The sequence below is a fragment of the Pleurodeles waltl genome, chromosome 1_1 (genome assembly GCF_031143425.1).
Source record: "Pleurodeles waltl isolate 20211129_DDA chromosome 1_1, aPleWal1.hap1.20221129, whole genome shotgun sequence".
Lineage (NCBI taxonomy): Eukaryota > Metazoa > Chordata > Amphibia > Caudata > Salamandridae > Pleurodeles > Pleurodeles waltl.
In genome coordinates this window covers 482,044,822-482,333,179 of record NC_090436.1, presented here as the reverse complement: position 1 = coordinate 482,333,179, position 288,358 = coordinate 482,044,822, and positions in this window count along the sequence as shown.

The following is a 288,358-nucleotide window of genomic DNA, read 5'->3' as shown; positions in this document are numbered from 1 at the left end:
TGGCCATGTTCGGAGTTACCATTGTGATGCTACATATGGGTATTGACCTATATGTAGTGCACACATGTAATGGTGTCCCCGCACTCACAAAGTCTGGTGAATTTGCCCTGAACAATGTGGGGTCACCTTGGCTAGTGCCAGGGTGCTCTCACACTAAGTAATTTTGCACCTAACCTGCACTAAGTTAGGGTTAGACATATAGGTGACTTATATGTTACTTAAGTGCAGTGTAAAATGGCTGTGAAATAACGTGGATGTTATTTCACGCAGGCTGCAGTGGCAGTCCTGTGTAAGAATTGTCTGAGCTCCCTATGGGTGGCAAAAGAAATGCTGCAGCCTATAGGGATCTCCTGGAACCCCAATACCCTGGGTACCTAGGTACCATATACAAGGGAATTATAGGGTGTTCCGGTGTGCTAATAAGAATTGGTAAAATTAGTCACTAGCCTGCAGTGACAATTTTAAAAGCAGAGAGAGCATAAACACTGAGGTTCTGGTTAGCAGAGCCTCAGTGATACAGTTAGGCACCACACAGGGAACACATATAGGCCACTAACGTATGAGCACTGAGGTCCTGGCTAGCAGGATCCCAGTGACACATATCAAACACACTGACAACACAGGGTTTCCACTATGAGCACTGGGGCCCTGGCTAGCAGGATCCCAGTGAGACAGTAAAAACACCCTGACATATACTCACAAAAAGGCCAAAAGTGGGGGTAACAAGGCTAGAAAGAGGCTACCTTCCTACAATGCCCAGTTGCTGATTGCCAATTTTGTTATAACCAGGGTATGAACTTTTAAATTAAAGTATATTTTGAACTATAGCACATTAGATTATATTGCTGCACTGGGTAGTCCTTATTATAATAGTGAACCACACCCCTTCTGCCCTAACAATGTTAACCATGAATTAAGAGGGAAGTCAACTGATTTGTTTCTTCTATATAACCCTGTGAAGCAACATGATGGTGTTTTAAAACATATAAAAGAGAGATCTGTGACAGTGTATCTTCTGAACTAAATTATTTCAAAATGTTGTCATATGTGATGATAATGAAGAAGTAGGCACAGTGAAGAAATGCAATTTCTTAATGTCACACAGTTTCACTGAGCTGATTTTCTTATTAGATATTGTGTAATTCAGATCTGGGATGGGTATCACATTCTTTCCACCTTCTGGACTGATGACAATTGTATCAGTGACCATTGGTATTGTATAGAAGCATTACCATAAAGGTGTATTGAATTATATAAAAGAAGGGCTTCTGAACAGTGTGCATCATGATCTGAATTATTTCAATGTATTGTCATATGTCAGGATCACAGAATAGGAGGCAAAGCAAAGAAAGGTAATTGCCCAGAGTCACATAGTTTGATCAAATTTGGAAGCCAGGATTCGAACCAAGATCTCTGTTAACTAGTTTTTGACCCAGGTCCCAATAAAGCTTCTTTCTGGTCTCGGTATTTTCTGCAAGTACATTCCAGATATCCTTCATGTTTTCTTGGGATGGGGCATGTTAGACCTGACATCTTTGGCAAGGTTCACATATCTATTTTGCCCCTGCATTCCATGTTTTGACTGTGTACTGGACTCTGTTTTTGCTGTTTTTGGTACTCTGGGCAATTTTCCACTGCTGGCCATTGCTAATGTGCAAGTGCTTCCTGTGTAAATTGTGTGTGTAATTGGCTTTTCCATGATTGGCACATTTGATTTACTAGTAAGTCCCTAGTAAAGTGCACTAGAGGTGCTCAGGGCCTGTATATCAAATGATGCTATTGGGCCTGTAGCACTGATTGTGCCACCCACATAAATTGCCCTGTAAACATAAGCTCAGACCTGCCACTGCAGTGTCTGTATGTGGAGCTTTAAGCTTCCAATTCAACCTGCCCAAACCTTCTCTTTTTGGATTTGTAAGGCACCCCTAAGGTAGGCCCCAGGTAACCCCATGGGCAGGGTGCAGTGTATGTTAAAGGTGGGACATGTTCTGGAGTGGCACCAGGAGCAGCAGCCTTTGAGACCAAGACCACTGGGGCTGGCCCAAGGGCTCCTGGAAAACTCAATAACCCCAAGAGCTAACATTTTGGACACCTCCTCCTTTGATGTTAGCCCTGACCATGTCAGATACCCTTTACAGGTAGGCTGTCCCCAGTGTCCACATCATGTGTACACAAATGAGTGCCCCCGGGACCAAGGAAAGCAATGAGGCAAACTGTCCCAACACCTGGTGACAGTCCATCTGTTGCTCTGGGGTCTGTGAGGGGAGATATTCACACCCTCAACAGACCCATCTTTCTCCTTAGCAGACAGGAGGTCAGGAAGAGGCTCACTCTCTTCCTTCACCCCATCATCTGTTGCTAGAAGCATTGTCAACTCGGACCTCCCAAAGTGAGGCTTGAGGCAGTTCACATGCAGGACCGTCAAAGGGTTCCTGGTAGTCTGCAAGTTCAACAGATAGGTGACATCACTCTTGCACTCCACCACCTCGAAAGGCCCAGTCCCACTTGTCCTGGAGAGCCCTAGGCTCTACTGGGGCCATTACACACACTTTCTGGCCAGGCTGAAACTCAACCAGCGTGGCATTCTGGTCATGCAAGCTTTTCATGTCTTCCTGGCTCACTTCCAGGTTCTCCTGAGCGAGCTTCCTGAAGCGGACTGTGTGGTTCCTAAAAGCCTTGATGTAGTTAAAGACATGCGGGGGGCTTACTGGAGGCCCTCTACAAGCCTTCCCTAACCTGACTCAGAGGTCCTCTCACAGGGTGTTCATACAATAATTCAAAGGGGCTAAAACCAAGTCCCTTTTGTGGCACCTCCCTGTAAGCAAACAGAAGGTATGACAAAAGAGCCGCTCACTTATGCCTCAAGGGCTCTGACAGGCCCATGATCATGCCTTTCAAGGTGCAGTTGAATCTCTCAATGAGACCATTTCCTTGGGGTGGTAAGCAGTGGCGAACTTATATGTCACCCCATACTCCTCCCACAGAGACTTCATATAGGTAGATATGAAGTCGGTACCCCTATCAGATACAACCTCCTTGGGGAACCCCATGCGGGTAAAAAAAAAAACATCAATGCACATCCCACCACAGGGGCAGTGATTGATCTCAAAGAAATGGCTTCTGAGTACCTGGTGGCATGGTCCACCAAGACCAGGATAAACCTGTTACCCATGGCTGTCTTGGGATCCAGAGGCCCCACAATGTCAATACCCAACCTTTTGTAGGGTGTGCTGACAACAGGAAAAGGTTGGAGGGGAGCCTTACATTCCCCCTACTCTTGTCACTTGCCTGACAAGTTTGGCAAGACCTACAATATGTATCAGAGTGCCTGCATATTTGGGCCCGTAAAAGTGGGTGACAAGCCTCTCAAAGGTCTTGTCCTGCCCCAATGTCCAGCTAAAGGCACATCATGAGCCAAACCCAGTAGGAAGGCTCTGAAGCACTGGGGTACCACCAGCACACGGGCTGCCCCAGGCTCAGCAACCTTAGGCTCGCTATATAGGAGGCCATCCTCCCAATAAATAAAATGTGAACCAGACTCCTTGCCAGATGCCTGGTCTGCAGCCTGCTGCCACAAACCCTCCAGAGCAGGGCATGTTCTCTGTGCCTCACAGAATGCTTCCCTGGTGGGTCCCCCTTCCTGCTGCCACTGAGTCAGCTCAGGGACCTCCTCCAGCTCAGCCACCTGTTTCCCTGTAGGCTCTGGGGTGTCCCTCTCAGGTCCAGCCTCCTCCCGGAATGTGGGAACTTCTGGAACAAGCTTCCAGCGCCCCTTGCCCTTCCTCCTTCTGGCAGACACCTGGGCGACTCTTCCAGTCTCTAGGGTCTCCTGATCACCATTGACTCAGAGGACACAAAAATCCACCTTGGCAAACCCAAAATCTCCAAGGGAGACCTGTGTTTCACCTCCTTTCAAGGGGAATCCTCCAGGTCATTGCCAAGCAGACAATCAACATGCATGGTTGGACTCACAGCTACCCTCAAGGAGCCTGAGACCACCATTCAAAGGGAACCTCTGCCACTTTGCACAGGAGCTTGGAGTTGTCTACTGCAACTACTTGGAGAAATTCATGGGGAACTACCTGCTCTTCAGACACCAGGTGACTTCACACAGTAGTCACACTGGCTCCTGTGTCTCTCAGAGCCTCTACCCTATGTCCATTGATGGTGACCCACTGCCTGTACTTCTTAGTGTTCTCATGCATGAGGGTCCTCTGGACCATCTCACTGTACCCTAGTGAGATAAGGGTCATCTCAGCTGGCTCCCACCCACCTAGAACCAACTCCTCCCGAAGACCTACACTGGCTAAACCCTGTGTCTGAGCACCAGTGGCTGCCTGTGTCCCCTTGGGACATTTGGGATCCCCCCCATGTGACTCACCTGATCACATGCAAAGCACTTACGGGGACCCTTCTCTGCAGGTTTCCCTGTAGAGACCCATGGTTTCTTTTCTACTGGGGCTGGCAATCCTTACCCTGGGAACTAGGTTGGGGCCCTTTAATGAACTCCCCCTGTTTTACCCTTACCCCCCACTTCTTTTGATGGGGACCCTGCCAACCCTTGGCATGGTCTACCCTATTCCTCCTCTAGACACTGGTGCTCTCCCACTGGTCCGCTTCCTGAGCAAGCTGCCTGGAGTCAGTCAGCTTGCTGTCAATTAAGTGCTAACACAGCTCTGGCACACAAGACTATACAAATGCTCCCAAGCAATCAAATTGTACAGCCCCTCAAATGTTGTCATCTCACTGCCCTTCACCCAACCATCCAGTTACCTGCGAAAAGAGTCAACACATTCCAACCAGATTTGGGATTCCTTCTTTTTGTAGGACCTAAACTTGTCCTTTTACTGCTCAGGGCTCAGACCATATCTTGTGAGTTTGGCGTCCTTCATAATAGAGTAGGTGAGTCCCTGAGGATCCCTTAAGTATGTCAGAGTGTCCCTCCCCTCTGCCTCAAAGTGCTTCCACAGACCCCCCCCCCCCAATTTGCTTCAGGGACCATGTTGTACACCTTGAACCACAGATATATGTCATCCTTCCTCTTGTAATCCTTCACCAGATCCTTAGAAATGTGCACCCTCCACTCGGGCGGAACTTAGGTACTGATGCCACCATCTCTATTAGACTGGCTCATCTGATACAGCTCCTTTAAACTGAGCTCATGGGCCAATAGCACCTTTTCTCCTCTTTGGCCAACCTTCTCTCTTCCATCTCCATTTAAGCTTCTCAAACTCCAACTGGTGAACCCTCTCTGCCTGTCTGTCCTGCAACTCTTCAGGGTGACACACTGCTACCTGTCCTAGAGACCCTCCCCCCAGGCAGAACAGGTACTTCCACTACCACATTTTGAACACTCTGCACCTCCTCACCCTCACTCTCCTCCTCTGTGTGCCCTACAACCTCCTTGGCTGCCACCCAGGCCCTCAATGCCATTTGCAGTTCCTCCTTCCCGGCAGAGCTCTTGATTGGGCAGGCAAGATCCTTACAAAGTTGCTTAAGTTGAGCCACTGTGTACTCCTCCAGTTTCTCCAACTCATAAACAGCCTTTGTAGCCACAGCTGGTGCTTCCCCAGATTGAAACATGTTGGTAAGGTTCACTCAAAGATGCAAAGTTCAAAAAAGAATAGAGAGTTCCCAAGAGAAGTTTAAAAAATCACAAAAATATGCAACCAGGAGAAAGTCCAAAAAGAGAAAAAACAAAAACAAGTGGTATGTGGTCACGTATTGGTCTGCACTGAAAACAGTAGTGTACACTTAACTGGTACTGTGCCGCGGACATAATGGTTGCATCCCGCTGCACAGTGCTCCTGTGCCAAGGACTTAACCATTACGTCCCGGCACCGGAGCTCGCGCTCCCTTTGTGGACAATGTGGCAGGGCTGGAAGGGGAATCACTTCCCATTCCACCCCGACCCCCCTGACCCACCAGGGACGTCTGATGACGTCAGCCCTCGATCGCGCGCTGACCTCATCAGAGGTCAACTCCCATCACGCTGGAAGCCATGCTTCCAGTGCAACCGAGGAGAAACAGATTTGTTTCTCCACGGTACGGGGGCAGGGGAGGCAGAGAGGCATGAAATGGGAAGGAAAGGCTTTTCCTTCCCTTTTCATGTCTCTATGAGCATTCCTGCAGCACTATCGTATAGAGATCGTGCTGCAGGAATGCCAACTATAAACCAGGGAGTTTGTTTACTTTAGGTAAACAAAGAAGGGGAGCGGCCCCTTGGGCAAAGGTCACTCCTCAAGGGGGGCAATTTATTATAAGGCCTTTTCTGCCTCCCCTGGGGGCAGATCAGCTTATATTAATTAGGCCGATCTGCCTAGGGATGTTTTTTTTTTTATTTATATTGAGAAGGGGAGCGACCCCTTAGGCAAGGGTCACTCCCTGGGGGGCAATTTTTTTTATTAGGCCTTTTCTGCCCCTCATGGGGGCAGATTGGCCCATAATAATTAGGCCGCTCTGCCCCTGGGGGGCAGAAGCCACTAGACACCAGGGATTCTTTTTTAAATTTAAATTGATAAGGGGACCAACACCTTAGGCAAGGGTCGCTCCCCGGGGAGGGGGGGGGCAAATTGTTTTTAGGCCATTTCTGCCCCCCTTGGGACAGATTGGCCTATTTCTATTAGGCCGATCTGCCGGCTGGGGGGGCAGAAACCACTTAGGCACCAGGGATTGGTGTGTGTGTATGTGTTTTTTGTTTGGGGGAGGAGCCCCTCGGGCAAGGGTCTCTCCCTATGGGGGCACATTACTGTTGGCCATATCTGCCCACTTTAGGGGCAGATCGGCCTATTTTTGGAAGGCCCAACTGCCCTCAAGGGGGAGCAGAAAGCCCACCAGAGACCAGGGAAGATTTTCTTTTCAAAATAAGAGGGTGGGGGTATGGCCATACCTCCACCCCAAATAAATGGGGCCAAAGTTGTTCTGCCCACCAGTTGGTAGATGGGGCAATTACCCCTGATCCATACTTCGGGGGGGCAGAAAGTCTACTATATGACAGGGAATTTTAAAAAAAATAGTGTGGTGGTGGCTATCAACCAGTATGGGCATGGTTATGCCCCCACCACCAAACTGAAGGGGGTAACCGTCTTTCACCTCTCCCCCCGCTCACTTAAAAATCTTATCCCATGGCAAGCAAGATGACATTTGATTATTTTGGGTTTTGGTTTTACATTTGGGCCATGAGAAATTGGCTAACTCTCAAAATCGTCCCTCTTGGAATGGTGAGGGCTGCACTTTTTGGAATTTGAGACACTGCCATGTAGAAAAATCCACAAGACCTAGACACACCTGAAAACTAACATTTGGGTGAGTTCAGGGTGGTGTGCTTTACATGAACCCCGCACCATTTTCTTAACCACAATGCCCTGCAAACTTTCAACTTTGCTGGAAATCACACATTTTTTCCACATTTGTGTGATGGAACCCGTCAGAATCTGCAGGAATCCACAAAATTCCTACAACCCAGCATTGTTTCATCTAAACCAATAAAAATTCTGCCCCACTTGTTAAAAAATGTTTTTTTTCAAACTGCCCTTTAGGACCCGCTTTGGTTCCCCCTCAATTTCGACATGTTTTGGCGCTTCCCTGTCACAGGCACTTGGCCCACCTACACAAGTGAGGTATCATTTTTACTGGGAGACTGAGGGGAACGTTGGGTGGTAGGAAATGTGTCCTGGCACATTGATCTCACACAGAAATGTGTGAAAATTTGATTTTTTTAGCTAAACATGAGGTTTGTTGAGGATTCTGGGTAAGAAAACACCGGGGGATCCACGCAAGTCACACCTCCCTGGATTCCCTCGGGTGTCTAGTTTTCAGAAATGTTTGGATTTGGTAGGTTTCCCTGTATGGCTGCTGAGACCAGGACCAAAAACACAGGTGCCCCCTGCAAAAACAGGTAGTGTCCTGATAGTGTTTTGGGGCATTTTGTTTCGCAGGAACTAGGCCTACTCACACAAGTGAGGTACCATTTGTATTTGGAGACTTGGGGGGACGCTGGGTGGAAGAGAACTTGTGACTCCTCTTAGATTCCAAAACTTTCGGTCACCAAGATATGAGGAAAAAGTGTTTTTTTGGACAGGTTTTGAGGTTTGCTAAGGATTCTGGGTAGCATAACTTGGTGAAAGGCCCACAAGTCACCCCATCTTAGATTCCCCTAGGTGTCTAGTTTTAAAAAGTGCACAGGTTTGGTAGATTTCCTTAGGTGCCCCTGAGCAAGAGGCCAAAATCCACAGCTAGGCACTTTAAAAAAAAACAGACCTGTTTTCTTTGGGAAAATGTGATGTGTCCACGTTGTGTTTTGAGGCGTTTCCTGTCGTGGGCGCTAGGCCTACCCACACAAGTGAGATACCATTTTTATTGGGACACTTGGGGAAACACTGGGTGGAAGGAAATGTGTGGATCCTCTCAGGTTCCAGAACTTTCTGTCACCGAAATGTGAGGAAAAGGTGTTTTTCTGGCCAAATTTTGAGGTTTGCAAAGGATTCTGGGTAACAGTACCTGGTGAGAGCCCCACAAGTCACCCCATCCTGGATTCCCCTAGATGTCCAGTTTTCAAAAATGCACAGGTTTGGTAGGTTTTCCTAGGTGCTGGCTGAGCTAGAGGCCAAAATCTACAGCTGGGCACTTAGCAAAAAACACATTTGATTTCAATGTAAAAATGTGATGTGTCCATGTTGAGTTCCTGTCGCAAGCATTAGGTCTACCCACACAAGTGAGGTACCATTTTTATCGGGAGACTTGGGGGAACACAGGATAACAAAACAATTGTCATTGCCCCTTGTCTTTCTCTACATTTTTTCCTTCCAAATGTAAGACAGTGTAAAAAAGACGTCTATTTGAGAAATGGCCAGTAATTCACATGCTAGTATGGGTGACCCGGAATTCAGAGATGGGCAAATAACCACTGCTTCTCAACACCTTATCTTGTGCCCATTTTAGAAATACAAAGGTTTTCTTGATACCCATTTTACACTCTTTATATTTCAGCAAATGAATTGCTGTATACCCGGTATAGTATGAAAACCCATTGCAAGGTGCAGCTCATTTATTGGCTCTGGGTACCTAGGGTTCTTGATTAACCTACAAGCCCTATTTATCCCCGCAACCAGAAGAGTCAAGCAGACATAACGGTATATTGCTTTCAAAATCTGCCATCGCAGGAAAACGTTACGAAGAAAAATGGCTGTTTTTTTCACCTCAATTTCAATATATTTTTATTTCAGCTGTTATTTTCTGCAGGAAAACCTTCTAGGATCTACCCAAATTACCCCTTGCTGAATTCAGAATTCTGTCTACGTTTCAGAAATGTTTAGCTTTCTGGGATCCAGCATTGGTTTCACACTGTAGAAATGTAGCTTCTTTCTAGCCTTGTTACCCCCACTTTTAGCCTGTTTGTGAGTATATGTTAGGGTGCTTTTGCTGTCTGACTGGGATCCTGCTAGCCAGGGCCCAGTGCTCATAGTGAAATCCCTATGTTGTCAGTATGTTTGATATGTGTCATCGGGATACTGCTAGCCAGGACCCCAGTGCTCATAAGTTTGTGGTCTATATGTGTTCCCTGTGTGGTGCCTAACTGTATCACTGAGGCTCTGCTAACCAGAACCTCAGTGTTTATACTCTCTCTGCTTTTAAAATTGTCACTGCAGGGTAGTGACTATTTTACCAGTTCTCATTGACACAATGGAACACCCTTATAATTCCCTTGTATATGGTACCTAGGTACCCAGGGTATTGGGGTTCCAGGAGATCCCTATGGGCTGCAGCGGAGCTCAGACAATTCTTACACAGGACTGCCACTGCAGCCTGAGTGAAATAACGTCCATGTTATTTCACAGCCATTCTACACTGCACTTAAGTAACTTATAAGTCACCTATATGTCTAACCCTCACTTGGTGAAGGTTAGGTGCAAAGTTACTTAGTGTGTGGGCACCCTGGCACTAGCCACGGGGCCCCCACATTGTTCAGGGCAAATTCCCCAGACGTTGTGAGTGTGGGGACACCATTACACGTGTGCCCTACATATAGGTCAATACCTATATGTAGAGTCACAATGGTAACTCCGAACATGGCCATGTAACATGTCTAGGATCATGGAATTGTCACCCCAATACAATTCCATGCATCCCCAGATGTCCAGCACAGAGCCTGGATACTGCCAAACTAATTTTCCGGGGTCTCCACTGCAGCTACTGCTGCTGCCAACCCCTCAGACAGGTTTCTGCCCCCCTGTGGCCTGGGCAGCCTGGTCCCAGGAAGGCAGAACAAAGGATTTCCTCTGAGAGAGGGTGTTACGCCCTCTCCCTTTGGGAATAGGTGTGAAGGGCCTGGGAGGGGTAGCCTCTCCTGGCCTCTGGAAATGCTTTGGAGGGCACAGATGGTGCCCTCTCTGCATAAGCCAGTCTACACCGGTTCAGGGATCCCCAGCCCTACTCTGGTGTGAAACTGGACAAAGGAAAGGGGAGTGACCACTCCCCTGACCAGCACATCCCAGGGGAGGTGCCCAGAGCTCCTCCAGTGTGTCCGAGACCTCTGCCATCTTGGATGCAGAGGTGTGAGGGCACAATGGACAGCTCTGATTGGCTAGTGCCAGCAGGTGATGTCAGAGACCCCTCCTGATAGGTGCTTACCTTTCTCAGTAGCCAATCCTCCTCTGTGGGCTATTTGGGGTCTCTCCTGTGGGTATCTCACCAGATAACGAATGCAAGAGCTCACCAGAGTCCCTCTTCGACTTCTGCCAAGGATCGACCGCTGACTGCTCCAGGACGCCTGCATAACTGCAACAAAGTAGCTAGAAGACTACCAGCAACATTGTAGCACCTCATCCTGCCGGCTTTCTCGACTATTTCCTGGTGGTGCATGCTCTGAGGGTTGTCTGCCTTCACCCTGCACTGGAAGCCAAGAAGAAATCTCCTGTGGGTCAACGGAATCTTCCCCCTGCTAACGCAGGCACCAAACTTCTGCATCACCTGTCTCTGGGTCCCCTCTCATCCTGACGAGTGTGGTCCCTGGAACACAGGAGCTGGGTCCAAGTGTATTTGGCAGTCCAGTGGCCCTTCTGTCCAAATTTGGTGGAGGTAAGTCCTTGCCTCCCCACGCCAGACAGTAATCCTATGTACTGCGTGAAATGCAGCTGCTCTGCCTTCTGTGAACTTTTGCAGGACTTCCTTTGTGCACAGCCTAGCCCAGGTCCCCAGTACTTCGTCCTGCATTGCCCAACTCGCTGGGTTGGACTCCGACATCGTGGGACCCTCTTTTGTTGCTCTGAGTCGACCGTCGTCCTCAGATCTTCTAAGTGCCTGTTCAGGTGTTTCTGCGGGTGATGCCTGCTTCTGCGTGGGCTCTCTGATTTGCTGAGCGCCCCCTCTGTCTTCTACTCCAAGGGACGACCTCCTGGTCCTTCCTGGGCCCTAGCAGCACCCAAAATCCTCAAATGCAACTCTTACAGCTAGCAAGGGTTGTTTGCAATCTTTCTGTGTGGAAACAACTCTGCATCCTCCAGCACGCCGTGGGACATCTTCTGACCAAAGGAGAAGTTCCTGGCACCTTCCGTTGTTGCAGAATCTTTGGATTCTTCCACCCAAAGGCAGCCCTTTTGCACCTTCATCCGGGGTTTAGTGGGCTCCTGCCCCCCCTGGACACTTACGTGACTCTTGGACTTGGTCCCCTTCCTTTACAGGTCCTCAGGTCCAGGAATCCGTCTTCAGTGTTTTGCAGTCAGTTGTTGTCCTTGCAGAATCCCCTATCTCGACTTTACTGTCTTTCTGGGGTAGTAGGGTAACTTTACTCCTACTTTTCAGGGTCTTGGAGTGGGGTATCTTGGACGCCCTTAGTGTTTTCTTACACTCCCAGCGACCCTCTACACACTACACTAGGCCTGGGGCCCATTTGTGGTTCATATTCCACTTTTGGAGTATATGGTTTGTGTTGCCCCTAGGCCTATTTCTCCCTATTGCATTTGATTGTGTTCTACATTGTTTACACTACTTTTCTAACTGTTACTTACCTGATTTTGGTTTGTGTCTAAATATTTTGCGTATATTACTTACCTCCTAAGGGAGTATATCCTCTGAGATACTTTTGCCATATTGTCACTAAAATAAAGTACCTTGATTTTTAGTAACTCTGAGTATTGTGTTTTCTTATGATATAGTGCTATATGATATAAGTGGTATAGTAGGAGCTTTGCATGTCTCCTAGTTCAGCCTAAGCTGCTCTGCTATAGCTACCTCTATCGGCCTAAGCTGCTAGAACACCTCTAACCTACTAATAAGGGATAACTGGACCTTCCACAAGGTGTAAGTACCACAAGGTACCCACTATAAGCCAGGCCAGCCTCCTACACACACCCATTTCTGTCACTAACTAGAAGGAGGCTGACTGCACAAATAATAGTATAAATGGGGTATGTCCCAGGAAAATGCCAAAATTGTGTTGAAAAATTGGGTTTTCTGATTCAAGTCTGCCTGTTCCTGAAAGTTGGAAAGATGGTGATTTTAGCACCACAAACCCTTTGTTGATGCCATTTTCAGTGAAAAAGCCACAAGCCTTCTTCTGCAACCCTTTTTTCCCATGTTCTGTTTTTTTTTAAAAAACTACTTTTTTGCTGTATTTTGGCTAATTTCTTGGTCTCCTCTAGGGGAACCCACAAACTCTGGTACCCTTACCCCTGTGGAAAAAAAGGATACAAATTTGCCATGGATAGCTTATGTGGACAAAACGTTATGAGGGCCTACGTGCGAACTGCCCCAAATAGCCAAAAAAAGGCTCGGTACTGGAGGGGAAAATGCCTGGTAGCGAAGGGGTTAATCACTGTATATCAAGTACAAATACAAGTCCAATCCTCACCGCTGATCTCCAATGTTAGAAATGGGGTCGCTGCTTGGAGAAAGTGCAAACTGACTGCCAACCATAGACCCAATTTCTAACAGGGCAGCAGAAGTGGAAACATTACTTCTTCACATAACAGGAACATTTGGCAGAAACAGTACAAGCTTCCCTTTTCAGAGGAGTGGTACAGTGTGGGTAGCAGCAGCACAATATTTCCATTCCCTGCAGACAAAATTCCAAGACTGACTGGTACAAGCTTTCAGTGCTTGCAGAACATGTAAAGTTAGCTATGAGTGGCATGTACCTTACAAGCAGATCTAGTGTAGCTACTTAAGTCATTGAGAGGAAAGCATAGGCTGAGTAAATATGTGAGTTCTCACACCAAACTTTCTCATGTTATATTCCACATCAGAATCTTGATGGTCCTGTCACTCGACTATGTTCTACTGAGGCACACAGGTGCCAACCTTCTGGGAAAAGTTTTGAATATGTACGTACCAAACGATGCCAGCAAGTGAAACTAACCAGCCCAGTGGAACAGTTTTCTTATTTAGAGCAATATTATCACTTATTCCTTCGCAAAGAAGAGACAGTCATCTGTTCAGCTTTATAAACTGCACAGAAGCAAACAGTGATGTATATTATAGCTTACATTCGGTAGATGCATTCCCTGACATCCACAGTAATTAGAGAAACGTGTCCTCAGCAAAAAATAGAGGCAATTACAGTTACAGACTTGAAGCTGCCACAATCACTCGTTTTCCTTATTTAGACCTTGTTTTTTTAGCTTCTCTCAGCCCTACTTTCTGTAAACCTTTAGTGAGTGCTGATCACAGTCCAAGAAACATCCAGGCTGGCAGTTTGCGGCATACAGTCATGTCAGAATATGACATTTCGGCTGACTTGAAATCTTATCCCTGGAGTACCATGCATGCATCTATTAAGCCCATGAAGCGTAAGGGTTATGCTGTTGTTCACTAACTTACAAAGAAAGACAGGTGGCACTATTTACTAAGCTTTCAGTCTCTAAATGCGCAGAAGAATTTTTTTGTTTATAATATACTTCATAAGTGTTCTTTCATTGAAAACCTGACGTTCGCCCACAGTTGCATTTATGGAACAGCCGTAGAAGAACCTTTCACTCATGACTGAGATTGAATTGAATATCAAAGATAACATGATGGGCACCTAAAATCTTTGAGTTAGTACCAACGATGTGCAGTGGCATGAGAAAAGCCCCATAGGCCCTGGTGCAATCAAGAGAAAAGGCCCCTCATGTCTGCACTTCGGGTAGTAAAACAACCATAACAGGAGTGCAGCTGTCTCCTATCTTGTAAACCCCCTGGGTCATGGTGTCCCCAGTTGGGGCTCATGGTGGTAACAAGCGAGGGGGGTAGCACATGGGGAGTATTAATAATATAAAAAAGTAAAGAACATGTATTTTTTACCGCATCGCTGCGATCCTCCGTCTCCTCAGCAGACAGCATATTCTACCAGCCTGCCCTGCGGCCAAGTCTGACGTTGCTCAGAGCAGCATTAGAATTGGCTGGTGGTGTGCAGCCAGGGAGCTCCCAGGCAGACTGGGAGTGTGTGCCTGCTCTCTCCAGCCCAGCAACATAGTGCCAGGTTGGAGAGAGCACAGTCCACATGTGTGTTTGGCCAAATATACATGAGCACTGAGGGGAGTGCAAAGTGCACTTTCCTCGTCCCCGTCATCCCCATTTCCCACCCCTTTAACCATGAAAGGATAATAAACTGAGTTTATTATTCTTTCATTGTTAAATGATTTGCAGTGGTTACTGCTGACAGGGGGTGGAGCTCCTCCGCCATAGCGGAGGAGCCGGCGGTGGGTGTCATTGGATCTTCTGCACTGTTTATTGCTACGCCCCTGACCATGAGTATAATTGAGAAAGATATTGTTTATTATATCATCAATTGACCTAAGTTGTGAGTACATTGTGGAGGCAGAAAGACAGTATTATTAATATTTCTCGTGGAAGTGGACAAACATACATCTTTTATTCACAGATGTCCATTCACCAGAATGCCAGTGATAGAGGATGTGACATCACACTCCCTGTGATCCTCGATGACATTAAAGGGTGGGTGCATTGTCCCTCGCTTTGCTTGAAATAGCCTCCTTTTTGATGTTGAGGAGTTAGAGAATGGACAACCAGCACTAACTATAGAAAACAAGCATTTGCAATGCAACAGGTCTCACATTTGCTTGAGTTAGAGTTATTAGCATTGTAAACTCCTAATCTACTTTTCTTGCCACATAAATTGAAAGAAAAAAAACTAGCGTGCTATGTAAAAGCCAGCACAGTCGCGCTGAAATTGAAAACTAAATAAACGAACGTGATTGCTCTGTGTAAAACCCAGAGCGATCGCACTGAGAGGAAAATAAAAAGATAAACTAGCGCAGAAACCAGGCTGAAAACATGTTTCAGTAGTTGGCCGGTGCGCTCGAGGAGGGCTAAACACCGGAAAAGGCATGACGTATGCATGCCTTTAACGAAATCAAGCAGATCTTAAAAGTCAAGCCCACGAACCAATGAAAGTGGCAGGTGTGACATGGGCATGGTTAAAAGCCCAAAGAGAGATTACAACAGAGACGGAGCACTTGTACGCTCGACCCTAAAAACATTGAGTATCGCCACTTGAGGATCAGATGAAACTCCACCATCAAAGAAAATGTAACGTAAGGTAGGAGTTGTGGCCTAGGGTCTGGCTGTGGGCTATTTGGCAGTAGCAAATAACTGTGATTAATGCATGTGAGCCGACCATGCTCATCTTTTGAGCACTGGCCCGCACCACTTCTCATTGATTCTGAGCCTGGACAACCGAAACAAAGTATCCAGGCCTTTTACTGCCAGTCAGCACCAACACCACTACCATCTGTACCACAATTATCACCACTAATACTGTACATTAGCACCTATAATACCACCTCTGCCACCAATACCATCATCAGTTTCAGTACCACTACCAACAAAATCACCTCTACAAGTACCACATCCACCATACCACTACCACCAATGAAATACCAATAACACCGTCAGTACCACCAGCATCAAAGGTTCACCACTACCATCACCACCGCTACAGAGCATCTGCAAAGCCAGCAGGTCTGGCATTACTGTGCAATTGCATTGAAACGTCATGTCTACATGTTTGCATGCACTATTACGTTAAAATTACACTGATTGGCTTTGCTAATGCTTGTTTTAAACAGCAACCAAAATTGAAAAAAATGAAATGCCCATATCTGGATTCATATATTTTTTATGTGATATTTTAAATTCTACATTTCCGAGGAGGAGAAACTGCAGAAAACTCAGATAGACAGGTAAAATCTTCAGTAAAGTGTTATTTCCACTGACTGCTCCTTCCTGTACTTTCCTCCTTTTTATCATCTTCCCAGGCCTTAAGAGAGATCACAAAGGTTTTCAGCAATTCTTTATACCTTGCACAGATGGTTTTGATATGATGTGAGCTACCAGTTGCATTATATCATCTCCTGAAGCAACCAATAACGTCCATAAAGGTGCCAGTCGACATTAATGAAATCAGTTCTTTACTTGCAGGCCTCGCACACTTTGAGATACAGAGTAGGATGCTGGAAATAGCACAGTTTTTTCCCCTGAAATTAGGTGAAATTCAGCAAAATGCACTTTTGAATATTGTAAGTGAAAAATGTATGTGAGGATGTACGATCATTCCAAGGTTCAATGCAAAGCTATACAAATCTCTATTCAGAGCATTACAACATAAAGGACTTATATAGTTACAAAGGAGATTCAAGAGGTGTGCCCCAGGTAGGGCACTTTGCTTCTCTAATCAAGGCTTTGTCTGCATCTGGATGATTCAAAATAAAAGGTCGGGAAAATGATCTTTCTCATCCCTGGCAAGAAAATTATAGAACTCTGTACCAGAAGTTGTGATAGACCTTGATAATGAGAAAGCTTTTGAATTCGGACTAAAAAATCATCTGTTTAGGGAATGCTAGCAAGCTCGCTGGTGTGAACGTCGGGACCCTTTGTTCTAAAGCAGCTGAGCACGTTAAAAATGGCTCTTCATTTATTCATTCCTTCATACCTCTCATTCAAAACTCACTCGAGCTACTGGCTAGAGGACTGGTTCACGGAGAAAATGTTGAATGCAACTCAGACAGACAGCCAGATAAAATTATTTTATTCGGCGTATACAGCTATAAAAGTACAAATCAGGATACATAAAACAGTGTATAAAAATGAGCAGCCTATTTACATAAAATTTGAAACCAAGCTCAAAAATATGCACATGAGCATCAATAACTGGCTGCTGTCATGCAATTATTCGGAAGATTCGTGGTGACTGGGCTCTACCCCGCTTCCAAGTTCAATAGAAATTGAGTGACAAAAGCAACTTTAGCCGACAGCAGCGCTGCGGTCACGCTTAATCCTGTTGTGATAAAAGTCATTTACAAGAAGTGAGGCTTCAACTGGAGTCAGCAAAGATGCTATTTTCAACTGCCAGGCACACCCAGGCCGTAGTTACTCTTCCTCGGAACAGCAGCGGCCCACCTCCTGCCCAGCCTCGCGCTCGCAGCTCCGCCGAGCATCGCCTCGTGCCAAGCACTCATAGCTCATGGATTCTTTAGTCGATGCTATTCTTGTCACGTGGTTTCTTTTGCGTCTTCTGACGTTAATTAAAAACACCTTCGAAAAAAGCACTTGTACATTGAAAAATGACTCTAAAAACATTATGCAAAAATACGTGGATTAAAATAGAGGAGGGAAGAAAATATTTTCAGTGTTCCAACATTTCATAAGAACGGGTTTAAAAGTGACCGAAACAATAAAAGAAGCATTTGAACTGCAATGGGTTTCGCGTTCGCTCGAGTCAGAGCTATTAGCGTTTTCCTGCCACACAAACTGAAAATAAAAAGTGAAACAGTTGACATAAGAGGCTGGTTCAAAGCGACGACGTGAGCTCACAGAGACAGACAAAAGGAACAATCATTTGAAATGCAAGAACAGAAAATGGCTAGGGAGTGTAATGAATGGAGTAAACAAAGTCACACATGACTGCAGATGAAAATAAGTAATAGACTAGAGCCCTGTAAACAGAAACAGCCTAGAGCCACTGAAACATCCAGCGCTCTGGTCAAATGCTATTAGCCTTTGAAAAAAGTAATCCCTAAGCACATGCTACATAGGCACAAGTGGAAGGGAACAAGTACTAGGGCCATGCTCCAGGGGAGTGTACAACTGTGGAAAAAGGTGGGACAAAGAGCAAGGATTGACCACTAGCAAGCAAGGATTTTTTAAGGGCACTGAGACAAACCAGTGAAAAAGCAGAGACCCCACAAACAAGTATAGAAGTATATACTAAAGTATACACAAGAAGTCTTGAATGCCTGACCTAATAAAGAGGGCTCCATCCTTTTCCTTCACGGCCCCGACACTTGGGGTAATAAGGATTGTGCTTGGGCAAGCAAAGTGTGGAACTGAGGAAGCAGCTGATATTCCATGAAATACTTAATTAACATACATGCCTTTATTTGCAAATGATGAAAGAGTATGTTTCTTTCAGTAATATGAGTAACAACTGAAATGCTTTATACTGGGTGACGTTACTAGTAAGGCCAATAAACATTGGAAATGCTCATGTTTGATGATGTTTATTAGGGGCACATTGAACCTGGGAACCATGAATGCGTATGTCCAGAGGTCACCATACGTCCACATTGAGTGCAATAACATACATACCCTTTTCATAACTTTATACCTCCACTTAGTAATTAGATTCCATGGACCCAGCTCATTCACACCTTACTTTAACATAGACTCACACTTAGTTGACTAATTGCCATACTCTTGTCCTTATCCATAAGTGGTAACATTTTTTATGATCAGTGAAGGCTTTTAAGACATCTTGCTGGATGCAGAGAAAATCTTACCCACTTGCATACAGTATGTCACCCTGTTAGTTCGGAATTATGGTCAAAAGTAAATCGACATTTATTGTTAGGCATTAATAGCTACTTTTTTGTGGTCAAATAAAATATGTGCTTATTTTCACAACAGAAATAGAACAATATTCTTTGTATTTTAAATTCTAAGTATTGGTATTATATAAGAAATGCAAGATGTAAAATCTTTTCATTAGGTTAGTATTATACGTCTTCAAGTAAAATCTACTGAAACTGAAGGTACATGGGTGGGAAAGTTGATCCTGGAATGTAGACACTGGTTGTAAATGAAACGCAAATACCAGAAATCATTCTGAGACCATTCACGTACAATTGGTGGTAAATGTTGATTGACAAGACCCCGCTGACTTGAGCAAAATGGAGAATTTGGAAATTCTACAATCAGCTTTCAATTTTCACTGCAGTACATTAACTTGTTTACATACCTGATTTCCCATATGCTTGAATAAATGCTCTACTTCTCTGTACATTTCAGGAGGGTCTACCTTTAATTGTTTTTGAGCTTCCAGAGTCACCAATTAAGGTGACCTGATATTGCTTCCAGAAATTCCCAGGATCTCGACTAATAGGTTATTATAGGCACAACCATTTTTATGTACTTTTTAGGGTCGAGCCTGCGTCGCATGCTCTTGCGCATGCATTTCGCTTGTGAGACACTTTTGTAGTTAGAAAAGGGCTCGGAGCCCCGTTCATGTTACGTCATTGTCTTTCATTGGTTTGTGGGCTTGCCTTTTAAAATCTGCTTGCTTTCATTAGTGGAAGGCATGCATACGTCATGCCTTTTCCGGTGGCTAGCCCTCCTCGAGCGCAGTGACCAAGTACTGAAAACATGCGAGGCTCCATGTTTTCCATCCGGTTTGTGTGCTACTTTCTATCTTTTTCCGCAGCGTGATCTCGCTTGGCAGAAGTCGAGCGCTTTGCATGACATCGACCCTGTTACGTAGTTAATTGCATTGCCGGTTACGTAGATAATTGCACTTTTGCCAATAGGTTTTACTATGAGTGAACTGTAGTAGCGTGATCGCGCTCTTTTTCCCCATTGTTTTTCTCTTTTTTCTCTCCCCTTCTGCGGCTATGACAGTTTCAAACGCAAACTCCCAACTCCCCTTCGCGTCGCACTCCATGTTGCTTTCAAGCTTCATGCACTGCGGACTCACGCAGAGGTATTGCAGGTGTTTGTGTACGTGTTTGTCTGTTTTCATCTCCGTGTTTATGTGTAGTGAGTTTATAAACCTTTGAGTAATTGTGTTTGTGCTTTTCTGTGTGCTTTACGTCCTGGGCTTAGCACACCGCCCTCGGAGTGACTGGGTTTCTATTTTAAGCTCTGCTCTCCTCCCCTAGGGGGCGCATCGCCAGAGAAGGGAAACATGAGCAACCTTTTATATATTCGAGTGCAAGAAAGGCACTGAAAAATGCTCAGCTTGCCACAGCAGTAATCAGCAGAGCCTTGAAGTGAAACATGGCTATGCTCCAAATACGTGCTCAATTTTACTTCTCTTCAGTAAATAAGCACGTAATTTATTTGTTTCTTTTTCTCTTTTGCGATGCTCATGCGCTTGGAGTTGTGATCCTTTTCACAGCTGTTTGATAAGAGTGTATCCGTTTCAAGAAGATTACTGTTCGCCTCTTTATCAGGGATAAAGTCAGCAAATGGGAGAACATGGGCTACCCAATGCAGGGAGGCGCCGGCAGGCTGAAGTTCGCTTGGGAGAAGGCAGATAATGAGCACACGGTGTGCTTGCCACAGCGTGGGTTCTCTGTATGACTAGGGACATTTTTTCAGAATTTGCATTCTGCTCAGAAAAGTCTTGGATCCCATGAATTTCAAATACCAAGCACCGATACACAGAACTCCATCAAACAGCGAACTGAATAACTATGGACTAGAATGCAGCCCCGAATAATTACCAGGGTCTGAAGTTAATTCAAGTATTTAACCAATTGCTTTTTTGTTTTCCTAACACAGACCACGTGCATTTTCGTCAGGCAAGGTTCAATGCTTCGGAAACTATGAGAGCATTGTCAGTGGTCAGAATTTAGCTGTCCTGCATGGGTATTCGGCGCTTGTTTCTGAACCGATGCATTCAAATATTTTCAGAAGTGCACTTCACTCCTCTAGGCACTGGGGTTTTCTGGGTGGCCCCCGTGCAAGTATTTTCATTCATTCATCCATTTACTCACTCCAGGAGGTGAGCGCTGGGATGCCAAAACCTGGAGTCTGCCTGTCACTTCAGTGCCCATTGCTGACACCACTAACTGTGTTGACTAGCGGGCACATGCCAGCGAAGGAACTTCTTCAGACTACCCCACCCCCCACTCCCACATGCTAGTGCATCGTTCCTTCATTTGAGCCAAGGGATTCCTGATTCCAAATCAACTAATTCTGCCTTACTGTGGTCTGCTAGAATTGAGGTGATTGCACACTCAGGGTACTACCAGTAAATTTGTGCCAGTGCAGGGAATCAGCACTCATCCTTCAGGTCCCACTTAATTTTCTTAATTAGAATTTGACTCGGCTCAAGAGACAGAAAGGAGGAAAAGGAAGACAGGAAACAGTGATAAAAGGAGAAAACAGAGATTTAAAAAACAGCACAAGTAATATGCACATTAACCCTCTAAAGTATTTATGATTAGTCAAGCCTGTGAACAAACAACATACAGATCTCTCTATTTACAATAACCACAAAAGAGGTTGACATAGGCATTGAAAAACCTGTGAGAGTTAAGAACACACATGACCTGTAATAGTGAAAATGTAATCTACATGATCACTTGTTAATATTTCCACTTCTAGCCTTCCCCCAGCATTTTTGTTAGTCAGCCAGCAACTCTGATGGTGGGGCGGTGAAAGTGTTATTCTATTCTAATTAGCGTGGCAGATTTAAATTAGGTTGCTAAACGGCAATATTTTAATTTTTTGCTGCAGATAGATGAAGTTAAATAGAAGTGCTTTAGTTATATGCAAGGCCACTGGAATTGTGTGTCAGAGAGGAGCAAATTATGTGGCACGGTTGAATGATTTATGTGGCAAGAAAAGTCTTGTTATGCATTTACAACACCAATAGCTCTAACTCATACAAATGTGAGGCCTATTGCATTGCAAATGCTTGTTTAACTTTTGGAGTCCCTCCTTTGGAGTTACTGTAACTAGGTAAAATATTGAAAAGCATGGTCTCAAGTTTGCTTTGAGTCAAAAAAGTATTTTGTGCAAAATTAGTAGTCTGCTAGTCACAAAGCGCACCGACTAAGAGATCCCCCTACACTGGCAATGGAAACAAGTTCCCTGGGAGAAGACAAGATGCAAATACATAGCCTATCACAAAAGATTTTTAATAAGAATCAGATGATCAAATTCTGACCAAGAGCAAAGTCAGATGGACAGATGATCTTACGAAATAGTTTGTAGAATGGAAAATGGGCAGATCAGCAGAGTAAGCATGAGCAGAAAGAACAGTGGTTCCAAGTTACTAAAGTCAAGCATCAGGTTTGTTTAATTTCACTCAAGAATAAACAAGCTTGTATCTGTTGATAGATTAACGTGTACTGACCGATCCACTATATGATGTGTTTGCTGGCTTTGAAGAAGATTTTACATTATGCTTGAGTGCTTTCACTTTGATGCATCCCTTCATTAAGTACACTTAATTTATAGAAAGTTATTCTATATCATTGCCAAAATTAGAATGAATTATTTATATAACAACTATAATGAAGTGCAGTGCTAAGCATCACTAAGTAGAGGCACAAAAACCTTTTAAAACAGAAATAAATTAGATCATAGCTTCAGTGAAAATATTTCAGAAGATAGCTGCTGCTAATTTGCGTTCCTTGTGAAGGAAGGTGTCCCATAAGTCTGAGTACTGAGGATAAATAAAAATTAAAATACAAAAATATTACTTACCTCCCTTGCCGCGCCACACTGCTCCATCTACTTTTTCTCTACTGCCTGCAGGCACAGGCTCCCAGCCTGTCCTGTGGCCAATCCTGATGCTGCTCAGAGCAGTATCAGGATTGGCAGGCAGACTGGGAGCCTGTGCAGGCTTCCTAGTTGCTGGGCTGGAGAGAGCACACTGTGCATGTGTGTTTGGCCGGCCCGAGATGGCCAGCCAAACACACATGTGCTCTGAGGGGGAGTGCTGTGGCCCCGCCCCTTTAAAAGAAAATGATAATAAGTAAAGTTTATTATCTTTTCTTTTAAATGTTTTCCAGTGCTGCTGCTGGAGGAAGGCGACACTTCTCTGCTCTAGCGGAGGAGCCGCCCCTGTTAAGTTCCTATCTTGGTTATTTTCCCACTAGAGAATCATAAAACCAATCCTTTTCAAACGTTCGATTTACAGAGGATAGTGTTGCAGCACAATAAATGCATTGACCATTTGGCCTCCTTTTGTCCTGGGTGGATCACAGTGTTGGAAAATAGTACAACTTCTTATTATGAAGCAACTTCATATTGCTCTTTTCACAAAATTAAGAATAAAAGGTTGTCAGTTCTCAAGGGGGGCAGATACATGTTCATCCAGTAATAATTTAATGTTGAACACATCAATTAATGTATTGGCTTACACTGAAACAAATGAGTAGGATGGGGTGTCATTGAAACATAATTATAAAAATTGTTTATGCTCTTTGGCATTTGCAGTATCCATTTTCTTGAAGGGAATGTGGCATGTGTGGGTAATATTTGTGATGTCCAGTTTTGCAGACGTTGTAATGCAAATGCTAAAGTGTTCTTATATTATACTTCATTATTACTTTTTATTGTATTAGATTAAATGTGTGGATAAATTATTGATTTGTAATCATGAAATATTGCATTGATAACAATTACACACTGATAAACGTATACAATGTTACAGTGAGATGGGAATTTTATACATTTTAGGTAGATGTTACAATAAATGGTAAGAATATTTGAATAGCAAACTGTACATCAAGTATACATATTCAGTGCTTTGTCATTCAAATGCGTTAATGTGTTTTTGTGGGCAAAATGCTCTATATAGTTTTTTAAAAACAATATTAAAATAGTTAACTCTTGGCTGCCCTATTGTGACATTGTACAAGCATTAGAGTGTCATTGTAGTGATGTCAGGTTCATCCAAGGATGATGACAGTGGGCAGGGGTAAAGGAGGTGCTAAAGGGAGCTGTTACTGACCCTAGCTGCTTCCTAACTATGCACTCAGGATTCAACCACTTCTTCTGGAGGTGGGAAGGGGGAAGATGGAAGAGAAGATTGTATTTCCAGCCCAGCTCCTCCTGCCACTCCCCCTTTCTCACTAGAAGAATACATGAACCAGGAGGTGGGAAATGGGAGGGGAGGGAATAGAATTTTCCACTCCTATTCCTAGTCCCTTGCCTTCCATCTCCACTTCTTAGTTTCCAGGTCCTGTGTCTCAGAATTAATCCATTTATGAGAAGCTGTCTGAGAAGAAGGAGCTGAGTACCTCGTTGTCCCAAGGAGTATTAGGGAAAATCCAAAGAGTGGTAGCCTCTTTCGTGGAGCATAGGCATGTTTGTCTGTGTTCCAGCATGGAATTGGACATTGATTGGATTTTTTCTTAGGTTCAAATAAAATTCGAACATCTTTCGGTTCCTTGCTTGGGCACAGACACGTTTTGCTTCCTTTCACAATGAAAAGTGAGGTAATGGAACTCTGTGCCCAAGCAAAGAGCCACATACTGTTGGGATTTTTTAAGACTAAGAAATTAGACATTTGTGGGGGAAAGCAGGTGTGAAGCTCATGGGAGCATCCAGAAAGCGATAAATCATTTTAAAGCAGTCATAATTCACAATTCACCATTAGGTCTTTTGTGAAGATTACTTGTGGATTTCCCAACTAAGCAAGTAATTAGTGTCTGCATGTGGGAGAAAATGGATTACAAGGTTTTCACCTATATCGTTTTGCAATTAAGGTTGATCAAAACAATACATCAGAAGCATGTTTGTTAGAGACTTGTTGAAGAAATTGATATAGTTTGTAATTTGTTGAAAAGCCTATTATTTCCAATGCAACAACAATCGAGTTGTGATTTGCAATTATTTTACTGTGTACTTACCATGCATCAATTGATAATGAAAACAAATTGAAGATGAATAAAAACAATTCCTTTTTTACGATGATTCTATTTTTCTTTAGAAATAGGCAATGTAGCCCACACAGTAACATGTTGAGTACTTAAAAGTGCCACATTAAAGAATGTAGTACTGGTCTGTACCTGCAGTGACTAGCTACCAAAGATGTTTTCACTATAAAAGACTGTGGCTGTCCAATCAGAAAAACCAAAGCTCAAAATAAAACACCCAAGCTTGGGATAACTACTTAAATCACTTTTTTAAACAGTTATTAAAAATCCAATTCACTGGTAATTTTGGATATTTGATAAATATTTTAGTAAAGTCACTTTTAAATAATTATACGTTATGTGCCTGAACCTCCAGTGACTTAATAGCCCTAGCCTGTCCTGCCAGCAGCTGGCCTCTCTCTCCTTAATGAGGTGATTCAGCCCAACAAGGGCAGCTGGGGAGGGTTCATGATCTTCATTTACTTGAAAGGGACCAAGATGAGGCTTGCCTACCTTTTTTAAGGGAGACCAGGGGAACAGCAGCCTTTGTTTCCCTGTAACCAATTTGGCCTAGTCAAGCGGAATGGGTTAGCTGGCCTCTGGACCTGTTTGGCAGTTTGGAGTAGCTAAGGAGGAGGGGACTGCTCATTTCCTTAGACACACTCCCTGGCTGGGACACCAGTCACCATCAGGTCAGATGGGTTTCGCCAAGTTGGATTTTACTCCAAATAGTGTGGGGTAGTGTGTAGTAAAGCAAACAGTATGCACTGCAAAAATTGGAGGTTTGCCCTTGGGAACACTTTTCTGATTGGTTAAGGAGTGGCCTAGAGTCATCCCTGCCCACTGGCTAGTGAATCATACAAAAGCTGCATGTCACCCTCATTTCACCAGAACACATCTGGACCTACAGTAGAGAAGAGGACTAGACCTATTGTGAATGGCCTAAGTGCATATTTGAAGGGACCTGGTCTCACTTGTACCCAGAACTCAGAAGAGGTCTGAAAGGGGCGGTTGGCTGAACACCATTATGGCTATAAGGGCCACAATAGGCTGGATTAGACACAGGTCTTCCTAGGTATCTGAAGCTTCAACTGGACCATGCAGCAAAGGTATTTGATTTTCAAAAGACTTTATAGGGCACAGCTTTCAGGCTTCCCCCAGTGGAGGATTTCAAGCTCCAAAAAAGAGACTGAGGGCCAGATTTAAGGAAAAGTGGTGCAGCGCGGTGCTGCGCCAAAATTGGCAGCGCTGCATCACTTTAGAAAGCAGGGATGCACCGTATTTAAGGGAATATTGCACACCCCTGCGTTTCCTTCTGCGCTGGTGCTAAGTTTAGCTGCTAGCGCCAATGCAGGCATCCTTGCACCATTGTGCAAGGATGTCTGCATTGAGGGATTTGATTGTTTATGGCGGGAAGGTGTCCCTTCCTGTGCATAAACAATCACTAGTGGCGCTAATGACGCTTTGGGCCTTCTGTCTGTGGTGCACAATGCCATTTTAAAATGATTATTTATGTGCAGGAAGGGACACATTCCCGCACACAAACAATAATTTCTGGCATTTTTCTCTTTCTGTGCATGCTGCAGAATGCAGCACGCATATAAAAAGCAACAAACGAGGAGGAATACAAGTATTTCTCCTCGTTGCACCCTGCTAACACCACCCATGGGGGTGGTGTTAGATTTTGGGGCTGCCTCAGGTTTATGAAATTTCATACATCTGAGGCAGTGTCAAAATGCAATGGGTGTTGCTGTGGCACACCCACAGCAAAACCCAGCGCACGCCCCTTCCACGCACAGTGCTGCGTGGGAAGGAGCCACCTTGTAAATACAGCGCAGGGCTTAGCTCCACAGGAGCATCACAAAAAGTGACGCTCCTGTGGCAGTAGGGGCCTATAAATATGGCCCTAAGAGCCTGATTACGACTTTGGCGGTCCCACCATCGGACTCCCTTAAGGGAGCCGAGGCCAATGCCATAGCACTCCAGCACCCTTGAAATGAGCACTGCCGTAAAGCAGACAGTATTAATTCCGACGGTGCTAGGCAGGGGGACCCCAGCACTGGCTTACCTCCAGCCTTTCCAACATGGAAAGGCTGGCATTTAAGTGGGGTTGTGATCAGCAAGGTGGCTGAGCACAACCCTGACTGCTGTCAGCCCATCAGGAATCATGTTTCCAGCAGTGACGTCAGTCTCCTGGCAGTCCAACCACCAGGTCTTGATGTGGCAGTCGAATCGCCTGTAGTGCGGCGTCCAACCGTCACCGCGAGTCTGGCGATCCTTGGACCACCAGACTCATAGGGAGGCCCTTAGTCCAAAGGTAGGAATTTTAACAGGGCCAAAGTATAAAACGTTTCTGACAGTGAGGACCTCAGCAAGAGCAAAATTTGATTTTATTTGCTTAGAGCTTTTCCTGCCAAACACAAACTCTTCTGTGGAAACTTGACCAAGAGCTATCTGACTATGAAAGAACTTCACCAGACACAGCCTGCAACATTGACCTGGTGGAGGATGTCAATTTCCATTTCAAAGGCTAAGTCATAATGTAAAATATTTCATCAGCATGGCCTGCTTTGGTGTATCTGACCGCTGCTCTAAGAAGGTTAGTCTGAAATCATTCCTAGGTACTAGTCAAAAGCAAACAGTGACGTCTGTTTGGTACAGTACGTCTTTTGGTGCTTTTTGCCATAAACTTTTATAAACTCATATCTTCAGTTCCTTTTTTGATTCAATTGTAATCATTTTTGTGCATTGTTCTAATTTTAGCAAGTGGTTGTGGGATTTTATTATATTATTAGGTTATGGTTTGACTTTTTAACTGGTGTGATAGTGTTAAATATTTTAAATACTCCTTATGTTATGTCTGTTTGCTCTGTGCCATAGTTACAATGGGTTAAGCCCACGTTTATTTATTCATCAAACTTATGTATTGGACCTGACAAGATTTTGGACTTATTACATGGGAAGGACTCACATCCTCTCTAACTAACAACCCATTGTCTTCCAATGGTCTAGTAAATACGCCCTTCTTGATAAATTTAATTTGTTGTTCCTGAACTCAAAAAGCTAATCTAATGGAATTTTTTTTTATTTTTTATAAACTCTTTATCGATTTATTAACCATGGTGTAGCAATATCTCACTTTACACTCATTACATGTTGCAGTAGGCATATCAGCATTACATATCAGTATTTCAAGCTAAATACAAATACAATTCAACTTTATACATATATGCCAAATACAAATATATTTAAACTGTATAAATACAGAAGGCAGAAGTCAAAAAAGTAACCAAATCCATATCACAGGTCCCTTCCATCTCAGAAACCCGGCACTCACCTCTCCTGTCACCTAATGGAAACATTGCTATAAACATTTGTATGTCTTTGCTATGCTGAGGTATACAAGCAGACTGTTGGTTTTACCCAAATTGTAGTCATGGTGGAGCTGATCCTATGCCTCCTTGATCAATGCTGTAGAAAACCTCTAAGTTTCCAATGGGCCTGACAGATGATGCCACGGAACTAAAACAAAGAACAATGACCCTGATTGATGATCACCTGCCTCCTAGAAAACGTTAATGCCCGTCAGCCAGGAAAAATAATTTCTGCTTGAAGGCCAGTCTATAGCTATATCAGTGGACTATTCATTAGCGACAACACCTATAAGGAAACAAACTCTACTAATAAGTTCTGGATATTAAATACGGCCTGCTTGACCCTGTGACCACTAGAAAGTTACTCCATGGGCACAACAGCAGACCCTTGATAATAATATCTGTAGATAAGTAATGAAACTCATTTACTACCTTGATCAAAACAGAAAGTCTAATGCAAGCAGTCTGAACTATCACACAAGCAGTGTGAGAGAGGAGGCCTGCATTCGATGATGGAGTTGTTGACATTGAGACAGCGACAAATCCAGATTGCATTTGAAGTGAGGTTCTAAGGCTTGATGTCAGAAGGGAGTATTCTTCCCCTCGTGCTTTTTTCATTGCTCACTCACAGCTGAAGTACTTGTTATTGCAACCTGACATGCTTAAAATTTGAGCTATGGGTAAAGGTGATTGAGAAGTACTACATTTATCAAACCTAATACCTTACAGATTACCTTTTAGTCCATGTTAATGCTAAGACATTTTCCACAAATATACAAATATAGCCCAAAACTCTTCCTTCATGTACTCCCAAATCTATAATCAATTTGTAAAGTTACTGGAATTCTAGACCCTTAGATTGGCTGCTGGTCTTTACATTAAAATTATGAGACTGCAATACTATATTATCTGACACAGTGCACTGATAAATGACCCTATCAGTTAATTCAGATCCTATTGGCATATGGTAAGGCAATCTGGAAAGGCCTTATCATGAGAGCTGTAGTCAAAGAAAAAGCTAAGGGCGAACAGGCAAGATTAGAATGAATAGTCAAGAAATAGGAAGTATAATCAAAGCGCCTTACTTGGTTCCAAACACACTAGAGCCTGCCAAACCCACCCTAAATCTTTTCTTGAATCATAAAACAGAATGACATCTGGTTAAGTTAAAACAAATGCATCAATACAGAGCAAAAGCAGACAGACTGTTAGCTGTGCAGCTGTATGAAGGGAAAGGCAAATGTTTATACAGGGGTGTGGAATTTAATAAAATATCTTCTTGTCCATGGGGCAGCTTCCTTCTTAGATCTACTTGTCCTGTACAAAAGCTACCTGTCCCTTTGTTGCCATGTAGTGCGGCGACAAATTTTCTCAACAATTTCATTCTGTAAGAGCTCTGATATTAGCCTCTCTGATTATTATAGTAGGACCTCTCTGATTATTATAGTAGGGTTTCATTACTAGCAATTTTAAGCCCTACTATAACAATTTCCTTATTTTGCCACTTTTCCACAGAACTACATACTAGGACTGGAGGAAGCTTTTAGTAATAGTTCCAGGGCTGGAAAGGCTTTGAGCCAGTGCAAATCTACTAACTTGCATATTTTAAAGGCTTTCACCAGCTCTTCCCTAATCTTTTCCCATACTGAGAAAGGTTGGGAATTAACTCCAGACAAGGGCAGAAGTGGAAGTTGCTCCAGGGTTGGGGACAAATGTGGCAGGAGGGAAAATGAACTTGCAAACGCTCAATAGATTTTTGCAAAAGCACATCTACACCTGCACATTTGCTCATGCCAAAATACAGTTCACCAATATTTTCTAGGGGTATGATTTCCTGATCTACTTCTGTAAATTCTTGTGAATTCATGAAAATCACTAATGCAAAGACATAACCATGGGTGCATTATTGTGAATTTCTTTAAAAATTGGACCTCTAATTAGGTCTGCCGTAAAAAAAATGATTTTGTTTTTATTAAAATTCTGTTTCTCTCTATCCATCTATCTGCTGGCTTTACTGTGAGTGATAGTAGCATTCTGCTCTTCCACAAGGAGCACATTAGCACACCAAGTAGTTTGGTGCAGTGCCAGGAACTACTGTGGCAGTGTGTGCTTTTTCAGACCTAAAAACATGTTTTGCTTTTTGACAATGTTTGGTAGAGTGGTGAACTCCTGGCAGCTCCCACAACAATAAAGAGTTACAAAAGCCATGTCAAAACAAGACACACATTGAGAAAACCAAAATATTAATAACCAATGTCGGTTGGATTTACATGTGCTTGTATAATTTCTTGTTTACCATAATCTTCTTGAAAATGGTTACACTGATTTTCCATTATGAATATGTTTTGAATTACTAGTATGTGTCAACATATTTTACTAAATGATGCTTCAAAGAAATGGTACCTAAAATTGGACTGAAACTAGCAAACATTATTTTTTCCTACTTGCGTTTTTTTTCTGAACATTTCATTTTGAAAGCAAAAAATCATCAGTCTTGCTTATAAGCTTCTGCAAACATTTGCATTTAATCAGAGAGCATTCTGGGAGCATTACACGTAGCCTCATTTTGTTAAACCTTTCAAAATTGTGTATACTTTATTTTACTCGACTCACTGCCAATAGTGCAGTGTGACCTTAAAACTTTTATTTTGAGTGCTCACCCTAATAATAAAGGCTTTACAATAATGAACCATAAATACAAGTTCTAACCACTTTATCCTATGGACATGCATTTTACCTCAACTGCAGACAGTTTTCTTCCTTGTAAACTGGCAGACAAAGGGTTTGTGCTGCAGGTGGTTGACCCAACTTGTTCCAAAAACAAAATAAACATAAAAATGTGTTGGCTTTGATGTGAGAAAAGGCCTTGTTTTGACATGGTTAGCCTCCACGTTCTGTCTGGTAAATTATGTAGCTTACACAGTCTTAGTGCCCACACCTTTAGCTGCCACCATAAATCTCTAGTAAGTGGTACTTAGGTACCCAGGGCTGGAGGTACTGGGAGTAGGCCGCTGAGGGCAGCAACACTGATTGTGCCACACTCTAAGGCCATGCATTCAGGTGCACCCAGCACTGCCATTGCATGTTTAGGGGCATATTTATACTCTGTTTGCACCGAATTAGTGTCATTTTTTTTACTCTAATTCGGTGCAAAACTAACTCCATATTTATACCTTCGTCCTAGACCCCTCTAGCACCAAATTTATGGAGTTAAAGTCATTTTTTGAAAGTGGAGACCTACCTTGCCTTAATGAGATGCAAGGTAGGCGTTCCCGTGCAAAAAATTACTCTATGGCCTTAACGCCATATTGAGGGGCATATTTATACTCTGTTTGCACCGAATTAGCATCATTTTTTGTACTCTAATTCGCTGCAAATCTAACTCCATATTTATACTTTGGTGCTAGACCCATCTAGCACTAAGGCCCTGATTTATACTTTTTTTGCACCGCTTTAACGTCATTTTCTGACTCAAAAGTGGCGCAAACTTACAAAATATTGGCCCTTATTTATACTTTTTGCTGCAGAACTGCACTAACTCAGTTTTGCATCAAAAAGTTTAGCACCGGCTTGCACCATTTCTGTGCACCAGCCGGGCACCATATTTATGGAATGGTGCAAGCCGGTGCAAAGGGTAGGCTAGAGTTTTAAAAAATGACTTTAGTTGGGTGGGGCTGGCAGTATAGAAGAAGAGGGTTTAGCACCAAAAAATGGCTTTAGGCATGTTAGAGTAAAAGAAAATGACTCTAACCAGATTAGCGTCATTTTATGGTGCTAAACCTACCATGCTACATGACTCCTGCCTTAGAAAAGGCAGGAGTCATGCCCACCACCCAATGGCCAGCACAGAGGCACGGGGGTTCCCTGGGCATGGCCATTGCACCCTGTGCCATGTATGAGGGCCCATTTCAGGGCCCCCAATGGCACTTTCAAAAATAAAATGCACTTACCTGTATTTACCTGGGATGGGGTCCCCCATCCTCGCAGTCCCTCTAGTGTGGGTGGGGGTGCCCCTGGGGCCCAGGGAGGGCACCTCTGGGCTTATTCCATGGTGTTCCACCATGGAAATAGACCCACAGGTCCCCTAACGCCTGCCTTGGCCCAGGTCTTAAAACATGGGGCAAAGCAAGCTTTTTGACCCCTCCTCCCTCCCTTGCACCATTTTTGCATAGGAGTATAAATATGGCGTTAAGGCCATAGAGTCATTTTTTGCACGGGAACACCTATCTTGCATCTCATTAAGGCAAGGTAGGTTTCCACTTCCAAAAAATTAATTTAACTCCATAAATTTGGCGCTAGACGGGTCTAGCACCAAAGTATAAATATGGAGTTAGTTTTGCACTGAATTAGAGTGAAAAAAAAAACGGATGCTAATTCAGTGCAAACAGAGTATAAATATGCCCCTTAGTGTCAAAAAATTATGCTAATCTGGTCAGAATCATTTATTTTGACTCAAAACTGCCTAACATCATTTTTTTTAAGCTAGCCTACCATTTGCATTGGTGCAAAACTGCATTAGTGCAGTTTTGCACCAAAAAGTATAAATAAGGCCCTTAGTGTCTCAATGCAAACCTAAAATGCAAACTTGATATGACACAAAGCCTGTGTGCCCTGTCCACTACACACTGCATGCAATATAGGTAAGTCACATCTCTGGCAGACCTTACAACCCATAGGAAGGGTGCACTATACTGTATGTTAGGGCATTGCTGCATGAGAAATATGCCTGCACTGTGTCCTTGCCAAACCTGGGACATAGTGAGTGAACGGAGCAGCTATTTTGAATGTATGTGCTGGACACTGGTCAGTATGAGTTTTCACAGCTACATGATGACCACTCTGAACCCTGGGTTCTTTGGTATCAAACAAGTCAGAATGATAAATCCAAACTGGTACCAGTGTTGGATTTATTATAAAATATACCTGGGGACACCTTAGAGGTGCCCCTGCAAAAGCTATCTACCCTGGAATGGTTGCTGGCCAATCACAACCAGCCTGCCACCCCCAGACACAAGTCTGCATTTGTGGGGTGAGGGTCTCTGCCCTCTGGGATTCAGAACAAAGCACTTTCTGGGTGGAGTTGCTAACACCTCCTCCCTCAGGAATGTGCACTGTCCTGTTGGTGAGCTTTAAAGGGCTTACTGCCTTTGAAACCCCATCTCCAGGCCTGCTACTAGCATCAGATGGCCACCGCTATTGCTAAACCCCACTTTTAGCAGGAGCAATGACGAGAAACTCAAACAAAGGACAGGGGGAGTTGCCCTAAATAGCATGCACCACCCATAAGGTGTTGCATGTGAGATGGACTCTCCATTTCATTTTCCTCCATCTTGGATGGAAGAAAATTATCCAATCAGGAAAGTTATCTCTGCCCACAGGAAGAGGTCACTTAAGGGGTGTAGCCACCCTAAGGTAGATGACATATTGGTCACTACCAGGTTCCCCCTAAAACACCCACTATATACAGTATTTAATGGCCATTCCTAGACCAAGAAATCAGATTTGATGGACAGAAGAAGACCAGCAACAAGAAGATCCAAAGGCACAAGAACTGTGGACCTGCTGCACATAGAAAAGACGCCAAACCCAGCCTGCTGCACCCAGGACCCGACAATCGCCGCTGAGGAGCTGCTTGAACAACTGGAAAAACTCTAAAGAACCCCAGACGACCTCCAGGCTTAGCAAATTACCAGAGAACTCCTTACAAAGTGGAGGTACCACTCTATATCCATAAGGAACCAACAAGCCAGTAAAGTCCACTTCACTGACTGGATGCTAACTCTGAAACCGGCTACTGCAGCCAGACCAAACTTCACAACAAAGACCATGAAGACAAACCCTGCCAGTGTGTTAGGTTTGGTGGCAATATTCCCTTCAGCTGCTGACCCGTACCAATACCTTTGGTAATGGTCACCTGACGTCAGACACCCAGAAAAAAAGCACACCCAGGACTGTAAAGGGACCAGGAGGAAGCCCCTGTTGAGGGACTTCAGAAATAACCTGGGCCTCACATCAGAGTGCCCGTGTTGTCCTGCCATCGACCCTTGAACCGATCTAGCTCCTGTTTCTGAGGGCATCCTTGCACACAACTCCTGGCTCACTGATTCGTTCTGCACCCAGCCACCCTGTGTCCTGCACCAAGGGTCCACCCCTTGCAACCTTGACACTCCAAGGGAACCCCCAGGATTCACCTTTAAACTTACTTGTTCAGTGCTTTTCCAAGTGGTTCGCCGCAGTGGCCCGGCTCCAGAGACCTTTCCCCACTGCTCCTGCCAGAACTGGCAGCAGCCCGATCTTCTCAAAGCTGGCTCAGTGTGCCCACCGACAGCCTCGACAAACTGCAAAAGAAGAACTTGGCAAACCTACTGTATGATTTTATATGCATTTTTAAAGGTAATCCTTCATTTACTTCTATGGTGCGTAATTATTTATTTATTAAACTTCAAAAATTCATATCTTGAAAAGTACTTAACCAATTTTGAAAATCTTGGTCTTAAAATATTCCTTTGAGTGTGTGAGTTGCAAGATTGATCCTGTGAGTACAACAAATGCTTTGCACTTCTCCAAGACTGGCCTAACTGCTCAACCAAGCTACCGTTAACATTAGAGCATTAAGTGGTGTTGTTTTTACCCCTGGAAACCACTGTGTGGTTGTCTGGACTCCCGCACAGTGTGCCAAGCTTTGTACACTACATAAAGGGCCAGCCTACTACACCTGACCCCAAACAATAAGTGCTGGGCATCGGGCTATAGTAATTCCACACCACTGTCTATTGCAGCAACTTAATTACCCTCCTCCATGACATCACAGGAGCATTGGAATCCCTCTTATGTGGGTCCTATAGCTCAAAATATGCTGATAAAATGACGCAAGCCTCTGCCCAATGAAGTCATTGCTTTACTGGAAGGCAAAATCTCTATTGAGGAAATACTAGAAGCTTTCACCAACATTTGCCCTTGCAAATCACCTAGAAAAGATGGATTCAGAAAATAATTTTACAACACAGGCCAATGAGCCACTATGCTGTATACTGCATTTCTGGGTAGTTTACACCAGTAACTTTAAAAGGCCAATATGCATAATCAGGCCGTGTGAGTTCCAAAGGACTGAGGCCCTAGTGCAATGAAAACCTTTGCAGGACAATATTCAAAGTCAAAACCATAAGTGGTTATTCAAAACTGAGAATCCTCACAGAAGGCAAAAATAATACAAAAAACAAAGTCAGCAATGAGAGATAATAACTTAATAGAATTAGCCATCACCAAAATATAGTTCAGTAATGAAAAAACATAAATCTACTCAGTTCATAAGTCAAGGGAAAGTCTATTTATAAAGCCTAGTATAACAGTCTGACATAAGGACTGCTAAGTATGAAAGCAAGGAAACATCTGAAAAGCATCCCAGAAAAGGCATACCTTATAGTTTCAGCACAGAGAAAGAGAATGATCTTGCTTTGCGTGAGGGGTAACTAAGATACACAACATAAAGGAATCAATGCAGAAATTGTGTTACATAAAACAAGCTATTTCAGAGACTGCCTAAGTTATGAATATATAATTATTCAGTTTACCTTACATACAAGGAATATGACATTGTACTCTCAAAGCAAGCTACACAAAAACGTTTTAAGAATTAATAGAGAACAGTGGCACCTCCTAAGGTACACTGATAAGTAATGTAGAAATAAACAACTCCATTAAATGAATTCCATTCTTTTTATTTTATGAAAAGGAAAATACAGAAGACAAAAACATGGACATTGCTCATCTCTTAAAGCTATGTTTTTTTAACAACTTTAAAATTGATCTCAGTGCAAACAGGTCAAAGGCCCAGTAAATTTGTTTTGCGGCCTAATAGTGCTAACCTAATCACATGTAAATAAACATTATTTTCAAATTAATAAACACTCATACATTCAAGGAGAGTGAGAGCAGAGGTACTCTGCTTCCAGTAGAACTACCAGCATTCTCATACATAAGGACGGAAGGGACCCAATATAATGTCTATCACCTGATATCTCTAATCACCTTGGAGGTCAAGATACCGGGCAGGATCATTCCAACTAGAATGAACAATGTCACACCACCATTGGTACATATGTCACAGGTGGGTTTCATACCTGGACACTTGTTCAAGTATCATCTTAGGAGTTTGGAAGACCTCTACTTGCAAACTAATGTCTGTTCGAGAGAGGCTCTAACCATCTCACTAGATGCTGACAAAGCATTTCGTCCAGTAGCTGGGGCTATCACCAACAACCTGGAAAGAGCTGGGCTTGACTAAGACTTCACTATCAAGATCCATTGGGTATACTCTTACAGTATTTGTGGGTGTTTTCTATCTAGGCCATTAATGATCAGGTGTGGAACTCACCAGGGAGGCCAACTGCCACTGAGTGGGCTGATTAAAACATTTCTGTATGTATACAATACTTTGCTAATTCTATCTTGACCTGACTTCTTTATACGTACTAAGATGTTCATGATTCAATTATTCTCCAGTGTTTCTGGATAGAAATTCAAATGAAGTAATTGTCAAGCGATGCCTAAGATTAAATTCACCACCAAAGCTACCCACTGTGGCTAAACATGAAAACGATCCCTCAAGAGCTCAGAATTTAGGACATCATCATAAATAGGGGTTTAGAAAGGTAGGGCTAAGAATGGCTTTAAGAAATGTTCTTGCTTCAACTATCCGACAGCAGACAATTAAGATGACAGCAGTGCCTAACTTAATTACATCTTCGGTATGTTTCCAGTAGAGGTCCATCAGACATGATTAGTCCAGATTTGTTCTGGTATTAAATCATATGCATCTAATGGCATGAGACCTGTACTGAAATCAATAAGGGGCAGATTTAAGAGTCCCTTGCACCATCTAACAACACATTTATTTATAATGGGCCTGAATGGGCTTTGCAGGATTAGAGTCAATACTTTTGTCGCTAATCCTGCAAAGCTCCAAAATAGTGTCAAACATTTTGACACTAGTTCCCTAACTACCTCCATGGTGCACCATATCTTAGATACAGCGCACACATGGTGGCGTTAGGAGGGTGCTAAGGAGTGCAAGAAAAGTGCAGCGCTACCTTTCTTAAATCTGGCCCTAAATGTTTTTTGCACATATCCCCTCTGGGGGCTTTGATTAGCTCACTTGGCATTACTTTGAAGTCCTTCACTTGTCACAGCTGTTCTATTTGCACCACAGCCACAGAATGCACCAGTGTGGTTGAACAAAGAATTAACATTGCAAAACTGTAGTATCTACACCAGACAACCAGATCACTTGATCTGTGTTTACTGACTAACGAAATGCACATGGACAAGATGTGCGAGACTAGCACCTTGTTGTAGTACCTCCCCCCACACACACACACACACTTTTTGCCTGGTTTCTGAATGCAACTTGGACTGGAATGCTCTAGGATCCAGCTAACCAGGTTCCCAGTGCCAGGGTTCTTTCCGTAAAATGTTATAAAAGTAATTGGATACACCTTTAGCTATCACTATAAGTCCCTAATAAAAGGTACTTAGATACCCAGGGCATGGGGTACTATGGGTAAGCCCTTGAGGGCAGCAGTACTGACTGTGCTATCCTCTAGGGCCATGCATCCAGGTGCACCCAGCACTGCCATAGCAGGCTGAATGTTCTGGTGCAAACCTACCACACAAACTCGACTTGGCACACTACCTGTGTGAATGGCAATCCATACACTAGATTTGCTATGGGTAAGGCACCCCTCTAGCAGGCCTTACAGCCCTAAGGTAGGGTGCTCCATATTACATATGAGGGCATAGCTGCATGAGCAATATGTCCCCATTGTGTACCTACCAAACCTGGGACATAGTGAGTGATCAGAGCAGCTATTTTAATGTATGCGCTGGACACTGGTCAACACGAGTTTCCCAGCTACATAATGGCTACTCTGAACCCTGGATTGTTTGGTATCAAACAATTCAGCATGATAAATACAAACTGGTACCAGTACTGGATGTATCATAAAACATACCCAGGGGTCACCTTAGAGGTGTCCCCTGCAAAAGCTAACTATCCTGGCATGGTTGCTGACTGGTTCCAGCCAGCCTGCCACATCCAGACAGTCAATATACAAACCTGGGGGAGAGCCCTGTCTCTCTGGTTTGTAAGACAATGCCCTTTCTGGGTGGAGGAGCTAACACACCCTCTATCAGGAATGTGCACTGCCCTGGGATTGAGCTTCAAAGGGCTACCACCCTTGAAGCTCGATCCTCAGGGCTTCTGCTAGCAGCAGATGGCTTCCCTCTTTGTAAACCCTCGCTTTTGGAGGGAGCAAAGGCAGGAAATCTCACATAGGGTAGACCCCCTAGGGGTATGCAGCAAAGTGGACCCCCTTTTTATTTTCTTCCATGTTGGATGGCAGGAAAATATCCAATGAGGTTTAGGGAAGTGATCCTTCCCACAGGAAGTGGTCACTATAGTGGGTGTAGCCGCCCAAGAGTAAGTGTCCCATTGGACTCTACCAGGTTCCCTATAAAATGCCCACTAAATTCAGCATTTAGTGAGCTCCCCAAGACCAAGATTTTAGATTCTTCTGGAATAAAAGAAGACAGCATGGACCTGCTACGCCAGAAGAGGCCCCAAGACCCCTGCTTGCTGTACCAGAGTCCCGACAATTGCCGCTACAAACGAGCTGACTACTGGACCAACAGCAAAAGACCTTGAGGATCTCCAGGCTTCGCAATTAGCCTGCGATCTCCCTCCTGAGTGGAGGTACCACTCGAGAAACCAAAGGAACCTGCAAACCGGTGAGGGTCCCATCACTGACAGGATGATATCTTGCAACTGGAAGTTGCAGCTGGACCCGATGACACAACAATGACAGCCCAGTTGAGACCTGCAAGTGTGCCAACTTTGGTGGCACAGCACCCTCCCGTGGCCGAGTTGTACCAATACCCCAGATACTGGTCAGTGCTCATCAGACAACCCCAAAAATGGCTCACCCAGAGCCTCAACTGGACCAGGAGGAAGCCCCAGTTGAGGGACTTCAGTGACTCCCTGTATCTACCACCAGAGCGCCCACGACCTCCTGCAAGGCCCAGGGAAAAAGACTTCCCTCCAACTCCAAAGTGTCCCTTGGCGCACAGCATCCAAGACCTTCAACTTGCCCTGCATCCGGCCACCCTGAGCCCTGCATCACGGGATCTGCTGTGTGCCCGGGGTCCCCAACCCCTTGCGACCTCGGCAGCCCAAGGGGATCCCCAGGCACCACCTGTAAATCTGCAAACCAGCTCCCTTTCCAAGTGCCCCTCCAGATGGCCCTGTGCCGAGAGAAGCCGCCCAAGGATCTCCAGCTGGCACAAGGTGCCCACCGACCGTTGTGACCATCCTGCAAAAGAAGAGACTGGTAACTCAACTGTGCGACTTTTAATACATACAAGTGACTGCCTGTTGATTCCTATGGTGCATAACTACGCACAGAAAAACTAACTTTATTAAAACTTTCAAAAGTCATATCTCAAAAGTTCTTAACGTATCTTAAAGATCTTAGGGCCTCATTATGACCCTGGCGGTAGAGAACCGCCAGGGCCAACGGGGGCGGGAGCACCGCCGACAGGCCGGCGGTGCTCCCTTGGGCATTCTGACCGCGGCGCTTTGGCCGCGGTCAGAAAGGGAAAACCGGCGGTCTCCCGACGGTTTTCCACTGCCCCTAAGAATCCTCCAAGGCGGCGCAGCTCGCTGCGCCGCCGAGGGGATTCTGACAATCCTTACCGCCATCCTGTTCCTGGCGGCTCGCCCTCCAGGAACAGGATGGCGGTAAGGATTGTCGTGGGGCCCCTGGGGGCCCCTGCAGTGCCCATGCCCGTAAGAGGGCCCCGCTAGTATTTCACTGTCTGCGTAGCAGACAGTGAAATACGCGACGGGTGCAGTAGCACCCGTCGCACCTTCCCACTCCGCCGGCTCGATTACGAGCCGGCATCCTCGTGGGAAGGGAGTTTTTCCCTGGGCTGGCGGGCGGTCTTTTGGAGACCGCCCGCCAGCCCAGGGAAAAACTCATAATACCCTCCGCGGTCTTCTGACCGCGGAGCGGTATTATGGAGGGCGGCATCCTGGCGGGCGGCCTCCGCCGCCCGCCAGGGTCGTAATGAGGCCCTTAGTCTTAAAATGTATATAAAAGTCTGAAGTATTTTTTTATAAATTCTTGTCTCTAGTTATTCTCTGAGTGTGTGTGATGCATGATTGGATTAGTGAGTACAGCAAATATTTAGCACATTTCCTGGATTAGCCTAACTGCTCGACCAGCTACCTTAAAATGTTCCAGGTTTTGCACACCACATAGAGGGCCAGCTTTCTACATAAGATAGACACCTTGCTACAATAGCTGACACCCATCAGGCTTAAGGCATGTCTATGGATCCCTCAGACAATGATAACATGGAATGAGTGGGCTGAAAGAAATTAGCCCAACTGTTCCTTCATGTATCACCCAAGCCTTTTTCACTCTCAGAAAACTGGTGATAACCTGAGTGATTCAGATAATTAAAAATATCACCAATGAATGCATTGTCTAAGTAGACACCTATGATCCTTTCCAAATTAGCTGCTTGGTTCTCCCAGCATAAGATATCTTAAAGTCTGAATTATTTACCACTGAGTAATCTTCAGACTGCATGGAGTTCCTAATACTGCTCTGGTCTGGAAACCAAGTCAGAGTGCACCAAGGTTGTGGTGGAAGATGATACTGATATGGGAATTCACCCCTGATCAAATTGATTTCCTACTGTTGGACCATGAGGGGGTAGTGAGAGAATAGTTAGTTCCCCAGAAGTAAAAAGGACTGGTCTACTTGATGCCTCTAACTCACTGACTAAAAACTAATTGCATTTCTCCCTCATTTATCTTTTCAGCCAAGCAAGTGAAGCTTTAATTCATTCTTGCTGGATGAAACTATTGCATTATATATACTATTGAGGTCATTGATAGATCTCATGTATAATGTATAAAATAGGCACTACCTACTTTTCAAGACTGTGCTTCAATTATTCTGGTAAGTGACACAGCGAAGACTTAATGCTGGCTTTTTCTTCAGTCTATTTGTTATACTATGTATCATTTGCATGAAAATAAAATAAAGAAATATTGAAAGAAACAAATGATTAGACTTGGTAGGGTTCCCTGGTTGCCATGCAGCACTGGCCCAAATACTGTAGTAACATTGCATGGAAGATACCCCATAAACGACATTTTCTTGGTACTAATTTGTGGATGGCTGCTCAAACTCCTAGAAAACTAAGGGCCCAATGTACGAAGCCCGTGGCACAGGGCGGTACAGCAAGTGCCTTGCTGTGCCACCCTGCACCACCCATAAAGGGCAGAAATGCGTCATAAGTACACCTTCCTGCAAAAAAACAATCATAAGAGGTGTTTTCCTGTTTCTATGTGTGCTGCACAATGCAGCACACATAGAAAGAGGAAAAAACAGGGAGAAATAAAGATATTTCTCCCCGTTGCATCATTCTTATGCTACCAATGCTGACCAGTGCTATTGCCCAGTATCCCTTCCATCTATATTTGTGCGAACACACTGACACATGTCTCACCTGCCAAGTTTGACAATCTTCTCAGAAGAACACTTTGGTGGTCATTCCAACCCTGGCGGTCGGTTTTAAAGCGGCGGGAAAACCGCAAACAGGCTGGCGGGAAAAAAAATGGAATTCCGACCCTGGCGGAAACCGCCAACAGCGACCGCCACATCAACACACCGCCCGCCACGGCGGTACAAACAAACAGCGTGGCGGTCACCGCCAACAGACAGGCGGGAGACAATGTACCGCCTACCCTATCACAACCTGCCAATCCGCCACCTTTTCCGGGGCGGTAGCCGCGCCGATAAAAACACGGCGCAAACTGCCATTTCGAAGGGAAAACGCTCACCTCCATACAGCCCACGAGGAATACGGACAGCATGGAACCCGAACTCCACATACTCCCAGCGATAGTGTTCCTGCTCCTCTACCAGGAGCACGAACACCGGTGCAGAAGACAACGGTGAGTACTGTACCTACGACACAGGGGAGGGGGAGGGGAAATTATTACGGGTACACACATACGCGACACACCCACCCTCACCCTCACCCACTACAACAAACACATCAATGCATAGCAACACATCAGAGTGACCCCCCAAACCCCCTGTAAGAATGCAAATACAAAAGGAAACGATTCTAAACATTGGAATATATTGTATTACTGCCCAAAAAATAAATATACACATCAAAAACTCTTATATACATAAATGTACAAGTCCGAGCATTGTAGCAGGCATCGTTCGTGGACCACTGGGCCCAAATCACATGGGCAAAGCCCACACAGGATACCTGACTCCAACGGAAAGAACACTGCAGAGGCATCAGATAGCAAAACTACAGGCACCTCAGGGGGAAGGGAAGGGGGGGCACCTCAGCCAGATGAGTGCACGACGCCAGATCCACCAGGGGCCTCCATGGCCACTGTTCAATCCTGGGGAGTGCAAAGCCACAGTCTCACAAGTCCAGACAGTGGTTGGGCTGCCCACTGTTCAATCCTGGGGAGTGCAAAGCCACAGTCTCACAAGTCCAGACAGTGGGTGGGCTGCCCACTGTGACATCCTGGGGAGTGCAAAGCCACAGTCTCACAAGTCCAGACAGTGGGTGGGCTGCCCACTGTTCAATCCTGGGGAGTGCAAAGCCACAGTCTCACAAGTCCAGACAGTGGGTGGGCTGCCCACTGTGACATCCTGGGGAGTGCAAAGCCACAGTCTCACAAGTCCAGACAGTGGGTGGGCTGCCCACTGTTCAATCCTGGGGAGTGCAAAGCCACAGTCTCACAAGTGGATAACAGTATCCACTGGTTCTGGAGGGGGCCTGGTGTCCAGAGTGCTTTGTGCAGCCCTGCCCGACACAGATGCGGGCCAGCCCCTGCCGCTCATGGGCCAGCAGTGCTTGAGATGAAGGGCCCAGTGCAGCGGTGCTTGAGATGAAGGGCCCAGTGAAGCGGTACTTGAGATGGCGGTGCCCAGTGCAGCGGTACTTGAGACGGCGGTGCCCAGTTCAGCGGTGCTTGAGACGGCGGTGCCCAGTGCAGCGGTGCTTGAGATGAAGGGCTCAGTGCAGCGGTACTTGAGACGGCGGTGCCCAGTGCAGCGGTACTTGAGACAGCGGTGCCCAGTGCAGCAGTACTTGAGATGAAGGGCCCAGTTCAGCGGATCCGGCCATGGCGGGGAGGTCATTTGCCATCTGTCCTGTGGCTGGCGGGGCCCTCCTGGGCAGCTGTGCCGGGCCTGTTGGTGGCCTCCTGCCCTCCTGGGATGGGGATGGCGGGGCCCTCCTGGCCAGCTGGGCTGATGGCGGTGTTGTCGGGCGTGCTGCCCTTCCCAGCCTTCCCTGATCGCCTGTGGCTCTTCCCCACCTTGGGCGGTGTGCCAGCTGTCTCCACACTTCCTGCCGGAGCCATGGTAGGGATTTTAGTCCCTGGTGTTTTCACCCTCTCGCGCCGGCCACTGCCTATCTTGGGATGTTTCTCCGGGGGTGGGCTGCCCGTGCCTTGGCTTCGTACCGAACTGGATGCCCTGGAGGGTGGGGCACTCCACAGTCCATGGCAGACTGTGATGACAGGGGCCGGTTTTGTCGTGGCTGAGGTGCTGACTGTGGTCCTATGACATGGACGGGGTGGGGGAGTTGGTGGAAAGAAGTTGAGTTTGGACAGGAAAAGCTTTTTAGGAGCAGTGGGACGGGTAGGTGTAGTGGGTATGGTTGTGGTTGTAGGAGTTGTAAGCTTGGTGTCTTTGGGTGCAGGTGCTTGGGCTGGAGGCTGTCGTAAGGTGGATGGCTGTTGGGTGGGTGGCTGCCTGCGTTTGTGTATCTTGGAAGAAGGGGTCACAGACACACTGGGAGAGGACACAGTAGACGTGTAAATGGCAGTGGGGGTGGTGACTACACGTGTGCGGGGGGTTCTGGTGTGTGTGCTGGTGATGGAGGTAGTGGCTGAAGATGTTGTGCATGCAGGTGTGAGTGGAGACGTGACAGGGAGGGAGGAGGGAGACGAGGAGGAGGGGGACACAGTGGAGGCAGTGGGTGTTGGTATGTCTGTATGTGGATGTTGCTTGTGTGAATGCCTGTGTGATGTGTGGTGCTTATGTCTGGCTGAGCTTCCCTTGGGTGTTGAGGTGTGTGAAGGCTGGTCTGATGGTGTGTCTAGGATAGGCAGAGGTACATTTGATAGGGTATGGGTGGAGGAAGTTGGAGGGGGGAGGCTAGAGGCAGGGACAATGGCTGCCATCAGTGCTGAGGCCAGAGTCTGGAACGATCGCTGAAGGGCAGCCTGACCAGAATGAATGCCCTCCAGGTATGCATTACTCTGGTGCACCTCCCTTTCTACACCCTGGATGGCATTCAAAATGGTAGCCTGCCCAACAGTGAGCGTCCTCAGGAGGTCAATGACCTCCTCACTGAGGGCAGCAGGGGTGACAGGGGCAGGGCCTGAGGTGCCTGGGGCGAAGGAGATGCCCACCTTCCTGGGTGAGTGGGCACGGGGCAAACGCTGAGGGGCTGCTGGGAAGGCGGTGCTGGTGCGGTGGGTGGCGGCTGTACCTGTTGTTGCGGGGGGCACAGATGTTGCTGCCACCACAAGGGAGCTCCCTTCAGAGGACGAGTCGGTGTCACTGATGTCTGCCCGAGTCCCCGCTGTGGAGCTCCCCTCGCCCTCCGTCCCACTGGTGAATTCGGAGTCCGTTGCATGGCCCTCCATGGCCATGTGGGATGCAGCTCCCTCATGCTCCGATGCCACTTCTCCTCCGCCTGATGATGCTAATGCACACATGAACAGGAAGACCAAAAATAAGGGGGGGGGGACAAAATAAAGACATGTTGAGTGCATGCATTGGCGACACCGTTAGCGGACAGGACAGACACAGAAGCCCCCTGCACTACGCTGCGCACTTGGGGTCAACTACTCAATCCGTGGGACATGGCCTACAAGCCTATGGACGACATCTGCACACATAGATGACACAGGGCCATAAATAGCTGTACTTGGCACCCTACAGAGGTGGGGGGCGGGGGCACAGGGCCATACCTTAAGGAGGGGCCTAGCCTACAGAAATCGCCCTGGCCTAGGGATATCCACAGTCCTCCTCCCCCACCCAGACACCTCCACTGCACGCAAAGTCAGCAGAATGAGAGTGTACTCACCCCCTTGTGTCTGCTGTGATGTCCTCACGCGCCCATCCAAATCGGGGTAGGCCACCGCCAGGATCTGGGACATCAGGGGGGTCAAAGTTCGACTGGCACCCCTCCCACGTTGGGAGGCCATCCCCAGCTGAGCCTCCGCCGTCTTCCTGCTCCAGCGGCGGATGTCCTCCCATCTCTTCCGGCAGTGGATGCCCCGTCTGTGGTGGACCCCCAGGGTCGGATATCCTTGGCGATGGCACGCCAAATATCGATCTTCTGGTGGGCGCTGACCTATGTGAAATGTACAGGGGGAGAAAAATAGTCATCACCTTCTGCATGGTCAATGTGAGTAGCCCCCCATCCCTACCCTTGCCATGTGGCACATGCTCTCACCGTCGTTTGATGCATGCCTCAATCGCTCCCCTCCCCACCATCTTTCATCCACCCCACTCAACACAAGCATTGCCCATAAAGCATGCTCCCAGTGTACTTACCTGTTGTCTGGAGGACCGTAGGGTAGCGCGTACTGGGGGAGGACCCCATCCACAAGTTTCTCCAACTCCTGAGCTGTGAAGGCAGGGGCCTTTTCCCCAGTCGCATGAGCCATTGTCTCTTCCAGACCGAGGTCACAGCAGCACTTGCAGTGTAGGTCCTCTCCTGTCGAAGATCAGGTATCGAGTGATTAAGCAGATAGAAAATGGCGGTCACGCCCGCTGCGGTGCGTACCGCGGCGGTGCGTACCGCAACCGCCGGCGCACATCGTCATTGGTTCCTGAGACCCATAGGGTTCAAGGTTAACCAATGCTGCTTTGCGCCGCGGTCTTCGACCGCCTACCGCCACGGTGTGTCACGCCAGCGCATTTACCTCACATCCCATTGTCGCATTTCACAGGTCAGGCAGCCGCCATTTCAGGGGCCCACATGGCTTACTTTTTACTGCGTCACACATACCTAGGCCTTGCATCAACAGTCATACAAACCATTCAATGGATTGAGAATTGTGTTATGTGCAAGCTGTTTTTACGTACCTGTGGGTTGATTGACTCTGTGCTCGCTGTTGTCCTTCATAGGCACCGTCCGCTGGGACATGCGAGGAGATGGCAGAATATTCCGGTGTACAGACCGCTGGTGGACCTGTCGACAATGGAGGAAAGACATGTCATACTGACATACAGGCTTGACCGAGCCACTATTCTTGAACTGTGTGCCCAGCTGTAGCCAGACCTGATGTCACCAATCCGCCAACCCACAGGGATCCCCCCTCTAGTGCAGGTGCTGTCAGTGCTCCATTTCCTTGCTAGTGGGTCATTTCAAACAACAGTGGCCATATCGTCAGGGATGTCCCAGCCTATGTTTTCCAAAGTGTTGTCCAGAGTGTTGTCTGCCCTGCTGAAACACATGCGCAGCTACATCGTTTTCCCTGAGGTGGGGGATTTGCCTACAGTGAAAGGTGACTTCTATGCCCTTGGACATATCCCCAACATCATAGGTGCCATTGGTGGGACCCATGTGGCTTTGGTTCCCCCCCACAGGAGTGAACAGGTGTACAGAAACAGGAAGAGTTATCATTCCATGAATGTGCAGATGGTCTGTTTGGCAGACCAGTACATCTCCCATGTTAATGCCAAGTTCCCTGGCTCAGTGCATGACGCGTACATCATGCGGAATAGCAGCATCCCTTACGTGATGGGTCAACTCCAGAGGCAAAGTGTGTTGCTAATTGGTGACTCTGGTTACCCCAACCTGTCCTGGCTACTGACCCCAGTGAGCAATCCCAGGACAAGGGCAGAGGAACGCTACAATGAGGCCCATGGGAGAACTAGGAGGGTGATCGAGCGGACCTTCGGCCTCCTGAAGGCCAGGTTCCGCTGCCTCCATATGACAGGTGGATCCCTATTCTACTCACCAAAGAAGGTGTGCCAGATCATCGTGGCCTGCTGTATGCTTCACAACCTGGCTTTGCGACGACAGGTGCCTTTTCTGCAGGAGGATGGTCCAGATGGTGGTGTTGTAGCAGCTGTGGGCCTGTGGAGAGTGAAGACGAGGAAGCCGAAGAAGACGACATAGACAACAGAAACACAGTAATACAGCAGTATTTCCAATGACACACAGGTAAGAATACACACCGGCATATTACATATACTTAAATACTACTACCTCTCTACTGTCTGTCCTTTTCCCCCAGTGTATGGTAACTGAGTTGTGACTTTCCCTTCCGATTTCAGAGATGTGGGCCCCACTGCGTGACATCTGCTTTGTTTCCCCATGGACTACAGCTGTGTGACATTGGTATGTTGGCATCACAATGTAAATAAGCATTTTGGCACGGTAATGTCTAATACATTTGTTAAATAAAAAAACAGCCAGACTCCTGATTGTTTTGTGCAATAACTGTGTTTATTACAGTGCTCTATATTGGTGGGTGGTTGCAAATCGGTGAGGGGTGATGGTGGAGGAATGTCCATGGCAGAGTCCAGGCTATTAGTATCACAGGTGCATTGTCCAAATGCCCGTGGAAAGTGGAGAAGGGGCAGTTTAAGGATGGACAGGGTGACAATGTGGGACAGTGGGATGACAATCAGGGAGGTATCCTTTCCTGGCGGGGGTCTTGTCATCTTACTCTGTCTTCTTCCTGGATCTCAGGGCCCGCTTGTGGGGTGGTTCTCCTTCTGCAGGGGGTGGGGTGCTGGTGGCCTGTTGCTCCTGTGGTGGGGCCTCCTGTCCACTAGCGCCGGCAGAGGTGGTAGGCAGTTCTTGGTCCATGCTAGTGTCAGGGGCACTTTGTGGTGCTACAGTGTCCCGCAATGTGGTGACTACCAGATTCAGAGCCCCTACAATGGTGCCCAGGGCGGAACTGATGGTTCGTAGTTCCTCCCTGAACCCCAAATACTGTTCCTCCTGCAGGAGCTGGATCTCCTGAAACCTGGCCAGTACCGTCGCCATCGTCTCCTGAGAATGATGGTAGGCTCCCATGATGGAGGAGAGGGCCTCGTGGAGAGTGGGTTCCCTGGGCCTGTCCCCCCCCGTCGCACAGCAGCCCTCCCAGTTCCCCTGTTTCCCTGGGCCTCTGTCACCTGGACCGTGTGCCCACTACCACTGCCCCCAGGTCCCTGTTGTTGTTGGGGTGGTGGGTTAACCTGGGTGCCCTGTACTGGTGGACACACCGCTGCTTGACGTGTCCTGGGGACAGAGGTATGGGCCCGCTGGGTGGGTGCTGTGCTGGTGTTCCCAGAGGAGGGAAGGTCTGCTGTGGCCTGTGGCTGTCTGAGGGGAACCGACTGTCCTGAGGTCCCCGATGGGCCGGGCTGGTCATCTAGATCCAGGTCGACAGAGGTGCTGTCATCACTGTGGGCCTCTTCTGGGGGTGGAGTGGACATTTGTGAACCCTCCTGCGCGGTGACGTGGCGTTCGGGTCCTGCAGGGGTATAAAAGGATGGTTATTGCATCTGTGTGTGCCATAGCGTGCAATGGGTGGGTGCCCGTGTACCCCAGTGCTTGCATTCCTGTGTGGGGGCTTTAGTGACGGTGGTTTGGGGGGGGATGGGGATGTGCAGTGGTCATGCTTTGGTGATGGGTGTCCATGCTTTCTGGTAGCATGCAGGGCTTGGGGTTGGGATGGGTGGGTTGTGATGGTGAGACATTTGCAAGGAGTAGGAGTGATGGGGGTGAGGGTGTGGGTGGGGGTATGAGTTGGCATGCTGGTGGGGTGGGGGGGATGAAGTAGTGAAGATGAGACTTACCAGAGTCCATTCCTCCAGATACCCCTGCGAGGCCCTCAGGATGCAGGATCGCCAAGACCTGCTCCTCCCATGTTGTAAATTCAGGGGAGGAGGTGGTGGACCGCCGCCAGTCCGCTGAACCGCGATGTTGTGCCTGGATACCATTGAACGCACCTTCCCCCGTAGGTCGTACCACCGCTTCCTGATGTCGTCCCTATTTCTTGGGTGCTGTCCCACAGCGTTGACCCTGTCGACTCTTCTGCTCCATAGCTCCATCTTCCTGGCAATTGAGGTGTGCTGCACCTGCGTTCCGAAGAGCTGTGGCTCTACCCGTACGATTTCCTCCACCATGACCCTGAGTTCATCCTCAGAAAACCTGGGGTGTCTTTGCGGTGCCATGGGGTGGTGTGGGTGATGTGTGGGGTGGCTTGTGTGGTGCTGGTAATATTGCTGGGTGAATGTAATATGCGCGTCTGGGTGCTCGGATATCTATTTCTCTGTGCGTGGTACCGATTCTCTAGGAGTGGATGTTTGTGGGTGATGTGGGTGTGTGTTTTATATTGAATTGGGTGTGTGGGAGTGGTATGTGTATGTGTATCAGGTGTGTGTATTTTGAATTGTCCAATGAGGTTGTGTTATGTAAGAGTGTGTGTATTTTGAGCGCGGCGGTGTGTACCGCCAATAGAATACCGCGGTTGAAAGACCGCCGCGTGGATTCGTGTGTTGTGATAGTGTGGGCGTATTTCTGTTGGCGTGACGGTGGAGGTTTAGTCATCGCCAGTTTCTCGCTGCCCTTTGGTGTGGGGGACTTTTGTGGATGTCTGTATTTTGGCGGTTTGCCTGTTGTGGGTCAGAATGACCGTGGCGGTTTACTGAAGGCGCGGCGGTATGTTGGCGGTCTTCTGACAGCGGTAAGCGCCTTTTACCGCCAAGGTTGGAATGACCCCCTTTGTGTAGTAATGGCTACCACTGCATAGCTTAATTGGCATAGGATTGAGTGCTCGTGAACACCTGCAGACAGGCAATGTCAGATCTTAGATTAATAAATTCTATCTAGACATTGCTTTCTTTTAGTGCTATAATTCAGCCCATTATGATTAGAATCCTGACAAAAGAGCATCTCACTTGATTTATCATTAGTTGTGTTGTTGACTTTAGCAGTTAGGAATTAACCCGCAAAGGCATGCAGCACTTTTCTTCTGTTGGATTATTGACCCTTGCCTCTACTTCCTCCCACTCACCAATAAAACAGTAGTAAAGTTTTTTGTACCAACCACTGACCAAGGAAATATAATACTGCAAGTCAAAAATGCTTTGAGATCCAGGCCATAGTGTTTTGCTATCTTGAAAAGTTGTTTTTTTTGTTAGAAAATACAAACATAGAAAACTGATCTAATATGGTTAATCAACGTCAGAAGAAACTCCAAGCTTGATATTCCAAGTGGTCACTCCATTAAGGTTGTGGGTCCCAGATAAGGGGCCCTTCACTCTTTCACACTAGGCTGATACCAAGGTCTGCCTTCTTTATTCATTATTTATTCTTTATTCATTATTTAAAGTTGTGTAAAAGCTGTTAGTGAAACTGTTTGAGGAGGCATACGTTAAGACAGAGCAAGCTGTTAAATTAATCTTGCAGAAGAGTGGGCACCCGTCCAGCTAGGAATATCTGTTTCAATGTACTGCCTGTTTTCTCATACTGTAATTCTGTTCTGTGACATTTTTAAAAGTTTAAAAGTTTTAAAGTATATGTTTTGTTAGCAGTATATGAATGTATGTAGACGTGTGAGATTTATTGGCCTGTCTGATCTATTGCATTTTATGTGCAGTTTTATTTTGTCACTGTGGCCCTCATTATGTACACGGAGGTAAACACCGCACCGCTGGCGGTAACAACCGACAACAGACGTGTGGTCCGAACCGCCAAATAATGAACCAACTGAAACACAGGCATCCAGAAAACCACTCACCGCCAGCAGAGGAGTGCCGACAACGACAGCAGAGCCCGCCCACAGGCCGACAGAAACGCCCTACCCGCCCATCAAATAATGAAGCACTATATTGCCGTCAGTTCCGGGGCGGGAACCACCGCCACGCAAAGCCAGACGGAAACGAATCAAATATAAGGAAACACTCACCGGAGGGCCACACAGCACGCCAAAGCAGACATTTAGAGAGAGTTGCAGATCATGCCAGCCCTGCTCCTTGCCATATACATCCACGACCGAGACCGCCAACAAAGACGACAATGGTGAGTACCGCAACCTACTACACAAGGGAGGAAAGGGCACAGTTACATACCCACCCACTCCACCCACCCTGCAACACTCCCATAACCCTTCACAGCAGCACAAGCCATACACCCCATAGCAAGAGGTACTTACCCGAATCAAGGCAAAACCAACCTGCCCAAAGTACGTACATGTGCCCCACACCCACAAACAATGAAACGAGATACCAAGGATCAAGAGTGTGCCTAAAAAACATAGGCCACACATTAATCTTTATTATGCTCACTGAGCAACAGAAGTCCTTAGAATGCCAATGGCCAGTCCATATGGAAAGAAGTCCGATGGGCCACAATGGCCCCAACTTGATTCCCACAAGTGCTACGGTACTCCTCATAGGGACAACAATGGGGCATCCAGGCACCTCAAGGAACAGGGGTAGGGGGTGGTGGTGGGGATTTACGACTGGGGGGGTCTTAGACTTATGTTTGGAAGGTGGAGGAGTTTGGGGTTTGCCCTTGGAAGGTGGGGGAGTGGGCTTGGACCAGGGGTTGGCAGATGGACCTGGTTCAGCACGGGGCTTCTTCCTCTCTGGGAAAGGGGCATGGGAATGGGAATGGTGGACAGGGGTGGGCGTGATATGGGAGGAGTGGAAAGGGCAAGGATGTGAGCACATTTAGGGAAAAGGGGCCAGTGGGTTGGAAAAGGTCAACACAGGAGAGGAAATGTTTCTTAGGTACAATTGGGGTGGACCTGGAGGAAGGCGTGGGAGTGGAGTTAGAGGGAGTGGTCATGACAGGTGTAGGTGTCTGTGACATGGCTGCAGGTGACTGCACAGTATGCTGAAGTGTGGTGGATGAATGATGGGTGTATGTTTTGGTGCGTTTCAGTGTCTTTGGAGGGGGGGTGGACACAGTGGGACAAGACAGGCTGTCAGTGTAAATGGATGTTGTCCGGGTGTCTGCAAGTCTGGTGAGTGTGCTGCATATGTTAACTAAAGTCGTTGTGGTGAGTGCAGGTGTGGTGTCTGGAGTGCATGAATGGATGTGTGCTATTGTGGTGACTGCAGGAACAGGGCCAGCAACATTGAATGAGGGTGCAGTGCCTGGGGGTGTGCATGTACCGGGGAAAGACAGGGATGCGGAAGAGGTGGACACACTGGGGGAAGTGGATGTTGGTGTGTGTGCATGTGTATGTTGGCTGTGTGTATGCTTGTGGTGGGAGGTGTGGTGCTTGTGTCTTGAAGTGTGCTTCTTGTGTGTTGAGGTGTGTGCCTGCATGTTAGAATGTGTGCTTTGGACGGGTGATGGGAGTGGGGTGCTGGAAGGGGTAGAGGTGGTTGGAGGGGGGATGGAATGACCAGGGCCACTAGCTGTCGTCCAAGAGGAGGCCAGAGCCTGAAAAGATCTCTGTAGGCCAGACAAGGCACCGTGAATGCCATCCAGATAGGCATTGGTCTGCTGCACCTCTGATGCTAGCCCCTGGATGGCATTGACAATGGTTGTCTGCCCTACAGAGATGGTTCTCAGGAGGTCAATAGCCTCCTCCGTGAGGGCAGCAGGGCTGACTGGGGCAGAGGATGAGGTGCCTGGGACGAACAAGACGCCCACCCTTCTGGGTGAGTGGGCACAGGCAACTCGGTGGGGAGAAAATGGGAGGGCAGTGATGGTGTGGGGGGTGGCGGAAGATGACACAGTAGGGTTGGGCCCACTAGGGTCCCCCACCGCCAGGGAGCTCCCATCGGAGGAGGTATCAGAGTCACTTCCTCCAGTGGTAGTTGCCTCCCCTGTGGCACTCCCCTCACCCTCCAACCCACTGGTCCCCTTGGCGTCAGACGACCCTGTCTCCGAGGATCCGTGGGATGCTGCATCCCCACTCGCTGGTGCCTCAGCTCCCTCGCCAGATGATGCTGATTTACAGAGACAACACAAGAGAACAGGGATGGGGAGACAAAACAGGAGAGACACTGGTAAATAGCTGAATGCAGGTACATTAGTGGTTCACACATACACCCACCCAGAAAACCTTCCACCAGGCAGCACCTACCACTATACACATGGCTATGATCCTGACTAGTGGCCAGAACCCTGCTCTACAGCCATTCCCCAACTAACTTAAGGACCTGATGTACTGCAGACTTGACCCAAACATTCCTACTCCCCACGGGGGCCATTATGTAGATGGACATCCGTCATAGTCGCTGCCACTAGACAGCATAAACACGAACGCACACACACACACACACATCAAGGGGCCAAAATATGGTATATGTACTCACCCCCTTGTGACTGCTGTGCAGCCTTCAAGCGCCCATCCAGGTCCGGGTACACCACTGCCAGGATGCGTTGCATAAGGGGGCTCAGTGCCTGACGGGCACCCCTTCCTCATTGGGAGGACTTCCCCAGCTGGGCCTCGCAGATCTTCCTCGCCCAGTGCCGCAGGTCCTCCCACCTCTTCCTGCAATGGGTGCTCCGCCGGTTGTAGACTCCCAGGGTCCACACTTCCTTGGCGATGGCATGCCAAAGTGCGCTCTTCTGGTGGGCGCTGACCTATATGGGGCACACAGAAAAGTAACACTGAGGTCAGACACTGGCCAATCATATACAGCTGGCTATATGTCCACTATGGAACAGACATTTCAAACAGCCTAACAGCACACACACACGCAGCATGTCAGGAACCCTGGACCATACAGTGTCACAGGTGCACACATGTATGCAGCAAACACCCACAACTACACACATCCATGCCCCCCCCAATCCTCCTACTCACCTGTACCTCTGGCCGACCATAGAGCTTGGCGTACAGGGGCAGGACCCCATCCACGAGCTTCTCCTATTCCTTGTTGGTGAAGGCCAGGGCCCTTTCCGCTGCAATACGTGCCATTTCCATGACCAGAGGCAGGGCACAGCAGTACACTCAGTGAAGTACCTGCATGCACGAGATCAGGGAGTCAAGTGAAGTTGGGGTGATGAGTTCGCGTACGCACCGCGGCGGTGTGCACCGTCACCGCCAGCGGAGATCATGATACGCCAAGATTGCCCATTGACAACCATGTTAACCAATGAATTTGCGCACAGCGATAAGCACCGCCTTACGCTATTACGTCAACCGCTAGAGGTATGAGGTCACTTCCACAACACGTCTGGATTACAGGGGGCAGACATTTTGGCCTTAACTACGCAGTTGTAAAACCCTCATCTACACAATACAGGCCCTATTGTCCCCTAACACCCCTAGGCATGTAACAATATACATTTCCTCACCTGACCAGTCCTGATATATCATTGTGATCATGTTTCTGTTATGTCACACACACTAAGCATTAGTGTTGTCGACATTCATGCCTGCAGTGCTGAATGAAAAACAATGTGTGCAGATGTATGTGTGTTCCTCACACGTGTTTTCAACTCCTCCGAGGTACAGACCCTTGTGGTGAGGAAGGGCCCCATCGGTGTACAGACCACTTGTTGATTTGTGGACCATGGAGGAGCGTCACATCATTATCAATTACAGACTCACTCATGCAACTAGTTATGAACTTTGTGCATTACTGGATCCAGCACTGGCATCGGCAAATCGTAATCAGCATGCCATCCCTACTGAAGTGCAGATGCTCTCTGCACTCCATTTCCTGGCCACAGGCTCCTTTCAAGTGACAGTGGGCATGGATTCAGGTTTTTCACAGCCAATGCTTAGCATATACTGTAAAGATTTCTGAATGCATTTGTACGACACCTACAGTCCTATGTGAGGTTTTTCCAAAGTGCTGACCTCCCTGCCATCAAGTCAGACTTCTATGCCTTTGCCAACATAACCCATGTGATAGGTGCCATCGATGGCACCCACATAGCTATCATCCTCCCAAGAGTCAGTGAACAGGTGTACAGAAACTGGAAGAACTTTCATTCCATGAACATTCAATTGGTGTGTACTGCAGACCAGTACATCTCAAATGTGAAGGCCATGTTCCCTGGTTCAGTCCATGATTCCTTTGTGCTGAGGAACAGTAGTGTGCCACACAAGATGGAACAACTACAAGAGGACAGAGGGTAGATCATAGGTAGGTGTTTCTGACACTTATTGCCACATAGCAGACAGCCAGGCTCTGAGGACTGTCAATGAATGTCCTGTTTTGCACCTTTTTCTAGGTGATTGTGGCTATCCCAACTTGGGTTGGCTCCTGACACTAGTGAGGAGTCCTGGAACAGATGCTAAGAGGAATTACAATGAGGCCCATGGACATACTAGGAGGGTAATAGAGCACACAATAGATCTCCTGAAGGCTAGATTTCTCTGCCTACATATCTCTGGCAGTTCCCTGGCCTACTGGCCTGAAAAGGTGTGTAGAATAGTGGTGGCCTGCTACATGCTGCACAATGTGGCTGTGAGAAATTCTATCCCCCTCTTGGAGGAGGAGGGTGCTGAATATCCAGATCAGCTTCTTCAGAGAGGGGATGAGAGTGATGGTGATGATGATGAGGGAGAAGATGTACATACCGGGACCCAACTGATACAACTCTACTTCCAGGAACTTTGTGGGACAATTGGATAAGTTTGCTGTCTGTGCACCATAATGTCAGTGTGCCTTGTCATCTAGGGGGGTGTTGGGGCAAAACTCATTGCCACTGTGACCAGGTCTGCATAGGACAGATTACAAAATAGTATAAAAGTTCAACACATCTGTAGGCACAACAACATGTAAGGTGTGTGGTGCATTTCCTGCTACTCAGATAACAATAAAAGAGTTATCATACAGTTGCAGCCATACTTCACTTTGTTTAAACTTACTGACAGGGGACATTGTAACAGGTGAAAAGTTTTTTTTATTTGGTGCAGGGATACATTTGTGCAGATTACAGTGATGGGAGTGGCCTACTGGTGGTTGTACAATATGGCAACATGGTTGTAGCATTGTTGGCAGTAGTGGTAGGTCCATTAATGTTTACAAGAGTTTGTTCTAGTTTTCACATGGTTTGGTGGTTGATTCAGTGGGACACTTGGAGGACAGTTCTTGCCACAGTCATTGTGTTCCTGTGCCATATCTGCACCTGAGGGTCCGTTTGGGCACCTTGTGTCGGCCAGTACAGGTTAAGATGGATGTCATGTCATGGGCTGCAGCATCCATCCTGTGGCCTCCCCCGTGGGCCACTGATGCCCTCCCACTTGGCCTAGCCCCCTGTGCCTTTGTCCCCTGCCTAGGTCTGGCAGTACCACTTGTACTGGGGCCATAGTCTTCCTTCCTGTTGGTAGGGGGTGACTGTGGCCTCTGTACTTGTGTTCCACCAGTCTGTGGCCTGGATGCGCAGGTGTGGGGACGGTTGCCCATGGCTGATGTCGTTGGCTGGGTGGTAGAGGTGTCAGTGGTATCCCGGTTGGGGCTGCTGAATGGTGACAGTCCAGGACTGTGAGAGGGGCCAGGGTGATCGTCAGGGGCCAGGGTTCCATCCCCAGTGTCCTGGGAGGTGCCTCTGTATCCCTATGGGCCACTCCTTGTCCTGTCCGTCAGGGTGGCATGGGTGGTGGTGCCTGTTGGGAGGAATGGACATGTATGTTACATTAGCATGATCGGATGAGGTGCACAGGACTGGGCGTGTTTGTGCAGGTTTCACACTTTGGGGTCATGCAGTTTGCTTTCGTGAGGTTAGCATTGCTTTTTTGCTTAGAATGTGGAGGTGCATTGTGGGTGCTGTAGGCATTGTGATTCCTTGCAGGGGTGGGTGGCTGTGCACAGGGGGAGGGATGTGGGCCTGTTTGTGGGTTTGTGGGCATGCAGGGGGACTGGATATAGTGATTGTGGCCTGGGTGGGGTAGTGGTCCTGGTGGTAGTTGGAGGGGTGAGGTGGTGCATGCATTCCAGTGTGATGTTATGGGGTAATTGTAGATGACTTACCCGAGTCCATTCCTCCAGTGAGTCCAGTGAGTCCCTCAGGGTGCAGGATGGCCAGTACCTTTTCCTCCCAGTCAGTGTAGTCGGGTGGTGTTGGAGGAGGTCCTCCCCCAGTCTTCTCGACTGCAATGTGGTGCCTGTATGTCATGGACCGGACCTTCCCACATAGGCCGTTCCATCTCTTGCGGATGTCGTCCCTGGTGCATGGATGGTGTCCCACTGCATTGACCTTTTCACTATTGTCTGCCATAGCTCTATCTTCCTGGCGATGGGTGTGTGCTGGACCTGTGCCCCGAATAATTGTGACTCGACTTTCAGGATCTCATCCACCATGGTCCTTATCTCCCTTTCTGTGAACTGTGGGTGTTTGGGGGGGGTGCCATACTGAGTATTGTGAATGGTGCCTTGTGTGGATCTAGGTGAGGGTTCTCTTGTGTGGTTGGGTGTATGTTTCGTGTATTGTGGCGTTCGGTGTCTGCTTCTGGAGTTCTCTGTATTAGTTGGCCTAATTTCATTGAAAAGGATTGTGGGGTGTGTCTGTGTGTGTTTTATAGTGTTGTAGATGTGTGTCAGGTGTGTGGGTTTCAAACTTACCAATGTATGCATTTTTTGTTGTTGAGTCCACTTGCTGCCCGTGGCGGTCTGTACTGCCAATGGTCATTCGGCTTCCACTAACTGCTGCGGTGATTTGTGCTTCATTATTTGGAGGCCGGGCTGTTTGTGTGCTCAGTGGTGGCGGGGTGGGAGGTCCAGCATTTCCGCCGACAAGGTCCTGGCAGTGACTGGTGGCAGGGAGATTTTTGTTGGTTTCTGATTTTTGTATCATTATATGGTGGGTTTCTGTTCACCGCCAATGGCGGACTTCTGTTCGCCGTCGCCACGGCTGTCGACGGTGTTTACAGCTGTGTTCATAATGAGGGCCTATGAGGTCTAACTCACTTGGGCTGTAAAAGCTGATGTCTATATATTCAGGTTGATGTTCATGTTTATGTATTTATAGAGTGTCTGGCTACCCTATGGCTTTCCAGCATTAGGTGAGAGAGTAAGCAGACGACAAGGAGCAAAGCAGGAAGCCATTTGCATGAGTTTATTATATATAGATGCAGGCTTTAAACACTTTCCTGAGACAGGGTTCATCATCCAGATGTCTCAACTCAGGGGGCAGTGAATTCCAAAGTTTGGGAACCAGGTATGTAAATAATCTGCCTCTCCACCTGGCTCTATGAATTCTTGGAATCCTCAGTAAGTGGTTGTGGGTGCAACATAGGGATCTAGTCTGTAAGTATGCAGAGAGGAGTCCTCTAATCTTTGGAGGGCCCTTGAGGTTGAGAACTTTATGTGCCAAAACATGTGGATTTAAATTTAATTCTTGAATCAATATGCAACAAGACTAGCATTCTAATGGCCTCTTTCACTTAGTTAGATCTCAACATTTTAAAAAGGATCCTGGCATGAGCTTTTTGGTCTCCCTGCAATTTTTTTGTGACGTATTTTGATGAGCCAAGGTAAAGCAAATTGACATAGTCCAGGCGGGATACCACCAGGGATTGTACAACAGTTCTTCTGGAACACTCCAAGATTATATCCATTATATATTGTTCTTACTAGCCCAAAGCAAGTGGCCGCAACCTTTTTTGCTTGGGCATCCATGACTAAGGTTTTTTCCAACCACATTCCCAGATTATTTAGAGGGGAACTGGGGACAGGAGGGTTCCTTAAACATTTTGGAAAGCTGATCACTGGCATAGGGAGTGGGTTATTTCCCAGGATCATTAACTCAGTCTTGTCACCATTTAATTTCAGGCAACAGTTCGCCACCCAACTAGCACCTTTTTCAAGGCAGGGAGCTAGCTGATGATGCTTCAGATTCAACCCCCAAGCAAAAGATGCCACCAATTATGTATTGTCTGCATAAGAGACAGCCCATACTCCTGGACGATTTCCGCCAAAGGTCGCATATAGACATTAAAAAAGATGGGGTTAAGTGCCGAACCATGTGGTTCCCCGCACTTAGATGGTATAATGTGCGAGAAGCAGGAGTTTTCACTAATCTGAACATTTCTGTCCTTTACCAAGGATGCAAGTCATTCCAGTGCCTTATCGTGGGCTCCTCTTTATTTAGCTCTCTCAATCAAGATCATAAGGTCCACTTTATCAAATGCTGCACTTACGCCCAGCAAAATGATTGCGGTTGCACCTTCCTGATCAAGTATAATTTTAGGCTCCTCTGTTCCTGCTAGAAGAGCTGACTCCGTGCTGTGCACAAAAGCGCATTTGTGTGGGATGTAAATGCTGGTTTTCTTCAAGGAAGCTCAAGAGCCTTTGATTGACATGGTTCTCTAGGATCTTTCCCATAGCAGGCGACAAAGAAGTTGGTTGGTAATTATGTGACTCAGGGGGTCAAGGAGGGGTTTCTTCAACATGGGTCTAATTACAGCATGTTTCCATTTCTTTGGAACTACTCCCAAGGAGAGTAAGAGGTTAAGTACTTCAACTATGATTGGAAGTAGTACTTGCAGACCCTTGGCCAAAATATCTAAAGGCGAACCAGATTTAACCTTGCACATGAATGCAAGAACATTCTCCTCATTGGTGCCTGGGATAGATGCCAATTGCACTGAGTCTCGGGAAAGCAGAAAATTAAATATTTGAAAGAAGGGTTGGACTAGGTTACATTGTAGTAAATCATAGATGTCCATGACTGTTTTCTGGAAAAAGGCCACTAACTCTTTGCACCGAGCCACAATGAAAGGTGGAAGGATACTACCATGCTCAACAATAGTAAAGGAGTTAAAAATCTTAAACAATTCCTTTGGGGAATTCGAGGCATGGCTAATTTTCTCCTCTTTATAAGAGGCCTGTGCCTTTTTAATTTCACTGTGGTAGTGCCTAATGGCATATTTGTAATCTGTTTTTAGCTGTGTCTCATAGGATTTCCTCTATCTCCACTCAAGTGTCTTACAGTTTATTCTCAGCAAAGCAAGGTGACTATTAAGCCATGGGGCTGTTTTAGCATTTAGTCTGTGATATCTTGGATACTGGAATACATCCCTCAAGAGCTTGCATTATCCTGGCCTCCCAGCGCTTATAAGTCTCATCTAGTGCTCCCCTAGTATAGGTGAAGTGGCCTCCAATGCTGCCATCCAGTCATTGGGTAAATAGTTAGCCCACCTGCAATATAATGTTGTAGAGGGATTAGCTACGGCCCTTGCCAAGAGATTCTCAAGTGTGAATGGTATGAAATGATGGTCTGTCCTTGGTGGAGGAGAGGACATACTTACCTGAATCTTTGAGTCATTGCTATAAATTGGGTCCAGGCGGTGCCCTTTCTCATAGTTTCGGCCACCCACTTTTTGTACTATCTGAATGGCCTCCAAGTTCTGTATTAGTCTTTTGGTAACTGGATTATCAGTCTCATCTAAGTGCATGTTAAAACTTCCTAGAATTGTGAGATGATATTTTTCAATGGCCAGGCTGGCCACCATATCCGGTACGGCTTCCATAAGTTTACTGCATGAGCCAGGAAGTCTACAGATTAAAATCCCAGTGAAAGTGCAGGTGTGGGGTGGCCTTATAATAAACTGGACATTTTCACAATCAGGGATGGGCAGAGGAATATTTAGACACCTATAATTATCTTTTAGAACAATGGCAATTCCGCCCCCTATTCTGACAACACGGTCAGGTCTGCACATATGGTAACCCACTGGTAGGCCCAACAGAATGATGGACCTGCATTTTCATGGAGCCAGATTTTTGTAATAAACAGAACATCTGGCTGCTCCTCCTCTAACATCAATCAAATCTCTGTTTTATGACATTGTAAGGATCTACAGTTGACTAGGCACATCTTCCAGCGTTCCCTATTTATTGATGGGTGTACAGTCATCTTGTTGGGCCTTTCCTGAGCCTTCCAATAGTAGCTACAGGCAGAACAGTGATTTTCACCATTATCCAAATTAAAGGGTGTTCATATCTGCATCCTAGGTGAAGGCTTAAGTGACAAAAGTTGCTGAGCAGAGCAGCTTTCTTGGAAATGTGGATGTCTGGGTAGGGATGCTAGCCCCTAGTCCTGTTTGGGCATGGACAGGCACAGATAGGCTTGCCTTCAGCAGAGTAACTGACCTTCCACCCACAATCAAATGTTTAAATCCTGTCAGGTGGCCATGCCCCACTTTCCCCTTGTGAACAAGAAGGGAATTGGCCCACGAGGGATAAATGATGTAATTATTAAATCAACAATAGTAAATTAAATGCTATTGGATTACGTCAGAGAATTGGCCTATGTATGCATAATGTTCATAACAAAAGTACTCAAGATAGCTATAGGTATGGTTCTTGTTTATGTTTTATTTTCTCTTATTACAAATTTGTGTCCATCATCTTCATTTATACAAAGATTGATGTGTATTGTGGTTATTTCTTCCGATTTCTTGTGGACTCCTTATGCAAGGAAAGTCAATGCGTTTTAGCCTGTTGGTTTTCTGCCCTCTTCAGGACTGTACAAGGCAAGTGTTACCTATAAATAAATCTTAGAAAAACAAATACCCATTGTCATTATGGGTATTGCTGGCATTTATGAAAATACAACAATGAACAATTGTGACTAAGTCAACAAAGAGGTGCCCAAGAAGGGATTCTACTTAAAATATGTACCAACATGTTTGTTAAAAACAGCCACTTTCTTATAGGCCCCTGACGTTTGTGCATATCCACATGGACCTATGCATATTAGATCATCCAGAAAACAGTGGATTGCATGCCAGATAAAGGAATAAGAAAGAGAGAAAGAAAGAAGCCACAGCTGCTCTCATATGAGCACTTGTGTACTTGTCCCCCTCAACTGGCTTATTACCCCTGTGATTGCATGCTTTTCAGATCACAATCATGTGAAAATCATTTAGATTAGCAGAGATGGAGCTGATTGGAATCCAACACTACCAGCATCAAGCAAAAGAACTGTTCAGGTGCAATGCATTGACTAAACACCAGAGCAGCCAAGCTAACGTTTTTCCAATCCTACGTGTGCAATCTCTCTTGCCTCACCCCTCGATGAGCTACTCCAATTAATGCATAGCAGAAACTGCTAGAAGATTTTAAATTTGTTTGTGGGGAGAGGGTGGCAAAATAGTGAATATCTCATTGTTTGACCTGGCATCCTTGGCGTAGTCTCTCCTATGTTTGTTGCCTCTGCTTCCCATGTTTTGACTATGTTTTTGCTGGTTTTGTTACTCTGGGCACTTTACCACTGCTGACCAGTGCTAAAGTGCAAGTGCTCTCTGTATAAAATGTATGTGTGATTGGCTTTTCCATGATTGGCACATTTGATTTACTAGTAAGTCCTTAGGAAAGTGCAATAGAAGTGCCGAGGGCTCATAAACCAAATGCTACTATTGGGCCTGCAGTACTGATTGTGCCACCACATGAGTTGCCCTGTAAACATGGCTCAGGCCTGCCACTGCAGTGTCTGTGTGTAGTTTTAAACTGCCAATTCGACCCGGCAAGTGTACCCACGTGACAGACCCAAAGGCACCTCTAAGGTAGGCCCTACGTAGCCCCATGGTCAGGGTGCGGTGTATGTTAAAGGTGGGTGAAATTCTGCCAAATACGGATTTCACTGTTGCAAGGCCTATCTCTCTTAAAAGTTAACATGGGGACTGCCTTTAAAAATAAATTAAGTGGTTTTCCTTTGCGAGCAGATAGAGATGTGGAGTTTGTGGTCTCTGCACTCACAATTTAAAAATACGTCTTTTGGTAAAGTTGGTTTTCAGATTGTCAGTTTGAAAATGCCACTTTTAGAAAGTGGGCATTTTCTTGAGTAAACCATTCTGTGCCTCTGCCTGCTTGTGTAGTCCCTGTCTGGGTCAGACTGATAGTTGAGCTGTTTGTGAATATCCACTAGACAGTGACACAGAGGGAGCTAGGGTGTAGCCTGCCTATCCTGATGGGCCATCTAGGCTAGAGTGGAGGGAGGAGTGGTCATTTACACCTGAAAGGGCTGTGCCTGCCCTCACACAATGCAGCCTCCAACCTCCTGGTGTGTGCCTGAGGCCAGGCCTGGGCAAGACAGGATCTTGTGAACAGCAGAGACTTTCCTTTGAAGTTTGCCTACTTCAAAGGCAGAAAGAGGTATAAGTAGTGGACCCAAAACCCCAGATTTTCAGATTACTTCCGGAACCAAGAGGAACCTCTGCCAAGGAGAAGAGCTGGAGGAGTACTGCCCCTTTGCCTGTGACTGTGGTTTGCTGGGTTGGCCTGCAGTTGCTGCTTCTGCCTGAAAGAGGACAACGACTGGACTCTGTGGTATATTCCTCCTTGTGAAGTGTCTCCAAGAGCTTGGACTGAGATTACCTACTGTTTTGAAGTCTCAGGGTCATCAAAGACTTCCTCTGCAGCACCTGGACTCTCTGCTGAGACTCCAACCCTGCCAAGTGATGCCCTATGCAGTCCTTGGACCCTGGAAAGGTGAGGCTGGTATAACAGGACTGAAATCCATGAACAGGAAGTCATGCAGCAAACATTTTGACGCATCACCTGCAAAGTGGCTGTAAAAACGACACGCCACCCACCTCACGGTTGAAATGGACGCACCATCTTCATCGCGGCTGGGAAATCGATTCATCACCTGCATCACAGATGGAGAAATGGTGCAACACCCGCTTGCGGCTGCTGAAAACAACGCAAACCCTATGTAGCATGGTTTTTCATCACCGTGCAGCCAGATTTCACATGCATCATCGATGGGCATCGAAATCAATGTGAACCTGTGCAAAGGTGCCCCGGTCTGGAAATCGATGCATCGCTCCCTTGTGGGAGAGAAAAACGATGCATCGCTGACTTTTTCGGTGCACGCTCGCTAGTGCGGCTTTATTTTTGACACAAACCAGGTACTTTGTGTAACAACGTTTTCATTGTTTTCTATGGAGTAAGAGTCTATTATTTAAAAAATTCATAACTTTACTTGTGTATATTGCATTTTGTCATTTTGGTCTTATTTGATTTAGATAAACATTGGCTATTTTTCTAAACTGGTGTGGTGTCCATTTTGTAGTGTTTTCACTGTATTACTGTGTGTGTTAGTACAAATACTTTACACATTGCCTTTGAGATAAGCCTGACTGCTTGTGCCAAGCTACCAAGGGAGTGAGCAGGGGTTGTCTTAGGAGTGTAACTCCCTTACCCTGACTAGAGTGAGGGTCCCTGCTTGGACAGAGTGCAAACTAACTGCCAACCAGAGACCCCGTTTCTAACACTCATGCATATTATCATACCCTGGTGAAAAGTAGGGGGGGCTGTAAAAAATATCTCAAGAGGCAGCAGTCCCCTTAATCCCGCCTTCTAAAGGTCAAAGTCATGATATAATTATCCAGGACGAAGTCAATCGATCATTCGTTCGAAATAAAGGTTCCCCCTTCACACAGACACTCCTTATTTCAAATGGATGCACCTCAGCCCGGTTGGTAGGAAGTCAAGGACGGGTTTCAGAGTTAATATGATGTGTCATTCAATAAATAATAAACAAACAAACACGCAGGCTGGTGGTACTTAGAAAGGTACTTACTGAGTCATTTGAAGGCGGTCTGCTGCCCCTATGTTTCTGACGTAGATGTGGATATGTGAGTGCATACTTTCTTCATTTTAAGTGGCTTGTGCTCCGCGGAGGTGAATAACATCTATCATAGTAATTTAGTATGGGTGATAAATAGCTAGACCGTAACTCCAGAGTTAATGCTGTCACACAATATTGGCGGTATGTTACCTAACTTCAAAATGTTTTCTGAGCATTGATGTGGTAATATATGATGTACCATTACGTTCTGGTTCAAATCAGTCCACGCTATATCTTAAAAACAATGCCTGGGCACATGGCTGTGTATACCAAAATGGTACTTATGCTTTATCACTGCCCATTCATTCAGTGAAAATGTAACAATTAAAAAGACAGGCCTAACCTACCTAATTAACAGAGAGCATTATCTAGAATATTTTTTTACATTGTTTTCTCTTAATACATAAGGTCCATCTTTGAATCAGTACCCAGATAATGAGTACATTATTACTTTGAACAACATATCTAATACGCTCATAGTACAGGATGTATTTGAAATCCTATAATATCGTCAGTCATACATTTAAACTTGATCAGAAGCTAACAAGATTACCAAACGTATGTCGAAAATCAGTGTGTTATCTTTACACATACATCTCCATGGGGGACATCATTTAATAGTCTATAGCCAAAAATTGACATGTTCATACACCCCTTGTGCAACTAAGATCACCAAACTTAAGTCTAACATCAGTGTCTTATCTTTACACATACATCTTCATGGGGGACATTATATAATAGTCTAAATCCAAAAATGGACATGTTCATATACCGCTTGTGTTACATAATATTTACACTCAATCTTTTGCGACAGTGGAACTAAGATTACGTAATTACATTTGTATCTTCTCTTTGTAATATTGTATACGTTTTAATCATTATTGCCTCAAGCGTATTGCCTGTTGAAAATCTATATCAACTACACATTAGGTATATTTAGGGTCATTTAAAAGTGAGCATTATACTTTTGAGTCAAACTGATGTACAAAGATAGAGTCTCACATCAGTGACTTCTCTTTACACTTTCATCTACATAAACATTATCAAATATTAATGCAAGGTCAAAGCTAGACATCTTCAAGTACCCCTTGTATAACAAGAATAAGATATTATTCAGTTCATCCAATGGTGCAGCAACCACAGTCTATCCTGCTTATCTAGCCCCTATGGCAGCATCATATTATTCAGTTCATCCAAAGGTGCAGCAACCACATTCTATCCTGCGTATCTAGCCTCTATGGCAGCATCAAGTCTTACAGTCTATCCTCTGTCTGGGGGTTGTCATATATTGCTCACAGGCCAAAACTGTACCTGTACATTTTCTTATCGAAAATATGAGCTCATTCTCCTACAGCAGGAACATAGGGATTGCATCTGTGCATGGACCATTTTGCGGAGCTCATCATATATTAATCAAAGACCAGATATCATTATGTTCATTTAGTCCCTGTGTGGCAGTGTGAAACCTTTCAATCAGGCAAGCTTCTGTTCTGAGAGCAGATTTTCAATTCATTTGCCTTTGATGGTTTTAGGCGTTACGTAAAGGACTGACCATTCTATATAATTTTCAGTGTGTCCCACTGTATCATAATGCAAGACCAATCGGGCTCCTTGTGTGCTACATCTTATTCTGGATCGATGTTGTAGGATCCTGATTTTGATGGGTTCGGTAGTTTGGCCAATATATGTCTTTTGACAAGGACACGTAATGCAATGGACCACATTTCTGGTATTATAATTGGACATTGCATTCTGATTCCATTAATCATTATGCTTTTGCTGTTTTTAGTGAATTAGCATGCTGTGCAGTTGATGTACCTATAGTGGCCAAATACTGACAGAAGTCCCAGTATCTGCGGTAAGGATCTCCCTTCGGTTCTTCTTACTGCCTTAACTACATGTTTTTGAAGATTCTTATCCTTTTTGAATGAAAATAAAGACCCTTGAATATTGAAGGAGCTCAATAGCATCAAATTAGAAATTATGGATTTCTTCATTTTGTTGGCCATTGGCGAAATGTAAGTATGCATGTAAATTGAGTCATTTTTTGTCTGACTTTTTGAGTGAGTAAGCTTTCGCGGGGTGCGAACCATGCCCTCTTCATAGAGTTTTTCACAAGTTTTTAGGGGTAGCCCTGCCATTAGTATTATGCGTTGTATTCTCCATTCTGGAAATAGACTTCCTTTTTTAACAATTTCTATGGATTCATAAAAAACTGCCCATGCTGCACATTTTCTTTGAATGTTTTGGATGACTACTCTCAAAATGCAATAAAGTGTTTTTATCTGAAGATTTAATATATAGATTGACTAAACGTTTGTTATCTTGTATGAAAACCCACATTTCTAGAAAATGTAATGTCTCTTTATTGTATGGCATAGTAAATCTAGGGGCAACCGACCTCCCATTCAACTATTCGTGGAATTCGGTGAGAATACTCTCTGGGGTATTCCAGACAAGAGACACATCATCAGTATATCGATGCCAGGACTTAAAGTGCTTCTTGAAAGTATTTGCATCTCCATAGATCCACTTGTCCTCAAAGTACGACATTAAAATATTCACAATTTCTGGTGCAAATACACAACCCAAGGCTATTCTTAGGTACTGTAGGAATAGCTCATCTTTGAATGCAGAGAAATTTTTCTTCAGGCAAAGGGTGGCTAGTTCTATTAACAATTTAGTGGGCACCATGTGGGGCAGAGTTCTTTTGTTCAACATGTCTATCACCCTCAATGCCTAATTTTCGGAGATGTTTGAGTACAAAAACTCAGGCCCTCATTACAACTTTGGCAGTTTTTTTAAAAGACCGCCGAAGCCGCTGCAGCCAGCATACCACTATTGCTGGTGGTATGCTGGCCACTCTATTCGGAGTTTTCTGCTGGGCCAGCAGGCAAAAACAGAGCTTCCACCCGCTGGCCCAGTGGAAAGCTCACCACAACATTGACGCCGGCTCGTAATCGAGCCAGGTGCAATGTTGTGGTGCGTCAGGTGTGACAGCACCCGTCGCACATTTCACTGCCCGTAATTCGGGTAGTGAAATGCACGACGGGTGTCCAAGGGGGCCCCAGCATTGCCCATGCCAAGGGCATGGGGCCTCCGACACCCCTTTGCCGCCAGCCTTTGCATGATGGTGAGACCATCATGCAAAGGCTGGTGGAAAGGGGACTCGTAATCCCCAAGGCAGCGCTGCTTGCAACACTGCCCAGGTGGATTGCGACTGCCGAGACCACCAGGCTGTCGGGAGGCTACAACCTGGCAATGCAGCAGTCGGACAGTGGCCCATCTGTTACGGTCATAATAGGGCAGTCAAACCGCCCTGTCTGTGGGGGTCAGACTGCCATTTTTCTAGAGGAAGTGATGTCTCTGATGTAACAGATTAACTTCCCACAGCAAGACTTGTGGAGGCATGTCTGCCATGAGGAGAGAGAAAGGCAAGTCATTCTTCAACTTTGCTATCTTCTTTGTCTTCAAAGTATACTTGGAGTCTAATCTTGCTAAAAAAAATTGTAGGATTTCGACTTTGGAAACAACTGGATTTTGATTTCTAGCTGTTACAAATGAAAGCCCATTAGATAGCAAAAACTATTCAGCTTCCATTTTGCTGGCATAAACTGTAAATTGGTATTTCAGGTCTTACCATATATACGTTTTTCGGTGTGTTTGTATCTCTCCTGGGAAGGTGGCTCTGCCTCTCCCTCCCCCACATGTGGGTGGTAAAGTGTCACCTGTTCGTTCATATGGTACAGTCAGTCACAAACCCAGTCCCCTTTGGTACGTTCAGCACTGGAGTAACCAGTTCTAAGAGTTCATTCTCAGGAAAGGGCATGCAGTCTGATAGCCTTATCGCTACTACCGTCATGAATTCCACATAAAGATCTAAAGGGAAGTGACACACAAGGCCTCCTCCCACTCAAGTTGGCAGAAAAAAGTGTACTCAACCTCACAAACAGAATCACTCTAACCAAAGGCACAGTTGCAGGCCAATTACCTTGATATCACAATCCCAGCCCAGAGGCTAGGATCTGCAACAGCAGCCTGAGGAGTTCTCTCAGCTCCATAAAGGAGATCCCCCAGCATGCACTCAAGAGTGCCCCCAAATGTTAGAGTCGCTTTTCTAGTGCCATCACCACAGTGAGCATGGCTAACTTCATTGTTGTGCCAGTGGCTCCAGGTGGATGTCTTCACCACAAAGGAGATTAGGTAGCAAACTCTGTATGAACCATTCTCTGAAAGGGCCATATCTGACATCTGTTTTAGTGCCTCACAATATGCCTCGGTGGCACACTTGGGTCATCATTGCTCTCCTCTTAGGGACACATGTCACACTTCTGACACCTCCAATATGTTAAAACATTTCTGTCTCTAGGCAGGTAGGCCTAGAATGCTCATGTGGCTGAGTCAGCCTCCAGATGTTTCCAGGTGAGGGCTTATAGCCTCATACTGCAGAGTCACGACTTCCTTCTCCACCTTCATTATCACTAGAGCCATACCCTGTGACTGGTCTTTTAACTCAGGGTTTTCTCTTTTTTTGACTGAACACTAATCAAGTCACCCAGGACCAGCAGGATTGGCCCACAGCACAAGCCCTTAAGGGTGACACACTCTATAAATACACCTGTCTCACAGACTTCAGTGACAGTACCTCCACTTCAAATGTGGCAGCTTCACTGTCAATCACAGGGCTGCTGCTACCAGGGTAAGCACCAACAGGCCTACTGGCCTCATCAGTAGAGGTCAAGGAAGTCTCATAACTCTATAACTCACAAACAGTAACGGCTGGCTCAATGCCTGAAAGGGGATGAGGGACACAGCCCTCAATGGGACACACTTGATTCTATAATCAGATTTAGGCAACTACCTATCCTTTCCGTTTCAAAAGGAATCATCCCTACCTCATCAACTTCTGACTGTACCACTTCCAGGAAACCTAGGGATTACATTGATTGTGTGCCTGCTTGTTCAGGTTAACATTTCGTATTATCCAGGTAAGCACACCACTCCCACTTATATCCTCAGAAGCACATCCCACCCAGTCTGGAGAAACTGAGAAGCACACCACCCCAAACTACCTCTTCCACAGGACAGCTCATCTCACCTGCACTCTCCTCTGCAGCAACATTCAAGGCAACCAACAGCCTTGCCAGTACAAGTCCTTGTCACTTAATTGACAGTTCAGACTCTTACAGAACCAACATCTTTTCCAGGGCTTCTGAGCAGGGTATTTCCTCCCTCTGTGGGACAAAAAAGCAGACCTCTCCAAGGTGCTTTGGTGTCCTTTCTCTTAAATGTACTTTGGAGGTGTGGGGCTACCTTTTTGCACTTTTGTCATCAATCTGTCCATAGAGTGAATGGCATCCAAATTGCATGGAGGTCATCAAGGGAGTTTTGTCAGACACTCTGTGAAGCATTCAATGACCAGACGCCCTAAAAGCCTCCTACAAATAGGATAGTGGTTTCCTATAATGTTCTCTGTATGAGTAACCATTTTTTCTATTTGTGCATGAAAACTTGTCTGCACAGGAATTTTAATCACGTTTAGTGGCTTCTTATCACATCCCAGCTACATCCTCATCACATCACAGCTGGAGGCACCATTTTTGGTCAGTGTGTGCTCTAGCCTTCTTTACGCCACATGTACTTAAAGAGAGACGCTGCGCAGATGCATCAGCAATAAGGTTTCTGCAAATTGCACCGAGACTGTTTTTAGGTATTTAAAAGCCTGATTCTTAAAAATATTGTGTTACTGTATTTGCTATTTTTGCACATCTAAGGGAGGTTGGGAGCAACTAAAATTTATTTTAATCTAAGCAGGCCATTTTTCCCACTTTGGGACAGCTATAGGTGCCGTTTTTGGTCAGTGTGCACTCTAGCTTTCCTTGGGCCATATGTTCTTAAGGAGAGACGCTGCGCAGGTGCGCAGTGAGCACACCACTGGCGTGCTGAATGTCTGCCAAAGGCAATCCTGTCTGCACCCATCAGCATCACGAAAGCAGCCAGTGCCATCCACTCTGCCCATGACCCACTGAGAGGTAGGATGTGTATCTATTATAATAGTGATCCATTGCTTAGCATAACCATTGCACAGAGATGTAATTCCCAATGCTTTCCATCTGCTTTGAAGAGCAAGTATTCTTGCCCTTATTGTGACTGGTAAGTAAAACCCTTGTCTCAGGCTACTGTCTGTACCTCCTTTCCTAAGTTCAGGCAAGGAACACACCTTTCTCTGCAGCTTTGATTAATGTTTGTTCATTGCAAAAACATGCCGAACACATCTTTGACTTATGGACTGAAGAAAATTTAGATATTTTGTTTATGACTGAAACACAGTTATCAGAGTCATTTAACCCCACAACTGCCACAGCCACTCATAAAAGTTATAAAATAAATATACAGGATTGCCATTGCGGAAGAGGAGGAGGGATAGCTATGGTATACAAGGAAGCTTATGACTGTATGTCAATCTCTGTTGGTGGCCTCTAAGAAGCTTTTGCCTCTCCCTGTCATCTATCAGTCGGTGGGCAGAGCACTAATCTACAGACTCCCGGAACGGCAGGACCTTTCCTTAAGTTGTTGGATAATGCTCTTGCTCATTGGGCACTAAGATATACACATTTTAATATCGTGGGGGACCTTAATTTACATATGGACAAAGTAGAAGACAGTGAGGTGATCAGTTTATTAGACACCATGCCTTCTTTAGAACTTACCCAGCACATTAAGCTGGTCATGTATTGGACCAAATTTTTGCCAGCGTAATTCTACAAGTAGAAGAGCCTATCGCACTAGTATAGACCCACAACTTTATGATTGAGTTTAGTTGGCCTGTCATTGCCAACTGTCTTTGCTCTGGAAGCTTCTTGTGCTTCCAGAGCATTTCATACAGTTCTACCTCTAGAATTCATTAAGTCTTTTGAAGAGAGTACTCCTTCCATTTCTAGCTCAGTTGAGGAAGATACCAACCGGCTCAACAATTGGATTTTCAATACATCTAATAAGCTTGCACCAGTCTCTGTTCACTCACAACGTAAGAATAAGCTGTCTGGCCCTTGGTTCACCAACAGTCTCAGGAATGAGAACAAACAATGTAAGATCTTGGAGAGACAGTGGTGGAAAAACTACAATGCAAAGGACAAAGCCATATTAAAAGGCTGCCCTAAAAAAATATTATGCTGAAGTAAAACTAGCCAAGAAATGATATTGTAAAGATAGGATAGAGGCAGCAGGTAATGAATCTTAGGATTTTTAAGTTATAGAAACTTTTAGGACCCCAGAGGCGTGCATCAAAATCCAACAACCCTCAATGGAATAGTGTGACCAGCTGGCTTCCTATTTTCAAAATGGGATTTTACCCACCGAAGCCAGCCTCTCTATAGGCTCTCAGTTGGAGGAGAATCTGCTGAATATAACATGCTCAAATACACCTATGCCCACTAAGGATACTTTCTCTAGCTTTCTGTCTATTCCATTGGAGGAATCATTGGCAGCTCTGCGCAGCCTTAAATAGTGTTCTCCATCAGATCCCTATCTTCCTAAACTGTTAACACTGGGAGCAGCCATTAATAATCCTTTGGTCAATATGGTGCTTAATTCCTCACTGACCTCAGAAATAGTTCCTGCATCACGGAAGCAGGCACAAATGCAGCACTTGCTTATAATACCCTTTGGGGAGGCCAGCGTGCAGGCCAACTATAGGCCAATAGCCCTGATGCACACCCTGTCTAAGTTGCCGGAAGAATTTGCAAGCCAACAACTTTCCCAGTACCTGGAAACTAATGATCTGCTCCATTTCAGCCAGTCCGGATTTAGACCTAAATTCAGTACTTTGTCAGCAATAATAGAAATCACTGAATATGTTAGAAGCAGCTTGGATGTCGGAGGGAAAGCTGTGCTGATCATGTTAGACCTGTCAGCGGCCTTCAATATGATCACCTACTCCAAGCTCCTAGCACATCTTAAATTCAGCAAGATAGGTGGACAATGAACTGGCTAGCCTCCATTTTTGGAAGAAGAGGACAGGATGCATGGGTTCCCTCATTTTCCTTACGACCATGTGAGTTGACTGTAGGGGTGCTGGAGGGCTCTGCTTTGAGCTCTACACTATTTCATGTGTATCTCACCCCCTTAGCCCAGCTAACATAAGTGATGGGGAAAAAAGGATTTCATTTGCTGACAATATTGAGCTGCTGTTCTCATGTGGGAAGGGAGAAGAGATTGCAGAACAGTCCATAAAAACATGCCTAACTGCAGTCTTCCAATGTATGACCACCCATCAACTAAAATGTAATGCAGACAACGCTAAAATTGTATTCTTCTGCTAAAAAAACATCTGCACCATTGCAGTCTTTCTGGCCTGAATATGCCTCACCAGAGGCACTCGGGGGGTGGGACAGTTAAGAACTCAGGTGCTATATTTGATAATTCTCAAATCAAGTTGGTGGTGGGCACTTGCCCTCTGCTTTTGTCCATATTAAAAAAGTTTCTGCACTTTTTGTCACTCTCTGCAAGAAAGGTGGTCGCCCAGACGCTCATAACGCATAGACTAAACTATGGTAACGGCTTATTATGTAGAACTTCCTGATTATTGGCTTAATAGAGTTCAAGTGGTCCAGAATACGGCAGCCTGCGTTCTCCTAAGCCTCATGCAAAGAACATACATTTACCCCACCTGTGTGCTCTTGCAATAAGGAAGAGAATTCTCTTCAAAACAGTAGTCTTGGTCCATAGGGTACTTCATCGTACAGGTGCTGGTTTTCTCAGGGCCAGAATCAGCTTTTACACCCCCGCTAGAAACATGCACTCAGCTAATAGGTTTCTGGCAAGGATCCCAAGCTTCGTCGCATCAGAACGGGTGGTTGGGCCTTTTTCACCTCTGACCTATTGCCTGGAACAAACGCCCTTCTGAGCTGCGATCAGAGGCGGTTAGCTTTTCATTCAAAAACAAAATGAAACCCTGTTTTTTTCAGCAATAATAGGAGGTTTAATTTTACTCAGTAGATGGCCAACTAGCTTAGCGCCAGGACAAGCTTTGGAGTGTCCGTGCACTCTACAAGTCGCTGTTCATTAATTCGTTCATTCATTCATCCCCTACAATCTTATTGAGGTCATTTCAGTGGATTAATCCAGTTGACATTTGCCAGGGAAACTGCTTAGGCACCAGAAGTAGAATGCCGGGATGCTGCAGCACCACCATAGATAATCAGTTCAGCAATAGAGATGCCTTGAAATGTTGTCTTTGTCATTTTACATTTGCTGCATGCTGAAAGCCAGAGGTCAAATGTCAGGCCATGTCTTTGAAAATATAGATTGGTGTTTACTTTTCGCTTTCTGATTGCAAAGTGAGCGGATTTTGTAAAATGAACTACTTGGAAATCTTGCATGAGTACAAAGAGTGTGAAAGGATTGGCTGCAAGGATGTCATTTATTAATAAAATTTAAGTACGTGTAAATGTATTATACAAATATTTCAATATATACCAGCAGTTACGAAAGCACAGACGAAGAACTGTTTTTGTAATTCTGAAGTGTGATGGAAGCAAAGATTTTAAATAGGAAAATGACAGTGCGCTACCCCATCATGCTACATTAATATATTTGTGACAATGTGCCCCAAAAAGCACCAGCGGCTACATACCACTCCCTTACTACTTTCCTGCTGAAATTGTATTGCTCATCTGCTACACTTATTCTTTGTGTGATGCTAGGATTTTTCACATTCCCTACGACTGTGATATAACAGTGATGATAGCGCCCCCTCCCTGAAAATTGTTCTAGCTCCACTGGGAACATGTTCAGTAAACAGCTGTGCATACATATTTTTGTGTGGTCTCGATCAGTCGTAAATTCTGGTAGAAAATACTTAGACCAGGCAAAAGCTGGTATAGATATGATCTCCCTGAGTTTGAATCTACTTTATGGACGCTCGGGATCATTTGCATGCATCTTGTATAAAGAATTCTAAGCAGGCATCAAAACTCAGACCACTGCTCAAGCGATGTGAAATGACTCGGGTTTTGGAGACTCTCATGTTGCAAAAGTTTTACTTTTCGATTTCAAAATGGAAAAATTGGTTTAACTGTTTACTACGTTTCATCAATCCTCTGTAGATGTACTAGATTCCTTTGTCCATCTTTAACCACAACAACATTTGCACACAGACAACCATTGCAACAGTTTACTGTTCACACCAGGATTCCAGTGCTCCCAGTTAACTGGACATCCAGCAGTGGTCATCAGCTTTCTATATGCACCCAGAAACCTTTACCAGACGACCGGTGAACAGTCTTCCATCAGGCAAAAATCATTCCGAACAGTCTTGATTTGATAATCCTGGAGACCACTGCAGGAGATTGGCCAATGCCAGTTCAGATACAAGGATTCTGTGACAAAAGAACTCGGGTACAAGGTATGAGCACACCTCAAATATTTACTATAATGAGGCACAAGATATTCCAGTGCTACTTCTGTGGCAAATCTTGAAGACCAAAAAGTATGTATACAAAGCCTTCTACCAAAAATACAGAGGTATCACTGGCTGAGAGCTTTGTAGCCATATCCAAAATAACTCCAATGCCGAACACTATAATAATGGCAATGAAATTCTGGGGGATTTGCTTTCTAGGACTCTAAATTTCACAGTGACTCCAGGATATTGTTTTAAATGGCAGTTTGCTTGCTACAGTGCTTTCTCAAAGCAAACAGCTTCCCACATGCCACCTTTTTGTCGCATACTTTCAGTGCGCCACCTGAAGGCATGTTTTTCTTCTGTGCCCACATCTGTAATACAGCGCAGATGCAGCGGCATAGTGATTGTCTCTTCGAGGGTATGCGCTCTCATGATAGCGCTGGTGCTACATCTGCGCCAGCGCTATCAGTATTACAGAATGGGATGCAGAAGTGTCTGCAGTCCTTTCTGTAATACCATTGTACTCTGGGGCATGCAAAACAGGAACACATGCTCATTGTGGCCCCGGGGCACAATGTATAAGACGGCCCTAGGAGTACTACTTCATTGGCTCCAAAATGCTTTTGCGACTAGGCCCTCTAATTTTCAGGGAATGATATCATTGATGAACCACTATGAACCTCGATGAATCTTGGCACAATTCTGGAAACAAATCTACCTTTAGAACCCCAAGTATCAAAGGTTGCCAACCCTTGTTTTTTGGCACTTCAAGTTGTTAATAAGGAATTTACCATTCGCCCCTACAAGTGGTAACCGCTCTAATTCAATCCCGTCTAGATTACTCCAGCTCCTGTAATTTGGCCTTGACGAAAAACTGCTTAGAGGACTTCATCCATATCACCCTGTTCTATTTCAACTCGATTGGTTATAATTTGACCATAGAATTTATTTCATATCTTTAGTCATCCTTTATCAGTTTCTTTACGGATATGCCCCTTGTTTTCCAGCATTAAACACCCATTTAACATCTCGAACTCTACTCTCTCTTTTTCCACTGCAGCTGCCAGGGAGTTGAGTACAAAGACAATACTTGTTTGTAGTATTCAAAAAGCAGGTAAAAACCTGGCTATTTAAGACGGTCAGCTGTTGTGATTTTGTTTGTCAGTTGCGTAAAGTTAGTGAAGTGTGTTTTTTAGCGCCATGAAGCCACTGTCACGCTTGGGGTTAAGAAATAACATAACATAACATTTTTCATATAACATCTTCAATTATGAGCTTTTTCTTACTCAAAAAGTCAACTAAGTACAATGGCTGCGTTGGTCAACCACTTGTATGCAACGTGCGAAGCATTTAGAACATGGGTACTCACAAACATTTTCCCAGCGGCCAAAAAGTTTGGTCTGTGACATGCCTGGGGCTGCATAGATGCCAGGGCAGTGGCAGTCGGGTGGGGTGGCTGGGGGGATTGGTGGCAAGGTAGATGTAGGAGAAGCAAATTATATACATCTAATGGCTGAAATAAACAATGGGAACCCAGAAAACCTGGAACTAATCCCGGTTTACCCACTTTTCCAAATTGTGTGATCCTAGGCAATTGTTTAATCTCACTTTCCCTACTTTTTCCGCATTATCACATTTAAGATGACCTCGAAATACATGATCCATGGTGTGCGCTGCACAAAACCTGCTTCTATGTTTGATTTATTAAAGTGTAATTTTGTTCATGTATGATAGGAACCCAGGCCACCCATAAAGCGCACATACCAAGTGACTTGTCTCTTTAATTTACTATTGATGGTGTTCTCAGGGTAAGGGAAATAAAAAATGTTTCCAAATTTATGTTTGAAAACTATCACTTTTAAATGGGTACATCTCAATGCACTGATAAAATAAATTGTACTAAGGCGAAAATGTTCTGCATGTTAACTAAATACACTTTTTTAATTTTGAAGAGGCTGTCTTAGTTTTACACTTGTGTTGCAAGATGTCTTTAAAAATGAAGGTGTTTCTAAAGTTAAGCGCAAGAGTCCCTAGTTACTTCCTTTCTTTAACACCAATGAGCTTGAAATAAATGATTGTGCGTGTATTTCATATTTTTATTGTTAGTGCAGAGTCGAGCAAACAGCTGCCCAGTGCTCCTGTTGCTGGAAGGGCTGCATGTAAAGGTCAGAGGGGCCGCATGAGGCCCGCGGGCCGTACTTTGAGAATCCATGATTTAGAAGAATTCGAAATAGGTGCACAACAGATGTTGTCCTTGTTTGATAAATTAATGCTAGCCACATTTTTTGCTTTCATTTGACAATAGCAATGCTAGCTCTTGCTCAGGGATGAAAGGTGTAGAAAATCTAGCTCTCGAGTGAAAAGGTTTTATGAGGCCACCCATGCTGTCGTAAATTCAATTTGGAATGACATTGGAAGCAAAAGTATTGCTGAAAACATATAGGTTCATGGGATACCAAAGAATTTTCATGTGTAATAAAAACAACATTATTTTCTGCTGCTTTAATTAAATGTGAGTCATGGCCATAGCGCCAGTATTTGGAGGCAGACAATGTGGACTGCATGAGGGCTTATTATTCTTGTCAATTTTCGAAGACAGGGAATGAATGTGGGGTCCTAATACACACTTAGACCGACTGTGGGGACCCAAGTGATATTACAGTGCTTTGGTCACAGGAATGCTTACTTACAGGTACAAATCAATTAGCGTAATTGATAGTTTGTACGTTGCAACGTCATAGACCAAATCAATCAGGAACAAAGGGCAATGTCCACATTTTCTTCACAAAAACTTCAATCTGTGGTATTTCTAATGAATACAATATATGTTTTATTCACTGGGTATTCTCAACTGATATATTTCCCAGCAGGGTAGAAATGAAAGACAGCCTTTTAAATCACATCATAAATGACTCGTGTAGTACATTCAATTTTACCTGGGCCGTTTATTGTAGGCAGCGAAGCGGCGAGGCAAATAAATCGAAATAAAAAAGGTAGCAATTGATTCCTTCTTTCCTCCGCTTTAATTTTAGGATATAGAACACTATTAATCAGATTTTTTCAACTGCTTTTAGGACAAACTGATAATGTTCAATAGACTTGGCTCTATTACATAGTAAAGGTATTGTCAACGCATAACTGCTTAGCTCCTAAACAAGTTTTCAAACAGGGTATGCTAAGTGAAAGCTGCACAAAAGAGAGGAAAATATCAATGTTATAGTCTGGCATGACAGAGCAGCTGTTGTCAGACGGTTATGTGGGCAGCGCTAGAGAGCGACTTTGCCACGTCTACACATTGGGAGTACACGTTTTGATTGGGCAGAAATGTGTTTTCACTAAAAAGTGCTTGCTCTCCACCAGCTATGATTATTTGGTGTATTTATCAAGCTGGTTTGGATTACACTTTCAGGGACACAAACATGATGACATTGTAATGCTGTAGAAGTGCCTTAGATAACTAGACACTTTATGCTGTTTGTTGTTCTCTGGCAGAAGCACAGACTGGAGGAGGGTAGTCATTAACCTACACAGATTTTGAGGCATGGCTTGACAGTGAAACTGTCATCTAGCATTTTAACCTACACCAATGTTATTCTACAGTTCTTTATTTCCACATAATACATATTAATTCCCATAATATTTAATTGTATTGCTTCACACTACCATACAGCATTCCTTTAAAGCCAAACCTATTGACATTGTCAATGCTTGTTACATTTGACACATGAAATGGTTAATATTAAAAATGGATGAATCACGTTCCAGACTTAACAATCATACAAAGTTGAATAGGTATACATTTACATTAAAATCATTCACCAGAAAACAAGAAAAACCCAATTCACAAAGTTTGCTGTGTAAGCGTGACTCACTATTTTAGTTTATCAAACTTAGGGCCAGATGTAGCAAAGGTTTTTACCCATTCTGTGTCTATGGGAAAAAATGTTCGTAGATATGGCCCTTAGTTCTTATTTTGTAAAAAGATGTGGCAGTGTACAAGTCTAATTTCTAACACTGCAGAAAAAGCTCAGCAATGCCACACAAAACAGGACCTACTCAAGCATCCCAAATGCGAGCTCCAGACACTGAACATGTATAGAAAGTAGTCTGAAATGGTATTTTATGGGTTTGGCATGACTCCCACAAAGTGCATGTTATGCATTTCTTCCTCCGTATCTACCTCTACGTCCACAACTTCCCAGTACTCAAAATCCTTTCTTATCTACCTCACCTCCTCCTCTACACTGCTGCCTTTGCAGCTCTCTCTTCTTCCACACCTCTCTGTCCCCTGTAATTGTTTTTAACTCTTCCTCTCCAAGTCTTCAGATTGCTTAACCAGCAAACTCGAATAATTGCCTGAGGATTCAGGAATAGTGAAGCATTCAAGGAACTCCTCAGCCTATCACCATCCGAAAATGGTGACCTCAGGGCCAACCACCAGGGTTACTTCACTGCTATTCAATTGCACAAAACTCTGAGTTTCAGTCAAGGTCAGCACACCCTTGCACCAGACATGTGTCTTTGGATCACGGCTCTTTGAAGATTAGAAGTCCACAGTTATTACTGAGAAGATGAAACTGTCTATCAGTATTAGACCTGTCAGTCATAGAGTGGTCTTCCCCAAAACGTCTTGCCTGCTAGCCTCCTCTTTTCTGGGTTGTTTGCTTCTGTTGGCCTTAGGACTCTGTGCACTTTATCACTGCAAACTGCCCCTGACATTTTCTGAAACACTGCTTCTCTGAAGTACTAATCATCCTAACTTCCTATGCATGATCAAGGCAAAGTAAGTGTTGTTTTCTGCATTTCCACCATGAAAAGTTATCTGTAATACTTTGTGGAGGTGTTAGCATTATTGCTTTTTTTACGAGTGCACTATCTTAGGTTGTGACTGTGACCAGAGTGTTCTTTATTGCCAACAACTGCTGCTCAGACCAGAGATCATGTTCTTTCTTTTAAAAACTACAAGTATTAAAAACTACAAGTATGTAAAATAGCCCAGAAGTCCCACCCATTTACCCCCCCATAAATGCTACGTCTTCCCACCCTTTTCCCAGGATGATGGACAGTTTACTATAAGGCCCCACAAGCATGTTTCTCGATGATTTTGGAGATGCGTTCTTAATGCTGAGGAATATGTTCACATCTCCACCAAAGAAGCACTTATTTCTGTAATGTATAAATTCTTCAAGTGTATTTTCTCTGCAGTTTCACCTTGAAAATTATCTGATGAAGATGCTCAGGAAGAATCACATTGGCAAAGTTATAGACACACAAGGTCACTGGAAACATTACCTAAGTGTCCTTTACGCAGCTGTAGTGTAGGAGATGCACTATATAAATAGCCAACAATGTAGCATATACTAGTTACCAGTAAAAAGTACTCCAGTTGAGTTAACATTCTGCACAAAACAGTGGCCTCTTCTTGGATAAATACGCAGGGCACGATTCATTGTGACATGGTGCTTGTTTCACAGAAATTAAACCTCAATGGGAAGCACTTACAGATGCTAAAAAAGAAGCGCTGGAGACTGCTCCTGTTTTTTTAAAAACTTTGGCAAAATCTGCAGATTCATCGCAAATTTTGTTGAAAAGTTTTCAAAAAGAGACTTTTTTGCCCTGGCAGGATCCCATGGGAACCTCAGGACCAAGGATGTGGGGTAAGGGTATTCATACCATGCCATCTTTTCTTTTTTCTTCCTTTTAATATTTTTTTTTTGGGACTTGGCTGAAGCTGTGTCCCAAAATGGCTGCCAACACTTCCTAGTTGAAGTGTTGGTCGCCTATAAGGAAAGAGCACAGGGACTTTGGATCTGCAGAGGAGCCACATCCCTAGATATTTATAACTATTTTGCTTCAATATCTCTAATACTACTGAATGGATTTACACCAAATCACAAAAAGGAGAATTTGCACACCAAGAGTTAGCTTCTTGGCAAATTTGGCCCTAAGGGAAAATGCATTGGGAAAACACGTTTAGGGATCCCCCCTTTTCCTCGAGCCTCACTTGATGAATTACCCCCAAACTTTCAAGATAGCAACTGAAACAACTATTGTATTAGTTGGGACAATTTTGTGAAGATGTGTCAAATGGTGCCAAAGGTATTGACATAACAAAAAAATGTTTTTCCTGAGGAAACTAGGTTTTAACTATAACTACCTATTGGAAAAAGTCACATGACTTTGCTATAAGTATGTCTTAAAACTACAACTGGCACAGCTTTCCTGGGCTAAAAGTGGAAAAGGTCTGAAAAATAGAATAATGTATACAAATATTTTTCTATATAGGTATAGATTTCCACATACTTAAGGGTGAACAAAGGCAGGATGCTTTTTGGAGTGCTGTGCTTCCTAGGTATTTTTAACTGTTAGACCTGACAGCCTTAGAGTGGTCATCCCCCCCAACTTTTTGCCTGCCTCCCCTAAACATGGTACCATTGGCTCCTATTCAATTGGCATATTTAATTTACTTGTAAGTCCCTAGTAAAGTGCACTAGGGGTGTCCAGGGTCTGTAAGTTAAATGCTACTAGTAGGCCTGCAGCACTGATTGGACCAAGGATGTGGGGTAAGGGTATTCATACCATGCCATCTTTTCTTTTTTCTTCCTTTTATATTTTTTTTTTGGACTTGGCTGAAGCTGTGTCCCAAAATGGCTGCCAACACTTCCTAGTTGAAGTGTTGGTCGCCTATAAGGAAAGAGCACAGGGACTTTGGATCTGCAGAGGAGCCACATCCCTAGATATTTATAACTATTTTGCTTCAATATCTCTAATACTACTGAATGGATTTACACCAAATCACAAAAAGGAGAATTTGCACACCAAGAGTTAGCTTCTTGGCAAATTTGGCCCTAAGGGAAAATGCATTGGGAAAACACGTTTAGGGATCCCCCCTTTTCCTCGAGCCTCACTTGATGAATTACCCCCAAACTTTCAAGATTGCAACTGAAACAACTATTGTATTAGTTGGGACAATTTTGTGAAGATGTGTCAAATGGTGCCAAAGGTATTGACATAACAAAAAAAATATTTTCCTGAGGAAACTAGGTTTTAACTATAACTACCTATTGGAAAAAGTCACATGACTTTGCTATAAGTATGTCTTAAAACTACAACTGGCACAGCTTTCCTGGGCTAAAAGTGAAAAAGGTCTGAAAAATAGAATAATGTATACAAATATTTTTCTATATAGGTATAGATTTCCACATACTTAAGGGTGAACAAAGGCAGGATGCTTTTTGGAGTGCTGTGCTTCCTAGGTATTTTTAACTGTTAGACCTGACAGCCTTAGAGTGGTCATCCCCCCCAACTTTTTGCCTGCCTCCCCTAAACATGGTACCATTGGCTCCTATTCAATTGGCATATTTAATTTACTTGTAAGTCCCTAGTAAAGTGCACTAGGGGTGTCCAGGGTCTGTAAGTTAAATGCTACTAGTAGGCCTGCAGCACTGATTGTGCCACCCACATAAGTAGCCCCTTAACCATGTCTCAGGCCTGTCATTGCAAGGGGTGCATGTGCAGTTTTACTGCCACTTTGACTTGACATTTAAAACTACTTGTCAAGCCTTAAACTCCCCTTTTTCTACATGTGTAACCCCTAAGGTAGTCCCTAGGTAACTCTTAGGGCAGGGTGCTGTGTAAGTAAAAGGCAGGACATGTACTTATGTATTTTACATGCCTTGGCAGTGATAAACTCACAAATTAGATTATCACTACTGTGAGGCCTGCTCCTCTCTTAGGCCAGCATTAGAACTGCCCTTATATACTTTTAGGTGGTAGATTCTGATCTGAAGGGAGTAGCCCTGTCATGTTTAGTATGGCCAGAATGGTAATAGAACATCCTGCTTACTGGTTGTAGGAAGCTGGCCTGGTGTGTGGTGGGTTATTGAGGTACTTACACCTTATACCAGGTATCCCCTATTAGTGTAGTGTAGGCAGTGTCTAGAAGCGAGGCTCTCTAAAGGTAGCTGTGGATGAGCAGCCAAGGCTTATCTAGGAGACATGCAAATCTCATGCAATATCACTGTAGTCACACAGCACTTACACACATGAAAGAAACCACTCAGTGTTACAAAAATAAATGCACTTTATTTTAGTGACACAATACCAAAAAGTACTAGAGAGGCAACTTTTCAATAGGAGGTAAGTAACACACTAGATATGTACACTAGTTATCAGCAATAGGCATAAAAAGTGATAGAAAACCAGTGCAAATGCAGATAGACAATAGTGACCCTATGGGGAGCTCAAACCATATACTAACAAAATGGAATGAGAACACAGGACCCCCACCTAGGTAAGTGGAATGTGTAGAGAGAAGCTAGGGGTACTAGGAAAGCCCAAAGGTAAGAACCACAATGCCCTCTACCGACCAGGAGGAAGGGAGTAAATTACTAGATTTTAGATAAATCACCCAAAAGGAAGGAAAAGCAGAAAATGCAACACCCAGACAAGACTACAAGAAACCAGTGGTGGATTCCTGAAGAGGAAGAGCTGTGGAAGAAGGGGACCAAGTCCAGAAGTCACAGAGGAGTCCAGGAGAAGTAGGAGCTACTACCCACCCAGCTGTGGATGCAGGAGTTGCTCGACGGTAGGACAAAGATGGTCAGAAATGCAGCCCTGGAGCAGGTAAAGAGTTCCTGGAGGATGCTGTCAATGTCCCACGCCGGATGGAGGATTGCAGTAGTCAGTGTTGTGGAAAAGCCATCAACAAACCTTGGCAAAGGCCAAAGTCATGGTGAAGCAAATGTGGAGCTGCTGGGGACCAGCAAGGTCCAGGAGGACTCAACCCATGGGGAAGTCTTAGGAAGACCTTCAGCAAGGCAGAGTCCAAAGAAGAAGTGACAGCCCCCACAGGACACCCACTGGACAAGGAACCAGGAGTCGCAGGGGAGCCCATGCAGTGCTACTGGAGAAGGGTCACACGCCGCAGGAGAGGCACGTAGAGGGCTGTGCATTGCAGAAAAGAGTGCTGGGGCCTTGGGCTACATGGAGCCTAAAAATCCCATGGGGGAGATGCAAACAAGCCTTGGTAGCTGCAAGAGACGCAGTGCAGTGGGGTACTGTCCTGGGTGCGAAGGCAAGGGCTCACCTCCACTAAATTTGGAAAGCTGGTAGAGAGGACCAAGGGGACTACTCTGGACCACCACCCAGGATGCAGGATCCACGCGGGCGTCGTTGCAATTGGTGCATGCAGATGCAGGTGAGTGACTCCTTCCCTCCAAGAGAGATTCCTTCTTCCTTCTCATGCAGACTGAAGACTTGCCACCCTCAGAGCATGCACAGCCAGGGAAATGTTGCAGATGCTGGAAGGAGCTGTGGAAACAATGCTGCAAGCAGAGACTTCATGGTGGATGCAAATTGTCGGTTCATGGAGGGTCCAGTCATGGTTCCAGGGGCTAGAAGTCGAAGTAGAGGTTGCAGAGGAGTCCTGCTGACATCTTGCAAGCTGAATCTGAGGACCCACTCAAGAGACAAAGACCCTAACTAGGCATGAAAGGGGGATTGGTAACCTAGCCAGGTGACCAACTATCAGGAGAGGGATCTGACGTCACCTGCCTGACTTAGCCACTCAGATGCTCCCAGAGGTCCCTGCTAACCTTGGATTCAAGATGGCAGAACCCAGGAATTCTCTGGGGGAGCTCTAGGCACCACCCCTGGGGTGGTGATGGACAGGGGAGTGGTCACTCCCCTTTCCATTGTCCAGTTTCGTGCCAGAGCAGGGACTGGAGGTCCCTGAACCGGTGTGGACTGGTTTATGCAAGGAGGACACCAAATGTGCCCTTCAAAGCATACAAGTTGCTTGGGGAGGCTACCCCTCCCAAACCATGTAACACCTATTTCCAAAGGAAGAGAGTGTTACCCGCTGTTCCAAAGGAAATCCTTTGTCCTGCCATACTGGGCTTGCGCTGCAGAAGGGCAGAAACCTGTCTGAGGGGAGGCAGCAGCTTGGGCTGCCCAGAAAACCCTAAAAGGCTGGTGGGAGCAATGCTGGGGGTCCTCTAAGGAGCTCCCAGAGTGCTTGGAATCATACTTCCACTACTCACAACAGTATTGGGGCATGATTTCAACATGTATGATAGCAAATGTGCCTGGGTTCGGAGTTACCATTATGTAGCTGGACATAGGTGGTGACCCACGTCCATTATACACACTCACAAAGTCCACAAAAATGGCACTGGAGTTCATGGGGGCACCTCTGCTAGTGCAGGGGTGCTCTCACACACAGGTACTTGCACCCTGCTCTCTGTGCTAGGTGGGCTTGCCATAGGGGTGATTTACAGTGACCTGGTGGAGTGACCTGTAGTACAAAAGGGTGCATGCACACTTTCACACAGGCTGCAATGGCAGGCCTGCAGAACAGTTTGCATGGGCTCCCTATGGCTGGCATAATACATGCTGCAGCCAATGGGGATCCCCTGGTACCCCAATACCCTGGGTACCTGTGTCCTATACAATAGGGACTTCCATAGGGGCACCAGTATGCCAAATGAGGGGTGAAAATAAGTGTTACTGTTAGACCTGACAGCCTTAGGGTGGTCGCCCCTAACTTTTTGCCTGCCTCCCTCCACTTTTTGGATACTGTTTTTCCTGGTTTTAAGTATTTGCACACTTTACCACTGCTAACCAGTGCTAAAGTGCATATGCTCTCTCCCTTTAAACATGATAACATTGGATCATACCCAACTGCATTATTAGATAATTTCCTTATAAGTCCCTAGTAAAGTGCACTATATGTGCCCAAGGCCTGTAGATTAAATGCTACTAGTGGGCCTGCAGCACTGATTGTGCCGCCCACTTAAGTAGCCCCTTAACCATGTCCCAGGCCTGCCATTGCAAGGTCTGTGTGTGCAGTTTCAGAGCCAATTGGACTTGGCATTTAAAATTGCTTGCCAAGCCTAAAACTCCCCTTTTTCCACATATAAGTCACTCCTAAGGTAGGCCCTAGGTAATCCATAGGGCAGAGTGCTGTGTAGACAAAAGGCAGGACATGTACCTCTGTAGTTACATGTCCTGGTAGGATAAAACTCCTAAGTCGAGCTCCTTTCATAGGCTAACATTAGGGTTACCCTCATATACTGTTTGAGTGGTAGCCGCTGATCTGAAAGGAGTAGGAAGGTCATATTTAGTACGGCCAGAATGGTAACACAAAATCCTGCTGACAGGTGAAGTTGGATTAAATATTGCTATTTTCGAAATGCCACTTTTAGAAAGTGAGCATTTCTCTGCACTTAAATCCTTCTGTGCCTTAAAATCCACATCTGACTAGGTTCAGTTGACAGCTCCCTTGTGCATTCACTCCCAAATCCCAAACACAGGATGCTCAGCCTCACTTGCATGCATCTACATTTTGAATGGGTCTTCCTGGGCTGGCAGGGTGGAGGGCCTGACACTTATATGTCAAAGGACAGTAGCCTGCCCTCACACAAATGACTGCCACACCCCCTGCTGGGACCCTGGCAGACAGGATTGAACTGAAAGGGGACCTTGTGCACTTCTAAGCCACTCTTTGAAGTCTCCCCCACTTCAAAGGCACTTTTGGGTATTTAAACAGGGCCTCTGCCCATCCCAACTCAGACACTTCCTGGAGAAGAGAACCTGAACCAGAACCTGCAACCTGCCAAGAAGAACTGCCTGGCTACCATAAGGACTCACCTGACTGCGTTCTGTGAAGGACTGCTGCCTTGATGTTGCTCTGCTGCCTTGCTGCTCTCTGGCTGCGCTGAGGAGTGCTCTCCAAGGGCTTGGATAGAGCTTGCCTCCTGTTCTCTGAAGTCTCAGGACCAAAAAGGCTTCATTCCTGCAAGAAGAACTCTCTGTGCAGCAAAAATCGATGAACAGCCTGCCAGAAGTAACGCACAACCTAGACCGCTTTGAAAAATTCACTGCACACCGGAACGACTCAGCCCGACTTCGCAACAGATCAATGCAGCACTAGCGTAGCAACCGGAAATCTGACGCATGGCCCACTGGATCAACGCACAGCTGAGCCGGAATGATGAAGCCCCACTTCCAGAGAGTAATCAACGCAGCGCCTGCCGTGCAGTATAAATGTCCACGTTACGCCCACCGGATCGACACAACCCCTGTGACTTTGTCCTGTCAGCGCTGGAATTCCACACATCGTCCCGAGGTGTCCAAAAACCCCGCAACCCGAAGAGGAACCAAGACCAAGCACTGGAAATCGACACAAAGCCTTCCCTGCCAGAAAAATAAACAACGCATCTCCGCGTGCGGCCCGAGAAATCGACGCACACCTCCCTGTTTTCCAGATTTTTAACGCAAACCAGGTACTTTGTGCTTGCAAGAGACATTTATTGCATTTAAGAGACTAAAAGACACTTTATATAATTTTTACAGTGATATCTCAACATATACTTATTGCATCTTAATCATTTTGACCTTCATTTTACCCGATAAATATTATATATTTTTCAAAACACGGCGTGGTGTATTTTTGTGGTGTTCTACTGTGTTATTGCATGATTTATTGCACAACTACTTTACACATTGCCTTCTAAGTTAAGCCTGACTGCTCAGTGCCAAGCTACCAGAGGGTGGGCACAGGATAATTTGGATTGTGTGTGACTACCCTGACTAGAGTGAGGATCCTTGCTTGGACACTGGATAACCTAACTGCCAACCAAAGACTCAATTTCTAACAGTTACCAAGTTAGAAGGGAGAGAGAATAATAACTGGGGTCCTGGTTAGCAGGATCCTAGTGAACACAGTCAAAGACACTGACAACAGGCAGAAAATGGGGGTAACCATGCCAAGAAAGAGGGTATTTTCCTACACTGGTGAAGTTGGATTTAATATTACTATTTTAGAAATGCCAATTTAAGAAAGTGGGCATTTCTCTACACTTACTGCCATCTGTGCCCTACAGCCTGTCTCCAAACCACATCTGGGGTGTTCTGGATGACAGCTCCCCTTGTGCATTCCACCCAGACAGCCCTAAACACAGGACACTCAGCTGCAGCTGCATCCATCTGCATAGAGATGGGATTCCCTGGGCAGGAATGGTGGATAGGCTCGCTCTTATACTTCAAAGGCCAGTGGCTTGCCCTTACACAAAGGACTGATAATCCCCATAGGGATCCTGACAGACAGGGCTGGGTTGAAAGGGGAACATGTGCACCTCAAAACCACTCTTTGAAGTTTCCCACACTTCAAAGGCATTTTTGGGTGTATATACTGGTTCTCTGACCCCACAAAAGCAGACACCTCTGGATATACAACTGGAATCTGTCAGAGGGACTGCCTGGCTGCCCAAAGGACTCATCTGAACTGCTTTACTGAGAAGGGCTGCTGCCCTACTTGTTGCCCTGCTGCCTGCTGGCCTCTGATTCTGCCGGAAGGACTCTGCCTTCCCCCCACAAGTGCTTTCCAAGTGCTCGGGTTGAGCTTGCCTTCTGTTCTGAAGACTCAGGGCCACAAAGACTTCATCAAAAATAAGAAAATCCCAGTATGTTGCCTGCAGGAATTGACACAGCGCCTGCCTCGTGGCTGAAAATTAGCTGCATCGTCTACCAGATCAACACAGTACCTTCTCTATCTAACAGCATGTCAAGGATTTTCAACACATCATCCCTGGGCATCCAAATATGCCCGCATCGCAGTGAAGAACCAAGGCTGTGCTCCTGGAAATTGACGCATCAACTTGCAGGGCGGAAAGAAACAACACATCATCTGTCCGACGCCGGAAGATCTTACGCAGTGCCTTATTTTTCAGCGCATCCCCTCCTCTGCACCCCCCTTGCATCATTATTTTTCAACTCATCCCAGGTACCGTGTGTTACAAGGATATAACCACTGATTCCTAAGAATTGAGACTCATTTAAATCTTTAAAAAGTGACATCTTGACTTGTGCATATTCGATTTTTGTCAATTAGATCTTATTTTATTCAGATAAATAATATCTATTTTTCTAAACTGGTGTGGAGTACTTTTTGTGATGTTTTCACCGTGTTACTGTATGAGTTATTGCACAAATACCTTACACATTGCCTTCTAAGTTACACCTGCCTTCTCTGTGCCAAGCTACCAGAGGGTGATCGTAGGATAGTTTGGATTGTGTTGTGACTTACCCTGACTAGGATTGTGGTCTCTACTTGGATAAGGGTGTATACCCTTGCTAACTAGAGACACAATTTCTAACATTAACAAAGCAATGAAAAATTAAAGGAAAATATGACATATTGAAAGCAACCCATAGGGCCTAATTTTGATTTTTGCAGAGGGGTCATTCCGTCACAACTGTGACAGTTATCCCACCCTCCAAAATGTAAATCCCATTATATCCTATGCGATTTATATTCCGGCGGATAGGATATCCATCACCGTTGTGACAGAGTAACTCCTCTGACAAACTCTAAATCAGGCCCATAGTAGCTTAATATTTAATATCTCCCAAACTCAGTTCTAGACATCACAGTATTTTGCAGGCTATTAGCTGGTACGGATATTATTGTATCAATCAATCAGGTAGTATTTATATAGCACAGCTTTTCACACATGAGGGTTTCCAGACACTTTGCAGTGGGCTTCATTCAAAGAGCCAGGTCTTTAGCCCCTTTCTAAAGTCTGTCATCGAGGGTGAGGTGCGGAGTTAGAGGGTGTTCCAGGCTTTGGTGGCAAGGTGGGAGAAGGTGTGACCTCCTGTGCATCAGTGCCATGCGTGGGGGATCTGTGTGAGGGCAAGGTATGTGGAGCGGAGGTTCCTAGAGGGGGGGTGGAAGTGTAGCGAGTTGTTCAGGTAGGCAGGTCCCAAGTCGTGGAAGGGTTTGTAGGCATTTCATGAGCTTGAATTGGATTCTCCTCTGATCCGGGAGCCAGTGGAGGTCTTTCAAGTGCAGAGTGATGTGAGCTCTTTTGGAAAGGTTGAGGATCAGTCTGGCAGCTGCATTCTGGATCAACTGGAGTCTTTGCTTGCTGTCTAGTATGATGCTGGGGTTGCTGGCCTGGTGTTTCAAAGTGGGCATGGGTCTGAGTTCCGACTGCCACCAGGAGTCATTCCAGAGGGCTGTTTGTTTGCTGAAGATGAGGGCCTCTGTCTTGTCGGTGTTGAGTTTTAGGCAGTTGTCCCTCATCCATGCTGGGACGTCCTTCATGCAGTTGTAGAGGTTAACTTTCATTGCCGGGGGGGTGTTGGCCGAGAGCGATAGCACTAACTGGGTGTCGTCAGCATAGGAGATGATATTGATGTTGTGCGTGCTGGTGATGTCTGCGAGATGAGTCATGTAGATGTTGAAAAGAGTGGGGCTGATGGATGAGCCTTCGGGGACACCTCATATGATTTACTTGCCTTGCAATATGTAGGGAGGGAAGGTGGATTTTCTGGGCGCGTCCAGTAAGGAACAATGCCATCTATCTCAGTTTGTCATCTGTTATTCCAATATGGTGAAGCGATTGATGAGAGTGAGGTGGGAGGCCGTGTCGAATTCGGAAGAGAGGTTGAGGAGAGGTCAAGCAGGATCAGTCAGGCTGATTTTCCTTTGTCTCCTTTGGAGCACATGTCGTTAGTTGTGGAGATCAAAGCTGTCTCTGTGGTGTGATTCATTCTGAATCCTGATTGGGAGGAGTCGAGCAGGCTATTTCTTTCTAGGTGATCGATAAGTTATAGGTTGATGGCCTTTTCCAGTACCTTGGCGGGGAATGGGAGTGGAGAGATGGGGTAGTAGTTCTGGAGTTTGCAGGGGTCTGCTGAAGGTTTGTTGAGGATGGGTCTGACCTCTGCATGTTTCCAAGCATCAGGGAAGGTGTCAGTGGTCAATGAAGCATTGATGATGGCGGTGAGTTGGGGGCTAATCTTATCTCTGGTGTATATGAGGTAAAGAGTAGTAGAGATTGTCTTTGGAGGATATCTGTTGAGTTATTTTGACATCACATATTTTTAGCACCTAAATGATCAACCATAGACAAGCAGTACAAATCTTTAACTATATCAGATATCAAATGAGAAATCCCTTCTATCAATTTAACTGAATTTGTTTACACTCACCCCATTCCATAAATTATGCAAGTCCAGCCTTAGCTGCTAGAAGAGGTAGTCCAAAATTAACTGTCCATAATATTTCACAGAAAATTAATTAGTATTCCTACTCGTATTGACTAATGATCTTTGATTTGAACTTGGATGGTGGTGTAAAGTGAAAAATTCTTGTCAAAAACATAAGGTAAGTTTCTGCAAACAAAACCCACAATGAAACGGCATGGCAACTGGTGAATACAAGAGTTTAACATAAACTTGATGTGTTAAAAATAGCAGAAGCATCACTCCCTGCTTTTTTATGGTACCAAATAGCATTTCTGGCTAGACAAGACGCACAGTGATTTTTGTCAAACATACACAAAGATCCCAGTCTTGTTCTCTTTTGAAATGGCTCTACTCTGGCCATTCCCATTGAGAACAACACTTGTTATACATAATACTAACTTTCTCAACATTAGCACTCTCACACCATTATCAGCAACACATTTGGGGCCATATGTGAATATTTTGCGAATTCCTATTAGGAAATTGCAATTTAGTGATTTCCTAATTTGCATTTACCTAATAGTGACTGCAACTCTGTAGGAATCACTATTAGGAAATCACAACGTACATACATTCTGTTTTGTGATTCCGAAATAACGATTTCTATGGATTCCCTCTTTGGGAATCGTAAAATCCGAATTTCGTACATATGGGTCCAAGTCATTGTTCCCATGGACTGTCAACTGCCAGAATATTTCTTGGAATACTCTTCTTTAAAAAAACAGATCATCTGCACTTCTTTTAGTTTCCAGTGGGGATGCTATAAATAAGCAGGATTCTTGATTGTGTAGGTAATCTGAGATATCTATTGCCCATCTATGCTGAGTGTTTGCTAAACATAAGGGTACAAATATGGCACTGCTGAGCTGTCAGTTCCTTTGTGTCTCCAGTCCTTTCATCAGTGGCTCTTGTCTAAGCTACTAGCAAGCACACTGAGGGAGGATCGGGAGTAAGATTGTATATTATTAATGACAGAACCTTTAATATGCAAGCCATTCATGCCTCCTTCAAGCTTTCCTAGACTAAGCTGCATAGAATTTATTCACAATGTACTGCAGGAAACCCAAGCTACAGCTATAGTGACCAAACTGGTTAGATACAGGCCTCAAAAGACAGCAGGTTAGCAACATTTCTCAAACACCTTCTTGTTGCAGTTGACTTGCTACTCTAAGTTTGCCAAACAGTTATATTTTCATTAATTAGCATAATGTCAAAGGAAAGGAGTATTTATGTTGTTCCGAGCCATGGTTAGAAAAGTGGACATTTAATCACTTTGTAATCTTACAAATATATAAGTTGCCATGGCACCTCTACTAACGTGCGATATTTGTTCCTGTCACCCTGCAAGTAGTTATAGGAGCAAAATTACAAATTAATTGGATTACTTTATGTAATGAGCATTGTGGTGATGGAAAATGAGGAGCCTAGGTGTAGTTAGCCAAGGAATACCAAGAAAGAACATAACAAGTGTGAGGAAACAGGGTTTTTGCATTGTCCCCCTACTTTTTGCTTCTCTATTTGACTGATACTGGTGTCTTCTGACGCTGATTGTGCCCTGGGCTGTGGTAACCAGGCTCTGGGCCAGTGCTCTGTTCAAAAGGTATATAGTAATTTGGTATACTTATAACTGGTACCTAAAACCTAACTGTAAGTCCCTAGTATATGGTAGGGCATGTAGGTTTAGAAGACTGCTGTGTTGCCTGCTGTCATTTTAAAAGGCATCCCTGCCTTGCAGGCTGCTTTTAAAATACAGCTTTGTGTAAATTCAACTTTGGAATTAAAAGTACTTCCAAAGTCTTAAACTACCTTATTGTTACATATTCATCACCCCCTAAGGTCTACTCTAGGTGCCCCAAGGGTAGGGGGCATTGTAATAATAAGCAGGAACATTACAAAATATGCTTTATATGCCCTGGTGAGGAAACAACTGCCCATTTTGTTTTCCATATTGCGTCACTGCTAGCTGTACAGGCTAACAGGGGAAGGCTTTATCAAACTTTAATACAGTCTAATTTTTGACAGGAGTCAGCTAGAACAGTCATTCAAAGTGTCAAAATAATAGTCACAATAAACCCAACTTCCCAACGTTGGATTTATCATAGCTATTGCAGGAAAGTAGTTTAAGAACTGCTTTCCTAAAGTTACCTACAATCAGCCCTGTAGCAGCCTCTCCTGATTGGTCAGTCTTTGACAGTCTGAGCCAAGCTGCACTGATGAGGTGTGAAGTGGCCTGGGCTGAGACAAAGGAGACATCTGGTAGGTGGAAATCTGCTGCCTGCAGATGCCAGGATAGGAAGGGGTTGGGTAGGCAAACTGGTCTTCAAAGGGAGAAGGACAGACAGATAGTGCAGGACCCAGGCACAACCCCACTTCCTGCATCCCTAGCCAGATGGGAGCCCCTGTAATTGAATTAGGAGAGGAGCGTATATAGGAAAATTAGCCACATCTGTGAGTGGACTTAGCCAGACCTGAATGTCAAGGAGAGATTTTCTCCATTTTGGTTTTTGTGACAAATATATGCCACACTTCTAAAAGTTGTCATCACAGAGGGTGGTACCTCATTGGTCAGAGGAGTACCCCTGCTTGCCAGCCCAGAAACCCAGATGAATATGGGAGAGCTGTTCAGCAACTCAGAACCCTGTCTGATAATATTAGGAGAAAAGGACTGTCCTGCTGAACCCCTGGTCTGCACCATAAGAGAATTGCACTCATAAGGACTGCACCTGGTGCATACTTTGGGCTTCACAAAAGAGGACTCGGCCTGGCTACAAAAGGATTAAGGAGTGGACTCCCTGAAAGCAACAGGTACAAAAGAGCTTCCAGAAGTCACCTGAACCAACTCCACCAGGACAAACCCAGCTGATCAGCTTCACCTGGACCTTAAAGGATTTGACCAGGTGAATTGTGGGAATTGTAGTCCCAACCCTCCAAGAGGCAAATCAAAGCTTCTGGTCTCTTGGCTAGTGCTGCAGGCTCTCAAAGACCTAAAGGAAATATCTGGAGAAGATGGACTTCCCTGATAGACCCTTGCATGCAGAGAGAGGGCAGCACCCATAAGGACTGCACCCAATGCACTCATAAGGCTTCATAAACTAAAGGACGTTGCCTGTCTTAAAGGATAAGAAGTGAACTTCCTGATTAGCACCAGGTAGAAAAGTGCTGGAAGGGCTACCTGCAACATCAGCAAGGACAACTCCAGCTGATAAGCTTCACCTGAATTTCACTTGGATTGACCAGGTGCATTGTGGTGGAAGTTGTAGTCCCAGACCCCAAGAGGCAAACCAGAGCTTCTGGACCCTTCTCTGGTACTGTGCCTCACTTTTCTGCATCAAGAAACATTTCTGAAAGTAAGTGTAAAAGTTATATATCGCGGGCGGCTGGAACTTTTGACTTTGTTCCAATCCAGCACAACATTTTTTAACATTTTATGCGCTATTTGCTGCTAAAAGCTAGTTTTACTTTCAGGGCCCTATGTATGAAGGCATTTTGCATTTCTTAATGGTGCAAATCACTATTTTGGGCCGTTAGGAAAGGCAAAATACAATTTTGGTATATACAAAAGGCATTTGCTGTGGTGAAATATGCAATTTCTGTCTAGTAGAAATTGCATTTTGGAAATGGCTAAATAAGAAATCCCAAATAGGGATTTCCAAATAGCAAATTGCTAACACTATGTACAAAGGATTTCCTAATTGCAAATAGTCACAAAATGGCCATTTAGGAAATCAATCACCATCAATCTGGATCTGGTGGTATCCAGGTGCAAACTAAAAAATCACAAAAAATGCATCTGGCTCATTAATAATGGCAGCTCTGCATGGCTTGGCAAGGAGGATGAGGATTTTGGCTGGTAGGCAGAGGATGAGGTAGAGACAGGTGAGGGTCACCCATTTTAAGCAGACTGAGGAGGAGATATATGCGAAGTACAGACTCAAAAGTGAGGTAATTTTGGAATTAATTGCTGAGTCACAACCTCAGCTACAGACCCCAATATTCAGAAGCAATGCAAACCCTGTGTAGGCATAGTGTTGTCTACACCTCAGACAATCACCAGGGAGTCATAGCAGTGGCAGGAGAAGTGTCACAATTTGGTTTTTCTAGGTTTAGTCATAGGTTTCTGGACATCATGGTTAGCAAAGTAAACAAATACATATTTTTACCTAATATGCCAAAATATTTGCAACTGACCAAAGTAATGTTTACAGGGTAGCGCAATTTCCCAATGTAATTGGCTGTGCTCATATCACACATACTGCCAAATGCCCCCTGTGCAAATTAATTCATATGTAAAAATATGTAAAGCACCCATTTGACAATGTACAGGCAGTGTGTGATGCCTCATGCATCATAACTGACCTTATTACCATGCAGCACCCGTGACTCTTTCATGTCCGCCACAGTGAAATACATAACCAACTCTCTCAGGGGGACTTTGGCTATGGCTTATTACTTAGTAAGAGAATTGCTGACTTAATGCATACAGTAGCTAGAAATGTTTGTGTAATGTGACCTACATGTTTATCTTTCTCATGCTCTTTAAGGGGACAGTGTATAGGCCTTGCATCCTTTGGACACTGACACCATATTTGACTCCAAAAACCAGAAGTTAAAGGCAGTAAAACAAGGCACATAAAACAACAGGGTTCATCATCGAATGGACCTTTGGCATACTGAAGTGCAGGTTACGCTGCCTCTGCAAAATGCATCACTTTTCAGACCTGAGACCACCTAATTTGGATGGGTAGAGTTAGAGGTCGGAGTGACTGGTCCTCACTGCCGGCAAAACCCTGGCGGTAAGGGGCATTGCAACAGGGTTGGATTGGGATCAGAAATAGGCCCAGGCACTCCAAAAAGAGTGGCCCACATTTGCGGTTTGCATAATTTTGCTAAACACTACTTCAGTGTTTTAAGTAGAAATAAAACAAGGAGAACAATGAGGAGTAGTTCTCTAAAAAAAGTATTGCCAAAAAATGAAAAACTGAATTATTTCCAAGAAGTTTTGTCCATGTAATTCAGGTTGTGGTTAAAACATATGAAATATATTTGTGTCTGACCAGTATTTGCCTAGCTTGTGGTGAATTTTCTATTATTGCATCAGGATGGTATACCCATATTCACCATTAAAAGATGAGCATAAAACAATGAAGGATATATTTGGGGTGGGAGCAGTAATCAGTGCTCTTTTTAAACCTTCTGATGCACTATCAAAATAATAGCAGAAAACATGTTCCTAAAAAGCTGCAGAATATCCATGGCCTGAACATAGAATGTGGCGCTTGTGACTGCAGTTAACATGATTATAGCCATGGCAATATGGGGACTGAACTGAACCTGTGACCTTTTGATGGTGAAAGTAATCATGCAATACCCACATTAACCTACAGGGCTATCAGTCTAGCTGTAAAAATCTCTGAACATTACCTTTTGTTTTCTTAACTTCACTGAATAAAATAAAAACATGCAGAGGTTGCCAGCACTTCCTTCTGCACAGGTTAACTTTCACTGGTGAACCACACCTGAATATCATTGAGGCCACTTCTGCTCCAGCTGCTAGAAATGGGGATTCTGGCTGGCTAGGGTATGCACCTAAGCCAGGCAGAAACCCAACCACTCTAGTCAGGGTGAGGGAATTACACACCAATGATAACCTCTGTTCACCCCCATTGGTACCTTTCACGAGCAGTCAGGCCTATCCCAGAGGTAGTGCGTAAAGCAATTACACAACACACACAACACATGTGACACACTATCCCCACCACAAAGGAAACACAACACCAAGTTATATAAAAATAAACTGTATTGTACACAACATCGTTAGACCAAACACACCATATCAGTAATACTGTAGGAAAGTACCATCTTGCCTGGCATGTTACCCTCATTTTTACTTGTGTGTCAGTTAGTTTTTGCCTGTGTCACTGGGATCCTGCTAGCCAGGACCCCAGTGCTCATAGTTTGTGGCCTAAAGGAGTTCCCTGTGTGGTGCCTAACTGTGTCACTGAGACTCTGCTAGCCAGAACCTCAGTGCTTATGCTCTCTCTGCTTTTAAAATTGTCACTGCAGGCTAGTGACCATATTCACCAATTCTGATTGGCACACTGGAACGCACTTATAATTCCCTAGTATATGGTACCTAGGTACCCAGGGTATTGGGGTTCCAGGAGATCCCTATGGGCTGCAGCATTTCTTTTGCCACCCATAGGGAGCTCAGACCAATATTACAAAGGACTGCCACTGCAGCCTGAGTGAAATAACGTCTACGTTATTTCACAGCCATTTTACACTGTACTTAAGTAACTTATAAGTCACCTTTATGTCCAACCCTCACCTAGTGAAGGTTAGGTGCAAAGTTACTAGGTGTGAAGGCACCCTGGCACTAGCCAAGGTGTCCCCACATTGTTCAGGGCAATTTCCCTAGACTTTGTGAGTGCGGGGACACCATTACATGCGTGCACTACATATAGGTCAATACCTATATGTAGCTTCACAATGATAACTCTGAATATTGCCATGTAACATGTCTAAGATCATGGAACTGTCCCCCCATGCCAAATCTGGGATTGGGGTGCCATCCCATGCATCCCCAGGGCTCCAGCATGGACCCCGGGTACTGTCAAACTAACTCTCTGGGGTTTTCACTGCAGCTACCGCTGCTGCCAACCCACAGACAGGCTTCTGCCCTCCTGGGGCCTGGGCAGCCCAGTCCCAGGAAGGCAGAACAAAGAATTTACTCTGAGAGAGGGTGTTACACCCTCTCCCTTTGGAAATAGGTGTTAAGGGCTGGGGAGGGTTAGCATCCCCCAGCCTCTGGAAATGCTTTGAAGGGCACAGATGGTGCCCTCCTTGCATAAGCCAGTCTACACTGGCTCAGGGATCCCCCAGCCCCTGCTCTGGTGCAAAACTGGACAAAGGAAAGGGGAGTGATCACTCCCCTGTCCTTCACCACCCCAGGGGTTGTGCCCAGAGCTGCTCCAGTGTGTCCCACACCTCTGCCATCTTGAATGCAGAGGTGTGAGGGCACAATGGAGGCCTCTGAGTGGCCAGTGCCAGCAGGTGACGTCAGAGACCCCTCCTGATAGGTGCTTACCTGGTTAGGTGGTCAATCCTCCTCTGAGGGCTATTTGGGGCCTATCCTGTGGGTTTCTTGTCAGATAACGAATGCAAGAGCTCACCAGAGTTCCTCTACATCTCCCTCTTTGACTTCTGCCAAGGATCAACCACTGACTGCTCCAGGACGCCTGCAAAACCGCAACAAAGTAGCAAGACGACTACCAGTAATATTGTAGTGCCTAATTCTGCTGCCTTTCTCAACTGTTTCCTGGTGGTGCATGCTCTGAGGGCTGTCTGCCTTCACCCTGCACTGGAAGCCAAAAAGAAATCTCCTGTGGGTTGACGGAATCTTCCCCCTGCTAACGCAGGCACCAAACTTCTGCTTCACCGGTCCTCTGGGTCCCCTCTCATCACGCCGAGCATGGTCCCTGGAACACAGGAGCTGGATCCAAATGACCCCTGACAGTCCAGTGGTCCTTCTGTCCAAATGAGGTAAGTCCTTGCCTACCCACGCCGACAATAATCCTGTGTACTGCGTGAACTGCTGCTGCTAGGGCTTCTGTGCACTTTTGCAAGGAATCCTTCATGCACAGCATAGCCCAGGTCCCCAGCACTCTGTCCTGCATTGCTCAACTCACTGAGTTGACCATCAACTTCGTGGGACCCTCCTTTGTAGTGTTGAGATGACCAACATGCTCAGATTTCTTGAACACCTGTTGAAGTGCTTCTGTGGGTGCTGCCTGCTTCTGCATGGGCTCTCTATGCTGCTAAGCACCCCCTCTGTCTCCTCCTCCAAGGAGCGACCTCCTGGTCCTTTCTGGGCCCGGGCAGCACCCATTTTCTTCAACCATGACTCTTGCAGCTAGCAGGGCTTGTTTGCGGTCTTTCTGTGTGGAAACAACTCTGCATCCTCCAGCACGCCGTGGGACATCGTCTGTGCAAAGGAGAAGTTCCTGGCATCTTCTGTTGTTGCAAAATCCTCAGCTTCTTCCACCTGGAGGCAGCCCTTTTGCACCTTCACCCAGGGTTTAGTGGGCTCCTGCCCCCCCTGGACACTTGCGTAACTCTTGGACTTGGTCCCCTTCTTTTACAGGTCCTCAGGTCCAGGAACCTGTCTTCAGTGCTTTGCAGTCAGTTGTTGCTTTTGCAAAATCTCCTATCACAACTTTAGTGTGTTTCTGAGGAGGTAGGGTAACTTTACTCCTACTTTTCAGGGTCTTGGGGTGGGGTATCTTGGACACCCTTAGTGTTTTCTTACACTCCCAACGACCCTCTACACACTACACTCGGCCTGGGGTCCATTCGTGGTTCGCATTCCACTTTTAGAGTAGATGGTTTGTGTTGCTCCTAGGCCTATTGCATCCTATTGTGTTCTACAGTGTTTGCACTACTTTTCTAACTGGTTACTTACCTGATTTTGGTTTGTGTGAATATTTTGTGTATTCTACTTACCTCCTAAGGGAGTATATCCTATGAGATATTTTTGGCACATTGTCACTAAAATAAAGTACCTTTATTTTTAGTAACTCTGAGTCTTGTGTTTCTTATGATATAGTGCTATATTATATAAGTGGTATAGTAGGAGCTTTGCATGTCTCCTAGTTCAGTCTAAGCTGCTCTGCTTTAGCTTTAGCTACCTCTATCAGCCTAAGCTGCTAGAACACTACTAATCTACTAATAAGGGATAACTGGACCTGGCACAAGGTGTAAGTACCATCAGGTACCCACTATAAGCCAGGTCAGCCTCCTACAAATACCCTGCTACCCAAGCAGTTGTCAGAACATTACAAAGTACTACTACTCTGTGAAAGACAGCAGTAGTCACATTCACATATAGGTTGCTAGTTATTCTGCAACATAAGCAGTAGTCAGGTAAACATTGCTAAATTAAATGTACATGTCCTAATAAACATATATCACCGGAAATGCATAGGTCATAATAAAGCACATGATCGTTACTGCCCAGACATCATCAGTGAAATTATACATAGCATGGAACATTCCCATCTGGTAGATATTCATTATCCCCAAAAATGCCCATATTTTCATAACCATGGAAATACATCATAATAAAAAAGTGTGAAATGCCACATAAAAAGAACAGCAAGCTAGTAGTGTCACCAACATAGTTGCACCTGCCAGGGAAGCTCTTCAGTGGCCTGTGTCATGGAAAACACTCACAATTCTTTCCGCCAATAGAAGTCCTACCCACACCAGGGCCTACTTAATGCAAGCTTTGGTGAGACCGAGCAGCGGATGCACACACCGGGAGTCCCACTGGTGCACTGAGGGCACGCCAAGGCAAGCCTGTCTTCAACCATCCGTGCCTGGACACTGTCCAGTGCCATGACTCCTGATTCCCTCCCTCCCCGAAGATACACCATCACCGAACTCTACACTCTTGACCCCGGACACCGCAGCAAACACTGTCACATTAGGATCTTTTACCTGCAACCATCTCCACTTCACCTACCAAAGCACACACACCAGCCAACAGACCAGCCCCGAACACACCAGACACCACTGGAACAAAAACACCAACTTGCACCCTTATCAACACACACTTACTATGCAAGCATTCCATCAAATTATGAGATCTCATTGCCCCCTTTGCACCCAACATCGTCTTCCTCACTGAGAACTGGCTCAACCCCCCATCCTCCCCAAACATTGGCACAGTGATCTCCGACGGATATAAAATCGCTCATGAGGACCGCACCAACAAACTAGAAGGAGGATCAGCCATCACCTACAAAGAGACCATACAGTGCACCACTGACACTACCACAACTTCTATGGAACATCTCAACTTCAAGCTCCACATTGATGACAAAACAACCATCAGAGGCACCCTCGCATAATGACCCGCAGACCCATGCTCCAGCTTCTTCAACACCATTGCAGACTTCATTGCTCTCTTAGCTTTAGGCTCCAAGGACTACATCTCTCTAGGCAACCTAAATTCCAACATCAACGATCCCAATAACAACAACACTGCATACCGTCTCAACAGTATGAGCAGCCTTGGATTGACCCAGATTGTTCACGACCCTACACACACCGTATAACACATGCTGGACCCATATTTTCACCAATAGTAACTGTATCAAATACAGCCATGTTACAGAACTCACATGTTCCAATCACTCCAACGTCCATTTCAGCATCTCCATCCCCTGCACCTCCAAAATGGAACAAAATCTCTGAGACCAGCTAGGTGGACGGCCTCAACACCTACAACCCCCACTACCACCACCAACTTGAAACAGAGAGTGAAAAACTTAAATGCCTGGATCACCAAGTGTGCCAACAGCATCGTCCCCATCAAGAGCAACATCCAGATAAAATCCTCCAAAAAGGCCAGCCGGTACACCCAAGAACTCAGAACAGCATAACAAGACAGCAAACAGGGAGAAGAGATGGTGCGCCTGCAAGGACAGCTCAGAAAGAACAGTCTTCAAGACCTCCCTCAACCTCTACCACCACCTGTTGAGGGCAACAAAAAAGGCAGCCCTTGCCACATGCATCAAAACCAGCACCAACAACACCAACAAACCTTTCAACATGGCTAAGGACTTGTCCAACCCGGCATCCAGCGGAAACAACATCACACTGTTGGAAAATGGCATCCCTGAAGGGTCAGCCCACACTTTTTGCCTTCCTTCTCTTCTTGTTCAGACCTCATTTTTGCTGGCTTTAGGACTCTGGACACTTTACCACTAACGAGTGCTAAAGTGCATGTGCTCTCTCCCTAAAAACGTAGTGACATTGGCTCAGACCCAATTGGCATAGTTAATTTACTTGTAAGTCCCTAACAAAGTGCACTACATGTCCCCAGCGCCTGTAAATTAAATGATATTAGTGGGCTGCAGCACTGATTGTGCCACCCACATAAGTGGCCCCTTAATCATGTCTCAGGCCTGCAATTACATGGCCTGTGTGTGTAGTTTCACTGCCCCTTTGACTTGGCATTTAAAGGCATTTGCCAAGCCTTTTTCTACATATAAGTCACCCCTAAAGTAGGCACTAGTTAACCCATAGGGCAGGGTGCTATGTAGGTAAAAGGCAGGACATGTACAAATGTGTTTAATATGCCCTGGTATTGAAAAACTCCTACATTTGTTTTCCACTATTGTGAAGCCGGCTCCTTTCATAGACTAGCATTAGGACTGCCCTCATATGCTTTTTAAGTGGTTGATTCTGATCTGAAAGGGGTAACCAGGTAATATTTAGTATGGCCAAAATATTAATAAAAAATCCTGCTTATTGCTGTGGTTGGAATTTATATTACTATTGTAGAAATGCCACTTTTAAAAAGTGAGTATTTCTCTGCACTTAAAACCATCTGTGCCTTACACCCTGTCACCAATCAACATCTGGTCTGTGCTGGTTGACAGCTCCCTTGTGCAATTCACCAAGACAACCACAAACACAGGACACTCAGTCACATCTGCATTCATCTGCATATTGAATTGGTCTTCCTGGGTTGGATGGGTGGAGGGCCTTACACTTACATTTCAAAGGCCAGTGGCCTGCCCTCACTCAAAGGGCTGATAACCCCCCATTGGGACCCTGGCAGACAGGACTGGGCTGAAATGGGAACTTGTGCACTTCAAAACCACTCTTTGAAGTCTCCCCTCCTTCAAAGGATTTTTTGGGTATATGAACTGTTTCTCTGATCTCACCAAATCAGACACCTCTGGACCTACACCTGCACCCCGTCAGAGGAGCTGCCTGGCTGCCCAATGGACTCATCTGGACTGCTTTGCTGGAAAGGACTGCTGCCCTGCTGTTGCCCTGTTGCCCTGCAGGCCTCTGACTTGGCTGGAAGGACTCTTCCTTCCCCAAAAGTGCTCTCCAAGGGCTTGGATTGAACCTGCCTCCTGTTTCTGAAGTGTCAGGACCAACAAAGACATCATCCCTTCAAAAAATTCCTTGTGTGTTGAAAATTGATGCAACGGCTGCAGAAATCAACACAAAGCTTGCATCGATGCAGAAAAATTGCCGCACAAAAGACAGCAACATTGCAGCACTGACTTACTGACTAGAAAATTGACGCAGCGCCTGCCTTGCGATGGAAAATTCTACGCACTGCCTACCGGATTAACACAGGACCTGCTCCTTCTTCCAGAGCATCAAGGATTTTCAATGCATCTTCCCTGGGCATCATAATATCCTTGCATCGCAGTGAGGAATGAGGATTGTGTGCTGAAAACGACACAAACCCCTTGCCGAGTGGAAAGTAACAACGCAACGTCTGTACCGCGTCGGAAAATATGACAAAACACCTAATTTTTCCATGCATCTCCTCCTCTGCGGTCTCAGTGCATCGGTATTTTTTAAACATCCCAGGTACTGTGTGCAACCAAGAAACATAGCAATCACAGCACCAAAACTGCCCTGATCACAGCCACTAAAAACATCCGAACCGTTCTTGACCAAGGAGAAACAGCAGCTTTGATCCTCCCGAACTCTTGGCAGTTTTCAACACTGTATCCCACCAAATGCTTATAGAAAGACTCCACCACATCAGCATCCTAGGGGACATACTCAGATGGATCACCTCCCTCCTCACTGGAAGAACCCAGAAGATCTACCTCCCACCTTTCATCCCCGAACCCGAGGAGTTCACCAACTCATCCCGCAGCCCCAGGGGCTTCAACACATATCCCATGGTCTCAAAATAATTTTCTACGCAGATGACACCCAACTCATCCTCTCATTTACCGGTGACCCCTCCACCACCAGAACAAGCTTCCACAGATGCATGACAAGCTTTGCTGAGTGGATGAAGAACAACTGCCTGCAGCTGAACACAGACAAGAGGGAAGTACTGATGTTTGGCAGCAGCAGCAACATATGGAGTGACTACTGGTGGCCATCAGACCTAGGACCCACACCCACTCCCTCCGACCATGCTACAAACATCAGAATTATCGATGACAATAAACTCACCATGAAATCACAGACCAACGCCGTCTCCTCTGCCTGCTTCCTCACTTTGCGCATGCTACAAAAGATCTACCTCCGGCCCATTACCTCATTTCTAAAATTCCAAATGAGCCTCAGACCTGGATGTTCAAATAAGCCTCTGGGGCCTGCAAGCACCGGAAACCCCTAATGAGTGATTAGCCGGGCTTTATAAATTCTGATCGATTGATTGACATACAGTTGCCCAAAAAAGCGGACCACATCTACAACTCAGAAATCAGCCCATTGCTCAAGTGCCCACCTTACCAATCCACCCCAACACTAAAAACTGCCAAATTCTCCCTTCAACATGGGACATGGTGATGGGAGCATTGTATTTTTTATTTTTCAACAGAAAATCTCAATTCTGGATTTTCAGTTTAAAAAATAATAAACAAAACAGTTTGGTGCAGGGTTCTGTCATATTGATGGAGTCATGCACTAAACCCTAAACAGCATTGACAGGAACTGCTGTGATGGCAGTTTCTGACAATGGTTTAGAAATGACTGCTGGCTTGGCGGCCATTTCCAAATTTGGTGGGTGAAATAGTCTTGACTTAGCAGACGTTAAGTCCTCGTCCAGTCCAACGGAGATTACTCAGTCCACCGACAATTAATTCAGTCCCTTGGACTAGTCATGCATTGAGGCTCGGTCAAGCGCAAGCTATTGCATGCATGCTTGGGATGGATAGGAAATACTAACAAGGATTGACCAATGAGAGGAAGTAGAGTAAGTGGTGCCACAGTAAGTAACTTCCAACAAATACAGCTTGTAATTGGGGTGACTGGCAACGGCTCCAATGTGAATCCTACTGTTGGACTTGGCATCCATGGCATGGTCTCCCCTAACTTTTTGCCTGATGTATGCTGGACTCTGTTTTTGCTGTTTTTGTTACTCTGGACACTTTACCACTGCTATCCAGTGCTAACGTGCTCCTATGTAAAATGTTTGTGTAATTGACTTTCCATTATTGGCATATTTGATTTACTAGTAAGTCCCTAGTACAGTGCTCTAGAGGTGCCCAGGGCCTGTAAATCAAATGCTATTAGTGGGCCTGCAGCACTGGTTGTGCCACCCACCTAAGTAGCCCTGTAAACATGGCTTATACCTACCACTGCAGTGTCTGTATGTGCAGCTTTAAACTGCTTATTTAAATTGGCAAGTGTACCCACTTGCCAGGCCTAAACCTTCCCTTTTTATACATGTAACACACCCCCAAGGTAGGCCCTAGGTAGCCCCATGGGCAGGGTGCAGTGTATGTTAAAAGTGGAACATGCACTTATGTGTTTTATATGTCGTGACAGTGAAATACTGCCAAATTCGGTTTTCACTGTTGCGAGGCCTATCTCTCTCATAGGTTAACATGGGGGCTGCCTTTATATATTATTAAAGAGCAGATTCTCTTTGGGAGCAGATACACATCTGGAGTTTAGGGTCCCTGAACTCACAATTTAAAAATACATCTTTTAGTGAAGTTGGTTTTTAGATTGTGTGTTTGAAAATGCTGCTTTTAGAAAGTAGGTATTTTCTTGCTTAAACCATTCTGTGACTCTGCATGTTTGTGGATTCCCTGTCTGGGTCAGTTTGACAGTTGGGCTGTTTGCACCTCTCTCTAGACAGTGACACAAAGGGAAGCTTGGGTGTAGCCTGCATATCCTGATGACCCATCTGTGCTGGGAGGGAGGGGAGGAGAGGTCACTCACCACTGAAAGGGCTGTGCCTGCCCTCGCACAATGCAGTCTCCAACCCCCTGGTGTGCGTCTAGGGTCTCGCCTGGGCAAGGAAGAATCTTGAAAACAACAGAGATTTCTCTTTGAAGTAGGCCTACTTCAGAAACAGAAAGGGGTATCAGAAGAGCCCCCCAAACCCCTGAAAATTAGATCACTTCTGGAATCAAGAGGAACCTCTGCCAAGGAGAAGGGCTGAAGAGGGCTGAAGAGCTGAGGAGAAGTGCTGCCCCTGGCTGTGTCTGTGCTTTGTTGGGCGATCCTGTAGTTGCTGCTTCTGCCTGTGAAATGGGACAAAGACTGGACTTTGTTGTGCATTCCTGCTTGAGAAGAATCTACAAGGGCTTAAACTGAGCTTGCCTCCTTTTGTTGAAGTCTCAGGGCCATCAAAGACTTCCCCTGCCAACATCTGGATTCTCTGCTGACACTCCTGCTCTGCCAAGAGGTGCCCTATCCAGTTCCTGGGCCCTTGAAAGGTAAAGTTGGCAAACAAGAACTGAAAATCGACGCACAGACTTCAGTGCAGGACATTTTCAAGGCACCTTCTGTGACGCTGCTGATAAATGACGCGCCGCCGGCTTCACGGGTGAAATTAACGCTCCACCTGCATCGTGGCTGGAAGGTCGACGCAACGTGGCTGGAGAAACGACACCCAACACCCGCTAATGGAGGCTGATAATGACGCAAAGCCCACGCAGCACGGTTTTGTATAAAAAAATAGCCACTAACACAGGAATGAAAGTATTGTTTTTGACGTTTCCGTGTTTATAATGAATATGATACCGAGGGCTCACTGAGACATATATAGCATGAAGGACTACAACGACCATAATGAGGAAAACGATTTCATGGATAATATGACAAACTCGTGACAGTACATACCAAGTGAGCACTAGTTTTTTACTTCCATATCTTGAGACGCACATTCTTGGCACATTGAGAAAGATGAGCAACGAATTCTAAGCAAAGGTATGTGTAAGCATGAGGAATTTGTCTTATCCTAGATGATTTTTTTCAAGGGGCTTACAAATCACGTTTTGGTTTATAAAGCTTTTATTTCTTAAAACACTGCCAGCATAGGAAGTACCAAGGTCCAAGGCATTTTCTGTCTGCCTCCGAGGAAATTAATGATGCAGGAGTCTTTATAGAGATGTCTGGTGTGCCTTGAGAAAATGGGATTTCGCTGAAAGGGTTTTATTACCTGAGCAGAAAGGAATCCATTTTTTTCACTTTGCTTTTTTGCAATACCTGGAGTCTGTTAGGTTCACGCAGAATGAACTATGCTGAAGGTATTTTAGGACAAGAACAAAATGTTTACCCGAGTTTACTCATTTAAAAATAACATAATCAGATTCAGCGCAAAACAGGTTTTGTTTGCATCCAATTTTCGAAGGAAATGGTTTGGGGTGACAAAACTGTCAAGTTTGTTTGGCTTGTATCCTTCATCTGTGGCACTGATGATGGTGGGAAGCGTAGAAAATTGCAATACGTTTTTGTAGTACGTAAATGAGGACAGTCTGGGCTTTTGTGCTGATCGTGGATTATGGTGATGAATTTTTTTTATGGACTTTCGGTAAAAAGTAACAATTATAGGATATCATATAAAAATCGTTCGCCCTTCCTGAATTAACTGGAAAAAGTGGGTCTGAGTTTTTCAAATGTGTAGGTTGAGATGAACCTGCATTTTGACATGCTTCTGTTAAATAAGAGTGTTTCCCTGCAATATACTGGACTGGAAAATATTTCGGTGGATTAGCATAACTTTGATGTACTTTTGGGTTGTTCTATGTTATGGGTGTGCTTCTGCGGTCTGTTTACTTTTACTCACCTTTTTCTGTACATAACTTAGTTGGCTCGCTAAACGATTTGCTTCATTGTCTAACTGCGCTAGGCCACGTGCAATGCGATCTGTTCACAGTTGCTCCTGTAACATTCAAGTTTTGCTAGGCTATAGATGAGCACGTGGACAGCAGTATTTGCATAGTTAATTGCACATTTCGTTCTACAAAGTTTTGTGAACAAATATGCTGCATTTACCACTTGAGCAAACGCAAATGTGCCCAATGCCCATTTTGCTCTTTTGCCTGATTCGTTATTAATCGCCCGATTGCTTATCGAATGGTCAAGAAAACAATACAAAAGCATAAACGTGATCTGCTCCCATCATCCCTAGGTATTGGGTGTCTGATATTATAATGCAGCCTGGTATAGGCCTCAGGTCAGAATGGCTGTTGGAATGCACAGTACGACCACGTTTTAATCCCCATTGCAATGCTTTTCAGTTAAGAGGGCAATTCCCACAGAAGAGACTGTGTACTTTAAAAACATCTGGACTCGATACCGCTGTTCCCGTTTAGGCTGATTATATTTAGCCGCACATATAGGGATGCCAATTAGGGCCTGGTAGGAGTAGCAGGTGCTCTGCCTGACTTGTCCTTTGGCACCCGTGGCCCTACGCCCCCAAGATACAATTTATTTTCTGTCCTTTTTTTTACTCGTCATTCTCCTAACTCCTCAGCAGCAAACAGAAAATAAAGTGAGGAGCTAAGTGGAGGAGTAGCGCGGACATGGGAACGGGCATAGTCTAGCAGTCAACATGTCCGCTGCACTTCAACAGAGCATGCGCTGAGGCCCCATTTAAATCTTTCGTAATCTTTTTTTAAAAGCACACTTTCCCTATATGTTGATGTGGAATAACATGATAGTAGCAGAAGCCCGTGAGTGAATGAAATCCTGCAGCCCTTGAACAGCCCCTCGGCTTATCTGAAATACAAGCCCGAGAAGATGCACAGAGCCTCACTAAACTAGGGTGGACCAGATCATATCTGGCACTGCAGTAGAAACAGTGATAGGGCTCTAAAGTCCCCCCTATTGATTGATGTGGTAAGACCCAAACCAAATCCCAATTTTTGACCAGTTCCCCATTATGAGTTATTAATTCTTGGCTCTTCAATTTGACAATCAAAAGGTGCTCAACTTTGAATCCTGCTAAATTGTCACCTGTTAATGTTTCAAATTATATTAATGAAGTGGGACATGACTGCCTTGATGTCACTGAACTATGTACCAAACCCAGACCTGATATTCAGGATACTCCTTTAAAGGAGGATGACAAGGTTGTTTTTGTTGATGGCTCCTATTTAAGAGACAATGAGGGTACTCTGAGAGCTGGTCATGCATTCTGTACCCTCTCAGAAGTAGTCAAAGCTTCACTACTGAAAGGAGTCATTTCTGCCCCAGTAGCTACATTGGTTGCCCTTACAAGAGCATGCTGGTATCTGAGCAGCTTAAAGTGATAATATTCACAGATAGCCAATATGGATTTGGTGTTGTCCACAACTTTGGGCAGTTATGGCACCAGCTAGGTTTTATGACCTCTTCAGGATCACCCATTTAAAATGGTGAGAGAATTCACAGTCTATTAAATGCCCTGCAGTTACCTGAGAAAATTGTGGTTGTAAAGCACACCATAGGTCAAATGATTATGCCTATGCTGACCAAAATGCCAGATAATGTGCACTCCATTGCGTCACCTTCAATGAAGAGTGGGGTGGTGGAAGTGACACCGGTGAGACAAATCAAAATTGAAATTAAAAGATTGAAGGAAGAGGCAACAGAGGAAAAATACAGAAGTTGGAGTAGAGCAGGTTGTGTACAGGGAAAGGAAGATGATGTTTGGGTTTCAAATGAAGGGAAAGTCGTGTTGCCAGATTGTTTTTTGACCTCTTTGGCTAGATATTATCATGGTCAAGTTCATCTTGGCAGAGATGCAATGACTTGCACATTTAAACAGAGGTGGTACAACTCCAGATTTAGGTTAATTGTAGAAGCGGTATGTCACAGATGTGTTACATGTTGGAAAATGAATTTAGGGAAAGGCACTGTGGTTAATTTGAACAACAGAGGCATAGCGGGAGGCCCATTTAACAGAATGCCTCTTGATGGTATTGAAATGCCGGCTTGCAATGGATTGAAGAATGTGCTGGTAATTGTGTGTGTGTTTTTCCACTGGATAGAAGCCGATCCAACACGTATGAGTGGCAGTCTTCCTGTAGCCAAGCTGCTGCTAAGGGAGCTGATGCCAAGGTTTGGCTTCCCGTCTTCTATGGAATCAGAACGAGGAACTCATTTTAGTAATGAGATCATAAAGTTGTTGTGTGCAGCACTGAACATTGAGCAAAAATTGCATTGCAGTTACATTTCAGAGGCATCTGGATTGGCGGAACAAATGAATGGAACACTCAAAGCTTGACTGGAAATGGTTTGTGCCACAACAACATTCAATTCAATATCAAGTCATCTTGGTGATGACAACAGCTGTGAAGTCTGCTGGTCTTCCGAACACGATTCATGCAAAGTTCCATGTCCTCTTGAAAACACAGGGTCTGATCACCTCAGAGTGAATGCAAAAGAAGAAGAGATTCAGATTGACCAAGCTGTAAGGACTGAACACGCAGCTGAAGCAGAGTTTGTGTGAAATGGTGAAAGTACAAGTATTCTGAATGCAGATAAAATTGCAAAGCCAACTGACTCCTGACAGCACAGCAAACTTGTGAGTCCAGTTGCACAGAAAAAGAGAACTGTAAAAGGAGATCAGTGGCCTGCATCCACACCTGAACTGGTTGCTGATAAATTCTCAACTTAAATGGAAGCAGTTGAAGAGTTGAAACAGAGTGAAGACGAAGTTTGTGCTGTGAGGAGAACAAAAAGGAAATGAGTGCTAAGCCACAAATACTCTTCACCTGAATGGATCCATCTTGTTGCATATTAATGAGAGAATGAGTTTATGGCCTGTTTTTGATCGTGGGAAATCAGTTAAACATTCTGGAACTTGAATTCACATTTGAACTGAGTTTTGAAATAACCTTACCCATTGACTAACACAGAACATTACACACTGAAAGTGACAATAAGCAATCATGAAACTACAATATATTGAAAACAAACATTTTGAACTAATTTGAGAACCTTCTATTTAAAACTTGACAAACTTTCTAGAAGATCAACAACTGTTGTAAATAAGTGCAGAAGGACTTTTTTTTAAAGCCGTTTTGGATTTGATTTTTGTTCACTTCTGCTTTTAAAATTGTTTTTTCTTTTTCTCTTTTCCTTCTCAGATTCTAAGAAAGCCATGACACAGGACAGAGTGAACATAGTTAATGTGTGAATTGGTTTAGTTATAGTATGTATGATTGCGTGCATTTTGTTGATTGCAGGACTGAGTGTTTCAATGAAAGAATAGCTGCAAAGCACAGGAATCCCAGTGCAGGTAATTACACCATCTAAACAGGATAAGTTACACAAGGACAAGGTATTGCTTCATTTAGTAGACACAAAAGGAAATTTGTCTTCCGGGGTTTATCATAAACTGCTGTATGAGTATGTGGATACAATGAATGTACATGACTGTTGCATGTGTAAACAGATTCCGTCAGTATAAGAGGGGACCGCATATCATAGCTTACCACTAACTTATGGCATTAGTTGCAGCTTATTGTTAACACGTTTGTACAATCAAGAAAGCATTCAGTATTTTTACTCAAACTTGATCTGGTTTTCTCTTTTGTTCCCATTAATAAGCATTTGAGCAGCATTGCAAAAGCTAAGAACATAGATATAATAGGTGAGTTCTTTGAACCTACACTGACTTTTGGAACGGCATATGCACACAGAAATAATCTAGTATGTCTTCTTGCATAAGTAGATCAGGAGTTCATTAATCAAGTTGATGACAGAAGAAATGCCTTATAGACAAGGAAGCATAGCTTTGGATTATCAACATGTAGGGAAGCTTTCTATATATAGGCTGCAAACGAAAACTGACAATAAGTTTGTAGGAACAAGTGAATGTAGATATGAGTTTCTGTTTAGGAATGTATGGGATCACATGTTAAATGAACAAGACCCCGCTGTGCCTGGTGTATTTACATTGTGGAAAGACCTCTTATTACAGATTACCGAATGGCTGGGATGGCAAATGGTATTTAGGAGTGTTTTTTCCCAAAAATTCATCAAGTAGACAACATTGACAATCCAGCAGGGAATGAGAGCCCAAAAATGAGGAAAAAAAGAGGAGCAAGTAGTTAAGAGTTTACTGGAGATATTTTGGGAGCATTTATTCCATTAGTAGGTGTGATCCTAAATGACATTAAGATATGGAAGTTATCAATTATTGTAGATAAAATGTCAACTGATTTTGCAGGTGCAGCACTCCTAATGGACTTAGAAATGGTTGCGGTAAGATCTATGTTTGGCAGAATCACCTTGCGTTAGACATCCTTTTAGCAAAGGAAAGCAGAGTTTGTTGAGTTTTAAAGATCAAACACTGCTGCACGTGCACACCTGACAACAGTAAAGAGATAAGGAAATACCTTTCTAATCTAACAAGTCTGAAAAATTACCTGAATGACCTGAAACAGACAAATATTTGGGAAAGAATAGGTGAAGGATTCTCTAAAGTAGGATCTTGGGATGGGAATCTGGGAAATGGATTTATAAGAATGATCCTGAAACTTTTATTGATTGTGACAGTGCGTATAATTTCTGCACTTCGATTTTACAAGTTTTACAATTTCTGGAAGAGACAAAGAACACAGAATAGACAGAGGAGGGAAGAGATTGAAATGGAAAATATGAGAAACAGATATTACAAGACCATGAAGAAAACTGAAAATTATCTCAGACCTAGACCTATGCATTAGCATACTACAAGATTTTGAATTGTCTCATTGTAAACGAGAATGTACTTCTGTAACAGCACATATTGCTGGCAGAAGAGGGACGGATAGAGATCAAATTTTATTAAAACATTAGTGTCATGGAGGTTAGCACATGGTGTCTTATAAACCTTCATTTAAAAGTCCAACAGAGAAATTAACATGAAACGTAAAATGTGCACATTTGAATTATGGTAGACAATGTGGCCTCCATTCGTATTTGACATTGTGTTCTGTCAGAAGAAAGATGTTGTGCATACACACTTAAGTGAGCTACTGACGTATTAATATCAAAAGTATTATTCTTAAAAGAATTTTAGAAATTAAGTATATTATGAGTATTAAATGAGCATGAATGTTTCATACTTATATTGATTTAAATGAATTTATTTACGTGGGGTACATGTGTACAGAAAAATAAATGCACATTTCAAATTGTAAGGTGCGCAATAGGTTTTATAAGTGTTAATTGTATTAATGTGTATTTAAGATTTCTTAGCAAGACTAGGCCTGAAGATTAATTTTTACAGCAGTAGAGGAAAATTACTTGTTTATTCTGTTTCCCGCTGACCTGAATTAGTCCCTAGGTTGCGGACGTGTTGTTGAATGTCCTATTGTATTAAAGAAAAAGAAAATGTCTTGATAAAATTACCAATGTAACAGTATTTGTCCTAGCTGTTGAACAAGTCAGGAAGCCATATTCCTTTCACACGAAAATTGGTTAAATCGTCCTGTGAGCTGTGGGAAAGGATCTCAAAGTAACAACAAATAATTAAGTATCATATGTAGGCGGAACTATTGGCCAGATGTAGGTAGTTCCGATTTCGCGAATTGGAAATTGCAAGTCGGTGCGACTCGCAATTTCTGATTCGCAAAATCGGATGCAGAACGGTGTCTCAGACACCATCTGCGATTCGCTATGGGGTCGCGAAGACCCACCTCATTAATATTAATGAGGTGGGTTGCATTTTGCGACCCCATAGCGAGTCCCTGCACTCACAGGGATGGTGACCTGCTGAAGACAGCAGACCTCCATGTCTGTGACTGCTTTTTCAATAAAGCAGTTTTTTAAATTTATTTTGCAGCCCGTTTTCCTTAAAGGAAAACGAGTTGCAAAATAAAAAAAATACGGAAACCATTTGGTTTAATTTTTTCAGAGTAGGCAGTGGTCCATTGGAACACTGCCTGCTCTGGTAAAACATTTTGGGCAACATTCACAAAGGGGAAGGGGTCCCATGGGGACCCCTTCCCTTTTGCAAATGGGTTACCACCAGTGTGACACTGGTGGTAACTGCGAATTGCTTTGCGACCGCATTCGCGGTCACAAAGCAATTTAGCATAGCGATGCGAGTCGCAAATGGGAAGGGGACACCCCTTCGTATTTGCGAGTCGAATTCACAATTTGCGAGTCGGTACCCACTCGCAAATTGTGAATGTGCATCGCGATGGGCATTTTGCATGGCGCAAACTGCGATTTTCACAGTTTGCACCATGCAAAATGCTTGCTACATCTGGCCCTATATGAATTAATCGAGATGACCATGTATCTTTCCTGAGAAATCCGGAATAGTTGCAAACCTGATGGGCTTGTGGAATTCTTATTGGATATTGATTCTAGTGTGCAAGATGAGCCCACCTGGAGGACCAATCGGAAACTTGTAGACATTTCTAGTTAGGGAGAGACTTTTGAAATTTTCTAGTCAGTCGTGTTAGTTAGCTTGCTGATGACCCTTGATGTGGTGCTGCTCTCTCTTCTCGTTAATCCCTAACACTCTCAGATGTCCTATGAAGAATTAAAGTTAGATTTTCTTATTACCCCTTTCCTAATGCTATTCAGTATTAAAATGCCCAATCAATTCTGAACTACTGACTTGGCCTATATGCAGCCTGTGTTCTACACTGTCCTGATGCTGCTGTCTATTGATACTGCACAACAGTGAAGTTTCTGCTTGATGAAACATTCCTGTCTGCTGTTCAATGAGGAGAGATATAAACTAAGGGGCATATTTATACTCCGTTTGCGCCGGAATTGCGTCGTTTTTTTTTACGCAATTTCGATGCAAAACTAACTCCATATTTATACTTTGGCATTAGACGCGTCTAGCGCCAAAGTCCATGGAGTTTGCGTCATTTTTTTGCGTGGACACCTAATTTGTGTTAATGAGATGCAAGGTAGGCGTTCACGTCAAAAAAATCGACTCCGAGGCATGTGCGTCGGATTTATACTCCCGGGCAAAATTCACGCCCGGGAGTGGGCGGGTCAAAAAAAATGACGTACGGCCGCTTTTGCGCCTTTTTTTAGCGCCTGCAAAAGGCAGGCGTTAAGGGACCTGTGGGCTCTGAAGGAGCCCAGAGGTGCCCTCCCATGCCCCCAGGGACACCCCCTGTCACCCTTGCCCACCCCAGGAGGACACCCAAGGCTGGAGGGACCCATCCCAGGGACATTAAGGTAAGTTCAGGTAAGTGTTTATTTTTAATTTTTTTTGTGGCATAGGGGGGCCTGATTTGTGCCCCCCTGCATGCCACTATGCCCAATGACCATGCCCAGGGGACAGAAGTCCCCTGGGCATGGCCATTGGGCAAGGGGCATGACTCCTGTCTTTGCTAAGACAGGAGTCATTTCTATGGGGGTTGGGAGTGAAAAAAAAATGGCGCAAATCGGGTTGAGGCGAAAAAATTGCCTCAACCTGACTTGCCCCATTTCTTGATGCCCAAGCTCCATTTTCCCCTACGCCGGCGCTGCCTGGTGTACGTCGTTTTTTTTAACGCACACCAGACGGCGCCGCCGGCTAACGCCGGCTAACGTCATTCAATAAATACGGCGCCCGCATGGTACTTCAGAATGGCGTTAGCCGGCGCTAATTTTTTTGACGCAAAACTGCGTTAGCGCAGTTTTGCGTCAAAAAGTATAAATATGGGCCTAAATGTGGTTTCTTGTTTCCTTTTTAGCTTAGATATTCACACCAGTGTATTCTTATAGAGAGCTACCCTAGATAGATGATTTTCCAATTATTTTTGTATTTTCTTTTTGTTTTGCCTGCATGTGTTATCCCATTCCCACACATGCAAATTTGTATTAGAGATATGGATGGCCAAGCTCTGAAACTGATTGTTATTAACTAGATTTTAATGATTTACCATTATCTGCTCTGAAATCTGAATTTAATGTGCATATGTCGACTTCTGGTGTGATAAGTTATTTGTCTCACCAGAGTGCTTTCGGTTTCTGAACCTGAGGTGGGAAGAAGACCTCCGCGGGTGCTCCAGCAGTTGCAGTTGATGTGGTGAAACCCGTGGTGGCAGTCTTATGTCTGTTTCTCTCCCCCTTGGACTCTCCTCTATGCTGCCTGCTCTACCAGATCCAGGCAGAAGACTGAATATGTTCCCCGCACTGCAGTAGGACAGTCTGGCCCATGCATGACCCCCATGGCCTGCAAGTAGCCTGCCAGGCTGGGGAGCGGTGGTGTTATAAACAGTGGGGAAAGAGCCTGCCATGGTGAAAGATACAAAGGGAGAACTGCACTGGGTGAGCCCAAATAGAGATGATGACACCGAAGTGAGTTACACAGAGCAGTGCCAACTAGCCATTGATCTTCTTTTTCATTTCCCTAATTTTGCAACACATCATATGTAGGGAAACTCTTGGAAGGCTCCATCATCCCCATCCTTGTTCTCCACCAGATCGTGCCACTCTGGACGGGCTATACATCAGCCAGGAAGGAAAGCAAATCATACTTAGAGATACTTGAGGACCGGGGAAGCAAAGCACTCAACTAAAAGCTTGTAGGCATAAAACAGAATCCCTCCACACCCATCGAAACTCAGCAAACAGAAGAGGCAGAGATGTGGAAATTTTTGGGAGTAGGCTGTGTAATGGCATAGAAGACAATAACACCAGGCAAGAGAAACATTGCTCCTCCCCCAACAAGTAGATTAGGAATGCAGAGATGCTAAAGAAACATGAAGAGCCTTTATTGCTTACAAACCCAGACTGGGAGTGGTCCAAAACTCAAGTCGCTAGTTGCAGAGACTTACCTCTATCTCAGATGGGGAAGGATAAAGACAGACAGGGAGTGACTTTAATTGAGATAGACAAATTCTCAATGGCAAATGGCCCCGAAGACTGAGGGGGTCATTCCGACCCGGGCGGTCATAGACTGCCAGGCCCGGGGACTGCGGGTGCACCGCCAACAGGCTGGCGGTGCATCCAGGACAATTCTGACCGCAGCGGTAAAGCCGCGGTCAGAAAAGGGAAACCAGCGGTTTCCCGTCGGTTTTCCCCTGGCCTGAGGAATCCTCCATGGCGGCGCTGCAGGCAGCGCCGCCATGGGGATTCCGACCCCCTTCCCGCCAGCCTGGTTCTGGCGGTTTTGACCGCCAGAACCTTGCTGGCGGGAACGGATGTCGTGGGGCCCCTGGGGGCCCCTGCAGTGCCAATGCCAATGGCATGGGCACTGCAGGGGCCCCCTAACAGGGCCCAACAAAGATTTTCAGTGTCTGCATAGCAAAATCGTGACTGGTGCAACTGTACCCGTCGCACCCTTTCCACTCCGCCGGCCCCATTCGGAGCTGGAACCTCGTGGAAGGGGGTTTCCCGCTGGGCGGGCGGGCGGCCTTCTGGTGGTCGCCCGCCGGCCCAGCGGGAAACTCAGAATTACCGCGGCGGTCTTTTGACCGCGCTGCGGTATTCTGTCGGGGGAACTTTGGCGGGCGGCCTCCGCCGCCCGCCGAAGTCAGAATGACCCCCTGAATCCGTTGTGGCAGTAAATAAAGAGGTGAATGTGACAACAAACCATACAAACACTATTCTCAAAGCAACAAAAGAGATTTACACCACAACAGAAATAAAGATGGTGCAAGAGCAGTGGATGTATCCCTGTGCACCAGAAGCTCTATATCTCAGCAAAGGAGGATGTAGCAACTGCTCTTCAGCATAACATAACACATGTGTTGGGCTCAGTTAGGCAACTGGAGGACAGGAAGGAAGACTCAGAGGGGAGGGTATGCTGCAACAATCTACAAACCCTTAGGGTGCCGGAGGGGCTGTCCAGTGGCAGACCGCACTAGGTTCTATGTACCTGGTCACCATCATGGGTTCCATCTGAAGACTTATTGCCATATTTTATAATTGCCCACTGATCACTCAGCCCCCCACCCGCCATCATTGACCACTTTCTAAGCAATTCATTGCCAAGATTCTCAACTATGCTGAGAGTGGAAAGGAGAACAGTTTTATGAATCTATACTAATCTTTCTATTTTTATACTACACAAGGGTGGTCCAGAAGCACCATATGTGATTCATAGACAAAAGCAATGAAACTGGAGTATCTGTGAGGCTGCATGGTGCAGGCTTAAAGACCGAAGGCACAGAAAGAGACTGACCTGTCGAGTCAGACTGACAGAGGAATCAGTTTCCAAACCCCTGGAACAGAAAACATAGGAAGATGACCAGAAGGGAGACACAGTGATAACCCAGAGAAACTATGCCAAAGTATCAACATATAGCAGATAGACAGGATCCAATGTGGAAGAAGAGTAAGCTTCAGTATTCCTTGAACAGTGCCTGAACATCTAACTGAAGAGAATATGGACTCATGATTAGATAGGAGCGCCAATCAGATGTTCATCATGAACATTAGCCAAATGAAAATAGTTTCATGCTTTTGAGATCCCAACCCCTGCTTAAAACTCAAAATAAAAGAAGCTTTACTCTACCAAAGAAATGTATATCCTCACATATTAACATGAGAGCAGGGGTCATGCTAGGGCTTTCTGAATCTGAGAGGTGGGAGGAAATTCGTCTGCAAACAAGCATGAAGCACCTAAAATGAAAACAAAGAACAAAACGTTATGGTTGGAGGATACAGAAGTGTATTTCATGATGAATGAAGACTCAGTCCCATCCTTCTGTGCACATGGGAGGCTTTCAAAACAGGTATATGAGCATGGGCTAGGTGGTATCTTAAATATCATGAAAAGAGGGGGCAACATATGACACAGGCAGGACATGTGCCAAACAGTAAAATGTGCAAAACAGATGGTTTTCCTGTGGAAAGGTCTGGTCGCCCAACTGGCTAGTACAGGGTTGCACTTTGACCCTTCAGCTGTGTTAACCCCTAAACAGGGCAACCAAAGTGGGCACTCCAAGGCATCAAACAACTCATTATATTAAACCTGACTTGTATCTCAAGTTGAAATGAAAAGAACTTGTTGCAGTGTGAAGCTTTAGCAAAGCTGCCACTTTTTGCCTTTAAAACTCCAAGGCCTTCCCGGGCACATCTGGAGCCTTCCTGGAGACATGTGCTAATGAGTCTCAGGAAGGAACACAATGAGGGATTGCAGGCCAAGGAGATGTCACCTCACTACTGCAGGAAGCCACTTGGGCATTAGCCCCAAAAGGCTGGCTTCAAAGGTGAAGACACCTTTGAAGGGCAGATGTGTGGCTCCAGGGGAGGGCTGCCCCATTGTTGAGGTAAACATGCTGGCATGGGAGGCAGAGAGGGCAAACCAGTTGCCTAACTGCTTTCCGAAGGGGTGTGTAGCCCTAATGTAGCCACACCCCAGGTGTGTGCTAGTGTGGTCTTTCCACCAAGAGAGGGCTCCTGTCATTTTGGGAGGAGGCAGAATGGTGCATCTTTGGATAGCCAGATGCCACACTCCACAGCAAGAGGTCACCAGGTGGGAGGAAACCTGGTAGTCCATCGGCTACTAATTGCATCGTGCCTTAAGGACACTTTCCAACCATAAATTAGGCAGCCCTGGCACCCAGGCCTCAGATCTCAACCACCTTGGAAAATGGACCAAAGAAGGTCTACCCTGCTGCTTCGAGGAACCAGTAAATAGAGGCAGCACTGTTGAAGACTGCACTTGCTGCGGCTGGTTACTAGCAATGGAAGAGACTGTGCCTGCCATGTCCTGCTCAGGGAGAAGCTGTCTCCAGAGCTCAATCAAGCCAAGGGAACTGACTGACCTCCTGCTAGCAGCACATAGACACAACAGTTGAAGAAGCTTGTTGGGGCAAGTTGGTAGCCTAAAGTACTCAAGCCACTACTGCCGCCACTGTGCAGCACAGAGGACCAAGACCCGATGCACAGAGTTGCACCTAACTTTGCTGAACCCAAGAGCATTATCAGAGATTTGCTGGGAACCTCAGAAGGAAAGTTATCTATCCATGAAGGAATGGCCTGTGACTGTGACAATGGTGACTGGTAATCCAGTGGTGACTAGACTTCGCCAGACAACAGAGGACTTTGTGGGATGTCAACCCTGCAACCAGGACCACCTTTATCATCTTCATGGATCATGACATCCCTGCAGTATGACCCCCATTGATGGCATTGCAGCCACAGCATCCTTAGAGCATTTTCAGCATCCTTCATCCCTTGCATCAGGACCTGCTGAAAGACTGCTTCTTCTGTGAAGGTAGCTGTTCTTTAGGACTTTGGTGGTCCCTCCGGCTAGCTCCCTGTCAGTTGTTGGTTGCCTCAAGTACTCCTAACCAAACGCATTGACATTTACGAAGGTTTTTCTTGAAAAAGTTCCTTAGTGTCGAATTTCGTTGACTTTGCAAAGGCTTGGTCACAGTTGAGGAAAATTGTTTTTATTTATTATTGCTTACAAAATCTGTATCTCGGGAACCCTGTGGTGGATCTTTTCCATTCTAGTTTCAAAGGGCCAGACGTATCATTCTTTCCAATAGTGATTACCAAATTGTGATTGTTTGCGAATCGCAATTAAGTAATCGCTATTGGAATGTATGAAACTCCAGGAATTTCATATAGCAATTCACAGGGGTGCGCAAATGGACCTACCTCATTAATATTCATGAGGTAGGTCACAATTTGCGACCCATGGTGAACGGCTACAATCACAGGGATGGTGGCCTGCTGGGCTCAGCAGACCACTATGTCTGTGATTGCTTTTAATTAAAGCAATGTATTTTTTATTTTTAATATTGCCTGTTTTCCTTAACCCCTTAGCTGCTGAGCCTTCCCCCCCACTCTCCACCACCCCAGTGCTGAGACCTTTTTGGCTATTTGGTGTAGTTTTCGTTTAGGCCTTCATAACCTTTTGTCCACATAAGCTATCCATGCCAAATTTGTGTCCTTTTTTCCAACGTCCTAGAGATTTTAAAGGTACCCAGAGTTTGTGGGTTCCCCTGGAGGCGACAAAGAAATTAGCCAAAATACAGCTAAAAATGTCATTTGTTTTTCAGAAAAACAGGAAAAAAGGGCTGCAGAAGAAAGCATGCAACTTTTACCCTGAAAATGGAATCAGCAAAGGTTTTATGGTGCTAAAATCACCATCTTCCCAGCTTTCAGGAACAGTCAGACTTGAATCAGAAAACAACATTTTTCAACACGTTTTTGGCATTTTACTGGGTCATACCCATTTTTACTATTTTTTGTGGTTTCAACCTTCTTCCAGTTAGTGACAGAGATAGGTGTGAAACCAATGCTGGATCCCAGACAACTAAACATTTCTGAAATATAGACAAAATTCTGAATTTAGCAAGGTGTCATTTGTGTAGATCCTTCAAGGTTTTCCTACAGGAAGTAACAGCTCAAATAAAATAAATATTGAAATTGAGGTAAAAAAAGAGCTATTTCTGTCCACATTTTCCTCTATAACTTTTTCCATCTATGGCAGATGTTTGAAAGCAATATATCATTATGTCTGCTTGACTCTTCTGGTTGCAGGGATATATAGGGCTTGTAGTTTCATCAAAAACCCTAGGTATCCAGAGCCATTAAATGAGCTGCACCATGCAATGGGGTTTTATGGTATACTGGGTATACAGCAATTCATTTGGTGACATTTAAAGAGTTAAAAATAGGTATCAAGGAAACCTGTGTATTTCAGAAATGGGGACAAGATAAGGTGTTGAGAAGCAGTGGTTATTTGCACATCTCTGAATTCTGGGGGCCCAATACCAGCATGTAAATTACAGGGCATTTCTCAAATAGACTTCTTTTTTACACACTGTCTTACATTTGGAAGGACAAAATGTAGAGAAAGTCAAGGGGAAATAACAGTTGTTCTGCTATTCTGTATTCCCCTAAGTCTCCCAATAAAAATGGTACCTCACTTGTGTGGGTAGGCTTACTGCCCGCGACAGGAAACACAACATGGACACATCACATTTTTACATTGAAATCTAACGTGTTTTTTGGAAAGTGCCTAGCTGTGGATTTTGGCCTCTAGCTCAGCCGGCACCTAGTGAAACCTACCAAACCTGTGCATTTTTCAAAACTGGACACCAAGGGGAATTCAGGATGGGATGACTTGTGGGGTTCTCACTAGGTTCTATTACCAAGAATCCTTTGCAAACCTCAAAATATGTCAAAAAAGACTTTTATCTCAGATTTCGGTGCTGCAAAGTTCTGGAATCTGAGAGGAGCCACAAACTTCCTCCCACCCAGCACTCCCCCAAGTCTCCTGATAAAAATGGCACCTCACTAGTGTGGGTAGGCCTAGTGCTCGTGGCAGGAAATGCCCCAAAACACAACATGGACACATCACATTTTCCCAAAGAAAACAATACGGCGAGAGGGTGATCGCAACAAGTGGGGTAGCGTTTTTATCAGGACAAGTGGGGAAACACTGGGTGGTAGGAATTTTGTGGTTCCCAGCATATTCCTGTAGTTTGTGTGACAGAAATGCAAGAAAAAATAGAGTTTTTAATTCAACATTTCACCTTCACAGGGTATTCTGGGTAAGAAAACTTTGGGGAATCCACACAGGTCACACCTCTGTGGACTCCCCGGGTGTCTAGTTTCCAGAAATGTGTGGGTTTGGTAGGTTTCCCTATATGGCCGCCAAGCCCAGGACCAAAAACGCAGGTGCCTGCCCTCCAAAACCAGGTTGTTTTGTGATAGATAATTTTGATGTCTCCACAATATGATTTGGGCAGTGGAATTTGGGGCTGAACTAAATTGGGGAGCTCCCAAGAGAGCACTCACTCTGTGCCTGATGCAGCATGCACCTGCTCTCTGGATTGGGCTAACTCGCTATTGGCCCACTGCACAGACTGTGTTGGCGAAGGGACAACAGGAATGTCCTCATCACCTCCTTCAGAATCACTGGAAGAGGAGTTATTGAATGGGACTCCTCAGACTGAAAAATCATTCCCAGAGTCTGTGCCATTGTCTTATCCCTCAGAAGCTGCCTCAGTATCTGCTGTCTCAATCTCTGAACCGATGTCAGAACTGTTCTCTATAATTTGAGTTATGGCTTGAGCAGCAGTCATCTAACAAGATGCCATCTCTGCTACTGGCTAAACTGTTAATCTAAAACAATAGCCTATGTAGATAGTCACATAATTGCTGGTGGGTGAGTGTGTGTGTGATACGTGCAACAGTAGAGGTCACCTTACCTTCGCTTCTTCCCTCAATCAGCACGTTCTCTCAAGACACTCAAAAATAGTCAACCTATTACTTCACCTTGTCACAGACCCATCGTCACGGTCTTTAGCGCCCCTGGCGCCCAGTCCAACAATCGTTATTGGTGCTCCCACTCTGATGACCTCCTCCTCGGATTCCCTCGCTACCACCCAGTAAAAGTGCCCTTCATCTCTCTATAGCCCCACTCGCACATACATTTCATTTGTATTATACAGTGCAGGTAATGCCTGGTTTTTCACTCAGCTATTCACATAAAATACATATTTGATTTTTGCAGTAGGCATATAAACCTTCTGCAATACTTTATAGCATAAAAACTACCACTAGGCAAAAGTCAGATCCTTTTGTAGCAGAAACATAATGATAAGACTTACTTGACTTTTTTATTGCTGCCTAAAAGCTACATTTGAAACGCTTCAGTTGAAGTATGTGCATTGCTTTGAAAACGCAAGCTGCAACTGCAAGAGAACTGGCGGCGAATATATATATATATATATATATATATATATATATATATATATATATATATATATATATATATTAATAAATATATATATATATATACCTATATGTATATAATACATCTATATATATATATATATATATATATATATATATATATATATAGATCACTTTGATATGTGAGTTTAGTTTTCCTGGGGGGCGATTGCAGCCCTCAGGGAAACCACACATGCATTGACAAAAGTGATCTCTCTCTCTCTCTATATATATTTATATATATATATATATATATATATATATATATAGCTATATAAATATATCTATATATAGATCTATATTTGTCCCACAGGTGGTTGCCCTGCTTATGGGGGCGACCCCATCTCATTTTCATTAAAGCCCCCCCCAACATGAGTAAACATATTTTTTAAAACTAAAATGTACCCCACCCTGTTTTCCAGGGGGGCCAACCCCCCCCCCCCCAAGTAAAATCCCTGGTGTCTAGTGGGGTTTCCTGGCCCTCAACAGAACCATTTGAGGAAGGCCTCGTTTGAAAAGGGAGAATCTCTCCTTTCAAACGAGGCCTTCCCCAACATCGAGGAGGCCCGTTAGAGCCTGTTTTCCCCACTGGAGCAGGAAGCGGCAGCGCGCCTCGCGGCATGCTGACGTCACAAATGGGTTGCTGGGGGAGACACGGAAGAGCTCTCCTGTCTCCTGGGATTTTTTAAAATAAAATAAAACATTTCTTAACCCCCTCTCTGGTCGTGACCCACATCAGGGAGGTAGTGCTGCACCCAAGGGGTTAAAGGAAAATGGGATGCTTTTAAAAAAGAAAAATGAAAAGTTTTCTTTTCATTTTTTAATAGTAGGCAGTGGTCCGTGGGACCACTGCTAGCTCTTAAAAAAGTTTTGCAAATGGGTTACCTCCAATTTGAAATTGGTGATAACTGTGATTGTTTTGCGACCGCACTCAGAGTCACAGAACAATCATATATATCTCTGCGATTCGGTATATGAAGGGATACCCTTGACATGCCCTTCCTAATACCGAATCAGTATGTAGTCGCAAATCCAATTTGCGATTTGGTAACAAGTTACCAAATCGCAAATTTGAATAGATACATACCAAAATGCATTTTTGCGATCGCAGACGGGCCAACAAAAATGTTTGATACATCTGGCCCTCAATCCTTATGAAAAATACAGTCTCTTTTTATAAATTGGTGTTGGATTTCCTGAGTGTCATGTTGATCTCTTCTTTGATTGTTTTGATGCTGTTCAAATGCTTTACAATTATTCCTCTGTGTATGCCTTGCTGCTCAGTGCCACATCTACCCAGGGTTGAGCTAAGGGATTGACAGACGAAACCTAAGGGTCCTTAATGTATCACAGGGTGAGGTTGCCTCACCACACCACAGCCCATTTCCTCGCATGTATAATAAAGTGTCACTGCAGACAAGACAGTAAACCACACTGGCTTCCGCTATAACTAATAATATATTGCCTACCCTAGGTCAATATCTAATCCTGAACAGTCCTCTCTGCGCCTGGCTGCCTGTGCACAGTTAACGGACTGAGCACAATTGTAGTCTTGCATGTGCAGCCCCAACACTTGTGTGCACATGTTCATGTGTAACCAGCATGGTACAATGCAGATATGTCTCCTGTCAACTCGTCTATTTGCATTAGCAATCAAACCTTGACAGTGTGCATACGTTGTAATAGAATAATGCAGGAGCTGAAGTGGAATGATGACATGGATTACTGACTCTCTTTATATGCAATACAGATACTCAAGATACTCAAAATTATGTAATTTATAGAGGCATTCGAGGAAAGCTCAGAACTGGTATTTATTTGGGAAGAATCAATTATATATTCCATGTTTGGAGACCCGATGACAGCCTCTTGGCAATCCTGGCTAAAGACAGCCAAAGAAAGTCTTAAATATCTGGAAATACATATTACTGCTAACCCTCAATGATGCTAAGACTTGGATAACTGAAACTTACTACCACTGTAAATTATGGGCAGGGACTCTCTCTTTAAAATGATTGCTCTACCATGGATGCCATATACTTTCCAAAATTGCCCATATAACATATCTGCTTCCGTCTTTAAGAAGGTTAGGGAAAGCTACTTCATATTTTTATGCACTGAGTGGAACCCACATTAGATTAATGTGTTCAATCTCCTATTGCCAGTCCATTTACAGAGGACTGGCAATGGCAGATATGAAGATATACTATTGGGCAACCCAACTCATTATGATTAGTCAATGGGTATTCGAAGGATGAGATGATCAAGAATACCCAGTGAACCTGAAGCCTTGTTAGAAATTAGCTTAAGGTCCATGTTATATGGTGGCCTAATATATATAACCCTTTCCCCAAGTACTAAATTAGTTATTGAGTGCTGACAAAGGGCTCTTTGATGGATGGTGTGGGGCCATAAACCTACAGAAGGAACTCCTCAATGAGTGGGAAATTGATTAACACATAATGCCAATCAGCTTTGTTTTAGGAGCTGGGGTTATATTGGAATAACAATGTTGAGAGAGACATGGAAGGATAATCACACACTAATGTTTCAAACACTGAGTGAAGAATTTCAAGTACACAGATCACGTTTTGAGCTACCTTCAGATACGACACACCCTGGAAGTCCAAACACTGGGCCCAAAACTCACTTCCTGGCTTCTGCCCTCTGGAGGCCATATTGACAATAGAATACCTAGGACTAGGCTAAATTATTCCCAATCTCACAGAGTATATTAATCCTTAGAGCGACTCTGGAAGATAATCAGAAGTACACCATCTAAATTTCTAAGTTCACTAGCCTCGCTTGGAATTCTGTTTCACGTTATATGGGAATGCATATTCATTCAAAGGTACTGGCATAAGATCTCTTGAATTTTGACAAAAGAATTGGGTTGGCCTCATACCTTTCTCCCACACTCCCGAGACTCCCGTCCTCTGTGGTCGCTGCCCATGCTGCCTGGAGGTGGTGAGCCCTGGACGGGCGGGGGGCACCGGGAGAGCCGGGGGGGCACCGGAGCAGAGAGGAAGGGGCACACAGCAGGCACCCGCTGACGCATCCAGGGGCGATCGGCCGCCGGCTCGGACTAGCGGTCCCCCGGCCGGCACAAGGCCCTGGGAAGGAGGCGGCAGTGACTGCCCAGTGCAGGGGGTGGGGGCGCCAGGCCCAGGGGGTGTGTGGGGGGCAAACGGGCTCGGGGCTCCAGGGGGCGCACGGACCGCGAGCCTCTCACCTCCCTCTGCGGCCCCCGTGGGTCTGCGCCCCCCGAGGGTCTGCGCCCCCCGAGGGGGGTCTGCGCCCCCCGAGGACGGCTCCGGTAAGCGGGGCTCAGCAGTCACCAGCAGAAGGTCACCGCTTGGCTGCCGAGAGCCTGCTGCCGCGGACTGGGCATCGGCAGCGCTCCCAGTGCCACCCTCGGATCTGGGATGTGACAGGCGGCGGGGGAGCCCCAGCAAGATACCGGCAGCCTGTGCTGTAACACTACCCAGCGGCGGGCCGGGTTACTGTCAGCCCATGTGTGCTCATGACCCGGACTCGCACATCCGCATAGCCTGGAGACTGGGAGCCGTCCCGAGGGCAAAGCCGAGAAGCCCTCGCCATCCACACATCGGTCCAGGCAGGACCCGGCAGCGTTTACACCCAGCGCAGCAACCACCGGTGTTTACACCCATTCCAGGAGCGCCCCACACCAGTGCCCGAACCCACAGTTTACACCGGCGCGGGACCTTATCGGTGGCCTGAGCAAGGAGCTTCGCCGCCGGGTAGGGTCGGAGGCCACGGAGGGGGAGCCGCCGGACATCTAAGCCCCCATGCTGTCCAGGAATATACACACGACGGAGGGGCTCCGAAATTCTCGGTCTCCGGGCAGGGGCCGGCTCCTTTTACCCTCTGGAGCACCGTAGACTGCTGCGCAACCCCTTCTCTCCTGAGGGGAGGAAGGCCCTTGGACAAGGCCGGGTGGCCGGGAGCGTTCTCTCCTTGGTCGCGCGGCGCAACTTGGATCGGTGGGCCTGGAGGGGTTGCCCATTGGACTGGGAGCCTCCTCGCTGCCCAGAAACACCCGTACAGCGGCGGGGCACTCCCGTTTACACCCTCCAGATGAGGGCCGGGTCCTTCAGCGCACCGGGACGCCATAATCGGATGCGACCTGGCGCGGCACGCTGGGTCGCGTCCTAGGCCTACATTTCTCTCAGAAGGCGGAGGGCCCTACTGCTGAGCTGGGTGGCCGGGAGTTCTCCCCTGTTGCGCAGAACGGATTGGGAGGTAATCCCAGTTTTAAAACCTGGACCTTCAGGCGAGTGAGGTGAGAGGAGAACGCTCTGCCCCCCTCGTTGCTGGGCCGGAGGGTCAGCGCCCTAACTCATCGCAGCGCACTGCAGCATTGCGGGGGACACCGCAAACATCCTGGGAGAGACAGATGGCGGAGGGGGACGGGGACAAGTGATGGGCGCTGATCCACGATCTGCCCCGGCTTGAGGGACCTTGGATTCCTGGGTGCGGAATTCCCACTGTGATGCGAGAGGCTGGGGACCGAGTTAGCAGAAACTAAGTTAGCAGGGGGACCTAGACGGATCCCATAGGGAGTCTTACTGAAAGTTACCTTCCTCTAGACTCTTAGGGCTTTTGGAGGTAGGTCTGTCTGAGTTAGGAGTGAGATGCACTCCTTGCACCATTTCTTCACAACTGTGCAGCACTTAGTGCCAGTTGCAACGTTTAGGTTTGCGCAACTACGCACGCTGGTCTTTCGCTGCATTGGAAGCAGCCCTGACATTCTGGACACAGGGCATTTGAGCCCCTTTGACTTGGCCATTGGACCAGGGGGTCCTGGTGGTGTATAGGGCGCCAGGCCCCATTGTGTATTTGTGGTGTTAGGAAATGTATTTCTTGTAGTTTGATTTTCAGACCCTGTTCTGGCCACCTCTAAACTGTGATGATTTTGTGGTTGTCGTGCATACTTGGGGTTATGCTAGTGAAATTATGTTCCACCCTGTGCTTTTTGCCCATAATGCAGGTGATACGTAGGAGGTGGGTGGCTAATATTAGACTGTTGAGATTTTGGGCGTATAATGCGTTTGACACCTATTGTGATGCTGTGCTTTGTATGGTTTATATCTCAGGATGATAAGTACAGTGATTTACCTCTTACACCACTCCATCTGCAGTCCTATCTTGTTGAATCAGCCTTGTTCTGAAGTATCAATCTATCCCTAATCGCCTCACTTTCCCGTCTCCTCAATAACTCAGGATCCGTCACCCGACGCCTGGATTTTGTGCCCCCCTCTTGCACTCATTCTTCTCCTCACCACCACCGTCCTAGTAACACCCTTCCCTCATCCCCACCACCCGCCTCCTCCACAATTTCCCAACATGGCCACCGCTCGAATTAAGTCTGGAATTAATTGCTACAAAATCATCTACCCTCCTAACCTGACCAAAACTGCAGCAAAACGTTTCAAGCATAACACCATTGAATGTTTCCCTGATTCCCTTTTTGTCGATCAGTTTTACAATGGTCGGTATGGGGGGCTCAAAAACGATCTAATTTTCTTCACGCACGACATACCCTCTTGGTCTACCAGCTTTTACAATTCCTTTAAAGTCACCTCCTCCTCCTCTATCCCTCATGGGAAAAAGCTAAAAATTTCCCCCTCTGCGGGCTTTAACGGCTCCCTCACTATCTCACTCTATAACAACGGCACTGTTATGATACAAGCCAAAGACACCTATCTCTCTCTCTTTGACCGCCTCTTCCCTTCCCTACTCCCCTCCCCTGCGACCGGGCTATCCCTTGACTCTCCATCCAGCTCCACCAATTACTCCCTTTCTCCTCCCTTGACCCCCCCACTCTCCAACAGGCTGCACCCTAGGGAGGCACAGGCCGACCCTCTTCTCTCCCCTCGGACCTCCCCTCCTATTCTTCCCCCCTCACAGTTTGCCTCCCCTCCTATTCTTCCCCCCTCACAGTTTGCCCCTCCCCTCTTCACTTCAGCATTACCTCTAGCTAACACGCTCCTCGTCCATTCTGCACCGTCCCGGCACTCCATTCTCATCTCCTCCCCCCTATCCCTTTCGGCCACCCCCCTCCATAGACCACCTCTCCTCCAGCCCTCTCCCCTTGTCTATGTTCCCTACGTTCCCCTTGTTCCCTCCTCCTCTCTGCTTTTCCACCCACTCCTCCCCTCACTTTGTTCCCCGATTTCCCCACAACTACATCCCATCTCTCTCCCTCCCCACTCTCCTTCAGCAATGCTGTACTACCCCCTTTCCTCCCCGGGTAACCCCTTCCCTCCCTCGGTCCGGGCAGAATCACCTCCTTTCTTCAACTTCCCTTTCTCCCAGTCCCCCTCACTCTGCCTGATACCCGCTCCCTCACAGCCACCTCACTTAGCGACCAGGACCTATCCAACCCCCTCCCTTCCTTCCAAACCTCCCTAATCCCTATGACTCCTCCCCTCTCCTTCCGCCCCACCGCCCCACTCCTCTCCTTCCGCCCCACCGCCCCACTCCTCTCCTATCGCCCCCTAATTTTGCCCTTAAGTCCTATCCTTCTTGCAATGCCAACAACGACAACTCTCCTCTCACCCCTGATGCACCAACTCCTGCTCTCTTCCAAAACCTTTCCCCACCTCTGAACCCTATACCCCTACTCCCCTCCCGTTCCCCCACCTCTCCCTGCCGTACACTGCCTAGTGCACCCCCTCCTGTTTCCTTCGAGCCACCCAACATGCCGTGCTCTCCCTCACTCTCTCTGGAAAATAAGCTAGGCTCTCTAATCACCGCCATCTCCCAACTTGAAGCAACCATTTTAGTTTTAAGCTCCAAGATCTCGACTTTCCCACACACCTCAATTCCTTTGACAACCACTCACCCTTCCACGAGATGCACCTCACCCCCACATCCCATTATAACTAAGCATAGCCTGTCGTCTGCAAATCCACACAAGCACTCGAATGCCACCCTTCCTTCACTTTCACTTCCCAGTAACCCTGTTATCTACTCTATTCCGACCATCTCCTCTGTCAGAACCACTCGCCCACCTAAATCCCGAGCGCCCTCATATAAGTACAATATCCCTATCACCCCTCATAGCCCAAGTGCCCCCATCACCAAAACAGTTGTGTCAGAGCTGCGCTGTTTGCTCCACAACTGCAGATCTGCAATAAAACACAAACTTGAAATCTCCGATACCATCAACTTGCACAATATTGACATGCTCTTCCTCACAGAGACCTGGTTCAACGATACCTCTCACTCTATGTTTGATCTCCTGGTACCCACAGGCTATTCTATACTTAGAAATGATAGAATTGACAAAGTTGGGGGAGGTGTTGCAGTCATCTTTAGAAACTCCCTTCAACTTAAGGCTCTTCCTAACAGCTCCTTCCACACTTTTGAATGCCTATCTCTTGAGCTTCAATTGCACCACCGCGCACCTCTCAGATTCCATGTCATTTACCACCCACCTGGTAGCAGCCCTTCGTTTATGGAGGAACTCACGGACTGCATCAGCGACCAATACACACAAAGTGACAATCAGATCTTCGTGGGTGACTTCAATGTGCATTGGGGCTCGCCTCAAGACACCTATGCGAATCTGCTGGCCACCTTCCTCTCTGCAAACGATCTTAGCCAACACTGCACAGAAACAACACACTCTAAAGGCTCAATCCTGGACCTTGTTATTTCTAAAGCAGGCTTGCTGACTATCGCTACCCCTATCCATGTAGACTGGTCAGACCACCTCCTCATCCCATTCTCTATTCACCTATCACACTCTATAACTCTTGGCCAGCCCAAGAGGGCTACTTCCTGGTTCCGTGACACTAAAAATATTGACCTCAGCACCCTCTGCGACTCTGCTTTGCTATCACTTCCAAGGCTAGACCCGGACCTAGATGTTAACGAACTCACCTCCCAATGCCTCACAGTCCTTGCAGTCGAAATCAATAATGTCGCTCCGCTCCAAAGCAAAAAGAAAAGGCCCACTCCCTCGGCACCTTGGTTCAACAAATCCCTCTATCAAGAAAGGAAGTTCCTAAGAGCCCTTGAGAAACAATGGAGACAAGCGCCCTCCACTGAAAATTTGGCCACTCTTCGTTTAGCAAGATCCAAGTACCACAAGCTCATCTTCCTTGGAAAAGCGTCGCACTACAAATCCCTCCTTGACTCAGCCAAAAATAGACCCAAAAAAACTATTCGACCTCATCAAGAACCCAAACAGCTCTTACCCAACCTCCAAATTGGAAGATTCCACAAAGAAAGCAGCGGAATTCGCTGTATTCTTTGACGAAAAAGTAAAATCACTTGTAGATCAGGTCATTCATCCTACCCCTACAGAGGAGCGCAAATCCTTAACCATTTGGCAAAACTTTGACCCCATCTCTGATGATGCTCTCCTTAAATGCATCCTCGATACAAAGCCCTCTAACCACTCTCTTGACCCCATCCCTAGTGCCATTGCCATTGACTTCTATACTAATTCTCTTTCCTATTGGACCACTCTGGTTAACCTCTCCCTCAGTCAAGGCTCCCTTCCTGTTTCCTTCAAAACTGGGCAGGTCACCCCCCTGCTTAAAAAACCCACTGCTGATGCGAACGACCTCAACAATTACCGTCCCATCACTAACCTACCCTTTCTTGCAAAAATCACAGAAAAATGTGTAGCGAAACAACTCTCTCGCCATATCAAGGAAAATGATCTTCTTGACAATTTCCAGTCCGGCTTCATTCAAAACTGCAGCACTGAAACAGCCCTGCTGCTAGTGATTGATGACGCGCTGCGGATACTCGATTCAGGGGAGTCGTGTCTTCTAATTCTTCTCGACCTTTCTGCAGCCTTTGACACTGTCAATCACAACACTCTCCTTAACACTCTTCAACAGAGAATGGGCATGGAGGGCACTGTGCTCAAATGGTTTGCCTCCTTCCTCTCTGATAGATCCCAAATGATCAAAATAGCGAACAGTCTTTCAGCTCCTTTAGCGGTCAGTCAAGGTGTTCCTCAAGGCTCCATACTTGCACCCACACTGTTCAATCTCTATTTAGAACCGTTGGGAAATCTCCTGAGTAAATCCGGGATCCACTATCATCTATATGCGGATGACACTCAGATCTACCTCAAGGTGGCCTCCACTCACGATCTCTCCTTCCTTAGCTCTACTCTCGACTCCATTCAAAACTGGATGGTAACTCATCAACTGATCCTGAATCCCTCCAAAACAGAATTCCTCCTCCTCTCCTCCTCACTTTCTCATCCCCCAGTGCAAACATGGATGGATCAGATCAATTTAATGAACAATAAGCTCATCATTGTCGAGAGCGCAAAATCCCTTGGTGTCACTCTCGACAAAAAACTCAATCTACTCTCCCACATCGACTCCATTGCAAAGTCTGCTCGACACCAACTGCGCCTTCTTTGGGGGATTCGTCGCTTCTTCCCGGAGCATGACCTTAAAACCCTGGTCCAATCGCTGGTTCTCTCCAGATTGGACTACTGCAACTCTCTTCTTACTGGCCTTCCCAAATCCCACCTTTCCCCCCTGAAGTCTATTCTCCATTCAGCAGCTCGTTTCATATATGGGGCCAAAAGAAGCAACACATCACACCCATTTTATCCACCCTCCGTTGGCTTCCCATAGAGGCAAGATCTATCTACAAAACTGTATGTATCACCCACAAAGCCTTGCACTCCTCCTCCCCTTGCTACCTGGTGAATAAACTGAAACTCTCTGGGGGCTCCAGACCATCACGTAATGCAGAAAAGTTACTGCTTGAACCTCCCATTTTCAAGAAGGAAAGATCGATGGCCCAATCCTTTTCAGGCAACGCGGTGAGAATCTGGAACTCACTCCCGCCTCAGCTTCGGACCACCACCTCTTCCCAGGCCTTCAAAACTGACCTCAAAGCTCTCCTCCTTCAAAGACACTTCCAAATTTAATTCTAGTTCTCTGTTTCCTGAAGGAAGTCCTTCCATTATAGGAAATTCTGTTCTCCACGCCTATAGAAGTGCCTTCCCAGGGTGTTTTTGTGTTTTGAGTGTCTGCCATTTAGTGCAGTTTTATACCTCTACCTGTATTTTGTACTCTTTTGTATCTTGCACACGGCACCTTTCCTTTTACAACGTATCATTTGCTACCTCTTATATCTTGTTTACTTTTGATACATGCACAACGGCCACCACTGCCTCATGTAACGGAACTATTGTTTGAGTGTTTTGAGTGTCTACCATTTATTGCAATTTTTTTTTATCTTTACTCGTACTTTATGTGCTCTTGTAACCTGCACACGTCACTTTTTCCTTTCGTAACGTATCGTTTGCTACCTCGTGGACTTTTTTGCTCTTGATACTTGCACAATTTTCACTATTGCCTCATGTAATGTAACGTTTGTTTTTGTAACAGGCTCACTTGTAATTTTTCTCCTCTTGTATCTCTACTTTGCCTATTGTGAAGCGCTCTGACACCCTCGGGTATAGTCCGCGCTATATAAAAACGCATTAAATAATAAATAAATAAATAAACACTGGTATTCTTGGAAGTGTTAGAAGACAAAGCAAAGGGACAATGAACACTGACTGGACTAGGACTGCTAGTGGCAAAGCAAATTAAAAGCTAAATATTGGAGGTTTAAAACAGTGCCCCAGTATGGGAGTGGCTGAAAGGAATGGATGAATGCCTTTTGGCAGAATTCATAACCTATAGCTCAAGAGGATGTCCACAAATTTACAATACAATGTGATGAAGGTGACTAAATTATTTTCAAGCAGTTGTTCCATAGGAGAAATCTGGAAAATGTAGAAAACAACAACTATTTTGGGTGTTGTGTGGAGCAAGATGGTGGCCACGTAGCTGACGGCCGTTAGACCCCGCCCACCCCAGACGCCGGCAGCAGCGGAGCAGTAGCTGATGAAGACGCAATACTGGACTAACATATGTGTGCCCTCTCCTCCCGCTTTTGCCTTCTCCCCGGCGGTGATTCTACGTATGGGCCCTGGAGTGCGCCCCCCCGAGGAACAGAGAGGCGCAGCGCTGCATTTGCTGACCACGAGTGAGTACGGAACACGAGGAGGGTAATGCACACAGATATGCGCCCCCTCCTCCCGCTCTTGCCTTCTCGGCGGTGGCAATGTAACGTGTGGATCCTGGAGTGCAGCGAAGAAGTAGCTGGAGAAGACGTAATGCTGGACTAACGCGTGTGTGCCCTCTCCTCCCGCTTTTGCCTTCTCCGCTGCAGTGATTCAACATATGGGCCCTGGATTGTGGCCCCCCCCCCAAGGAGCAGAGAGGCGCGGCGCTGTATCTGCCAACCACGTGTGAGTACGGGTAAGGTGCCTTAGGAGAATATTTAACAGAGGGTACAAGGCCTGGCGTGGAAGTGGGTCTCAACGCTTAAGGTTTACTGTGCTCACCTTAGGACTAGATCAACTGGACATGTATGGCCAGGACTCCCTGAAAACAGCATATTGTTTCTAGAGTAGTGCTCTTAGATTGTTTGCGTGGAGCACAGAATTTCTGTCAACGAGGCTCTGCAAATTTTGTGATACGCTTCCCAGTGCCTTCAAAGTAAGTATGGCACCAAAAAGTAGCCGAAATACTGGTGAAAAAGGGGAGGGGCCCGGACAGCGCGAAAGAGGAAAGTCAATGGGAACTCCATCCCCGGAAGCAGACGTCCTATCTTGACAGCAGTGAAGCCGAGCGGAAAAACTACAGTTGGGGCAACTAAGGATGCCAAGAACAGCGCCAGCATGCCCCCTCATCTCCACCATCAGATGTCAGAGGGAAGGATAAACTACAGCCTACGATTACGTGTTGTTTGACTGGGGGAATGCAAGAATATAGTTCTGAGCACGTCGAGTGCCCTCCAGCAGACAACCAATCGGCACTAAAAGAAAACCATATGTTAATCAGTGGGGAGAGGGCACGCTCCGAAGGCGCTAGGGAAATATTTGATGAGAATGACTCCCTCCTGATCGCGATGCAAGGTGCCGATGGTGGACCGTTAGGCACTTTGGGCAACTGAGAAGACCAAAAGCTGTCAAACAATGAGGAAGTTAATGAGCCCGTCAGTAAAAGTATGCAACCACTTCTTGCAGAATTAGAATCTAATGCCAGCGTACAGGTCAGCCAAGGGGAAGATGATATCCCTCCCGTGGTGTGCGAGGGGGACTCAAGCTACACGGTCCAAAGTCTTGAGGCAGGAGCCAAAAAGACTGGAAAGAGGAAGAAAGCTCCTGATTGGTCTAAGGATGGTGGCGATAAATTGTATTCTTTAACTGAGGATTCAGATACTACCAGCAGCAGCCTCAATCAGAGTGAAACAGGAGGTAGTATATCCTCTGAGTCAGGGAGCGTATCATCAATCGCAGAGTCCACTGTGCGACAGCAAGGGCGGCAATGCAAGGGCTTAAAAACGCAGGTTGGTCTCAGCGGAGGAACTGAGCTTTCAGCTCAGAGTAGTAAGACACTTAAATGGGACTACTCAGGAACAAACCTGATGGGCACAGCGAAGGTGCACACCTCTGAGGTTCAATTCAAGTCTGACAAGGGTGCTGACATGCGGGTAGGCTGTCCGGACCTTAGTATTGGCACCACTAGTACAGATTCAGAAATGTTACAGTCAATATATGACTTGATTAAGGAGCTGCAAACAGAGACAAGGGTGGAGAGACGTCGGCCTCGGATTGCTACAAAACACCTGCAAGGAACTGTTCACAAGGTGGTGAAGTCTTGTATAGAAATCGAAGAAAAATTAAGTACAATGGAGTAAAGAACGATGGCGGTGGAGGCGGACATTGAGGCCCTAAGAGAACAAAGTGTAGCGCATGATGGACAATTGACTGATATTATGTGGAAACTCGAAGACCAGGAGAATCAGTAGAGGAGGAATAATTTACGCTTTTTAGGCATTGGAGAAGGGGTAGAGGGCAATGACATCAGGGCATATATGATTAAAGTGTTGCGAGATGCCTATCCAGAGCTTACCGATTGGGACTGGGAGTCTAAGGTCCAAAGGGTACACAGATTTCCAGGAGTACGGCGAGAGGGTGATCACAAAGTGGAATCTAAATATAGTCTTTTTTGGTAATTACTTGTTAAGACAGGCTATATTTGAAAAAGCCTGCCCAGATGCCTCACGCTGTGTGGAGGGGGTTACTTTTTTACCCGACCAGACTATTGTCATGTTACCGAGGAGTGAAGATGGAGGCTACGGCAGTTGATCAAACCATTTCAGGACAAAGGAGGGGAGGCGTATTTGTTGGCCCCAGCACGTTTAAAGACAGTGGTTAATGGGAAAGTTAAATTGTTTAATTCTGAGGTTCAGGCAAAAGAGTACCTGCTGGGGCTTAAAGCAGTATAATGAGCAAGAAGTGAGGTATTTGCCTCTGGGTGGGAATGTTAGTTAAGAAAGTAAGGGGTTCTTAAAGGAGATAAGGTGGGAAGTTTGGGGTGAGCATGGGTGGTACCAACATTCAGGCCAACGCTGGTCTGATTGCTCCGAAGGGTGGGGGGAGCGGGGTGGGGAAGGGAGGTCTCAGCGAGGGTCAAGGGAGGGAGCAGGGAGGAGGGGGGTTAAGAGGAGGGATGCAGGGCAGATGGGGAGGAGGGGGTGGTAGGGGGCGAGGGAGGAATGAGAAGGGTTGGTGGGGGGAGGGGGCAAGATGCCATTGGGGGGGAAGGAAAATTTGGCACCCAAGAAAATGCAACCAAAGATATGATTACCAAGTACAAACTGTCTCATTGCTTGGAGTACCTGGTATGAAGATGGAATCAAAGGGGTAGAGATGGAGAACTAAGTATTGCTGTAAGAATAGCGAGTTGATAACTAATAAGGGCGATTTAGACATGCAAAATCAATCTGAGATATCTATGTGGCGGTACTTCGGATAGCATCTATAAATATATGTGGCCTAAATAATCCCCGCAAGAGGAGGAAAACGACAGGTGATCTGAAAATGTTAAAAGCGGACATTTATTGTCTGGAAGAAACACATATAGAAAAGTCAGATAAAACTCTGCTGGAGACTCTGGGTTTGCGTCTGTTAGGGTGCTCTGAGCAGAAGTCTAAAACAAAGGGGGTCACCATCCTGGCAAGTAACTCTAAATGTGCTGTCACCCAGAGGAAAGCGGATCCAATTGGGAGATGGGTGCTTATAGAATGTTTATTGGGTAATGTAAGATTCACGCTATGTTCATTGTATGGCTCGGCGGATGACGATCTGTCATTATTTGATTTTATCTCTGCAGAACTAGCACTATGGCCCGTCCTGTACGTCGTATGTGGAGATCCAAATTTTAACTGGTCATGGGATGGACCGCAGAATTTAAGAGATGTTAGGAAGAAAAGCTACCCGGGACGCAAGCCCAGAGTTTTTCAGGCCCTCAAGAATATGCAGTTGAATTGATAGATGTATGGCCAACACTGAAACGGTCAAACCCGGGATATACATATTTCTCAGCTCCCCATAGGAGGTTTGCCTGGCTAGACTATTTCCTTGTCTCATCTATATTCCTAGAGGGATCGGAGATCAAGTTAAACCCCCGGTTCATGGCAGATCATCATCCTCTGCTGTTGGAGGTTAAAATAAAGGATTGGCAGAGACTTAGGAAGGGCTGGACGTTTGAGAGAGCTCTGCTGAATGACCCCCTATATATACAGCATATGAGCACACGTTTGAAGGAATTTCTGGATTTCAATATGGGAACTGCTCCAATTGAGATTGTGTGGGATACATTAAAGGCTGTGATAAGGGGGGAAACTCTCGGCTTCAGTGTAAGATGACCAAAACAGGCACCATCCCAGCTTCAGGTACTCATGGGAAAATTGCAGGCAGCAGAAGAGCAACTTTTCTGAGCGATTAAGAATGGCGCATATTGCTTCCGAATGGAAAGGCTGCTGGCCCGGATGGTATTCCTCTTGAATTATATAAACACTTTAAGAACATGCTCTTATGAGTGTTGTTGAAGGTGCTAATTCAAGTACAGCAAGGGGGTAATCCCCCACCGTTTTGGGGCACCGCTAATATAGTAGTGTTTTTAAAGAAAGGTAAGGATCCACTTTGCGTAAGCTCGTATCGCCCAATTAACCTTATAAAAAGGGATGGGAAAGCTTATTCTAAAAAATTTGTGACTCAGTTGTCTGCCTGTATCAGCAAATTGGTTAGCCATAATCAGCATGGGGTTGTCCCTGGCAGGGACACAACCGATCATATTAGAAGGGTTATTTGATGCCACATATTTAGCAGAGGAGCCCATGGCTATGGTTCTGTTGGATGCTGAGAAAACATTTGATAGAGTCAATTGGGAATATCTGTGGGAAACTCTGCGGATATACAGTCTAGAGGAAAGATTCATCACAGCAGTTAAGGCTCTGTATAAACATCCAAGCGCTAAAATACAGATAAGTGGTGACTACTCAAATGATCTCAGGATTGAGCGGGGTACAAGGCAAGGATGTCCGTGTTTACCTTTATTATTTGCACTATATTTAGATCCTTTCCTGCAATATTTGGAAAAAAATGCAAATATTCAGCCAGTGGTCCGCAATGGGTGGGGTACAAAAATTCGGGCTTACGCAGACGATGTTGCAGTTATTACTGTCAACACGGATCTGGCCCTCAAGGAAATTGAGAGGGCTGCAGAAAGCTTTGGGGCAGTTTCTGGCTATTGACTTAATAAAGATAAGACTCAGATAGTATTAAATGAGCTTTGCAGATCATCGGATGCACGAAGGGTAGATCATGCAGTTTATTTAGGGATTGATATCCGACCACAAGTAGAGCAAATCGTCTGGAATAACCTTATGCCAATTGTTAATAGTGCTAGACATAATCTCGGCAGATGGAATAATCTACATATGACAATTATGGGGCGGTGTAATATGATAAAGATGATGCTTCTCCCTAAGGTTCTATATCTATTTCGGGCTATTCCACTAGAGTTTGAGAAATCCTGGTTTAGCATGGTGGATGAACTTATAATGTGGTTTGTTTGGTCATATGGTAAGATCAGGAAAGCCAATAAATATATGACACTATTTAGGGAGAAGAGTGGGTGGTCTCTTCCTAATTTTAAGCTGTACCAGATGGCAGCTGCATTTCAGTATATGCATCCCTTGTTTAAAAATAGCAGCCCGGCAAGGGGTGAAGAGTATGTTCTGAATATCTATGAATTATTAATCGGGTCTGCTGCTAATAGGGCACTGTTGGCATTTTTGGAGCCCAGCTATTTTAAGAAGGTTTGGTTTAAAATTCTAAATGCTGCTTTTAAATGCTGGGATCCTTGAAGGAAGAGAATTGGGCTTGGCAGATATAATTATTATACTTTGATTATGAATAATACTCTCCTCCCCGAGATATTTAGAGATAATTTTATGGCAAGTTGGAATCGACAGGGGATACAAAGATAAGGTAATTTCTTTGATGGATCTACAATCACTACATTTGAGAATTTGCGTGGAAAATTTGGTCTGGCCCAAAGGTTTTTTTTAAAATACCTACAAGTAAGGGATTTTATTCATAGGAAAACTTGTGGGGTAGCAAGCATTGCAAAGTGCTCTTTGATAGAGATAATGATCTCCAGTGACAAGATCACGATAAAGTCAATCTACGCCAGATTGAATGATGAATTACCTGAGGACTTGGCAAAGTATAGTAAAAAGTGGTGTGACAAGCTTAATGTGGAAGAATTGGATTTTTATGAATCCCTTGGGCTAGGATGTAGTACCCTGATTTCAGCATCCCTCCAGGCACACCACTATAAAATGATTTTTGATCTGTATATCACCCCGGGAAGCTATTAAAGTGGGGTCAGGTAGAGGGGATACATTGGCCAAGATGTCAGTTATATGGAGCGGATGTAATCCATATGTTTGCCATCTGTACAAAGCTGTTGACTCTGAGGAAGAAAGTTGAGCAGTTCATTAAAGATGTTGTCAGATTAGAAGTTGAACTAACCCCTGGAGTTGTGATACTCGGGTATCGGATTCAATTGAGCCAAGTGTCTCTAAGTTTATTTTTGCAATAATGTCTGTGTATTGACTCTGTGTCTCCTCTGCATGGTTGGATCAACAACCCCCCACATTCCAAACCTGGTTAAATCGCCTTCTAGCAATATATCAGTTGGAACATGCATTGTACGAACGAAAAGGGAAGGGAGGGAGATGAAAGGGACAAGCCACATGGGGAATATTGGGTGAATGGTTAGCCAACAGGTAATGTAATCGCAGAGGCGATGTAGAGTAGGGTGAATGCTCCTTTGCACATTGTAATATGAATGTTTGAATTGATGAATTTGCATTTGTACTATCTTGGGTACTGATAAAAATTATTTAAAAAAAGAAAACAACAACTATTTCATTTCAATACATTTACATGTATTTTGTATTACTATGGTGAATTGTTTATATATGTCATTGTAACATTTAAAGCTCACTTATACTGAACGAGCAGTCAACAGAATATTATTGTAAATAAAAGTGGGAAAAGGGTTCAACCCCGTGATATCGTCTGGGGTGGAAGTGAAAGAATGTGTGTGCATGTGTGTGTGTGTGTGTGTGTGTGCCTGTGCATGTGTTTGTGCATGTGTGTGTGGGAGGCAATGGGGGAGGTGGGTTGTGAGCTTTGAAAGTGGCGGGCATAACACTCTGAAATGAAGCAAGCACTACTTCTACTAAGTGGGTTGAGGTGGGTGTGTCTTGACAAAACTGTGAAAAATTGGGGTCAAAAAGTATAGTTCAAAGCACTATTTTCACACACGTTTGCTTGAATCCCATTGGCTCTTAACTGGCAATCATAAAATAACAATGCACTTTCATGGTGTGCCAAGCCAATGAAGCATGACACTTCCCAATAGTTTGCCCTATTTTTTAAAATATTTAGTGGGTGCCAATGGTATCTCAATAAATACCTCCAATGTTTAGGAGTCAGCATTTTGTCAAGGTTGCCCTATATGTCAAACATTACACACAATATGTCATAGCCACAATTTTCCCGTTGACTGCATTCATAAACTAAGTGTGACCCATATTTCAAAAACTATCCCTAGTATGCTAGGGCCAGCATTTTGTGATAGCTGCCCACTTATGCTGAGAACTACATTCAATATGCCAGTGGTAGAATTCTGTGAATGATTGTACCCATATACCATGGGTGCTTCATATGTCAAAAATTACTGACTGCAAGTCAGGGCCAATATTTGCCCCCATATGTCATTAGTGCTCCTGAATGCCAAGAATTACATATAATATACAAATGACAAAATGTGTCCATCAACTGCATGCATGTACCACAGATGACCCAATGTCTAAAAATACCTCTAGTATTCCATGGTTAGCATTTTGACACAGTTGCCCCCTGCCGCACGTTTGTCTTGGTTGCCCTTCCCAATGCCAAGAATTATGTTCAATATGGTAGCACAAGCATTTTACCCAGGGCATCCCAAATGGCAGCGCCAGATTTTGGGAGTACTACCTCCGTGAACAAAGAATTACCTTGTGTATCCCATGGCTAGCTGGAGACCCTCAAGTGTACCACACACTCACTCACTCATGCTCACTTTCATTCACTCATGCACACTTATTCTCACTCACACTCTTTCCCATGCACACTCCCTCCCTCCTTCAAACTATCTCAAACTTCCATGTACTCAATCTCACTAACTCCAACACTCTCAGGCACACTGTCACAGCCCAGCTCTATCAGTCTCGTTCAGTTTCACTCATTCTCATGCACAGTTACACTTACTCTCTTTTATCTTATTCTCACTCATTCCCCTGTAATTCACTCTCATTCACTTAGACTTTCTCAAACACACACTCTCATATATGCTGAATTACATTCAAACACACCTATTCTCATACTCCCTCTCCCTCATTTATTCTCAATCACTCAGTAACTTTTTTTTACACAAAAGAAGACTTTCTTTAAAAACATTTGGAAAATTCGGCACATTTTCTTACTTGTTTGGATTTAAATTCTAGTACTTTACTCACTGAGTATGAGTTGCTTTTACTGAAGGAAACCCTTAGTCAAGGTGACTCATGTATTCAACAAATCGTTTTTGCTAGCTGCTACTGCTGCTGGAAACAACTCACATAATGCATTGCATTGAAAGCACTCCTTGGAAGGTGGAAAAATACATCTATTTTCACATGACCGTGAGGCACAAATACTCCTCTTGGCTCCAAAGTGTGATTGAGATGATCTCAATGCAATGGCTAAAGTGGGATGACCCAAACAAACTAATGTCTGAAAGGAGCTGATCCAAAGACCATTTTTGGGTGTTCACAAAAGCTAATAGGGCTGGCTTCAAATGTGCTAATGCATGCAAACAGTCATGAGAAAATGCACGTGTGCTGGGTCTCAGGAAGCAGCCTCATTCTCACCCTCCTATAACTGTGGACATACTTGTAATCCCCAAGCTCAAAGTGCTGTCATGGACCAGCACAGCAACCTCAGAGCAGGGGTCTCCAACAATTTGTGTAACACGAGCTCCTTATGTTTAATGAAAGTCATCCCAAGCTACTAATATTATTAGAGTTGTACTAGTGACCACATCGGACTAGATTACATTAGTGACCACTGTATGTAAGATTACTAGCAGTGATCACCTCTGTGCATCAGGCAGCTTTGCTAGCAGTAATATAAAAAAAAACTTTGACAATGCTTCTTCATGGTTATACAAAACAGCAACGTTTACAATGTCCCGAGCACACAAATACAAATATTAGTAATAAGTCTCCACACATAAATTGTCACACAAAAATCAGCTTTAAAAATATTTTGGGAATTCAGTCTTTTTTTTTTTTACAAACATCAGCTTATGGGGTCTCATAATACACACAATTTTGTCTGGAATGCACAGTTTTGGCATACATACATTAATTTAACCAAGATAAAGGTTCTAATGTAGTAGTCTGAACAATCCTGTGAAAAGAAGCCCAAAAAGAAAACCAACCCTCCGCTAAGAAGCCCAAAACAAGCCTGTATCCAATGAAAAAAAAGCCCAGAAAAAGCACAACAACCAAAAAAAAGCCACAGATTTTCACATTTCTGCAGGTGAAAACAGAATGACGTAATTGTCAGATAGTATACTCAGCTTCAAAAAACGTTGGGCATTATTGGGTTCCGTATAGACTGATACAAAATTATATATGAGTAGGAAAACCTCACCCCAAGTAAAGTTACCCAAATATCTATTTGGGCATGCAAAACGCTATAATTTTGTTGCTTATGTCTCAATGTTGCCCAAGCAATATATAGTTTAAAATAGACATTCGCATATGTATTGTCGAGTCCTTATCATTCTCTCATGCAGGGATTAAATCAATATTTTTTCTTTTCTGTGTGTGCACTCTGCAGTAAATGTGTATTTTTATGGAAGAAGTACATTGCACATTTACATGTCTTGCAACTAACATAACATTGTTTTAACTGACGTGGGTGTGCATTCTAGCTTTAACACAGAAGGAGAAACTCATGATGAAACAATTAATTAATTTAGCGCAGTTATCAGATTATATAACTGAATATCGACATGAAGACTATCGACATACAAAAATATCTAAAACAGAATAACGAAGGACAAACTATGAAAAAGTAATTTCATATAGGTAAACATAGGTTTGGTATACCTTACTCCACATCTACATGCCATATATGTGTGGTATACGTACATATAGGTGGACTTAGGTGTATAAACTTTAGACCTAACAGTTAATATTTCTTTTTTGTTATTTTGTCTGCAATATTTGGATCCATCGATGTTCACACTTCGATATTTAGTATGCACACCCAGTGAGTGATCGGTCACAAGGATTTTTCGTATACAGGCTTTTTTTCTAGAACTGGTTTAAGCTTTAGCAAGCCGTCACAAATGACAAATTGTGATAGCGGTATCGCCCCAGACACCAGGTGCAGTCTTTGTGCAGCTTTAGGTTTGCACATTCAAATCTTGGCAAGGTTTGCGCAGTCTTTTCCCATTGAGGGCGGTAAATGAGTGTTAATCATGAGTGGTGGGACAGAGGACAGATGGGGACTAGTGATGACAGCCGGGGCCGTTCACTCACAACTGACAGAGCAATTAACACCACACAGACTGCACAAAATAAAGCTTCCACGCGGTCAAATGAGACTGACTGAAGCTAGATCTCTGCTTATTCAGGTGTTCCAAGTGTAGAGAAACTCTTAATTTGTACATTTTGGGTGGAATTGTATAGAAGTTAGAAATTACCTGAGCACATCAGTTGGCAAAATAGAAGCCTTCTAAGGGTGATCCTGGAAGTGCCTCTAAAAACAAGGTGTAACTTGCATTTTCAGTCATGACTAAAACCTTAAAAAACGTCTGCTGCAGTGAAAGAAAAAAAAAACTATTACTTTTTATACAGTGCATCTATATTAGTGATAATATGTAATAATAATAATAATAATAATAATAACAATAATCACAAATAACGAGTACCAAAGCAGCTGATCTTATTGACTGAGTGATCACTCCTTCATGTATGGAAACACATTTCATTTTAATTGCAGATCATCGAAATACATGATTCTTATTTGTATTGAAAGAAAAGGTTCTACTGGCTTTGATTCACTGATGCTTGAAGACATAGTTTAAAGTGTGCTCCTTTTCAGGCAGATGAGCACATAAGATCAGACAAAACATTCTTACCTCTTTGTCCGTCTTCTCCAACACACTGCTTACTCAATGAGCAAAGCTCCTTTTGCAAAAGTAGTCACCGTAGCACAAAAAAAATCATCCACAACGTTCCCAACCCCTCTCAATATGGCCGACTTCCTTGCCATCAACCATGAACATGAAACAAGCATTTGCAATGCAATGGGTCTCGCATTTACTCGAGTTAGAGATATTAGCGTTGTAAACTCCTAAGCGGACTTTGCTTGCCACATAAACTGAACTTGAAAGGTAAAACAGTCACATAAACGAGCCGACGGCAGCCATGAGCGTGAAAGAGACACACAAAATGAAAAAGAAGTTAGCTCGCAGTCAAACGTATCGGCAAAAGTGCAATTATCCATGTGACCGGCAAATTTGCATTTAACTATGTAACAGGGTCAATGTCATGCAAAGCGCTCAACTACTGCCCAACGAGATCGAGCTGCATTGTAAATAAAAAGAAAAAGTAGTCAAGAAGCCATTTGGAAAACACGGAGCCTTGCATGTTTTTAGTAGTTGGCCGGTACTCTCAAGGAGGGTTAAACACCGGAAAAGGCATGACGTATGCATGCCTTTCACTAATGAAAACAAACAAATTTTAAAAGACAAGCCCACAAACCATCAAAACTGATGGGTGTGGCATAGGTGTGGTTAAAAGCCCACAGAGTGATTATAACAGGGAACAGTGTGCTTGCCCGCTCAACCCCCCAAAAAAAGGATTTGCCTATACCTGTGGATGCCGTAAATGGATTTTCAAGAAGCTTGTGATTATACCAGCTCAGTAAGCAAATGTTCGGCATAGCATATTTCATGAACATCTGTCTACAGGTTAAAAAAAAAGGGATGGTGGAAATGTTCATCATTAACCATATTAGCCCCCCTAAGAAATTTTACTGAAAAACAGAGCAAAAAACGCTGAATGGATTTACACCAAGCTAGGCTTGAAAACAGAACTTAACTCAAAAAGTGTGTTTATTTTGATTTGGTGTAAATCTGTTCAGTTGTTTCTTAGATATTCACATCCAAAGAAGGTGCTGGGAGGGATATAAAGGGTTAAGACTCTTCTATATCTTGTCAGCAGAAAATCCTTTTATAAAGTTGTTAGTAACTTTGGAATCATTTAAATTATATGCCTGAAATTTGGCAGACATTTAGTACATTCATACTACTATTGATATATTTGAATTAGTCCATTAAATAGGGGCCGTTAAAAAGGAGGGTGCAAAAAAGTGTTCATGTGCTAATAGTATTGGTCCTGTGTGATGAATCTGCAATTTGTCAGGAACTTGGAAGGTTTGGTTTTGATTTGCATATTAGGTTTTGTGCCAATCTATCAAAAGGGGGGCATATAGAGGGGGCACAGTTAACAGGAAGGCAAGACAGTTTAGAATTGTTAACTTTAGCATTTTTGGAACAATCTGTATCAAATGTGCCAGACATTCATCGATTAACACCAAGTGCAAGTATTTCTGGTTTTGTGCAGGTCCAATAGGAAGAGGGACAGTTAAATAAGGTGTCCAAACATGTTTGATCAATTAATGACTTTTACATCATCCGATGGATCTGCATGAAATTTGGCAGAGACTTTCCATATAAAGCCTATTCTTGTTTTTCTCAATTTCACGCAGGCCAATCAACGGGGGTGGGAGGAGTGAAAGCAATGTTCGTCTTCTAGTAAATTTGTCAGACTTTCATAAATCCCCACAAAATTTGGCAGAGGTTTATTGGTCTTAACTTAATGTTAGTTATGTCAAGTTATGAACAGATTTATCGGACGCAAGGGGCAAAGATTAATGGGACGGCAATTAGGATTTCATTCAGTATTAAATAGGCCGCTGTTCAAATGATTTGCATGAATTCTAGCAGCTGGCAAATTAAGCCTGGTGCAAGACAAGACCTGCAACAAATCCCTGCTACATAGCAAAATGTGCTTGGGCACAGGTCCTGACGAAAGGCTGCTCACAGTGCTGAATGAGCACATAGCAGGACATGTAGAGTGGGGGCTGGGTAGCCACAGGGCCCCATAGCCAAATCCTGCACTGCACAGACAAAAGCTATGCACAACATAGGTGGGCGGCCATGGAGGGCTTGGAGCAGGGTCTGGAAGCTGAAAATTCAGTAAATCTTAAGTGAGCCATGATTTTGGCTCAAATTCATCAAACTATTGAAATTCATCTCTTCTGCGACACACACCATAACTTGCGCCACCTGCCACACTTTAAATGCCAATCTCTCAAAGGTAGAGAAGGAAAACAGTGATCAAGAGAACAACTTTTCGAAAATACAGTACTAAATATAATTTGATGCTGTTATTTGGGGTTTTTAAATGTCGCCCACAACTACTATGCAATAAAGCATACTGATACAGTTTATGCCAGGACTCCAGTTATTCTGTCTCCAGCCAAAGCATTATCCTCCAAAGCATTCACACTGGCTTACCACAGAAACTACATAGCAAATCATAATAGTCATATAGGAAGCAGGCTATTATTCCAACTCCAGACACATACTAAAACAGGAAATACTCTTTCTACAAGTTTCATTCAAGCTAGATTGGATTGCACAGAGGAGACTTCACCAAAAAGAGGACGGAAAGTGGAATCAGATTGTCTGCTTCCCTGAATTGCACCAACTTCGAGTCCAAAAGCTGAAGTAGAAAAAAAACTCACACAACGCAGGGCTCCCGTAGACAAATTCTGAAAAGCACTGTACACTAAACTTAAATTGTTATTTTACAAGGACACAACCTGTCATTGTTATGGTATCTGTATGGCTTGCTGAGCCATTGGCGATTAATGTACTTTAGGGAGAGATTTCGTCTAGTCACAGTTCTAACACACCAAGTAGCACAGGGAGCCAATGTCACAACTGCAAAGCACAATGTGTGACATTTAGATAACATATTTGTATTTTACGCAGATAGCTTAGTGAGTTGGTGCTTTTGTCACAGAGATCCTTTTGCTACTTTCAGTTCAAGAATTACAATCCCTCTAATACATCACAGTGCGCTATGTAACCAGCATCCAGGAGTTGCATGCAAACTACAAGGACTAATTTAGAACTTTACTTTATTCCTTATTCCTTAAGCTTTTGCTATTCTAAGGTTGCAAAAAGGATAGTCATAAGTTCTTATTTGTCAGACAACCCCAACTACTGCAGTACATTTTAAATCGCAACTCTGCGCTTCTCCAGACCAAGCAGTCATAAAGTGCAATGTCTGCCTATATGTTTTTACTATAAAGGTGGGCGGGGCCACAGACATGACGGAGACGGAGACGGAGGGCACACTCCCCCTCAGTGCGCATGTATGTTTAGCCGGCCGTCTCGGGCCGGCAAAACACACATCATGCGCAGTGTGCTCTCTCCAGCCAAGCACTGTGTTGCCGGGCTGGAGAGAGCAGGCACAGGCTCCCAGTCTGCCTGGGAGGGCGCTCCCAGCCAATCCTAACGCTGCTTTGAGCAGTGCTAGGATTGGCTACAAGGCAGGCTGGGAGCCTGTGCCTGCAGCGTTGGAGCAGAGCAGAGTGGATGGAGCGGTACGGGAAAAAGGTACATTTTATTATTATTATTTTTTTAGCCCCACCTTCCCTGCCATGAGCTGCGCCGCCCTACCCATTTTCCCTCCCGCAAGCCGTGTCTGATAAACATATTTGACTCCTAAACCTTGTAACCCCTATTGTCTTAAGGAATATTTCCTATACATTTCTTTATACCCTCGTAAGATGCATTGTCTCTGTACACTGCATGTTTGTGATTGATAGAGCTCTGACATCCTACATTGGGACGTGTAGTACTATACAAGAAATTAAATAAATGTGAGATGGGGCTATGGAGAGATGAGTGGCATGGTTGGAAGGTGAGAGTGAGGAGATACGTGGAGAAGAAGGTGATGGGGCTGGGCTTAAACAAAGATCATCGCACAGGGCGCCAGTAACACTAAGGACTGCCTTTATTCTAACGACCGCGTGAGAAACCAGGTGTTAGGGGACCTGTGAACTCATTTCCATAGTTAAACACCATGGAATGGGTCCACAGGTGCCCTCCCCAAGCCCTAAGAACATCCCCACCCACACCAAAGGGACACCAGAGGATGGGGGGGGGGCATCCCAGGTAAGTAGAGTAAGTAGAGGTAAGTATTTAAAAATAAAATCAAAGTAACATTGGGTACCCTGAAATGGAACCCCCCTACAGGGCACTGGTAGCAATGGCCATGCCCAGGGGATCCTTGTCCCCTGTGCTGGCCATTGGGGTGGTGGGCATGAGTCCTGTCTTTTATAAGACAGGAGTCATGTGGTATGGATGGTTTTGTATCAGGAAATGACGTTAAGTTGGTTAAAGGTGGGTTTTTTTGTTTGCCTCTAACCAGCTTAACGTCATTTTTTGGTGTTCTCCCATACTGCCACCCCAACCTGGCTAACGTCATTTTCCCAGACGCTAGCCCACCCTTTTTGCCGGCTTGCAGGATTCCATAAATCTTGCGCCCGGCTGGCACTCTGGAATGACGCAAGCCAACGCTATTATTTTGACACAAAACTGTGCTCGCACAGTTTTGCGGCAAAAAGTATAAATATGGGCCTCAATATGTTTGGGTGACCCTTCTAGTTTATTTCTCCTCTGTGGTTGTCTTGTGTCTTTTTTTGGTGGGGAATTGTGTTAGCCAGCCAGCAACACCGATGGTGGGGTGGTGAAAGTGGTATTCTATTGAAATTAGCATGGCAGATTTAAATTAGGATGCTAAATGGCAACATTCTCATTTTTTGCTGCAGATAGAGGAAGAAGGTAAATGGAAGTGATTTAGTTATATGCAGAGCCACTCTAATTATATGGCAGAAAAAGATGAAATTATGAAGCAGGGTTGACCAATTTATGTGGCAAGAAAAGTCCAGTTATGAATTTACAATGCCAATAGCTCTAACTCAAGCAAATGTGAGATCTCTTGCATTACAAATGCTTGTTTGGATTCAGGAGAATCAAGGAGAAGGCTGACCGGCAGAGATTTTCAGTTTCTCAACTGAATAGGAGGGTATAGATGCAGGCCACCTTCAAGGGCATAGCTTCTGGGGGGGGGGGGGGGTTACACCCCCTATTAAATGTATTTTATGATGAAGAGTTGTATGCAGGTATTTCAGTTGGGTATGGTGAGGTGTCTGTCAGTTTCACCTGGAGTTTTTCCACACACAGACAAAAATGAACACACACTCTCTCCCTTTCTATGTTTTGAAATACTTCACAAATATTGGTTATTTCACAAAATAATGGCTTTCTCACACTTATTATACCTACCAATTTGCATTTCTCTCTCTTTCCACTGCCTCTTAAGCCCCTCTTGTGCACTTTGCTTGTCGTATAATGTATTTTAACATCATGTGCCAGCGTGATTGTCAGGAAATCTGAAGCTAACAACCCCCCAATCATACTGACCAAGCTATGCCCATGACAAATTAATGTGTTGCTTCAATGAAAGCCATTGTAGTGTTTCAAGAACAAGAGCAATGTAGTCCAATGTCTTGTGTCCATAAACATCTCAGCACTGCTCGAAGGGAAGGCTAGATGAACTATTGATAGGCCAGTGTAAGGGAATTCACATAAAACATTATTTTGGATGCATGGGAAGAATTCGATATTGGAATTGACCGAATCTGCAGTAAAGTGCCCCGGCCACCTGGGGATCTTTAGAAAAACTGCAGCAAGATACAAAACAATTCACAAACTGGAATAGCTGAAATGAAGAAATTGATGGCGATTAGCCAAAGTTGCTTTTTAATGATAATGACTGATGGCCTTTGCCACAAAGAATACTCATATCTACACCCCAACACATACTCCCATTCACAGGTGTAGATTTACAAGCTAAGGAAATTCACATACATTCCAAGTAGTTCATCTTGAAAGCCTTTCCAGTCGCAGCTTTCTAGTTGTACTACAGGGAATGTCATATGACATTTTCCCAAGTGGCTATTTCCCTATTGCACTCTTGTTCATCCACTACAACTCACTATTGTGGAAAGGCAAAAATGCATTTTTGGCTCTTTGTTTTTCTAATGGATAAATCCCTTCCTGCACACCACACAAAGTTTGGGGGTGGTCCATTGGGAAAGTGACTTTCCCACTCTGGAAGGACAGTTGCTCTAGCCATTGCTGGGGTAAATCTCTGACTGTTTCCATGGTGCTTCCAACTCTCATGCAAACCACTCTTTGATCCACTCCCTTGCAACCCTTTTGTGTGAGTTTCAATACTGAACAATTGTAGGTAATTATGGCACACAATTATGCATTTTTAAAATCATCAACACCTGTGTGGCATCCTCTTCATAGTGATTGACAGGTTGCCTCTAACCAGCCTAATGCAATTTTTTGGTGCAAAACCCCCTTCTCCATACTGCCACCCTCACCCGGCTAACATGGAGACATGGGGACCGTGAGACATGTTCAGCTGTAAAAGTAGATACTCTGCCATGAACAGCTTTGCAAATTGTATCTGTGGTGTTTAGAAATTGCGCATCGTTCTACGCAACATACACATATGATAACAGTAGTTTGAAGCCCAAAAGAGGCTGCTTGCAACACTCTTTTTGCTTTGCACTGAGACAAGCCTCCCTTTTCTGGCATGACAAAAGCTCAAAGGCCTTGGACTGCAAAGGGTCTTTTAAAAAGAGCACAATCTGTCCACCTTATTTATATTACCCAGTGCTTAATTTGTGCTTGTTGTTTCGGGTGCGGAGCACCGGCACTTATTTTTGAGGGCTGGCACTTATTTTTCTGCCTCAAGCATTTACTGCGAGCAAAAAACACATATGGGTAAGATGGAAGAAGAGAAAAACGATGAAGTGTCACAATGGGAGAAAGCAGAAAGCTGCAAGACTGAGCTAAAGGGGCAGGGAGTGGCTGTAAATGGATTGAAGAGGCCTGAGATGGCTTCACGACTACGCTGCCTCAGTATTCTGTGTTCACACATTTAATTGCAGCAGCCGCAGGTTTAGGAGCAGGGCTTTGAGCACTGCCACATTTTTATTTACAAATTAAGCAATGATGTAACCGAGACAGGAATCGGATTCTGACTCCTTGTGAAAAGTAGCGAATGTGGGATGGAGTCCTGCTTGAGGCTGCAGACTTCCATCCCTGAATCCAAATCACACGATACCTGTATTTGGAGCCCTGTCCTTTAAGCACTTCAGTAAGAGTGCTTTAATAATTGAAATAAATAAACAGGGACAGGGTTGGCAAGCTCTCAACCAGTTGCACATTGTGAATGGGACAGCGGAGAATGCATGCAGGGATTTGTGGCATCCACTCTGCACCTCATGATATCTGTAGCATACACAAGCATAATAAAAGCAGTCAAATCTTGATAGTTTACACTTTACAAATGGTTTACACTTTCCCTGAGCAACCACTAACTATCCCACTCTTTGCATCCACAAAAATGGTTGCAGCGCATTTACGCTGACTGTTGTTGATTGGAAAGTAGGAGGGATGCTTCCTTTGTGATTCATGCCCATTGTGAATCACATTGCACTTTCGTGTATTGTAAATTAGGACCTTGTGCCAGGAAATTAGGTTGAATTAGCATTCGGAAGGCAAAGGTCTTTGCCCCTCAGACTCCACTTGTGGCATTCAAGAAAGAACTACAGTGGTCAGGGCCAGAAAGGGGAACCAGAAGCAGCCCTGGCAAAAAATGCTCAAGCCAGCCCTGCCCACTTCATCTTCTTGGGCAATCTCTCTTTCTCTCCTTTCTTATACCTTCCATCAGTTTCTCTCTTCCTTCCCCTATCAACCCTCTCTTTATCTCTTGAAGCCTCCCTGTTCCTGCTGCAATTAACCTGAGAGAGCTGGAGAAAGTGACAGAATCACCAGGAGTGGCCCTGGTCTTTCAAAACTGGCCTCCAAATGCTCCAGCCCACTGGGGAGAGGCCCTTTGGAGTAAAAGGCCAATCCGGCCCTGCATTGGTGGCCTCAAACAGCATTCTCTAGCCAATATTCTCTATGCATACATCTGATTGCATGTGCATCCATGTCTCCCTGGAGCTTGCACCTCCCTATCACATGGCAATGAAGGTTGTCCCCGCAGGTGTCCCAGACGATTGCACAATATGGATACTGATGTGAAAGCGGTGGCTTGTGGCCAGACAGCTGTCATTAAACCTGCTTGTGCTGCAGTTCTGTCTACCTCTGTCCCATATCTTGCAGACCACCAACAATTGGCCACGTGCACATCAGCCAGGCATGTCTGTGCATGGCAGAAATGCACATAGAAGTGCATAGCGTTCACTAAAAAGGTAAACTTGCACAATTTTTGCCACTATTCCAGAGTAGAAGCAGCCCATATCTACAGAAAAGTTAAACAAACTTTGCGTGAAATGTGTCAACGTTTAGAGAAAATGTCACCATTTGCAAAGGTATTCAGAAACTCTGTGAACTCACTGGTGAATACATGTTGATACCAATTTCTCTATTTTGCACACAAAATAGTAACAAAATACTTTAAACACCCCTGCCCTCTCCCCAACACACACATCCTTCCACATTCTTACTCATTTAGACATAGTTACCGAATGGCACCCTGTGGCGTGTGGTAACGACAGTCAGTGCTTGTTTTTTGTCCAGCAGTCCTTTGCATGCTGATATTTTTACTCCTATAATTACAAAGGTAAAAGCAAAACTACAAGTCCCAGAGTGCAACGCGGGTAGCAGAGAGACAGCAGGCTGCCCGCCACAGACTGCTTCTCAGAAGGTGATTCCTAGGGTACCACAGATGCACATCTAGCTCACATACCCCTGGGAAAGGGTGTTTAACGAACGTCCATAGGAGTTTGTGTAGTTTTTCTCCTCAGGTAGGGCCGTGGACTCGGGAAGAGGCCAGTGTGTATGTATTTTGCTGTTTCCTGTCCCAACCCTCACTGAGCCCCCAACTAGTGGGGCACTTTCCATATTTGGGGCCATATTTATACTTTTTGACGCAAAACTGCACTAACGCAGTTTTGCGTCAAAAAAATTAGCGCCGGCTAACGCCATTCTGAAGCGCCATGCGGGCGCCGTATTTAATCAATGACGTTAGCCGGCGTTAGCCGCCAGCGCTGCCTGGTGTGCGTGAAAAAAACGACGTACACGCCGGCAGCGCCGGCGTAGTGGGATATGGAGCTTGGGCGCCAAAAAATGGGGCAAGTCAGGCTGAGGCAACTTTTTCGTCTCAACCCGATTTGCGCCATTTTTTTCGACTCCCAACCCCCATAGAAATGACTCCTGTCTTAGCAAAGACAGGAGTCATGCCCCCTTGCACAATGGCCATGCCCAGGGGACTTCTGTCCCCTGGGCATGGTCATTGGGCATAGTGGCATGTAGGGGGGCACAAATCAGGCCCCCCTATGCCACAAAATTTTTTTAAAAAAATACTTACCGAAACTTACCTTAATGTCCCTGGGATGGGTCCCTCCAGCCTTGGGTGTCCTCCTGGGGTTGGGCAAGGGTGACAGGGGGTGTCCCTGGGGGCATGGGAGGGCACCTCTGGGCTCCTTCCGAGCCCACAGGTCCCTTAACGCCTGCCTTGTCCAGGCGCTAAAAAATGGCGCAAAAGCGGCCGTACGTAATTTTTTTTGACCCGCCCACTCCCGGGCGTGAATTTTGCCCGGGAGTGTAAATACGGCGCACATGCCTCGGAGTCAATTTTTTAGACGGGAACGCCTACCTTGCATCTCATTAACGCAAAGTAGGTGTCCACGCTAAAAAATGACGCAAACTCCATGGACTTTGGCGCTAGACGCATCTAACGCCAAAGTATAAATATGGAGTTAGTTTTGCGTCGGAATTGCGTAACAAAAAACCACGCAATTCCGGCGCAAACAGAGTATAAATATGCCCCTTGGTTTCTACAAGGTGTACCGTGCTGTTGAGTCTTTCATTTTTTACAGAGCCTGTACCCAAAATGTAGCCATTCAAAGCGTAGTGAGCATCGCTATACACGGTGTAAGAGGGCGAAAATTGTGGTTTTCTATTTAGCGGAATAGTTGGGAAAACCATATGGAACTTGTTTCAGCCATCATCAGTCTCGAAGGAGAAAGAGGAGGAAAAGTGTAGTTTTGGACGGCGGAGAGTTTGGGGTTGAAAGTTAAAAGTAAAACAGTTTCACATAAGTGAGCCGATTCACAGCACCACGGTCGCAATGAGCATCAGCATGAAGAGACACACAAAAGCAAAAAGAAGTTCGCTTGCAGTCAAAGTTATCGGCAAAAGTGCATTTAGCCATGTAACAGGGGCGATGGCCAAGGCAGTAACAAAACCTCCCCAAGGCGGGACAAAGGTAAACTATTTACCCATATCATCAAAGGGTTTTTGAAGGGCAAGCCCACAAACAAGTGGTAGTGATGGGTGTGAGGTGGGTGTGGTTAAAAGCCCAAGTACATACCAACATTTCGGAAAAGCAGCACTTGCGCACTGCTATGCTCAACCTAAAAGAGAACTTCAGGTTTTGCACCTTTTGATTTTTTGAATCTGCAGGCAGGATTGGCTGACACAGGTAAGTATAATTAATATTAAAATATTGTATTTCTGTATGAACTTTGCCCTGGCATCTCCATAACATTGATTAGAGGCTCCACTGTTGTGGGTTCTTGAGAAACAAAGGGAGACACCGGGTCATGCGGATGCCTGTCAAAGTTCTGAGATAAAGATCTTGATTAAGTGGATCACTTTGGGAACACAGGTTGTGGCCCAACTGTTAGGGTCTTAAACTCTCACTCAAGATATCAAGGGTTCGAGGAGTCCTCAGGTCGGGAAACAAAGTTGAAACCTTCTCCATAGCGAGACAATAAAAACTATGATTATTGCACTCTGTGAGGTCCTTTGAGCACCGCCTGACTCAGTAATGGCAGTATCTTGTGATGGGACATGCTGCCTAGCAACACTTTAAAGCAGGAAGTGCTTGTAGGGAAAGTCCTGAGTAGTGCACAATGCTGATAATAATTTAGCTATCAAAGTAGTGTGCTGAGAAGCAACCTAAAAGCATGGAGGATTCAGAGTCCATTGAATCTGGAGAGTCTTCTGGGTGAAAAGGTTTAGCAGCTATCCAGCCAATGATTGAATTGGCTGTAGCTGCTGCTTTAAAAGCAAGGACTAATCCTTCTTCTAAGTTGTCACAAGTGGGTTTACATTATTACGATGATGATGATGATGAAAAGGAGGTTAAGGGCAGATTGACTCAGGAATCGTACTGTAAGATGTATTTTCCACAGAAAATAGTGGTGGACAATAATGTAGATTTTTTTCTGTCAGTATCAGTAAAAAGAGTTGGATAGTCTTCCTTTACATGGTGCAGTTAAGAAACTAATGGAGTGGAAAGGGTTGGACAAACGTTCTTTTCCGCATTTCCTATCCAAAAGATACCCTATGCACGTTTTTGGAGACTAGTTTCCCACCCAGGTTAAGGTAGATTCATTGGTGGTTAAATAGTATCCCAAGATGAAGCTGTGTCTAATGTTACTGTGGATAAAAGAGTGGATTTAGCCATAAAGAGCGCTTAGGCAGCACATCATTTTTCAATTACAGCAGAAGCATATTCCAGCTACATCACCCAGTCTTTGATTAAAGACTTTAAGAAGTTTGCAGATCAGTTAGAACAAGGATCAGAGCTAACAGATAGTTTTAATAGACCAACAAGGGTGCTCCCTCTCTGAAGTGTCTTATGATTCCTAAAGTGTAGCAGCAATGGAGGCAGGTCCGCCCATAGCCCACAGACATCAAATGTGAATGACATCATGGAAGGTGGATTTAGCACATACAGCCTTTAAATGAAAACTGCTTTAGTGGCATCACACTGTTTTGAAGCCAGCTAAAAGACCAGATAAAGATAGAAATGTCTTATCTATGAACAAATCCCAATCTAGAAGAAAATCTTTTGGTAACTTCAGGGCTTATATTGCAGCTTTTCAAGCCAGGAATTGTCAGCCCTTGTGGTTGTGGTTAGAGTGCCCCTTTGGTTGAAAAAGCACAGTCTCAGCAATCAAGGAGCATCAGGTTCAACTCAGTCTAAGTCTCAAGTATAATTCCGTCTAAGCCACAGGTTCAACTCAGTCTAAGCCACATAGGAGCTACCGATGCAACACAGAATCATTTGTTTTCCTGAGTAACTCAATTAAATAATTAGTTAATGTTCTTCTTAAGAAACTCAATCTTGGACCAGTGGGTTTTGCAGACTGTGCATTTTGCAGATTGTATAAAGGTTTTTTGTGTAGAGTTCCCTTTGGTGTTGTTGGCATTACAGCATTCACCATTTAGAGAAAGAGCTTAGAGAAAGCTGATTTTAAGTTTTTGACTGATAAGCTTCCATTTCTAGTTGTTGTTTCTTCAGCTAGAAATAGTAAATTGGGAGCTCTGTTGTGTACATAATCTTTTCTCAGAATATTTCTGGATAAGGTGGTTCTGGACAAGGTGGCTGAATTTGCCTAAACTTGCTTCTAATCTCAACTGTAATTCAGAGATAGTCTTGTCTGTTTTTCCAGATCCATCTGCAATGGAACAGCAGCTCTCACATACCTTACTTGTGAAAACAGCAGTAAGCATTTACTTCTCCTGAACTCAGGGCCTGATTTAGAGTTTTGCGGACGGGTTACTCCATCACAACTGTGACAGACATTTTTGTCTGCCGTATTACATTCTCCATAGACTATTATGGGATTATACTACAGCAGATGGGATATCTGTCACTTTTGTGATGGAGTAACCCTCTTCGCAAAAATTTAAATCAGGCCCTCAGTCATTAGGTGGCAGAATAAGGGTTAACGTCTGAAGATTTTACACTTTGTAAATGTTTAAAACAATCTGTCTCAGAAGCTTATGACATTCAGGGCATGTCATTATCAGAAAAGATACGGGGAAGGTCAATCAGGGGTATGGCAGTTTCCTGGGTCTTTTTAAGAGGCCATCAATGACACATATCTGTAACACAGTGTTAGAAACATGTTCTCTAGTTGGAAGAGGTATACACCTTTGTACAAATAGGGACCACAATCCTAGTCAGTGAAAGTCACAACACAACACAAATTATCCTGTGCTCACCCTCTGGTACCTTGGCACAGAGCAGGCAAGCTTACCTTAGAAGGCAATGTATAAAGTATTTGTGCAATAACTCATACAGTGACACATTGAAAATAACACAAAAATACACCACACGGGTTTAGAAAAATAGATAATATTTATCTGATTAAAACAAAGTCAATACCCAAACATTCCTTTGAAGTGGGGGGACTTCAAAGAGTGTTTTGAAGTGAACAATTCCCCCTTTCAGCCTAGTCCTGTCTGCCAGGATCCCTGTGGGGTGTTATCAGTCCTTTTTGTGAGGGCAGACCACTGGCCTTTGAAATGTAAGAGAGAGCCCCTCCACCCTTCCAGCCTAGGGAGACCCATTCAGTATGCAGATGAATGCAGATGTGACTGAGTGTCCTGTGTTTATGGCTGTCTGGGTGGAATGCACAAGTGGAGCTGTCAACCGGCACAGACCAGATGTGGATTGGAGACAGGCTGTCAGGGACAGATGGCAGTAAGTGCAGAGAAATGCCAACATTCTTAAAGTGGCATTTCTAAAAGAGTAATATTTAATCCAACTTCACCAGTAACCAGGATTTCTATTGCCATTCTAGCAATACTAAAGATGACAGAGCCACTCCTCTGACCAGAATCTACCTCTCAGAAGTATATGAGGGCAGTTCTAATGCTAGTTTATGGGAGGAGCAGGTGTCACAGTAGTGGAAAACTAATTTGTGCGTTTTTCACTACCAAGACATGTAAAACACATAGGTACATGTGCTGCCTTTTACTAACAGAGCACCCTGCCCTGTGAGTTACCCAGTGCCTACCTTAGGGGTGACTTGTATGTAGAAAAAAGGGAGTTTAAGGTTTGGCGAGTACTTTTAAATGCCAAGTCAAAGAGGCAGTGAACCTGCACACACAGTCCTGCCAATGGCAGGCCTGAGACATGGTTAAGGGGCCACGTATGTGGGTGGCACAATCAGTGCTGCCGGTCCACTAGTAGCATTTAATTTACAGGCCCGGGGCACATGTAGTGCACTTTATTAGGGACTTACAAGTACATTTAATATGCCAATTGTGTCTAAGCCAATGTCACCATGTTTTTAGGGAGAGAGCACATGTACTTTAGCACTGGTTAGCAGTGGTAATGTTTTCAGAGTCCTAAAGCCAGCAAAATTGAGGTCAGAACAAGAAGAGAAGGGAGGCAAAAAGTTTGGGGTGACACTTCAGAGAGGCAATTTTACAACACACAAGTACATGGGTAGTGACTCCCCACACATTTATGAGACATTTCAGGTTTCAGGTGGGAGGAAATATGGCAACAACCTTTCAGTTCTTTAGTTTTAAGCTCTCAAATGAATATATGAATTAATAAAGCATATTCTTGTTGGATTACAAATATATACTGATGTGTGTTTATTACTAAATTGGCAAGAGAACAAAAGAGTTGCTTGTCATATTTAGGAAGCTTATTCTTGCTTTGGAACCAGTTCAAGTATTAAGGAATGTGGAGAGGAAGATGTGAGGTCCAGTTACTTACAGGTAATCTTCACTACTCCAAGTCCAGGTCTTTCGCTTCACTGTTGAGGATTCCCATTCTTCCCTTCCCTATTGATTTTTGGCTTTATCTCTGAATAGCTTGGTAAATACAGGAAGTGGAGCAGGAAGGCTTCCTTTTTACCATGTTGACTGCTGATGACAAGGCCATTGGCCAAATTGAAGAGGAATGAAAAAGGCATGTGTTAGACCTGTCAGACTTAGGGTGAACTTCCCCAAACGTTTTGCCAGTTTCCTCCCATTTTTGCTGGCCTTAGGACTCTGAGGAAACTGCTCACCAGTGCTAAAGTGCATATGCTTCCCCCCTAAACATGGTAACATTGGTATATCAACAATTGGCAGATTTAATACTTGTAAGTCTCTTGTAAAGTGGTATACCATATATCCAAGGCCTGTGAATTAAATGCTACCAGTGGGCCTGCAGCATTGATTGTGCCACCCACCCAAGTTGCCTTTCAAACCTGTTGTAGGCCTGCCATTGCGGGGCCCGTGTGTGCAGTTTAACTGCAACTTTGACTTGCCATTTAAAACTCCTTGCCAAGCCTGAAACTCCCCTAATATTACATATGTCACCCCAAAGGTAGGCCCTAGGTAGCCCATATGGCAGCGTGCTTTGTAAGTAAAAGGCAGGACATGTACATTTAAGTTTTACATGACCTGGTAGTAAAAGATTCCAAAAGCTGTTTTTCACTAGTGTAAGCCCCACTCCTCTCACAGACCAACACTGGGAATTCCTTAATATACTTTTAAGCAGTAATTCCTGAAAATCAGAAAGGAGTAGCTACATCATGTTTCATATAATTGTGATAGTAAAGATAACCCCTCTTTATTGTTAAAGTTGGATTTAAAATGACTTTTAGAAATGCCACTTGTAGAAAGCAGGCATTTCTCTGCTCTTACAGCTCTGTGTGCCTGCAGCCTGTTTCCAATACACATCTGGGTGGGCAACAGCTACACTTTGTGCATTCCCTTTAAGTAGCCACAAACACAGGAAGGTTAGGTGTGTCAGAGTATTCTTCTGCATTCATCTGTATTCTGATGGCTCTTTCTGGGCAGGGCACTTACACTTAAAAAGGGAGTTCCTGTCCCCACATAAAAGGCTTAATAGCCACTACTGATAGTCTGGACCCAGAGCTGAGGAAAAAAGTACCTCTGTGCACTTCAAAGACCCTTCTTTGAAGTCACCCCCACATCAAAGGCACATTTGGGCTATAAGAACTGGGCCTCTGACTCTACCAAATTAGTACGCTACTGGGCCTGTGAAGAACTCTACCTGGAGTAAGGACTGCTGTGCCACAAGGAATGGCACTCTGCTGGACTTCTTTCCAAGAAGAATTGCTCTCTGCTGTGTTAAGTTACCCTGCTGCCAGCTGATCACTGCCCTACTGAGAAAGGACTGTGCACCTCTCATATGAACCCAGAGTGACTCCAAGGGCTTGTTGGCTTGCCCCCTGTTCTCAGGGACATTAAAGCCTACCTGTAACCAGCACTTGGACTTTGTATGCTGTGAGTCCTGCTTTGCCAAGTGGTGCCAACAAAGTCCTGGGCCCTTGGAAGTGAGTATCTGTGCTGAAACTCAATAAAATCCAAGCATCATAGATGTTGCGCCAATCGGGACAGATGCATTTCCTCCTGATGCCCATGCATTGTCTCTGCTCCTGACCCATGGACACCGCAGCGGTTCAACAACAACACATTGCCTTGACACCTAACACTGCCTGATCTTCGACGCGGCCTCAATGTTGTTCAGCTCTAAACTGACGCAGCATCTACAGCTCCCCGATCAAGAGCAACGCATCTCCTCCTCTGCTTCACGCATCGAGTCCTTGACGGTGATGCTTCCATCAGCAGACCCTACATGGGTTCCATAGCTGGCCTGCCCTCCATCGCGGTTGGCATGAACTTTAGTTTTACCTTCACCAAGCACAACCTCAAGTAACCTTTTAGCGCTATTGGCTTCTAAACACTATTTTTTGTTTATTCTTTATAAATTCATAACTCAACTTCTACTGATTGGAGTTTTGTCATTCTGGTCTTGGTTTACTCATAAAAATAGTATCTATTTTTCTAAACATGTGTGGAGTACATTTTGTGGTGTTCTTATTGTGTTACTGTGTGTGTGTTGCACAAATTATTTACACATCGCCTCTTTGGATAAACCTGACTGCCCTGTACCAAGCTACCAGAGGATGAGCACAGGTTATCTCTAAGTGTGTGTGTAGCTTACCCTGACTAGAAGTGGTGGTGCCTACTTGCACAAGATGCATACTCTGACAACCAGAAACCCCAATTTGAACAGCATGGATGAGCTTCTTTGTGTTTTAGTGACTACTTTTGGCAATAGGAACTTCACTCAGAGCATGGACGGTGGAGAGGAAGACCTGGACTCAGAGTAATGAAGATTACCAGTAAGTAACCAGGCCATCAATCTATGTGTAAGACAGAAAGTGGCTGAGATGGGCTTTGGGATATATTTACAGGCCAAAGGATGAAGGATGACCCAAACCCACTCTATGCATCAATAGTCATGAGTTTTTATTACATGAGATTGGCAAACCAGCTAACGCTGTCACTAGACAACACCTAATAATGAATCTTTTTGTCCCCCCACTTCCATACCTCACCATACTTCTCTCTTCATCTTTCTTTCGCTTCACTTAGCTCTAAATCTCTATGTTCTTACCTCAACTCTCTCTATCTCATCTTTCTCTTAATATATCTCTCTATCTCACCTCCCTGTACCTCTCTCACATCACTCCTCTCTCCATCAATTGCAATGCCTACATCAACATATCTATCTACCCCTCTCTCTCTGTCTCATCTATTTCTTTCTATCACACCTCTCTCTCAAACTCACTGCTCTGTTCTCATACCACCTCTTTGTATCTCTTTGCCATCTACTTCCTTCTATCTGAAACGTATCTATCTCTGTACTTCAACTCTCTATCCCCCTCCCACTCCTGCTCTCTATACCTCATGTCTCCTTGCCTCCTTCAACCCCCTCTCTCCCTCACAGCTTGCAATCTCACCTCTCATTTCTCTCTCTACCTCACATCTCATATCTGTCAAAACCTCATCTCTCGTCAACCCACATTGGTCTCTATCTATTGCTATCTACCATCACAATTTTCCTTAACATTCATTCACAACCTCACCTCTGTAACCCCACCTTTCTCTTTGTACTATACCTCTATCCCTAGTTTACTTCTTTATTGCTACCGCTTTCTCTCCCTCTACCTCCTTTTCTCTACCTCATCCTCTCACTATCTACATATGATTCATCTCACCTCTATTTCACTACCTCTCTTCTGTCTCTTTACTTCATCTTTTTTTCTCTAAACCCCCATCTATTGCTGTCCTTCCCACCTCTTTCTCTAGCTTCCTCTCTGACTTACTACTTTTGCTACCTGACCTATCCTTCTTATGTTACTCCTTTTGCCTTCTCTCTATCTCACTGTTCTCTCCACAGTACATCCGTCCATACTTTTCACATTACATGCGCACTCTACCTCAACTTAACTCTGCCTCTACTTCTTTTGAACTCACCTTTCTACTTACCTCTATCTCTGTCTCACCCCTCTAAATGCACACCACCACTCTTGATTCTGCTACATTTTGTTCTCACTATCACTAGTTCTCTTGACCACTCTATTTCATGCTAATCCTAACTATCTTACTACCACTCTTTCTCTACCTGCTTCTTCCTCTCTCTATATATCTGTAACTTTCTGGATATTAAACCTTTCTTCGTCTTACGTCTCTCCCTACCACATGATTCTCTCTATCTCACTTCCACGCTACCTGCCTTCTCCTTCTACTTAACCTCTGTCACTAAACTGTTCTCTTTACCTCTTCTGTCTCTTTGACAATCCAATTGCTCTAACTCAATAGAGTCAGAGGTCACTGTCTAACCAAAAATGTGTACACATAGAAAGAAGAGCTGAAGGACAATGAAGGGAGGTGAATTAAGGAGAAAATGGCCACGTCTCTAAATAGAATAGTGAAAATCCATGGATTTATGCTTTGATTTTTACTGTTGGACTGAGACTGCCAGTTGCGAATTGGGATTTCTTTGTTATTATGAATATGCGGCTGTTAATGGTGCAATTGTAAGTGCTCAATACATATGTCTTATGCACGAGTCAACTGAACATACTCCAAGTTACCCTTTTGGTGTGTTTCCTACAATGAGAAGAAATGGCTGGCTAGACACTGAATTCTGTGTAAAATATTGTTGAAATCTAGATCCAGCAAGAAATGTATTTATCAATGCTTGTTCACGTTTTTTTTTAATACCAGTTGACGGATGGTGGAAAGTGTGAGCTTTTGTTTGTTTTTGCATGCCCCCCTTTTAGACAGTTTCATGTAGGATTCCAGCACAAGGGATTGAGTTAGTTGAAAATGGGCAATAAACTCGACGTTAATCTAAAGGGAGACCCCAAAACATGCCTTGCCTGAGGCACTAAAAATCCATCGGACGTCATTGTGGCAAAGAACTGATTAATTGTGAGTATGTACACACTTGAGTACTGCTTCTACCAAAACGTATTGGCTGTACTGGCGAAGCGGGCAGTGTGCTTCCCTCCCTCACTATCATTTTTCCCATATATATTAATACAGGCATACATACATACATGATGCCTGCTTGTTTTGCGCCTTTGAATGATGTAAAATATATTAAACGTAGAAAGGGAATAGAAATAGGTCCAAAGTACGCTAAATGCAGTGTTCTGTACAAATTAAAACAAGAGTCTTTCACAACAGCAATGAAATGTGTCTCTGAATACATGAAGAATGGCTCTCTCGCCGCAGATGCAAGTTATGCGTTTCAAGGCCCGGGGGATAATTTCCTGTGCTTAATCGCACATACAGTAGCCAGTTAAAGCCTGAATGACCTTTTCATGGATGAGTGGAGTCCTAACTGCGCTAAATGGGATGCGCTTTTTCAGCTGGCATGACAGATGTGTGATTTTGTTGGCATTTGCGAGAATGCACAAACAATTACAACTGCAGTTGTGTGTTTCTTGGAAAATGGAAAGCTGTCTCATAGCTCAGCACAGCTTCTCGGCATGATAAATCTTGCCATCACGCTGGCATGGCGTTACTCACATTAGGAGGGCATACGCAGGGAGATTTCGCTCTTGAAAAAGGTCATTCCTTTGTGATTGATAACATCCCCGTGCGGCAGAAAATGCTTTGGGGTGCCTCTACATCAGTAGCAGTGTTCTGACTTAACTCGAGAAGGTAAGTACAGTACAGATTATCCCCGTCGGACTGCAGCAGATCTGAGACTTACTGAGGGAAATATTAATGTAGCGCCCGTTGTAATTTCAGGGGCTGCGTGTAGTGTGGTCTGGGACCGCTCTGCTTGTTTGTCATAATGACTGATCTCGGGAAAGATGGGGTTTCGAAACCGCGCAGCGATAAATCAAAAAAGGGTATTATCAACTGATGTCTAGTTTCTTCTTGGCGGAGGTGAGGGCCAGCCCTAACGCCTGGGCCGAACAGGCATTGTGCCCAAGACAGCAAAATGCGAGCCCACCAAGCAGGAGTTTACAGATTTGAAAGAATAGGTTGGTTTTATTGTTGGATTTTCAAAATTCCTCTTAGAACTGCAAGAGAACTAGCCTGACATAGTTTACAGTTTGCGACGAATTTGCTTGCTGTGATCTGAACTCGCGACCTGCTGTCTCAGGTGCTTCCTGCGGCGCACGTGATAACTCACAGCACGAAAGTTCCCGCGCTGACTTGCAGTTAGCAAAATACTGGATGCGCTGTAGACTGTGTCTGCACTCATAGGCACACAGAATGGTAGGGAGAGTTATCAGTTCTGATCTCCCTCACTCCTCGACCTCACCTGTTACCGCTGGCGGTCCATAAACTATGAGCAGACGGCCTCCTGCTACAGCCAGCATAGGAGACTGGGTTGAGGGCATAATAGAAAAACTCCCAACGCGATAAAGGAAGCTGACCAGCTGATCACAGATGCCAGCAAAAAACACATATTCTAACAAGCATTGGTTAGTGCATTAGGTTTCGCCTCTGTGTTTCATATTATGCTTTTTTGTTCTTGTAAGATTTAGCTTGTTCTTGAAGAACCACCGATGACAGCCTAGGTATTGTGGGAGCAGGCACAGCTCAGAGATACCGGTAAAGATCTACCTAATATAGTGTATCGATTGTTGGAGAAGTAATGGAGAAGAAGTATAACACGCAAAGAACAACCATTAACACGCAGCCCATTGTGAAAGCTGGAACAGAACTCACATTTCCCCTTGGAAGCAATGTACCGCATATTAATCTGTGTTTTGTACTGTCCAGCGCACTGCCCCAAAGAGCTTAACAAATACAGATCTGATTAAAGATGTTAAAAGAGGACAGTAGTGAGTGTGCAGTAGTGAGTGTGTAATGAGAACTGTGTAATGCGGTATGAGGGTATAATTTCCACACACCGGCCAGGGCACAGTTTACACTCCTAAGAAATAAAAACGAACCATTAAGCGGGGCCTGCACTGTCTGGGAGTATAAAACCCTATTTGAAACTCTGCAGTTACTTTATGAAAAGTTTTCATAACCTCCTCTTCCTGGTCTTGATTAAACATTACCATGGAGATGCCATATGGAAATTAACTGCCTCCAGAAATCAATAAAAGTAAACACTGCATGTGTACATAAGAATGGTGTTGAGAAGGGGCAGGTAGACAGAGATCTGACACAAACACAAGCAATTAGGACTGCAGCTCACAAATGAGGCCAAGGAGGTCATCTTATCTTTTATATTTAATATACATTGTAAAAGCATTTCAAAGCATGGATCACGCGTCCCAGAACGCAAATGAAAAATATGGAATGGTTGAGCCATGCACGCAGATCTGGGAAGCTTAGACGCTCAGTTGGAGACACAGTTCCGATGCCTAAAACTCTGTTGTAGTCTGCTGGGAAATAACATGCATGTCAATGGAGCTTTAACGTGCATGGGTTTTACTAAGTATCATAAGGAAGAGTAGTGGGAAGTTGACAGTTTGAGCCTGGTCAGTCCACTTGATGAAAGATAAACACCCAGAAATGGCACGGAGATGTCAAAGGAGCAGTGCAACTTGAGCGGTTTCTGGAATGGTACCAGCTAGATAGAAGGCACTAAATGTTGACTTTGTTTCAAAACAGAACACAAATAGCAGTACAATGGTCACTCTGCGTGTTAGTTACAATGCAATGATCTTTGGGGGTAAAGCTTGCTGTTCTGCGGTTTTTGCAGCTCTCATATGAGTTGGTTTTCATGTCCACTTGGAACTTTACAGCAGTTAATTGCCCCTGGAAGATAGAGGACTCAGCAGTGTAAGTATTGAAGGAACAGAGCATTTGAAACTGCAGATACGTTGTTTAGTGCTTGAAAAACACTTCCTAGTCCCAGTACTTACTATTTCATTGTCACTGCCTGCAGTGCACTTCTATCACACTGTGAGTCTTCAAAGGGTCTTCTTCCTTTTCTGCCCCCTTTTCCCACGACAATTAATCTTCATCTACAGCTGCTCTGGAATGCAAAGACAAAACAAAAGCCAGGTGCAGGGCGAGGATGCTTCTAAGATAAGCACTCTAGGCTTTAAAGAGTTATAATATAAAAGATAATGTGAAACTTGGGAACTCTAGGCAAGGCGCCCCTTACAAACCACGGTGCGCTCGGTACAGAGTGCACCGTTAGGGTAAACAAGTGCCTGCCTCCGTAACAAAAAGGAGCACTAGAGCAAACACATGAGGAACAAATACATTGGTAAATGCAGGAAATAATGGTACAGCCAATAGAAGTGGTGGAAAAGTAAGTGGCAAGCACAGAAACCAAAGAAAAGCAATGAAAGCAAGGGGGCAGGATGTAAGTCTCTTTTAAGATTTATATTAAATACAATAGATTTCACAAGCACAGCACACGCACTGTGCAGGCAAAACCTAAAACTGCATATCTATCTTTAACAATTCCTCATCTATCACACTGCAATGTGCTGCATCCCATAACTAGATACCCCTACCTTAATGGTCATCACACATGATAGGGAAATAGTTCCAAAATATGCTCAAATCAAAGACAACACCCTGCCACTTCCAAACCCACATGGTGTAGCATGCTGCCAAAAAAGATATGCACTTCACCGCTCCACATAAAGGTAGTTAGCGTTATACAAATTCCATAATACAAGACATTGAGTGGCTCATTCACTGAGCCACCCAGTCTGCTGTAGTGCTACCTCATTGAAGTTTACATGCAAGTGACTGGGGTGAATTAAGGGAAGGCACATGCATGCAAATACACTGAACAAAACAAAGCCACTTGGCACAGAGAGACAGGTAGGAGGCAAAAAAAGCATCCATTCAAAACATTCTTAATAGTATTTCTATGAAGCAAGGAGCCTGTAATTGCACCTACTTCAGTGACTGAAGAGCAGCATCATTTCTAAGTATTCACAAGCACCCTATAAAGATCTAACTATGAAAATTATTTTAGGAATAAAATAACTTTGAAAAGAGTTTAATTGGTTCATTTTTCATTTACATTTTTAAGGAAAGTATGTGTCACAAAATAAAATGAAAAAAAAAATGGTTGCCGTATGCTGGCAATACAAATGTAAAACGAAATAATAATCACTGATTTGGCAGCTTAACTAATGATGTTGTTTGAAACAGTATTTAGTCGTGTCCTGCATGTTGTTGTTATTATTTCTGAATGAGACGTGATAAAATCACTGCCAAGCACTAAGATTGCAGGCGGTTGCAATATTATAGTTTCACTTAAACATTTTATCACAGCAACTTTAAAATGGAGACAGAACATACATTACCATCTAACTGGGCATTTACAATGCACCCAAAACACAGTGGTTCATGTTAATATTAAAATAAAACACACTTTGAATGCACCAGCCTTGTCACTATACTGAAAAATAACAATTTGTAGGTGAATGTGAACAATGTACACAGGCTTTTTACAGTCTCTTAAAGTGGAGCTAATGGGTACAGTGGGCTGGCATATTGCTCATGCAGTATGATTCGGAGTTTGGAATCAAATGTGAATACCAGTTCCACAGACCAATGGATAAAATCCACTGATCACAAGTCTATATATTATGTATATTATGTTTATATTTTATGGGAAAATAGTAGTCTAGCAAGACAGCTAAAACCGCATCAAAGGCCAGAATTGAAAATGTGCAGCTTTGGAAGCAACTGGACCTAGTGGTTAGTAAATGGGTTCAATGTGCTTTTTAACCAATGGTAATCATGACCTTTCCTCTCCATATGAATGACCGATATTTTTCTGCACTGAACTTTTAGGTGAAGATACTTGGAGGGCAGCTACGGGCAACCCCAAATGACCTGCTCATATGTATAACCCAACAGAAAGTTAACTGTTATTTACGAAGAACGTTGAGCTACACCAATTGTTGTTGCCAGTGCTTCTTTTAAGAACCACTTCATTTTGCTCAGAAAAAAACATCTCTGTCTGACATGCTCACGGTTTTTGTTCTTTCGAACCAAGTGAAGAATCATTGCTGCTTCCTCTTATCATTAATTTTGAGAACAGGGTGAGTTGTAGGTTTCTAAAGATATATCAGTAAGAGGCTGGGTCACATGGACTGAAAGCCGGTGTGTGTGTATATCTATCAATGGACTCACAACCATCACAGTCTGGTGCATTTCAATAAATGGCTTTGGTTGCAGAAGACTTTCATATGCCAGGACCCTGCTCACAATAAGTCAGTTTGGAAGCAAAGGGGGCACGTTGTGAATCAAGTGTCAGTGGTGGCTGGTGACTGAAAGCAGTGGTGGGGCACAAATACAAAACGGAATTGCACCTTGTGAGTGAGCCTCACTACCCACGTATTTCCATTCACCTACTCACCCACTGCCTTTGGTCACTTACCCATTTACTCATCCTCATTCTCATCCACTGCCATTCACACAACTCTTATACACAGACAACCACATTTTCTCAGCCACTCAGTCAAGCCCTGCAAACACTTATTCAAACAAACACACATTGCCTCACCCATCCAGTATACAGCAGTTTCAGTGATAAAAGGTACACGTTTATTTGAGCTGCAGATTACACGTTTAATATGAAATATCACGTCATTAGTCTGCAGAAGAAATAAAATGAGCATAACTAGCCATGATAAGTTACTGGAACCATTACTGCCTTTGAGGGATGAAATCACCTACAGAGGCAGTGAAGGGAGAGGAGAGCTGAGAGAACAGATTTTTTTCTTATTGTCTGTAAAAAAGATAGAGCTCCAACTTACTTGTGTGCAGGGTTGTCTTTGGCCTATTTATGACTTGAGGTCTTCAGGTCATACTCCTGTCTTCCAGAGAGCCCTGGATGGAGTTATTTATTGTATTTATTCCATTTCTCTGCCACAGACTGCTTGTAATGCAGGAAAAGGGGTTTTCTTTGCACAATGCCACATTTTTTTAATAAAATGTGACCTCTGGTATGTAGACCTTTCTGATCACACCCCACCATTTGAGTAAATAGGAAAGGGTGGATAATAATATCGGAGTGACAAGGAGTGACATGAAGTTTTCAGAAATCCGGGCCGAACAAAAAACGCCCCAGGCTGTTTACTATCAGGGCTTCTGGTGGAGGAGGAGATAAGCCAGGGACGTCACTGCGTTCTGAGAAAACGTAAGGGCTTTGCGTGGGAAAGCCCTGTCAGCCCTACTGTGCAGCTTTCAGCCACATACTGACGCAGGCGCAGTGGGGCTTTTCAAAGTGTACAACTTTCACTCAGAAAATGTTGTGCAGAAAATGTTTTACTTTCATCATGTAATTAAATATATGCTTCACTAGAGAGGCCAGAAAAGGCTAGGGGCGCAGCCCCTTACCCCTTGAAAACCAGCACCCCCTGTCAAGTGTAACACTTTCAAGATGGTGCATTCATAGCTTTAAATTACCTCAATATAAAGGAATATCTTTTCTTGTACAGTTCTGTCAGACCTGGCATCCTTGGTATGGTTTCGCCTATCTTTTTGCCTCTAGATCCTGTGTTTTGACTGAGTGCTGGACTTTGCTTTTGCTGGTTTTTGGTACTCTGGGCACTTTACCACTGCTGACCAGTGCTAAAGTGCAAGTGCTTTCTGTGTAACCTGTGTTTGTAATTGGCTTTTACATGATTGTCATATTTTATTTACTAGTAAGTCCCTAGTTAAGTGCACTAGAGGTTCACAGGGCCTGTAAAACACATGTACTAGTGGGCCTGCAGCACTGATTGTGCCACTCACATGAGTAGTGCTGTAAACATGGCTCAGACCTGCCACTCCAGTGCTGTGGGTGCAATTTTAAATTGTACTTGCCAGGCCCAAACCTTCCCTTTTTGTACACGTAAGGTACCCCTAGGTAGCCCCTAGGGCAGGGTGCAGTGTATGTTAAAGGTAGGACCTGTACTGATGTGTTTTACATGTCCTGGTAGTGAAATACTGCCAAATTTGTTTTTCAATGTTGCAAGGCTTATCTCTCTCATAGGTTAACATGGGGACTGCCTTCAGTTTCTCATTGGGAGCAGCTAGAGATAAGGTGTCTCTAAAGGTATCTAAACTCACAATTTACAAAGACAACAAATGGTAAAGTTGTTTTTTAGATTGTCAGTTTGAAAATGCCACTTTTAGAAAGTGTCCATTTTCTGGCTTAACCATTCTGTGCCTCTGTCTGCCTGTGGAATACACATCTGGGTCAGACTGACAGTTGGGCTGTTTGTGAATTCCCTCTAGACCTTGACACAAAGGGAACTCATGTGTAACCTGCATCTACTGATAAGTCTCCTGGGATAGAGTGAGGTTGGAGAAGCTGACACTTACAGCTGCAAAGGCTCTGCCTGCCCTCACACAATGCAGTCTCCAACCCCCTGGTGTGTGGCTGTGGTCAGGCCTGGGCACGGCAGGATCTTATGAGATACTTTCCTTTGAAGTTTGCCTACTTCAAAGGCAGAAAGGAGTATAAGTAGTGGACCCAAAACCCAGTTTTTTTAGATTACTTATGAATCAAGAGGAACCTCTATCAAGGAGAAGAGCTGAAGAGCTGGAGGAGGAGTACTGCCCCTTTGCCTGTCAGTGTGATTTTCTGGGTTGGCCTACAGTTGCTGCTTCTACCTGAGAGAGGACAAAGACTGGACTTTGCTGTTTTTTCCTTCAAGTGAAGTGACTCCAAAGGCTTGGACTGAGCTTGCCCCCTGTTCTGAAGTCTCAGGGCCATCACAGACTTCCTCTGCCTGCACCTGGACTCTCTTGCTGAGACTCCAACCCTTTCAAGTGGAGCCCAATCCAGTCCCTTGGTCCTTGAAACGAGAAGCTGATGGAACCCAGACTGAAATCCACACATAGAAGCCGTGCAGGAGAAAAATCAATGCAGCAACTGCTTCACAGCTGAGAAATTGATGCACCACCTGCTTCGCTGCTAGAAAATCGATGCAACGCCTGCTGGAGGCTGCCAAAATCAATGCAAAATCAATGCATCACCCACGCAGTGCTTCTCTTCATCACTGTGAACTGGAATTTTCCACGCATTGACGCTGGGCGCCAAAACCACAGTGAACCTGCGTGGACCTGAGGTTGCCCGTCCGGAAATCGATGCATCGTTCTTGTGTAGGAGAGAAAAACGACACACTTCCACATTCTTACCAAATATTGGCATTTGGGCACAGAGACATACATTGATGTACCCTTGATCAAGCAATTTCATTGAGCGGAGAAGCTTAACCTGAAGTCCTCAATTGCTGAAGTTGGTACCAAAGCCACTAGACCACACTTGGATATCATAAAAGCCATTCACAACCTTCAATATTTAGTGTGAATTTTGGAAACATTCTGGAAATCAAAGTAAATATTTATGTACATGAAGAATCTTGTTAGCAATGTGACGTAATTAAGGGGATATTTCATGAGGACCGCAACTGATAGTTTACTCTTTGATCCAAAGGCAAGATACTTGCCTTTAGTTAATCCTGTGTTGTTGGATTTCACCTCATATCTTTACATTTGTTCTCTAGTACTTCTATCTGACAAATTTCTGAAAATTATTGGTGCAGCAATTCAAATTACATTACATGTGAGAAAGTGTGTTGCTTCACAAAAAGTGAAAACATATAATTTATTGAATAAAAAAGACTTGCCACAAGATCTCATTAACATATTTGGAGGCTGTACTTTTCTAATTGTTGTCTGAACTACATCAGTGCACAGCTGACAAGTCCTTGTTGTTGCTAACTACTTAAAGAACTGCCAGAGGCTCTTTTGGGAAGCACAAGTACTATTAAAGCATGTTAAGGCCTTTTACAATCAGTCCACCATGTGCCATCCTCTCATAACACTGGTGCAAATACATTTGATGAATTTCCAGACACATGCTACTGTTCCCATGTCTTTAGGAGCCATGTTTTGAAGACCCAGCAGTGGAATTTCCTTCTCTTGCTCATGTCAGGTTTTTATCTGATCCTTGCAGCAACAGAGACAAGCAAGCGTTATCAAAAGTTAGATTTCAGGTGTTACCCACTTACCAGTGGACCCAGTGTCCCACTTACCAGGACACTGGGTCCAGATTTACAAAGGGCTTGTGTCACCATTGCATCAAACAAGGCGAGGCATACCCTTAAGTGAGATTTACTATGCCACCTTGTACAGTTCCTCGTGGCATAGTAGATCTCGGCGAACACAAGACAACTCAAGTCACTGCCTTGAGTTAATTTGCCCTGAGAAGGCGTTCCATAGGTGGAGTGGGGGTGTTCCCATGCATTCACCCACTGCTTTTGGTGCATTCCCTGATTTACTAACACTATCAAACCTGGGAATGCATCAAAATGCTATGCCTCCCAATGTGAGGCATAGCATGGAGAAATATGTTTATTTCTTTTTGTTTTTTTGCTTTATATGGGGCCGCATTCTGTAGCACATATGTAAAGAGGGAAACACCTCTGATGACTGTGTTGTTTTACAGAAAGATGTCCCTCCCTGCTCAAAAACAATCCTGGCTATAATGCAGGCACCCTTACAACACAATGCAAACGGTGCCTGCGTTGGCGTAAGCTGTAATCGGTGTGCCAGCACAGGGAGAGAGCAGGAATGCAACATTTCTCTGTAGATATGGAGCATTCCTGTCCTCTCCCTGTACACGCACCACAGCGCAGCAAGTTGTATTGTTACGTTGTGTTGCTTTGGTTGACTAGTTTGTAAATCTGCCGCTGGTGATTCAGTCTGCAAGAGAAATTTGAAATCCCAACAACTGTTGACTCTCTTGGTAAATGTATTTGAACAGTCACAGCTTAGTTCAAAGAAGGTTTTGTATGGCTACGTTTAAGCACAGCACAGTTATAACATTTGAAAAAAATATGTGAATATCCATGCTGGGTTGAGTTTTTTTATAATGGCACAACTCTTTAACAATATTTCAAAGTATATTAAAAAAATATTTGTAGTTGAAACTAAGATAAAATAGTAGAATTTACACAAATCAAACTCCACCTTAAAAGAATGCAATAGAGTGCAGTGAGAAAACCGACACCTAAATATAAGTGCTGTATACCATTCACAATCACTAGATGATCAACAACACCAGGGGGCATATTTACAAAAAGTGAAGCATCAATGTATTGTGCCAGCGATGCAGCAAACCAAAGTGCTGCGGCAACAGTTTTCTACACCATGGATATGTCATATTTACAACACGGTGCACCATGGCATAATGTCCCATGAGGAGTAAAAAAAATTGATACATCAGTGGAAAGGATTTCATAAAGAAAACTGGCATATGTGCTGCGAAAGTGACACATGGCTGATTTGTGCAACATAAAGCAAGGCAAATCAGACTTGTGCCACTTTTGAGTGCGTAATGCAAAAGCAACACATTTGTAAAAAAAGGCAGGGCATGGGAACTCTGAACACCCTGACTTTGATAATGCATGCCCTCTTGAACCATGAGGATAGTAGATTTCTCGTGGGACCATGCAGCCAAATCTGGACTGCAAAGCAGTGGAATGGAATGTTCATGTCAGAGGATCAATTCCTCACCTGAGAGGGGAGTCAGGTGCTAGGCATGTGAAGTACCACCACATAGGACCATGTGCAGAGCCATGTCTGAGCGGCACAAGTACAACAATAGTGGCCCAGGACAGCACAACAAGTGACCATGCTGTGCTGCCCTGTGCTACAGGGAAAGGGCAGAAACATATTTTCAAAAAATGGTGCATTCCTATTCCTTTCCCAAGCGCTGGTGCCCTTATGGCTGCCTGGTGTCAATGCAGGCACAGTTGCAACATGTTGCAAGGGTGCCTGCGTTGCATGCAGTATTGTCTTTGTGCAGGAAGGCACACCTTCCTGCACAGCAACAATCCGTGGAGGTATTTACCACTTCCTATCTGTGCAGTAGAAGGCAGCATACATGGAAAGAGGCAAAAAGGAAGAGAAACAAAAATATTTCTCCTTGTTAAGCCTGCCTTGGATAGGTACATGGTTTTTACACATATCCAGGTTCCCTCGGCCTTGTAACTCTGGGAATGAGGTAAAAGTCATGAGAGTTGTATTTGAAACCCTGCCACAACACCCATTGAATGCCTCCCTGACACTCTGCCTTGCCTTACCCCATATCTATGAGGTCAATCTAAGGCAGGCAATTAGCCTTTGCGTGTCCTTTTATATATGGGTCTGACATCTGTGCCGCTGGTGCGTCAACACAAGTGTTGATCTGGTTGCCCATGGGGCTCGTAAATATGTCACTTAGGCCCTCATTACAACCCTGGCGGTTGGTGATAAAGTGGCGGTAAGACTGCCAACAGGCCAGCGGTAAAAAAAATGAAATTATGACCACGATGGAAACTGCCCACATAGACAGCCACTTTAACACACCGACCGTCACGGCGGTAGCAACAAGCACCGCAGTGGTAACCGCCAATAGCCAGGCGGAAGACAATGTACCGCCCACAGTATTACAACAAGCCAATCTGACAGCTTTTCCGGGGCGATACCAACAGTACACAGAAGGAAAACGACTCACCTCTGGACACTCAAGGAAGAACCACAACGCCATGGAGCCCGAACTACAGGTGTTACCCATGCTGGTATACCTCCTCCTACACCAAGAACATGAACGGTGGCGAAGACGACCACGGTCAGTACTGCAGCTAGCACACAAGGGAGGGTGGGAGGAAAAAGAGAGTGACACACACACACAACACCCCTATCCCCACCCCCAACACCATACACACAAACACCCCTACCCCGTACCCCCCAGGAATAACGCAAGGACAAAAGAAAGTGAGTAAAGTCAGTGTAATAATATAAATTCTGAGAAATACATCCTCAAAGCACAAAACAGTATCTACAATATATACAAATGGAGGGACACTGCCCAGTCCAAAATGTTCGTGGCCCACAGGGCCATATCACACAGGCCAAGGCTCCACTTAACTCCTGCCTCAATATGGAGAGAACACTGCTGGGGCATTAGGTCGAAAATACACAGGCACCTCAGGGGGAAGAGGAAGGGGGGACACCTCAGCCGAAGATGGTACAACGTCACTGCTCCTGGAGGGGTCTACATGCCCTCTGTGATGTCCTGGGGAGTGCAAAGCCACAGTCTCTCAAGTGGGTGGTTTGTCCACTGCTTGGTCCTGGGGAGTGCAAGGTCACAGTCTCTAAAGTGGGTGGTTTGCCCACTGCTTGGTCCTGGGGCGTGCAAGGCCACAGTCTCTCAAGTGGGTGGTTTCCCACTGCTTGGTCCTGGGGAGTGCAAAGCCACAGTCTCTCAAGTGGGTGGTTTGCCCACTATTTGGTCCTGGGGAGTGCAAGGCCACAGTCTCTCTAGTGGATGCCTTCTTCCACTGGTTCTGGAGGGGGCCTGGTGCCCTGTGATGCAGATCTTGGAGGTTGCAAGGTCACAGTCTCTCTAGTGGATGCCTTCTTCCACTGGTTCTGGAGGGGCCTTGTGCCCAGTGTGCTTCATCCTGGCAAGGAGAGGGTGAGTGGATGCCTTCTTCCACTGGTTCTGGAGGGGGCCTGGTGGCCTGTGATGCAGTTCTTGGAAGGTGCAAGGTCACAGTCTCTCACCTGGGTGTCACACCTACAATTTTTGCAGGGGCAAGGACGCACTACAGCCCATGGAGGCACGAGTACACACTGCCCCCAGCAGTGACAGCTGCTCAGTGGTGGCAGTGGCGGGGCTGGCAGCGGTGCTGCCAGTGGTGGGGGGAGGCTCCAGACCTTCCCCCACAGCCTCGGATGGCTGCCCACTGGGGCTGCTGATGCTGCCAGTGGTGGTCGCAGTGGTGCTGGTGGCGGTGCTGGCGGGGGGTGCTGCCTGTGGTGGGGGGAGGCTCCAGCCCTTCCCCCGCAGCCTCGGACGGCTGCCCACAAGGGCTGCTGCTTCTGGCAGTGGTGGTGGGAGTGGTGCTGGTGCAGGTGGCGGTACTGCCTGTGGTGGGGGGAGACTCCAGCCCTTCCCCCACAGCCTCGGATGGCTGAAGTGCCATGGTTGGTGTTGTTTGCCCAGATGCTGCTCCAGCACCAGGTTCCATATCCATCCTGCCTGCGGCATATGTGCCTTTGTCATTGCCCTTGGTAGCTGGTGTTCCCTTCCTACCACGGGCAGCTGGTGGTGCCTCCTTGCTTCTGCCAGCTGGTGGTGCCTGCTGCCGTTTGCCAGCTGGTGCTCCCTTTTTGCCCTTGGCAGCTGGTGAAAGCACACTGGGTGTGTGGACGGGTGTCTTCACCGTGCCTCTCACAACTGCAGTGGCTGCAGAAACGACCGTGGCCGTGGACCTGGTGGCTGAGGTGCTAGCCTGGGTCCTGACCACCCTGGCCCGAAGTGAAGGACGGGGGGAGGGGCAGGGAATAGGTCAAGGGTGGAGAGGAAAAGCTTTTTATGGACACTGGAGTTGGAAGAGGGTGAAGGATTGGGAGTGGAGGAAGAGGGAGTGGTGGTACGAGGTGTCTCTCTGCTGTGCTTGGGTGCAGGTACATGGGCTGGATGCTGCCATGAAGTGGATGGCTGTTAGGTGTCTGAGTGCTTGCATTTGTGTACTTTGGGAGGAGGGGGCACAGACACAGTGGGAGAGGACACAGGGGACGTGTGCATGGTTATGGGGATGGTGACTGCCAGTGAGGGACGTGTAGTGATAGGAGTGATGGTGATGGAAGTTGTGGATTAGGATGTAGTGCATGCAGGTATGAGTGGAGACGCTACTGGAAGGGAGGTGGATGACAAGGAGGAGGGGGACACAGGGGAGGCAGTGGATGTTGGTGTGTCTGCATCTGGATGGTGCTTGTGTGAGTGCCTGTGGGATGAAGTGTGGTGCTTGTGTTTGCCTGGGCAACTTCTGTGTGTTGATTTGGGTGCATGCTGGTCTGAGGGTGTGCTTGGGATTGGCTGGGGTTGAGGGGAATGGGACTGGTAGAGGAAGTTGGAGGGGGGAGGCTAGAGACAGGGACAATGGCTCCCATCAGGGAGTTGGCCAGAGCCTGGAATGATCTCTGTTGGGCCACCACGCAAGAGTGAATGCCCTCCAGGAATGCATTTGTTTGTTGCAAATGCCCTGCCATCCCCTGGATGGCATTCACTATGGTTGACTGTCCATCAAAGATGGATCGCAGGTGCTCAGTAGACTCCTCACTGAGGGCATCATGGCTGACTGGGTGAGCGTGCACGGGAAACACGCTGAGAGGCTGCTGGGAGGGCGGTGCTCGTACGGGGGTGGTGGCTGTATGTAGGAAAGTACCATCTTGCCTGGCATGTTACCCCCATATTTCACTGTATGTATGTTGTTTTAGCCCTTGTGTCACTGGGACCCTGCCGGGCAGGGCCCCAGTGCTCATAGTATGTGCCCTGTATGTGTTCCCTGTGTGGTGACTAACTGTCTCACTGAGGCTCTGCTAACCAGAACCTCAGTGGTTATGCTCTCTCTGCTTTCCAAATTTGTCACTAACAGGCTAGTGACTAAATTTACCAATTCACATTGGCATACTGGTACACCCATTTAATTCCATTGTATATGGTACTGAGGTACCCAGGGTATTGGGGTTCCAGGAGATCCCTATTGTAGGAGGCTGGACTGGATTGTAGTGAGTACCAAGGGGTACTTACACCTTGCACCAGGCCCAGGTATCCCTTATTAGTGTAGAGGGGGGTCTAGCAGCTTAGGCTGATAGAAAAGGTAGCTTAGCAGAGTAGCTTAGGCTGAACTAGGAGACGAGTGAAGCTCCTACAGTACCACTAGTGTCATATGCACAATATCATAAGAAAACACAATACACAGATATACTAAAAATAAAGGTACTTTCTTTTTATGACAATATGCGAAAGTATCTCAGTGAGTACCCTCAGTATGAGGATAGCAAATATACACAAGATATATGTACACAATACCAAAAATATGCAGTATAGTATTAGAAAACAGTGCAAACAATGTATAGTTACAATAGGATGCAATGGGGACACATAGGGATAGGGGCAACACAAACCATATACTCCAAAAGTGGAATGCGAACCACAAATGGACCCCAAACCTATGTGACCTTATAGAGGGTCGCTGGGACTGTAAGAAAACAGTGAGGGTTAGAAAAATAGCCCACCCCAAGACCCTGAAAAGTGAGTGCAAAGTGCACTAAAGTTCCCCAAAGAGCACAGAAGTCGTGATAGGGAATTCTGCAGGAAAGACCAAAACCAGCAATGCAACAACGATGGATTTCCAGACGTGGGTACCTGTGGAACAAGGGGACCAAGTCCAAAAGTCACGATCAAGTCGAGAGTGGGCAGATGCCCAGGAAATGCCAGCTGTGGGTGCAAAGAAGCTGCTACTTGAAGGTAGAAGCTGAGGATTCTGCAGGAACGACAAGGGCTAGAAACTTCCCCTTTGGAGGATGGATGTCCCACGTCGTGAAGAGTTGTGCAGAAGTGTTTTCTCGCCGAAACACTGCAAACAAGCCTTGCTAGCTGCAAAGCTTGTGGTTACGGTTTTTGGATGCTGCTGTGGCCCAGGAGGGACCAGGATGTCGCAAATTGCGTCAGAGGACAGAGGGGGCGTCCATCAAGACAAGGAGCCCTCTCAGAAGCAGGCAGCACCCACAGAAGTGCCAGAACAGGCACTTCGAAGTGGAGTGAAACGGTGCTCATCCAAAGTTGCACAAGAGAGTCCCACGCCGCCGGAGGACAACTCAGGAGGTCGTGCAATGCAGGTTAGAGTGCCGTGGACCCAGGCTTGGCTGTGCACAAAGGAAATCTTCGTTGAGTGCACAGGAGCCGGAGTAGCTGCAAAACACGCGGTTCCCAGCAATGCAGTCTGGCGTGGAGAGGCAAGGACTTACCTCCACCAAACTTGGACTGAAGAGTCACTGGACTGTGGGAGTCACTTGGACAGAGTTGCTGAGTTCAAGGGACCTCGCTCGTTGTGCTGAGAGGAGACCCAGAGGACCGGTGATGCAGTTCTTTGGTGCCTGCGGTTGCAGGGGGAAGATTCTGTCGACCCACAGGAGATTTCTTCGGAGCTTCTAGTGCAGAGAGGAGGCAGACTACCCCCACAGCATGCACCACCAGGAAAACAGTCGAGAAGGCGGCTGGATTAGCGTTACAGTGTCGCAGTAGTCGTCGTTGCTACTTTGTTGCAGTTTTGCAGGCTTCCAGCGCGGTCAGCAGTCGATTCCTTGACAGAAGGTGAAGAGAGAGATGCAGAGGAACTCTGATGAGCTCTTGCATTCGTTATCTAAGGAATTTCCCAAAGCAGAGACCCTAAATAGCTAGAAAAGAGGGTTTGGCTATTTAGGAGAGAGGATAGGCTAGCAACACCTGAAGGAGCCTATCAGAAGGAGTCTCTGATGTCACCTGCTGGCCCTGGCCACTCAGAGCAGTCCAGTGTGCCAGCAGCACCTCTGTTTCCAAGATGGCAGAGGTCTGGAGCACACTGGAGGAGCTCTGGGCACCTCCCAGGGGAGGTGCAGGTCAGGGGAGTGGTCACTCCCCTTTCCTTTGTCCAGTTTCGCGCCAGAGCAGGGCTGAGGGGTCCCTGAACTGGTGTAGACTGGCTTATGCAGAAATGGGCACCATCTGTGCCCATGAAAGCATTTCCAGAGGCTGGGGGAGGCTACTCCTCCCCTGCCTTAACACCTTATTCCAAAGGGAGAGGGTGTAACACCCACTCTCTGAGGAAGTCCTTTGTTCTGCCTTCCTGGGCCAAGCCTGGCTGGACCCCAGGAGGGCTGAAACCTGTCTGAGGGGTTGGCAGCAGCAGCAGCTGCAGTGAAACCCCTGAAAAGGCAGTTTGGCAGTACTCAGGTCTGTGCTAGAGACCCGTGGGATCATGGGATTGTGCCAACAATGCCAGGCTGGCATAGAGGGGGCAATTCCATGATCTTAGACATGTTACATGGCCATATTCGGAGTGACCATTGTGAAGCTACACATAGGTAGTGACCTATATGTAGTGCACGCGTGTAATGGTGTCCCCGCACTCACAAACTCCGGGGAATTGGCCCTGAACAATGTGGGGGCACCTTGGCTAGTGCCAGGGTGCCCACACACTAAGTAACTTAGCACCCAACCTTTACCAGGTAAAGGTTAGATATATAGGTGACTTATAAGTTACTTAAGTGCAGTGTAAAATGGCTGTGTAATAACGTGGACGTTATTTCACTCAGGCTGCAGTGGCAGGCCTGTGTAAGAATTGTCAGAGCTCCCTATGGGTGGCAAAAGAAATGCTGCAGCCCATAGGGATCTCCTGGAACCCCAATACCCTGGGTACCTCAGTACCATATACTAGGGAATTATAAGGGTGTTCCAGTATGCCAATGTAAATTGGTAAAATTGGTCACTAGCCTGTTAGTGACAATTTGAAAGAAAGGAGAGAGCATAACCAATGAGGTTCTGATTAGCAGAGCCTCAGTGAGACAGTTAGTCATAACACAGGTAACACATACAGGGCACACTTATGAGCACTGGGGCCCTGGCTGGCAGGGTCCCAGTGACACATACAACTAAAACAACATATATACAGTGAAATATGGGGGTAACATGCCAGGCAAGATGGTACTTTCCTACACCTATGGACTGCAGCATTTCTTTTGCCACCCATAGGGAGCTCTGACAATTCTTACACAGGCCTGCCACTGCAGCCTGCGTGAAATAACGTCCACGTTATTTCACAGCCATTTACCACTGCACAGAAGTAACTTATAAGTCACCTATATGTCTATCCTTCACCTGGTGAAGGTTGGGTGCAAAGTTACTTAGTGTGTGGGCACCCTGGCACTAGCCAAGGTGCCCCCACATTGTTCAGGGTAAATTCCCCGGACTTTGTGAGTGCGGGGACAGCATTACACGCGTGCATTATACATAGGTCACTACCTGTCTATAGCGTCACAATGGTAACTCCGAACATGGCCATGTAACATGTCTAAGATCATGGAATTGTCAGCCCAATACCATTCTGGGATTGGGGGGACAATTCCATGATCCCCCGGGTCTCTAGCACAGAACCCGGGTACTGCCAAACTTCCTTTCCGGGGTCTCCACTGCAGCTGCTGCTGCTGCCAACCCCTCAGACAGGTTTCTGCCCTCCTGGGGTCCAGGCAGCCCTGGCCCAGGAAGGCAGAACAAAGGATTTCCTCTGAGAGTGGGTGTTACACCCTCTCCCTTTGGAAATAGGTGTGAAGGGCTGGGGAGGAGTAGCCTCCCCCAGCCTCTGGAAATGTTTTGATGGGCACAGATGGTGCCCATCTCTGCATAAGCCAGTCTACACCAGTTCAGGGATCCCCCAGCCCTGCTCTGGCGCAAAACTGGACAAAGGAAAGGGGAGTGACCACTCCCCTGACCAGTACCTCCCATGGGATGTGCCCAGAGCTCCTCCAGTGTGTCCCAGACCTCTGCCATCTTGGAAACAGAGGTGTTGGGGGCACACTGGACTGCTCTGAGTGGCCGGTGCCAGCAGGTGATGTCAGAGGCTCCTTCTGATAGGATCTTACCTCTCTTGGTAGCCAATCCTCCTAACTTGGCAGCCAAACTTCCTTTTCTGGCTACTTAGGGTCTCTGCTTTGGGGAATTCTTCAGATAACGAATGCAAGAGCTCACCAGAGTTCCTCTGCATCTCCCTCTTCACCTTCTACCAAAGGATCAACCGCTGACTGCTCAGGATGCCTGCAAAACCGCAACAAAGTAGCAAGACAACTACCAGCAACATTGTAGCGCCTAATCCTGCCGGCTTTCTCGACTGTTTCTAGGTGGTGCATGCTCTGGGGGTAGCCTGCCTTCACCCTGCACCAGAAGCTCCGAAGAAATCTCCCGTGGGTCAACGGAATCTTCCCCCTGCTAACGGAGGCACCAAAAGACTGCATCACTGGCCCTCTGGGTCCCCTCTCATCCTGACGAGCGTGGTCCCTGGAACACAGCAACTCTGTCCAAGTGACTCCCACAGTCCAGTGACTCTTCAGTCCAAGTTTGGTGGAGGTAAGTCCTTGCCTCCCCACGCTAGACTGCAAAACTGTGTACTGCGTGATTTGCAGCTGCTTCGGCTCCTGTGCACTCTTCCAGGATTTCCTTTGTGCACAGCCTAGCCTGGGTCCGCAGTACTCCATCCTGCAGTGCACAACCTTCTGAGTTTTCCACCGACGTCGTGGGACCCCCCGTTGTAACTTTTCATGGCCTCCAGTTCACTCTTCTTCTAAGTGCCTGTTAGGGTACTTCTGCGGGTGCTGCCTGCTTCTGTGAGGGCTCTCTGAGTTGCTGAGCGCACCTTCTGTCTCCTCCTCCAAAAGGCGACATCCTGGTCCATCCTGGTCCTCAGCAGCACCCAAAACCTCTACCGCAACCCTTGCAACTAGCAAGGCTTGTTTGCAGTATTTCTGCATGAGAAAACCTCTGCAAGCTTTAACGCGACGTGGGACATCTGTCTTCCAAAGGAGAAGTTCCTAGTCCTCTTCTTTCTTGCAGAACTCCAAGCTTCTTCCATTCGGAGGCAGCTTCCTTGCACCTTCATCCGGGGTTTCCTGGGCTCCTGCCCCCCCGGACACTGTCGTGACTATTGGACTTGGTCTCCTTGCCTTGCAGGTCCTCAGGTCTGGAAATCCGTTGCCAGTGCACTGCTGGTGTTTGTTCTTCCTGCAGAATCCCCCTATCACGACTATTGTGCTCTCTGGGGGTAGTAGGTGCACTCTACTCCTACTTTTCAGGGTCTTGGGGTGGGGTATTTTGGTAACCCTCACTGTTTTCTTACAGTCCCAGCAACCCTCTACAAGCTCACATAGGTCTGGGGTCCATTCGTGGTTCGCATTCCACTTTTGGAGTAAATGGTTTGTGTTGCCCCTATACCTATGTTCTCCTATTGCAACCTATTGTAATTCTACACTGTTTGCATTACTTTTCTTGCTCTTACTTACCTAATTTTGGTTTGTGTACATATAACTTGTGTATATAACTTACCTTCTTACTGAGGGTACTCACTGAGATACTTGTGGCATATTGTCATAAAAATAAAGTACCTTTAATTTTAGTAACTCTGTGTATTGTGTTTTATTATTATATTGTGCATATGATATAAGTGGTATAGTAGGAGCTTTGCATGTCTCCTAGTTCAGCCTAAGCTGCTTTGCCATAGCTACCTTCTATCAGTCTAAGCTGCTAGAAACACCTCTTCTACACTAATAGGGGATAACCGGACCAGGCACAAGGTGTAAGTACCTCTGGTACCCACTACAAGCCAGGCCAGCCTCCTACATTGGTTGTACAGCGGTGGGATAAGTACTTGTAACTACTTGCCACTTTGTCATTTTGTACTTTTCATAAGAGAATCATATACCAAACAGGTCAGTGTATGTACAGTTAACCAAAAAGTTTTGCTTTTCTTCTCTAAAACTTTTTTACAAAGTTCTGAAAGGTTTCTTAAAACTTCTAAAAGTTTTCTAAAAGTTAGAATTTTTTTTTTTTCTCTGTGCTTTAAAAAGTTCTGAAACTTTTTCTCTCTTCTCACTATCTCTAAACCTTTGCTATCATGTCTGTGGTAGATTCTGCTCCCAAAACTGTCAATGCTGCTGATGACATTTTGAATTACAAGAACTTAAGGAGTCTCTGCTTAGATAGAGGTTTAGTTATAGGAAATAACCCTACAAAAGAGTTTCTGTTCAACATGCTTATTGTAGATGATGAGAACCAAGTTGGCCCATCAAATGAGAGGTTAGAACATGTAGAAACTTCCCGGTCTGATTCAGGAGGGTTCCCTGAGAAGGGCGGGGAGGGTTCTGAACAGGGTCTGCCCCTTAGCAGGGCTCCTAGTAATGCTGGTAGTAATGGAGGCTCCCATCACAGTAGGGCATCCTTTATTCCTAGAGGCCAGGTTACCAGGGTCCAGACAGATAGGTACAGGTCCCCCTCTGAAGTTTTCAATTTGTCTTCTGTGTCAAAGCATTCCCAATCCACCCGCCCAGGGAGCTCAAAAAGTTGAGGGTTGAAGAGACCAGACTGAAGCTTAAACAGCAACAGCTGGCCTCAGATAGGGAATCCCTAGACATTGAGAAGGAAAGAAAGAGGTTGGGGTTAGGACCCCGTGGTGGCAGCAGCAGTATTCCTGATAGTAATCCTGTTAGAGAGCATGATTCCAGGAATCTGCACAAGATAGTCCCCCCTTCCAAGGAGGGGGATGACATCAGCAAGTTGTTTGCTGCACTTGAGAGGGCCTGTGTGATACAGTTGGTCCCTCAAAGGCAGTGGGCTGCTATTTTGTGGCTATCTTTCACTGGAAAGGGTAGGGATAGGCTCCTTACTGTTAGAGAAAGTGAAGCTAACAATTACACAGTATTGAAGGATGCACTCTTGGATGGATTTGGCTTAACCACTGAACAAAACAGGATTAAGTTCAGAGACACCAGAAAAGAGTCCTCTCAAGACTGGATAGATTTTGTGGACTGTTCAGTGAAGGCCTTGGAAGGGTGGTTACATGGCAGTGAGGTATCTGACTATGAAAGCCTGTATAATCTTATTCTGAGAGAGCACATTCTGAACAACTGTGTGTCTGACTTGTTGCACCAATACCTAGTGGACTCGGATCTGACCTCTCCCCAAGAATTTGGAAAGAAGGCAGACAAGTGGGTCAGAACAAGGGTGAACAGAAAAGTTCATACAGGGGGTGACAAGGATGGCAAGAAGAAGGATGGTACGTCTTCTGACAAGGGTGGGGACAAAAGTAAGCATACTGAGTCTTCATCAGGCCCACAAAAGCCTCTGGTGGGGGTGGTGGGTCCAAATCCTCTTCCAATAATCAACCTAAAAAGCCTTGGTGTTATTTGTGTAAAGTCAAAGACCATTGGGCAACTGATTCCAGTTGTCCAAAGAAAAACACCAAACCTCCCACTACCATAACCCCTGCTGCAAATTCTAGTGCCCCTAGTAATAGCAGTGGTGGTGGGAAACCTACAAATAGCCAATTCAAGGGTGTAGCTGGGCACACTATTGGCAATGTAGTTGGGGTTGGTCTTGTTAGGGAGACCACAGAGGCTGTTTTAGTCTCTGAAGGTGCCATTGATTTGGCCACCTTAGTTGCTTGTCCCCTTAATATGGATAAGTACAAGCAACTTCCCCTAATAAATGGTGTTGAGGTTCAGGCCTAGAGTGACACAGGAGCCAGTGTAACTATGGTGATAGAGAAACTGGTCCACCCCTAACAACACCTACTTGGTCAGCAGTACCAAGTGACAGACGCTCATAACAACACTCTTAGCCACCCCATGTCTGTTGTGAATTTCAACTGGGGGGAGGGGGTTACTGGTCCAAAGAAAGTTGTGGTTGCCTCAGATTTACCTGTAGACTGTCTACCAGGGAATGATTTAGAGACATCAGCTTAGGCAGAAGTGGAGTTGGAGGCTCATATAATAGGTGTGAAGGGCTGGGGAGGAGTAGCCTCCCCAGCCTCTGGAAATGCTTTGATGGGCACAGATGGTGCCCTCTCTGCATAAGCCAGTCTACACCGGTTCAGGGATCCCCCAGCCCTGCTTTGGCGCAAAACTCGACAAAGAAAAGGGGAGTGACCACTCCCCTGACCAGCACCTCCCAGGGGAGGTGCCCAGGGCTCCTCCAGTCTGTCCCAGACCTCTGCCATCTTGGATGCAGAGGTGTTGGGGCACAATGGACAGCTCTGAGTGGCCAGTGCCAGCAGGTGACGTCAGAGACCCCTCCTGATAGGTGCTTACCTTTCTCAGTAGCCAATCCTCCTCTGTGGGCTAATTAGGGTCTCTCCTCTGGCCTATTACTCAGATAACAAATGCAAGAGCTCACCAGAGTTCCTCTGCACTTCCCTCTTCGACATCTGCCAAGGATCGACTGCTGACTGCTCCAGGATGCCTGCAAAACCACAACAAAGTAGCAAGATGACTACCAGCAACATTGTAGCGCCTCATCCTGCCGGCTCTCTCGACTGTTTCCTGGTGGTGCATGCTCTGAGGGCTGTCTGCATTCACCCTGTACTGGAAGCCAAGAAGAAATCTCCTGTGGGTCAACGGAATCTTCCCCCTGCTAACGCAGGAACCAAACTTCTGCATCACCAGTCCTCTGGGTCCACTCTCATCCTGACGAGCATGGTCCCTGGAACACAGGAGCTTGGTCCAAGTGTCTCACACAGTCCACTGGCCCTTCCGTCCAAATTTGGTGGAGGTAAGTCCTTGCCTCCCCATGCCAGACAGTAATCCTGTGTACTGCGTGATCTGCAGCTGCTCGGGCTTCTGTGCACTTTTCCAAGACTTCCTTTGTGCACAGCCTAGGCCAGGTCCCCAGCACTCCGTCCTGCATTGACCAACTCGCTGAGTTGGACTTCGATGTCGTGGGACCCTCCTCTGTGACTCTGAGTCGACTGCTGTCCTCAGATCTTCTAAGTGCCTTTTGCTGTACTTCTACAGGTGCTGTCTGCTTCTGCGGGGGATCTCCTCCAAGTTGCGACCTCCTAGTCCTTCCTGGGCCTTAGCAGCACCCAAAACCCTTAACCGCGACTCTTGCAGCTAGCAAGGCATGTTTGCGGTCTTTCTGTGTGGAAACAACTCTGCATCCTCCAGCACGCTGTGGGACATCTTCTGACCAAAGAAGAAATTTCTGGCACCTTCCGTTGTTGCATAATTTTTGGCTTCTTCCACCCGGAGGCAGCCCTTTTGCACCCTCATCCGGGATTTAGTGGGCTCCTGCCCCCCCTGGACCCTTCCATGACTCTTGGACTTTGTCCCCTTCCTTTACAGGTCATCAGGTCCAGGAATCCGTTTTCAGTGTTTTGCTGGCAGTTGTTGTTCTTGCAGAATCCCCTATCTCAACTTTACTGTCTTTCTGGGGTAGTAGGGTAACTTTACTCCTACTTGTCAGGGTCTTGGGGTTGGGTATCTTGGACACCCTTAGTGTTTTCTAACAGTCCCGGCGACCCTCTACAACCTACAATAGGCCTGGGGTCCATTCGTGGTTCTCATTCCACTTTTGGAGAATATGGTTTGTGTTGCCCCTAAGCCTATTTCTACCTATTGCATCCTATTGTGATTCTACATTGTTTGCACTACTTTTCTTACTGTTACTTACCTGATACCTCCTAAGTGAGGGTATCATTTGAGATACTTTTGGCATATTGTCACTAAAATAAAGTATCTTTATTTTTAGTAACTCTGAGTATTGTGTTTTCTTCTGATATAGTGCTATATGATATAAGTGGTATAGTAGGAGCTTTGCATGTCTCCTAGTTCAGCCTAAGCTGCTCTGCTATAGCTACCTCTATCAGCCTAAGCTGCTAGAACACCTCTATTCTACTAATAAGGGATAACTGGACCTGGCACAAGGTGTAAGTACCACAAGGTACCCACTATGAGCCAGGCCAGCCTCCTACAACCTGTTGGTCTGGAGGACCATCAAGTAAACGGTACTGGGGTAGGGCCCCATCCACTAGTCTCTCCAGCTCCTTCGAAGTGAAGGCAGGGGCCCTTTCCCCAGACACTCGAGCCAAGGTCACTTCCAGACACAGGTCACAGCAGCACTTGCAGTATAGGTCCTCTCCTGTTGAAGGTAAAGTAGCAAGTGAGTGAACAGATACAAAATGGCGGTCACGTCCGCGGCGGTGCATACCGTCAATGCAGGTGTACATCACCATTGGCTAATGGAACCCATAGGGCCCAATGATAACTAATTGGGTATGGCACGGCGGTCGTCGACCGCCTCCCGCAACGGCAAACAACTTCAGCTGAATTACCTCATTTCCACTTGTCCCTCCACACAGGTCAGGCGGCCGCCATTTCAGGGGGGAACAGGCCATGGCACCTAAATGCGTCACAGCAGACATAGGCACATTTATGGAACTACACGTTCACATATTGTTTCTGTCACAAAATGCAAGGCATTTTACTCTGAGGATATGTTTGAACCTGACCATCTACTCACTGTTTTTCACCCGAGTTCAGCCGCTGAGGATAAATAGGAGATGGAGACATACCCGTGTGTACAGACCCCTGGTTGACCTGGCAATAATGGAGGACAGGCACATTATCCTCACCTACAGACTTGATAGGGCCACCATCCAAGAGCTGCGTGCCCAATTGGAGCCAGACCTGATCTAAGCTATCCGTCACCCCACTAGGATCCCCCCTCTTGTGCAAGTCCTATCAGTGCTCCATTTCTTGGCAAATGGCTGCTTCCAAGCAACAGTGGCCATGGCAGCAGCCTATGTTCTCAATCGTGCTGACCAGAGTGTTGTCTGCCCTGATGAAACACATGCGCAGCTACATCGTTTTCCCCCAGGTGGAGGATTTGGCTACAGTGAAGGCTGACTTCATGCACCGGGACATATCCCCAACATCATTGGTGCTATTGATGGTACACATATTGCCTTTGTTCCCCCCCCCAGAGAAATTAACAGGTGTTCAGAAATCGAAAGAGCTTTCACTCTATCAATGTGCAGATAGTGTGCCTGGCGGACCAGTACATCTCCCATGTGAATGCAAAGTATCCTGGGTCTGTGCATGATGCTTTTATCCTGAGGAATAGCAGCATCCCATATGTGATGGCTCCAGAGGCACAGGGTGTGGCTAATAGGTGAGCCCATGGTCCCCACCCAATGTCCGTTGGTATATGGGTGTGGGTTTGGCCCTAAGGGTGAGGGTCTGGCTAACAGGTATCCCTCGATATTTACAGGTGACTCTGGTTACCCCAACCTCTCATGGCTAATGACCCCAGTGAGGAATGCCAGGACAAGGGCAGAGGAATGTTACAATGTTACAATGAGGCACATGGGCGAACAAGGAGGATCATTGAGCGCACCTTTGGCCTCCTGAAGGCCAGGTTCAGGTGCCTCCATCTGACAGGTGGATCACTATGCTACTCACCCAAGAAGGTCTGCCAGATCATCATTGCATGTTGCACAACCTGGCCCTGAGACGCCAGGTGCCTTTTCTGCTGGAGTATGAGGCTGGAGTTGGTCGTGTGGCAGCGTTGGAGCCTGTGGACAGTGACGAAGAGGAGGTAGAGGAAGTGGACAACAGAACAATTATAATACAACAGTACTTCCAGTGACACACAGGTAAGACACTGTAACCTCACCTTCCATTGCTGTTTTGTGAAGTGAATTTTCTCTGGCTGGCTGCTGTTCCCACTACAAAGGCAACTTATTGTACCCTTTAACATGTCTATTTGCAGATATTTGTGCCCTTCTGTGACTCCTGGTGTAGTGACTGTAGCACAATACAGGTCATAACTATGTATACATCACTGTACCGTCTATTTGCACTGTCTACTGTGTTAAACAACCACATCCTTAAATCATTTGACATACTCCATACTTGTTTTTTCCAAGGGTGTTTATTTCAGTGCTGAGCAGTAAATGGGGATGTGCAATGGGCTTCGGTGATGGTGGAGGAAAGTTCAGGATAGGGTCCAGTCTATTGGTATCACAGGTGCATTGTCCAAGGGGGCATAGGAAGGGGAGCAATGTCAGTTCAAAGTGGACAGGGTGACAGAGTGGGACACAAGGGTGACAATCAGGGGAGTCTTATTTCCTGGCGGAGGTCTTGGCAATGTTCTCTGGCTTCTGCCTGGATCGCAGAGACCGTTTGCGGGGTGGTTTTCCTTCTGCAGGGGGTGGGGTGCTGGTGGCTTGTTGTTCCTGTTATGGGGCCTCCTGTCCACTAGCAGCAGCAGAGGTGGAAGGCTGTTCATCGGTGTGGCTAGTGTCAGGGATGCCTGTTGGTGTGCCACCACCTCCCTCTTGGTGTTGGCCATGTCTGCCAGCACCCCTGCAATGGTGACCAGGGTGATGTGGATGTCCTTCAGGTCCTCCCTGATGCCCAGGTACTGTCCCCCCTGCAGCTGTTGAGTCTCCTACAACTTGGCCAGTATCTGGCCCATGGTCTCCTGGGAATGGTGGTATGCTCCCAGGATGTTGCTGAGTGCCTAGTGGAGAGTCGGTTCCCTGGGCCTGTCCTCTCCCTGTGGCACAGCAGTCCTCCCAGCTTCCCTGTTGTCCTGTGCCTCTGTCCCCTGAACCCTGTGCCCACTGCCACTGTCCCCAGGTCCCTGATTGTCCTGTGTTTGTGGGGTTGCCTGGAGTCCCTGTAGTGGTGGACACACTGCTGATTGACATGTCTTGGGGACAGTGGTATGGGCCATCTGGGTGGGTGTTGTGCTGGTGTTTCCTGAGCGGGGAGGCACTGTGGTGGGATGGGACTGTGCCTGGGTAACCGACTGTCCAGAGGTCCCTGATGGGCCAGGTTGGTCATCCATATCAGGCGTGCAGAGCTGCTGTCATCACTGTGGGCCTCTTTGGGGGGGACTGGATATTGCTGGCACCTCCTCTCCGTTGACGTTGTGTGGGGTCCTGTGGGTATGTAAATGCAGTGCTATTTTTAATGCGTGTGACATCTTGTGCATGGGTATGTTTCCCTCTATGGTTGTTATTACCAAGGCAGCTTTGGCTTGTGTGAGTTGTAATTTGATTGGCTAAGTGATTGTCACTACTGTGCATGCTGTGGTGATGGGTGTCCATGCAGGGCTGTGAGTGGTGTCCATGCATTGTTGTTGCATGCAGTGCTGGGTACTGGGAGGTGTGGGTTGTGATGGTGGGGTGTATGTGAGGTGGTGGGGTGATGGGGGTGAGGGTAGGGGTGGGGGAATGTGATGGCATGCAGGTAGGGGGATGAAAGTAGTTAAGATTGGTTTTACCAGAGTCCAGTCCTCCTGCTACTCCTGCCAGGCCCTCAGGATGCATTATTGCCAAGACTTGCTCCTCCCATGTTGTTAGTTGTGGGAGAGGAGGTGGGGGTCCACCGCTAGTCCTCTGTGCTGCTATCTGGTGTCTTGCAACCACAGAACGCACCTCCCCCCGTAGGTCGTTCCACGTCTTCCAGATGTCATGCCTTGTTCTTGGATGCTGTCCCACGGCGTTGACCCTGTCCACGACTCTCCGCCATAGCTCCATCTTCCTAGCAATGGATGTCTGCTGCACCTATGATCCGAATAGCTGTTTGATTTCCTCCTGCATGACCCCTAGCTTCTCCTCAGAGAAACTGGGGTGTCTTTGTGGTGCCATGGGTGTAGTGTGTGTGGTGTGTGTGAGGGTGTGGGGGGGATGGGTTGGGGTGTGTGCTGTGATGTGCGTGGATGATGTATGGGTGATGGTGTTCTGTGGCTCTGGTTCTGTGGGTGCTCCTAGCATGTCTCTCTCTCTGTTGTAAATTGTTTGTAGTGGTAAAGGGTTGTGGGTAATGCGAGTGTGTGTTTTATATTGGAGTGGGTGTGTGGGTGTGGTGTGTGTATGTGTGTCAGGTGTGTGTAGTTTGTATTCACCAATGTGGTGGTGTTTTGAGCGCGGTGGTATGTACCGCCAATGGTTTACCGCGGTTGAATGTCCACTGCGGTGATTCGTGGGTCATAATGCTGTGAGCGTATTTCTGTTGGTGTAACGGTGTGGGTTTTGTTACCGCCATTTTATCACTGACCGTTGGTGTGGCGGACTTGTGTGTGTGTCTGTATAGTGGTGGGTTTCTATGTTTGGATCATAATACGCGTAGCTGTATACCGCTGCGGTCGCTGCATGTTGGCGGCAGTAAGCATTGCGGTAAGCGGCACTTACTGCCAATGTCATAATGAGGGCCTTAGTCTTTAGCATTAAACTACATTGCACACTGTGGCACTGATGTCTGGGGTGTAAGCACACAGGTGTAACCTGCTATAGTAGCCAACATCCTAAATCCTGGTATTTAAAAAAACTGAAGAGGGTGAAGCAAGTCATGCATAAAATAGTCAGCTTTGTGTTTTGTCAAACAATGGATGGTGTGTGAGACAGGTTGTCCACTGGTAGTGCTGTTTAATGTAGGCATGGTTGAGCACATTGAACTTTCACTGTGTTTGAAAGAGGGCACACTGCATAGGAGGTGAGAAGTGGTGTGTGTACTGCAAGGCAGTCTGAGCTATACACACACACATTGCTGTGTTTGAAAGTGTCACACATCTGTTGCAGGTAGGAAGGATGATATAGAAGAGGGCATAGGTGTAGTACATCTTACATGCGATGTGCATCAGGGGAAATATATAGCACATGTCGGGAGGGAGACAGAAGAAGAAAACCCGTACCAGTATACATATGTTAAAGAAGGAAGTTGACAAACAGGAAATGCATAAGTGACAGGATGAGCTAGGTTGCCATATGTTCAGGAATCTGTGATGGTTTAAGGCTGAGAAGTGTGTGTAAAGTTCTGTGGCAAACCAGGGTAGATACATGTCATGCATTATCAAAACTACTACCATGTGAGGGTCCAGCCTGATACATAGCTCACAAATACATGTAGCCATGTTAGGCAATTTGAAATGGTGAATATAAATGTAGGGTTTGCGTCACATGTGTCAATGTGTGATCAGGCTTCCATCTGTGTGTGACAGTAAGTGGTGCCACTGAGCCTAAATGAGGAATGCCAGACGAGTCATGAACACATTCAAATGAGTAGGTTTGAGTCTAACAATGTGTGATACTCAGCAGATAACCAACTCCGGCACTGATGAAATGGTGTGAGCATCAGTGCTAGCTAGCTACCTTTTTTTACTGTGTATATCTCTTCAGAGTTAGCCCACAATGGACACCTGTTTACTCAGATACCACACCCATGGTAAGTACATGCACTTACACATTCCTGCAGTGTAGCAGGTTGCTAGCTGTGTAGAGTAGTGTGGATGCATGACCAATATGAACCTTGGCCACATGATGGACAACGTGCATGCCAGACAGCACAACAAGGCAGACTGCCATGATGGAGCATGTGTAAGGCTGAAAGCAGGATGAAATTTAATATATCAACAAACCCTGTTCACTTTCACAGGAGCTGTGGCCTGAGTAGTGGCCACAAGGAATGCTTGGCACACTGGTGACTTGGGACAGGGTTGGTGCAATGTGCACAGTAGTGCTCTAAATACAAAAAAGGCATATCCATCATGAAAAGAAGTACCAATCACCAAGCAGGATGTGCACCTTACCTCAACATATCCACAATGGGATGGCAGGCCATCAAGCTGTGTAACTGTGTTACAATGTGTGGTATGACACAAACAAACACCCTTGTCAGACATTTGCATGTGAGAAATACGGAGGAACTGCCATCTGACAGGCAAATATAGTGCAACTTCCCCACGCCCTGCTCCAGAGACTGGAACAGCCCCTGGCTGACTTCGCTGGTGTCATGATCATGAGGCAGAGGCAACAATAGCCATGCCAATGTAACACCAATGAGGTTGCCACCCCGCTGGAGGCTATATGCACCATCCTTCAATCTATTGAGTGGAACTAGGACTCCGATATTACAACAATGGGTGCCTTCCACTGTGACAAGGTTGCTGTGCTGGCAAGCCAGCAGGCCCTTCTCAGTGGTATGCTGCCTTTCTTGTCGACACAGGCAAGTGCTGAGGGCACAGGGGAGTCACATCTTCAGTCCTTGATGTGTGTGTGTCTCAGAAGCCTCGTGTACAAAGACCATCATCCTCAGGGCAGGCACACCACACAGCACAGGAGGAAGAAGTGGATTTCCCCACTTTCAGGCAGATAACTTCCCAGAAACCTTTGTCTGTGGCCCTTGGCCAGTTTCCCATTGGACACGTGTTGAGTAACATGCCATTGCCCTTCTTATCTGGCACTGTCCACTTTGTGTTTGCCCACCTGTTGCTCTTATCCATTTGTGGACTGTCAATGTGGCCTCCTTTCTCTAATGGCAATTTGGATCTCCCCCTCACTGGAATAGTCCTCTCCTCCACATGTCTCATGACATGTATCCCCCATAGACTGTCTGGATGATCTTTAGCTCTAAAACAATGTTGGGGTTGTTGCTGAAATAACTGTTGTTACTGAAATAACTATTACTGTGACACAGATGTAAATAAATGCACTATCTTCAACCTGCATATTAAATGTAAGTTGATGACTGGACTAAGTAGACCATGAAGGATGTTGTTAAAAATGGAGTTCCTGGTTGGCTAAGGTATGCATCTAAGCCAGGCAGAACCCACCCACTCTAATCAGGGCGAAGGAGTTATACACCCAAGATAATCCCTGCTCACTCCCTTGGTAGCTTAACACAAGCAGTCAGGCATATCCCAGAGGCAATGTGTAAAGTGACTGCACAACAGACAAAACACACATGATGCAATAAATACACCACAAAGGAAACACAACACCCAGTTATAGAAAAATAAACTGTATTACACAAAACATCATTAGACCAAACACATGTCAGAAATACCCTTCTACACAAGCAGTTGTCAGGACATCACATAGGTTACTAGTACTCTGTAACACAAGCAGTAGCCAGGTAATCATTGTTACCAAAAATGCACATGTCATAGTAAACACATGATACCAAAAATGCCATGTCATATTAAACACATAATCACAACTGTCAAAACACCATCATGGCTGCACATAAGATGAAACATCACTAAAAATGCACATGGCAGAGTGAACACATTAGCAAGGAGGTCATGACCTCATCATGAAACACATTCGTCAAATGGCATATCTCAGGCACAAGGCAAATGCACATATCATCATAAGCATATTTATAGGAGTGCTACAAACATCGTCTGACATGTACTTGTGCTTCTCTTACACGTGGGGTGGTAAGCCCCAGACTCACACTTGAAGTGTGGGAGCTCCTATGCTCCTACTAGGGGGAAGGCAGTAGTTTGTCCAGCACTCTGGGCACTGAAGAACTCACATGCTCCTATTACAACAAATGTGGCACTAGAAGAGAGGGCTGGACAGGCACCGTTCTTCCAGCTGGATCCTGCTGCTTGAGTGATACTGCTCCATTGAAGAGGGGAAGCTCACACTCCTTGATCCTGGTCCCTCCTAGGGAGGCGATCCCAGTTGTCTTGCGAGGGTCCACCTCATTGTCAAGTAGCGGGGGAAAAGAAAAGAGGAGAACTAGGTGGCAGCTCCCTGTCTCCACACGGTATGGCTGCACTCTTCTGAACGTGCACCTCCTGCACGCAGTGCTGCTTCTTCCTTTTTATCCACCCTGGCCGCGACGGTGAATGCAACCGAAGCGGGTGCCTGCCTGTGTCCTGGGGGCACTACTCCAAGCACCTCTGTGCCCCCGGGCACCTTCGCGAGCATGCCTCGGCTGCGCTTGATTACTGTCGACTGGCGGCTACTCAAGACCTGCCTGGGCCATGGCAGTGATCACACACCAGGGGACACATATGCAGGTGTGCCCTGCCTTTCCTTCTCTCAGCCCAGGAAGATCATTCAATATGCAGATGAATCTTTGTGACACCACCACCCTCCTTGTGTACAGACTGTCTGAAAAGTATGCACAAAGCCTAGCTGCCACTCTGCCCCAAACACAGATTGGAGTAAAGCTGCAAAACACCAGAGTCATAAGCACAGGGAAATGCCCACTTTCTAAAAGTAGCATTTTTATAATGGCAATAAAAAAACACCTACACCAGTAAGCAGCATCTCTCCCTACAATTACAACCATACCAAACATGCCAACGCTACCCTTTATAGATTAGACAATACCACCTAGACATAAGGCAGCACTCACAGCAGTGAGAAAACATATAGGCTGTTTGTCACTACCAGGATAGGCCACACAACCAGGCACATATCCTGCCTTTTACATACATAGCATCCTGACCATAGGGCTAGCTAGGGCCTACCTTAGGGGTGACGTACGTGTAGTAAAAGGGGAGTTCCAGGCCTGGCAAGTAAATTTAGATGCCAAGTGCCTGTGGCAGTAAACTGCATGCAGGCCCTATGGTAGCAGGACCGAGACAGGTTTGAAAGGCTACTTCTGTGGGTGGCATAAACTGCGCTGCAGGCCCACTAGTGGCATTTAACTTACCAGCCCATAGTATAGGGATACCATTGTACAAGGGACTTACACCTAAATTAAATGTGCCAATTAGGTGTAAGCCAATCATACCAAATTTAGAAGTGAGAGCACATGCACTTTAGCTCTGATCAGCAGTGATAAAGTGCTCGGAATCCTATAACCAACAAAAAGAAGTCAGAAAAAATAGCAGGAGGAAGGCAAAACATTTGGGGATGACTCTGTAAAAAGAGCCAGGTCCAACAGATGTGCTGTCCCTAAAGACACTACCTACTATCTAAAGGGAATTGTGTTTCATAGAGCCATGGGCAAATCTACACAGGCCAAGGGGGATAGCTTATGTAAACCCTATGTGCATCTAAAATAGGAAGTAGTTACCCAAGGTCACAAGCATGAAGTGCAACAATTAGCAATCAGTCAACAGTAAGGATAAATGCAGTTAAAGCATAGGTGGGGGGCATCTCCATAGATACTAGTCAGCAGACAACACTACTGTGACAATAACATGGGACCAGGGTGAGTGTGTAACCTTCTTGATAAGTGGCAACTGTTTGACATAATCGTCCATACAATACATGTAGCATACCTTACACCAACAGTATGTGAATACCTGTTTTGGGCTGTGTGTTCATTCACAGCAAGAGTGACACTTACATTGTCCAATCGGGTTTGAAAATCTCTTAAGTGACTCCATTGCAAACTTGACAGGATCTTCCCTGTAGGTATTTCACCTGGTTACACATGTATACAAACACTACCTGGAAATCCCATAGCATGTGCTTAACACAACCTAACAACATATGACAACTCCTACGCAGTAAATAAGGAAACAGTCATGAAATTAGAAAACATTATTTAGTATTATCCATATAAAACCTATAAAATATAAAACTAACTACACTACCTTACTTATCCTAGCTAAACTATGACTAAACTAACCTAAGCTAACTAACCTACACTAACTTAACTAAGATCTACCTTGGCCTACCTAACCTTAACTTATACTACTCTACACATATACCACAACATACATTTCAAACATCAATCTTCCAACCCCTTAATACACATTTTTACACAATATCAACACAAACTCACACTGAAACCTAAACAAATATTTATATATATATATATATATACATATATATATATATGTATATATATATGTATTAACAAATGAAAACCCCACTTCAGCCGGCTACATCCACCAGACGAGGCAGGTGCGAAAAAACTGTAGTGGTACCCGTTATAAATGCAAAAAAGATTTCTGCCACTTCATTAAAAAGCAGAAAAAAAGAGAGTCGCACCAAACATGTCCACTCCTCAAGCATAAAGCTTTATTTGAACAAAATATTATATTGTTCAAAAGAGCAAACTGATACAAAAATAAACAATATATATATAATCCTAAAATGGCAACGTGTTTCAACACAGAAGTGGCTTCATCATGGCCAAATTGAAAAAAAACGCATTTCAACACAGAAGTGTCTTTATCATGGCCAAATTAAAAAAAAAACGTGTTTCAACACAGAAGTGTCTTCATCATGGCCAAATTGAAAAACTCTGCACACTTACCCAGCTAGACTTAAATACCCCTTGTTAATAGACACAGAAAAAATACTGCTTTACATAGGATGAATCCAATTATATCTTGAGGGGCACCAAAGTGAATTCTAAAATACGTTTTAAATAAAATATTATATTCACAAAGATTAATGCAATATCACCCATATTTTATACAAATTGATTCTTTTCCTTCCAATCCATATACCATTATCAATGTCACATAACTGAAAATTCAAATACAAAATAACAATTTAGGGGTGATACCAAAACAATTTAAGGGTGATATTCATAATGTGAATATCAAATGTCAAAAAAATAAAAAAACAATCATATTTAAACTATAACCAATAAAAAAATAATAAACAAAAAAATATATATATAATATACTGGCTCTAAATGTCACAGGTTATAAACAATATGATGAAGACACTTCTGTGTTGAAACACGTTTTTTTTTTCAATTTGGCCATGATGAAGACACTTCTGTGTTGAAACGCGTTGCCATTTTAGGATTACATATATATTTTTTCTTTTTGTATCAGTTTGCTCTTTGGAACAATATAATATTTTGTTCAAACAAAGCTTTATGCTTGAGAAGTGGACATGTTGGGTGTGACTCTCTTTTTTTCTGCTTTTTAATGAAGTGGCAGAAATCTTTTTTGCATATAAATATATATATATATATATATGTTTTATTAAACATATCCTAAACATCAATCCCACCCACTTAATAACCCTATCCACCCATATCCCCACCTAACAACAAACCACTAATAAAATGTTAAAAATGATTATTACCAAACTAACCTATAAACATGAGAACTGCAGAAATTCCAAGTGAGGATTGCTTCTTCTCAGCAATGAGGTCCATTGACTGCTGCAAATTGTTCACCATCTTCATAAGAGTGGCTATCTGAAGTTCCATGCCAGCCAACAGTATTTTCAGTTCAGATAGGTATTTAAGGGCCTGTTTTTCGAATGCAGGTGGCTGTCCTGGAGTTGTGACTCAAGGCAGTGGTGCATGTGTTGTCTGTGCTGTTGATGTTCCACGAACTGCAACAGCTCCCCCACCGTAAGGCACATCGACTTCCTGGCTGGTGCCTGCCTTTTCAGGTCCTTGGTGTTCATGAGGTCCAGACCTCCATGTCCTGGATGCCTTCACCTCAATGTTCATGGCCCATCTATCGGTAAACCGTGCAACATGCCTGTGGTTGCAGTATCTTTCATGACGGATCCCGTATGCTTTTTCCTGGGCAGGCAGTCATGTTGTCTGTTGGTGAGGATGGAAATATGTATCAGACAAGCTGAACATGTACATGTTTGAATCACTAATAGGCTTATGTTACCAAAAACATCACGTGTGGCATGTCCTGACAATAAAAAAACATTTGTTGTATGTAAAAATGACAAACCCTCATTAGAAACATATACCTCTCTTAAGGTAACAATGCAAAGGTACTCATGCATTGAAATTGTAGGTATACAAAATGGTAGTGTATGCCCAAATAAACATTTACCCATAACAATACTAGGGCTGATTAGGAACTGTAGTACAATGGTACACATGGTAGACCTGGTTAATCCCAGGGGTTTGTCATGCAGCATGCAAGAGGGCATATTCTATGGCCAATAACCTATGTGAAATTAGTAATGTCTAGCAAGTACAGGCATTGTGCTTCAGCAATGCTTAACTGACATGGCAAATACACAAGGCCACACACCTTGCAGCATAGACTTGTAGGGAAGGACCCTCTTTCTTGGCATGGTTACCCACTTTTTCTGCCTGATATCAGTGTCCTTGACTGTGTTCACTGGGATCCTGCTAACCAGGACACCGGTGATTATGCTCTCTCTCCCAAAACTCAGCATTTTACACACAATCGGCACACTGGTGCCCCATTATAAGTCCCTAATATATGGTACCTAGGTACCCAGGGCATTCGGGTTCCAGGGGATCCCTATGGGCTGCAGCATATATTTTGTCACCCATAGGGAGCCTATGCAAGGGCTTCTGCAGGACTGGCATTGCAGCCTGTGGGAAAAGGTGCAAGCACCCTTTCACTGCCATTTTTCACTACACCAGGTCATTTCTAAGTCACCCCTATGGCAGGCCTTTAAACCCAGAGGGCAGGGTGCAAAGTACCTCTGTGTGAGAGCACTAGCAGAGGTGCCCCCACAAACTCCAGGCCCATTTTCCCAGACTTCGTAAGTGCGGGGACGCCATTTTACGTGTGTACTGGACATAGGCCACTATTTAAGTCCAGATAGATAATGGTAACTCCGAAAATAGGGATGTTTGGCATCAAACATGTTGGAATCATAACCCAATGCTTTTGCAAGAACTGGTTGTATGATTCCATGCACTCTGGGGGCTCCTTAGAGGACCCCCAGTATTACCATTACAGCCAACTGCTGCCACCACTCAGACAGGTTTCTGCCCTCCTGTTGCTTGAGAAGCTCAAGCGCAGAAAGGCAGAACAAAGCATTTCCTTTGGGAGAGGGGTGTTACACCCTCTCCCTTTGGAAATAGGTGTTATAGGCTTGGGAGGGGTAGCCTCCCAAGCCACTGGAAATGCATTGAAGGGCACATTTGGTGCCCTTGCATAAACCAGTCTACACCAGTTCAGGGACCTCCAGTTCCTGCTCTGGAGCAAAACTGGACAAAGGAAAGGGGAGTGACCACCCCCCTGTCCATCACCACCCCAGGGTTGGTGCTCAGAGCTCCTCCAGAGGGTCCCTGGGCTTTGCCATCTTGGATTCAAGGTTGGCAGGGAACTCTGGGAGCATCTGAGTTGCCCGTGCCAGCAGGTGACGTCAGAGCCCCCTCCTGATAGGTTGTCACCCAGTTAGGTGACCAATCCCCCTTTCAGGGCAATTTAGGGTCCATCCTTTGGGTGGTTCCTCAGATTAGGATTGCAAGACTCCAGCAGGAATCCTCTGCAACCTCCACTTCAACTTCTCACTGAGAAACTGCATCTGGACTCTTCATGACCCTACAAGCTGTAACAAAGAAGCAAGATGCCTTCTGCAACATTAAATCTCTGCTTCCTGCTAGCAACTGCAACATTTCCCTGGTTGTGCATCCTCTGAGGACAGCCCGCCTTCAGCCTGCTCCAGTAGAATCAAGGAATCTTCCTTGGGGTGAAGGAGTCACTCCCCTGCTTCTGCAGGCACCAATTGTGACGAGAAAGGGCTGCGTGGATCCCCTCTCCTGCAGCACTGCGTGGATCCTGCATCATGGGTGGTGGACTGAAGTGGTCCCGATGGTCCTTTCTTCCAACTGTCCAACTTTGGTGGAGGCAAGACCTTGCCTTCAAAGCAAGACAGTACTCCCATGCACTGCACCCTTTTCAGCCTCAAAGGCTTGTTGGCATCCTTCCTCCAAGATCTTCATGCATCTTGAACCGCCAGCCTCCAGGACTCTATCCTGTAACGCTCAGCTCCCTGAGTGGTTCTCCAGCGGTGTGGGAGCCTTTCTTGTAGTGCTGAGTGGGCCTCTTCTCCAACTTTCGTGTCCCCGTCCTTTGGGACTCCTGTGTGCGCTGCCTGGTCTTCTGCTGGCTCTTTGTGTCGCTGAGGGCCCCCTCTCACTCCCCCTCTTGGGTAGAGTCCACCTGATCCTTCCTGGTCTCCGGCAGCGCCATTTTCCTCTAACCACAAGCTTTGCATGTGCCAAAGCTTGTTGGCAGACTCCGATGACGCAAACCCGACTGCAATCCTCCATCCGGCGTGGGTCATCACCTGCACCCTCCAGGAACCTGACTCTGTCTTCTTGGGTGGAGTGCTGACTCTTCTTCGGTGGTTCTCCTTTTGCACCTTTATCCTGGTGGGGAGGGGCTCCTCCCCTTCCTGGACCCTGCTGTGCTTCTTGGACTTGGTCCTCTTCTTCCACAGGTCTTCCTGTTCAGGAATCCACAGTTGGTGTCCTGCAGTCTCTTCTGGGTTTTGCAATAGACTTCTTTACTTCTCTGTGTTGTTCTAGGAAACGTACTGTGATTTACTCCTGCTTCCCTGGGTGGTGGGCTTTCCTAGTACTCCCAGCTCCGCTATACACACTACTCTTGCCTAGGTGGGGGACCGACTTTCGCATTCCACTTTCTTAGTATATGGTTTGTGCTCCCCCAGGCCCATTTCTAACTATTGTGGTTTTCACTAATTGCACTGTTTTCTAACTCTTTTTATGCCTATTTCTACATACTAGTGTATTTAATTTGTGTGTTACTTACCTCCTAAGGGAGTATAGTCTCTATGGTATTTTTGGCATTTGTGTCACCAAAATAAAGTACCTTTCTTTTTGTAACACTGGGTGTTTCTTTCATGTGTGTAAGTAGTAAGTGTGACTACAGTGGTATTGCATGAGCTTTGCATGTCTCCTAGATAAGCCTTGGCTGCTCATTCACAGCTACCTCTAGAGAGCCTGGCTTCTAGACATTGCCTACATTTCACTAATAAGGATAACTGGACCTGGACCTTAGGTACCCACTACAAACCAGGCCAGCCTCCTACAGTTGGAATTATTTTTTTCATAACCTGAAACCTTCTTTCAGATTTCTTTCCCATGAGAAGCAAAGTCCCGCTTGTAAAAAAGTCCATTGGCTAACCCTGAAGATGAGCTTATTTAACCTTGAAAAGTTAATAGTACAGGAACATGGTCTGATTTGTACAAAATTGTTACAACCATTTGGAGTCACAGGGAAAGAGGAGATGTTCTCATGACAGCCTGGGGTAATTTTGGACTATTGTAACCTGAAGTTGCTGTTGCTAATGAAGTATGATTGGATTTTGCCCTTTTTTGTAATATGAACTTATCCTAAAAGCCAATCAGAAGATTTGATGTGGATTGACATGTCGTTGCTGATCGAACTTTGCTCAGATGCAGATGTAGAGGAAAGGAGATTCATAGCTGATGCTGAAGCAGTCTTGTCCTGACCTGAGACAGACACTCTCTTGATGCTTGCTGACCAGATGCTTTGCTGATGAAGATTTCCTGAATGCTGTATCCCTTGGAGATTTATTTTCCTCTCTACCATTTGCCCTTGCACCTTGACATGACCCTTTTTAGGTTAAAAACTTCACAATGTTGATGTTTATTTTATTTTTCCTAGTTAGTGCCAAGTAGGCCGAATTATTCTATTTTCCAAATTATTTTTGCCCCTTTTTGTATTTTTGTATTTTGCCCACGTGTTACTCTCCAAACCTGTATTTCACTAATTTGGTTAGCTGTAGGGTTGACATATATTCAGCTACTGATTTTGACTTATATTGAATTGGAATTGACTAAATGATCGTGACTTCTGAGCACCATGTGATTTTTTGTTTCTCAGATATTTGTGTTAACTTTTGTATCATTTTTCTTCAGTGCTTAGTTTTATTGATGTTAGTACACCTGAATTTATTTTGTCACCTTGGGCAATACTTGGTGAATATTTACCTCTAAAACTTGCTTTTGTGCATAGTGTACATGACTTTGAGCTTGTGTTTGCACTTGAACTATATATCTGATTGGACTTTTCCTTCCGTGGAAACATTGGTCATGGTGTCTAAATTATAAGGGTGGTGTTGACGTAATTGTTTATGGTCCACCACACATCTTACTGTGTCAAAAGTTTCATCGACCTCATTGTGCATTTGATTCCTGGAATTTTGGTTGCAGAGTTATAGTTATGTCCCATAAGAGGGGAAACCATATTTTTGTTTAGTGATGGGGAGAAAGGATTGACCAAAGCCTTGAAAAATTATAGAATTTTTACTAGAATTGCAGGTTGAGTAACTTGAAAAATCTGCTCGACCACAACTGTGAAGTACTTGACCTGTAAACAGTTCTCAAATTGTATGATCCTAGACAAATATTCTAGTTTACAGAGGCACCTTTTTCTTCATTCTCACATGAGTGTACCTTCATAAATATGAGCACAGCACTTCTGCTGTATAAAAAAACTTCTGTGTTCCATTAAGTAGGCTAAACGTTTGCACCATGTGTAAAATAAATCGATCCCACATATATGGGCCATATGATCCATTACTTTGTTTATTAATAGCACTGCTACCAAGGCAGGAGGGTTTATGTTTAAACACTCACTTTGAATAAATATATTACTAAAGCATGATGTTGTCACACACTGTCATTTGCAGACATAGAATTTCCAAGAAATGTCTAAATCGCAGCTTTACTGATAAAACTATATAATGTATTACCAAATCTGTGAAAATCAAATCTGGTTTCAGAAAACATATTTATTCTTTGCACATCGCCAAGTAAAGTGTTCTGATTTGTTTTCACCCTATTAAAATATTTTTTTCATCACACAGTACAAACAATGGCTTTCACAACTACTGAACTATATTTTGAAATGTTTGTACAGATGACTTAGCTATTGAAATGTTATGTGTTAGGAAAAAACAGACACAATCCTGGAACTCAGCAGTCAGAAGGATATTAATTGTAAGACAAACTGACTTTTGACCTCTGTCTCTGAACTCAGAGCAAATGTGACAGTAACAAGATTTAAAGGCCTCAGTCACTCTCTGATTGTACAGAACACCTGTTCTACGTCAACTCACCAGAAGAGGTGAGGAAGTCTTAAAAATAGCTCGACCTAATAGAATAGGAATAGTCATAGCAAGTGGGCGAGAAGAATTTTCAAGTCCTAATCGACCTCATGCCATTGTCCAGTACAAAATTTGCCCACCCTTTAATTCGTCCCATGATCCGTTCCAAAGATTGATGAAGTTCCAGCATCCTGCCTACAAGTGAGTATAAATAGGGATTTGCGCTTGCAATGCTTTTTGCTTGAAGATTGCGGTGAAGTGTGATGTTGTGAAGTGTTTTGCACAGTTGTCATACTTGAAGTGATTGTGGCAGTTTGTGCAAAATATTGTTGTTGTTGACGGGTCTTTCGAGGCTTAAAATCCCAGGATAATGCACAAGTGTAGAAGACACTTGGTTAATTTATTGTCTGAAATGAGGTACATGTCATGAGGTGCCATTGACAGTGCCAATAGTTTTCCTTGAATGAGTGTGAGTTGTAGTTGGTACTTGGTGAATCCGAAAGGCCTATGGGGGATCTATATCAACCGGAGTGAGAATTGCTGGTCAAGTTTCACTTGTTGTGCAGTTGTGAAAGCCATAATCAAAAGCGTAGACCATACAGCTTTCAAAGTGTTTGTGGTTCTACCCGTAGTGTGCATACAGGTTGATGATTTTGCTTACAATATTTTGCATTACGTTTGAGTGAGGGACTGTGTGAGAGACAATTGCGAAGCGATTGCAGCTGCTGGGACAAGTGACTGTGACGTCATTCTGTGTCGCACTGGTATAGGTTGATTAGTGAGAAGCTCCGCTGGTATTGGTCAACAGTACTGTGTTGCTATTAGTTAAGAGCAGCTTTTTTAAAAGGATTGTGGGACTGAATTTACTTCCTGGATTTGACTGTAACTAGTTATGCGCTAAGAGGAGATGTGTTTATTCCAGTGAGAGTGGGTGAAAAAGCAGCACCCAAGGGAACACCAGCTTGCGAAGTGTCAGAATTAAAAGGAGTTTCGGCATGCTTATATTTAAAGAATGGTGTGGAATAACTGAAAATGAGGGTCCATCAATTTTTCCTTGTTATGGAACATTTAATCTAAGAGTTTTAGACAATTGGGGAAGAGATATGTGTGAATCAAACCCTCCTCCAAGACCACCAGAATTTGAAGCCCTCGCTATTTGGGAGTTTGTTGAAAGACAGAAATAAACACAACATTTGAGAATAGAATGAGGTAAGCAGTTAAGACATTAGCAGAAGCTAGATGGGATGCAGAACAAAAGATGTGGAGATCCGAGATACTAGATGGAGTGAGAATGTTTCCAGCCATTGCAGACGAAGGTGATGGGAGTACCAAACCTAAGATAAGGAAGAAACAGACAGCAAAGACAGATCAGACAGCAGAGAATCAGAGTAAATAGTGTAGGAGGCTGGCCTGCTTTGTAGTGAGTACCTTGGGTACTTACACCTTATACCAGGTCCAGTTATCCCTTATTAGTGAAATGTACTAGTGTTTTAGCAGTTTAGGCTTATAGAGGTAGCTGTAGCAGAGCAGCTTAGGCTGGACTAGGAGACATGCAAAGCTCCTGCAATACCACTAGAGTTACATAGTACTTATACACAAGTGTAGACAATACTCACTGTTACCAAAAATAAAGGTAGTTCATTTGGGTGACACAAGGCCAAAAATATCTTAGAGGCAATACTCCTTCTAGAGGTAAGTATTATACACAATATATACACTAGACACCAAAATAAGGTAAGTAATTAGACATAGGATAGCGCAAACAATAGGAAATGCTGTAGAGATTACAATAGGAGAAAATAGGTCTAGGGGAAACACAAACCATATTCTAAGAAAGTGGAATGCAAATCACAAATTCCTTCCCCCTAGACAAGTGTAGTGTGTCGAGAATCTCTGGGAGATTAAGAAAACCACAAAGGTGAGTAAAATACCCCACCCCAGAGCCCAGGAAAGTAGGAGTAAGTACTGCAAGTTTCCTTAGGACACTCTACAATTTGTGATTAGAGTTATTGAAAGAACCAAGCAAGACTACAAACAACAAATGGTGGATTCCTGGAGCTGAAGAACTGCAAAGAGAGGAGACCAAGTCCAGAAGTCAGAGAAGGTTCCAGGAAGTACAGGAGCCCCTGCCAACCTAGAAGAGGGTGCAAAAGAAGAGTCTCCGTTTCGATGAAGACTGCAGAAATGCACCAAGGGAAGATGGTTGCGGGTTCCTGCTTGATGCAATGGATGTCCCATGTAGACATGTTGGATGCAGGCGGGTTTTGGTGCAGGTTGTGTCCAACAAGCCTTGGTTCAAGCAATGTTGCAGATTGCGTCAAAGTGGCGCTTCCTGGACCCAGGAGGGACCTGGGGGCCTCAACCCAGACTGAGGAGGCAGAGGGGGCTCCCAACACTGGAGGGAACCTACACATGACCAGGCAGCACCCACGGAGGTCCCAGGACACGGGGACAAAGAAGGTGAAAATAGCAGTTGTTGCAGCACTACAAAAGAAGGTCCCACGCTGCTGGAGGACAACTCAGCAAGTTGAGCGTCGCAGGATAGAGTGCTGGGGACCTGGGCCAGGTTGTGCATGAGGGATTCTTGCAACTGGTGCACAGAGGCCTCAGGAGGGGAAGATGCCACAGTGCACAGGTGTAGGAGGCTGGCCTGGCTTATAGTGGGTACCTTGTGGTACTTACACCTTGTGCCAGGTCCAGTTATCCCTTATTAGTAGAACAGAGGTGTTCTAGCAGCTTAGGCTGATAGAGGTAGCTATAGCAGAGCAGCTTAGGCTGAACTAGGAGACATGCAAAGCTCCTACTATACCACTTATATCATATAGCACTATATCATAAGAAAATACAATACTCAGAGTTACTAAAAAATAAAAGTACTTTATTTTAGTGACAATATGCCAAAAGTATCTCAGAGGATATTCTCCCTTAGGAGGTAAGTATTATACACAAAATATATAGACACAAACCAAAATCTGGTAAGTAATAGTTAGAAAAGTAGTGCCAACAATGTAGAACACAATAGAATGCAATAGGGAGAAATAGGCCTAGGGGCAACACAAACCATATACTCCAAAAGTGGAATGAGAACCACGAATGGACCCCAGGCCTAGTGTAGTGTGTAGAGGGTCACTGGGAGTGTAAGAAACCACTAAGGGTGTCCAAGATACCCCACCCCAAGACCCTGAAAAGTACGAGTAAAGTTACACTACTACCCCAGAAAGACAGTAAAGTCGAGATAGGGGATTCTGCAAGGACAACAACTGACTGCAAAGCACTGAAGACGGATTCCTGGACCTGAGGACCTGCATAGGAAGGGGACCAAGTCCAAGAGTCACGCAAGTGTCCAGGGGAAGCAGGAGCCCACTAAACCCCGGATGAAGGCGCAAAAGGGCTGCCTCTGGGTGGAAGAAGCCAAAGATTCTGCAACAACGGAAGGTGCCAGGAACTTTTCCTTTGGTCAGAAGATGTCCCACGGCGTGTTGGGGGATGCAGAGTTGTATCCACGCAGAAAGACCACAAACAAGTCTTGTCAGCTGCAATAGTCGCGGTTGAGGATTTTGGGTGCTGCTAGAGCCCAGTAAGGATCAGGAGGTTGCCCCTTGGAGGAGGAGACAGAGGGGGCGCTCAGCAACACGGAGAGCCCATGCAGAAGCAGGCAGCACCTGCAGAAGCACCTGAACAGGCACTTAGAAGATCTGAGGACAGCGGTCAACTCAGAGTCACAAAGGAGGGTCCCACAATGTCGGAGTCCAACTCAGCGAGTTGGGCAATGCAGGACGGAGTGCTTGGTACCTGGGTTAGGGTGTGCATGAAGGAAGTCTTGCAACAGTGCACAGAAGCCCGAGCAGCTGCAGTTCACGCAGTACACAGGATTACTGTCTGACGTGGGGAGGCAAGGACTTACCTCCACCAAATTTGGACAGAAGGGCCACTGGACTGTCAAAGACACTGGGACCACGCTAGTCAGGATGAGAGGGGACCCAGAGGACCGGTGATGCAGAAGTTTGGTGCCTGCGTTGGCAGGGGGAAGATTCAGTCGACCCACTGGAGATTTCTTCTTGGCTTCCAGTGCAAGGTGAAGGCAGACAGCCCTCAGAGCATGCACCACCAGGAAACAGTTAAGAAAGCTGGCAGTATGAGGCGCTACAATATTGCTGGTAGTCTTCTTGCTACTTTGTTGAGGTTATGCAGGCGTCCTGGAGCAGTCAGCGGTCGATCCTTGGCAGAAGTATAAGAGGGAAGTGAAGAGGAACTCTGGTGAGCTCTTGTATTCGTTATCTGGTGAGATACCCACAGGAGAGACCCTAAATAACCCACAGAGGAGGATAGGCTACAGAGAAAGGTAAGCACCTATCAGGAGGGGTCTCTGACATCACCTGCTTGCACAGGCCACTCAGAGCTGTCCATTGTGCCCTCACACCTCTGCATCCAAGATGGCAGAGGTCTGGGACACACTGGAGGAGCTCTGGGCACCACCCCTGGGAGGTGCTGGTCAGGGGAGTGGTCACTCCCCTTTCCTTTGTCCAGTTTCACGCCAGAGCAGGGCTGGGGGGATTCCTGAACCGGTGTAGACTGGCTCATGCAAGGAGGGCACCATCTGTGCCCTTCAAAGCATTTCCAGAGGCCAGGAGAGGCTACTCCTCCAAGGCCCTTCACACCTATTTCCAAAGGGAGAGAGTGTAACACCCTCTCTCAGAGGAAATCCTTTGTTCTGCCTTCCTGGGACCAGGCTTCCCAGGCCCCAGGGGGGCAGAAACCTGTCTGAGGGGTTGGCAGCAGCAGTAGCTGCAGTGGAGACCCCGGAAAGTTAATTTGGCAGTACCCGGGCTCTATGCTGGAGACCCGGGGATGCATCGAATTGTCCCCGCAATACCAGAATGGTATTGGGGTGACAATTCCATGATCCTAGACATGTTACATGGCCATGTTCGGAGTTACCATTGTGAAGCTACATATAGGTAGTGACCTATATGTAGTGCACACGTGTAATGGTGTCCCCGCTCTCACAAAGTCCGCGGAATTTGCCCTGAACAATGTGGGAGCACCTTGGCTAGTGCCAGGGTACCCACACACTAAGTAGCTTTGCATCTAACCTTCATCAAGTGAGGGTTAGACATATAGGTGACTTATAAGTTACTTAAGTGCAGTGTAAAACGGCTGTGAAATGACGTGGACGTTATTTCACTCAGGTTGCAGTGGCAGTCCTGTGTCAGATTTGTCTGAGCTCCCTATGGGTGGCAAAAGAAATGCTGCAGCCCATAGGGATCTCCTGGAACCCCAATACCCTGGGTACCTAGGTACCATATACAAGGGAATTATAAGGGTGTTCCAGTGTGCCAATGAGAATTGGTAAAATTAGTCACTAGCCTGCAGTGACAATTTTAAAAGCAGAGAGAGCATAAACACTGAGGTTCTGATTAGCAGAGCCTCAGTGATACAGTTAGGCACCACACAGGGAACACATACAGGGCATACTTTATGAGCACTGGGGTCCTAACTAGCAGGATCCCAGTGACACATAGGCAAAAACAAACATACATACAGTTAAAATGGGGGTAATATGCCACGCAAGATGGTACTTTCCTACAACAGGGGTACTGTCGCAAACAGGGAAGGCAAGCTCTTACCTCCTCCAAAGTTGGACAGCAGGACCTTAGGACAGTCTGGGTCGAAAGGGTCCACCACCTGTTCCAAGGAGCTCACTCGTTGCCAGGCGAGGATCCAAGGGAACCTGTCATCATCTTAAAAGGTGCCTGCTGGAGCAGGGAAGTGACTCCGTCACTTCACAGGAGATTTCTTCGGTCCTTCTGGTGAAGGGTGAAGACAGGGAGTCCCCAGAGTGTGCACACCACAGAAAACTGTTGCAGTTGCTGGCTGGAACTGAAGTTGCAGAAGAAAAGATACTTTGTTGCTGTTAGAGCGGTTCCTGGAGTAGGCTGTGGTCAATCCGAGGTCAGAGGATGAAGTAGTAGTTGCAGAGGATTCCTGCTGGAAACTGGCAAGTAGAATCTGAAGAGAAACCCACAGGAGAGGCCCTAAATAGCCCTGAGAGGGGGATTGGCTACCTTATCAGGTATGGACCTATCAGGAGGGGTCTCTGATGTCACCTGCTGGCACTGGCCACTCAGAGGCTTCCAGAGTGTCCCCACACCTTGGAAAACAAGATGGCTGAAGTCTGGGACACACTGGAGGAGCTCTGGGCACCGCCCCTGGGGTGGTGATGGACAGGGGAGTGGTCACTCCCCTTTCCTTTGTCCAGTTTTGCGACAGACCAGGGACTGAGGGTCCCCGAACTGGTGTAGACTGGCTTATGTAAGGAGGGCACCATCTGTGCCCTTCAAAGCATTTCCAGAAGCTCTGGGAGGCTACCCCTCCCAAGCCTGTAACACCTATTTCCAAAGGGAGAGGGTGTAACACCCTCCTCCCAAAGGAAATGCTTTGTTCTGCCTTCCTGGGACTGAGCTGCTCAGACCCGAGGAGGGCAGAACCCTGCCTGTGAGGTGGAAGCAGCTGCAGTGCAAGCTTCAGAGAGCTGGTTTGGCAGTACTGGGGGTCCATGGTGGAGCCCCCAGGATGCATGGGATTGCCCCCCCATACCAGATTTGGAATGGGGGACAATTCCCTGATCTTAGACACCTTACATGGCCATATTCAGAGTTACAATTGTAAAGCTACATATATGTATTGACCTATATGTAGTGCACACGTGTAATGGTGTTCCTGCACTCACGAAGTCTTGGGATTTGGCCCTGGACAGAGTGTGTGCACCTTTGCTAGTGTACGGTTGCCCTCACTATTAGTAACTTTGCACCTAGCCTTCAGTAAATGAAGGTTAGACATAACTTAAGTGCAGTGAAAATAGCTGTGAAATAGTGTGTGCACTTTTTCACGCAGGCTGCAGTGGCAGAACTGTGAAAGGGTTTGTCTGAGTTCCTTATGGGTGGCAAAAGACATGCTGCAGCCCATAAGCATCTCCTGGAACCCCAATGCCCTGGGTACCTAGGTACCATATACTAGGGACTTATAAGGGGGGTCCAGTGTGCCAATTGGAATTGGTAAATAGAGTCACTAGCCTGTAGTGATGAATTTAGAAGCAGAGAGAGCATAAACCCTGAGGTTCTGGTTAGCAGTGACATAGTTAAGCACTATTGACAACACACACATTAGGCCACAAACTATGAGCACTGGGGTCCTGAACAGCATGATCCCAGTGAGACAGGCAAAACACACTGATAGCAGGGTCCCAGTGACAAAGTGAAAACATACTGACACACACTCACAAACAGGCCAAAAGTGGGGATAACCATGCCAGAAGGAGGCTACTTTCTCACAAAAGACACTCACATATGAAAGTGTTTCGGAAGATGAGTTCATAAATCAGCTTCTGATGAATCCTCTCCCATCCTATCATTCAGTTGAGGAAGCAGTACAGACTGTAGTCCCAAATGTTCGAACTGCCAACTGCTCCAACTACACAGACCTCAATTCAGACAGTTCCAAGTACAGTGCCCGTGGTTTATCCACCAGTTCTATTAATACAGCACAATCCATTACAAATCCAGTTGTGATTCAGGTAATACCACATCCTAATATGAATCAGATGGTGCAGACATCTAATGTGACTACACCTGTGCAGAACTGTAATCAGAATCCGACTATGCCTATGTATACACCAGTGCAGACAATGTCAAATGTTACCCTGAGTCAAAAATTACCGACATTCAGTACTGTCTTAACAGGTCAAAGCACTGGAATTCAAATTCCACAAAGTCAGACAAATTTGATGGGTCCTGATGCATTAACAGTTCCCATGACTATAGGTCCAGTTGCTCCATTGTATGATTCAGGTAATCCTGGAAGTAGTGCTAAGTCAATTAATGTTTCAGCAGTTTTTGAAATACCAGCTGCATCTGCAGGGATATCGTCAATTGATATGCAGAGAGGAGTATATTCAAACAATTCAGAGATGGAGAGAATAGCTTCTTTTGACCTAACTTAGACCCCTATACGAATTGCAGAACCTAACCAGATGTTAAATCAAGCATCAGTTCTTAATGTGATGATTCTTCAGGGAACCATACTTCCTTTAATGCCCATACTAGATCGTATTACAAGTGAACATTGTAGTACCACACAAAATATGCCCTAGAGAATTAATATTTGTTTGCAAAGTCTTTCAGCACAGCAGTTAACTGATTGGTTAAACAATCTGAGTCCATAAGAAGTGACAGGTGCAACAAATAGTAACATTAGATCACAAGAGACACCAGAGAGAGACAGAAGAGTGAATGTGCCCAGAGTGAAATTCAAATTAAACAAATTCATTATGGGAACGCTCAAGATGGAGCATTCAGAAACATACACAGAAGATTAATTGTGCTTCATGTGCAAAGATGTTAATAAACATGCAGGAAGGACTCACAAAAAGTTTGCAGAATTGGCTCAGAAATGTGAGGTGGATTTAGAAAAATCTAAACCCTTAAAGAGAAGCTACAGATTAGAGTTCAGTAACACAGATATATGAGATCTCCTGGAATGAGAATGCAAATCAAGGAATTATTTACATACATTCAAATATGGGGAGCATTAGATACGTGGGAAGGCAGATGGTTAAAGAAAAGAGATCAAAATAAAGCAAAGCAGGATTTGTCTCCAGCAGGAGCAAATCCAGCTGAAGACAATGTGAAAATGATACTGATGAGAGAAATACCAGATAGAGGGTATCAAAAGCAATGTGACCACAGCACACAAAAGTGTACAGTCCAATCACGTAATGAGGATATGTATCCCTGGTAGTATAGTCGAGGATGGAGAGAACAAAACGTGAAGATCCCAAGTTGGTAATGAAGTGTCTTTAATCGTAGGCACAGTTTGCCACAGGATTATGCAGTCTTCGAGATACAGCCAACACGTGTTTCGTCACTCAGGTGACTTCATAAAGGAAATCGTCTGGGTAGAGACACAGCTATTCGGATCACATGTGCAGCACACCTCCATAGCTAGGAAGATGGAGCTATGGCGAAGAATAGTGGACAGGGTCAACGCAGTGGGACAACACCCAAGAAATCGGGAGGACATCAGGAAGAGGTGGAACGACCTACGGGGGAAGGTGTGTTCCGTGGTCTCCAGACACCACCTGGTGGTTCAGCTGACTGGCGGAGGACCCCCACCTCCTCCCCCACAACTAACAACATGGGAGGAGCAGGTCCTGGCAATTCTGCATCCTGAGGGCCTCGCAGGAGTAGGTGGAGGAATGGACTCTGGTAAGTCAAAGCTTTACTATTACATCCCCCACCCTACCTGCATGCCAGCACATACCCCCACTCTCACACTCACCCCATCACTCCTACTCCTCACAAATGTCCCACTATCACAAACCGCCCATCCCAACACCAAGCCCTGCATGCAACACCAAAGCATGGACACCCATCACTAAAGCATGCCCACTGCACATACCCATACACCCCCCTAAACCATCATCACACAAGGTCCCACACAGGAATTCTAGCACTGTGGTACACGGTCACCCACCCATTGCACACCTTGACACACACAGATGCAATAATCATGCCTTTATACCCCTGCAGGACCCCTACCCAACGTCACCGGACAGGAGGGTCCACACATGTCCACACCACCAACAGAAGAGGCCCACCATGATGACAGCACCTCTGTCCAACTGGATCTAGATGACCAGCCAGGCCCATCGGGGACCTCGGGACAGTCGGTTCCCCATACCCAGTCACAGGCCACTACAGAGCTTCCCCCCTCTGGAAACACCAGCACAGCACAGCACCCACCCAGCGGGCCCATACCTCCGTCCCCAGGACACGTCAATCAGAAGTGTGTCCACCACTACAGGGAACCCAGGCTAACCCACCACCTCAACAACAACAGGGACCTGGGGGCAGTGGTAGTGGGCAAACGGTCCAGGGGACGGAGGCCCAGGAACACAGGGGAACTGGGAGGGCTGCTGTGCCACAGGGGGTGGACAGGCCCAGGGAACCCACTCTCCACGAGGCCCTCTCCTCCATCATGGGACCCTACCACCACTCCCAGGAGACAATGGCAACGGTACTGGCCAAGTTTCAGGAGACCCAGCGCCTGCAGGAGGAACAGTATATGGGCTTCAAGGAGGAACTCAGAACCATCAATTCCACCATGGGCACCATCGTAGGGGTGCTGAAGGAAGTACTCAACACCAGGAGGGACACTGTGGCACTAAAAGGGGCCCCTGACACTAGCCTGGACGATAAACTGCCCACCACCTCCGCCGGCGCTAGTGGACAGGAGGCACCGCCACAGGACCACCACACCAGCACCCCACCCCCTGCAGAGGGAGAACCACCTCGCAAATGGTCCCTGAGATCCAGGACAAAGACAGAGAACGATGCCAAGACCCCCGCCAAGAAATGAGATCACCCTGATAGTCATCCTACAGTCCCACTTTGTCACCCTGTCCATCCTCAAACTGCCCTAGCTCCACTTCCTATGCCCATTTGGGCAATGCACCTGTGAGACTAATAGACTAGACTCTGCCATGGACATTCCTCCGCCATCACCCCTCACCATTGTACAACCCCCTCCAATATTGAGCACTTAAATAAACACCCTTAAAGCACAAAAAGATCTGGAGTCTGTCTGTGATTTCGGAATACTGTATTAGCAATAACTGTGGCAAAAAGCTTTTTCATTGGTAATGGCAACATACCTATGTCACACAGCTCTAGTCCATGAGGAATCAAAGCAGATGTCACACAGTGGGACCCACATCTGTGAAATCGTAAGGGAAAGTGACAACTCAGTGACCATACACTGGGTGAAAACGACAGACAGTAGAGAGGTAGTAGTGTTTAAGTACATGTAGTAGGCAGGTTTGTATTCTTACTTGTGTGTCACTGGAAATATTGCTGGATCACTGAGTCCCTGTTGTCCATGTCTTCTTCCTCTGCTTCCTTGTCTTCACTGTCCACAGGCTCCACAGCTGCAACAACACCACCATCTGGACCATCCTCCTGCAGAAAGGGCACCTGTCGTTGCATAGCCAAGTTGTGAAGCATACAGCAGGCCACGATGATCTGGCACACCTTCTTGGGTGAGTAGAATAGGGATCCACCTGTCATATGGAGGCACCTGAACCTGGCCTTCAGGAGGCCGAAGTTCTGCTCGATCACCCTCCTAGTTCGCCCATGGGCCTCATTGTAGCGTTCCTCTGCCCTTGTCCTGAGATTCCTCACTGGGGTCAGTAGCCATGACAGGTTGGGGTAACCAGAGTCACCTGCAAATGGCGAGGGACAACTGTTAGACACACACTAACCTGGAGGGATATCCCCAGACCCAGACAACCATTCCCACTGACTAGCTTCCAGGTGCTCACCTAATAGCCACACACGGTGCCTCTGGAGTTAACCCATCACATAAGGGATGCTGCTATTCGCAGTATGTAAGCGTCATGCACTGAGCCAGGGAACATGGCATTCACATGGGAGATGTACTGGTCTGCCAAACATACCATCTGTACATTCATCGAATGATAACTCTTCCTGTTTCTGTACACCTGTTCACTCCTGTGGGGGGGGACCAAAGCCACATTGGTCCCATCAATGGCACCTATAATGTTGGGGATATGTCCCAGGGCATAGAAATCACCTTTCACTGTAGGCAAATCCTCCACCTGAGGGAAAACGATGTAGCTCCGCATGTGTTTCAGCAGGGCAGACAACACTCCAGACAATACGTTGGAAAACATAGGCTGTGACATCCCTGATGCTATGGCCACTGTTGTTTGAAATGACCCACTTGCAAGGAAATGGAGCACAGACAGTACCTGCACTTGAGGGGGGATTCCTGTGGGAATGGCGGATAGCTGACATCAGGTCTGGCTCCAACTGGGTACACAGTTCCTGGATTGTGGCACGGTTAAGCCTGTATGTGCTTATCACATGTCTTTCCTCCATTGTCGACAGGTCCACCAACGGTCGGTACACCGGAGGATGCCGCCATCTCCTCACATGTCCCAGCGGACGGTGCCTATGAAGGACAACAGCGGGCACGGAGTCAAACAACTCAGAGGTACGTACCCACAGCTTACACAGAACACCATTCATACTCAAAAAGTGGCCTGTATGTGTGTTGAGTCTAGGCCTAGGTATGTGTGACACAGTTGAAAATGAAGCCATGTGGGCCCCTGAAATGGCGGCTGCCTGACCTCTAAAGTGGGACAATGGGATGTGAGGTAACTGCGCTGGTGTTGTACACCGTCGCGGTAGGCGGTCGAAGACCGTGGCGCAATGCTGCATTGGTTAACATTGGACCCTATGGGTACCAGGAGCCAATGAGGATGTACGCCGGCGGTTACGGTACGCACCGCCGCGGACGTGACCGCCATTTTCTATCTGTTCAATCGCTCGATACCTGATCTTCGACAGGAGAGGACCTACACTGCAAGTGCTGCTGTGACCTCGGTCTGGAAGAGACAATGGCTCGAGTGTCTGGGGAAAGGGCCCCTGCCTTCACAGCGGAGGAGTTGGAGAAACTTGTGGACGGGGTCCTCCCCCCAGTACATGCTACTCTACGGTCCTCCAGACAAACAGGTAAGTACACTGGGAGCATGATGTATGGGCTATGCCTGTGTGGAGAGGGGTGGATGTAAGAAGGAAGGGGGGAGAGTGCGGCGTGCATGAAACAACGGTGAGTGCATGTGCCGCATGGCAAGGGTAGGGATGGGGGCCAATCACTTTGACTGTGCAGTTGGTAATAAGTATCTCTTCCCCCTGTACAAATCATGTAGGTCAGCGCCCACCAGAAAAAACATATTTGGCGTGCCATCGCCAAGGACGTCCGGACCCTGGGGGTCTACCACAGACGGAGCACCCACTGCCGGAAAAGATGGGAGGACATTCGCATCTGGAGCAAGAAGACGGCGGAGGCTTAGCTGGGGATGGCCTCCCAATGTGGGAGGGGTGCCCGTTGCACCATGAACCCCCTGATGTTCAGGATCCTGGCGGTGGCGTACCTAGAGTTGGATGGGCGCTTGAGGGCATCACAGCAGCCAAAAGAGGTTCAGTACACTCGCATTCTGCTGACTGCGCGCAGTGGAGGGGTCTGGGTGGGGGAGGTGGGCTGTGGGTTTCCCTACGCCAGGGCAAGTTCTATAGGCAAGGTCCCTCAGTAAGGCAGGCCATGTGGCACCCACCCCACCTCTGTAGATTGACAACTGCACCTAGTCATGCCCCTGTGTCATCTATGTGTGCAGATGTCGTCCATAGCCTTGTAGGCCATTTCCCAGGAATTGAACAGTGGAGCCCAAGAGCACGGTGTAGTGCAGGGGGCTTCTGTGTCTGTTGTGTCCGCCAACGGTAGCGGTAATGCATGCACTCAACATGTCTTTCTTCTGTCGTCGTCCCCTTTTTTTGGTCTCCCTGTTCTTGTGTGCATTAGCATCATCAGGCGGAGGAGCAGTGGCACTGGAGCACCAGGGGGCTGCATCCCACATGGCCATGGAGGGCCACACTACGGAATCGGACTTCACCAGTGGGATGGAGGGCGAGGGGAGCTCCACGGCGGGGACAGGAGCTGAGACCAGTGACACGGACTCGTCCTCTGCTCGGAGCTTCCTTGTGGTGGCGGCAACATCTGTGCCACCCCCATCTACAGGTACAGCCGCCACCCCCCTTCCAGCACCGCCCTCCCAGCAGCCCCTCAGCCTTCACCCCGTGCCCGCTCACGCGTGAGGGTGGGCATCACCTTCGCCCCAGGCACTTCAGGCCCTGCCCCAGTCACCCCTGCTGCCCTCAGTGAGGAGGCCATTGGCCTCCTCAGGTCCCTCACTGTTGGGCAGTCTACCATTTTGAATGCCATCCAGGGTGTAGAAAGGCAGTTGCAACAAACAAATGCATTCCTGGAGGACATTCATTCTGGTCAGGCGGCCCTTCAGCGAGCTTTTCAGACTCTGGCCTCAGCACTGATGGCAACCATTGTCCCTGTGTCTAGCCTCCCCCCTCCAACTTCCTCCACCCCCACCCAATCCCCTGTACCTCAGCCTGTCCCAAGCACACCTACAGACCAGCATGCACACACGTCAACACACAAGGGAAGCTCAGGCAAACATAAGCACCACACATCCCACAGCCACTCACGCAAGCATCACACACATGCAGACACACCAACATCCACTGCCTCCACTGTGTCCCCCTCCTCCTTGTCTCCCTCCTCCCTCCCTGTCTCCTCTACTCTCACACCTGCATGCACTACCTCTACAGCCACTACGTCCCTCTCCAGCACACCCACCACCACACCCCGCTCACGTGCAGTCACCACCCCCACTACCATTCACACGTCCCCTGTGTCCTCTCCCAGTGTGTCTGTGACGCCCCCTCCAAAGATACACAAACTCAGGCACACATCCACCTAACAGCCATCCACCTCACGACAGCCTCCAGCGCATGCACCTTCACCCAAAGTCAGCAAACAAACACCTCCTACAACCACAACCTCTTCCTCCACTCCCAAACCCCCTCCAGCTACCCCTCCCAGTGTGTCAAAAAAACTTTTGCTGTCCAACCTCGACCTCTTTCCCACACCTGCCCCACCCCGTCTGTCTCATAGGTCCCAAACTAGCACCTCAGCCACAACATCTCTGGGACCAGTGGTGCCGTTAGTCACCGGAATCTGGAGTGCACCGGCCGCCAGTGCAGCCAGTGTGGCACGGAGCCACAGCACAGACTGTCCCCCACCTGTGAAGCATCAGAAGTTGGCCAGTGCCCGTGGGAGAGGGGGAAGACTCCAGCCACCAAAGCCGCTCCCAGGGGTCCCGGTGGGAGTGTGGAGTCAGTTGTGACACCTTCGAAGGTGGGGAAGGGCCACAAGAAACCCGGCAAGTCTGGGAAGAGCAGCACGGCGGAGAAGACCGCCATCATCCCCGCTGCCCAGGAGGCCACCGCCAGCACAAGCCCAGCTGTCCAGGAGGCCACCGCCAGCACCAGCCCAGCTGCCCAGGAGGCCACTGCCAGCACAACCCCAGCTGCCAAGGAGGCCACCGCCAGCACCAGCCCAGCTGCCCAGGAGGCCACCGCCAGCACCAGCTCAGCTGCCCAGGAGGCCACCGCCAGCACAAGCCCAGCTGCCCAGGAGGCCACTACCAGCACCAGCACCCCTGCCCAGGAGGCCACCGCCAGCACCAGCCCCACTGGGCCATGAAGGACTGCCAGCAAAAGCCCCGCTGGGCCATGAAGGACCGCCAGCAAAAGCCCCACTGGGCCATGAAGGACTGCCAGCACAAGCCCCGCTGGGCCATGAAGGACCGCCAGCACAAGCCCTGCTGGGCCATGAAGGACCGCCAGCAAAAGCCACGCTGGGCCATGAAGGTCTGCCAGCAGCTGAGTCCCTGCAATGGAGACCGCCGTCTCAAGCACCGCTGACCAGGGCACCGCTGCCTTAAGCACCGCTGAACAGGGCACCACCGTCTCAAGCACTGCTGAACAGGGCACCACCGTCTCAAGCTGAACAGGGCACAGCCATCTCAAGCACCGCTGAACAGGGCACCACCGGCTCAAGCACCGCTGACCAGGGCACCGCCGGCTCAAGCACCGCTGACCAGGGCAGCGCCGTCTCAAGCACCGCTGACCAGGGCACCGCCGTCTCAAGCACCGCTGACCAGGGCACCGCCGTCTCAAGCACCGCTGAACAGGGCACCGCCGCCTCAAGCACCGCTGGCCCATGATCGCCAAGGGCACTGACGCTACTGAGTCCGTCACGGGCAGAATGAAGCACTCTGGGCACCATGCCCCCTCCAGAACCAGTGGAGAGATCCATCCACTACCTCTGTCCTTAGCAGGATGAAGCACTCTGGGCACCATGCCTCCGGAACCAATGGAGACTGTTATTCACATGAGAGACTGTGGCTTTGCACTCCCCAGGATGGAACAGTGGGCAAGCCACCCACTGTAGAGACTTGAGAGACTGTGGCTTTGCACTCCCCAGGATGGAACAGTGGGCAACCCACCCCTGTAGAGACTTGAGAGACTGTGGCTTTGCACTCCCCATGATTGCACAGTGGGCAACCCACCCACTGTAGAGACTTGAGAGACTGTGGCTTTGCATTCCCCAGGATTGAACAGTGGGCATGTGGCCCCCTCGTGGATTTGGCGTCGTGCACTCAACCGGATGAGGTGCCCCCCCTTTCCTTCCCCCTGAGGTGCCTGTTTAGTTTCTCTCTGATGCCCCTACAGTGTTCTCTCCGTCATGGTCGGGGATCTTGTGTGGGCCTCGCCCATACAGTGTGGGCCAAGTGTTCCACTGACTTAATTGGAGCACTACCTGGACTACTATGCTTGGTATATATTTTGTAAATGGTGTCTATATATATTTTTGCCTACTTGATTTTAATATATTACAATGGTTACACTCATTTTCTATTGTCTTTGCATTCTTCCGGTGGGGTTGTGGGGTGTAACTGTGATGTATTAATATGCATTAGTGTGTGTGTTGTAGTGGGTGAGGGTGGGGCGTTGCGTGTTGCGTGTGTGTGTCCCTGTTTTTTCCCTCCCCGTGTCGTAGGTGCAGTACTAACCGTGGTCTTCGCCGCCGGCGTTCGTGCTCCTGGTAGAGGAGCAGGAAGACTATGCGCAGGTAGAATTTGGAGTTTCGGTCCATGGTGTCCTCGTTCCTCGTGGGGTGTGTAGAGGTGAGCGTTTTCCCTTCGGAATTCCTGATTCCGCCATGTTTTTGTCCGCGGTGAATCGGCCCCGGAATAGGTGGCGGATTGGTGGGTTTTAATAGTGTGGGCGGTACATTGTCTCCCGCCTATCTGTTGGCGGTGACCGCCGCGCTGTTTGTTTGCACCGCTGTGGCGGTCAGAGTGTTAAAGTGGCTGTCTTTGTTGTCGGTTTCCGCCACGGTCGTAATTGCTAATTTTTAACTGCCGGCCTGTTGGCGGTCTTACCGCCGCTTTAACACCGTCCGCCAGGGTTGTAATGACCACCATGGTGTTCATGTAGATCAGAATAGAAATGTTGTTGACATTCACTCATTGAAGAAAAAAAGTCCATGTCATGTTTGCAATAATTATGGTTATTGGCGGAGGGAATGTCCCTATAATAATGTGAATAATTTGGTGCAGAATGCTGGAGTTTCTCAGACTCAAGGTAACAATCAGGTTCAAATTCAAAGAGTCTGAAGACCCGAAACCCAAATGTACAAGTGTCCCCAGTACAACAAATGCAGGTTCCACAAGCCCCGATGCCACAGCAGCAGGTGATTGTTCCTCAACAAAACATGAATCAGGTGGCAAAAGTAAACACAAAGAAAATGGCAAATGCAAATGTGAAACACATAGCTTCACAATTTCCTTTAATTGACTTAAGTTCTGATGATGAGGACTGCATGTTAGTTGAACCCTTAAAGGTAGATCAACGTGGTCCCTATGTAAATGTCATTCTTCGTCAACAATGGAGCTACACGCGCCACTGTCAGAACTGCAGAAATGCCAGACTTTCCCTATTAGGAAGAAGAATTCAGGTTATAGGAGTTGCAAACAAGGAATTGACAAATACTGTTATAGAACATGTCCCAGCGAAAATACGTTTATTTGAAGACAAACACCAACAAGTCGTTTGTGATTAAAGTCCAGTAAATGTGTTAGGACGTGACCTGTTGTGCAAGTTAAATTGTTCCATTAGCTGTACACCCAAAAGGAATAGAAATTCAAACATATGAGGAAGAATCTGTCCCTTGTAAAATTATAGTGCAGTACCCACTTGTCACGCTATATCTAGTAATGACATGTAATGATTTGCCAGAAGAATTGCAGGAAACAGTAATTCCTTAGGTGTGGGATTTTTCAGGAAAGGACATTGATCTCATAAAAGGAGCTGAGCCAATCAAAATCACAGTGAAGCCAAACGCAGTGTATTTGAGAATATCATCATTATGACACCTGAGGTAGTTGAAGGAACAACCCCCTTAATTTAGAGTTTGATTGAGCAAGGTGTTCTGAAGAAAATTTTGGGAAGCCCTTGTAATTCCCCTTTTTTAGATTTGTAGAAGCCCAATGAAAAATACCACATATTGTCGCTCCACGTTGTCCTGTCGCACCAAATCCAGCAGTGATTTTATTCCAGATTCCTTGTGAAGCGGAATGGTTTTTGGCCACTGACTTGTGTCAAGCATTATTTTCCATTCCCCTGCATAAGGACTGTCAATTATTTTTTTCATTCAGATTTGGCAGTAATATTTGAACATGGGACTGCACTCCTCAGGGGCATACGGAATCACCATCAATCTTTTTAGTCAGGTTTTGAACAAGATCTTGGATCTTGGAGTCCCTTAGAATGCCCTATTATTCAGACCTGGTGCAATACATTGACAACCTCTTGGTTGCGTCTAATACATGATAAGCATGTAGAAGAGATAGCATAGCTCTCCTGAATCATTTAGGAAAAAACAGACATAAAGGCCTTCATTACAACCCTGGCGGTAAATGCCACCTACCGCCCTGCTGATGGCCGCCAACATACCGTGACTGGGGCAGTATTCTGCTACGGGTATTATGACCCACACTGCGAAATCCACCACAATACAGACACCCACACAACTACGCCAGACCAAAGGTCAGCGATAAATTGGTGGTACCAACACCCACACCGTTACGCCAACAGGAATACGCCCACAGTATCACAACCCACGAATCACTACAGTGGTCTTTCAACCGTGGTAAACCATTGGCGGTACACACTGCCGCGTTCAAAATACACACACACTTACAAAACTACACCACATTGGACAATTCAAACTACACACACCTGATACACATACACACACCACACCCACACACTCACACCACTATAAAACACACACCCATATTACCCACAACCCTTTCAATGAAAAACAAGTTGCTGACACAGAGAGACACAAGCCAGGAGCACCAACTCAATCTGAGCCACATAACACCATCACCCATACACCATCCACGCACCTCACACCACACACCACAACACATCACCCCCCACATCACCCCACACATTCTCACACATCTCACTCACACCACATCCATGGCACCCCAAAGGCACCCCAGGTTTTCAGAGGAGCTAAGGGTCATGGTGGAGGAAATCATCCGGGTAGAGCCACAGCTATTCGGATCACAGATGCAGCAGACGTCCATTGCTAGGAAGATGGAGCTATGGCGGAGAATCGTGGACAGAGTCAACGCAGTGGGACAACACCCAAGAAATCGGGAGGACATCAGGAAGAGGTGGAACGACCTACGGGGGAAGGTGCGTACCGTGGTCTCCAGACACCACCTGGCGGTTCAGCGGACTGGCGGCGGACCCCCACCTCCTCCCCCACAACTAACAACATGGGAGGAGCAGGTCCTGGCAATTCTGCATCCTGAGGGCCTCGCAGGAGTAGGTGGAGGAATGGACTCTGGTAAGTCAAAGCTTTACTATTACATCCCCCACCCTACCTGCATGCCAGCACATACCCCCACCCTCATACTCACCCCATCACTCCTACTCCTCACAAATGTCCCACTATCACAAACCGCCCATCCCAACACCAAGCCCTGCATGCAACACCAAAGCATGGACACCCATCACTAAAGCATGCCCACTGCACATACCCATACACCCCCCTAAACCATCATCACACAAGGTCCCACACAGGAATTCTAGCACTGGGGTACACGGTCACCCACCCATTGCACACCTTGACACACACAGATGCAATAAACATGCCTTTATACCCCTGCAGGACCCCTACCCAATGTCACCGCCGTGGGACAGCACCCAAGAACAAGGGATGGCATCAGGAAGAGGTGGAACGACCTACGGGGGAAGGTGCGTTCTGTGGTTGCAAGACACCAGGTAGCCGCACAGAGGACTGTCGGTAGACCCCCACCTCCTCCCCCACAACTAACAACATGGGAGGAGCAAGTCTTGGCAATAATGCAACCTGAGGGCCTTGCAGGAGTAGCAGGAGGAATGGACTCTGGTAAGTCAAATCTTTACTGCTATATCGCCCACCCTACCTGCATGCCATCACAAACTCCTACCCTCACCCCCATCACTCCACCACCTCACATATACCCCACCATCACAACCCACCTATCCCAAAACCATGCCCTGCATGTAACACCAATCCATGGACCCTCATCACAGACCTGCATGGACCCCCATCACAACAGCATGCCCATTAGAGAGAATCACCTAGCCTACAAAATCACCACGCACACAAGCCTAAGCTGCCAGGGCTATCCCAACCATACAGGGAAACAAACCCATGCACAAGATGGCACACGCAGATACAATAACACTGCATTTTCATCCCCACAATACCCCTAGTCAATGTCACCGGAGAGGAGTTGCCACCAACAACCAGCCCCCCCCCCAGAGGAGGCCCACAATGACAGCAGCTCTGCACACCTGGATCACGATGACCAACCGTGGCAGTGGGCACACGGTTCAGGGGTAAGAGGCACAGGACAACAGGGAAGCTGGGAGGACTGCTATGCGACGGGGGAGGACAGGCCCAGGGAACCCACTCTCCACGAGGCACTCTCCAACATCCTAGGAGCATACCACCATTCCCAGGAGACCATGGGCCAGATACTGTACAAGTTGCAGGATACCCAGCGGCTGTAGGAGGGACAGTAGCAGGGGATCAGGGAGGACCTCAAAAACATCTGCACCATCCCGGTCACCATTGCAGGGGTGCTGGCAGACATGGGCAAGACCATGAGCGAGGCAGTGACACACCAAGGGGCCCCTGACACTAGCCACACTGAAGAACAGCCCTCCACCTCCGCCGGCGCTAGTGGACAGGAGGCCCCGTCACAGGACCAACAGGCCACCAGCACCCCACCCCCAGCACAAGGATAACCACCTCGCAAATGGTCCCTGCGATCCAGGCAGAAGCCAGGGAACATTGCCAAGACACCCGCCAGGAAATAAGACTCTCCTGATTGTCACCCTTCTGTCCCATTCTGTCACCCTGTCCAACTTGAACTGCCATTACTCCCCTTCCTATGCCCCATTGGACAATGCACCTGTGATACAAAGAGACTGGGCTCTAACTGGACATTCCTCCACCATCACCCCAGCCCATTGCACATCACTCTCTACGTATGAGCATATAAATAAACACCCTTGGAACAAATACTAATCTTGAGTCTTGAGATTGAATCATGTATTAGTACAACATTCTGAAAACATTGCAAGTCATATATACATTCATTTATACATTGGTATGACCTTTAGTGGGCAGCAGTAAACATACCAGGAGCCAGAGATCTGAAAATCTGAAAATAGAGATGCCAAAGGGTACAGTAAGTGGCCATAGACATAGGGAAATCAGGCTGCCATGTACAATTTCCAACAGAAAACTGAAATGTAAAGTGGAGTTACAGTGTCTTACCTGTGTGTCACTGGTAGTACTGCTGAATTATATTACTTCTGTTGTCCACAACTTCTTCCTCTGCCTCCTCTTCCTCACTGTCCACAGGGTCCACTGCTGCCACAAGTCCATCTCCAGGCTCATCCTCCTGCAGAAAAGGCACCTGGTGTCTCAAGGCCAGGTTGTGCAACATGCAACATGTAACGATTATCTGGCACACCTTCTTGGGTGAGTAGTACAGGGATCCACCTGTCAGATGGAGGCACCAGAACCTGGCCTTCAGGAGGCCAAAGGTTCGTTCAATGATCCTCCTTGTTCGCCCATGTGCCTCATTGTAACGTTCCTCTGTCCTTGTCCTGGCATTCCTCACTGGGGTCAGTAGCCATGAGAGGTTGGGGTAACCAGAGTCAGTTGAAAATATCGAGGGATACCTGTTAGACACACACTAACCCTTAGGGACAACCACATACCCAGACACAAACTTATACTGGGTGGTGACCTTGGGCTCACCTATTAGCCACACCCGGTGCCTCTGGAGTTGGCCCATCACATATGGGATGCTGCTCTTCCTCAAGATAAATGCGTCATGCACAGAGCCAGGAAACTTGGCATTCACATGGGAGATGTACTGGTCCGCCAAACACACCATCTGCACATTCATAGAGTGATATCTTTTTCTATTCCTTAACACATGTTCATTTCTCCAGGGTGGACAAATGCTACATGTGTACCATCTATGGCACCAATGATGTTGGGGATATGTCCCAGGGCATAAAAGTCAGCTTTCACTGTGGCCAAATCCTCCACCTGGGGAATACAATGTAGCTGTGCATGTGTTTCAGCAGGGCTGACAACACTCTGGTCAACACGTTTGAAACCATTGGCTGTTACATCCCTGATGCCATGGCCACTGTTGTTTGGAAGGAACCACTTGCCAGGAAATGGAGCACTGACAGGACCTGCACTAGAGGGAGAATCCCTGTGGGCTGGCGGATAGCTGACATCAGGTCTGGCTCCAATTGGGCACACAGTTCTTGGATTGTGGCCCGATCAAGTCTGTAGGTTAGAATAATGTGTCTGTCCTCCATAGTCGCAAGGTCCACCAGGGGTCTGTATGCCGGAGGATGTCGCCATCTCATATTCATCCTCAGTGGCAGAAGCCTATTGGGGAAAACGGTGAGCAGAGGGTCTTATTCACACATCAATTGAAATAATGATGCATTGTTTACTTTATAGAACCTATATGTGAATCTGAGAGTCAGTTGCTGTGCCAATGTCTGCTGTGATGCAGTTAGGTGTCATGGCCTGTGCCCCCCTGAAATGGCGGCTGCCTGACCTGTGAGGATGGACAAGTGGAAATGAGGTAATTCCGCTGGCATTGTGCGCTGTTGCGGTAGGCGGTCGACGACTGCCCCTCAACTGCGCATTGGTTATCATTGGGCCTTATAGGTTCCAGGGGCCGATGGCGATGTACGTCGGAGGTGACGTTATGCACCGCCACGGACGTGACCGTCATTTTCTATCTTTTCACTCACTTGCTACCTGACCTTCAACAGGAGAGGACCTACACTGCAAGTGCTGCTGTGACCTGTGTCTGGAAGCGACAATGGCTCATGTGTCTGGGGAAAGGCTCCCTGCCTTCACTGAGAAGAAGTTGGAAAAACTGGTGGATGGGGTGCTACCCCAGTACACGTTACTCTACGGTCCTCCAGACAAACAGGTGAGTACACTGTGAGCATGATGCGTGGGCCATGAATGTATGGATTGCTGTGTGTGTAAGCCACATGTAGGGGGGGTCTGAATTGTCCTGGCCAGGGTAATGCATGTATGATGCTCAATGTATTTTCTTCAGGGGATGGGATGGATCTGGTGGGCCATGAGTGTGACGGTCTGGATGGTTAACTAATGCCCTTTTCTGCTGTCTTTTCCATGCAGGTCAGCACCCATCAGAAAAAGGGTATTTGGTGTGCCATCGCCAAGGAGGTGCAGACCCTGGAGGTCCTAGACAAGCGGAGCACCCACTGCCGCAAATGGTGGGAGGACCTGCGCCGCTGGGCAAGGAAGACGGCAGAGGCCCAGCTGGGGCTGGCCTCCCAACGAAGAAGGGGTACCCGTCGTACCCTTACCCCCCTGATGTTCTGCATCCTGGCGGTGGCCTATCTGGAGTTGGATGGGTGCTTGAAGGCATCACAGCAGCCACAAGGGGGTGAGTAGAGATTCAGAACCATGGCTGTGCGTGGGTATGGTTTACCTGGGTGGGGGATGTGGGCTGTGGGTGCCCTTAGTCCAGGGCGAACATGGCAGGATAGGTCCCTTGTTGGGAAGGCTCTGAAGCACTCCACCCCCAATAGTGTTAGTGTTCACCTACTACCGGGCAGGATCCTGTGGGTTTCAGGTGTGCAGCTAATGGCATTAGGCATTGTACCCCATGGGCTGGTGACTATCTTAGTAACTGGTAGCGCATGGTCTAGTGCGTAGGGCTGCTTCTGAGAGTTGTGTACGCCAACGGTAGTGTTGCTGCTGGCATTGACCAAGCATATCCTCTGTCTCTCCCCCCCCTTTTGTTTTGTCACCCTGTCCTTGTGTGCATTAGCATCATCTGGTGGAGGAGCAGAGGCACTGATGATGGATGGAGCTGCATCCCACATGGGACTGGAGGCCGAATCCACCGACGGTGAGGGCACCAGTGGGACAGAGGGAGAGGGGAGCACCATGACGGGGACACCACAGATAGCGGCGACTCCTCCGATGGAAGCTCCCAGCCCCCACCCCCCTATCAGCACCGCCCTCCCAGCAGCCCCTCAGCGTGTTTCCCGTGCCCGCTCACCCAGGAGGGTGGGCATCTTCTTCGCCCCAGGCACCTCACGCCCTGCCCCAGTCAGCCCTGCTGCCCTCAGTGAGGAGGCTACTGACCTCCTGAGATCCCTCACTGTTGGGCAGTCAACCATACTGAATGCCATCCAGGGTGTTGAGAGGCATTTACAACAAACAAATGCATACCTGAAGGGCATTCACTCTGGTGTGGCGGCCCAACAGAGAACATTTTAGGCTCTGGCCTCAGCACTGATGGCAGCCATTGTCCCTGTCTCTAGCCTCCCTCCTCCAACTTCCTCTACCCAGTCCCACTCCCCTCAACCTCAACCTATCCCAAGCACACCTTCAGACCAGCATTCACCCAAATCACCACACAAAAGTGGCTCAGGCAAACACAAGTACCACACTTCATCTCACAGGCACTCACACAAGCACCATCCCCATGCAGACACACCAACATCCACTCCCTCCACTATGTCCCCCTTCTCCTCCTCGTCCACCTCCCCCCAGTAGCGTCTCCACTCACACCTGCATGCACTACATCCTCATCCACTACCTCCATCACCAGCATGCCCATCAGAACATACCCCTCACTGGCAGTCACCACCCCCACATCCATGCACATGTCCCCTGTGTCCTCTCCCAGTGTCTCTGTGACCTCTCCTCCCAAAGCACACAAACGCAAGCACCCATCCAACAGCAATCCACCTCACAACAGCATCCAGCCCATGCACCTGCCCCCAAACTCAGCAGACAGATACCTCCTGCAACCACTTCCTCTTCCTCCACTCCCAAACCCTCTCCCTCTTCCTGCCCCGGTGTCCCTAAGAAGCTATTCCTGGCAAACATTGACCTCTTCCCTCCCCCTCCCCCTGTCCTTCCCCTCAGGCCAGGGTGGCCAGAACCCAGCCCAGCACCTCAGCCACCAAAGCGTCATCCGCTGTGGTTCCTGCAGCTATCAAAGGCTCTAAGGGGGCACCCGTCAGCCACGCCAGTGTGCCACCTACCGCTGCCAAGGCCAAAGCCATTCCGTCACCTGGCAAGGTGAAGAGGGGGACAGGATCCAGGAAGGGGAAGGAGCTACAACCACCCAGCAAGGCCACCTCAAAGACTCCAGCTGCCAGACCTAAGGTCACACCACTATCTGCCAAGGTGAGGAAGGGGCATGTTAGAAATGTGGCCTCTAGTTGGCAGTTGGTTTGCACCCTGTCCAAGTAGGGACCCTCACTCTAGTGAGGATCAGGGAGATACCCGCTCAGATAACCCCTGCTCACTCCCTTGGTAGTTTGGCACGAGCAGTCAGGCTTATCTCAGAAGCAATGTGTAAAGCATTTGCCCATAACACACAGTAATAAGTGAAAACACTACAAAAGGACACCACACCAGTTTTAGAAAAATAGCCAATATTTATCTATATAAAATAAGACCAAATACGATAAAAATCCAACCTACAGTAAGAAAAATATGAATTCTGCAAGATTTACTCAAAACTACAGTTCATTGAAGTCGATAGCTCCATCTGGGGCTATCACGGCGTCGTGATCAACAAAACCAACAGTTCAGGCCGGCCACGGCGTTGCAGGCCAGCTACAGTGTCGGAAAGACCCGCAAACAGTACCTTGCATTTGCAGGGCGTCATGATCCTCACGGTGTGTTCTGGAGAGCGACGTCACTGATGTTGCGGTGTCGGTGCAGGAGTCGTCGGGCCCTTGAGGTCACACGCGTTGCAGATCGAACTCCAGGCTGATGAAGTCAGGTGTGTCGGCGTGGATGGCGTTGGGGCTGCGGTGTGAAGCGGGACAATGCGACGTGCGGTGCCCACAGGTCACCGTGCAGGCAGTGGCTCTGTGACGGTGTCCAGAGGCGTCAGTGAGACCAGGGCTGCAGTGTGAAGCGGGGCGGTGCGATGTGCGGTGTCCACAGGCCACAGTGCAGGCAGCGGCGTCGTTGTTGCTGACGTGCTGACCTCTGTAGGCCCAAGCCAGCGGGACGGGACGGTGCTTCGTGACCCTCACGAGCGGTGTCCACAGGCCACGGTGCAGGCAGGATGCCTGGTGACGACACAAGAGACGCTGGTGCTGGCGTCGGTGAACCAGGGCTGCGGTGCCGGATGGGACGGTGCTTCGTGTCCCTCACGAGCGGTGTCCACAGGCCACGGTGCAGGCAGCGGCGCAGGTGTCAGCAGGAGCGTCGTCTTCGGGATGCCCAGGCTGCAGTGTGAGCAGGCGATGCCCGAGTGCAGGGCCCACAGGTCGTGGTGTGAGCAGCGGCTCGGTGAAGTCATTGATGACAGCCTCAGTGAGACCAGGGTCACGGTCCGAAGGGGGGCAATGCGACTCCGTGTGGCATCGGCAGGTCACGGTGCAGGCCAGCCACGCCGTATGCTGTGTCACTGTGGTTTCTCCTCTTGAACAGCACAAAACACACAGGCGGTCATTCTGACCGCGGCGGTCGGCGGTCGCCGCCCGCCAAGCGGTTCCTGCCGAAAGACCGCACCGCGGTCAAAAGACCACGGCGGTCATTCCGGCTTTCCCGCTGGGCCGGCGGGCGACCGCCAGAAGACCGCCGGCCGGCCCATCGGGACAGCCCCTTCAACAATGAAGCCGGCTCGGAATTTAGCCGGCGGAGTTGAAGGGGTGCGACGGGTGCAGTGGCACCCGTCGCGATTTTCACTGTCTGCTAAGCAGACAGTGAAAATCTTTGTGGGGCCCTGTTAGGGGGCCCCTGCAGTGCCCATGCCAGTGGCATGGGCAGTGCAGGGGCCCCCAGGGGCCCCACGGCACCCGTTCCCGCCATCCTGGTTCCGGCGGTGGACACCGCCAGAAACAGGCTGGCGGTAAGGGGGTCGGAATCCCCATGGCGGTGCTGCAAGCAGCGCCGCCATGGCGGGTTCCCCGGGCCAGCGGGAAACCAGCAGGAAACCGCCGGCTCCCCTTTTCCGACCGCGGCTTTACCGCCGCGGTCAGAATCGCCCAGGAAGCACCGCCAGCCTGTTGGCGGTGCTTCCGCCGCACTCCGCCATGGCGGTCATGGACCGCCAAGGTCAGAATGACCCCCACAGTTCCCAGTGCTGCAGGTCGAGGAAACTGAAGTCTTTGGTGACCCTGAGACTTCCAACAAGAGGCAAGCTCTACTCCAAGCAGTTGGAGAATTTTCTCAAGCAGGACACACAGCAAAGTACACCCTTTGCACTCTTTTCAGGCAGAAGCAGCAACTGCAGGCCAGTCCAGCAAAGCAACACAGCAAAGGGACAGTACGCCTCCTTCAGCTCTTCTCCTGGGCAGAGGTTCGTCTTGATTCCAGAAAGATTCTAAAAGTCTGGGGTTTTGGGTCTTCTTCTTATACCCAGTTCTGACTTGTATGATCAGAAGTATTATCAATAGTTCTATTCAAACTATGACCTGGGGTATTCTTTTGCTAAAGCAAAAAACATCAACATTGTGGAAGGATTCTTAGACCCTACCCTGACATTTCAAACAGCATATGCACACAAGAATAATTTGACTTTCATACTTAGCTAAGTTGAAAAAGAGATCATTGTACTAGTAGATGATAGAAGGAGGGCAATGAAAGACAAAAAAGAAAAGGGAGTACTTTTACAATAATGGTAAACAGATGTTGCACATTCAGGGGGTCATTTTGACCCTGGCGGTCATGGACCGCCAGGGCCACCGACCGCAGGAGCACCGCCAACAGGCTGGCGGTGCTCCCATGGGCATTCTACCGCCGCGGTCAGAAACGGGAAACCGGCGGTGTCCCGCCGGTTTCCCGCTGCCCAAGGGAATCCTCCATGGTGGCGCTGCAAGCAGCGCCGCCATGTGGATTCCGACCCCCTTACCGCCAGCCTGGTTCTGGCGGTTTTGACCGCCAGAACCTGGCTGGCGGTAACGGGTGTCGTGGGGCCCCTGGGGGCCCCTGCAGTGCCCATGCCAATGGCATGGGCACTGCAGGGGCCCCCTAACAGGGCCCCACCAAGATTTTCAGTGTCTGCCAAGCAGACACTGAAAATCGCGACGGGTGCAACTGCACCCGTCGCACCCCTTCCACTCTGCCGGCTCCATTCGGAGCTGGCATCCTCATGGAAGGGGGTTTCCCGCTGGGCTGGCGGGTGGCCTTCTGGCGGTCGCCCGCCAGCCCAGCGGGAAACTCAGAATAACCGCGGTGGTCTTTTGACCGCGCAGCGGTATTCTGACGGTTCCCGCTTGGCGGGCGGCGGCAGAATGACCCCCTCAGTGCCTAAACGTCAAGAATTCTTAGTTTTAGAATGGCAGCATGCTGGAAACATATGTATAAATAGACCAAGGTCAAAGACAGGTACGTATTTTGTAGGAACTAATGAATGGAGACATGTTTTTGTATTTAAAAGCACTTGGACCTTTATGTTAAATGGACAGGATCCAGCGATAACTGGTGTTTATTTTATTTGTGGAAAGAAAGCTTATTACAAGCTGCTTAAAGGCTGGTGTGGAACTTGTTACCTGGGAGTAGTTTTTCCAAAAATGTATGATGTGGAGAGTTTGTAAGACATTATGGCCCATGTTTATACGTTTTAACGCAAAACTGAGCAAACACAGTTTTGAGCCAAACAGTATAGCACCAGCTTGTGTCATTCCAGAGCGCCAGACGGGCAACAAATTTGCGTAATCCCGAGCCGGCGCAGAGGGTAGGCTAGCATCTGCGAAAGTTGTGTTAGCCGGGTAGGGGTGGCAGTTGGGGGAAGGGAGATTTGGCTCCCAAAACAGCAGTAAACTGGTTAGAGGCAAATAAAATGCCTTTATCCAGCCTAGCGTAATTTCCTGATGTAAAACCATCCATACCACATGACTCCTGTCTAATAAAAGACAGGAGTCATGCCCACCACCCCAATGGCCAGCACAGGGAAAAAGGGTCCTCTGGGCATGGCCATTGCACCCAGTGCCATGTGGGGGGAACATTTCAGGGCCCCCAGTGACACTTTAAAAATTACTTACCTATAGTTACCCTACTTATCTGGGATGGGGCCCCCCATCCTCTGGTGTCCCTCTGGTGTGGGTGAGGGTGTTCCTAGGGCTTGGAGTGGGCACCTGTGGGCTCTTTCCATGGAGTTTGACCATGGAAATGGGACCACAGGTCCCCTAACGCCTGCCCTGACCCAGATGTTAAATAATGGCGCTAAGCAGGCTTAGCGCCATTATTTAGGTCTACCTTGCCACCCCGTGAACCATTTTTGCATGAGAGTATAAATGAGGCATGTAGGAGGCTTGCCTGGTTTGTAGTGGGTGCCAGGTCCCCTTATCCCTTATTAGTGAAATGTAGTCAGCGCCTTCAAGTCAGGCTCTCTAGGGGTAGTGTGGGCGAACAGCCAAGGCCTAACTAGGAGTCATGCAAAGCTCATGCAGTGCCACGGTAGTCACACAATACTCACACACATGAAAGAAAATACTCAGTGTTACAAAAATTAAGGTACTTTTATTTGGTGACGCAAATGCCAAAAAAACCTTAGAGACTATTCTCCCTTAGGAGGTAAGTACTATACAAGGATATACACTATAATGCAGTAATAGCTGTAAAAAAAGTTAGAAAACAGTGCAAATAGTGAAGATCACAATAGGTAGAAATGGGCCTAGGGGGAACACAAACCATATACTAAAATAGTGGAATGCGAAAGTCGGTTTCCCACCTAAGCAAGTGTAGTGTGAAGAGGGGCACTGAGAGTGTAAGAAAACACCAAGGGTAAGTAATAGAACCTACACCAGGAAAGCAGGAGAAAATCACGTTAGGTTTCCTAGAACACACAAGAAAACGTGAAAGAATAAATATGTATGAGGGGTGCTTTCATAGGAATAAACTGGCGCTCAAAGACCCGATAAACAATGTATTGTAGCAGTAATATGAAAAAAGCAGTGCTCTTGTAGGGGAAAAACACCCTCCTCCCCACAAAGACCTGAACAGTCAATGACTGGCAGAAACCAATCAACATTCAAGGGACACTCTAGAGTATATAGTAAATTCCATCATATCTTATCAATACAAGTTTTTAGTGTGTGTAAACAAAAAGAGGTACCAACATCCCCATCAACACATCATAATTAAGTCCAATAATATTGAATTTTGAAGTAAACACTTTAATCCTTGTATGTGATGCAGCCAGTAATCCAATTTTAAACCAGTAAAACATAATTTCAGTCATCTTGTGTTTATCTGATGATGCTTTCAATTTTGACACATCTTTTCAATTTTGACACAGCCAACACATGTTTCGTCAACACGTGTTTCCTCTTGGGAGGTAACCCATCGACTTCATCAGGGCTGAAAAGTGGCAAAGTTAACGACAATATGAAAGTCCATCTCAGTTATATACGTAGCGTCATGCATCCAGATGTATCAGTAGCTGAAAAGTATTGCAGAAGTCTAACTTTAATATTAGTGCAGAGCAATGTGCCGCGAGTACGCTGAAGATTTTGCAAGAACCAAAAGAGAATGCAAGATACCAACAATGGATTCCTGGACCTGAAGACCTGTGGAAGAAGGGGACCAAGTCCAAGAAGCACTGAAGAGTCCAGGGAGAACAGGAGCCCCTGCTAACGAGGATGAAGGTTCAAAAGAAGAACCACGGGGAAGAAGAGCAGTCAGTACTGCACCCAAGAAGATGGATGTGGGTTCCTGGATGGTGCAGATGATCTACCACGCTGGATGGATGATTGCAGTCTGGTTTGTGTCGCTGGATTCCGCCAACAAGCCTTGGCACACGCAAAGCACGCAGTTAGTGGAAAATTGCACTGCCCGGGACCAGGAGGGACCTGGTGGCCTCTGCCCAGGAGGGGGGAAGGAGAAGGCTCTCAGCAACTCACAAAGCCCTCAGAAGACCGGGCAGCACGCACAGGAGTCCCACACCCTGGGGACAAAGAAGGTGCAAAAGGAGACCCGCGCAGTACTACACAAAGGGATCCCACGCCGCCGGACAACAACTCAGGAAGCTGTGCGCTGCAGGATAGAGTGCTGGGGGCTGGAGCTGCACAGTGCATGAAGAACTTCGTGGAAGGATGCCAACAAGCCTTGGAAACTGCAAAACATGTGGTGCACAGGGGTGCTGTCTTGCGTGGGGAGCCAAGATCTTACCTCCACCAAAGTTGAACAGCTGGACCCTGGGACTGTCAAGACTCTTTCAGTCCACCACCTGTGTTGCTGGATCCATGCACTTCTTCAGGAGAGGGGACCCAACCCACCAGTCGTTGCTGCAGAGGGGTGCCTGCTGAAGCAGGGAAGTGACTCCTTCACTTCAAGGGAGATTTCTTCATTCTTCTGGTGCAGGCTGAAGACAGGCAGTCCTCGGAGGATGCACGACCTAAAAACAGTTGCAGTTGCTGGTAGGAGCTGAAGATACAATGTCGCAGAAGTTGTCTTGGCTTCTTTGTTGCAGTTTGTAGAGTTCCTGGAGGGTCCAGATGCAGTTTCGCTGGAAAAGGTGAAGTAAAGGATGCAGAGGATTCCTGCTGGAGTCTTGCAATCCGAATCTGAGGAAACACCCAGAGGAGAGACCCTAAATAGCCCTAAAAGGGAGATTGTTCAGCTACACAGGTAAGCACCTATCAGCGGAGGGCTTTGAGGTCACCTGCTGGCACTGGCCACTCAGACGCTCCCAGAGTGCCCCACCACCTTGGAATCCAAGTTGGCAAAACCCAGGGACTCTCTGAAGGAGCACTGGGCACCACCACTGGGGTGTCGATGGACATTGGAGTGATCACCCCCCTTTCCTTTGTCCAGTTTTGTGCCAGAGCAAGGACTGGGGGTCCCTGAACTGGTGTAGACTGGATTATGCAAGGAGGGCATCAAAGCATTTCCAGAGGCTCTGGGAGGCCACCCCTCCCATGCCTGTAACATCTTTTTCCAAAGGGAGAGGGTGTAACACCCCTCTCCCAAAGGAAGTGCTTTGACCTGCCTTCCTGGGCTAGAGCTGCTTGAGCAACTGGAGGGCAACAGGAGGGCAGAAACCTGTCTGTGAGGTGGCAGCAGCTGGGGCTGCCTGGAAGACCTCAGAAGGGTGGTATGGCAGTACTGGGGGTCCACTGTGGAGCCCCCAGAGTGTGTGGGATTATACAACCAATGCTAGAATCAGTATTGGGGTATAATTCCAAGATGTTGGGCACCTAACATGGCCATATTTGGAGTTACTATTGTGCAGCTGGACATAGGTATTGAGCTTTGTCCAGTGCACGTGTAAAATGGCGTCCCCGCACTCACGAAGTCTGCGAAAATGGTTGTGGATGACCTGGGGCACCTCTGCTAGTGCAGGGGTGCCCTTACACACAGGCACTTTGCACCTAGCCTTCGGGGTTGGAAGGCCTGACATATAGGTGACTTATAAGTGACCTGGTGCAGTGTAAATGGCAGTGAAAGGATGCACACACCATTTCACATAAGCTGCAATGGCAATACTGTAGAAGCCTTTGCATGGGCTCCCTATGGGTGGCAAAATTAATGCTGCAGCCCATAGGGATCCCCTAGAACCTCAATGCCCTGGGTACCTCAGTACCATATGCTACGGACTTATAAGGGTGACCGGTATGCCAATTTGGAATGAAATACTGGGTTACCAGTATGCAGTGACAAAACTGGGAGGAGAGACAGCATAAGCACTGTGGTCTTGGTTAGCAGTATCCCAGTGATACAGACAAACACACTGACATGAGGCAGAACATTGGGGGTAACATCCAAAAAGAGAGTACATTTCTACACAACCTCTACCCTCCCAAATGAGGGACAATAAGGCTAACCTTGCCCAGATGAGTCTTCATTGTCTACGTGGAAATATCTGGAGAGTCCATCTGCATTGGAGTGGTTACTCCCAGGTCTGTGTTACACTGTTAAGTCCTGTAGGAAAATGGACCACCTCAACAATTTGGGGTTTTCGCCTTTCATTTGTTTTAACTATAAGACAGGTTTGTATCCGTCTGAACTATGAAGTGAATCCCAAATAGGTATGGTCTCAGCTTCTTTGGGGCCCAGCCCACAGCAAAAGCCTCCCTCTTTATGGCTGACCAACTATTTTCTCTAGGGGTCAACCATCCACTAATAAAAGCAACAGGTTGATCCTGGCCCTCTGAATTGAGTTGTGATAGCACCGTCCTAACCCCTACCTCTGAAGCCTCTGTCTGGACAATAAACTTATTTGAATAGTTTGAGCTTTTTAGGACAGGTGCAGTACACATAGCCTGCCTGAGCTACTCAAAAAACTTTCTGACAGCTAGCTGTCCACAAAACCTTCTTAGGCATTTCCTTAGAAGTAAGGTCTTTAAGAGGGGCAACAATGGAGCCATAATTCTTAATAAACCCCCTGTTGTACCCAGTGAGACCAAGAAAGGCTCTGACTTGGGTCTGTGTTGTAGGGGGAGACCAGTCTAAAATAGTTTGGATCTTCCCCTGAAGTGGTTCAATCTGTTCTCCAACAACTAGGTGTCCCAGAAAACAACCTTTCCCTGCCCTATATGGAACTTTGAAGCCTTGATAGAGAGGTCTGCCTTTTGCAGGGCCTCCAAAACTTTCCATAGGTAGACCAGGTAGTCATCCCAGTTGGAGCTGATTACAGCAATATCATCAAGATATGCTGCACTGAAAGCTCCCAGACCTTGAAGGACTGTGCTCACATGCCTCTGGAAAGAGGCAGGTGTATGCTTCAAACCAAAGGGCATAACAGTAAACTAATAATGCCCTCCAATGGTAGAGAAAGCAGTTTTTGGTTTAGCCTCTTCTGATAGCTTGATCTGCCAATACCCTGCAGTCAAGTCAAAAGTGCTGAGATTCTTGGCAGATGCCAGTGTATCTATCAGCTCATCTGCCCTGGGTATAGGGTGAGCATCAGTCTTTGTGACTGTATTTAGCCCTCTATAATCAACACAAAACCTCATCTCCTTTTTTCCCATTCTGGGAATGAGGCTTGGGTACTAGCACCAATAGGCTGGTCCAGGGGCTATCTGAGTGCTCAATCACTCCTACGTCCAACATCTTCTGAACCTCAGACTTAATGCAGTCCCTGACATGGTCAGGCTGTCTATAAATCTTACTTTTGAAAGAAAAACTGTCTCCAGTATCTATGGTGTGCTCACACCAAGTGGTCTGACCAGGTGTCAGAGAGAAAAGTTCAGAGAATTGGCGTCCTTCTGTTCTTCAGAAAGGCAATCTGCAAGAACAACTCCTTCCACTGAGCCATCAGCTGCAGTGTCGGAGAAGAGATCAGGGAGAGGGTCACTTTCTTCTTCCAGTCCCTCATCAGTGGCCATAAGTAGGGTTAAGTCAGCCCTGTCATAGTAGGGTTTCAGGCAGTTCACATGAAGTACTCATAGAGGACTTCTGGGAGTGCCTAGGTCCACTAAATAAGTGACCTCACCCTTTTTTCCACTATCAGATGTGGGCCACTCCTTTAGTCTTGGAGTGCTCTGGGTGCCACAGGCTCCAGTACCAACACCTTCTGTCCTGGGTAGTAGTCAGTCAGGACAGTCTTCTGGTCATGCCATTGTTTTTTCAACTCTTAGCTTGCCTGAAGGTTTTTGGTGGCCCTTTTCATGTACTTGGCCATTCTAGATCTTAGGCCGAGTACATAATCCACTATACCCTTTTTGGGGGGCTTTAAATGTTTTCCCTACCCGTCCTTCACAAGAGCTAATGGACCCCTAACACGGTGACCAAAAAGGAGTTCAAATGAGCTGTAGCCCACTCCCACTGGGGTACCTCCCTGTAGGCAAGAAGGAGGCATGGTAATAGGACATCCCATCTCCTTCTAAGGTTTTCAGATAGTCCCATAATCATACCTTTGAGAGTTTTATTAAATCTCTCAACCAACCCATTTGTCTGGGGATGGTAAGGTATGGTGCAGTTGTAGGTTGCACAACACGCTTTCCACATTGCTTTCAGGTATGCAGACATGAAGTTACTACCCTGTCTGACACCACCTCTTTTGGAAAGCCCACCCTGGGAAATATTCCCAGGAGGGACTTTGCCACTGAAGGAGCTGTAGTGGCCCTCGGAGGAATTGCTTCTGGGTATCTAGTGGCATGGTCCACTACAACCAACATAAACCTATTGCCAGAAGCAGTAGGAGGGTCAAGGGGGCCAACTATGTCAACCCCTACCCTCTCAAAGGGCACCCCAACCACTGGTGGTGGGATTGAGGGGTCCTTTGGGGTGCCACCAGTCTTACGACTGGCTTGGCAAGTAACACAAGAGTGACAGGACCCTTTTGTGTATTCAGACATATGAGGCCAGTGAAAGTGAGGGACTAGTCTGTCCCAGGTCTTGCTTTGCCCCAAATGTCTAGCAAGGGAAATGGCATGTGCTAGTGTTGGAAGAAACTCCCTATACTACAAGGAAATGACCAGTCTCCTGGTAGCACCAGGTTTTGGGTCCCTTGCCTCTGTCCCAGTACACTCTGTGAGAGTCACTGACATCCCCTGCTTCCTGTTTGACAGCTTGCTCTCTCAAACCCTCTAGTGTGGGACAGGTCTGCTGTGCCACACTCAACTCCTTCCCGGCAGGCCCCCCCTGCACCCAAAAGCACAGCTGAGTCAGCCTGGAGCTCTCTCAAACCCTCTAGTGTGGGACAGGTCTGCTGTGCCACACTCAACTCCTTCCCGGCAGGCCCCCCTGCACCCAAAAGCTCAGCTGAGGCAGCCTGGAGCTCCTCAGGAATAGGGAGTAGACTCCTCCTCCTTGAAAAGGGAATCTTCAGTAGAGGGAGGGACAGTGGACAAGGGTTTACCCTTTCTACACCTAGTTTTTGGGAGCACTTGGTCCATTGTTCCAAGATCCAAGTTTCCCTGTCCTCTTTGCTTCTTGGCCTGAGCCCTTGTCAAAGCAAAGATGTGCCCAGGAATGCCAAGCATTTCTGCATCAGCCTCCAATTCCACTTCAGCCCAAACTGACGTCTCCAAATCATTACCCAGTAGACATTCTACAGGTAGGTCAGTGGATACCACAACTTTCTTTGGACCAGTAACCACCCCCCAAAACAGCCATGGGGTGGCTAACAGTGTTATTGTGGGTGTCTGTCACTCGGTACTGATGACCAAGTAGGTGCTGCTCAGGGGCTACCAGTTTTTCCATCACCATTGTGACACTGGATCCTGTGTCTCTGTAGGCCTCAACCTGAACACCATTTATTAGGTGTTGTTGCTTTTACTTATCCATGTTAAGGGGACAAGCAACAAAGGTGGCAATGTGAATGCCACCATCTGAGACTAAAACAGCCTCAGTGGTTTCCCCAACTAAACCAACTCCCACTACATTACCCAGAGTGAGCCCTGCTACATCCTTGGACTGGTTATTTGTAGTATTTGTCCCACCACTAGTGCTGTTACTAGGGGCACTAGTGGAAGCACTAGGGGCTGTGGTAGTGGGAGGTTTGGTGTTCCTCTTGGGACTAGTGGGGTTACTTGCCAAATGGCCTTTATTCTTACATTGGTAACACCAAGGCTTTTTATTCTGTTGGTTTGAAGAGGATTTAGACCCACCCCCAGAGGATTTTTATGGGCCTGATGAAGACTCTTGTTCTTATCTTTGTCCCCACCTTTGTCATTAGACTTACCATCCTTCTTCTTGTCCTTGTCACCCCCTGTATGAGCTTTTCTGCTCACCCTTGTTCAGACCCATTTGTCTGTCTTCTTTCCCAATTCTTGGGGAGAGGTCAGATCTGAGTCTACCAAGTACTGGTGCAACAAATTAGACACACAGGGGGTCATTCAGACCTTGGCGGACGGCGGAGGCCGTCCGCCAAGGTACCGCCGACAAATGACCGCACCGCGGTCAAAAGACCGCGGTGGCCATTCAAACATTTCCGCTGGGCCGGCGGGCGCTCTCCAAAAGAGCGCCCGCCGGCCCAGCGGAAATGCCCCTGCAACGAGGACGCCGGCTCAGAATTGAGCCGGCGTAGTTGCAGGGGTGCAACGGGTGCAGTTGCACCCGTCGCGTATTTCAGCGTCTGCAAAGCAGACACTGAAATACTTTGTGGGGCCCTCTTACGGGGGCCCCTGCAGTGCCCATGCCATTGGCATGGGCACTGCAGGGGCCCCCAGGGGCCCCGCGGCACCCCCTACCGCCATCCTGTTCATGGCGGGAAACAGATGGCGGTAGGGGGTGTCTGAATCCCCATTCAATGGGGCAGCGGTAAACCGGCGGGAGACCGCCGGTTTACCCTTTCTGACCGCGGCTGAACCGCCGCGGTCAGAATGCCCTTGGGAGCACCGCCAGCCTGTTGGCGGTGCTCCCGTGGTCGGTGACCCTGGCGGTCACCGGCCGCCAGGGTCAGAATGACCCCCACAATTTTTCAGAATATGCTCTCTCAGAATTAGATTATAAAGACCCTCATGATCAAACACTTTGCTGCCATGTAACCACCCTTCTAAAGCCTTCACAGAACAGTTCACAAAGTCTATCCAATCTTGTGAAGAATCTTTTCTGGTCTCTCTGAACTTTATTCTATATTGTTCAGTGGTGAAGCCAAATCCATCCAAGAGTGCTGTCTTCAGAATACCATAATTGTCTGAATCTTCTTCCCTGACAGTGAGAAGTCTATTCCTCTCCTTGCCAGAAAAGGACAACCACAGAATAGCAGCCCACTGCCATTGAGGGACCCTATGTACTTTACAGGCACTCTCAAGTACAGCAAACCACTTATAGATGTCATCCCTCTCCTTGAAAGGGGGAACAATTTTGTGCAGATATCTGGAATCAAAAGTATTCTCCCTGACACCATAATTCCTGAAACTGCTGCCACCATGGGGAACTAACCCCAACCCATTTCTTTCTCTCTCCACAGCCAAGCCTCCCTATCTGGGGCTGGCTGTTGCTGCTGCAGCCTCAGCCTGACCTCATCCAGTCCCAGTTTCCTGAGCTCCCTATCTATGGAGTCATCACCTGGAGCTGAACCATGGGATCCCTCAGAAACTGAGGTGACATGAGAGTGGGCAGAGGTAGATCTTTCCCTAACCTTAGTAACCCTAGTAACCTGACCTCTAGGTGTGAAGGGAGCCCTCCCAGAGTGACTACACCTCCCACTGCCAGCTACACTAGATGGTTTGCTAGGGGGGAGATCTTTTGAAGAGCCCTCCCCTGAATCTTCAGGATGATCCCCTGATTCTAAAGGGGTAGGATCACCCTCCTACACCTCCTCCTGGTTACCAGTCTGCTCCTGGTCATCCTGAAGGAGACTCAAAAGAAAATTCTTATTAGGATTCTTCCCTACATCTAAGCTCCTCTCTGAGCAAACCCCCTTGAGTTCTTTGAAGGTCATGCCCCCATAGGGAGTACCCTGACCTCAGAGCTAGGCCCAGCAGTAGACATAGTGTAGTGAGTGGTAGAGTAGTGTAGTGAAAAAGAAAAACCTACCCTACCTAATCCCTAGTCTCTTAAAAAGGAAAGTAAGAGACTAGGGGCCACATGTACGAACACATTTTCCCATTGACACAGAATGGGAAAAACCCTTTGCTACATCTGGCCCTAGATCCTGTACTAGGTATATGTATGTATAGCTCTAGGTATAGAGTACCCTTTCCTGTGGAAAGTACCAGTAACCGAGTGTAAGGCAATTGCAAGTACTTATCCCACTGCTACACCACCAATGAAGGAGGCTGGCTTGGTTTGTAGTGGGTATCAAAGGTACTTACACCTTATACCAGGTCCAGTTATCCCTTATTAGTGAAATGTAGTCAGTGTCTAGAAGCCAGTCTCTCAGGGGTAGTGTGGGTGAGCACCCAAGGCCTAACTAGGAGTCATGCAAAGCTCATGCAATACCACTGTAGTCACACAGTACTCACACACATGAAAGAAAATACTCAGGTGGTCATTACAACATTGACGGTAAAAGCCGCTATCCGCCGTGCAGAAGACCGCCAACACACCGCCTCGGCCGTGGAATTCCGCCACAGCTATTATGACCCACATCTCGAAATCCGACAAAATTCAGACACCCACACAAGTCCGCCACACCAAAGGTCAGTGATAAACTGGCGAAAAAAAAACCTCCACCGTCACGCCAACAGAAATACGCCCACGCTATCACGACCCACGAATCCACGCGGCGGTCTTTCAACTGCGGTATTCCATTGGCAATACCCACCGCTGCGCTCAAAATACACACACTTCTACAAAACACTGCCACATTGGACAAATCGAAATACACACACCTGATACACATACACACACCACTCCCACACACCCATTACAATATAAAACACACACCCACATCACCCACAAACCCCTACGACCACTATTACAGAGAGAAGGCCAGAGAGAGACACCACCATCCACAAACTAGCAGCCACAGGCACCCAACACCATCACCCACACAACTTCCACGCACAAAACACCACACACCACTACATATCACCACACTTATCACCACACACACCACCCCACACATCACCTACACCACCCCATGGCACGGCAAAGACACCCCAGGTTCTCGGAGGAGGAGCTCAGTGTCATGGTGGAGAAAATCATCCGGGTAGAGCCTCAGATATTTGGAGCACAGGTGCAGCACACCTCAATTGCAAGGAAGATGGAGCTATGGCGAAGAATAGTCGACAGGGTCAACGCAGTGGGACAACACCCAAGAAATCGGGACGACATCAGGAAGAGGTGGAACGACCTACGGGGAAGGTGCGTTCCGTGGTCTCCAGACACCACCTGGCGGTCCAGCGGACTGGCGGCGGACCCCCACCTCCTCACCCACAATTAACAACATGGGAGGAGCAGGTCTTGGCGATTCTGCATCCTGAGGGCCTCGCAGGAGTCGGTAGAGGAATGGACTCCGGTAAGTCAAATCTTTAACTACCATATCCCCCACCCTACATCCATGCTATCACATACCCCCACCCTTGCCCCTCCCCTGTCACTCCAGCTCCTCACAAATGTACCAATATCACAAACCACACATCCCAAAACCAAGCCCTGCATGCAACAACAACGCATGGACACCCATCACTAAAGCATGGCCACTGCACATACCCATACACCCCCCTAAACCATTATCACACAAGGTCCTACACAGGAATGCAAGCACTGGGGTACACGGTCACCCACCCATTGCACACCATGACACACACAGATGCAATAATCATGCTTTTCCACCCCTGAAGGACCACTACCCAACGTCACCAGACAGGAGGGTCCAGACATCTCCACCGCACCCACAGAAGAGGCCCACAGTGATGACAGCAGCTCTGTCCAACTGGAACTAGATGACCAGCCCGGACCATCGTGGGCCTCGGGACAGTCGGTTCCCCTCACACAGGCACAGGCCACCACAGACCTTCCACCCTCTGGTAACACCAGCACAGCACCAACCCAGCGGGCCCATACCTCCGTCCCCAGGACATGTCAATCAGCTGTGTGTCCACCACTACAGGGAACCCAGGATAACCCACCACCCCAACAACAACAGGGACCTGGGGGCAGTGGTAGTGGCCACACGGTCCAGGGGACGAAGGCCCAGGAACACAGGGGAACTGGGAGGGCTGCTGTGCGACAGGGGGCGGACCGGCCAAGGGAAACCACTCTCCACAAGGCCCTCTCCTCCATCATGGGAGCATACCACCACTCCCAGGAGACGATGGCAACGGTCCTGGCCAAGTTTCAGGAGACCCAGCTCAAGCAGGAGGAACAGTATTTGGGCTTCAGGGAGGAACTCAGAACCATCAGCTCCGCCCTGGGCACCATCGTAGGGGTGCTGAAGGAAATACTCAACAGCAGGAGGGACACTGTGCCACTCCAAGGGGCCCCTGACACTAGCATGGACGATGAACTGCCCACCACCTTTGCCGGCGCTAGTGGACAGGAGGCACCGCCACAGGACCACCACACCAGCACCCCACCTCCTGCAGATGGAGAACCACCCCGCAAGCGGTCCCTGAGATCCAGGAACAAGACAGAGCACGATGCCAAGACCCCCGCCAAGAAATGAGACCACCCTGATTGTCAACCCGCTGTCCCACTTTGTCACCCTGTCCATATTGCAACAGCCCCAGCTCCACTTCCTATGCCCATATGGGCAATGCACCTATGAGACAAATAGACTGGACTCTGCCATGGACACTCCTCCGCCATCACCCCTCACCATTTAACTTCCCCCTCCAATATTTTGTATTTAAATAAACACACCTAAAGCACCAAAAGATCTGGAGTCTGTCTGTGATTTTGAAATAGTGTATTTGCAATTACAGTGACAAAATTTCCAGGAAATAGTAATGTCAACATACCTATGTCACACAGCTCTAGTCCATGAGGAATCTAAGCAGATGACACACGTTGGGACCCACACCTGTGAAACCGTAAGGGAAAGTGACAACTCAGTGACCATACACTGGGTGAAATCGACAGACAGGATAGAGGTAGAAGTGTAAAAGTACTTGTAGTAGGCAGGAATGTATTCTCACCTATGTTTCACTGGAAATATTGCAGGATGACTGAGTCCCTGTTGTCAATGTCTTCTTCCTCTGCTTCCTCCTCATCACTGTCCACAGGCTTCACAGCTGCCACAACCCCACCATCTGGACCATCCTCCTGCAGAAAAGGCACCTGTCGTCGCAAAGCCAAGTTATGAAGCGTACAGCAGGCCACGATGATCTGGCACTCCTTCTTTGGTGAGTAGAATAGGGATCCACCTGTCATATGGAGGCACCTAAACCTGGCCTTCAGGAGGCCGAAGGAGCGTTTGATCACCCTCCTAGTCCGCCCATGGGCCTCATTGTAGCGTTCCTCTGCCCTGGTCCTGGGATTCCTCACTGGGGTCAGTAGCCATGACAGGTTGGGGTAACCAGAGTCACCTAACAGCCACACCCGGTGCCTCTGTAGTTGACCCATCACATAAGGGATGCTGCTATTCCGCATGATGTAGGCGTCATGCACTGAGCCAGGGAACATGGCATTCACATGGGAGATGTACTGGTCTGCCAAACATACCATCTGTACATTCATCGAATGATAACTCTTCCGGTTCCTGTACACCTGTTCACTCCTGTGGTGGGGGGGTACCAGAGCTACATGGGTCCCATCAATGGCACCTATGATGTTGGGGATATGTCCAATGGCATAGAAGTCACCTTTAACTATAGGCAAATCCTCCACCTGAGGGAAAACGATGTAGCTCTGCATGTGTTTCAGCAGGGCAGACAACACTCTGGACAACACGTTGGAAAAAATAGGCTGGGACATCCCTGATGCTATGGCGACTGTTGTTTGAAATGACCCACTTGCAAGGAAATGGAGCACTGATAGCACCTGCACTTGAGGGGGGATCCCTGTGGGATGGCGGATTGCTGACATCAGGTCTGGCTCCAACTGGGTACACAGTTCCTGGATTGTGGCACGGTCAAACCTGCAGGTGATGATCAAATTTCTTTCCTCCATTGTCGACAGGTCCACCAGTGGTCGGTACACCAGAGGATTCCACCATCTCCTTACATGTCCCAGCGGACGGTGCCTATGAAGGACAACAGCGAGCACAGAGTCAAACAACTCAGAGGTATGTACCCACAGTCTACACAGAACACAATTCATACACAAAATCTGGCCTGTATGTGTGTTGAGAGTAGGCCTAGGTATGTGTGACGCAGTTGGTAATTAGGCCATGTGGGCCCCTGAAATGGCGGCTGCCTGACCTCTAAAGCATGACAATGGGATGTGAGGTAATTGCGCTGGCGTTGTACACCGTCGCGGTAGGCGGTCGAAGACCGCGGCGCAATGCTGCATTAGTTAACATTGGACCCCATGGGTCCCAGGAGCCAATGACGATGTACGCCGGCGGTGATGGTACGCACTGCCGCGGACGTGACCGCCGCGGACGTGACAGGCGCGGACGTGACTGCCATTTTCTAGCTGTTGAATCACTCGATACCTGATCTTCGACAGGAGAGGACCTGCACTGCAAGTGCTGCTGTGACCTCGGTCTGGAAGAGACAATGGCTCGTGCGTCTGGGGAAAGGGCCCTTGCCTTCACATTGGAGGAGTTGGAGAAGCTCATTGACGGGGTTCTCCCCCAGTACACGCTACTCTACGGTCCTCCAGACCAACAGGTAAGTACACAGGGAGCATGTTGTATGGGCTATCCCTGTGTGGAGAGGGCTGGTTGTAAGAGGGAAGGGGGCAGAGTTCTGCGTGCATGAAAGACTGTGGGGGCATGTGCCACATGGCAAGGGTAGGGATGGGGGCCACTCACTTTGCCGGTGCAGTTGTTAATGACTTCTCTTCTTCCCCTGTACATTTCATGTAGGTCAGCGCCCACCTGAAGAAGGATATTTGGCGTGCCATCGCCAAGGACGTCCGGACCCTGGGGGTCCACCACAGACGGAGCACCCACTGCCGGAAGAGATGGGAGGACATTCGCCGCTGGAGCAAGAAGACGGGGGAGGCTCAGCTGGGGATGGCCTCCCAACGTGGGAGGGATGCCCGTTGAACCATGACCCCCTGATGTTCCGGATCCTGGCGGTGGCCTACCCTGAGTTGGATGGCGCTTGAGGGCATCACAGCAGACAGAAGGGGGTGAGTACACTCTCATTCTGCTGACTTTGCGCGCAGTGGAGCAGTTTGGGTGGGGGAGGAGGGCTGTGGGTTTCCCTTGGCCAGGGTGAGTTACGTAGGCTAGGTCCCTTCATAAGGCATGGCCCTGTGGCCCCCCACCCCACCTCTGTAGAGTGCAAACTACAGCTATTCATGCACCTGTGTCATCTATGTGTGCAGATGTCGCACATAGCCTTGTAGGCCATTTCCCAGGAATTGCACTGTAGAGCCCAACAGTGCGATGTAGTGCAGGGGGCTGCTGTGTCTGTCTTGTCCGCCAACGGTAGCGGTAAGCCATGCACTCAACCTGTCTTTCTTCTGTTCCCCCCCCCTTTTTTTGCGGTCTCCCTGTTCTTGTGTGCATTAGCATCATCAGGCCACATGGGCATGGAGGCCCACACTACGGACTCTGAATACACCAGTGGGACGGAGGGCGAGGGGAGCACCACGGCGGTCACAGGATCTGTAACCAGCGACACAGACTCGTCCTCCGATAGGAGATCCCTTGTGGTGGCGGCAACATCTGTGCCCCCCACTTCAACAGGTACAGCCGCCAACCCCCCTACCAGCACCGCCCTCCCAGAAGCCCCTCAGCCTTCGCCCCGTGCCCGCTCACCCAGGAGGGTGGACATCACCTTCGCCCCAGGCACCTCAGCCCCTGCCCCTGTCACCTCTGCTGCCCTCAGTGAGGAGGACATTGACCTCCTCAGGTCCCTCACTGTTGGGCAGTCTACCATTTTGAATGCCATCCAGGGTGTAGAAAGGGAGTTGCAACACACAAATGCATTCCTAGAGGGCATTCATTCTGGTCAGGCTGCCCTTCATCGAACCGTTCAAACTCTGGCCTCAGCACTGATGGCAGCCATTGTCCCCGTGTCTAGCCTCCCCCCTCCAACTTCCTCCACCCAGACTCAATCCCCTGTACCTCTGCCTATCCCAAGCACACCATCAGACCAGCCTGCACACACGTCAACACACAAGGGAAGCTCAGGCAAACATAAGCACCACACATCCCACAGGCACTCACGCAAGCATCACACACATACAGACACACCAACATCCACTGCCTCCACTGTGTCCCCCTCCTCGTTGTCTCCCTCCTCCCTCCCAGTCTCGTCTACACTCACACCTGCATGCACTACCTCTACAGCCACTACGTCCCTCTCCAGCACACACACCAGCACACCCAGCTCACGTGCACTCACCACCCCACTACCATTCACACGTCCCCTGTGTCCTCACCCAGTGTGTCTGTGACGCCCCCTCCCAAGGTACAGAAACGCAGGCACACACCCACCCAACAGCCGTCCACCTCACGACAGCCTCCAGCGCAGGCACCTGCACCCAAATCCACAAAAGTTACACCTCCTACAACCACCACCTCTTCCTCCACTCCCAAACCCCCTCCAGCTACCCGTCCCAGTGTCTCCAAACAACTTTTCATGTCCACCCTTAACCTATTTCCCACCACCCCCCGTCCAACTCATAGGTCACGTACTAGCACCTCAGCCACTAAATCACCGGGACCAGTGGTGCCTGTTGTCACAGGTATGTGGAGTGCTCCGGCCACCAGGCCAGCCAGTGTATCACGGAGCCAGAGCACAGCCAATCCCCCCCCTGTGAAGCACCAGAAGTTGGTCAGTGCCCGGCGGCAGAGGGGGAAGACTTCAGCCACCCAAGCCGCTCACTGGAGTCCCGGGGGGAGTGTGGACTCAGCTGTGACTCCTCCCAAGGTGGGGAAGGGGCAGAAGAAACCCACAAAGTCTGGGTGGACCAGCACGGCTGAGAAGACCGTCATCATCCCTGCTGGCCAGGAGGCCACTGTCAGCCCCATCGTCGCTGTCCAGGAGGACCCCACCAGCCCCATCGGCGCTGTCCAGGAGGACCCTGCCAGCCACAGCCCAGCTGCCCAGGAGGGCCATGCCAGCCACAGCCCAGCTGCCCAGGAGGGCCATGCCAGCCACAGCCCAGCTGCCCAGGAGGGCCACGCCAGCCACAGCCCAGCTGCCCAGGAGGGCCCGCCAGCCACAGCCCAGCTGCCCAGGAGGGCCCCGCCAGCCACAGCCCAGCTGCCCAGGAGGGCCCCGCCAGCCACAGCCCAGCTGCCCAGGAGGACCCCGCCAGCCACAGCCCAGCTGCCCAGGAAGGCCCCGCCAGCCACAGCCCAGCTGCCCAGGAGGGCTCCGCCAGCCACAGCCCAGCTGGGCAATTAAGGACCGCCAGCCACAGCTCAGCTGGGCAATGAAGGACTGCCAAGTCAAGCACCGCTGAACAGGGCAAGGACCGCCAAGTCAGGCAACGCTGAACAGGGCAAGGACCGCCAAGTCAAGCACCGCTGAACAGGGCAAGCACCGCTGAACAGGGCAAGGACCGCTGAACAGGGCAAGGACCGCTAAGTCAAGCACCGCTGAACAGGGCAAGCACCGCTGAACAGGGCAAGGACCGCCAAGTCAAGCACCGCTGAACAGGGCAAGCACCGCTGAACAGGGCTAGGACCGCCAAGTCAAGCACCGCTGAACAGGGCAAGCAAATCTGAACAGGGCAAGGACCGCCAAGTCAAGCACCGCTGAACAGGGCAAGCACCGCTGAACAGGGCAAGGACCGCTGAACAGGGCAAGCACCGCTGAACAGGGCAAGGACCGCCAAGTCAAGCACCGCTGAACAGGGCAAGGACCGCCAAATCAAGCGCCGCTAGCCCATGAGCGGCAGGGGCAGTGACGCAACAGGGACCGTCACGGGGTGAGTGATGCACTCTGGGCACCAGTCCCCCTCCAGAACCAGTGGAGATATGCATCCACTCCGTCTGTCCTGCACAGGATGAAGCACTCTGGGCACAAAGCCCCCTCCAGAACCAGTGGAGAGATCCATCCACTCCGTCTGTCCTGCACAGGATGAAGCACTCTGGGCACAAAGCCCCCTCCAGAACCAGTGGAGACTGTTATCCACTTGAGAGACTGTGGCTTTTGACTCCCCAGGATTGAACAGTGGGCAAACCACCCACTGGAGTGACTTGAGAGACTGTGGCTTTGCACTCCCCAGGATAAAGCAGTGGGCAAACCACCCACTGGAGTGACTTGAGCGACTGTGGCTTTGCACTCCTCAGGATAAAGCAGTGGGCAAACCACCCACTGTAGAGACTTGAGAGACTGTGGCTTTGCACTCCCCAGGATTGAACAGTGGGCAAACAACCCACTAGAGTGACTTGAGAGACTGTGGCTTGGCACTCCCCAGGATAAAGCAGTGGGCAAACCACCCACTGTAGGGACTTGAGAGACTGTGGTTTTGCACTCCCCAGGATGTAACAGTGGGCAAACCACCCACTGTAGAGACTTGAGAGACTGTGGCTTTGCACTCCCCAGGATAAAGCAGTGGGCAAACCACCCACTGTAGGGACTTGAGAGACTGTGGCTTTGCACTCCGCAGGATGTAACAGTGGGCAACCCACCCACTGTAGAGACTTGAGAGACTGTGGCTTTGCACTCCCCAGGATACATCAATGGGCATGGAGCCCCCTCGTGGATCTGGCGTTGTGCACTCATCCGGCTGAGGTGGCCCCCTTCCCTTCCCCCTGAGGTGCCTGTTGTATTTCTATCTGATGCCCCTGCAGTGTTCTCTCCGTCATGTTCGGGTATCTTGTGTGGGCCTCGTCCATGCATTTTGGGCCCAGTGGTCCTCGGACTATGAATGGTGCATTACCTGGACTACTATTTGTGGTGTATATTTTGTTAATAGTGTATATATGTATATTTTTGCTTACTCTATTTTGATATATTACAATGGTTACACTCATTTCCTTTTGTCTTTGCATTCTTCCGGGGGGGTTTGGGGGGTGTTACTGTAATGTTTGGATATGCATTGGTGTGTGTTGTAGTGGGTGAGGGTGGGGGTGGGGGTGTTGCGTGTGTGTGTCCCTGTTTTTTCCCTCCCCTCTCCCCTATGTCATAGGTGCAGTACTCACCGTGGTCTTCGCCGCCGGCGTTGGTGCTCCTGATACAGGAGCAGGAAGACTAGCGCAGGAAGAATATGGAGTTCCGGCTCCATGGTGTCGTCGTTCCTCGTGGAGTGTGTAGAGGTGAGTGTTTTCCCTTCGAAATGCCTGGTTCCGCCGTGTTTTTATCCACGGTGAATCCGCACCGGAAAAGGTGGCGGATTGGCCTGACATAAAGTGTGTAGAAGGGTGTTGGGAGTGTAAGAAAACACCATGGGTAAGTAATAGAACCCACCCCAGAGTCCAGAAAAGCAGGAGTAAATCACAGTATGTTCCCTAGAACACACAAGAGCATGTGATAGAAGATTATGCAAGAACCAGAAGAGACTGCAAGACACCAACGATGGACCTGAAGACCTGTGGAAGAAGGGGACCAAGTCCAAAAAGCACTGAAGAGTCCAGAGAGAACAGGAGCCCCTGCTAACCCGGATAAAGGTGCAAAAGAAGAACCACCGGTGAAGAAGAACAGTCAGTACTGCACCCAAGAAGACGAATGTGAGTTCCTGGTTGGTGTAGATGATGTCCCACGCTGGATGATTGCAGTCTGGTTTGCATTGCTGGATTCCGCCAACAAGCCTTGGTCACTGAACTGCTCTGCCTCCTGTAGCTCCACCTGTGAGTAGAGCCCTCGTTCCTTGAACTCCTGACCTCTGTCAGGAGTTTGAGGCCCTCCTCCACTCGCAGGCTTCTGCCTGCGCCTCATCCCTGGTGTCTAGTGGGGAGCTCTGATTTCTTAGTAGGCTGCCCTCTGCTTCTCTCCTCCTTTTTCCTGCTTTGCTTTCTGTGTGCTTTCTCTTCCGTGTCTGTCCCTTTTGTGCCCCTTTTGACTTTTGCCTTTCACAGTGCTCCTTTTGCCATTTCGCCTCACTTCTTCGTTACATTCTTTTCTTGTATTTCGCTCCCCTCACTCCACTCTCTCTCTCTCACTTTCACTCCTCTCTCTCTCCTCCGCCACTGCTGCCCCTGCGGCCCGCCCCCTTTTTTCGTGCTATGTTCCACCCAGTTCCCACCTCCCAGCTGTCCTCTCCTCCTCCCTCCCTACTTAATGGCACCCGCTGCGCAGTAGGACGAGCAATACCACTGACCTGGTCAGTGAACTGCTGTGCCTCCCATAGCTCCACCTCTAAGTAGAGCCCTAGTGCCTCTGAACTCCTGAACTCTGTAAGGAGTTCGAGGCCCTCCTCCACCCGCAGGCTTCTGCCTGCACCTCATCCCTGATGTCTAGTGGGGAGCTCTGCTTTCCCACTAGGCCACCCAGTGCTTCTCTCCTCCTTTTTCCTGCTTTGCTCTCTGTGTGCTTTCTCTTCCGTGTCTGTACAATTTGTGCCCCTTTTGCCTTTCACAGTGCTCCTTTTGCCTTTTCGCCTCGCTTCTGTGTTACACTCTTCTCGTATTTCTCTCCCCTCACTCCACTCTCTCTCACTCTCGCTCCTCTCTCTCTCCCCCACCGCTGCTGCGTCTGCGGCCCTGCCCCCCTCCTCTCTCTCGTGCTGTAATCCCGTTGCTGCTGCCTCCGCGGCCCACCCTCTTTTTTCATGCCGTTTTCTGCCTTCGCTCCCGCCTCCTAGCTGTCCTCAACTCCCCCCTCCCTACTTAATGGTGGCCGTGCGCATGGGCGTGCCGCTGGCGTGCTGAAGGTGCACCAAAGGCAAGTCCGTCTGTGCCCCTCTGCACCTGGACCGTGCCTGAACTGCGTCCAGTGGCGGAACCCCTGGTTCTCCCCCCCCCCACCGCCGTGACACTAGACTCTGCTATGATGCCACCACTTTCCAAACTTGCAATGCCGGCCGCTCATCCTCCTGCCATCAAGCCACCCAGCAGCTCACCCACGGACTCTTCTCCTGCCGGAACTGCACCTTTACTAGCATCCACGCAAATGACCCACTCACCAAGACAGGACGCAACCACCTCAAATGCATCCTACTCAATACCCACACCGTCCACAGACACGCCGTCGAACTCTGGAATCTACTTGACTCAGCCTCCCCAGATGTCGCCTTCCTGACCGAGACCTGGATGAGCCCCTCCTCAGCACACAACATCGCCATAGCCATCCCGGGCGGCTACAAGATCACCCAGAGGGACTGCACCAACAGACCAGGCGGAGGCATTGCTATTGTCCACCATCCATCGTCCACAGGAATACCCTCAGAATCACGACCATCACCAAAGACACCCTCAGCACCGCCAGATCCACACAGATCCAAACACCACCCTCAGAGGGACCCTCGTTTACAGATCCCCGGCCCCCAGCAGCAGTTCAGCCACTCCATCTCTGATGTCATCAGCACACATGCCCTCGCATCCACAGACTACATACTCCTCGGGGACCTAAACTTCCACCTCGAGAACACCAACAACAACAACTCCACCACCCTGCTCAACAAGCTCGACAACCTCGGCCTCAAGCAGCTCGTCACAACACCCACGCACTCCACAGGACACACGCTCGACCCCATTTTCTCTGCCAGCAAACATGCCTCCATCAGCCACACCACCGAACTCCACTGGACCAACCACTGCTGCATCCACTTCTCCTTCGAGAAACCCACAACACACCATCACTCGCAACAGATTCCCCACAGCAGATGGAACAAGGTCACAGAAGACCAGCTGATCACCACTCGCTCCCGGAACCCACTGCGGACACCCACACAGCAGCCTGCAACCTCAGGCAATGGATCAACGACTGCCAACACTCTTGCCCCAATCAAGAAACCCTCTAAGAGATGCACCAACAGAAAGGCCTTCTGGTTCACCGCCGACCTCCAAGAATCCAAGCAAATATGCAGAAGATTCGAGAAAAAGTGGCGCCAAGAACAGACTCTGGACAACCACACAGCCTTCAAGAACGCCATCCTCCGACACCACCAACTCATCCGAACCACCAAAAGACCTGCTTTCAAAGAACGCATCAACAAAAACGCACACAGCTATAAGGAGCTCTTCAACATCATGAAGGAACTTTCCAACCCCGGCTCCAACATCAACAACATCCCACCATCACAAGACCTCTGCGACTCCCCAGCCCCCATCAGCACCTTGAGACCCTCACGGGTGAGTAGTGCGCTTTACAAATGATTTGATTGATTGATTGATTGATTGCTTGGCACACGCAAAGCACGCAGTTAGCAGAAAATGCCGCTGCCTGGGACCAGGAGGGACTCTACCCAGGAGGGGGAAACAGAGGGGGCTCTTAGCAACTCAGAGAGCCTTCAGAAGACCAGGCCGCGTGCACAGGAGTCCCACTGCACTGGGACAAAGAAGATGCAAAAGGAGGCCCAAGCAGCACTACACAAAGGGATCCCACACCGCCGGAGAACCACTCAGGAAGCTGTGCATCCCAGGATAGAGTGCTGGGGGCTGAAGAACGTTGTGAAAGGATGCCAACAAGCCTTGGCAACTGCAAAACATGAGGTGCAAGTGGGTACTGTTATGAATAGGGGTGCAAGCTCTTACCCCCACTAAAGGTGGACAGCTGGGCCTTGGGACCATCAGAACCACTTCAGTCTGCCACCCGTCTTGCTGTATCCACGCACTTCTACAGGAGAAGGGACCCAAGCCAACAGTCATTGCTGCAGAGGGGTGCCTGCTGAAGCAGGGAAGTGACTCCTTCACTTCAAGGGAGATTCCTTCGTCCTTCTGGTGCAGGCTGAAGACAGGTAGTCCTCGGAGGATGCACCACCTAGAAGAAGTTGCAGTTGCTGGCAGGAGCTGAAGATGAAAGACCCTAAAAAGCCCTGAAAGGAGGGTTGGTTGGCTATACAGGTAGCACTCATCAGGGAAGGGCTCTGACGTCCATTGCTGGCACTGGCCACTCAGATGCTCCCAGAGTACACCACCACCTTGGAATCCAAGATGGAAAAAACCAGGGACACTCTGGAGGAGCTCTCGGCACCACCCCTTGGGTGGTGATGGACAGGGGAGTGGCCACTCCCCTTTCCTTTTGTCCAGTTTTGTGCCAGAGCAGGGACTGGGGGTCCCTGAACTGGTGTAGACTGGATTATGCAAGTAGGGCATCAAAGCATTTCCAGAGGGTCTAGGAGGCTACCCCTCCCATCCCAGTAACACCTATTTCCAAAGGGAGAGGGTGTAACACCCCTCTCCCAAAGGAAATCCCTTGTTCTGCCTTCCTGGACTCGAGCTGCTTGAGCAACAGGATGGCAGAAACCTGTTGGTGAGGTGGCAGCAGCTGGAGCTGTATGGAAAACCTCAGAAGGCTGGTATGGCAGTTTTGGTGGTCCACTGTGGAGCCCCCAGAGTGTGTGGAATTATACAACCAATGCTAGACTCAGTATTGGAGTATAATTCCAATATGTTAGACATGGCGATATTCGGAGTTACCATTGTGCATGCGTAAAATGGAGTTCCCGCAATCACGAAGTCTGGGAAAATGGTCCTGGATGATGTAAGGGCACCTCTGCTAGTGCAGGGGTGCCCTCACACACAGGTGCTTTGCACCTAGCCTTCAGGGTTGGAAGGCCTGCCATATAAGTGACTTATAAGTGACCTGGTGCAGTGTAAATGGCAGTGAAAGGGTGCATGTGTTGTGTAGCCATTTTAGTTATAGCTCCATATACGTTATTTTAGCATACTAGGCCTGCCGCTGTGCACTCTAACCTAGATATATTTTGTTCACAAAAAGCCACATTTGCGGTCTTGTTTTTATTTCTCTCTATCTAGCTGGTCTTTGCCTAGGACAGCACTGCGTTCTTAAACAAGACATTTCTTTCACTCTGTGCTTTTCTTACGGCTGCAGTAAGTTAGGTTGCCGGTGAACGTGGTAACTTTTTGTCGCTGGTGTTCATAGAAACATACACATCCTTATGTAGAGAAATTTTCTCAGAACCTCAGCTGTTTTAATATAAAAACACTTCTCTGACCCATACACATTAGAGGGAGATTCCAGCCAGATGACCACGACTGTATGCTGATTGCTGAACACTTCGCTACAGCTGCTTTTGTAGGCTACAGGCCTCTTTCTCAGGTATGATTGATGATGTCTTCCCAGGGGAACCTGAAGGGCAGAACTAGAGCTTAACACGCTGTGCTCTAACATAGCCTAGGTAGGAATTATTTTAATGGCTCTAGTGACAACATGGTAGCATTATTTTTATGCTGTACTCTCCTTGTCAATTTTAAACCTAAGAGCAAAAGACAAGGGTAGTAGGGATGAGAGATGCCGCACATCTGGGGAGTAAGAACCAGTATAGTAAACAAATGTCAATAAAGTTAGGGTCTGGTGCCAAGTGGTCCGGTGCCTTACTACCCAGTAGGCATGAAATTGGGTACCAGAGTACACAGTAACAGCAAAAACAATGTGACCACAGCACACAGAAAATGTAGGCCAATCACGTAGTCAGGGTATGTATTCCTGGTAGTGTAGTTGAGGATGGAGAGAACAAAACGTGAAGATCCCAAGTTGGTAATGAACAGTGTCTTTAATTGTAGGCACAGTTTGCCTCAGGATTATGCAGTCTTCAAGATACAGCCAACACATTTTTCTTCACTCAGGTGACTTCATCAAGGCTGGGCCGTCCGGCCAAGGAGACGAAACTTGAAACAAACCTATGGTAAGGTTAGTGGGTCTTATGCGGTAGGTGGAAATCTTGTAGAGTAGGAAGTATAAAAAAGGTGGTAACCTCACAGCAAAGGTGTTGAGGGTCCCAGTGGCGACCAGGTAAAGTTGAGGAAGGCCCTGATAAGCCTTAAGTCAAGACCCTCTGAACAGGGCCGGAGCACTGGCGTGGTCGAAGGATAGCGCGTCAATTTTAAACCTGTCATGCTTTATAGTCCTGCTTATTGCAGTATATGCTTTATTATCTAGGATGCATTTGCTTCATTGAAACCTTAGTGGAACATATACTGCCTCTGTTTGTCCTTGTATATGTGAGACTAATGTAAAGGAGAGAAACGGATGCGACCTGAGTGACCATGATTTCCCTGAGGAGTCAATTGTGTCATGCGCTTGGCTGCCCAATCATCCCTGCTCTTGGGTGGAGATGAGACACTGCTAGTTATCCGGAGCAAAACCCGGATTAGGCCGACAGGTGTCACCTGTAGTGGGTTAGACTCAGTCCCCCACACTGCAGGGGATTCTGCTGCTCAAGTCCAGTAGTCTCATTAGAATAATGAGAGCCTACGTGACATGGCGCCTCCAACGTTTGGTCAGGCTCTAATTTTCGGGTCCTTCTGAGTATCTCTGCCTCACTACATACAAAGACACTTCACTACTATATACGGACATATCCATGGTATTGAGGATTTTCCTCCTCAGCTAAGTAGGGAGTACCTAAATAATGCTGTAGGTGTTCAAGCTTGAACCATTAAAAGGATAATCCCCATTTGGTGTACTTATCTCTCCACATATTTACCATTCATTATGGCGAACCTGCAATGGGTAGGAGTTGCAGTCAAAATGCGACCACCACTTACTGCACATTTATTGGCACATGGCCTAACGGCCCAGGGAGGTCCAGTCACATTTGTAGTTGAGGCACACCCAACCTAAAGAACTGAATTTTTTTATTCTTAGGTCACATTTCCAGCAGCTGATGGGAACACAAATCCATTTCATCACTATACACCTGCAAACATACCTGCACAATATAGAGCATATGCATATCTAGAAAAACCTCTATCTTATCAAAAACATAATAACTGGCTTGATGGCACCATACACCACACAGATTTACATGTTAGATTAGGTCCTCTAAGTAATGATGGTCCTACCTGGCCTTTATTGGCCACTTATACACCGCACCCTGATGCAGCAACCTTGGCGGTAGCTGAAGTCCGCCACTTGTACGCTGAGCTGACAGAAATATATATACGATTAGTACAGTTTGTGATGCAAATATTAAATACAAACCCGGCACGCGCTGTTCCGGCACAACCACATGCAGTAATGCCAGGCATTAATCCTACGACTGTACATTTGATCATGGTTAAAGTGCCTGCCAAACGAGAAGAAATTCAGTTTTGGTTAGCTCAAAAAATAAATGTACTGGAAGCAGTATTTCCCCACATGAGACTTCAGGATAAGCATAGAATATTAACTATGTGCTTGCCATTCAGGATGGTTCCCACTATAGATAACTGTGCACGGTATTTGGCACGCTCTATTCTAAAACAAATTTAAGACAAATACGGGGCTGCCCCGGCCCTGGACTGGGGGATGCAACTAATGGGCAATTTTCCCACAGTATCCTCAATTATAAGAAGTAACCTTAAAGGGTAAGCAGTCGCAGCTACAGGACGTTCTTGATCAAGAACGTGAGCTGCCAAAGATTACTGCAGAGACCTACTCAAGTATTGGTCGAGATAGTCTGGGGGCCAGACGCACAAAACTACAGCTACAGGGTAAATCTAATAAAGATTCTACCAAACACGCTCCTGAGGGTACTAAGAAACGCTGGGATAAAAAAAGACAAATACCTAAAAAAGAAAGGGGAGGATCTCCACATACGGAGACCCCACAAAATAGATATAATCTCAGAAATAGAGATTACATAAAAACGCCTGACAGATATCAATATACTGATGCACGCTAATCTCGTTCCTTTCAGGATTCGCCGTAAAAACGCAATGAGAGAGGTGGGTGGTCAGAACGAAGAACTGAGTACGTGAAACCGAGACAGGAATCCCAACGCTCAACAGAAGTTTCTGTTCAAAAAGAAGAGAAACTTACCCAACAAAAACCCCAATTAAAAAAGAAAAAGGTGGCAGCAGTTGCAGTCCAACATTCCACTCAAGAAGAGGGCTCAGTTGAAGAACAAGAAGTGGGCATTAGCGCTATTAAACGTGACAGAGGTCACAATGGTTCGCCAGAATCTTCTAGAGCATCTGGAGGTGAAAGCAACTGATGACTTACTACAAGTAGAAACCGCGGACATGCACATCTCCACGCCTGATAGGGTGTACAAAGTACAGTACAGTTAGAAGGAGACAATCTTTTGGGACAACGTCATAAATATATATGATATTCTATTGGCCGAAAGGGATTGACCACCTGAATTTGTCCGTACTTGCCCATATGGGGAAGATGTTATCAAACCTTCTTTCTCGTCTCTTGTTCCAGAGGAGGACGCAGAATCTTATGCCATCGTTTAGGCATTGGCACAGGGCACCCGCGTTATATCGCAACCACGTAGGATGGGATAAAGATTCCCCCTATCATGTAATCCCTATTAAAAAAACAACCCCAACCACAACCCCAATATCCAATAAAACATGATGCTAAAGCACCCGTGAGGGAAATCCTCACACAACTGGAGAACCAGTGCGTAATCGAACACAGTGTCTCACCAATGAATAATCCCTTATTCCCAGTAGCTAAACCAGACCATTCATACAGAATAGTCTTAGACTACAGACATTTAAACAGTCATACATGCACATACGCTATACAAAACTCACATAGCACAGCACTCATGAACAACATAAAGCGCAAAAAATACAAAACAACAATGGACATTTACAATGGTTTCTTCTGCCAAAATAAGGCACCTGCGAGTAGAGACCTAACAAGTTTCAGCGCACTAGAAAAAATTCTGTCGTTTACCTCAGGGGTGCAAGAACAGCTCAGGACTGTTAGCAGCTTGTGTGACTTCATATTGCATGACATTGATCCTGAAGCATTGTCCTGTGTAGATGATATTCATCTCACGGATGATGAATTACTGCAACATTTAAGAAGGGTAGCCCGCATTGTTGTCGGTGTTGCCGAGTTCGCCTACCAAATCAATTTCCCAAAAACTAAAATAGCCTTCCTTAGCGTCCTGTTTTTGGGATACGAGCTATCAAGTGAAGGAAAGAACCTAGCGCCACAATTCTTTGAAAAATGCACACAGTTACAACCTCCAAAAACAATTAACAAACTCCAATCCCCATTGGGTTTCCTAAATTTTGGCAGAATTTACATTCCAGATTACGCATCACGCATAAAACCTTTATATGACTTAATACGTCCTAACTTTTCAAGTAAATTTTGGACAGTCAAACACACGCATTCTCAGAGCTTTGCAAACAGACATTTTTGCAGCACCACACTTACACACAAGGGACAACAAAAAATATCTGGTAATCAGAGTAATTGCTGGTGCCATTGGTTTCACCTATGTAACTTTCAATGAGGGTGAGACAGTCCCGATTGCATACAAATCACATTTGTATTCAGCAGCAGGACAACGCTTCGCTCCCACTGAGAAAATTCTCACTGCTGTTCAGATGGCTGTCCTTGAAGAAAGACCACTAGCCCAGGGGAAACACATTATTGTCATCTCTCCAATTCCAGCACCTTGAGGCTGTTACCAAACCAAGCGTTCCAAATGCTAAAGCATTACATCCACGTTGGATTCAATGGGCAACGTCTTTGACAGCCACTGATGTTGACTACATTTTTGACTCAAAATTCCAAACACAAGAATATTTGCAAATCCGGCAAAAACACAGCCTATTGGTCAGTATCAAAGAGTCATGTACACCGATGGCTCAGCACAACCTGCATTTGGCACAAAACATCAATACTCCGCTGCTTGCGCAGTCGTAAGTGGCTATATGGAGGATAATACATTTTGTCCCCAGCATACATACACGCAAACCCTAGAGGATTGCACCTCACAATTAGCAGAGCTAAAGGCTCTGGTGATGGTACTGGAACACACGGATCCTGCACAGTTAACACTGATTGTCTGTGACTCGTATTATTGTGTCCAGTCCTTCAAATGAATACGCCAGAATGGGTTCAGAGATTCTAAAGGCAACATCAAACACAGACTTCTGTGGGGGAAAGTAGGGGATCTGAAGGAAACGCTACCAAACGTCCATGTTGTACACTAGGACACCAGCTTGTTGAAATACACAGTGCTGGAAATACGCTGGCTGATGAAGCCGCCAAATGAGCAGTAGCTACGGCTGCTGTTGTTGCAGTAACCTGTTCTGGAACAAAACCGGACAATGACATATGGGCTGCAGTGAAAGCCATAGCTGAAGACACGCCCGATCCAAAAGCATTTCCTGCTAAATATACCTACAGAATGGGAGGCTGCCTTGACGCCAAAGTAAAAATACCAGGCGTGGGGGTTTGAGTAATTCCCAACAAAGATATAAGATCTGAGTTGATTAAAACAGCACATGAGGCGGTAGCATCTGCCCATGCTGGTGTGGCAGCTGCAATAGCATTATTACAAGCATGTTATTGGTGGCCAGGTCTATACAAACAGACCAAGCAGTATGTCCTTTGTTGTGACATCTGCCAACAAATTAAAGGTTCCACCCTCAAACGCCCACCGCAGACACCCCTCCTAATTTCCAACAAACCATTACAATGTGTGTACTTGGACCGTTGTGGTGTCCTAACACCGGACAGTGCATACAAATACATTTTAGTCGCTGTTGACTCTTGCTCCAGATTTCTATGGGTGTGGCCAAAAAGCTCAGCTGACGCTCGGACTGTTAATAAAGATCTGCAAGTCTTTATCGGTACATATGCAGCTGCGGCTTTCCACTCAGACCAGGGCCCTGATTTTGCCTCAAGGGCATTCAGGGACACCATGGCTTCTTTAGAGGTCCAACTCCATTACTCGTCTCCATTTCATCCCGAGGAAAACAGTGTCGTTGAGGGACGAAACCATGATTTAAAGCAGTCCTTAACAGCCAGATTCTTAGGTACAGGTCATAGTTGGCTTAATCACCAATATGGAGTTCAGAGAGAACTTAACAATCTGCCTAGAAGGTCCCTGGGGGTCATACTTCATACGATTGCCTGTTTGGAACTCAAATGTATGTTCCAGATCTTGATGTTCCTGGAAAACTTACAGAAGGCATTAGCTGTTGTAGATGATAGGTAGGTCATAGTTAGCTTAATCACCAATAAAGAGTTCAGAGAGAACTTAACAATCTGCCTAGAAGGTCCCTGGGGGGTTGTACTTCATATGAGTGCCTGTTTGGAACTCAAATGTATGTTCCAGATCTTGATGTTCCTGGAAAACTTACAGAAGGCATTAGCGGTTGTAGATAATGGGGTTAATACCCTGTCCGACCAGATATACACCTTAAGCAAAATCGTTTCCTCTGCAATAGACATAAAACAAAGTGCTATGTCTTCTTTACACCATGGACTGAGTCAACTAAGGTCCATTATGTAGTTGGGTTGGACACTTCGAACATTGAAGGCAGGTCCTGTTCCCTGGCAACACGTTAGCGCGAGGGACATATTTTCCACATTTAATTTAACGCGACAACAACAACTAATGGCTAAGAAAGAAGCAACTTATGTCATGTTAATCATCAACAAGTTAGAAAAGTTGCCTTTTACTGTGGCTGAAATACCATTTGCTGAGTGGTTAATACACAGAGGGGGTCATTCTGACCCTGGCGGCCGGTGACCGCCAGGGTCACCGACCACGGGAGCACCGCCAACAGGCTGGCGGTGCTCCCGAGGGCATTCTGACCGCGGCGGTTCAGCCGCGGTCAGAAAGGGTAAACCGGCGGTCTCCCGCCGGTTTACCGCTGCCCCATTGAATACTCCATGGCGGCGGAGCGCGGGATTCAGACACCCCCTACCGCCATCCTGTTCATGGCGGGAAACCTGCCATGAACAGGATGGCGGTAGGGGGTGCCGCGGGGCCCCTGGGGGCCCCTGCAGTGCCCATGCCAATGGCATGGGCACTGCAGGGGCCCCCGTAAGAGGGCCCCGCAAAGTATTTCAGTGTCTGCTTTGCAGACACTGAAATACGCGACGGGTGCAACTGCACCCGTCGCACCCCTGCAACTACGCCGGCTCAATTCTGAGCCGGTGTCCTCGTTGCAGGGGCATTTCTGCTGGGCCGGCGGGCGCTCTTTCGGAGAGCGCCCGCCGGCCCAGCGGAAATGTTTAAATGGCCGTCGCGGTCTTTTGACCGCGGTGCGGTCATTTCACGGCGGTACCTTGGCGGACGGCCTCCGCCGTCTGCCAAGGTTAAAATCACCCCCAGAGTCATTAATCTGCCTATTTCAACACTTCAATTCACGTCCTGCTTAAAACACATTCCAGTATGCAGATATGAAAGGCTGGGAGATATTTACATCCATGAGGTGTGGGAGCTGCCCTTCTCATACAAATGTTTCAGTGGCACAAAAGAGGCCTTTCTTAGTGGTAGTGAATGCAAGACTTCTGTCAGCCATTCAATGGCTGTTCTTGCACGGGGCTTGTTATCTGATGGGACTTATTATTGTTATCTCAAGAAAATGGAGAATTACAGCAGACCTCACATCGAGATTCTGAATTGTCTCATTTGAATGATAATCTGGCCTTTTTGTGATGGCGTATTTTGCAATCAAAGGAGGGACTCAAAGGGAGTAAATTTTAGGTCAGTTCTTTGTGCTGCTGAAGTCAGCAGACTGTGACAAGTTTCAGTTACAAACGTAGAAGAGAGAAAAAGTAACGTAGAAAGCTGCACTGACATGCATTTTAAATGTGCATTTTTGCTTGTATTCCAGTTTGACGTTGGTGTCTTTCTAATTTAATCTCATGTTAGAAAGTTAGAAGTTATGTTAAACTGTAATTTAGACTCTAAACTAATAGCCAATGTCAAAACAAATTTAGGTTTCTTAGGTTTTATGAAAGATTAATGACTTTGAATACCAAATGTAATACAATAACAAAGCTTTTCCAATTTAAATGAAATTATTGCCTTATTCTGATCTTATATAATTAATGGACAATTTATTAGTTTGCATACTATATATATTTTACTAAAGAGTATTAATTAACTGCATTTTATGATTTTCTTCTGTTGGCTTAAGCAAGGCTTGCTGAGCTTGCAGTTTGCAGTCATATAAATATGTTGGAATATTTTTTTTCACAACGTAAAGCCTTCTTTCAGATTTCTTTCCCATGAGAAGCAAAGTCCCACTTTTAAAAAGTCTATTGTCTAACCGTGTGTGCTCTGCTAACTTTTTTCTATATTGGTTTGACAGGGTTCCTCTGGTTAAAATGTAAAGATCAGGGCAACAAGTGTGGTGTAGCATATTGAGCATAAGTGCTATACTAATGCGCATACAAAATGAGATGTCCAGTACATACGCCATTGTTGCCTTATTGAAGTTTAAGAGCTTGCATTTTGCACTTATGTAAAGGTGTTGGAATTATTTTTTTCATAATATAAAGCAAAGTCTCACTTGTAAAAAGTCTATTGTCTAACCATGGAAGATAAGCTTTTTTGGGCTTGGACATTTTCTGATTTGTACATAATTGTTACAACCTTTTGGAGTTGCATGGAAAGAGGAAATGTTCTCATGAAAGACGTGGAAGTTTGTTGGACTGCTGCAACCTGAAGTTGCTAATGAATTATGATTGAATGATGCCCCTTTTGTGTACTATGACCCTATTTTGGAATCCAATTGGAACATTTCATGTGGATTGATATGTTGCTGCTGATCGAACTTTGTTCAGATGCCGATGTAGAGGAGAGGAGATTCAGAGCTGATGCTGAAGCATCTTGACCTGAGAAAGGCACTCTACTCATGCTTGCTGACCAGATGCTTCGCTGATGATGATTCCCTGAATGCTGTATCCCTTGGAGGGGTATCTTCCTCTCTGCTAATTGCCCTTGTCCCTTAACATGACCCTTTTTAGGTTAGAAACTCCACAATGCTGACACATTATTTTATTTTCCCTAGTTAGTGTTCAGTAGCCCGAGTTATTCTATTTTCCAAATTATTTTTGTCCCTTTCTGTATTTTTGTATTTTGCCCACATGTGTTAATCACCACATATGTACTTCCCTAATTTGGTTAGCTGTAGGGTTAACATATGTTCAGCCACTGATTTTGACTTACATTGAATTTGCATTGACTAAATGATTGTGACTTCTGAGCACCGCATGATTTCTGTGTCTCAGAATATTTTGTTAACTTTCTGTATCATTCTTCTTGTGTGCTTAGTTTAATTGATGTTAGTTTGCCATAACTTATGACATCGCCTTGGGCAACCCTTGGTGATTATATACCTCTATAACTTAGTTTTGCACATAGTCTACATGACTTAGAGCTTGTGTTTGTAATAATGTTTTGAACTATATTCCTGATTGGACGTTTCCTTTCATGGCCACATTGTTCATGGTGTCTAAATTATTGGGGTAGTTTTGAAGTAATTGTTTATGGTTCACCACACATCTTACTGGGTCAAAAGTTTAATAGAACTTGTTGTGAATTTGATTCCTATAAATGATTAAAAATGCTTTAACAATGTTAGTAGCAGAGTTAAGGTTACATCCCTTAAGAGGGAGACCATATTTTTGTTTAGTGTTAGGGAGAAAGGATTGACCTCATGTTGTTGCCCGGTCCAAAATTTGCCCACCCTGTAATTCGTCCCATGATCTGTTCCAGAGATTGATAAAGTTCCAGTGTGGTGCCTACAAGTGACACTATAAATAGAAATTTGCGCTTGCAATACTTTTTGCTTGAAGATTGCGGTAACGTGTGATGTTGTAAAGAGCTTTGTGGAGTACTCGAGGTGATTGTGACACTTTGTGCTCAAAAATGTCTGTGGTTGTTGTTCTTCTTGATGGGTCCATCAAGGCCTAAACTGCACTCCTTAGTTGAACAATGTAGAATGTATGCTGTTAAGATATCACATAAACAAGATGTTGGTTGTGTATGTTTACATTCCAGACACACATCCCCATTGAAGGCTCATAAAAGATGACTCCTCAATTAGAAAGTTTGGCGGTAATATCCATAATTCTTCCAATCCACCAGCAAACTCCAGCCTAAGTGCCAAAAATGAGCAACAGACGACACATTCTTTATTCTCTCTCTCACTTCCCAACCCCTCTTCCCTTTGGGGGATTTGCTCTGTCTTGATGTATACTTTCACCAGGTTGGCCACAGGGGGCATAGGTGGATAGTCTTCGCTTCTGCAGCAGCTTGAGTACTCAGGTGAGTGGAATTGGATTTGACACTAACTATCTCAAAATAAACCTGTACTATAAACAAATGCATTACAGGTAACCTGTAAAATATTGTGCTATATTACCATCATGGGTTTCTGGTGATAATTGCTAAGCACTCTGTCTTTGACTACATGGTTTATGATAGCATCCGATGCAATACTGGATGATCTATCTATCTATCTATCTATCTATCTATCTATCTATCTATCTATCTATCTATCTATCTATCTATCTATCTATCTATCTATCTATCTATCTATCTATCTATCCATTTAAAAAGACAACTAAAGTGAAGTCATTTTTGTGATTTAAAGTAAAAAAAACTACACGGTACCTGAAGCACCCTTTCAGCCCATGGTGATTTTGGTTTGGGAATCAGAATTAGCAATATCATGGAAGCCAGGAGCCAAAATAAGAACCTCCCAATTCAACACTGCATTGTAGAGTAAATCAGCCGGTTGCCATTAGATCCGCCTTCCTGATTTGGAAATACTGAAGACAAGCTAGAAGATGAAGATATCTAACTGCTGGATTGAGAAAGACTGATGCAGCAATATAATGCACAGACATTATTCTGTAAAATGAATTTTTGAAAGTTCCTCAATATCTCAAGGGAAATTCATGTTTTAAAGTCTCATTATGTTTACTATGTTACTGGTATATCAATATATTTTGCCATTCAATCAGATTTATTGAAATAAGGTAGTGACAGCAGCTGGAATGCCTCAGTGGAGTTCAGGAGACCTGATGGCTTTGGAGGTCCCCCGATGCCCACCCCTGCAGCCTGTGTTCAAACAATAGGAACAGAAAGTGGAGTTTCTCAAGAGGTACCTGTGCCATGGATTTAGAGGGCCTGTCGGTGCTGTGTCGGGGGGAAACTTGAGGTATGGTGGGTCACCCAATGGTGACTGTCTGGTGAATATCTGCTCTATGCACCTCCCTGACCTGTCAATTAACGGGAAGACTCACATGCAGGTTACTACCCCTGTATGTCTCTCCCTGTGTGGCTTGTGCATGATCTTGCCTGCTAGAAATTTGGGGCGTGATGACCCCAACCAGGGCCTGGGCAGTTGGACTGTCGTCTGTAGTTATAAAGTTATACTATCAATTTCCAGAGAGTACTGTGCATTTGGATCTGGTAGAACATCGTTTGTGTGATGGTGCAATGGTCTTACTCAAACTTCAAACATGCAAATCGGGTCTATTATTCTGTAACCTCATGGGAAGCATTCATGTCTAAACTACCTGTAGTAATGGAGCCCTCACCACACGCAGGAGTAAAAATACGTTAGTTTATTCTCATGCAGAGACCACCACACAGGTACGGAAAGCATTGTCACCAACTCAATCAACTGCCTCTATCTCGAAACCACTTCTAACATTCCATCTCAGAATCCCTTGACATCATTACCCAACCCACACAAGACAAGCTTGTCTAAACCACTACCTTACCCTTTCCCTCTATATGAACAAGCCAAACATCTATTTAAACCATGCAAACCTTGTACACAGCTTAGAAATAACATGGCTCAATAGTTAAGAATACAATGCAGGTAAGAACTCATAGTGAGCAACTATTTTACAATTGGAACATGGGGGCAAATTACAAATCAGATCATCATTTAAGAATACATTTGCAGTATATACCCATAGCAAGTAACAATATTACAATTTAACATGGTAAAGCAAAGTCAAATAACCATGCACATGTTAAGTTCATGGACACAGGACATATCAAAGATATCGGATAGTTACTCTCCTTTGTATACTGCTCCTACAGACATACATATTTTGATTGGTCTTGTTTACACCACTGGGTTTAGTTTCAAGGTTACAGTCCATACTGTTTCCTTGGTCTGTTAAACGACTTGTACCGTCAACTTTTACAATGTTTTTTTTCACTTTAACAACCTTGTCAATATATTCTACCAATTTTGTGTTTAACCCTAACTGCACTACCACATATCTTATTATGTTTTACCCACTTGGACATCCATCTTGGGCAGTTTTGGAAGAAGATTTCCTGCCACGTAACAATTAGAAAGAAGAAAACTTTGTGGGCAAATGAGGAGTCGTGCAATAGAACCATGGATTGTACTGCATTCTGTAGGTTTGACTTATTCCATATAGCTCATTGTACACAATTTCCCAACACACAATTCATGAGTTCCACAAGACCATTTGTTTGTGGATGACAGAACAAATTTTTGATATATTTGACTTCTCTTTGTTATTAAAATGTTTCAAATTTATCACTTACAAATTGCACCCCATTGTATGATACAATGAACAACGGGAACCCATCCTGCAAAAAAAAAAAATCCCTTAAAAAATCAATCACATTCCTTGTTGTGGGATCTCCCATGAACCTAACGTCTGGCCATTTGAATAGTAGTCAATCAAGAGTACAGCAAATTTAGATGAGGCCAGCAACATAGTGAATGGACCTATAAGGTCAACTCCTACTTTCTCCCATGGTTTTGAGGGCATTTCTATGAGTTGTAAAGGTGGACTTCTTGTTTCAAGTCCTTTTTCACAACTGTTGCATATTACGCATTCACTTTCAAACTCATCAACATGCTGGTTCGTAGTGGGCCACCAACATGGTTCACGTAGCCTGCGTTTTGTGTCCTTCTTGTGCATCAGATATGATTTTGCATCTAACACTTTTGGGAGGTACACACCTCTCACCCCTCATCAGCATGTCATCCTCAACAGACAACTCATCAGAAACTTTCACAAATGTTTGAAACTCAATAGGTACACTCTTTTCATTTGGGCCACCCACATTTTATGAACTTGATGACGTGTCAAGGTTACATCCTTTGACAATTCTTCCCTCCATTCATTTTCACTCACAGCACACATACCCTCCAAATTAATAGCTTCTACATTTTTGTTACCGGGAAAGTTATAAAATAAAAATTTAGTGGACAATCTTGAAATATTTAGTGTGTGATCCTTGTTCTTGTCCCCTGTCAAAATGGAGACCAGAGGGCTGTATTCTGCACGCAAAACAAACTTATTTCCCCAAATGTACAGATTGAATTTCCTAATGGCCCACCAACATGCTAAAAGTTCTTTCTCAATGACTGGAAAATGCACTTCTGAGCCCCTGAGAACCCTTGATGCATAACCCAATGTCATTTTAACACCCTCCTTCACCTGAGTCTGAGCAGCACCTAATTCAAAACTACTGGCCTCCATTGTGATCGTACACTGAATTTTTGGGTCATATGGTTTTAAAATCTTTGATTCCACCAATTGGGATTTAATCCACTCAGATGTGTCCTGACACTTCCCATTCCATACAAATACAGGAGTTATTTGTTTGATTTTTTAGATAAAACGTGAGTAAAACCCACACACCCCAATGAAATATTTCAAACTTGTCTTGTCAATGGGTGGTGATGCATCGATGATGGCTTTGACCAACCCAGGTTTTGGTTCCACTCCATGCTCAGACCATACATGGCCCAAATACTCAACCTTCTTTTTCAAAAATTGTAATTTTTCACTTTTTAATACAACTCCTCTTTGCTGCATTACTCTTAAGACTTTTTTTTAAATGGTATCATGTGCTTCTCTTGATGCCCCATAAATCAGGATATGGACCTGAAATACAGCTACACCATTGATGTCATTTAGCATTTGAAACATTACCCTCTGAAATACGGTAGCTGCTGACGCCAAGCCGCATGGCATTCCACAATATTGAAATGTTCCTATGGTGAGAAAAAAGCAGTAAGATGTCTTGAAGTTGGATCAAGAATGACCTGATGTTTTGCTGCAGCTAAATCTAATTTAGAAAAACATTTAGATCTCCAACCATGGTTATCATCTCTGTTGTTTTCATTAGAGGATGTGGATCTACCCATATGTGTTTATTCAAACTGTGAAGATCAGCACACACCCTCAAATCACCATTTTGCTTTCTAGCATCTACTAAAGGTGACAACCATAGAGAAGATTAAATCAGTTCTATACACCTTTCTAACAAAATTCCATAAATTCCTTCTCCAATCTATCTCTCATGCTGAAAGACATGCTTCTTAACTTGTGCTTCGCCGGAATTACACCCTCTTTCACTTTTATTTGATTAATTAATTGTTTTGGATTGTACCAAGTTTTCCTGCAAATACCAAAGGAAGCTCTTCTTTACACCATCTAAGTAATCTCCTGATTGCGCAACAGATACTTTCTCTTTGGTACCCATTTTTAATACCATTTGGAATAGGCCTTGATGGAACCACCCTGATACATATAATCCTTTTATTGCAACATATATTTTGCCAAAAATGTTCCTACCTTTCAATTCTAAGACATCTTAAAAAAAAAACTGCCAACTCGATTTTCCTGCCTTCATATGAAACTGGTGCCCTGTCGGGTGCCTCAAGAGGTCTGTCTCCCACACTTCCTTAAATAATTATTGGGTTATCATTGTTATTCTAGCTCCTGAATTGACTAACAGCTTGATAACCTTGTCACATCTACACCAATTTCTACATATGGATTTATGCATGTGGCTGGATCCCCACTCATTATCTGATCTTCAGGAACAAATACCACCATGCCCCTCCGGTAATCCTGTATTTTGTTAACTTCACCTTCATCTACTTCTGTGACATTGGATACACCTGAGCTATTTGGGTACATGCATGAATTTTGGTAAGTGTTGGCGCTGCGTGTGCCACTTTTGCACACTCTGGCAAAATGTCCTTGTTTGTTACAAACCCTGCATGTCACATTTTTTGCAGGACAAGTCTTGTTACTCTTGGAATGGTCTTGATTCCCACACCTAAAGCATATATTGGGCTGTATAAAAAATGGTTTACTATCGCCCATTGTCAATTACAAGGTCTTTTCTTCCTTGGAGTAAACTACCCCGATGGCTTCTGTTGTTTTGTTTTCAAGTTCCTTGACAGAATGTTTTTATGTCTCAATGCTTTTTGCCACTCATATGGTCTCTTCAAGAGACAGATTTCCCATAAAGAGTAGTTTTCATTGGATAGTCTTATCTGTGCATTTTTAAATGAATTGATCTTTTACTAATTGATCACTGAATACTTCGAACTGACAATCAGCTACAAGCTTCCTTAGTGCTGAAATGTATGTATCAATGTCTTCTCCAACATTTTGCTCTCTTTTGAAGAATTTGTGTCTGATTACTACTAAGCTAGGTTGGATATCAAATCTAAGTTCAAGTTTCTTGACCGTTTCCATGTAATCGTCAACCTACTCTCCCTGGTTGACTCTCAAAGGTGGAAGGTGTTTGTACTTCCGGGACGGTGAATGTCAGGTAGGTATACGGCGAGGGACCAGACTACAAATTAGCGTCACTGGTCGTAAGGTACGCAATGTCCTAAGGAATCCGACTCCTAATAGGGAGGGTTCCCCTACTTAGGTTGGAAGTAGTGTAGCCTGTTATGTGAGTAATTCTCTAAATTAACCTTACTAGTGTATATATTGCAGCTTAGGAGTTTCTTTAGGTCCTGATGAAGCACTGCATGATCTGTAAAGGCATTTAGACTGCGAAACATGTTGACCAGATCATCAGCTAAAAGGAAATGACTCTTTTCTAGTTGGTACCATTAGTTGAGTGAATGGAACCTGATTCCTTCTCCACTCCTGTTCATTTTTTTTTTAACCTTGACCGAGGGCCTCCATACCAATTTAATCAGTTGTTCAAAGGCCCCTGAGACAATTTTAATTTTTCATTTCTCTTCTGCTATGTATTGAGGATAGGTTTAAATTGATTCCGGCCTTGGCACACACTTCTGTATAAAGATCTCCGGTAAAGTACCCCCCTTGTGGGGCCCATCAGGCATTACAGCGCCGGCCAGATGAGGAGCTGACCCTATGATGAAGCATGACATCCATTGGGTGTGTGAGGGCTTTTGCTTCTAATTTAAGAAGTGTCTTTTTGACCCGTGCCCCTTTGTTACTTTCATCCATAGGAATAGTTTACCAATTTTGTAGCAATTCAGTACCTAGGGAGGTTGTATACTGGACCTTTATAAAATTTCCCTGTCCCTTTTTGATTGTGTTAGGAAGGTGTTTGTATACAGATCATCCTTCAAATCCCAATGAGTGTAGAAGTAGGAATTTCTTCCTCTCAGGGTGAAATTGCGATGCACCAATTGCTCCTAAGTACATCTCCAAAGCATCATACCAATTTTTTCACGCTATAGGTGGGTTTACCCGCATCTCTTAAAAAAAACGGTGATGGATTTACTAATTGCATGGTGAAATCACATAGGTAGATCAGTGAGTGTAAAGCAAATATTGTTACAGTTGAATAATAAATGTTTTGATATTAGAGATTTTTCTTAGAAAACTGGACTGATTGCAAAACCCCCCTAACTTTTTGCCCCCATTTTTCACTTTTTTGCTGGTGTTTTCCTGGCTCTGATGGTGCCCTGGACACTGCTAATCAGTCCCAGGGCCTGTGCTCTGATTAAAATGAATATGCAAATTAGGCCAATTATAATTGGCAGTATCAACCTACCTATAAGTCCGTGGCATATGGTAGGGCATGTAGGTTTAAGGACCCCAGCATAGGTGGTACATTCCTAAGTGCATTGCTGAGGTGCCCAGTGTCATTTTTTTAAAGGCAGGCCTGCTTTTAAATTAAAGTTACCTTGAAATTCAACTTTGGAACTAAAACTTTGGAACTAAAAGTATTTCCAAAGTCTTAAACTACCTTATTTATACATATAAGTCACCCCTAAAGTATGCCCTAGTTGTCCCCTGGGTTGGGTGCAGGGTATCTATAAAGCAGGGACCTCATACAAATGTAGTATAAGCCCTGGTGAGGAAAAATAACCAAATGTGTTTTTCCCTCATTGTGGTAAATGGGCTCCATAGGCTAAAATGGGGAGACTTTGTTTTTTTATTTTTTTTATTTTATTTTTTTATTTCTTTTCTTTTGTCCTCATACACCTCTGGCCTTCAAACCACTCAATAGCGCCCTTATGATGTTCACCAAACGCAGACTTAGCTATGGCCAGGGAGAACCAAGCTCTCTCACTTAGACACTAAAATCAGTATCCAAAATTCGAGAGCAACTAAGGGGCATATTTATACTCCGTTTGCGCCGAATTTGCGTCGTTTTTTTCGACGCAAATTCGACGCAAAACTAACTCCATATTTATACTTTGACGTTAGACGCGTCTAGCGCCAAAGTTCATGGAGTTAGCGTCATTTTTTTGCGTGAACACCTTCCTTGCGTTAATGATATGCAAGGTAGGCGTTCCCGTCTTAAAAAATGACTGCGATGCATATGCGTCGTATTTATACTCCCGGGCAAAAATGACGCCCGGGAGTGGGCGGGACTAAAAAACCCGCATTTGCGCCGGATTTTAGCGCCTGGGTCAGGGCAGGCGTTAAGGGACCTGTGGGCTCAGAATGAGCCCAGAGGTGCCCTCCCCTGCCCCCAGGGACACCCCCTGCCACCCTTGCCCACCCCAGGAGGACACCCAAGGATGGAGGGACCCACCCCAGGGAAATTAAGGTAAGTCCAGGTAAGTATTTTTTTTTTTTTTTTTGTGGCATAGGGGGGCCTGATTTGTGCCCCCCTACATGCCACTATGCCCAATGACCATGCCCAGGGGACAGAAGTCCCCTGGGCATGGCCATTGGGCAAGGGGGCATGACTCCTGTCTTTGCTAAGACAGGAGTCATTTCAATGGGGGATGGGCGTCGTAAAAAAATGGCGCAAATCGGGTTGTGGCGATTTTTTTGCCTCAGCCTGACTTGCACCATTTCTGGACGCCCATACGCCATTTTCCCCCTACGCCGGCGCTGCCTGGTGTACGTCGTTTTTTTTAACGCACACCAGACAGCGCCGGCGGCTAACGCCGGCTAACGTCATTCAATAAATACGGCGCCCGCATGGCGCTTCAGAATGGCATTAGCCGGCGCTAATTTTTTTGACGCAAAACTGCGTTGGCGCAGTTTTGCGTCAAAAAGTATAAATATGGGCCTAAGTTCTTTAATCATAGGAAGCATGAATCAAGTACGCAACCATTATACTAAAGTGTCTTTCCATTCCCATAGACATGACCAAATCTTTATCTTCTTTACCCTATTTGTCTTGCTCACTTCTATGTCCCGTCTTGATATAGACATCAAATTGTTAAGCCAGTCCATATAGGAAGGAGCAGAGGAAGCCATCCACTTCTTGCAAACTTCTCTCCTAGCCAATAGCATTGCATAATACAAAATAGTTTTAACGTTACTCTTAGTTAATTCGTCCCCTTCCTGTACCAAAAAGATAACTAAAGACAAAGTTGAATAGACTTCTCGTCAAAGGATCGCTGAAAGAGCTATGCATACTTCTCTCCAAAAAGAAAACACCATTGGACAGTCGAAAAACATATGACTATCAGAAGCCCCTGACAATCCACATTTCGCACACAACACCTCCTCGCCTCTCCTCATCTTAGAAATCCTATCAGGGGAAAAAAAGGCCCTATGTAAGGTAAAAAGGTGATTCCTCCTCAATTAAGCCAATTTAACAATTTTGAACACCCCTCGCATTGACACTTCCCACCCACTCCGGACCTGCCCCCGAGGAAACTGGCCCTTCCATCGATCATCTGGTAAACTAAAGTAACCCTCTGAAGCATCCAACATTCCCCAATATCATTTGGAAACCTTTTGTACTTGAGCATGAGGCCTTACCAAACCATCCTCTAGGTGATTTGCATGGCCCAAAGTAATGGCGGGCTTGCGAGACCAATCCTTAATCTGGACATATTTCCATCTTGAAAGAGATCCCTCTGTTATTTCTGTAAGCTCCTCCCAAGACAGCAAGGTGCCTGCCTCGATCAGATCCCCCCACACTTCGACTCCAGCTCTCTGTAAAGGTCGAGCCAATACTTTTGTTAAACATTCGAGAGTGCCTGGGGAATCCAAACTGGAGCCCCCAGACTATAATATGGAATCTTTGCCACTCAACGCACCTCAAACCAAACTTTAGCAGCATCTTGAAGTATTCTCAATTTAAAATTTGGGATGCCCGAACTTATATAGGAAGTATCTTGCGCCCCCCTTTTCAGTAGCCACCATACAGTTAAACATTGTACCCACTGCTGACAAATCTGGAGAGGCATCCTAGTGTTATTTAAGTGAAATGCCCAGGCATAATAGTGGACATCCGGGAGAGTCAAACCCCCCTTCCCTCTTTTCCTACACAACTTCTTCCAAGCTATCTAAGGACCCTTGTGTGCCCATATAAAGGAGGTTATTTTCTGTTGACATAAAGCCAACAATTTTTCATCGAAAGATGGCGGGATAGAATTAAAGAGAAAATTCAGCTTAGGCAATATTATCATTTTAACCAAATTCACCCTCCCAATAACTGTAAGCGGCAAATGTAACCAACCAAGCATTAACTTGTTACACTCAGCTATAATTGACCTAATATTTACTACAGGTACTTGTTTCAAATCGTGGACAATGGACAATCCTAAATACCTCATACAAGTCGTAATACGCTGATTTATACCTTTCATATTCCATACCATTATTTCGGCTTTGTCCTTCGGGGCCTGGGGGCCTTACCATTTTTACTCTCTTTTAACACTGCTCTTATCTTCCCCTCCGTGATAGGTCTAGACAAAACGCTCTGTTTACTCCGTGACAAACGGAGAGTCGTATCACTTCCCAACCATGCACCAATCGTCTCCTCGCTTACCTCCCTCTCCTCAGTATAGAGATCTGTGAAAAATGTATAAAAGACCGCCCGTATATCCACTGGAGTTGCAACACTAACCCCTGTCTGAGGATTCACCAATTCCTTAACCCAATTACGCCCCTGATCCTTTTTATACTTCCAAGCTAGTAATTTCCCCATATTTTCTCAATATACAAAGTGGATTAACTCTCTTGCCTCCCATTGCTTAGTAATCCTAGTCTGTAAAACCGATGCCAACTGCAGCTTTAACTGAGGGATCTTATTCTCCAAATTTGTCCGATTTCCACCTTTATTGTAGTAAGTATTATATAAAGCTATTTGTTGTTCTAGAGCTCCCACTTCCTCTCTGTATTTCTTATTCCTATAACTCATAAGACTTATGATTCTTCCCCTTACTACTGCCTTAAAAGTGTCCCATATTACTGCTGATGCTGTCCCCTGGTTCACCCTAAAAAAATCCTCAACCTCCTTCCGAAGAGTACAAATAATCTCATCCTCCATTAAGAGAGACCGATCAAAATTCCATCTGACCCCCCCTGCAAGAGGACAACTCAAACTTAAGGTCACTGCAGCATGATCTGATAAATGGGCAGGTGAGTAAACTATAGACTCTACCAAATGACATATAGCGTGGTCCACTAGAAACTAGTCAATCCGTGATGCATGACCATATTTTTGATTATAAAATGAGAATTCCTGCTTTTGCCCTGCTCTCTACCTCAACAAATCGCACAAGCTAAAGTCCTTCATCATTAACTTTAAATATTGCTGAGACTTTGGAGTAGCCACTGACCTAGATTTTGCTGACCTGTCAAGCCTACTATCAAGAATCACATTAAAGTCACCCATCATAATAACTGGGTCTGAAAAACTCAAAAGATGGGAAAAAACTGTCCTAAGAGGTTCCAAATCGTCGCAGTTAGGACCATAATATCCTACCAGTGTAAATGCCTTACCCCCCATCTGTAATCTAAGTATAATCCATCTCCCTAACTTATCCGTTAACACCTTAAATAGGGTGACATTCAGCTGACGCTTGACCAAAATCGCCACTCCCTTTGTATCAAAATTGTGCTCAGTGGTAACAAAATCCCCTACCCATCTCTGTGTTATAAACAAAACAGCACTCTCCTCTTTAGTCAAATGTGTTTCCTGTAAAACTATAATATGGGCTGGAGAGTCCCTAAGAAATTGCAGAACTCTCCAGGCCCTAGCTCGTACACGAAGCCCGTTGACATTCCATGACATCACTTTCACTAGATCCTTCCTGACTCCCTGGGCCCCCTGGCTCTTATCCAAATAAAAATAAATCTGAGGTGTATAAGGTAATTTTTTTTTTTTTTTGCCAGCATTCCTACCCCTTAGCACCCCCCCCACAAACCCCCCTAACGTGCCCCTCCCCACCCTCCCTGGGAGAACCCCCACCACCATAGTGGGGTCAATTTCAGGAGTGTCAGACACTATGTCTTCCACATCTGGTCTTGGGCATTCTGCAGGGAGGTGAGAGCGTATCTCCTTGTCAAAACTCCTTCTAAGATTGGAGTGAACATATTGTGCCATTTCAGATGACGGAACCCAATTGGAAGATCTGGGATGCACAATCTCGGTGGGGTCAAAATCCAAAACCTGAAAAGGTGGTGCCTGTTTCTTTGCTTTCTTACTGGGACCCGGAGCCTCCGAGTCATCAGAATCCTTAGAAGAAGAATCCTTATCCGAAGAGGATGGGGAAAAGGTAGATTCTTTTTTAGAGCTATAGTTATGTTCGGTAGCTCATTTTTTGCGCAGTTTGTCAAATAAGTCAGCATGCAAGTCCCCAGAAGAAGCATCTGTTCCTTCGATATTTTTTGATTTAGACTTGGACTTTGCTTTATTTCCCTCAGGAAGGGGTTGTTTCCCATGAAGCCAACCACGGGAACATGCATATTTAAATAGCTGACCCAAAAAGGGTCCTAAGGCTCTCACTAGGGCGTCATTTACGGACTGTGAACCCTAGTATCAAGGGCTTCCACTAGGTTAACCTCCAGCTGGTTACCAATGTCTCCAGGGTAGTACCCAGCTTCTTGCTCACTCCATTGAGCAATTATATTAGAGTGGAACAGGGTAAAATTGGGCAAGTAAAAGCGGGAGTGCAAAAAACCCCTAACAGGCCAAAAGAAAAATGTATGTGCCCAATAAGGTGTGGAGGGAGCAGCCCGTTGGGCACTCTAGGCCAAGCCTTTATTATTTATACAACCCAGACGTTTAGAACACGTTGGGTGTCAGGGAGTACAGAGAGAAGGAATGAATACTGGGCTTCCCCTCTAGCGTGAGCAGCAATCACGAGCCGATCTCCTTCAAAAGAGAAACCGAAAGGATCGGCTCATGAAGCAGCGCACACCCAAGGAGGAATATAACCATAAATGAAAGACTACGTGCGCGACGCGCGTAGCAGGCTCCACATAAAAAAGGGCCAATTAAAATCGGCACAAAGCCGATAACGAAGAAGCGCACGAAGCGCTAAAAACAATAAATAAGCGAGCTAAATTGCATCGCTGCTTAGATAATCACAATGAGAAATACAAACAATCTTATAACAAGTATTAAGAATGGGGGGAAAGAAAATAGTACTTATCTTAAAGAAAGAGGAAGTGACATTTGGGGTTATGGTATTTATGGACAGAGGTCGTGGCTGGTGATTGGGGCATGTGATCATGTATTAAGCATCATGGGATGTGTCGTTTTTTCTTTAACTGTTAACTGATTGGCTGCTATATTTTGGACAGTAAAGAGAGAGATAGCATAATCATCGCCTTGAAAATTCTTGACGCGTCAGCTAGAATTTCTTTTATTATTCAGTTCAGGAAAGGTTAGCTTGCTGGTATTTCACTGATAACAATGTAGCCAGACAAAAGAAGCATGTGCGTCAGTCCCACCTCTCGTCCTTTCCTCAGGGCACTGAATGCGTACCTGAATCCTTCCGTTAACTATGACAGTGTCCTTCGATGACAGTACGGTCGCTTTTTTACTCGCATGCGCACTGACCGTACTTTCCGCATAAACCTTCTTCTCACTCCAAAATAGATGAGCACTTGACTGGGGCCAGGTCTGTAATTCTTCAGGTAAAGGAGATTGTTATACGTGGGTTCCGCAATCTCTGTGCTCGTCCCCAAAATGCCTGTAGTAATGAAGCCCTCGGCACATGTAGAAGTGGAAATACTTCAGTTTATTCTCACACAGAGACTGCCACACAGGTACACTATATCCAAACCTCTTCCAACATTCCATCCCAGAACCCCTTGACATTACAACCCACACCACATGAGATAAGCTCGTGTAAACCACTACACTACCTTTTTGCGGTTGGACACTGTTCTTATGTGAAAAATGAGAAATTATCTATGATCTCATCTACACTGCTTTGCTGTAGTGTGTAATTGTTCTTATAAAAAGCACTGTGATATTCATTAGGTCTTATTCATGCTATAGAAAACTGCAAAAATTATTAGGTAAAAATAAAATTATACACCAAACGCAATACTCCGACAGCTGCAATTAAAAATGTCACAAATAATCTTAAAAATAAGATTACATATCATAATACCCTTAATACTATAAAGGAGATGACTACATTAAACGTTTTAATTTAGTATTATGTGTTATTCAAATATATTTTTTAATTATATTGTGCTTTTCGGTTTTGTTGCTTATTAGTATAAAGTAGGGGTCGGCATAATTTTTTATTCCACTGGCAGAATAGGAAGAATTGAGTAACTCTGCGTTACTCTTATAAAATGCAATTACTAATAAACTCCACCGCTCTGCCAGAGGAAATAATATGTGCTTTTTGGTTCACAAACAGGGCTGGGTGAGGGAGCTGTCCCTCTATGTTTAAAAACACTGCAGGGTAAACTTTAATCTGCAGTGGTTTTTAAACATAGAGGTGCAGGTCTCTCTTCTGGCCCTGTTTAAAAACCACTGACTGCACTGCTGAGCATAATCATTGGCACCCTTACATACTCAGAATATATGAACAGAAGTGCCAAAAACCAAATTAATTTACAGTGCATACCGCTCAGCACCCTTAGATATCCTGCAGTAATCACCACTGCAAAGTATGTAAGGGCATCGAGGGGTAAGGATTGTAAGTACATTTGGTATTTGGCAGTGATATTTCTTAGCACAAAATACATCCTTGCATCCATTTTGAGATGCAAAGGTGGGTTTTACGCTGTGTAAATATTGCCAGATGCCCAATCCGACCCATCGTGGAATTCTGCAGAATCTCCCTGAATTTTAATGTAATTCCACAGAGTTCTGCTGAATCAAATTTTGCCAATTGGGCCCACCCGAGTATAAACATGGTGAGGTCATAAACATTGTATCTGGTGTGGGAGTTACAGGTATCACAGTGTTAGGCAATGAGAGAGATGGGCCTTACAACGGAGTACTTCACTTCCAGGACATTTAAAACCTGAACACACGTCATATAATTTTTAAATACAATGCACGCTGCCCTATAAGCCTTTTGCACCTACAGTAGGATGACTTCCAAGTATTATAAAAGGAGATGTATGCCTGGCAAAAGGTTTATTTTGCTAGGTCAAAATGGCAGTTTAAAACTGCACAACGGGCTGCAGTGTCAGACTTGAGACGTTTTAAAGTGTTTCTTTACAGGTGTCACAATGAGTGCTGCAGGCCCATTAGTAAGCATTTAATTTACAGGTCCCAAGAACCATCCACTAGGAACATACAAGACAATTACATTTTCCAATTAAGTGTAGGACAGTTTTGCCATGTTTGAAGTAGAGAGCACTAGCACTTTAGCACTGGTTAGCAGTAGTAAAGTGAACAGAGTCCTAAAGCCAACAGAACAAATTAAGTGAAATAGGGGTGATGGAGCAAAGTTTGGGGAGATACCATGCCAAGAATGGTAGGTCTAACACAGTGGAAATCTGTCCAGACGTTTTGAAGAAATTAGTGTTTGAAGAGGAGCTAGGTCTGGGCATGAAAGGGTTAATGCTCAGAAGAAGTTAGTTAGGTCCCTAAGGAAGTCAGACAGTACTATAAAAGGTTTAAAAATATGGCCTTCTGATTGGCTGAGGGAGATTTGTCTCCCACTGGTCTTTTCAGTACTACAATACTGGTGTGCTGCAGTACTGGTGCCGGTGCCATGGTACTCAAGATCTGATTGGCTTGCTGCAATGCTGAAGGAAACATTTGGGCTGCCATTACAGGGTTGTAATATCCTGTCACCCACAGGGCCATGTGGGATGGGGGCGAGGCGTCCCAAAGGGACCATGCTTTAAGTCAAATTTTAAAAAACATATTATTTTGTATGCTGTGTCAAAAGTACAGTGGTACCAGCTGCTGGTATCATGGTGCTCAGCACGGCACCCCTTGTGACGATGTGGTAGTGGTACTACGGTATTAAACAATCATTAAAAGAATTACAAAGGTCTGATCACCTGCCACTGAGCAGGCCGTAGGCCGTGCGCAGTTGGGGCCAGCTGCCTGCTATGGGTTTGTCGTATGGCCTGGCAGCTATGTGCTCTTTGCATTTTTCCTAATAGGGAGATGGACGTTTTGTGGTCGATTCGAAAAAGGCATGTAAGAGAATGTAAAAGAAGACTCCTGAAGAACTACTTCCCATACTCATAAATGCTTTGCGAATCGGTCCCAAAGAATGTTGGGTTAATTTGCCTTTTTTAGAAGCACTCAGGGTGTACTTAAATTATTTATTGTCCTTGCTTAATGAAAATACAGTCTGCCTCACACATTGTACGTGTCCATACAAGGATGTTAGAAATAATGTCTTTGGTGAAGTTATATTTGATTTCATCACTGTTTTGAGATCTAGTCTCTGAATCCATTGATAATGTCATTTCAGATCACTTGAGATGTGCTCACTGATGATGTCTGAGATCATGAGCAATGCATGGCGGGGTGAGTTATGGTTTGCACAGCTAACCATAACTAGAGAATTTCACTGTTTTTAGGCTTTGTTCCAAAACCTCTTTTTACTGTGTTTTTCAGAGAATTTCTGAGTTGTGTTTAGGTTCAGATAAAAACTTTAATGCAGATGATTATAAAGAGAGCTTATAGGCGAAAGAGTGTGGCGAAAGAGAAGAATGGCAGTCAGGGGTACAACTCAGAAGAAACATTGAAATGGTTGAGTTTTAGGAAAATCTCTGTTGCACTGTCATGCACATTTGTAAATAGAGTGAACAATTATGCTTTTGAAAGTGCCAGTAGTTGAAAGGTGTGTACCGCTAGAAGGACACAGTGTGGAAGCTAAATAAAAAGACACAGGCAAAGTCAAGTTTCATGTGCAGCTGTATTTTTCATGAATTCATAGGGCGATGAGCTTAGAAATAACATGTTCCATAAGAGAATCACCTGCCAGAACTTTTATGCATGAAAACCACAAAGGCGTCAAAATACTTCCTATAATCAGGATACAGAAAAAGGTGATTCCTTCATCACTCTGGGTAACTATATAGTGTGATGTTGCTCATAGGGTGCATTGTGCTACACATATATTAGGCATCTAACCAATCAGAGTAAAACATAATTTCATGATGGCAAGATGATACAAGATAACCCTAAGCAGGACTTTCACATTGCTCCAATGGTTGGGATTTTCCAAGGCATCAACAAAACAATTTCTTCACAACCCCTGTCCAGACATACGTGGACATCCCGATGTCTGTTTTTTGCTGGGCGAATGAAGCAATGCATGTCGCTTGAGGTGTCTCTTTTAAGCAAGCCTTGCATTACAAGCTATCTGTCTGAGTACATTAGTTTATCTGCTGTCATCCCCATTCTGAACACACTTTGCAGGCCTTTTTCATAATTGAATATCGCAAAATGTGAAAGAGACATGATGAGTTCCACATAAAATAAAACATTCTTCTTCAGGGTTAGCCGCCTGCTATGGGTTTGGCATACGGCCTGGCAGCTATGTGCTCTTCGTACTTTTCCTAATAGGGAAATGGACGTTTTGTGGCTGATTCACAAAGGCATGTAAGAGAAAGAGTGTGGTGAAAGAGAAGAATGGCAGACATGGGTACATCTCATAAGAAACTATTTTAATTAGAATGGTTGGGTTCTGCAAATCTGTGTTGCACCTTCATGCACATTTGTAAATAGAGTGAACAATTATGCTTTTGAATATGCCAGGATTCAAAAGGTTTGCACCGCAAGGGCACAGTTGTAAAACATTTGAAAACATCATTCTGTTACTTCATCGAAACATGCCTTCGTAATATCATTACCTTTGTTTAGCCAACGGCCAGTTAAAAAATGTGGAAAAGATTTACATTACATTCAAGCACCATTTATCAAACTGATTAAATGTTAAGGGTAACTGTAGATCCCTATTTGATTGGGTAACTGCAGGCAAAATGCGTCTATGTCTAAGTAACGTAGGCCCTCATTATGACATTGGCGGTAACTCCCACTTACCGCCATGCTGACGGCCACCAACTTACCGCAGAGGATATCCGTTCACCATATTATGACACACACACCAATACAACAGAATTCAGCCACACACACAAATCCGCCAGCCCAAAGGTCAGTGATAAAGTGTCAGTATCAAAACCCATACCGTTGCACCAACAGAACAACACCCATCACATTATGACCCACGAATCACCACAGCGGACATTCAACGGTGGTAAACCATTGGCGGTACATACCGCCACACTCACATTGGACACCCACAGACAAAACAACACCGCATTGGACAATTCAAACAACACACACCTGACACCCATACACACACCACACCCACACCACTATAAAACACCCACCCACATTACCCACAACCCTTTACAACTACAAAGCATTGCCACCAGAGAGACACCAAGACCACTGACACAACCAGAGCCACACACTACTCACACCTATACACAACTCACGCACTCCACATCATACACCCCAACATATTGACCAACACACCCTCACCAACACACCTCACATAACACCCATGGCACCACAAAGATACCCCCATTTCACAGAGGAGGAGCAAAGAGTCATGGTGGAGGAAATTGTCAGGGTAGAGCCACAGCTATTTGGAGCACAGGTTCAGCAGATATCAATAGCCAGGAAGATGGAGCTATGGTGGAAAATCGTGGACAGGGTCAACGCCGTGGGACAGCACCCCATAACTAGGGATGACATCAGGAAGAGGTGGAACGACCTGCGGGGGAAGGTACATTCCATAGTAGCAAGACACCAGCTCGCTATCCAGAGGACTGGCGGTGGGCCCCCACCTCCTCCCCCACAACTCACAGCATCGGAGGAGCAAGTCTTGGCAATACTGCATCCTGAGGGCCTGGCTGGAGTCGGAGGAGGACTGGACTCTGGTAAGTCAACTCTCTACTATTATCACCCCCCCCCACCTGCATGCCATCACACACTCTGACCCTCACTCCCATCACTCCACTACATCCCACACACCCCACCATCACATCGCACTTATCCCAATGCCAAACCCTGCATGCTGTACCAAAGCATGGACACCCCTCACAGCCCTGCATGGACACTCATCACTAGAGCATGCATAGCAGAGAGAACTAACAATCCCACCATACACTAACATATACAATTGAAAGCTGGTAGGGTAAATCCAACCACAGATGTACAATATGTCAGACACATAAACCATAACACATCATTTACATTCCCACAGGTACGCAAGCCAATGTCAGCGGAGAAGAGGTGCCAGCACTATCTAGTCCCCCAACTGAAGAGGCCCACAGTGATGACAGCAACTCTGGTCTTCAGGATCTGGATGACCTACCTGTCCCATCAGGGACCACTGGACAGCGGGCTGCCCAGACCTAGTCACACACACTACCACCGGGCCTCCGCATCTGGAAATAGCACCCACCAAGCGTACCCACACCTCTGTCCCCAGGACACATCAATCTTCAGTGTGCCCACCTATACAGGGACCCCAGGCCACACCTCGCCCCCAAGACAATCAGGGACCGGGGGTCAGTGGCAGTGGGCACACGGTTCAGGGGACAAAAGCACAGGCGAACAGGTTAAACTCTGAGGACTGCTCTGCACCAGAAGGAGGACAAGCCCAGGGAACCAACTCTCCAGGAGGCACTCGCTGAGTTCTAGGGAGCCTATCAACATTCCCAGGACAATGTGGCCAGATCCTGGAAAACGTGCAGGAGAACAGGCGCCTGCAGGAGGGACAGTACCAGGGGATCACGACGGACTTGCAGGGCATCAACAACACCTTGACCTCCATTGCACGAGTGCTGGCAGACATGGCCAACATTATGCAGGAGGCAGTCTCACACCAGGGGGCCCCTGCCACTAGCCAGACCTCTGAACAGCCTTCCACGTACGCTGCAGCTAGTGGCCAGGAGGCTCCGCCACAGGACTCACTGGCCACCAGCACCTCTTCCCCTGCAGAAGGTGACCCACCACTTGCCAAGACCCCTGCCAGGAAATGAGACTCTCCTGACTGTCACCCTTGTGTCCCACTCAGTCGCCCTGTCCACCTTGAACTGCCATTGCTCCCCTTCCTATGACCCCTTGGACAATGCACTTGTGCTACAAACAGACTGGAACAATACCCTGGACTTTCCTCCATCATCACCCCATCTCATTGCACTCTTATGTTAGCACTTAAATAAACACCCTTTAAAAAAAATCCATTTTGAGTATGTCTTGTATATCAAATATGTATTGATTGAAACAGGTACAAACATTGAAAATGAACTGTACATAGAATGAGCATAGATTAATGACCTGTAGCTGGTTGTAGTGATCACACCAAGAGTATATGTCAATTCACCAACATCTGCAAAATGAACTGGCAAAGGGAACAGTAAGTGGGTATAGAAGTGGGAAATATCAGCATGCCACTGCCACACAGATTACAATCAAAGTCATTGAAATGTAAAGTTACACTGTCCTACCTGTGTGTCATTGGAAGTATTGTCCAATAACTGATGTTCTGTTGTCCTCATCCTCTGCCTCCTCATCCTCACTGTCCACAGGGTCTACTGCTGCCACACGGGCATCTCCAGTCTCCTCCTCCTGCAGAAAAGGGACATGTCGTCTTAGGGCCAGGTTGTGCAACATGCAGCATGCCACTACTGTCTGGCAGACCTTCTTGGGAGACTAGCACAGTGATCCACCTGTTAGATGGAGGCACGGAACCTGGCCTTCAGGAGGCCAAAGGTCCTTTCAATTATCCTTCTTGTTCGCCCATGTGCCTCATTATAATGTTCTTCTGCCCTTGTCCTGGCATTCCTCACAGGGGCCAGCAGCCATGACAGGTTTGGGTGGCCAGTCACCTGCAATATTGAGGAACAACATTTAGCCACGCACTATCCTATATGTCCCACACCATACCTATATACCAATATCTACTGGGTGAGAACCAGGGCTCACCTATTAGCCACACCCTGCACCTCTGTAGTTGGGCCATCACATGTGGGATGCTGCTATTCCTCAGGATAAAGGCATCATGCACTGACCCAGGATACTTAGCATTGACGTGGGAGATGTACTGGTCCACCAAGCACACCATCTGAACATTCATGGAGTGGAAACTCTTACAATTCCTGAACACCTGTTCATTCTGCGGGCGGGACAAATGCAATATGTGTTCCATCAATCGCCCCTGTTATGTTGGGGA